Below are 288,358 nucleotides of genomic sequence, written 5' to 3'. Positions count from 1 at the left end.
TCAAAAAGATCATATGTCACGATCAAATTGATTTCATCCCAGGGACGCCAGGATGGTTCAAATATGCAGATCAATAACGAACACAGCGTGTGAGCAGACTCAAAGGTCTAAATCACGTGATCATCTCAAGTGAGGAAGAAGCAGTCTTCGACAAAATTCAGCATCCTTTTGTGATAAAATCTCAGAAGAAACTAGGAATAGAAGGGATGCACCTCACCATAATGAAGAGTATATATGGCAAACATCCATTTCCCTATTAATGGCCTTAAAATGACTTCTGCTTTTACAGTCATAAATAAAATGGCTTTAAGAATCTTCTTTCTTTTCTTTTTCAGTACTAGGGATTGTGCATGCTAGGTGAGACTCAGGGCTTTGTACATGCTGGGCAAGTGCTCCACCACTGAGCTACAGACCAGTCCCAAGAATTTTGGAATTTCATTACACACTTATGAATGTTTTTAAGATCAATTTCTAGAACTGAACTTTGAAGATCAGTGTTTCTACTTTATTTTGGTAAATATACTGTCAGTTTGCCTCAAAAATCCTTCTTTAACCAGACTTAGTAGACCTAAAATTTTGGTAAAATTACCACCTCAAATGTGAAGTCTCATATTGCTACAAAAAATCAAATTTCACAAAGAGTTTTCTGTAAGGACTTATATTTTTCCCCCAAATCAGTTTGGAGTTTCATTATAACTAAATGAAAAGCTGAGAAATGTTAAAACAGGCTACGTGAAACAGGTTCCATCAGTACCTCAATCTGCATAGCAGAAGTGGAAAGCCAGGGCTGGGGGTGCAAATAGTTCTCTAAAGACAGACAAAAACTCTGGAGGTCCACAAATGGGAGCAAGATCAGAAGTGACAGTTCTAGTGGTAGCCACCAGGCAGACAAGGCCAAAGTTTGAACCTGAGCACTCTATCCATAGATGAAAGACCTGGGGGGGAGGGTCAGTAAAAGTTCACACCAGTTTTTATTCTGCCAGCAAATATTAACTAAGCAGTTACTGTGTGCCATACATTACACTGAGCTTGAGAAATGCAAAGCTAAATAAATGTGCTTGCCTGCCGTGAGTCACTAGCAATCTAGTAAGAAACCCTTTGCCTTGTTTTCTGGGACTCCTAGATTCTCCCTGGTTCCAATCTTCTGTTCTCAGCTCCCACTTCGACTCCAGCTTCCTTTCTTCTCTCCACAATACATAGCACCTTATGGTGTGGGTGTGGTGAGACACCAGGATAAGAAGGCCTGGCCAGGATGAGGGGGGTTTTGTGCTGAAATCAAGGTCGTATTTCTGCCCATCCGGGTCTCTACCCAGGGCAGTGGAAAGTCACCCACCTTGCCTCTTGTCCAGTCATGAGTCAGTCTCACTCACCTGCGTATTTGGTTCATTTACCATGTTGAACATCTGAATGTTCCTGCTGCCTAGATTAGATTAGGACAGCTGATCTGGAATTGCCATTTACACTGAAGTTTCCAGAACTGAAGAGAGAGTTCTGTGTTTGTCCCCATGGAGATAACTCTGCAGCTGGAGGGATAGGTTCACCCATTGTGTGTGCAGGTAACCTAAGGCGGTCTCTGAAGCAGACCTCACAAGGTGACACCTCAAGCCTGTCACAACACCTCCCTGCACCATCACAAGGCCAATTAGCAAATGAGGGGGGAATAATATTTTCTTAGCTCATTTCACTGAATTTGCAGAATGACTAATCCATCCATTCAAAGCCATCTTTCCAAGGGCAATCTGAACCCACATTCAAGATCAGAGTTCAGAACAGGAGAGCATCTCAACCAAGAGTTACAGTGCCTGGGCTCCCCTTCCTGAGGTGCTACAGAAAGAAGACAGCGCTAAGAACTAAGAGTCTGGGTTCCTTTCTTTGCTCTGGTACTAGTTATATGGTTTTAGGGACTCTGCATCTAAAATGATAAGACAATCCACACCCTTTTGCGCCTCCTGAGACTAACATAATAACCAAATGGAGTAATCACGAGAAGTGCACGTGAGCACACAGTGCCACAAATGTGAGAGAGAGGACGGCAGTGGTGATACTGCTGCTGATGGAGGAAGACATGGCTCAAGTCCACCAGCTGGATAATGCTGATCAACTAACTATTTGACTTTGTTGATGTTAAAGTTTATTTCATTAACTGTAGCATTAGACACCAAACAGAAGTTGGGTATGGAGGCATACATCTGTAATCCCAGCACTCAGAGGCTGAGACAGAAAGATTGCAAGTTCAAGGCAAGCCTGGGCTACAGAATGAGACTCTATTTCAATAAGAAAAAGAGAGGAAGAGAGGGAGAGAAGGGGAAAGGAGAGAGAGGGGGAGGGGAAAGGGGAGAAAGAGAGAAAGAGACCCAAAGTATACCCCCTTCTTGAGTTTGGAAAGCAGCATTCTGAGGAACTAGCAATCACCCATGAGGTTACAAGGGCAAGAATACATGCCAAATGATATGCAAAAATAGAACTATGAAAGCCTTCAGTGGGAGAATCCCAAGACCACACAGGTTGCCTAATCTTTGTACTAAACAGCTTCAATCCCCCAGGGAGTGGCAAGACAAAAAGCAACTGAGCACTCTTGCCAGGCTGGGTGTTTCAGTTCGTGTGAACACCAGCCTTAGTGGGAAGTGGGATGGTTTGGCTTCACAGGACACTAAAAATAGTGTCCTTCATGGATGTCTCATTATAGACATTCAAGTAAGATTTTTAGAATTGGCTTGCTTTTGCAAAACCCATGTAAGAATAGCAAGGGTATGAGGGAGACCAGATTGCCAGTGGTTGGGACCACAGCTATGGTTCCTTCAAATAAAATTATTACAGTGGGACTTGCAGCCAGACCAGAGATTGATTGAATAAGACATAAAAGAAATGATTCCAAATGAAAGCACTTTATTTGTCAGTCACTAAAATAGTTGTTTAAAAAACACATGCACACACACGCATACTCACACATACACACTGTTCTCTAAAGCGTGGTATTTTCTGCCTGAGCCTTTTCTTCTCACTTGGCAGCCCTGTTGTGTACACGATCTCTACAGGAATGCAGAAAAACCACCTGAGGGAGAAAATTACTAATCACTAAAAATTACTAATCACTCTCTCACACTAAACAAATCCCACCAGGAGGTTTTTAGTTACACGCTAGGATATGGGTTCTTTTTTGTTTTTTTTCCTCTCAGGTTAATGATACAAAGGCATACAAAATAAAAAAGGAAGCCTGTCACATCTTAATATGCATTAGCAGGGATATGTTTACATGATAGCATCTAGGTCTCAGTCCAAAATAAAGGCAACGTAGACTGAAAGTCTCTACTGCCCACCACTGGGTGTCTCAGAAAGAAAAGAGGTGGGGGAGACTCCGACTTCCCATAGCATTGGATCCACAGCCTGTCACCCCGCCAGGGCGCTCCCATCACTTACACCAACATTCAGTGACCTTATTTTCACATGATATTCAATTCACAAAGTTCAGCAAGTACCTGTCATCTATTCTTTCACGAAATAGATTAGTGTGTTATGTATGGCAGGTTCCACCAATTTAAATCCTATCTTCCTACTGTTTATCTCACACTTCTTTATCTTTTACTTTTCCTTTAGTCTGCTGTAAATAGCCTGGGCCAATGTACCTGCTTAGCCCGTCAAAAGTTGATTGTATCCAATTCAGTGGTCATATTACAAATGAGAGAAATTAGTGGAAGCAATAGAATTAAGAGTTTCATTTGAATGCTCCTTGGATTTTTCTCTTCTTTATCATTATTGTTTTCACTGAGTATAAAACATGACCCCATTCACTAGGAAAAACGCTTAAGCAAATCAATAGTGCACCACTGTAAAATGAATGTCCTTCCTCAATAATTCCTGCCTCCAAAAACCAATGTATGCAGATACTTTCTTTATATAGTACAGGTACACATATACTTATGTGTAAGCCTATATCTGCATTATACATACCATATAAGTAGAATAATACTAAACAAAGAGTTCTATAATTTTCTTTTCTCTGAACAATATATTATGTATGGATTTCCACATCAACAAATATAGAACTACATACTCTTCCAAATAGCCACCAAGTATTTATTGCATTTAGAGATATATCGCAAAATAATATATATATCGTTAAATAATTTCCTACTAGTAGACATGTATCTCCATTTTCCACTTATACTAACAAAACCTAGATGAACAGACTTAGATAACTATCTTTGAATATCTTTCCGATTTTCTCCAGAGAATAAATTTCAAGAAAAGGGATCACTTTATCAAAAGATATGAACATATAATGTATTTAAATTTTGAAATGTATTGACCATGTGCCTTGGAAAAAAGTTACTACATGTGATGATATTTTTAATCTTTGACAGTCTAGTAGAAAGTGACTGAAAGTAGTATCATTATTCTCTCCGGTAAAATGGAATTAATATTGGAATGAAATCTAATTTTTGAGGTTAAAATTCTTCATGTTATTTTATTGATTCACTACTCCTTCTTTTAATGAGTTCTCTCCACTTGTCACAATCACAGGTGAAGTAGCTAAATCCAAAAAATGTTAGTTATGGCTAAAAGACAATAATCCTAATGTTTCTTCCTTAAAAAAAAAAAAAAGGAAAGGAACAATGAGTAGAGCATATTCTGTGCTCTAGACAGAAAGAGGAAGGCAGAAATAAACTCACATTTAACCTCATTCTAATCAGATAGAATCTGACTACAATTGTAAAAATAATGTAATTCATACAACAAAAAGAAACTTAAACTAACTGATAAAAATTTGAGTTTGAGTCCCAAAACCCTAAATTTTAGGGCCTTGTTTTGTCTGCTGCAATCACTAAAATGTACATCATAACTAGTCCTAGTTCTCCTCTTCTTTAGGGCATGCACTATAAAAGTTGTGTTATTTAGAAAAAAATTATTTAACCCTAATGAAAAATTAGCCACATCTAGAGGCAATCTAGCTGTGACTCCAAAAGTGCATAGTGTCACCTGAATGGAGTCTTTCAATCTTTAACGTTCTATCACGATGTCGTGAAAGAGGAGCTACCTAGGGAAGAAGGTGGACTGTCGCTGTGGCATTTGGCTTCCTAACTACATTTTGGCATTCAGAGTAATGAAGCAAGTTCTGCTAACAACACCTGTGAAAAATGTCTCCTTCCACCAACCCTGCCCCCCACATCCACTGGCTTTGTTTCTCCCCGCAACCTTTATTTGGTTGGTTAAGAGCCTGTCAAGGCCTCCCAGTCACCCCTGCGTGGCAAAACCAGCCTTCCTCAAGATCAGCTACTCAGCAACCGTGCACAGGCGTGTTCTGGAAAAACCTTGCCATTCTTGTTCTTCACTTATGCAGAAAGAAAACAAAAAGACAGAAGATTAGGTTATACACAGGTACAAACAGAGAGAGAGAGAGAACTCAGGAGAAGCCATGTAAGCCTCAACCATGGATAAGTGCTACAGGAGGTTCATTGGAGTGCAGTTGGGACCAAAATAAACTTAAAAAGAAACAGCTATGCAGACACACAGACCTGACTTTCATGTGACAGCACCAATTAATTTTACCTGTTATGGCAATAAAAGTAGCGTGGTAAATATGATATTATGGGAAGGAACAAAGACCAGAATTCACGTGCATTGTGTTCTCTTCTCATGTGCCATTTAGAATTTATGCTAAGACTCCAGGTGCTTTTCTAGGAAGATTGCATTTGTCTCTAAGACACACAGTGCATGAATCTTCAAAAATAAGCTCTCTGATATCTTTTCTCACCCTCACTAGTTCACTGGCAGTTTCTGATGCCTCAGATTTGCTGTCAATGTAGAAACGTCCCCCCAATCCTGGTCTCTCTCTCTCTCTCTCTCTCTCCTCTCTTTCCTCTCCCTCCCTCCCCCTCCCCCACACACTATGTTATAACAGTTATGAAAATGCTGCCTTCTCAGAAAGGCACTATAAGAACCCAAGGATCACTGTGCCTTGTTGATAGCATGTATAAATTTAAATTCAAGGAATTCAAGGATAATAACTGTAGTACTGTACTATTGTGTTGAATTAAAAATCTTAAAAGAGAAGGGTTTTTTCAGGAGGGGACAAGAAGTCACTTTATCTATCTATCTGTCTATCTATCCATCTATCTATCTATCTATCTCTATCTACCTATTATAGGGAGTCGACTCCCATGTTGCAGTAAGATTTTTCAATCTTGGGCGATTGAAATGCCAGTCCTTAGCTAGAGTATTACTCACTCCGTGGGCTAAGTTTGCTCAGGCATTGGCATGCCAGGACATCTGAGAATCACAGAGAAAAAGCCAGAGCAATTAATTTTTCTTATGTCTACAAGAAAAATTATCTAAAGCAATAAGCTCAGCCAACATAATACTTAATCACAATGTTTCAGAGAAGGATCTCTGTGAAATGAAACTCATGCTTGGTTTGCTTCTGGGTTTTTAATTCTTGAATGTGGAGATGGTGATACCAAAACCAACATAGACCTGTTTCTGGCAGAAATTTGCTCTTGCTGTCTGAATGTTTTCAGGTTGTTCAAACATTCAGAGCTAACAGAGCACAGGGGCCTTACCTCGGGGGTAGAAAGATGAATGTAAACACACAGGTCTCCAGGACGCCGCTGCCACCCTGATGTCGAAAGGCCTGAACATGGTCCTCCCTGGCCTTGGAGCTGCTGCTGCTGAATTGTCAGGTCCTAAACGTGAGCAGAATTAAGGGATATGGGAGTGGCTAGACCAGGCATTCGAACCTGAGTGGGTTCAAATCCCACTCAGTCCAGTTCTTTGGGCAAATGTGTTAGTCAGCTTTTCCTCACCCACCATAACAAAATACTTGAGATAATTGACTTCTGAGAGGAAAGATTTATTTTGACTCATAGATTTAGTCCATGACCACATAGCCCGGTTGCTATGGGCCTGGGTTGTTCAGTACCAGATGGCAAGGGCACATGATAGGGGTCTGTTCATCTCACGCAACAAGCAGTAAAGAGAATGGAGAAGGGGCAGGAGTTCCTGTATCTCCTTCCTCCGTGGCCAAACTTCCTTCCATTAGACTCCACCTCCTATGGGTTCCACCGTTCTCAATAGCACTCCAGGTTAGTGGCCAAACCCTTAGTAGTTGAACCTTTGGGTGAGACTTTCAAACCATAGAGTTTGCAAGTAAGTTATTTAACCTCTCTTCAATGAATTAATATCTCTTCCTCTGAAAACGTGCACAGTAATCGACCTTCACCAGGAGTTGCTGCTGTAATAGAATGAGGCAAGGCCTAGGATGCTCTTAGTTGCAAATGCTCTTAGTGCTTTATAGATGACAAAATTGACATTTCTGTCCAGTGTCAGACTCTTGGAGGGGACATATGACTCACTCAGGGTCACCCAGATAATTAGCCAGGACTCAAGTCAGGCCACTTCCCCCATTGCCATTGGTAGGTGATGCCTCTACTACTTACCGATTCTGCCATCACCAGGACCAACTGAATTAGAGAAACAAGTCTGTTTCCCATACAGCCCAGCTCCACACAATTCTACTCACCCCACTTTATCTCCATCCAGCCCTGCCCTGCCTTGCCCTCCCCAGCTACCCTGGGTATGTCTCAGTAGAAGGTTCAAGACTAGCTTGACATTAGCCAGACTGACTGGACAGTGAGGTCAAGGTCCAAAACCAAAACCTTGACCCACAAACCCAGGTTGAAAACTCTTGCCATTACAAGCTAAAGGCAAGGGCTTCAGATGCCCCACAACTGATAAATGGATTAAGAAAACATGGTATATATACACAATGGAGTATTATCCAACCATAAAGAAGAATGAAATTATGTTCGCAAGTAAATGGATGGAACTGGAAAACATCATGTTAAGTGAGGGCTCAAAAGGTCAAAGGTTGCATATTTCCCCTCATATGTGAAAGCTAGAACTTTAATATAAATGTACACAAAAATACATATATGTTCATATGTACATATATATTCAAAGAGAGAGAAAGGACACAATTGTATTAGTGTGTCAGTTTGAGGACTATAGGTAAGAGAGAGAAAGGTAATGTTAGAGAGTAAAAATATTGAAACATTACATCTGTGTACAAAGAAAATATAACACAATGCACTGTAAGGTGTTGAATAATAGGGGAGTAGGACAATAAACAGTAAGTAATGGGGGAGGAGGTAACCGATTAAAACACCATATATACATGTCTGAAATTCCAAAGCAAAACCCCTTGGGCTATTAACATACACTTTTAAAAAATGAAGATCAGGAAGGTAAAACAGGTCCTTTAGAGGGATGAGGACAAGTAGGAGGGGGGAGGGCAGAAGGAAAGGGTGAATGATGGCAAATATGGCCGATGTATTTTATATCCATGTATGAAAATGGAACAATGAAACCTGTTGAAATAGTTTTAAGAAGTGGGGTAGGGAAAAGGGAGAATGATGGAGGGGGTAAATCTAATTAAGATACATTGCAAGCAAATACAAGCAATATTATGAAAAACAAGTTACTCTAAGGGGAGATCACTAAAGGGCAAGGAGGGTTAAAAGAAGGAAGTTAAGAAGGTGAATACGATTGATATACTTCCTATACAAAATGAATATAAAAATTTTAAACCTGTTGAAATCACAATAAGAAGGGGACTAAGGCAGAAAGGAGAAAAATAGAGGGGATGAAACAATTCAGGTTATAATTTGTATATACATGGAAATGTCATAATGAAACCCCCTATATAACTATTATATGCTAATAATTTTTTTTTTTAAAGACAAGTGCTTCCATACTGGAAGGAAGGAAAACAGAGGCAAAGCAGTAGTGCCTCAAACGGCTTTACAGGCAGCTAAGTGAAAGGAGTGTCAGAGTTCTGACAACAGTAATAATCCAGACAAATGTCCACATGAAGGAGAATGAAGTAAGGAAAAGGCAAAGGGCTTGGGCCACCCGCTCCAGGGCTCCTGAGAAACTGAGGCAGTGGTTAAGAAAGTGAAAAGTGGCACAGGAAAATGGGGGGGAGGGTGAACACCAGTCTGGGCAGGGAAAGGACTTGAGCATGTCACACTTGCACCAACTCTGCCCCATCAGGTCACACAGAGTTCTGTGTTCAAGGCTGGGCACATACAAGAGAAGAAAAAGACAGATGCTGGAAAACAAGCTGGTGTTGTATCTTGATGCCATGGGAGAGGGAGCAGGGAAAAGAGTGCAAGGTGCTTGTCCTGGCAAGGAGAGAGCTCAGTGGGACACAGCAGCTTTCTCTGGGTGGATGAGGTGTTCCTGTGGATCATCTGCCTATATTGCTCCAAAGGCAGAGCTAGGCTTGGCATATGGAACTTCCAGCCAGGCACACCTCAGCACCCAGTCTACTGAACTCCAGCAAGAGGAATGAGCTCTCCCCGCAGGTGTCAAAGGGGTGGTGGAAATACTCCTGGCAGGATTTCTGCATTGGGTGAGGGGGTTGAAAGAGATGACCTCTGGTTTTTGAGTCTAATAACTACATGACAAAATTGGGCAAGTCAGTGAGCACAGCCAGGCCACCTTCCTCCAGAATAAAGTACTAATGTATGTATCTTCCCTCCTCCCAGATCCTCCACTCAGATCTTTCCTAAATAAGCAAATGGGACATAATTGCTCCCTAACCTTCAGATTCAATAACATTTAGAAGCTGGTTATTAACCCTCTGACATGCTGGATTGACTCTCTCTCTCTCGCGCTCTCTGTTTCTCTCTTTCTCTCTAATAAGTTGGAAATAGGACAATAAAAAGCAATAAAAAGGGATGAATTTAATTAAGACATATTGTAAGTACTTTTGTAAGTGTCACAATATACTTCCAGTACAACAACATGATAATAAACTGTTTTAAAAAAAGAAATGATAAAGACATTCATAAATGGTCTAGATTGAAAGATTAAACTACATGCATTTCTAATTTTCTGTATGGTTAAACAAACATAAGACATAAAACTAAAAGGCAAATGCACTGGAAAATAATAATGTTTGAAACTTATGAGAAGAAAGAATAATGTCGTAACATATGAGTAATTCCTATAAATTACTATAAACATAGAGACAATCAGCAATAGAAAAAATGCAAAGAGCATAGATAGAAAGTATTCAAAATGAAATACATATGGAAAAATTGTTTGCAATATCAAAGAAATGCTAGTTTAAATAATAATGTGGTATTGTTTGCAATAATGGTTGAATTTTAAAGCATTAAAATTCTATTTGGTACCCATAAAAAATTATGTGGAAAGTTTCTCTAAGCACTAACTAAAATGGGATCCCTGGATATCATAGAATTTCAATGTGACATGCTTTTCTTATTTCCCATTAGTGAGAAAAAGTCATAGGTAACTGAATGGAAGACTGAGAAGAAAGATTTGTGATGAGGAAAATATGGATAGAAGGGTAGGAAATCTTCCCTGCAGGAAGTCCTAACTGGACTACAGGGACTGAGGGAAGAGGAAGGGGAAGCAATGAGAGAGAGAAAGAGAGGAAGAAAAGGGAGGAGGGAGGGAGGGAAGAAAGGAAGGAAGGAAAGAAAGAAAGAGGGAAGAAGGTGAGGAAGGAAAGAAGGAAGGAAGGAAGGAAAGAAAGAGGGAGGGAGGGAGGGAAGAGAAGCAGAAGTCAGGGACAGGAGAATTAGAAGAAAAAGAAAATTCTGTGCAGCCTAATGTCACAAGCTGGCAACAGGGAGCAAGCAGTCAAAAAGAGAAAAGAGAGAAAAAAAGAAAATTTGTATAATTCAGAAACTGAGTATACTACTTTGAATAAGCAAAGAAAATAAGGTATAAATTATTTTCAGTTAATATAAAAATAGCATCTCACTTACATATATAAAACAAATGTAGGTGGGTAAGCAAACATTATGTTATTCTTCAGGGTAACATTTCCCATTTTAATCATTATTAGAGTCTGTACTGCATCGTAACACCTTTTTCCAAACCATGCTAAGGGCATCTGACGAAGGTCCCCAAGAAATGACATCTAAGCTGAGACTGAGGCATGTGTAGACAGATGGAGCAAGCGGACAAGTGAGTTGGGGCTGTGGAGACAAACAGAGAGCATTCCAAGTAGAACAATGGTGCATTCAAGAACTAAGAAAGCATGGCACTTTCTAGAAAATAAAAGAATTCAGCATGGTGGACGTGGAGTTCCAGGATAGCATTGTATGAGATGAAGCCAGAGATGATGCCAAAAGGGACAGGGTTCTCTGGGCCCCTCACTAGGCCTGGCACCAGCATTTGCTCCAGACAGGAAATACTGGTCCTGATAAAGCCAGTTCTTTGTGAGCCACACCAAATGTCCTCTGTAGGGAAAGGCTTCTCTGGAACCTTCTGCACCGTGGCCCTCTACCATGGAGCTTACCTTTGCCCCATCGTGTGACTTCCTCAAATCTCGGCACAGCTGGTAAAAACCAGTTAGGAAGAACCAGCATGTTTATAGCAATCACTACACTCCAGGTATGGTGCTAAGAGCTGTGCATGAATTGTTCCTCTAATCTTCACCAGAGTCCAGATAGATTCTATTCTTATACCCATTTCACTGACTAGAAAACTGAGACAAAGGGGCTCAGTGATGTGTCAAAAGTCACAAAGATGATGACACACAGAGGCAAACAAGATAGCTGCAGTAGCCTGGCTCTTAAGGGTTACTTCCACACCCTCTTTGAGGGTACTAAGTGCCTGTTGCATGGTCTGCACTTTCATCAGTGTGGAGCAGTCAAACCAGCATGGGGAGTGTGGCCCAGTGACAAGAGGACTCACTGGGTTTGCTCTGACAGGAGACAAATTGCTCTGTAAGTCCTTAGCTAACTATTTCAGTAACTCATCAACAGCTGTGCCTACTTCTGTGGCCACTGACTACCAACACCTCTGTCTAGTACAATGCACTGTCACCAAGTTTTTTCTCATGTTGCCTCATGGTCATGATTGTCACAACAACCCTGTGAAGCCAGAAAGACAAGATGATCCGAGAATTCAACTCCGAGGAGGGAAAGTGACATGAGCATAGAAAGCCAAACTCAAACCTCCAGGTCCTGACTCACAGCCAGGGCTTGAGGGAGGTGCATGACACCTGACCTTGTCTTGGAATCTTGACCAATTAGAGGCTACTTGATTATCATATGACCTCTCTGCCTCAGTTTCCTTACTTCAAGAATTAAGATAATAAGACTACAATGTGCAGTGGACATGAAGATTCTGTAAGGTAACAAGGGCCAAAGGCCACTCCACAAATTCTGCATTTCCTTCCCCCATCAGCTGTGTGGCTCTGCCATAGGGAAGGTGCATGTGGAATTGAATTTGTCACTGAAAGCATGATTTACATGCTGTTCTTTGGAGGATTGACTGTGTTGTGCCTCGTGAATATTCAACATCTCCTCCCTCCTTTCCCTACCACCAAATGCTGCTTTTCTCTGTATAGTTTCTTTTTAAAGCAGGTCACTTACACTGTAGCCCCCAGAAGACATAGGGTGGGAGAGTGTAGGGAACAGATGCTCTGTCTCACTTCTGATGGTGACACAGTGGTTGTGACTGGCTCACATTCAAATTCTTATGGCCAGAAGCAGTGGGAGACAGGAAGGGACTTGCTCCAGGACCCCTTCCTGGAGGTAGGACCAAACTGATCTTCCTGAAACTCAGTCCAGTTGGCTCACGTTCTGCTTTTCCCCAGACTCCAGGGACTCCATTGTCCCCAGAAGCATAAATACTGCACTTTGGGGTAAGATGTTCCACCAGAGCATTTAAACCCCCATGGACAAGCATCACAATCCATTCACCACTAGCCCTCTGGGCTTGGTTCTGGTTGCCACAGGCTTCTGAAAGTGTGTCCTATGTTGCCCTGCAGAAGGAACTAGCAGAAAATACTGTAAATTGAGGAAATTTACTGTCACCTTAAAAACATGTAAGAAAAAAAAAAAGTCATGCTTTTTTATGTGAAATAAATTCAGAAGCTGAAATGTCTGAGGGAGAAAATGAGGCTTTGAATAGAAGCCTGCCACAAGGAGAGAAGGGAGGGAAAAGGCTGAATTTTGAAAATAACTACATGACTTTTCTTTTCTTTAAACACTGCCTGTTCAAGTGAGAATAAGCAGCCTCCCCCAAGAATTCTCCCCTGGGCTCTTCCTAGGGTCTCTAGAACCGAGGAGGAGGAAATGGAGTCATTTGCTTTGCCTCTTTCAGCTGGATTTCTGTGGTATTTGATTGCCCTGGTGGCGTTTACCTCACAAATGCTGCTTCATGCAGGCCAGAAGGGAGGTAAAGCCAATGAAAAGAACTCCGCAGGCTGGAGGTGAGCGGGAGGACCGTGGAACAGCAGATGCCTTTTCAGAAGCATCAGTAAGAAGCAGTAGCAGCTTGGACTGCAGAAGATCCAGAACTGGTTTGGAAGATGGGGAGAGCAGCCACAGAGGAGAGTGAGAGGCAGCCTGCCTTTGGCTCTAGACAAGGACTCCATTATCTTAGAGGGTGGACCCAGGAACATAGGGCTTTCACTTGTCCCTGCCTCAACTGGAGCTTGGTTCACCTGCTTTGAAAGAATAGGAAGAGAATGCCACACACAAAAATGGTCCCCAATGACCTGTTGCACTCCCTCCTCCACTGCTCCACATTCCATGGCCACTGGTGAGCACGGTACCCTCCAGGAAGCCTTTGTGGCCCCCAGGCAGAGGAAGGGACAGTTCCAGATCTCTCATAGCAAGTTCTTTCACTCCTTAAGTAGCACTGTGCTGAATGTTAAACATCTTTTCACTATGTCGCTTGCTTCTCCCTGGCTCTAACTTGCCTAAGAGCTTAAATTAGCTAGTTCTCCATTATATCCTTACATCACCTTATGGGTACTCAATAATTATTGGTTGAAGGTTGAAATTTGAAAACAGAAAGGAAGACAAGGGATACCTATCAACCAAAAAGGTGCCCTTTATGGTTCTTATCCACAACCCAGGCCATTTATTGCTTCCTCTAGAATGCTTCAGTTCATTCACTTGCAAGGAAATTGTTATTACGAGTTTTAATTATGAGCTCTTAAGTAAACAAACATAGGCTTTGGTGTTGAAACATCTCTGATTTCGATTCCTGGTTCCTCTAATGAATAATGCAGACCGTCTATACAACCTTGGACAACTTTTTGTAACTTCTCTTAGCTAACTTTGTCACTTACAAATGACAATAGGAAGACAAAACTCACAGAACTATTAAAAGCAAGTGAAATAATCAAGTGGTAGATGGCAGCTGACAAGTGAAGCATTGTTTCTACATGACCCTAATGGCCTGGTTTCCGCCCCTATACTTCTAGCCAACTCTTTAAAAACCATACCCTAGTTTCTACTACAGCCTCCCACTTCTCATGACCTCTTACAGTGAGAAATGAAATAATTCTTGATTTTTGTTTGTTGTTTCCAAAGATCCAAGAGATCTGAGAAGACTACCAGCTAAGTGGACCCCCCTTTCAGCAGAATATACATTTCTTCTGCCTCTAAGCCCATCAGAAAGCCCCTGATCTCTTGGGCAGTCCCAGTAAGGAGAGTTGGTACCAGAGAGGAAGATGAGAGAACAAGTATAGGTTTGAGGCTCTCAAAACAAAGGACCTGAATCCCACTTGCTCTGCAAGGGTGTGCTTGTTGATGTGTAAGGAGTGTAATGGGAGCATTGCAGAAGGATACAGCTGCATCTGCCCTCGGGATAGCTAATGGTTACTTCTCAGGAGTAATATGGTTACTTCTTAGGAGATGGCCAATGTGGAAAAGCATGTGCCCAGAGACCAGCCAACCAGCTAACTCCCATGGAAGATGGGACAGCATCTTCTCAGATCAGGACAAGAAGGATGTGCCAACCTCTCCTCCAAAGCCACAGAAGCATATTCAGTCTCTGCGGCCTGAGGAATCAACATTAGGAAGAAGGAGAAGAAAAGGGAGAGTCCAGAGTTGTAGGAAATGAGAGATGAAACAAACTAAGGTAACCAATGAAGAGACTGAGTTGACATGGATATAATTAGGCTGCTTTTTACATCAGAAAAAATGGATATTTAAGATAAAACTTAAGTCCGCTTATAGAAAAATTTAAAAAGTTATATTCTTGGGAGTTTGCAGGTCTTAATGCATACAACAAATATAAAACACCTGAAATGGGACCTAGAGAATAACAGGTTCTGAAATACTTGCTACCCTGGGCTCGATTATTTCATATTTTTATCTCTTTAAAGTCTGAGACATGTATAGTTTGGCTCAAGAAAGTAGTTAGGTTAATTTGGAGAGTGCAAACAAATTAATAAATAATCTTTAGCATACAGCAATGGCAGGAAATGATGTTGTAATTAGTGAAAGGACAGAATGTCCGTTGAAGGACTGGAAGTGTAGCTCAAGTGGTAGAGCATCTGCTTTGCAAGCACAAAAGCCCTGAGTTCAAAGCCCAGTCCCACCAACAAAAACAAAAAGGAGATAATGTCTGTCATTGCCATCATGGAAGAGAAGCCAGAAAGGCAATTTGAAACCAGTAAACATCTTTCCTAAGTAGACATAAATTCCAGCCACTTTTCATGTCCACACCTCTCTTCCAAGTTCAAGCCTCCATCTCTCCTTGGATGCTTCTCAGTCTCTGTCCCTTCCCCCAATGACACAGAGTGACTCTTTTAAAGCATAAATACAATTGTGTCACTCCTTTACATAAAACACTCTAAAGAAGCTGTCTTTATACCTGCCTCCCCCTGAGGGTGAACTAGCTTCCAAAGAATACAGTAAAAAAAGAGGAAAAGAGTAACTCTGTGGTGGCAAAAATCTCGCAAACCTACCTTAACCAAATGATGAAATTTAACATCACCAGTCACGTCCTATGGACATCGGGTACCCCTTGATGTGATGAGAAGGGCTCCTCACCTCTGTGGTACTCTTTCCAAAGACTCAAACCCCGAGTCTAATCATGAGAGAAACAAAAGACAAGCCCATGTTGGAAATAATCTGCAGGTTCTCTGACTGATGTTCTTCACAGCAGTCAGATGGTGAAGAACAGGAAAGGCCTTAACAACCCAGCAAAGACCAGGGATACGTGACAAGAAGTCCACTGTGTTCCTATTGATGATGCTGGAATAGAAGGAGGGCACTGATAAAAAAAAAAAAGCTGAAGTTTAGTTAACAGTATTATGGCAATGTCAATTTCCTAGTTTTGACAAATGAGTCATGCTAATATAAGATGTTAACAACAGGGAAAACTGAATAATGTTTTTACAGTAACTTTCCAAAGTGTCATTGTGACTTTTCTGTAAGTCGAAATTGCTCCAAAATAAGAAGTTTATTTTAAAAACTGGTGCAGAAATCTAGTGATGAAACTAAAGTGGTAGCATGCTTGCCTAATAAGTGTGAGGCCCTAAGTTCAATTCCCAGTAACACACACACACACACACTCCTAATATGGAAATGCAATTTTCTTTATATTTCTGTAATCAGCTCGTGTGTTTGAGACCCCATTTCTGTAAATTATGGAAACTTAATTTATCACTTGGAGGTAAAAAAAAATTACAGAATAACATTGAAGTTATTCACTTTGAGCTTGAAAAAAAGACCCTAATAGGCTCCACATTCTTCCCAGGATCTTAAGTCCAAAGTCCTCCCATGCCTAGAGTGCCCTAGGTGAGCTTATGGTCTGACCCCTCTTCCTTCCCCAGCATCTGTGCCGTTTCTTCAATCCTTCCCCAACACTTTGCTACTCTTGGAAAGCTTTGAGCACGTTCTCTGCTCAGGGCCTTTGCATTTGCTATTCCTAGGAACCTACACCATTGCTCAGATCTTTATTCAAATATGCACTTTTCACAGAGGCTTTCTGTCCACACAATAACCTGTGCGTCTTGTATACATTACTCCCTAGTCTTTTTCCTTGCATATATTTTCTTCATGCTTCACATTACCTGACATTATCTTATGGACTCATTTGGGAAGGCTTTTTGGTTGTTGTTTTGGGTTGAGGTTTGGGTTTTTTTCTTTTTGTAACTTCTTTCCACAAGGAGAGACATTTTGTTTTGGTCATTGCTATAACCCCAGGACTCTGCGGCTCCTGACACATAGGAAGAGTTTACTCTGCAGAATGAATGAATGAAAATGAAATCTGTGCTATTCTTGCTTCAGGCCATGTCTCTTCAGGTGGCATTGGTCCTTTACAACAAGGAAACTGAGATTGCCTTCTGGGCTCAAAAGATACCTAATGGTGGATGTGTTTGATGTAAAGGAAACAAAACCTCCTGCCTTGGACTAATTATAAGAAGCTATTTATAATTAGTTCACTGTTAAATTAATCAGGAAGCTTTTTTTTCTTTTTTGCTACCTAATAAGTAAAGTTTAATTCCCCAAGTGATTCTGGCACTACTGATAAACCCGTGGGCAATGGACAATATTTAACTGGCCACTAATGTGAAAGAAAATTACTTGTTTGGTTAAGATGCTGGTAAAATGTGTTAGTGAAATCTATCCTTTTAGTTTATCGGTATGAATAGGCCAGATTTCTGACTAAAATGACTTTTACAGTCAAATATTGGTGATCTACTTCAAGTTACATCCCTTTAACCATGGGAACTTTCTAGAATGATGGACAAGTTCTACATCTTGATTGGGGTGGTAGCTACATTGATAAATATCTTTATTAAACTATATTATACTTAAGACTTACACACTTAACTGTGTGTAAATTTTAACTCAGTTGTTTAAAGTATGGCCCTAAATTGGTAGTAATTTCATTGTATACTCCCCGTATTTAAAAAAATCCATTTTGTAAATGTATAAGTACACAAAATCCATTTTGCAAATGTAGTTGTTTATAGATTACTTTATCAGTTATAAAGTCCCCAGGCATAACTGGGGACTGGTCTTTGAACTATATTTTTTTGTTGGAAGTTTCTAACTAAAAACACTGTACCAATATTTCCTGTTCTTATCATCATTATATTATTATTAATAATCACTTTATTATTAGTTTAAACACAAGTCTTCTTGAAAATATTTGTTTCCCTTATACAGAAAAACAGAAAATAACAGTAGCAAAATATAAATATTATCAACACAATTTCAAATGGAAACAAAGTTTACTTGAGCATTTCCAGTTACAGGGAGAATTTACACAGACAAAACATAAGTATCTAAATTGGAATTAAACCAGGTGAAATGCCTAGTCCTTGGGGGTGGGGGGAGATAAGGACACCTGCAAGTAATTAGCAGAATCATCAGCACAAAAAGGAATACAGATAGTCAGATATGAGTATAAGCATTCGGCTCAAATCTGAGAGCAATACTGTGAATCAAATTCCAACAGTAAATTAGCTTTTAAAATCATTCCAGAACAATGGCTTTATAATATGTATTTCTAAGGAACTGGCATCAGGTTTTCTTAGGAGAAACTGACATCAAACTTTCCCAAGAACTGTGATTACATGAAAGTAGAATAAATATTCACAACACTTCTACCTTCAATTTCCCAAAGGTGAACTAATTTACTACCAATTGCAATATAAAAATTTTTTCCATTACATTTTTATTAAAGAAGTCCTCTTCAGGTGAAGATTGGATGTATGAGGCTGACATCCCTTCTGTCCCTTAAAAATATTTGCTTTGACCATCACCTTTCCTGACATTATTTATGTACTTCACAGCACTTATCACCGTCTATGTTCCTATGTTCCTTCTGTCCCTGGAACAGTGACCAAGCACATAGGAGGCACTAAAGTTCACCCTTTTCAGCCACCATAATGATATGTAGGTGTTCTAGGGGACAGGCAGTGTGGGTAACACTAAAAGAGTACTACCATGGCCCCAAGCAGCTGTGTCTATCACACATGGCAGTGATCATAACCAGAGGAGCAGTGGACCAGAGCAGTCAGTCTAGTGGCAAGAGGGGTAAGGCAAGAGGGGGACAAAGGAAGAATGGGCAGGCCATATGTGGCAAGGAAAGTGCCAATGGAACAGAGTACCTAAGACTGCTAGTTAGTTAGGAATGTGGTGTGTGGAAATTCTGGAGTGGGGGACCTAGGCAAACCATACAGAAACACAGCAGCACAGGGGGGTTATGAAGTAGAGCCCCAAGAAGAGTGGTGACAGTGACACAAGAGGTAGTGGTAGACACAATGGGCTAATTCACTGCCACAGCGAAAGGACATGCAGGTTACACATGGAGAGAAAAGTTGAAAGTGAAAACAATTGGAGAGAAAAAAAAAGAAATTACCTGTAATCCCTCTGTTTTGCACAGTGGTCATTCCTAGGTATTTCCGCCCCCAGACCTTCTTTATAGTCCACGTATTACACAACACTTGACACCTTAGGGAAGCAGCATGGCTACCTCAACTGGGCTCGTTCACCACTCCCACACATCTCCCCAGACAGGCTCTCCAGGTTCCCAGCATGAGTCTGTTCTCACTGCTCCTTCTGTGGGAAATGCTCTTTCCTTTTCCCATCTCCTCCTGGCTACATTCTACCTACTTTGTTAAAGCCAGTTCACATATTATACCATCATAAGTGAAGCTATTTCTTATGTTCTTTTAAGAGATGGGTCTCTTTGAGCTCAGAGATCAGCTGTCTCCTGAGAAAGAGGCAGTGAGGTGTGACAGGGAGCTCTAGGCTTTGGAGTCAAAGACAACAGGGTTCAAATCAGTAAAAACCACACTGCCTATAGCATCTGGGGCACTGTGTAGTTCACTTCCATATGCCCTTAATGCACGGATCAAAGGGCTAATCATATTTGATTGGTAGTAAGTTTAATTTCTTCAAAAGTGAGAGGTGGCTCCTTTGGGTTGCCATCCTCTAACAGACTAGATACAGTTGTGACTCTAGGATAATTGTAAGTTCCACATTTTCTGCACAGTATTCTTCATACCCTGTGCAAGGTTACTGGAACAAATCACCAGTACATCGGTGGAAATCTGGTCTTGCTGGGTCAAGTAGACTCTTCTTAAAAGGAATGAAAGATGGGGACAACTTCTGGTGGCCACAATTTACATGAAACACCTTCAGAATTTGCCTCAAATATCTTGTTGTATCAACACTGGGAGGAGAAGTCAGACTCTTGTTCTTATGAGCAAGAAGTCCCCAGAGCTAGAGGATATGCTTTATGTCTTGGCTTTGCAGGCCATAATTCATCCTGAAGTTCTGTAAAATATACCAGCTACTGGCCAATTGTTAGGGTCTTGGTAACACAAGAATAAAATAGTGGTACCCAGAGGTAACAGAAGTAAATGCCATAATTGCTCCAAATTCATATGATCTGATAGAAATTCATCTCATATTTTGTGAAAATTTCCTTATGTGAGTCCTGTCCCATGACAAAGTAGGTACATATAAATGTATTAAGAGAGGCCCTCTTAGACACTTCCATGACTGTCAGTAAAGATTAGGTAAGACGGACAGATTTTGAGGCTCTGGATAAATTGTGTTGTGTCGCACAATAGGATTCTGCATGATCCATGAAAGCTGTCCTGGTGATGACCTTGAAACAATAGCTAATTATTTTTAGCTTTTCCATGTGCCAAGCCTGTTCTATTCTATGTAGTATCAACTATTATTGTTGCCATTTTACAGATAGAGAAACTGAGGCTCAGAAGTAAAGTGACTTGCATAAGACCACATAATGGGTAAGTGGTGAAAGTGGGACTTGAACCCACACATCTGAATCCAAAATCTGCTCTCTGAACAAGGCTGGTATAGATGGGAGCAGGGCCTGGGCAGTACAAAGTGATGGACACAATTGTGACAGTATCACTCAATATGAAAGAGGCTGGTTGGAGATTAGATTAAGGGACTCATTACAGTCTATCTAAAATCATGCCCTTTAGTCCTTTCCAAAACTGACTTCTAAGGCTTGATCATTCCATTCTGAAACTGCATGGTGAAACTGGCCATTTCCCCACTTCTAGGCAAAGTCATCATAGTATTGAGACGAATCCATGTGAAGCCTAGCCACAAATTTCTGCCCTAATGGTGCTAGAAGATACAGGCAGTCCTCTAAGGGAGGCTTGCCAATTTGAAAGAAAGCGGTTTTTAAATTCTATGCTTCTTTCATCAAATGCAGGGCACACCACATTACCCCTTTAAGAACTGGAGCTCCATATGTCCTGACATCCTTGCACCTGCAGGACAAAGCCCAGCCCCGGCAATGTCTTTGAGTCACAGGTAAATTGTTCCTGGTGCAGCTGCTACAGGATTACAGCAACACGCCTGCAGGACCAGGTGTCCGGGATTATGTGTGGAAAAACATGATCTTCCTCCACTGCAGCATGAAGGCGAAGCCATGTAGCTCAAAGACCTCTTTGGTCTCTGGAGGGTTCTGAGGCCTTGAATTGAAGACACTGGTCTTGTGAACCCAGGCTCTGAAGCCCACATACACCTTCTAAACCACTTCAGAAGGGCTCTATGCTCTGCCCAAATCTGAGTGGATCTGTGGGAGAAGAAGCCTAGAATATTGACTAGAAGGAGCCCCTTAGAAACCCCAGGATCTCTGGGAATACCTTCTGACCTTGCCTCCCTGTGGCTTCAGGGCATTTGGAGTTAGCACCACAAAAAGATGGATCAGGGGGCCAGGCAATTACACAGAGCCAGATCCAAGTAAGAAGGTAGGAAACAGAACAAAATCCACATTGCAAAGTTAATGACAAAGTTTCACAGAAAGTTTCCAAGGTGAACCCAGATGAACCCCCCCAGAATTGATTTGGAGGCTCCAAGTTCTCCGTAGAGTGACTATGGCCTGGTTAAGAGCACTGAGTCTATTCAGACAAGCAACTGTAAACTCCAGGTCGTGTTCACACTATTTCTGATCAAGCTAGCATTGTCTTTCCCCATAAATGGAGATAAAGTGATTTATTTGGGGCTATTCATTAGCAAATTGAATTGAGTTTCCTATTTATTTGGGGGTTATAAATATTTAGGACAATACTTGTATACATACACTACATGTCTTAAGTATATTAGTCAGATAGATATATATATACATACACACACAAAATGTAGGTGATATATTCCTAACAAATATTATAGGTACAAGTATGTAATTTATGAAGATATAAGGAGGAAGGCAAAAACACAGAGAGAGAAAGAGAGAGAGAGAAAATGAGACTGAAAGAAAATGAGAGAGACAGAAATAGAATTCTCTATACAGGAAGAAGTCCTCCCCCTTGAGAGGGGGTGCACTTTGGATTCAGAACACCGTGTCAGGAAAACAACGTCCACATGTCTGGATTATGTTTGGGTTATCTGCACCCTCCGATCTTAGTGCAACAGGATTTGCCAGTGGACCATATCCACTGGAACAAAGACGTAAAAAGGATGCACATTCCTTCACGCACACCATCCACTGTGACCTCCAGGTCTGAGGGCCACTTCTGTCTGTGGCATGTCCATCTCCTGTCATTAAGCCTCTAGGCCTTCAACCATGAAGAGTTTACTAACAGAGAGAAGACTAAGAATCTTGACACCTTTAGCATTTTAGCAAAAGCCACTTTACAGGTATGTTTTCCTTAGCATTGCTGTAGCAATAAAGTGTAGCCTTTATTCCCCAAGGCTACACTTGGCTGCAGGTAAGGTAGGGGCAGCCTTGGTTGTAGTCATTATGCTTCAGGATGTCCTTGTTTGTTGATATGTGTGGAGTACTGGTCACCCTCTTCCTTTGCTAGACACAACGCAAAGGTCCCAACTACAAGCTGATGTCACCACTATCAGAATACTAAGGTATGCATGCTACTCTTTGGTGTGGGGCACTTCACATGATAAATGCTGGAGGATGTTAGATTAGATTTTCCTGAAATCCTGGCTTTCATTTGTGTAAACAAATGTCATCTAATGCTTAGCATCTCTGTTCAACTGAAATGGATAAGAATCTTGTGTCAAATAGAATTGACCAATGGAGAGAACTGTGTCAATGGCTAAGGGTGGCTGGAACTCTTCCATTTTGCTTCTTGTAAGAAATCTTATCAGAAATTTTCTACGTGCTAATGTAAAAGATGATTAGTGGAAACTAACAAGGAAACTGAATTTTCATTTCAATATTTTTAGAGAAATTAAATCATAAGGAAATAAGTTTAAAAGACAATGAGTCAATTTCCACAAGATGACCAAAATCATAACACATTGCTTTATAATTAATAAGGGTACCCAAAAAAAATCTTGTGAGAAGTATTTACCTTTTCTCCCTATACACAGTCCTTTCAGCCTTGATTTCTTGTCCTGTTTATCTTTTCTAGCTCACTACAATATATAATTATTCACACAGAGAAGCCAGTCTGTGACCCTAAAACAGTCTGCTGACAAATTACACAGGAATACATATGTCTTTATTTTTTTAAAGCTGTTTATGTAACACAGACTTAATCTATTCATTCTTTTATTAATTCCCTGACTTCATGAAACTTATAGTCTGATAGGAAAAAAGACACAAATCACCAAAAAAAAAAAAAAAAAAAACTAGAAAATCAGATTTTTAAATGTTTCACCACAAGGAAACAATAAGTTTTTGAAATAATGGATATACTAATTACCCTGATTTGGTCATTGCACAACATATGCATGTGTGGAAAGATTATGTTGCACCATAAATTTCTACATCTCATGTCAAGTAAAAGTAAAAATAAAGTAACTCTACACTGGTAAGTGCCATGAATTAGAATTAGATGGTGCTATGAGACGTCACAGGAATTTGACCTAGGGACAGCAAACTACATCCTGAAGGAATAGACAACTATAAACTGTATAAAGAGAGCAGAAGGAAGAATCAAATTACCGGCAAAGGGATTGGGTAAAGAGGAACTACCCAGAGAGAGACTGTGGTAAGAGGAAGATGCATTTCAGAAATTAAAAGTAAGCCAGGAACTGCTTCAGTTGCCAGAAAAATATAAAGCAGTTCAACAATGATACCAGTTGATAACTATTAATATGCCTATAATCGAAAGGCAGACGATAACAACTACTGGCAAAAATGTAGAGAAATCAGAGTCCTTATACCTTGTAGGTAAAAATGTAAACTTGTACAGCTGTTTTAGAAAACAGTTTGGCAGATCCTCAAAGAGTTAAATGTAGAACTACAATGTGATAAGCAATTCTATCCCCAGGTATATGACCAAGAGGATATGTTCACACAAAAACTTGTACATGGATGTTCATATCCCCATTATCCATCATGGCCAAAGGGTGGCTACCAAGCAATGAGTGGATAAATGAGACGTGGTAAATATATCCACAACAGAATTTTATTTAGCAACAAAAGGGAATGACGTGTGGATACATACAACAAAAAAAATGTCAAGTAAAAGAAACCAGACACATAGTCTATGATTCTACTCATATGAAATACTGAGAATAAGCAAATTCATAGAGACAGAAAGTAGACTAACCATTGCCAAGGGTTGCAGAAGAGGAGAATGGAGAACCACTGCTAAGGTTTCTTTGGGGAGTGATCAAAATGTAGAATTGGATGGTGGTGATGCTTGTACAACCTTTAAAAACATACTAAAAACAACTGAACTATAAACTTCAAAAGGATAAATTTTGTGCATGATATGTGAGTGATAGGCTGATTTAAAAAAAATAAGTCAGAATTAGAGTAGCAAAGTGGGTTATGGATAATACAATACAAAAGGAGGCTGAAACAAGAGATAGGAACTGGATCACACAGGGCCTTTTTTAGTTAAGGAGTTGGTCTTTCTTCTAAGAGTAATGGAGTCTTTTAAGACAAAGACAGATATAATCAGATTTGCTATAAGACCTATTACTTGGTCTATATTATGGGTCATGGATTAGAGAGGTCAAGAGAGCATATTAAAAAGCCAGATAAGTCTGGGTAAGTGCCCAGATATGAAAAGTTGCCAGATTGAACAGAGTAAGGGAAGTAGGGTAGAGAGAAGAAAATGGATATGAAATTGTTAGGAACTAAAACTCTGTATACTGAATGAGTGTGGTGGAAAGTAGTGTCAAGGACGACGCACAGGTTTCTACAGCATGAAGCGCAGGGTCATTTGCTGAGAAAAGAAACACTGCAAACAGACCCAGCAAAGGCAGCAAAACCATGACCTTGATTTGACATTGAGTTGGAAGTGACCTTAAGATATTCAAGTAGAATGTCTTGGAAACCATTAGATATAGATGGCTGACACTCAGAGAAGAGGTCTTAACTAGAGCTGACATCTGAGACATCCACTCAAGGTGGTCCTAGGAGCCCAAGGCATATGAAGGAACTGGAGAACAGGAATGAAAAGAGGAACAGACCTAGGGCCAAGTCTTGAGAGAATCTAACATCCAATGACAGAGCAGAAGGCAATGAACCAGCAAAGGAGGCACAAGTACAGTGGAGGCAGGAGGCAATGCCTCCCCAGGAAAGTAAGAGGGAAACAGGAGTACGACATCATAGAAGTTGAGGAAGAAATTGTTTCAAAAAAGAAGATGGGGTGTTCTCCATATGTCAATCTTCTTTCATGAAAAAACAAGAGAAGGGAAGTCTGTGGTCAAATCTATTGGGAAACATTTTAAAACAGATTAAATCAGATTTTTAGCCTGTATATTGTGATTCCGCTTTGGCATATAACTACTACCCCAAACTCATTTAGCTATAGAACCCTTTCTTGGGGTGTAACACTTACTTATATGGTTTGAACACACTGGTCAAACACTGAAGGAGGCAATATGTAGATGAAGCTCATTTGTCACCCCACCTTCCATAATCCTCTGTAACTAATAGATTTGGGGGAGAAAAAAGTCATGTGACCGTTATCATCATCTTTCTTTGTGCTCCATGACACCAGTGCACAAGTCTGTTCTGATACATTAGACTTGAACGAATGGCTGAGGTGATTAGAAATAATAAAACGGCACTGTTGGAGAAACTGGATATCCATGTGCAGAGTGAAATTAGACCCCTATCTCACACCATAATAAAAGTCAACTGAATATGGATTAAATTTAAATGTAAGACCTAAAACTGCAAAAGTCCTAGATGAAAATATAATGGGAAAGGACCCATGACATTGATCTGAGAAGTGGATTTTTGGAATGATCCCAAAGGCACAGGAAAAAAAAAAGCAAAAAAAAGAAAAATTTGACTATATCAAGCCAAAAAGCTTCTGCACAGCAAAGCAAATAATCAAAGACAACCTAAAGAATGGGGGGGAAAAAAAAGAATGGGAGAAAATATTTGCAAACTATGTATCTGATAAGGCATTAATATTAGATATGTAAAGAGCTCATACAACCTAATAGCAAGAAATCAAATAACCCAGTTTTTTAAATACACAAAGAACTTGAAAAGACATTTCTCAACAGAAGACATACAGATGGCCAAAAGGTATATGAAGAAATATTCAATATCACTAATCACCAGGGAAAGGCAATTCAAAACCACTCCCAATTGGATGGCTACAATCAAAAAAATTAAATTAAAAAAAGAAATAATAAAACATATGGAGGATATTGTGGACAAAGGGCATATTGATGGACATAAAATTATTTGTGACTTTTTTTCATGTCCGAGGGTAGAGGGGCTGGGGATATTGCTCAATGCTTAGCATGTGCAAGGTCCTGAGTCCGATCCTGAGCACTGCAAAAAAAAAAAAAGAATATAGCATTGTCTCGCTTCATTGGACTGGTATAACAAAATGTCTTTCAGTGAGAAATTTATAAATAACAAATTTATTGCTCATTGTTTTGGAGGCTAGAAAGTCCAAGCTCAAGGCTCCAGAAGATTCAGTGCCTGCTAAGGACTTCTCTCTTCCTCATGGAAGACACATTGTTGTCCTCAAGTGGTGTAAAGGATAGAAAGGGGAAACAAGCCTCTTTTATATTAATGCCCTAGTGACCTAGTCATTCCCTAAAGGCCTCATCTCTTAATACCATCAAAATGGGGCTTAGGTTTCAACATGAATTTTGGAGAGATATAAACAATCAGTCAACATCCGAGAAGGTACTTCACAGTAGGAGGAGGGTCCTCATGGTCACATGCATCCTATCCCTAACCTTGTTCCTCCACACTTACAACCACACCTCTCCAGTGGAGCATCTCTGCTCCTCCCACCCTCAGTAATCTTACCTCCACCTTCTAAACAGGATCTCAAGTATCTTCTCTCTTCCCCTAGTAACAGCTTCCCCTAAGCCTAAGGTATTCGTCTAGAGAAGAACATCCCCAGGGCATTCCTGAAACAAACTGGGTAGCATTTATACATCCAACTGGAGATTTGGAGTTAGGTGGAACAGAAGGTGGAGGTACAGATGATACCTGCAAGACTGCAAGACCACAAAGCAATCTAGAGTTAGCCTAAGAATTCCAAGTGGGTCTCACACATCCACACACAATCTGTTCAGCAGATAGCTGTTGGAACATACACACTTCCCAAGGACCAGTATTAATTCTCAGAGATAGTGTAACTAATAAGGAGGAAATGTATTTTCCTAGCCTCCTGCACACCTTGCAAAATCAAACCATCTTACAATGGAACTGATACTTCTCACTTTCATAAAGATCACTCCTTTTTAACTAGTTTCTTTTGCTCTTTGAACCCCAGCCTGTTTTAAATTATTCCCTTTCACATCCACCAAGAATAAGAAATAGTCCCATTGTTGAAACAAACATCTTTTGATAATTACCAAGAAGTTCAGCTTACAAGATGCCCCATTGAATTCTTCTTAAGGCAGAAGAGAGTTTGTTTGATTCTGCTAGGTAAATACATCTTGATTCTTCCTATTTTTAGAAAGACTTTTGAGACAAGGAATTGCAATAGAAGTTTCTTCAACCCTTTGCTGTATCAAACACAGTTAAATCCACACATATAATTTTATGCATTATTGAGTTTCCTCATAAGAGATCCCTGAAACTCTGAGAGGTGTAGCCAGGAGAATCATGAGTTTGGCTACCATAAAGGAGTCTATGGTGCCTACAGAAGTGTTTTTGGTTTGGGTGGGAATTATAGCAATTATATCTAGGTACACTTTCATCACAATGACTGACTAGTAGATATGTTTGCTATTTAAAAGGTTAAAACTCTGATTAATGAATACAATTTGATGGGAAAAAACCTTCAAAATATGCAGGTCATGAAGCAAGTGGACTTCTGGACTTTTGGTAGTAACAATGTTGGGAACCACTACCTCCATGACTCCTGAAACAATGCATTAAATAAAGAAGCTACTTTCTGGCTTAGTAGTCATATAAGTGGGCAGAGTTATTCTGACAAATTTCTGTTGTGTTTTCTGTATTTGTGTTTACAGTTGAAAACATTTCTTCCTTTGTATCTACAAGGTTATAATTATTAGGTGTTCCAATGAAAGTCATGTAAAAAGACTCATCCATTGTTACAGGGTTTTGAAAACACAGTATCTTTTTTGATGACTATGATATTATTAATCAGCTAATTATCATCATTGGAAAATATATATCCATGTAGTTTTAAAAGCACCTTCTCAAAATAAAGTGATTTAAACTCTTAAAACGTGTATGTTATTTGCAGATAAGAAGCATTTCTGCACGTAATTGCAAACCTCGAAGCAATAACAAAAGTAGTATAGGACCCCACAGGAACTGTGTCACCTGGTTGACTTGTGATGTTTTTGTGACATTCCCTCCAAGCTCAGCACAAGATATTTGTCTGTCAGCAGTGGTCAGCTAAGTGATTAGCTGACACAGCTCTTCACTCTGGGTCACCGGCAGAACAGACAGGTTCAAATGTACAAGATATTGTCTCTAACTCTTCCTGGATGCCTTTCCAACTTCATTAAGCTTTAAGCATAGATGTTTGCATAGGAAAATAGCACACAGTGGCACTCAAAAATATAAACCCATTGCTTCAATGCAATCTATCAATCTATGTAGGAAGAAGCTAGCAGAATAGTTAGAGTCAAAGTTTGTTTTGTTTTTTTTTTATGAGCCTAAGATGAGAAAAGATTTAACCATGTTTTATTTTGGAGGTTTATCCATATTGTCATATAACAACACAGCAGTAAGACTCAGACATAGTCATTACTATTCTTCCTGCCTAAATCACACTCATGAATTCAGAAGATATCAATCATAATTTGTCAAAACAAGCATGAACCAATAAAATGTTTGCATTTCCTCAATGCATCTTAGAAGTCACGTGTTTGACTTAGTGCCATGGCATTGCATGTCTTTGGGAATGGTTGAGAAAAACCACAAGTGGAAAAAGAAACACAACTTAGAATACGATGGGGACAATCCAAATGCTAATATTAAACTAAAATCCTCCCTAAATGTAATTGTTGCTCTTCTTTCTACAAAGAGGTATGTGATTATTACCCCCATTCTTGGATCCTCAAGGCCTCATCTCCCTGGTTCATCTCTTCATCCCGAAAGCATGGTTGCTAGTAGATGCTTATAAATATTTGTAGATGAATGAGTGGAGTTTGAAAGGACTTTAGAAAACTTATCAATAGAACATTTCATTTGAGAGAGGAAAGTTGAAGACTGAAGTTGACACTGGTGCTTCCAGAACAGCCTGCCAGCATTTCTTGGAAGAGAACTTGATCCTCCACCTTCAGAGGACAGAATGTGTTCTTTTATTCCAGGATCTTATTTCCTATGGAAATAACAGAGTTAAAAGTGGACACCTCTAATCTGAGATGTATTTTAATGGTATTCCACATCCCTAAGGCACCAGAATAGTTCTCAGAGAGACTCCTTTGTACTCAGATTGCCCTAACTTTACTTCTCTTGAAGTCATAATTGTTGCTGATGAAAGTCAAGGGCTGCGCTCAAGGTGACCCTGAGAGACCCAAATAAAGGGGAACATTGTGGAGATGAAGGAATTTTAAATCATGAAATAGAAAGTATAATTGAAAGCTAAGGATATATTTACACAGGAAAGCTACTATCCCAGTGTCTAGTTTCCATGATGTTGAAATGTAAGCTGAAATTCTTATTACAGAAAAGGAGACATTTCCTTTCTCATTTTGAATATGCTGGAGGTATAATGTCATTAGGAGATTTTTGTCATTGGACAAGATGGAAGAATATTACTCTTTACATGGTTTTGTGGTGGAAAGCTATTATTCTACAAACCCAAAATTGGATGGTAAAGACATAAATCAATATATAAATTCTATAGAATTATGTGAAAACTGAAATGTGTATGTCCACAAATCTAAAAGGATGGACCTCAGGCTTTTGGTCAGCTCAGTTCCCAAAAGTGGAATTTTTGTCCTGCAATCATCAGGAAGCTCCCAGCTAAGCAGGGTCTAGATGGGCATTATTCAGACAATGAAGATCATCCATCGGTCCTGAACTCCAGGCCCTTATGATCAAAGACAACTTTGACACATCTACAGCACATGGCTCAGGAACAATTTGCCACACATAAACCAAGAAAATGAATACACAAATCCCCTCTAATTCCAATCATACACACAGCATAAGTCTGTTTCACAAGGTAGTGGGGGAAAGAAGGAGAAAAGTCAAGGGGTTTATTTCTGCAGACAACTTTGAGCCTGAATGAATTTGTGACCTGTTGCAAGTATATGCAGCCTGATATCATGACAGTGTTGGCCATACCAAAGGACCCTGACTTCAGGGAGATTTGATGACTGAGGGAGGCAGAGGAATTGTAAACAGGAAGCAGCCAGGAGAATGCTCTGGGGTGAGACTGAGGTGATTTGACAGCTTACTGGATAGATTTGCTCGAGAGACCTGAGAGCCTGGGGCTATAGGGAAGCAGTAGCAGATGGGCGAGGACAGGGCAAGCCAGACATGGACATGACTACAGCTTCCAGTGGAAAGAGATGGGTCCCAACCTTCAAAGAACATCTCCTGAACTCCTACTTTACCTACATAAGAACTTGAGAATTCGAGTATTTCTCACTTTGATACTTTTGGTTTATAAGTACTTCATAGATAAGAATAATAATTTCCTGGTTTGATTGCATTTATACATATGGAAGAAAAAAGGAAAACAGAGCACTCAGACACATGGCCAGATCTTCTGGGATCCTAGGAAAACCAGACTGCCAAGTTCAGAAAGCTATACTAAGTCTGAAGTAGGACACTCCAGATCTAAGGAAGCCCCAGGGGTGAGGTTATTTGTCATCCATAAAAGTCCCTGGTCCTTAATCAGGAGTTTAGTTATACCATTGCAATCAAAAATATCTCTGATGTTTGCTTTTCCTAACAAAGTTACAAAACACCCTGTACGCAATACTTACCATAGCAGAAGTGGCCAAGGTGCTTGTTAACGTGACTCTGTAACTGCTCTATTCAGAGGGCATTGTGACCTCCCGTCCCATGTGTGCTCTGCTGTGCTGTTGCAGCTGCCCACCCCCGACCTTGTACCACTCCATGTCTCTAGGTCCCATGCACACGGCCAGCAAACTCAATGGCCCTCTAAGGCTTATGGCTTTAAATACATCATCTATTTTTCCCTAAGTGTGGAAATATGCTGTTGTATATGAAACTAGATTTTGATTTAAAAACATCAGTGACCGAAATATCTTCCTCCTCCTCAGTGTGCCACTAGTGAATTTCCATGAAAAGCTGTCTAGCTCGCTGAAGGCTCTTCTACTTTAAGCAAAAGAAAATAAGTTCAGGATGAAGCGAACAATAAAAGGGATTTTTTTTAATCAGTTCAGAACAAAAGCAAGTAGTTATTTTTTCCAGCCCCAAATTTATTTTTTCTAGAAAGAGGACCAAATTTTACAAAAAGAAGATTTTGCTGTACATCTTCACTTCCTTGGAGCCTAGTTATGTCATAGCTCTGGGAGTTCTGCTGTATGTGTAGCACATGCCTGGTGAGCGGAACTGAAGGACAACCAACAGACGTTTGTTACTCCTGTTTTGAAAATTGTGGTCAGTAGAGAGAAACAAAAGGATTTTACTTCTTATTACATTTTAGAACACCAGGATAATTGTTCCTATGCAGTTATATGTGAATAATTTGAAACACATCCACTTGCCACTTAGGCGGTTTACTTACAATTCTTGCTTTGACCGTCCACTTAGCTTAAAACATAAGCTAACTTTCAATTTCAAGAAGAGCAGACTAACATGAAGATTAGCCTGAATACTAGGGCAATGTTCCAAGCAAATTAAAAAGGCAATCTATAAATACACTACAGTAGTCTCCCTCTCATCTGTGGTTTCACTGTCCCCAGTTTCAGTTACCATGGTCAACCTTGGTCCAAAAATATTAAACAGAAAATTCCAAAAAGATGCAATAAGTTTTATATTGTACACTCTTTTGAGTGGCATGATAAAAAAAAACCTTCTCCATCCTGCCACATACCACCTGAGACATGAATCATCCCTTTGTCTAGCTATCCACACTGTACGTACTACTCGCCCACTATTCTGGTAACCATCTTGGTTCTAAGACCTACTGTCCTGTTATCAGAGTGCTGGTGTTCAAGTAACTCTTATTTTACTTACTTATGTCCCCAGACTACAAGAGTAAAATGTGGACATTTCGGATATGTCAAAGGGAAGCCATAAAGTGCTTTGTTCAAGTATAAAGGTGAACATTTACTATAGGTATATAAGGAAAAATATAGTATAATAAGGTTTAGTACTCTCCATGGTTTCAGGTATCCATTGGAGGATCTTGAAACATATTCCCCACTATCGAACTACACACTAAATACTTCTTTCCCCCTTTTGAGATTTGATTACACTACTCTTAACTTTATTATTAATTAGCCAGTCATCAAAGAGAATGTTCCTTTGCTAATGAACATTAAAAACCTCTGAGAGCAGTGCCTCTCAAACTTGACTACGCATCAGAATCACTTGGAAAATTTGTTAAAACACAGATCACTGAGCCCAGTCCCACCCCTCCAAACTTCTGATTTAGTAAGTTCTAGGAAAGACCCAAGAATTTACATTTCTGACAAGTTCTTGTCTGATGCTTATGCTAATGGTACAGGGATAACACTTTGAGTACTTCCAGACTAAAGAACATTCTTGTTGACTATTAGCTTTAGCAGATACAAGAAATCCCATCTCTAAGATTACTAAGATCTATGTTTTTCCAATGTTCTTATTGGCATCTTTAGCAATAGATTGGTGGACCTGAACTAAGCAAACAGTAACCTGCCAGAAGGTTAGGGGGTGTTCCAGTGAAGTGAAGAAAAAAAACCAGAGAAACTAACAAGGTCCTCCCAAAACTGTGACATAGATCTTCTGTATCTCCCATATGTAGAGAGATGGATGAGAGAGAGAGAGAGAGAGAGAGAGAGAGAGAGATGTATATGCGTGGGGCTGGGGTTCAAGCTCAGAATTTCATGCTTGCAAAGCAGGCTGTCTACCACTTGAGCCACACCTCCAGTCCATTTTGCTCTGGTTATTTTGGAGATGGGGTCTTGCCAACTATTTGCTGGGGCTGGCCTCAAAATGCAATCCCTCTTGATCTCAGCCTCCCAAGTACCTAGGAGTGAGCCACTACCACCTGGCTCTTCCTTATAGTTTTGGTTAGTGTTCAAATGTCAATAATGGAAATAAAATCTATTAACTACATGAATTTTACTTTTGAAAATAAATTCTATCCTCAGTTTTACTTTGATTTATATATGTTTATCTTTTCAGTTTATGTTCAAAACTGAACTTAGCAACCTTCTTCCAAAACTAGAATTAATTTGGAATCTCTATGTTGTGGTCCAGTCTTCAAGTTTAGAAACACACGGATAATTTTCTCTCTCTCTCTCTCTCTCTCTCTCTCTCTCTCTCTCTCTCTCTCTCTCTCTGTCTCTGTGTGTGTGTGTGTGTGTGTGTGTGTGTGTGTGTGTGTGTGTGATGAATCCTGTTACTGATCTATTGGAAATGTGTCTTTTTTTAAAAAATTATTTCTTTCTTTTAGAGAGGGTTTCACTATGTAGCCCAGGCTGGCTTCTAACACACAATTTTCCTGCCTCATCCCCACCTACCCAAGTGCCTGTGATCCTTCTGCATCAGCCCCCCACACCAACTGCTGGGCTTACAGGCATGTGCCACTATGCCTGGCTGAAAATGTTTCTGAGATGTAAAATCTATCTATAACACTTGCTCAGTGATTCCCTCCTGAAGGAAAGGAAAATAAAGAAAAAAAGGAAGGACTTTACTTTGTGCAAATATTTAACGTATGAGAATACTTATAAGATATATCAATATATTGAAAAAACAGAAAGGGACATATAACAAGATGTTAACCTTTTACATTTCTATATTTACTAATTTTCTACAATGATGTTTATTTTTTAATAAAGGGGAAAGGAACATTATTAAGAAAGAAGGAAAAGAGAAAGAGGAAGAGGGAAAGAGGAAGGGTGGAAAGGAGAGAGAAATTCTTAGATGTGGTCCTTCTTCTCTCTTCATCCTGGGACTACTGAAGACACCCTGCTCATGGCACCCATACATCACTGTTTGGCTCCAGCATCTCTTCCTCTCATCACTCCACTTGCTGCTGCCAGACTGCGTTTCCTGTGATCAACAACTTCACTGAGTCTAATTTCTCTGCCAAGAGTGGATTTCAATGCATGCTCTCATTTCTGCTAGTGGAAATATAAATTAGCACATTTTAGTAAAGTAATTTAGCAGAATATATCAATGACCTTAAAAATATTCATGTATTTTGGACCAAGCTGTCATTCTAGTAATTCCTCCTGTGGAGAAAAAAATCCAATTATTTAAAAATTATTCTCATGGGGGCAGTACTGGGGGCTTTGCACTTGCCGGGCAGGTGCTCTGGTACTTGAGCTATACCCCCAGTATTATTCTCATAGTAGTATTACATGCCAGAGAAGAAGAAAGAGAGAAGTCTAAAGATCTTTGTTTATAGCAAAGTCCAAAATGTGATACTATGGCCATCACAAATCATGTTTCCAAAGAATACATAGTGGCTTGCAAAAATGCACTATAATACTAAATAGTATTACTCCAAATTTTGTGTTCATTATAAAAGTAAATATTTGCTTAGGAACAAAACAACCAAAGTTATCATAAGCAGTTATTTCTGGGTGGTAGAATCATGGGAGGTATATGTACCTGGTCAGTTGGGTCTTTTGTGACCCACACTTTCAGTGAGATGGTCCCTTCACTGTCTCTTCAAAGCATGCTCTTGCCCATCCTACACATTTGCTTGTGCTGGCCTCCTACCTGGAATTCTCATCTCTTTCTCCAAGAGCAAGTGTCATCTCTCCATCTCTATGAAGGCTTTAGATTCCTGGCTGTGTAGATCTTCAGGCATGGCTTCTTTTCTGAACCTTTGTTGCTCCTGGTTAGTGGCATTGTGTACCATTTATTAAGAGCATGAGTTATCTCATCTAATCCTCAAACCTCCCCGGGAGACCTACACTATTATATCCATTTCATTGGGGAGGATACTGTGATTAAATAACTTGCACAAGAGAACTGCTTCATTATTCTTTAATGATTTCATGTTTTTACATGCTTTGTCTCTCCACTAAGATTATATGCACTTTGTTTTCAAGGATCTTATTTATGCAATACTATTTTACTTATCTGGTATCCAAGAATTTTTTTTGCCATAATTATATTTCCCAAGCAATCATTTGCTTTAATTGTCAAATTGTATTTTATTTAACCCCTTTTAATCATCTTAACAACTCTCTGCCTTCTCAAACTGAGTGTTGTGAGCCTTATACTTATGATCGATATGAATATCACTTATGATACCAGACTGTAACAGTGATGCTATCAGAGAATCTCGGGGAAAATGGTAATTTGCCCATATATCGAATGTCAGCCACAAGTTCCTGGTGTGTCATGCATACGTACTACCAGTCAGATTCCAGGGTCTAACTCCTTTCCTCTCCTATCACATAGTAAAATGGACAAATGAGCTCATTTTAACAAGTCTATGCATTTCCAGCTGCATCTGTCTGCTGGTAAAATGAACTTAGTGTTGAAATGCAACTGGGATAACTATAGTAGAAATTATAATGAGAAAAGAGCAACTTCAAGAATGGATGAGATAACTATCGCTTCTATTTCAAGAATTCTTCTCAGGATTTATATTGTAATTTTCCTATGAAACACTTTAGATAAATATGAGAGAGAGAGAGAGAGAGAGAGAGAGAGAGAGAGAGAGAGAGAGACTAGATACATAGATACATAGGTAGACTATCACATACACTTGGACATATAAACACACTACAATTATTGCTACTGAAAGTCCATTCAGATTAATTTGTTACAAGGTTAGGCTCAAAGAGTTTTCCAAACTTTCCTTATGATAGAAAAAACTCCTCTGATAGGAATGGGGGAAGAGAAAGAAAGATTAGTAGAGGGGGTAAATCTGACTAAAATAAAATATACTCAAGTATGAAATACCATGGGGAAAACTCTTTGAATAACGAATATACACAAAAAAGGACAGAAATGTACAACAGGTCCTGCTTGGGGGAGCACACTAGTAGGAGGGTGTGGTGGATGGAGAGGGTGAAGGAAGATGAATATGGTCCATGTACTTTATATACTTGTATGAATATAGAATGATGAAACCTGTCAGAAATTATTTTAAGGAGGAGGGAGGGGAAAGTGGCAGAATGAAGGAGGGGGAGAATCTAACCAAGGTACATTGTGGGCATGTGAGGAAAAGTCACCATGAACCCCCTACTCTGTACAACTAAGATATGCTAATAAAAAAGAAGAAAGGAAAGAGACCTTTGTAAATACTCCATTTATTAATTCTACACTCCAGTCCAGTAGTCCAGATTTCAGAACTTTCCCCTGGAAATTCTGATTCCACTGCTATGGGTTGGGGTCTAAGAATCTCTGTCTCTTTTTTTTTTTTTTTGCTTGTGATACTGGGATTTGAACTCAGGACTTCACACTTGCTAGGCAGTTGCTCTACCCCATGAGCCACTCTACCAGCCAATTTTATTTTAAACAAGCGTTCTAGGTGATTCCAAGGTCTTAAGAATGTAACTAATCAATTCAATTTTGTGGCTGCACAGAAAGATCCATGATAAGCTCAGATTTTCAAGGAACATGTTCAAGAGAGGAAGAGCCACATAACAAAGCACAAAAAACTAAAGAGCAGCAATTATCTGCCAGCTCATTCTAGCTACCATTCTGACAGAAGTCTGTTGGAATAGTAGCCAGAAAAAAAAAAAAAAAAAAAAGAATGAAACTTATCCATGTTGGGTGGAGGCAGGGAGTCTACACTCTGAATCTCTGCATAGCAACATGTGTTTTCCTTTCCCTTCACAACGGGAGGGGTCTTGGCTGGGGACAGGACCCTTTCCCTTCTTTTGACAAGCAGCAAACACTTTCTAGGTGGTAAAAGTGAACAAACATCCTCTAAGCTGCAACGTGCATATTCTAACTAGAGAAAAGGTAGGAAAACCAAGTACACAGGGCTGGGTATAGCTCAGTGATGGAGTGCTTGCTTAGCATGCTTGAGGCCCTAAGGCCCATCCCCAGCATCACAAAATCAGAAAAATAAAATAAGTGCACAGGAAAGCAGATAATGGAAGTGTTATGCATGAAATAAAGCAGAGTGAGGAAAATAAGAGAATGGCTAGGGAAGGAATTGCTATTTTACTAAAATATAGGTTGCTAGAGAAGGCCTCTTTGATAAGATGATAACTGAACAAAGTCCTAAAGCAGGTGGAGGGCGCACATAGCCTGGTGAAGTTCATTCTAGGCTGAAGGCAAGGCGGCCATTGTGCTGATGACTGTGAGCACAGGGAGAAGGTCAGAGCGGGGAGATGGGCACAGAGGGGTTTTGAGCACAGAAGTGATGCGATCTGACCGTTGTTCTCCAAAGGCTCACGCTGCAGCTGTGTGGAGAATAGGCTCCAGTGAGGAGGCGACTCCAGTCACCCAGGTGAGCCATCACGGTCACTTACATCGGTTGTTTAGGGCAAAGGAACACAGGCTTGTTGCTTTTTTTTATGAATCAGATTATAATAATTCTACCTCAGTCTTCTGTAGATGCTATACGCCATTGTCTTCTGCCTTTGATATTTCAAAATAAAAGAACAAGACCACTCTAACTCTTTCTACTTCTTTATGTAACTTGTCCTTTCTATTTGGAAACTTGAAGGACTTTCCTGTTTATCCTTGAACTAAGGTTTCCAATGAAGTAGACAAAGGCAGTATTAAGTCGGGTTATAGAGAACAGAGTTGAGTTATCAAATCTAGGTCAGAAAAACACAAAATTGGGGACAAGAAATCTATTGAGAGCCCTGGGGCTGAGCACAGAGTCCAAAATGGATGGAGGGCAAAAAGTCAGCTTTCAAAGAAAGTTCCTGGGGCCTTCTTTAATGGGCTGCAGAGCAACCATCCTTCACCCATCAGCCTCAGCTCAGACCAGCCAACCTTAGATCCCAGCCTCCAAACTGTACTGCCAACAACCTATGCTTTTACTACCATTCTCCTTTGCAAAACAAGAAAAAAAACAGAGTTCTACTTGGGGATAATTTCATTGGTCACATATGTTGACAGCATTTAAATTCTATATATCTACTTTCATCTCTATTCATAATCATCTGTTCTAGCTACTTACTTAAGACTTATATAGATCTAAGTATCTATTCACACATCGCTGTGGCCCTGAAAGAACTTGGATATATTTATTCAAATGTATAAGTAGAAATTCTGCTTAATTTAGATGCATTTCTTGATTTTTTTATTTCATATTTGGCTAAACGCTGAGTTCATTTGTATCTATAAAAAGTTGGTCTCATTTGGAATGTAGGCAGGGAAGAGCCTTGTACAAAATATTTATGCCTTGTGCAGTTTGGTGAGGGGGGAGGAGGAGGGGTACACAGGAATGCCTGGCTGAATAAAGGGTAGGTCTGACAAATGAAACAATGCTCCTGCATCTCTATGCAGGGTAAACTACAAAACAGACTTAAGAGCAGTGTCAAGAAACAAGGAAGAGCCAGGAGCAGGTGACTCACAACCTGTAATCCTTGGGAGCTGCTTGGGAGGCTGAGATCTGGAGGATCATGCTTTAAGGCCAGCCAGGCAAATAGTTCATGAGACCCCCATCTCCAAACTAACCAGAGCAAAATGGATTGGAGACATGGCTCAAGTGGTAGAGTGCCTGTTTGCAAGTGTGAAGCCTTGAGCTCAATGAATTCAAACCCCAGTCCCACCAAAAAAAGAAGAGAAGAAAAAGGAAATAAGGAGACAGCCAGTGGAAGATCACTGTAGAAAAACAAATGACTGCAATATTTGATAATGATCCAAGGACAGATAAAAGTACGATATGGACAAATCTCCTGTTTTGTCTGTCCTTTCCTTGTCTCTCTCTCTCTCTCTCTCTCTCTCTCTCTCCTTCCTTGGCTGTTAGGATTTACCTTTCTCGCACTTCCTCCCCATTGTCCACATAGCTGCCCTTTCCTTCTTGTCTGCTCGGTGAACATCTTCATCTGCTATTTCTGTGTTTTCACATGAAGAAGCACGTCAGCCTCAAAGATGCAGATGCAATTGTGGATGAAGCCAACTGACCAAGGGACACCAGGAGGAACGTGAGGACCTAGAGGACCTAGTGGGCAAGATGCCCAGGTAGCGAACAGAAGACAGAGATGAACAAAATCCAAAGAGCCACCTGGAGAACAGATGGGGACCGGAGACCAGACTGCTTTTCCCAAAGCAAATGGAAAGCAGGAAGGCTGTCCAAAGATTTGGGGAGTCTAGGAGAATGAGCAATGCATAAGGAATTGTGACCAACAAGCTTGTTTCCTAGAGACTGTATCTAAAGTGGGCTCAGGCAGAGTGGAGGATGAGGAAGGAGGATTCCTTTTAAATGTTTATAATGTGCCCAAAAGTTCTACAGGGAAATTTCCAAGGAGGCCGCCATACTTGTCCTTTAAAATGTCCCCTTCTTCAAAGACTGCATTTGTTTTTAAAAACACAAGAACCAGAAAACATCCCTTGTGGAAAGTTTTTGGTGGTAAAAAGTTATCCCAAGGGATGTCTTCTGGTGTTGTATTGTCACTTCATTCTTCATTAGGTTGGTCTTGGGATAAAAGAGCAGAATGGGTCACAAGGTCCCATTCCAAGTAATTAGAGAGTTTTTTTTCTTTATCTAAATGTACCTTGTTAAAGTATATCAGTGTCAGCCAGGTTAATTGGAACTTTAATACATAATTGATGTTAATTTATGGCCCTTTTTGTTCCGGGATGCTACTGCCGACCTTAAACTCAGGATACAGTTTTCTTGCTATTAATTATATACAGAAAGCCAATATCCCCTTTGAGAAGAAACCCCTGTCATCTGTAGCTTCTTAGTGATCCAGTGTGTCAGCCATAGGTCATGTTTACTAAGTCCTCCCTAAACTCCATAACAACATAGCATACTCACCACAGGAAGTGAAAATATTCACGCTGCATGTTAAAATGCTTAACATACAATGTTTAAAATGGATTATATTTCTTTAGACTCACTGTACTCCACCAGGCCAGAAAACCTAGTAATGTTTTGGATTTTTGTATGCCATCTTGAAACCAAATTAATTTCTACAAATGTAAAGGTAATAATGGTCCCATAACTGAGCTGTCGTGAATACAGAATGCCAAATGAAGTCTATAAAACCTGGGTTTTCCTGCAGAGTTGCTCTTGCAATTCTAACATTCTCTCTCTCCTCATCCCTTTTCACTATGGTTATTTTCGAGATAGGACCTCGAGTTTATGCCCCAACAGACATGGATCCCGATCCTTCCTATTTACTCTCTCCGCTTAGCTGGAGTAACAGGCACGTGCCATCACATCCAGCTTTTTGTTGGTTGAGATGGGGTCTCACAAACTTTTGCTCCAACTGGCTTTGAACCAGAATCCTCCCAATCTTTACTCTCTGCCTACAGAGTAGCTGGGATTATAGGTGTGAGCCACAGCACCCAGCTGCAGTTTTAATTCTTATTAGTTACTCTTTTAGAGATAGCAAGAGGAAAATGGAGTGTCCCAAATCCAGTTAAAGTTTCAGTGTTCTCATTTTCTTCCATTGTGGGAACTAATGCTGACTTAAGAACTCAGTAAAAAAGTAAAGGAGCATACAAGACTTGTAAACCACATAATCTACATGCTGGCCAGAGCAGCTTAACCCAAACCTCAAATCAGAAACTGAAGGAGGGGCTAAGTCCAGTAGTATGAACTTGCTTCATGAATGGCAGTCCTAGATTTGCTGATGGCTGAAACATGCTAAATGGGCCAGCTTTGCCTACTGACTACTTGGAGTAAAAAAAAATGGACGACCCCATATTAATCTAAATGCTGGCTTCTTTTCTACCATGTCACGTGCTTCATTCAGCTTCTCGTTAGCACAATGCGATCAGTTATAATACAACGTGATAAACAGCAGGGGTGTCTCACGGTGGAACATGACACAACACGATGTGTCAAGTTTCTTCTGAACCTTTCTTGGGATCCAATATCAGCCAAAAGAAGGTCATTTTAATCATCAGATGATTAATTAATTAGATAGTGGATTGTCAAAGGTAGATGAACCCAAAGACAATGAGGCTGTACACAGAGGAAGACGTGACTTTTTTAAATGTCCCTGATAAATGAAAAGAAACTAAAATTTAAGGACTTCAATATCTTTTATTCAAATTACATTCATAAACAGCCACTGCTTATTATGCCAGATGTTATATGAAACATCCCAGAAATAGAGACTCTTTCCTGTCCTCAAAGGGCTGTTACTCAAGCTGAAAACACAAAGCCTTCCTCAAGACAGTCTGAACATTTAGCGAGTGGGTCTGGGGTTTGAACTCAGGGCCTTGTGCTTGTTCTACAGCTTGACTCATGCCCCCAAGACTTTTTTTTGCTTTTGGTATTTTTCAAGGGGGAGAGGAGGAAGGTGTTAAGAAGAACTTATCTCAACAAATAAGCAAGTGTGCTGTGCATGCCTTTAATTCCACCTATATTGGAGGCATAGATAGGAGGCTGGCTCTAAGAAAAAATGCAAACTCTATCTGAAAAATAAAACAAAAAAGGATTGGCAGCATGACTCAAGTGGTAGATCAAGTACAGGGCCCTGAGTTCAAACCCTAGTTCTGTGGGGAGGAGTGGGGGGAGAAAAACTACAGTAAACTTTAGTTGCTTGAGCCAAAATAGTAAAAGCTTCCAGGCCTTCATCTCAATGTCGCCAAAGTAATTGCAACAGACAGGTCACAAGTTCCTTTATATGTATTTACAAGCTGCTTCTTCAGGATGCTTTTAAAACAGTTATTCTTGATCCCTCCCCCTCTCCCACTGCCAATCATCTGCAAGCTCTGCTGCCCTCGCTCCCAAGCAGGCCTGGGGTCAGCATTCACCTCCCGGTCCGGGTCCTCAGCATCTTCCCCCAGCACCACTTCAAGTCCGAGTCCCTCTCTCTGCTAGTCCCCCATTGCCACAAGAGGGATATGCTTTCCATTCACCTCAGTGGGTCCCCACAAGTCCCTCATTCTTAATTGATAATCTTTCCTTTTCTTATTTCACTGAGAAACTAGAAGTGAATTAAAGAGAACTTCCTCAAAGTTCTGCCACGCACCCAGCTGCATCCTATGTCCATTCTGCCTTCCTTCTGGGACTCTGGGTGGATTGCCTGCACTCCATCTAAACGGAACCCTTGTGTCCAGGATCCCATCCCTTCCTGCCTCCCAGGTGGTGGGCCCCATGGCCGCTTCCTCAGCATCACCATGTTTTTCTGCTCCACTGGGTCATTCCCATCAGCAAACAGCCTAGAATCTACCACACTGTGACAAAGCAATCTCTCTAAGCCTCACCCCACACTGAACCTCTTCCCTCAACTTGGCTTCGTGTATTCAACAATTGTGCAACTCCTCTCCAACAATGTCTAAAAGGTAGCACATCCACACTGAACTCCCCATCTTCCCCAAACCAGTTCTTCATGCTGTCTTCCTTCCTTCCGTGCATGGTAAATTTGTCCCTCCAAAATGCTCAGCGTGACTCCTCTCTTTTTCTCTCCAGAAAATCCTGGTATTTCCCTACACCTGCTTTAGGACCACATGCCATAACTGTGCAGTTACCACCCAGGTCTGAACCACCATTCCCCATCTTCTAAATTACATTATGTGCTGAACCACAATGTTTCAGTCAGTGACAGGCCACATCTACAACGGTGGTCCCCTAAGATTAAGTCGCCTATTGAGACTGTAGTTGACTTAGTTTGTATAAGAACACTCTGTGATGTTCGCTCAACATCAAAATCACCTAACAACAAGTCTCAACATTTCCCGTCTTTAAGTGCCACATGAGTGTGCTGGGAAAGACTCTAGCCAGCCTGTCTGCTACTTCCACCCTTGTCTGCATCTATCTATCCTCAAAACAGCAGCCAGGGTACTACTTTTACCCGTAACTGAGATGGTGCCTCTCCTCTGCTCTCAGCCCTCCCATGACTCCTCATCTCAAGCAGGGTGAAAGTCCAAATCCTTACAGAAGTAAAATCCCCCACATGGCCTGAGTCCGAGGCCATGACCTTCTCACCTCTGTCCACCTTATGCAGCTCACTCCAGTTGTCCTGGTCTTGCTGGATGTCCGTGCACCGTGCCAGAAATACTTCTGCTTTGGGATATTTCAAGGGCTCTCCCCTCTGCCTGGAAAGTTCACCCCTTAGAGTTCGCCAAGGCCTGCTTTGTACCTCCCTCTCTAGGCTTTGCACAAATTCACCTCTTCAGTAAGGCCTTCCCTGATGCTCTATGAGAAACTACACTCTCCCCACGACCCCACAAACCAGACACTGTCTTTTTTTTCCTGCTTTATTTTCCTTCATAGCAACTATGTCATCTAACATCTCTTTATTAGCTTCAGGAAGCAAGGAGATTCCTGCCTAAAATTTTGTTCAGAACTATCCTCATGCTTAGGACAGTGCCTGGTCTACAGGAGGCACTTGTATTAGTCAGCTTCCTGTGACTACAACAAAATGACTGATATAATTAACTTGTAAAGGGAAAAGGTTTACTTTGACTCACAGTTCTGGAGGTGTCATCCAAGATGGGGTGGAGGGAGTAGAGCTTTGTGCCCCTGCTGAGGTGACATATCATGGCAGAAGCTTGTTTTGGAGCAAAGCACTCACTTTGTGAGCCAAGAAGCAAAGATTGAGACAGGAAGGGACTGGAGTCCCCACTCCTCTTTGAGGGCACACCCCCAATGACCTAATGACTTCCCCTTTGCCCCCACCTCCTGCAGGTCCTCTTACTAGTAGCACCCTGAGGACCAAGGCTTTGACACATAGGCTTTGAGGGGACAGTCAACATTCAAATCACGGTGGCACTCACGAAGCCTCAGGTGGATGAATGAAAATTTGTCTCTAAAGCTAATGCTGGGTTTGGCAAGGTGCAGGGCAATAGGTATTTCTCACGTGCTGCTGAGCAAAGTGTAAATTTGAACCTTTCTGGTGGCTAGTTGGACAGTAAGGATCCAAAACTCCAAACACAGAGACGATATTCAACCCAGCAGCTTCAATTCTATAATTGAGTCTAAGGAAATTATCATGGATAATGTGTGTAAGTTTGTAGCATGATGTTTATTGCAGCACTCTCTGCAATAATAAAAAACTGGAAACAATCCCAAACGTCAAACAGAAGGAAATTGGCAGGATAAACTACAGTACGGCACATCTGAATAGAGAATTCTATTCAGCTAGCTGAGGTGGTTTAAAGAAGATTATATAAAGACATACAATGTTAATAATAATAGATACTACATTATAAAATCAAATTTCATGAGCTAATGTATGCAGAGCTTTTTGGCAGTAGATTATCTCTGTTTATCTCTGGATGGTGGGATTACAGATAATTTTATTTCCTTGTTCTTATCTGCATCAAAAGAAATAAAATTATTAAAATGAAAGGTATCACACTATAATAAGAAAATACCACTAATACCATTAATAGTTAATGTTTACTGAGTATTCAAAATATACCACATCCACTGGGCATGGTGGCTCATACCTGCAAACCCAGCTACTCGGGAGAGGCAGATTGGGAGGATGGAGTCAAAATTGAGGCCAGCCAGGCAAGTTATCAAGACTTGTCTCAACAACAACAAAAAAAAGTCATGTGTGGTGGTACACAGCTACAGCCCACCTATGAGGAAGGCATAGGTAGGAGAATTGTGGTCCAAGGCTGGCCTGAGCAAAAAGCATAAGACCTTACCTGAAAAAAAAAAACTAAAGCAAAAAGAGCTGGAGGCATGGCTCAAGTGGTAGAGCGATACCTACAAATACAAGGCCCTGAGTTCAAACCTCAGTACCACAAAAAAAAAAAAAAAGAAACCAAATTAATTCTCACAGGTACTGTGAGGAATGTGCTATGATTATCCTCATATTGCAGCTTTGGAAATTGAGGCTTTGAGCTGAATAATTTGTCAAGGTCACACAATGAAGAGCAAAGTCTGCGTTCTTATCCACATCGGGGCAGGATGAATAGGGAAGAAAGGCTGTCTTCTATTATGTTCCAAAGAAGACACAGCTCAAAGATCCTCAGGGAAAGGACCATCGATTCTTTACTCTGAATTTCCATACAACAGCTCCACTTCAACTCTCTTAGCAGCTACCATGAGCCCCTAGCCTCCCCCGACTCCCCTTCTCAAGCATTGCCTTTGCCCCCACCCCCCCACCCCCCACCCCAGCCTTCACCACAATAAGCTGGAACAGAGAATCCTGGGGATTATTGCAAACATCTCAGGACCTACTCAAGTATCCATTAGTTAGGGTTAATGAAGTAGGGGACTCCAGAATTACAACAATATAACTAAAATATACAAAAATTAAAGATATTTATAGTGTGTCAACTGAAGACAGACTATTTTCTTTATTGAGATCTCTGACATCACCAAATAGGAACTTAGCAAAAAAAAAAAGATAATTGGTCAGAGGTCAGGGGTTAGTCATTCCTACAGAAGAAAAAAAGAAAATTCACAAGATGAAGTGACTAATCTGTTTCCACATAACTACAAAGAGCTCCAACCTTTCAATTACTATATTAAATATGCAACAATGACTAGTTTTAAGAAGGGGAAAATATTCATTGTAGTGAATGCATGTGAAGGAAACACCACCTCTTCATTATACAGTTATCTTTTTCCAAGGAGCTAGAATCATGAAAGGGATTTGATCCCACACATTCAAAACAAATGGCAATGCTGAGCGTTGGTGGCTCACACCTGTGATCCTAGCTGCTCAGAAGGTGCCATAGACCAGGAGGATTGCAATTCAAAGCCAGTCCAGGCAAATAGTTCAAGAGACCCTATCTTGAAAAAAACCCAACACAAAAAATAACTGGTGGAGTGGCTCAAGATTTAGGCTCTGAGATCAAACTGCAGTACCTCCAAAAACAAAAGCAAAAGGCAATTCTCCAGGCCAATTTTGCACCAAAAAAATTATGGTGGTAATTTGCAAAGTGCCTTCCAAGTCAATGCAAGTTTTGACTGAGGCCGTTATGTTGCTATCGCTGTCCAAGTCTCTAGGAGTGATTTTAAAAAGGAGGTAGAAGAGGAAGAGGAGGAGCAAGGAGGAAACAACCTGTGAGGCCTGTGACTCACCACAGAGGGACCCCTAGATCATTTGTTTGATTCGTTTGTAACTGATCAGATGTTGGCCCCTCTGCTTCTACTCCTCTCACCCTCTGTCCATTCTGCAAGCAGAAATCTGAGCAATCATTTAAAAATACAAACCAGAGTTTGTCATGTGTCACCATGGAATTTTAAATCTCCTTGTGGCTTCCACTTATGGGGAGAAATGCCCTTCTCACCAAAGCACTCCAAAGGTTACATACACTTGCTGGGCCCTACCAACTTCTACCATACATATCTACCACCAGGGTCCACACACTCTGGCCTTCCTTTTATTCCTCCACCTGCCTTGGGGCCTCTGGCTTTGTCAGCCACTCTCCTGAGTCAGGGGTTGTTTGTCATCAGAAAGATCCCAGCTCCAGTGTCTCCCACTGAGACAGCCTTCCCTTACCAGAGAGAGTCAACCAGCTCCTTATCCCAGCCTGACCCTCTCTACCATCTCATTCACATTTCATTTTCTTCACAGCAATTTTCATCATCTAAGCTCCTTTTCTATTGCTGGACTGAAAACCTAAGGAAAAGCACTCTACTGCAAAATCTTGTCCACTGTTGTGATTTATTTTATTTTACCTTTTTAATTTTTTTAAATGTATACACATATAAATTTATGTAAATTATACAAATATATGTGTATGCTACTGAGTTATATCTCCAGCCCACTTTTGTAATTTAAATGCTGTGGCCTCGCCCAGGTTGTTTTTTGGCTTTTGTACCATGCGTTTATTTCTGGTAATATTTATACAAAGAAAGGTAAGGCTTAGTCTCTCCCTCCACAAGAAATCTGTTGTAGGGTGAATTGTGTTCCTCCAAAATTTCTATGTTGCGGTCCTAACTTCAGCACATTCACATGTCTCTGTATTTAGAGGTAAGGTCCTTAAAGAGCTCATTAAGTTAAAATGAACTCTTGCTGGGCATGGCAGCGCACGCCTATACTCCCAGCACTCTGGTGGTTAAGGGAGGGGGATGGTAGGTTTGAGGCTAACCTGCTACGTAACAAGACCCAGTCTCAAAAGCAAACAAATAAAAAAATTTTTTAAAGAGATGTCTTTAGAGTATATCCTCTTCCAATCTGACTTGTGTCCTTACAGAAAGAAGAAATTTAGGCACAAATATGTGCATGAGCGAGGAAAGACCATCTGAGGACACAGAGAGAAGGCCGTTTGCAAGCCAAAGAGGGAGGACTCGGAAAAAGCCAAACCTGCTGACACTTTGACCTAGAACGTCCAGCACCCAGCACTGTGAGAAAACAAATTCTATTACCCAATCTGTGGTATTTCGTTATTGCAGCCCTGGAAAACTAGTACAATAATCTATACTCATGAAATTTTAATAATTACTGTAGCAAATAGTGATGATCCCTGACTTAGATTTGATTTTGTGCTCATGGAAAAGTGTACGCATGCAACCATTCTGTTTTTCACTTTCAGTTCTGTAGTTAATAAATTATGTGAAATAGCACTTTATTATAAAATAGTTTTGCCCAACTGTAGGCTGATGTAATTTTTCTGAGCACATTTATGATCGGTGAACTTGGTGTTTGTTCAGTAGGTAAGGTGTATTCAATGATTCACGATATTTTCAACTTACAATGACTGTATGATGATGTAACCCCATAGTAAGTCAAGGGACATCTAAAAATGTATCCCATTTCCATCTCAGAGTCCCAAATACTGGGTAATTTCAACCACACTAGGAGGAATCCCAAAAAAGTTATACATTCATTTGGAATGAGATATGTGCAGAAAACCTCTTAAAAAGCAATGATCCAACTGGGTACAGAGGCTCACACCTAATTCTAGCACTTGAGAGGCAGAGCTTGGAAGGATAATGGTTCAAGGCAGCCTTGGGGTTGAAAGTTTGAAAGACCCCCATCTCGACCACTAGCTGGGTGCAGTGGCATGCACCTGTCATCCTGGCTACTCAGGAAGCATAACTAGGATTCCAGTCCAGGCCAATGGACACATAAACATAAGCAAAAGCAAAAAGGCTGGGGGTGTGGCTCTGCCTAGCAAGCACAGGCCCTAAGTTCAAACCCCAGTATAGCCAAAAAACAGAAACAAAGATCCTTTTTCTGTGCATATATTTAGTAATAATGAACAAGAGAAAAAGGCAAGTGGATAGTTATTTGGGGAAGTCAGGAGTTGATAGATGTTTCCCTAGTATGACACCAGGCCCCTCAGCCAATGTTCGTTGGTCTCAGATTGAGATAGCTTTTTACTTTATGCTTTACATCCTGAAAAGAGTTCCAAGCCCAAGGAAAAACCTGGTAAGTAGAGGTAGGAAAACGTTCCATCCAAAATATATAAAATGCCTCTACTCTTACACCGTACGGTTTTAGAAATAGTAAATTAATTGATATGTGTGATTGTCATACAAATATAACCTTATGAAAAACAGTTTTACCTTGTAGAAATCAGAAAGTACCTAAACACACACACCTCTACACACACACTCTGGAGAGGGGAGGGAATTTGCTACATATGTAACAACCAAAAGTTTAGATTCTGATTATGTAAAAACGCTTTATAAATGCATATGAGACAACTGTCAGGATAATAAATGAATGAATAATTTGAAAAAGCAATCCACAGAACAAAAATTCAAATTTCTTGCTTCTTTAATTCATTTGATCAAACACTTACTGGGATCTTATTTGTGCTCATAGTTATGCACAACACCAGGTACACAGTAGTGAAGAAAAATGGCTCTGCTCTGAAAGAGTTTTTGGTATAATATAACCCAACTTATAATCAAAGAAATTCACATTGCGATGGTGTGAGGGACTAATCCCAGAATTTGAACAGATTTGTGTGCAAGGAGGCTAATTGTGCTGTTTATAAAAGTGGAAGCTAGAGACCACCTTAGTGGTCAACAGTTGGTTAAACAAATCAATTTTTTTCTAAAAATATTTATTGTCATTGAAAAATTCCCAAAACAAAATATGACTGAAAAAAGCACAAAAATAAACATAGCAATTGTATGGTATAGATGTGTATGTAAATTCTGCATTTTATAGAGTAAAAGTATTACTCTGGTAACTAAAATAACATGTTGCTATTGATTACAATGTTACCTTATAAATTAATTGTTAAATAACCATCTTTCATTGTATTTTTTTTTAAACTAACAAAAATTGTGTGTGTGTGTGTAGAACATTGTTTCAGAGTTGTGTTCGTTTCTTGGCAGTACTGGGATTTAAACTCAAGGTGTTGCACTTGGTAGGCAGGCATAGTACCACTTAAGCCATGCCCCAAGCCCCACCCTCCCTTTTTTTCTTTAGTTTTTTTTAGGTAGGGTCTCAAATTTTTGCTTGGGGCTGGCCTCAGACAGAAATCTTCCTACCAATGGCCTCCTCATAGCTGAGGTCACTGGCAAGCACCACCACGCCCAGCTTATTGATTGAGATGGGATCTCACTAACTTTTTGCCCAAGTTGGCCTCAAACTCCTGTCCTCCAAATCTCTGCCTCCCAAATAGCGGAGATTATAGGCATGAAGCACAGCACCCTTCCAACATTGTTTCTTGAAGTTGTATAAATGTAGTCTATACCATGCTTGGGCATGGTAGCCTGTAATCCCAGCACTCCAAAGGCTAACACAGGAAGATCACAAGTTGGAGGCCTACCTGAACTACTTAACAAGACCCTGTCTCTAAATTAATAAATAAGTTCTTTTGAATGCTCACATTAGGTTACACTTGGCATACCTTAGTGCACCTAAGAAATCCTCCTACTGTAGGAAGCCATAAATCAGTCCTCCTGTGATTGCGACAGGGAGTTTTGATTGGCGTTCTCAGTTCTTGTGTTCCCAGGAAAAGAGATTTTTAGCAATACATAAATGTAATAAAAGCAATAGCAAAGTTTGTTAAGAATAGTAAATTTTTTAAGAGAGGGAAGTATCTCCTATCTGTCTCAGAGAGATGGATGCTGTACATTCTGGTGCTGATGGAAGGGAGGGAGTACATGTGGCATGTACTTCTTTATCTCCCTTTGTCTTGGTAAACTGCTGTTTGGGCTTTAGAGCTTTTCATAAATTTATCATGACTTCACTGGGTTTCCTGTCAATTATATGTCCTCAATCCTTACCACAGTCCTTCTGCAGCATGCTTTTCCCTCCTGCTTTAGTCCTTAAGTACAATCTTTTATTTTACCAGATGAAAACCTTTCTTGTCCAGAAAGTGTCCTCTTCCTTACAACTTTTTTTACATCTTTATGTCCTACCTATATTTCATTCATTAAATCTCAACATAAACCCTAACACTATCCTTCTGTGATATGCTTTTAGCTTTCTGGTTTTGCTCTTATCTACCTATTTCCATTTTGGAACAATTCTTTGCTTTTAGGACAAAACCTTATTTATATACAAAATCCTTTATTATCTGAAAATATTCTCCTTTTTTATATATCTCTATTTCCTACTTACTCATTCCTTTTTGCCTTGTTTTGTAACCCAAATTATCCACGACAGTGAAACAAGTGACGATCACTTATATACACATGGTCACAAATATGCAAACTTAGCAGCCATTTAGATTTTTAAAAGGGTAGCCTTACATTTTTATTTCCCTTTGGTCTTACATGACTCTAAAAGTTACAGAATGTTACATTCCAGCTAAGGCCAGCTAAGTAACAAAACTTCCAAATGAACAAAACTTTCAACTATCTTAATGTAAGCAAAAGAAGGAAGAAGAGAGAGAAGATACAGAAAGAGCCCAAAATCTTTATAATCTCAACCCTGTGGTTGCAGTTTAAGAAACAATTATTTGTTCTTCCCAGATACAGAAGAGAGGAGTTACTATAAGACAAAACTTTATTTTACCACATGAAACTTTGCAAGATAGTAGTAAAACCAAAGAGGTGGTCCCCCACATCAATAAAGAATCAGGTAGGCTTACCAAAATCAGAGGAGAATAAAGTCACCTGTTCCTGAGTGGGGGTCTCCTCAAGTCTCTTGGCTTGACTCCCCAAAGTATATCACTGGACTCAGATCACTGGATCCAAGACCAGAAGGTTCTGGTCTCATCAGAGAGAGAATTTAAGGACAGACACAGAGGAGACGTAAGCAGGAGCAGGTTTATTAATGCAAAGCAAAGCAAGAACAAAAGTGCACTCTCAGGCTCAAGAAGGAGCACTGGGCTGGGGGTCCCAATACCTCAAGGTGTTTTGGGGGTGGCCAAACCCAGAAAACTGGGTTATGTGTCATTAACTCTCAGACACTGGGCTATGTGTCATCAACTCCCCACATGTCGGTCCTGGGAGAATTTTTGGCCTTAGATGGTCAGATCAAGGCTGTTATTTTCCACCAGTTCCAGGAGCAGTGGGCCAGCACAACCCTGCTGAACGTCACAAGCCTTTAATGCCGGCACTCCAGGATGTGACTCCTTCTCAACATCTAAGTTTGCAGCCACCATGTTTCTTTCCTATATCTCTGCCTAGCCTCTGTATCACTCTTAATGAGCAATGAAATGCCACTGTATTGTCTCAATTAGTTTTAAGAGAAGCTTCAAGGCTTAGAAGTTGAGAGTCACCTCTGCCTTTATGAGATCAATATAGTCTGTAAAATAATGTAAAACCCTGGAAAGGGCTGGGGGTGTAGGTCAGTATTGAACTCCAAGACCCGGGGTTCAATCCCCAGCACCAAAGCTTAAAAAAAAAAAATCAAAACCAAGGCAAAACACAAACAAAACCAAAAAGCAGAGAGCTGAGTTTCACTGGCCTTATATTCTCTCTCTTTGCCCTGACTTGCCGAGGTCCCCAGCTGCCGGGTGACTGCAGATGGCAGTCTGGGCTTGAAGCCCCACAACGCCACTTCTCGCCTGGGGGAGGCACTTGGGGCCCCCGCGCTGCGATTTGAGAAACTTGTTGGCGCCATTCCTTGGTGGCTGAACGTTCTTATTTAGTAAATATTTATTGCAGTCTCTAAGCACTCAGAAGTAATCACTGCCACTTCTCTTTAATAATAAATGGCGAACTTCAAATGCGCCAGCCCTGAACCCACTAATCAGCGCTCGCCGGGCGGTGCGAAATTGTCTGAAACGCACCGGAGGACATGAAAGACGGGACATTTCCCGTTGCAGCCCTCGGTGGCCCAGAATAAACTTGAAGCCACTGGGAAGCGGTGCATGTGGCCGCCCCCCGCGGGCGGGCTGCGGGAGCCCGGGATCCATCTGCCCGCGCGCGGCCGGCGCCCCGTGCCTTCCCCTGTCGCCCCGGGGACGCTCGCAGCTCGGCCGCCGCTGCACAATCTGGCTGCTGCTCCCTAGGGCTTTCAGGCTTCCTTTTAAACCCCGGGTTCCGCTGCAAACCAATTAGGCCTTGGCGTTGCGGGGCGAGCGGTGGAGGGCGGCGGGCCCGTGCGCCCAAGTGCGGGCTCCGGACGGTGGCCCCTGTGGCCAGAGTGAGATCGCCAGCAGTGTTGACCCCGGAGTCCCAGCCCTGGGGTCTTCAAAGGCTCTTTGTAGGGAATGGGAAAAGTAAGGGTCGCTCCTGGGACGATTGCACTATAAAATGTAAAAAAAAAAATTTAAGGACGACCTCATACACTTGGACTGTGACCACACCAGCGGCGCTGTCCTAACTTCCCCATCACTGACTTGGAAATACAATAGGGCCTTTGGATGCTTTGAATGATTTGCATCCCAGACACAGGGATAGAGATCCTGAAAATGTACAGAGACATATCTACCTAAAATTCTGTCCTTTTGAATTCTACATTGTCCACTGAGATGAAGTCATGAGCATTTGGGGTGTGCTGACTGTAATTTTCCCATAAGCCATGTTTTTGCTGAAGATGAGAATTATATTGTCTCCGAATTATCTATTTATTTATTTGTTTATTTATTTATTTTGGCATAAATGGAAATACAAACAGATCCCAGGTGGAATTTGTTTTCAAAGTTACATATTTTTGTCACATCTTAAACGGGAAGTAATTTGGAAGAGGTTGCTCACTATCAATCTCCATAGAGATTGATCTTGAAACGGCTTTGCTTCGTTCACATCCCGTCCTGCAAATATATTTTTAATTCTTCCCACTTCAAAATCCCTTCTAGGAATGGAGAAAAGATCAGAAGCTCTTGTTCTAACCGGTCGTTAAAAACAAGCGAGCGGACGTTTCAGTGCTGAGCTTGGAGTGCCCCTCTGTGGACGAAGCTGGGCACTGCAATTTTTCTTTCTAAAAGGTAACTTGGTTAAGGCTTGTATCTTAGGAACCTTGTGGCTCTTTACCTCTGTACACCATAAGGTCAGGTGTTATTCTTCTGTTAACACCTGTGAGTTGCAACTCACTCCTTTTATTCCGTGAAAACATTTGTTGAAAACAATAAATGAATGAATCCTTTTTGTCTTCCTCTCCTCCCCAAATTTTCCAGCTGATGATAAAAAATGAGAAAGTTTTCTTGTAAAACCCATAGCTTGGTTCCCACTGTGAAATTTTGGACAGGCAGAATGAAGTGGCAAGGAGCACAGTAGGTATTATCTCATGTGGTGGTCTTCAAAAACTGACAGCTGCTGCGGCCAAGGCTACTGAGACTGAGTTTGGGCTCAATAGGAAAAGAGGGATGCAACGCGGAGAGTGAGGACCACAAAGTGAGTTGATCACTGCGCTTCTAAGGATCTACGATGGCACTGGCCTTGTTGGTTTACTGTCAGTGAGTTTAATTTACTTCAGTCTTTGTTTTAATCTCAAAAGTCAAGAATAGGGCTGGCAGAGTGGCTCAAGTGGTAGAGTGCCTGCCTAGCAAAAGTGAGACCCTAAGTTCAAATTACAATGCCAGCCAAAAAAAAAAAAAAGTCAAGCATAGTCACCATATCCCCCATATCCCTTTAACATTGTCAAACAGTTAAGTTCCATTTTTATTTATGTGATACATGGTATCAAAAATCCCTATATAATTACTGCTATAACCTTAGTCCTGGTTTTCCAGATGCTAGTCCAGTCCACCCTTCATCTACTGTTCTGTTTCTCAGATTTGGTGTGGTCTGTATGCCTCTGTGTGCAGGTGGTACTCCTCAACGATGCAGTGTAGAAGCAGGACCTGGTAGAGGGTGTTGTTAATAATTACAACAGTATGGACTGCAACTGTCCTGGGAAAACAGATATATAGTGACCATACTTATAAACCCTCAATTTCAAGGGAAAGGGTCGCTATGCCCTCCTAACGCACAATGAACAACAGGGTGGCCATGCAGGTTACAGCTTCTATATACTCACTCCTGTAAATGTTAAGAGACAGCGCCTGTGCTGCCTGGGCATGCGGTCATGTTTGTGTGACAGCGCGCATGTCCAGGCATGTCTAACTACCAATCCCGGCTCTTTGCAAGCTTTAAACTACTCCTGGAAGAACCTTAAGTATCTGCACAAAGGTTGCCTACTAGCAGACCCTCAGAAGTTGAGTACAGAAGTTATATTAAGGACCCCAGATGTTCAGAACAGGTGTGCTGCTCCGACTTCTCACAACTAATACACACCTCTGGAAAGGTCTACATCAGGTGAATCACATTTTTAATTTACTGGGAAAATTGGCTAAATAATGAAACCATGTATAAAAACTCCCATGAAGAATTTTTTTTGGCAGTCCTGGTGTTTGAACTTTACTAGGCAGGTGCTCTACTGCTTGAACCACGCCTCCTGCCCTTTTTGCTCTGGTCACTTTGGAGACAGGGTATCGCTTTTTGGCCAGACTTGCCTGGACCTCGTTCCTCCTATTTTACACTTCTGGCCTTCACTAGAACGACAGGTGCACACCACCATGCCCAGCTGTTTTCTGTTGAGATAGGGTCTCACAAACTTTTTTGTCCAGGTTGAACTGGAACAATGATCTTCCCAATCTCTACCTCCCTCTTAGCATGGGATAACAGGTGCATACAATCATGCCCAGCTATTGGTTAAAATGGGGATCTTGCTAACCCTTTGCCTAGATTTGTCCTTGATCTACCAATTTCAATCTTCCAAGTAGTCAGGATTACAAGCATGAGCCATGGGCTCCCAGCTAAGAAATTTTCAATTCCTTTAAAATGCAAACAACTTACCATTTTATAAATTGACTTTTGCAGACTTGGTTATCTTAAGGCAGAGAAAGTATGGCCTAGAACTTTGATTTCTAACAGAGGCAATAAAGTTATACTTAAACAGGAGATATTTGCATATGGCTTTTAACCACAAGTGGCCAAACTCTAAATCTGTCTTATAGAATGAAAGCAACACATTGGCCAATATAACTGAAAATGCAGTTCAAGTTCAAGCAAAAGTTGATCCAAAGTCCTCAATGGTGTCTTTCCATTTTTCTGCTTTATCTTCCCAGGTATTCACTTCATCCTACAGGCAGATTAATTGAGTCATCAACTCATCATGGCTACCTGAAGGAAGTACCTCAGTGTTCTCCAAGAAGAAACAGGTGAGTCATTTGAAATGAATTTTTTCCAAAAAAGAAAATAACCTATAGATTAAACTGCATTTAAGAAGCAGAAGTTTGTTTTGAACCCATTTAGGTTCATAGTGGAGAACTGTGTCTTCCTTTCTTCTTCAAAATAAATGTTTAGTGTGCTAGTCAAGAGAGCTGGGATGACAATCACATACCCCAAGTTTCATGTATCACACCAAACTCTTAGTGTTTGGACAAACTTAGGCAACACATTGCTTTGTCTCTTCAATGTCTAGGGAAGTAACTGAAACCCAGAGAGGTGAACATAAACTTCATTTTATGAGAACTGAAGAGATGCTTAAATGTGAGCAGGGATCAAGGCTCAGCACATCCAAGCTGTGTATTTGTCAAGAAACAGCAAGCAACTGCAAATCAGAGTCCTACCCAGAATTTCCACCACTCCAGACCAACCTGGTCCCCAGCAAAGCTCAATCCTGCATGTAGTTTCAGAGGGCGGGCCAGTTTTGTTCTGATGCCCACAGTTTCTACTGGGCTCTCCCTATGGTACCTTCGAAATTGAAAGATACTTAGGGCAATACTTATGTATTGTGGAAAGTATGACTGGTATAGTAAGCTCAGGATTTCACCAAGATTTATTTTAGGATGAGTCTATAGTGTAGGTATTAGTGATATTCTACCTTGGACAATCTTTTTAACATTAAGCATAGGATTCAGAAATACCCATGAACCTTCCACAGAATCAACCTGGCACATTGGAAGCAAATTTTGTATGCTGCTGTATTCATGGAAAAGGTTTGTATGCTCTGGGTATTTGAAGATTTAAGGGAAATTTTTACAAAGCTTTAAAGATTGTCAATCTCATTAATGTCAAGTCATTGATATCTATGCTTTTCTTTTTAACTTTTGAAAAAGATGGATCTCATTGGCTTTCACTCAGCAATGTTCCCACTCCTTTATTTGTTTTGCAAGGAACTTCAAGTCTCTTCTGTATGTAATCTTCAATCTACCAAATTGTATGCATGACTTGTGTTGGTGTTAAGAGATAATTGCTCATTTGAACATTCTAAATCTAGCCTTCCATGGCAAGTTTACATTCCTCACACAAGATAAAGTGAAGGGGGAGATCATAAAAGCTGCTTCATCATGGTAAGATCCATTTTATTGTCCGAATTACATTGCTTAAACTCATCCAAAGAACTAGTTGCAAATATTTTAAACCCTATTTTAAAAAACACACTTATAAGAAAGGCCTCAGATTTCTACTGCTGGGCAGTAAGAAAAACTAACTATTCTGAAAGCTCCCATCTCCCCCCACAAAAAAGTAAATTCTGGATAAACTATATTTTATTGCATTTCTAAATTTGAAGGATGGTGAGCAATAATAGAAAAGAGAAAGTGTACTGACCTGCAGATAAAAGCCTACACCAGAACTGAATAGCTGAACTCATCCTTGGACTAGAAGTAAGTACATGAGCTGCTTCTACGTTGAGCTGAGATTCTCAAAGAACACTAAAGTATTCTGAGGCAGTACATCCCCTGTTTCCTAGTAAATGCAAAAATAAGTGTTTTATGAAGAACACCATCTCCAGTGTTTTCCCACAGGAATCCCATAGAGAAAAAGCAAACAAATATGAGCTCAAGACCAAAATCAGTCAATACACATGGAAAGAAGGCATTGCTATTGCAAGCCATCACTAACTACAAATAGCATCAAGTCTGGGCTGGAGGCGTGTCTCAAGTGGTAGAGCACTTGCTTAGCTAAGCAGGAAGCCTGGAGTTCTGTCAAAAAATTAGAGTCAAGCCCCAAAGAATTTATATTTGGAATTTTTGGACACAGGATATAAAATCGCTGTCTATAAACTGTTTAAATAACTAAAGATGCAATTTCCAAATCCTAAAGATTGTTAAATAATTTAAAATGATTAATTGTTAGGAAACTGTCAAAAAATATCCTGCATATGTGAATAATAAAAACAAAAATAACTTTTGGGAATAAAAAATATAGTCATTGAAAAGAAAACTTAGCAGATGGCTTAAATTATAGATTATATGTAGATAAAAAAGAGAATTAATGAACTGGAAGATATAGCTGAAAGAAACATCAAGATTCAGTATAGAAAATAAAGGAGGTAGAAATTAAGAGAGATTAAAAGGTGGAAAGGATGGGATAGAAGTTTTAATATACATCCAGTCAGAGTCCTAGAGAAGAGAATAGAAATATTTGAGGAGAAAAATGGCAAAGAATTTTTCAGAATTGATGATAAGCATAAGTTCACAAGAAGTCAATATGTAACAAGGATGATAAATGAAAAGAAATCCACAGTTAAAAAATATAGTGATATTGCAGATCACAAAAGAGAGAATCAAGATATTAAAGTTAGCTTGAAAGAAAAAGAAATGATGATTAGCTTACCAACAGAAAATAACAATAGGAGGAAAAAAGAGGGATAATATTCCAAAGTACTGAGAAAAATTAACTATCAATTTATATCTTTTCAGAAATGAAAACTGTGTCTTTAAGACATTATCAATTGAGCCTGATGCTGGTGGCTCACACCTGTAATCCTAGCTACTTAGGAGGCTGAGATTGTGGTTCGAGGCCAGCTGGGCAAATAGTTTGAGCAATCCTCGTCTCCAAAATAATCAGAGCAAAATGGACTGGAGGTGTGGCTCAAGGGGTACAGTGTCTGCTTTGCAAGTGTGAAGTCCTGAGTTCAAACCCCAGTCCCACCCCCCCTCAAAAAAAAAAGACATTATCAGTTGAATAAAACCCTGGAGGGTTTGCCACCAACAAATCTTTTCCACAGGAACTTCTAAGAAGGGCACTTTCATAAGAAAAAAATTTGTTGCAAAAGGAAAGTCTGAAATGAAGGAAGAATAAAGTGGTAAAGATGTGGCTAATTCTAAGACAGCCTCACATGTATTAAAAAAAAAAGAGAGAAGAACACGGAAGGAAAAGGAAAAGAAAAATACATGGGGGAAGGAAAAGAAGGAAATCTAACTTAGCAAGCTTAAACAAGAAAGTATAGAACTAAAGGTCAAGTCTCAGCAGCATCTCAATCAGAAGTGAGAAGCTAATCAGGACAAGCTCCAGGACCCTACAGTACGTCATCTATTGACTTATTTTAAACCTAAATTTAATATGAGTGATAAATTTCCAATCTTAATCTAAAAAAGTGTAGTATTTTAACCAACATATGTGGCAATAAAAAAAACGGCCAAAAAAAACTGAATGAATTTTTCAAAGTCAAGGGTGGTTCAAGTGATAGAGTGCCTGCCTAGCAAGCAAGAGCGCCTGAGTTCAAACCCCAGTGCCACCAAAAGAAGAAAAAAGAGAGAGGGGGGGAGGGAGGGAGGGAAAAAGGAAGAAAGCAGAGAAAGAAAAAGAAAGGAAGGGAGAGAGAAAGGAAGGAAGAAAAGAAGGAAGGAAGGAGAACAAATTAAGTCCAAAGTAAGCAGAATAGGGGGTGGGGAGGCAAAAATAAAGATCAGAACAGAAATCAGCAAAATAGGAAACAGGAAAACATTAGAGAAAAACCAATGAAATCAAAAGTTGGTTATTTGAAGAAATCCATACTGTTGACAAACTTCTAGTCAAAGTGCTGAAAAAGAAAGAGAGAAGACGCCAATGGTCAATGTTAGGTATGAAGAAGGGGACAGTCCTACTTACAGACATTAAAAGGCTAATAAATGAGTATCACATACAACTTTAAGCACAAAAATTTGGAAACTGGTGAAGTAGACAAATTCCTTAAGGAACAAAAATTCAAAGCTCATGAAAGAAGAAACATATAACTCATAGTCCTATATATATATATACATAAAATTTTTGTCTATTCTGTGTCACTTTATTAAGGTATGTTTTACAAAGAATTTGTTCATGATTTTCAAATTATCAAATTTATTGGTTAAGTTATTTATTGTATCTTTTAAATGAACATTTTTAGTGTTGTTAGTGTCTATAGTGATAGCTCCTCTCATTCTTGAGTATTTGTAATTTATGTTTTATCTCTTCCATATTGCATGTCTGTTTTCTGTTACGTTGTTTTTATGTTTATTATTTCCTTCTTTTAAACTTCCTCCCTCTCTCCCTCTGTCCCCCCTCCCTCTCTCCTCCCTCCCTCCTCCTTTTCTCCCTCTCTCCCTCCTCCTGCCCTCCTCCCTCCCCCCTCCTTTCCTCCTTTTCTGAGACAGGGTCTTGCTGTGTAAGCCAGGCTGCCTTGAACTTGTTATGTGTCCCAGGCTGTCCCTTCCTACCTCTCCTCCCCCAGCACTGGAATTATAGGCATGTGCCACTGTGTCCAACCCTTCTTTCAATTTTCTTTGAGACATTTTGCCATTTTTTACCTAGTACCTTGAGAATTAATGCTTAGAGAATTGATTTTCAATCTTTTTTCCTAATATCAGTATTTAAAAAAATAAATTTCCCTTATAAGCCTGGTTTCAAAACCTACATGTTTTGAAATGTTATGCTTTATTTGTTGTGAGTTGAAAATATTTTCTAATTTTCATTGTAATTTTTTCTTTGACTTTGGTTAACTTAGAACTATGGTGCTTAATTTCTGAGCATAGACAGTTTCTACTAATAATTTTTGTATTTTCTTTCTAGTTTTATCCCTCTGTAGTCAGAGAACAAATTCTGATTTCATATTTAAATTTGTTAATGCTTGCTTTATGGTGGAATAGGCAATGTATTTTTTGTAGCATTCTGTGTAAGATTTGTATTGTGCCTTTGTGGGACACTTTTCTATCTCTATTTACTAAGCTCAGTTTGTTAATTATGTACCTAAGATACTTTCTGTCCTTATTGATTTTTTTTTGTCTGTGTGTTATATCAATACCAGCAGGTATTAAAAAAAGAAAAAGAAAAACCTCTCACTTATTTCAGGTTTAATTCTCTGCTTAATGCTGTCAATTTTTACTTTAAAAATATTCAGTTTCTATTATTAGGCAATAGCAGATTCTAACTGATTGGCTTTCCTGGTGATTGATCTTTTCCTTGCCATGAAATGTTCCTTTAATCTTTATAATGTTTCTTGTTTTAAACTGAGCTTTATCTGATATAATACATCCCAAATGCATCAGTCTTACATGGAAAGACAGAATGAATCAAAGTAAAAGGACAGGAAAGAAACACTAGCATTCTTTTAGTTAGTATTTACACATCTTTTCCAATTTTTTAATTTTTAATCTTTTAGTGTATTTTATTAATGTCTTTTATAAATGATACAATTGTTTTTGGAAATTCAATCTAATACTTTGTTTTTAACCAGAAGTATGTAATCTCTTCACATTTAATCCAATTATTGACATAATTGGATTTATGTCTACCATCTTACTATGTGGCTTTCCATGTTTCTCATCTTTTCAAAGCCATTTTATGCTATCTTTCCTTTAAAAAATAGATTTTATTTTCAGAACAGTTTTAGATTTCCAGAAAAACTGAGCAGATCGCAGAGTTCCTATATACCTGCACTCCTCTCCCAGTTTCCTCTATTGTAGACATTTTATATTAATTATTATAATTGTAGTAATTACTATCGTATTGATTCACTATTACTAAAATCTGTGTTTGTTCAGATATACTTAGTTTTTGCCTAATGTCATTTTCTGTTTCAGGATCCCATCTAAGATACCACATTACATTTAGTTTTAGTTTTCATGTCTCCTTATTCCTTTTGATTTTTCTTATTAATGACCTCAACAATTATAGGGCAAATTGGTTCCGTATATTATGGGATGTTCCTCCTTTACTATTCGTTGGATGTTTTCCTCATGACAAGACTGGTTTTGTGGCTTTTGGGGAAGATGTTCATAGAAGAGAGGTGCCATTGCCCTCATGTAATATCAAGGCCAAGTACTATTGACAAGATGTATCACTGTTGACCTTAACCTTGGTCACCTGGTTAAGGTAGTATTTGTCAAGTTTCTCCATCATAAAAATACTTTTCTCTCATCTCTTCTCCCTTTCCACAGTGTTCTCTGGAAGAAAGTTTCATATGCATAGCCCTTGGCAGTGAGGAGTAATGTTCCTCTTCCTTTAGGATGCAGTACCTACATAATTTATTTGGAATTCTTCTATAGTAGATGTTTATTTCTTTATTTACATATATTAATTTATTCATTAATTTACTCATTCAGTATGGGCTCATAGATATTTATGCTTTGGGCTATAATTTAATACTACTTAAGTTGTTCTAGCTTTGGTCATTGGGAGCTCTTTCAGTAGGCTCCTATGCCTCTTTGAGATACAGCACCTGTGTGTGTGTGTGTGTGTGTGTGTGTGTGTGTTTGTGTGTATACACATGTGGGTTTCTGTTTCACCAGGTCTGAGAATTTGCATTTCCAACAATTTCTTAAGTGATATTGATGATGTTGACCTGGGCATTACACTTTGAGAACAACTTGTTCTCAATATGGAAACTTCAGAACACTTTGACTCTACTTATTTTTCTCTCTCTCACTGTTTTTGGTGATACTAAGGTTTGAACTCAGGGCCTCACATTTGTTAGGCAAATACTCTATCACTTGAGCCACCCCTCAGTCATTTTTGCTTTGGTTAGTTTTTGGAAAGGGTCTTACTTTTTTTCTCTTGATTTCTGTTCTTTCTCTCTCTCTCTCTCTCTCTCTCTCTCTCTCTCTCTCTGATTTCCCTATAAGACAATCATATTGCTCTGTATAGGAAGTATTCATTTATAGTTGCCCACATATTATTCTTTATATTGTTATTCATTTATTTTTCTTTTTGTAATACTGGAGTTTGAACTCAGGGCCTCACAGTTGCCAGGCAGGCACTTAAGTAACAATCCCCGCCCTTTTTGCTTTAGTTATTTTTTGGATAGGTCTTGCATTTTTGCCTGGGACCAGCCTCAAATGTGATCCTCATATCTACAGCCTCCTGAATAGCTGGGATCACAGGCATGAGCCACCATGGCCCCTTATTTGTTGAGATGGAGGTCTCGTTAGTGTTTTGCTCAGTATGTGAATTTACCATATAATCTTTTGTCTAGAAAATAATAGCAAAAGTGTGTATTTTTTTCACTTGCAGGCAATAGGATAGTATATTCTTTCCCATATTTTCACAGCAACTTGTGTCACAAACATCTGTTTCTCTTATGTTTTGTGAAGATTTGTGCTATTTTGAGCTCAAAAAGGAAGATATGTAGAGCGTGTATGAACCAAAGCCTTATAATATGAATAGAAAGATCTCATTTTTGGCTAAAGATGTAGCTCGGTGGTAGAGCGCCTGCCTAGCATGCACAAGGTCATGAGTTCAATCCCCAGAACTACAAAAAGGAAAAAAACATTATTTTTAAAGTACTTATGTATGTTGCAGCCCCATAAGTATTTGCTCTAGTTTTGGCCCTGCCTATTTCTGTGGATGTGTCCATGAAACAATATGCCTCTTCACCCCTCACATTCTGCTACCACTTGCTTGATTCCATCATCTACCTACATTCTGCCTGTGGCCAGTCTCAGAACCTCCTAAAAATTTAGGGTGGATCACTGCTGCGCCAATTTGATTAGCTCGTTTTGCAAGTTTCTGGGTCGGTACAGAGGATCACAAAGCCCGCTTGGTCAAGGGATGGAAATCAATAAGGAGTCGACTGCAAGAGCGACAGGGGTCGGGTTCAGAAACCTCACCACACAGTGCGCTGGCTTTGTTGAGCTTTGTGGCACAGGCCCATGTTCTGTAAACTTTTCATCTGCACACAAATTACATTTCACAGCAATACTAAAGGGCGGGTTACTTACGCTGCACGTGGGAGGTATGTGCACAAATCCTGTTATCAGATAATGGGATTACCATGCATGCCTCCTGAGCAAGCTTTGAAAGTTCACTCCTAGATCTACATATACAGCTACAGGCCAGTCATTTGATGGCACAACAAATAAAATTGCTGCCAAACCATTTTTAAAGCCATTATTATTATCCTCACCGCTGTCATCACTTCTGGGTTAAACTGCAGCAACAGCCATACCCAGGTGACTCCTGTTTTCTTCTCTCCCATATGCACAGGGTCACACCCCTCCCTACTTCAAGTAACGCCAGACTGCTTCTTAGTGTTTGTTCTGAAGTCATAGAGAATTATAGGCCTCAAGAAAATTAAGGAGAAAAATCAATTGGAATAAAAGAAAAGGCCGGATATTTTACCCTCACTGATGAAATGCCTTTTACAAAACTTGTAACCCAAAAGCTATTTAAAATGGTTGTTTACGCCTATGCTGTCATTAGGTTTGGTGTGATCCATCCACGTAGTTTTAGGTTATGAACAGTACAAGCGCAGTTTAAAGCCCATGTTATCTCTATGCCGTCTGCCCTCTGGTGGCTAGGAAGACCTTTCACTGTGCCTTCACCACGTCCCATGATCCTCAGGGCTGGATAACTGCTGATGAGAGTTTCTGAACCAGCAATCAGAATGTCCTGATCTGACAAATGTCTTTCCCTCAAATGTGAATGTATTTATTTGGAATTATTCAGGGGATTCAAGTCAATCCTTTTATAGAAGCATTTAATGAATCATTTTTGCTACAAACTGTATGAAGAGAGACACAAAACTTATAAATACACAATTCAGTGAGTGATGTATCTGTCCAAGTAAAATGTAAACCTTTGGAAACAAAGGTATCCTAAACTACCTAGGCTGAACAATTACCTCCTGTGCACAAGGAGTCCAAGAAGAAATGCATAAACTTTTATTTGATACTGACATCATAATTCTCTATTTTATATCAGATGTAATCCATTGACTGGACAGAGCCTCTTCTTTAGCTGCCCTGTGCAGTCCTAAGGGAGATCCCGTATTCAACAGATCTTTTCCCCTCATCCTTCTTTTCTTACCTGTTCTTCAAGGTTTTATTTTATGCCTGTGTTAGAAAGAAGAATGTTCCATCCTGTACCCCTGGAGGTACCCCACTGTTTTAATCATCAGTGTAGGTATGGATTGGAGTAAGTTTGCAGCTCACCACCTTCTTGACCCTTGGTAAATCCTAAGGATGTCCTGACTCAGTCACTCACTCCTTAACCCAACAACCCTCCTAATTTCATAGTGTAGTAAATGCCCTCGCCCCACATTATACAAGGTTTGGCTCTCCTTCATCTCAGTTACCTGCAGTCAACTGTGCTCTGAAATATGAAGTAGAAAATTCCAAAAATAATTCACAAGTTTTAAACTGTGCATTCTTATGAGTAGCATCATGAAATCTCACACTGCCCCACCAGAGATGTAAGAGGTCCCTCAGTCCAGCACATCCAGCCTGTAATCACTGGCTACCCATTAGTCACTTAGTAGCCTGCTCGACTACCAGATTGATTGTTATGATATCACAGTGCTTGTATTCAAGAAAACCTTCCACCATAGCCTAATTGCTGCACCACAATGTCTACTTCCTTCATCTCATGTTTACCTCAGCTCTGCTCATCACATGAGCATGGTATCACTTCACATCATCACAAGAAGGGTGAGGAGAGTACTATAAGATATTTTAAGAAAGACCACATTCGTGTTACGTTTTATTATAGTATACTGCTGTAATTGCTTTATTATTTGTTATTGCTGTTAATCTCTTACTATGCCTAATTTATAGATCAAACTTCATCATAGGTACATATGTAGATAAAAACACATAGCACACGTAGGATTCAATACTACCCTAGTTTCAGGCATCCAGTGGGGGTCTTGAGGCATACCCCCCAAGAGTAAAGGATGAATACTGTAATCACTTCCCTGCTTTACTTTGTAGTTTTACTACCCAAGTATGAATCCCAACCTATATAATTAGTTTTCATGATATTTGAGCCTATTTAAATGGAATATTTCTAATCATGTGGGGTTGGCTTCTAGCTTCTTTCACTCAAAATTATGTTCATAAAATTCATTCACGTGCTTGATTGTGATGGCTGTTCCTTCACTTTTTAAACTATATAGTATTTCATTTTATGAATGTACCACAAGCTACTTATCCCTTCTATTTTTAATGGGCAGCTACGTTGTTTCCAGTGGGAGCTATTGAAATGAATACTGTTGCAAACATTCTTGTACATGCTTTCCTGGTGAACATAAGCACACATTTCTGTAGGATGTATTATTAGGAGATGATTTCTGAATCATAGGATAGGCAAATCTACTTTACTGGATAATGCCAGTTTTCTGAAATGGTTGAGTCAGTTGACCACCTCCCATTCTATGAGTAGCATATGGAAGGTCCTATTTCCACACCTTGGATAACACTTCTTATGGTTAGAATTTGAATTTTACCCAATCTGATTGCTGTGTAGCTGCACCTCACTGCGGTTCTAATTTGCAGGATCTTAATTACTGATGACAAGATATACTTGCATGTATTCACTAGCCATTTGGATAGTCTCTCCTGTGCATTGTCAGTTCAGGTCTTCTCTGTTTCTCTATTAGGCTGTATCTTCTTTTGCCTTATTGAATTGCAGAAGTTCTTTAATATTTGGGGTGTGAGCCCTTTGCCTCTTAGATGTTTTGCGAGTATGTTCTTCCTCTCCGTGATTTTCTTTTTCCTAGTCTTATTGTGACTTAATGTGTCTTTTGACACATTTAGTCAAGTTTAAAATTTTTCCTTTTTTCCTGTGCCTTATTTAAAAATGTATTTCACTAGCTTATGGGCCTAAAGATATTCTCCTAAATTATCTGCAAAAAGCCTTATTGTTTTGCATCTGACATTGCAATCTACTTTCCACCTTAATTGACTTTTGTCATGGTTACAGATCCAGTTTCCTTCTTTTCTTTCTCTCCTCCTCCCTGTCTCCTTCTTTCATTTATGGCTCGTCTGTCTTTGTCTCTTATAGCAAAAAGAGAGTAGGCCCAGCAAGCTACTTACGAGGCAGAAGTATGAGGATCTCAATTCAAGGCCAGTCTGGGCAAAAAAGTTAGTGGGAGCTTATCTCACAGAACAAATAGAGTGGGAGAACACAGTAGCACACACCTCTAATTCCAGCTATGGGGAGGGAGGAGTGTAGGTAGAAGAATCATAGTCTGAGCCCGGCCCAGGTAAGAAGTGTGGCCCTAGCTGAAAAACAACTAAAAGCAAAAAGAGCTTGAGGGGTGGCGCAAGTGGTTTAAGTGCTTGCTTAACAAACACAAAGCCCTAAGTTCAAACCTCAGCACAGCAAAAAGGAAATAAAGTATTTTTCCTTTTGTTCTTCATTGCCTCTATCAATGGAACCAATCCATAAGCATATGTATGGGTCTTTTCTTTTAATTTTTATTGTTTTATTATTCATATGTGCATACAATGCTTGGGTCATTTCTCCCCCCTGCCCCCACCCCCTCCCTCTTCCCCCCACCCCCTCAATACCCAACAGAAACTATTTTGCCCTTATCTCTAATTTTGTTGTAGAGAGAGTATAAGCAATAATAGGAAGGAACAAGGGTTTTTGCTGGTTGAGATAAGGATAGCTATACAGGGAGTTGACTCACATTGATTTCCTGTGCGTGGGTGTTACCTTCTAGGTTAATTCTTTTTGATCTGACCTTTTCTCTAGTTCCTGGTCCCGTTTTCCTATTGGCCTCAGTTGCTTTTAAGGTATCTGCTTTAGTTTCTCTGCGTTAAGGGCAACAAATGCTAACTAATATTTTAGGTGTCTTACCTATCCTCACCCCTCCCTTGTGTGCTCTTGCTTTTATCATGTGCTCAAAGTCCAATCCAATTGTTGTGTTTGCCCTTGATCTAATGTCCACATATGAGGGAGAACATATGATTTTTGGTCTTTTGGGCCAGGCTAACCTCACTCAGAATGATGTTCTCCAATTCCATCCATTTACCAGTGAATGATAACATTTTGTTCTTCTTCATGGCTGCCTAAAATCCCATTGTGTATAGATACCACATTTTCTTAATCCATTCGTCAGTGCTAGGGCATCTTGGCTGTTTCCATAACTTGGCTATTGTGAATAGTGCCACAATAAACATGGGTGTGCAGGTGCCTCTGGAGTAACCTCTGTCACAGTCTTTTGGGTATATCCCCAAGAGTGGTATTGCTGGATCAAATGGTAGATCAATGTCTAGCTTTTTAAGTAGCCTCCAAATTTTTTTCCAGAGTGGTTGTACTAGTTTACATTCCCACCAACAGTGTAAGAGGGTTCCTTTTTCCCCTCATCCTCGCCAACACCTGTTGGTGGTGGTGTTGCTGATGATGGCTATTCTAACAGGGGTGAGGTGGAATCTTAGTGTGGTTTTAATTGGCATTTCCTTTATTGCTAGAAATGGTGAGCATTTTTTCATGTGTTTTTTGGCCATTTGAATTTCTTCTTTTGAGAAAGTTGTTTAGTTCACTTGCCCATTTCTTTATTGGTTCATTAGTTTTGGGAGAATTTAGTTTTTTAAGTTCCCTATATATTCTGGTTATCAGTCCTTTGTCTGATGTGTAGCTGGCAAATATTTTCTCCCACTCTGTGGGTGTTCTCTTCAGTTTAGAGACCATTTCTTTTGATGAACAGAAGCTTTTTAGTTTTATGAGGTCCCATTTATCTATGCTATCTCTTAGTTGCTGTGCTGCTGGGGTTTCGTTGAGAAAGTTCTTACCTATACCTACTAATTCCAAAGTATTTCCTACTCTTTCCTGTATGAACTTTAGAGTTTGTGGTCTGATATTAAGATCCTTGATCCATTTTGAGTTAATCTTGGTATAGGGTGATATACATGGATCTAGTTTCAGTTTTTTGCAGACTGCTAACCAGTTTTCCCAGCAGTTTTTGTTGAAGAGGCTGCTATTTCTCCATCGTATATTTTTAGCTCCTTTGTCAAAGACAAGTTGGTTATAGTTGTGTGGCTTCTTATCTGGGTCCTCTATTCTGTTCCACTGGTCTTCATGTCTGTTTTTATGCCAGTACCGTGCTGTTTTTATTGCTACTGCTTTGTAATATAGTTTGAAGTCAGGTATTGTGATACCTCCTGCATTGTTCTTTTGACTGAGTATTGCCTTGGCTATTGGTGGCTTCCTGTGTTTCCATATAAATTTAACGGTAGATTTTTCAATCTCTTTAATGAATGTCATTGGAATTTTGATGGGAATTGCATTAAACGTGTAGATTACTTTTGGGAGTATAGACATTTTTACTATGTTGATTCTACCAATCCACGAGCATGGGAGACCTCTCCACTTTCTATAGTCTTCCTCAATCTCTTTCTTCAGAAGTGTATAGTTTTCCTTGTAGAAGTCTTTCACATCTTTTGTTAGGTTTACACCTAGGTATTTGATTTTTTTTTGAGGCTACTGTAAATGGAACTGTTTTCATATATTCTTTTTCAGTTTGTTCATTATTAGTATGTAGAAATGGTAATGATTTTTCTATGTTGATTTTATATCCTGCTACCTTACTGTAGATATTGATGATGTCTAGAAGCTTCTGAGTAGAGTTTTTGGGTCTTTAAGGTATAAGATCATGTTGTCTGCAAATAGGGATATTTTGACAGTTTCTTTACCTATTTGTACTCCTTTTATTCCTTCTTCTTGCCTAATTGCTCTGGCTAAGAATTCTAATACTATGTTGAATAGGAGTGGAGATAGTGGGCATCCTTGTCTGGTTCCTGATTTTAGAGGGAATGCTTTCAGTTTTTCTCCATTAAGTATAATGCTGGCTGTAGTTTTGTCATATATAGCTTTTATAATGTTGAGGCACTTTCTTTCTATTCCTGGTTTTCTTAGAGCTTTTATCATGAAATGATGTTGGATCTTATCAAAGGCTTTTTCTGCATCTATTGAGATAATCAAGTGGTTTTTTTCTTTGCTTCTGTTAATGTGGTTTATTATGTTTATTGATTTTCATATATTGAACCACTCCTGCATTCCTGGGATGAAGCCTACTTGGTTGTGGTGAATAATCTTTTTGATGTGTTGTTGAATTCGGTTTGCCATTATTTTGTTGAGGACTTTTGCATCAATGTTCATTAAGGAGATTGGCCTATATTTCTCCTTTTTGGAGGTGTCTTTGCCTGGTTTTGGGATAAGTGTAATACTGGCTTCATAAAATGTGTTAGGCACTTTTCCTTCCATTTCTAGTTCTTGGAACAGTTTAAGGAGGGTTGGTATCAGTTCTTCTTTAAAGGTCTGATAGAATTCAGCAGAGAATCCATCAGGTCCTGGACTTTTCTTTTTGGGGAGACTCTTGATTGCTGCTTCAATTTCATTTTGTGTTATGGATCTATTCAGGTGATTAATTTCCTCTTGGTTCACTTTTGGGTGATCATATATATCTAGAAATCTGTCCATTTTTTTAAGATTTTCAAATTTATTTGAATATAGGTTCTCAAAGTAGTCTCTGATGATTTCCTGGACTTCCATGGTGTTTGTTGTTATTGCCCCTTTTGCATTCCTGATTCTACTAATTTGGGTTTTTTCTCTCCTCATTTTAGTCAGATTTGCCAGGGGTCTATTGATCTTGTTTATTTTTTTCAAAGAAACAACTTTTTGTTTCATTAATTCTTTGTGTGGTTTTTTTGATTTCTATTTCATTGATTTCAGCTCTTATTTTTATTATTTCTCTCCTATTTGTTTTGGGATTTGCTTGTTCTTGTTTTTCTAGGCGTTTGAGATGTATCATTAGGTCATTGATTTTGGATCTTTCAGTCTTTTTAATATATGCACTCATGGCTATAAACTTTCCTCTCAGGACTGCCTTTGCTGTGTCCCATAGGTTCCGGTAGGTTGTGTTTTCATTTTCATTGACTTCCAGGAACTTTTTTATTTCCTCTTTTATTTCATCAATGACCCATTGTTCATTAAGTAATGGGTTATTTAGTTTCTAGCTGTTTGCATGTTTTTTGTCTTTACTTTTGTTGTTGAGTTCTAGTTTTACTGCATTGTGATCAGATAGTATGCACAGTATAATTTCTGTTTTCTTATATTTGCTGAGGCTTGCTTTGTGCCCTAGGATATGATCTATTTTGGAGAAGGTTCCATGGGCTGCTGAGAAGAATGTATATTGTGTAGAATTTGGATGAAATGTTCTATAGACATCAAGTAGGTCCATTTGATGTATTGTATATTTTAGATCTTGGATTTCTTTATAGATTTTTTGTTTGGATGACCTATCTATTAATGATAATGGGGTGTTAAAGTCTCCCACAACCACTGTGTTGGAGTTAATATATGCTTTTAGGTCTTTCAGGGTATGTTTGATGAAATTGGGTGCATTGACATTGGGTGCATATAGGTTGATAATTATTATTTCCTTTTGATCTATTTCCCCTTTTATTAGTATGGAATGTCCTTCTTTATCTCATTTGATCAATGTAGGTTTGAAGTCCACTTTGTCAGAGATAAGTATTGCTACTCCTGCCTATTTTGGGGGGCAATTGGCTTGGTAAATCTTCTTCCAGCCTTTCATCCTAAGCATATGCTTATTTCTGTCGGTGACATGGGTCTCCTGTAAGCAACAAATTGTTGGATCTTCCTTTTTCATACATTTCGTCAAGCAGTGCCTTTTGATGGGTGAATTAAGTCCGTTAACATTAAGCGTTAGTACTGATAGGTATGTGGTGATTTCTGTCATTTAGTTGTCTTAGTTGTTTGAAGGTTTGATTGTGTGTACCTAAGTTGAGGTTACTCTCTACTTTCTTGCTTTTTCTTTTCCTGTAGTTTGGTGCTGCCTGCCCTTTCAAGGTTATGTTGGGTTTCACTTTCTGTTTGCAGAATCCCTTGAAGAATCTATTGTAGTCGTGGCTTTGTGGTCACGTATTGTTTTAGTTTCTGCTTATCATGGAAGACTTTTATTGCTCCATCTATTTTGAATGTTAGTTTTGCTGGGTAGAGTATCCTGGGGTTGAAGTTATTTTCATTCAGTGCCGGGAAGATCTCACCCCACACTCTTCTTGCTTTTAATGTTTCTGTTGAGAAGTCTGCTGTGATTTTGATGGGTTTACCTTTGTATGTTATTTGTTTTTTCTCTCTTACAGCCTTCATTATTCTTTCCCTAGTTTCTGAACTTGTTGTTTTAATGATGATATGTCATGGGGTAGTTCTATTTTGATCTGCTCTGTTTGGTGTCCTGGAGGCCTCTTGCATCTGTATAGGAATATCTTTCTCTAGATTTGGGAAATTTTCTGTTATTATTTTGTTGACTATATTACACATTCCCTTCACTTGTACCTCTTCTCCTTCATCGATGCCCTTGATTCTCAAGTTTGGTCTTTTGATGGAGTCGGTGAGTTCTCGCATTTTCTTTTCACGGGTCTTGAGTTGTTTAATTAATAGTTCTTTGGTTTTTCCTTTAATTACCATTTCATCTTCGAGTTCTGAGATTCTGTCTTCTGTTTGTTCTATTCTGCTGGATTGGCCTTCTGTTTTGTTTTTCAGTTCTGTTTCGTTCTTTTTTCTGAGGTTTTCCATATCCTGGGTTGTTTTCTCTTTAATGTTGTCTATTTTTGCCCTGAGTTCATTTATCTCTTTATTAACCATGTTCTCTGTTTCACTTTGGTGTTTATACAGTGCTTCTATGGTTTCCTTTATTTCTTCTTTTGCTTTTTCAAATTCTCTATTTTTGTTGTCTTGGAATTTCTTGAGTGTCTCCTGTACATTTTGGTTGACCATATCCAGTATCATCTCTATAAAATTCTCATTGAGTACTTGTAGTATGTCTTCTTTTAAATTATTCTTGTGGGCTTCATTGGGTTCTTTGGCATAGCTTATCTTCATTTTGTTGGAGTCTGGATCTGAGTATCTGTTTTCTTCATTTCCATCTGGTTCCTGTACTAATTTTTTGCTGTGGGAAACTGGTTTCCCTGTTTTTTCTGTCTTCCTGTCATTGCCCTTGGTGTTGTTATTGTCCCTGTACTGTGTGCAATTAAGTGTTTTCTGGCTTGTAATAATAGCACTAGTGATATTTAGAATGGAAGGATGAGAGGGGATGGAAAGCAAAGAAGTTAAAGGAAAAGGGACAAACAAATAATCAAGTAGAAAAAAAACAAAACAAACAAACAAAAAAATTTTCAAACATATAAACAGGAAGGGACAGTGTACTAATCAACCTTAAGCTGAAAAGTCATTAGAGAGACAGAGAGAGGATTGAAAATTAAAAATAAAAAGAATGAAGATAAGAATAAAAATAAAAAATAAGTAAATGAAAGAAAAAATATATATATATATAAAATAAAAAATAAAAAACCTCCTAGTTCAAATACAATGAAGTTTCAGTCTTAATAATTTTAGTGTTTGTCCCTCAGCCTCCAATCCTGGAGATGGTGCCTCAAATGTTGTTCTGTAGTTGTCTTATCAAAGGGGAAACATAAAGTGGAACAAAAGTGCACAAAAAAAAAAACCCACAAAGTGTCCCAAGTTCAAATGCAATACAGTTTCAATAAGTTTTTCAGCATGCAGGTGTAGTTCGGTTGTTTTCTCATCAAAGGTAGGGAGAGAGAAAAAAAAGAGTCTGGAGACAGGTCTGTGAATGGCTATCTGTGGCTGTGGCTTGCCTGCCTGCTGCTGCCAGCCTGCTGTTGCTGGATGCGTTATTTATGCAGATCTCTGGGGTGAGCTTAGCACTCACCTGGCCCTGCAGGCTTTGTTTATTCAGAGTTCTCCTGTGCGTGAGCCTCTGCTACAAGCATATGTATGGGTCTTAAACTCTTTTTTTATATTCATTTTTCTGTCTGTCCATCTTTGAGCTAAATGATGCTTGAAAATTATTAATGCTTTTAAGTCTTCATATCAACTACAGCAAGTTTTCCCACCATGATCTTCCTGACTAAGTGTATGTTAGCAATTCCTGACACTAATTCCATATAAACTCTCAAGTTTATAAACTCTCAAGTTGTACAAGCTCACACAGAAAAACAGTGTTGCCTTTTTTGACTGGGATTACAGTGAATCTTTACAGTAATTTGGAGAGCCTTGACATTTTTAAAACATAAGATCATCAAATTCATAGGCTTGGTACATTTATTTAAGTTGCTTCTATTTTCTTTTCAAGTTTTATTTTCTTTCTAGTTTTATAGTTTTCCTCACTAAGGTCTTCAGCACTTTCTTGAGGTTTATACCTTAGTACATGAGTTATGCTATTTTGAATAGTTTCTTTTGTATATACTTCTGTATATACTTTTGTATATACTTCTGAATTTAGTTATAAATTATAGTAATGCATTCATAGGCTCTTTTGAATTTTCTGTCATAATCATATTTTAAGAAATGATGGTGAGGGGCATGGCTCAGTAACACAGTGCTTGACTAGCATGTGCCATGCCCTGGATTCGATCTGCCACAGAACCACAAAAAAAAACACTTGCCTAATAGTAAGCAAAAGGCCCCAAATTCAATCTCTAGTACTGCAAAAAAAAAAAAAAAGTTTATAGATATATATGCACATACACATATCAGAAAAAAACTAGTAATTCTTTTTTTGGTGGGACTGGGGTTTGAACTCAGAGCTTTGCATTTGCAAAACAGATGCTCTACCACCTGAGCCACACCTCCAGTCCATTTTGCTCTGGTTAATGCACTCAAATTCCATCTTCCTGTTCTCCGCTCTCAAGTAGCTAGGATTACAGGCATGTGCCACCAGCACCTGGTGCAGTAATTTAAAATAAAACATAAATGTTTAAAAATATGGGGGGGAACTCATCTACACTGAACATGTAGTCGCATCTTTTTCCTTAAAAATACAGTATAAGAACGATTTACATAGCATTTATATTATATAAATATAAGTAATCTAGAAATAACTTAAAATACTAGGAGGAAAAAAAGTTTAAGTACTCAGGAGGAAGTGTGCAAGCTAGTTTTATGCAAATACTGTTTATTCAAGTACTATTTATGCAAATACATATTGCATGTCAGACTTAGGCACTTGTGGATTTGGTACCTGCAGGGCATTCTGGAACTAATTCCCCCTGGGTGCCAATAGTATATTAAACACCTAATTTCTTTTTCTTATCTTTCTCCTCTGACTGGGACTCACATAGAATGGAAATGTAATAGTGAGCATCCTTGCATTTTTCATAATTGTTTCATTCATATGCATTGGATTTTAATTTATGGAGTAATAAGAGAGATGAAAGAAGAATGTCATTTCCCAAGAGAAGGGGACTACCATGCTGCACGGGACCACCTAGGGAGCACCAGGTTTGACCAGGAGACAGAAACAGGAGCAGAAAAAAGGCCAGGTAGGCCAGAGCCATTATTAGGGTCTTTTCACGGAAGGCAAGGTAGGGCAGAGGCTCTGTTTAGGACTGGCTACACTGGAGGAATAACTTGTGGTAGAGCACAAGCTTAGCATGCATGAGGCTCTTGGTTCAAACCCCAGTGCCAAACAAAGCAAAGAATGGCTATTTTGAATAGTAAATGCCAGGCTTTGGGCTGAGGGGGCTCTCTAGTTGCCTGGTACGTGGCCCAATAATATCAAGAGCAGAAGAATAGGCTTGGTATGTTAGAGTTAGATAAGTGGTGTACTATCATTTGGATCTTGAATGTCCCCAAACGCCCATGTGTTGAAGGCTTGGTTTTGGTTCCCCACTTGTAGCATTTCTGGGAGGTGGTGGAACCTTTGAAGAAAGTTAGGTCATTGGGAATATGACTTCAAAGAGAACATTAGATCTCTCTCTCTCTCTCTTTCTCACTCTCTCTCTCTCTCTCCCCCTTCCTTCCTCCTTCCCTCCCTCCCTGCATCTCCCCTGCCCCATTCTTTCTCTTTCTTTCCCTCACACTCCCACTGCCATGATATTCTGCCTTGCCTCCAGCCAAAGCAATGGAGTCAGTGGACAGTGGGCTGAAACCTCTGAAACCAAGAGCCAAAATAGATCTTTCTCCTCCTTTAGTTTGTTTCTTCAGGTATTTTGTCACAGTCACAGAAAGATGACTAACACCAAAAATTAGTACTGAGAAGTGGGGTCATTGTTGTGACTGACCTGATTGTGTGGTTCAGAAGCCTTTAGAACTGTTTTGTGGGAAGAATTTGGAAAAGTTTGGAGAAATGAGCTAGAGAAAATCTTTAATGGTGTAAGTAGAGCTTAGTGTGCAATTCTGGTAGGAGCTCAGAAGACCAGTTCTCACAGGAATGCAGACAGGAAAGACTATGCCAATGAGGTTTCAGATGGAAATGTGGTGTCTGTTGGGAATTGGACTAGAGATCATTTGTGTTACAATCTGGAAAAGAACTTGTCTACATTTCACTCATGCCCTGAGACTTTTTGGGAGGCTGATATAAGGGTGATTGACAGGCAGAGGAAATGTCAAGGCAGCACAGAATTCAGGCTATGGCATGGGCATTGCTGGTTACATTTAGCCAGGTTGACAATGAGAATTGGGAGCAAAAAGTGAGCAGAGTTTAAAAGCTAGCAGTGTGGCCAGAAAAGGAGTCTGTTAAAAGTTCTGGACAAGAGGATATGGTTGTTAAAGAAATTAAGACCATTAAGAAGAAATCAAGTAGGCTGATGAGGCAGGTTAGCAGGCAGGGAAAATAACTTACTAGAGGCTTCCTTAAGCAAACGAAGCTAACAGGCACCCAGCATGACCCTGAACCACCCCTAGAACTATGAACCCCTCTAAATTGTAAATACCCTGGTGGTCCTAAATATCACGCAACATAGCACCAGAAGAGGCGCTTCTGATCTTACATGTTTAAAAAAAAAAAAAAGGCCTGCCCCCAATTTAACCTCCTGGGCCAAGTCCTACTTAGGACCTCATGAATATTGGTCACATCTCATACATACAATTAAAATCCTAAAAATTAGCATAAGCACATGCACAGAATACCCCTTGTTATGTGACAAGGCAGTGTTAAGTAAACCTGCCAGATACCCTAGCCCCTTCCTAAGGACTGCCCAGATTTTTCTCCCCTTACAACTTAGAAATTGGCCTTAAACAAAGAAATCAATGCTAATGTGCCACCTGGCAAGGGCCCATTGCTTCCCTTGAGGTGCTTTTCTCTTTTCTTTTCTTTTCTTCTCTTCCCTTCTCTTCTCTTTTCAAAAAAGTTTTTTTAATCAGTGCCTCATTGCCATCGAGTAGAGGTCCACTGCTTTTCTGGCAGTGCTTTTCTTTTCTTTTTCCTTACTTTTTTCTTTCAATAAAGTTTTGCATCTTTCCCCCCACACACCTGCGCTGGGTGGGGGTCTTCCACGCAGGGAGTGGGGTTGGGAGCGAGACAGGGGAGCTGGACCACTTGGGGTCTGGCGATCCACCGGGAGGCCTCCGGCCTATAAAACCTCCTGGGAAATGGGCGATGAAGTAGATTTGCTTTTATGGATGGCCAGGGAGCCTTAAATACCAGCAGAGATGTTTGTCCTGTGAGCAGGACAGGCCCTAGTGTCACCACCTCTGCGTCCACCCCACCCCAGTGTGAAGCAGAAGCCAAGGGCCGTTTGAGACCCGCGCCATTGCATCTGTTTCCAGGTGCAGGACTTACAGGAACTTAATGCGCATCTCCAGCCTTTTAGGTAAACGTTCATGGTTTGTGCGTGATGCCGTGGTTTAAGGAATTATAACCAGCTGTTTGAAACACAAATCTGATTTTGATTCCTACGAGGAAGTCAAGAGCTGGGTTAGCTCCCTTTCAACAATTACACTCAGCCTTTTGCCGTGGATAGACCAGAGCGGTTTTTATGCAGCCTTTGTGTTGCCTGTTCTCTTTTGGAAACTAGTTAGTGAATGTGGCATCAAAAAAAAGCATAAATAAATGCTTTACACTCTTTTCCTACCACTACATTTGGTGTCTTTGGTGTAGGTCCTGCATAAGCAACAGTTCATGAAAAAAAAATAATAAAATTTTGCAGTTTGTGTCTCTATTCAGGTGACACAAGGACTGAGTCTTCTGGACTAGTGTCTTCTTAGATTACTCAGCCCCGTAACACTGAGATCGAGAGGATCATGGTTCAAGGCCAGCCCAAGCAAATAGTTGAAGAGCGCCCCCCTCCCCCAATCTCCAAAATAACCAGAGCAAAATGGATTGGAGGTGTGGCTCAAGTAGAGCTTTGCAGGCTGGAAACCCTGAGTTCAACCCCAGTCCCACAAAAGGAGGAGGAGAAGGAAGAAGAACAGGAGAAGTAGGAGGAGGGGGAAATCAAGTACTTTGGACCAGAAAAATAGGAAAGATGTCTTGAGGGCATCTCAGGAATTAGTCAGTCTGAAGGGTGTAAAGGTATAAACTCCTTTGAAAGAAGAGAGCCCAGTGCACCCTGCTCACACAGGGCCACCTAGGGAGATGCTTCCCTATGTTTGGCCATCCAAGCAATCAGATGGCTGTAGCCCAAGGAGGCCTGGCTACTGCTCCTGCTGGCTGCAGACTTTGGCATCATCCATATGGGGCTGGTTTAACAGGCATGCAGAATGCAAGTTACAGGATCACGGAGGCTTCCGTTGAGATTTCAAAGGAAGGACAGAAGCCAGACAGTGTATGGCAGAGTCAGAGTCCCTCAGACAGCCCCTAATGGGGTGGTGTGTGAAGCTATGAGTGAAGCAAAAGCTGCAGTGGAGACCTCAGAAAGTTACATATGCCAGGAAAGCTACAGGCAGAAAGGAGAGCTAGCCCAAGAGAGAGGCCACATGAGCTAAAGCCACCCAAGCCCTCTGGAGCTCACATCACGCAAGTGCGTGCCCTGGATGCAGGACATGGAGCTACAGGAGAAATGTTTGCCGTGTGTATTACCTTTGTCAAATCTTTCCTTGGTATTCTCCTACTTTCTAACTTCCTGAGATCAACACATGACTAAATAATTTTCAACTTTTTTTTGCTTTCTTAATGTGTACATTTAAGACAATAAAGCTTCTGCTAAATATTGATCTTACCTAATCTTATGAAATTTAATTTGTAGCATTTTCATGATTTTTCAGATAAAAATATTTTCTAATATACCTTGTAATTTCTTTTAGACCTATAAGTTACATAGATGCACGCTGATTAAAGTCCAAACAGATGATGGTTTTCTAAATTTATCTTTTATTGACTTATAGCATAAATTATTGTACTAGAGAACATTTTATATATGACTTCTGCTCTGTTCAATTTGTTACAACCTTCTTTATGACTTCAGTGAGCTGTTGATTTTTTTTTATTTTTTTGGCAGTACTAAAGGTTGAACTTGTGCTTGCTCGACAGGAACTCTACCTCCAACCCTTTTTGCATTAGTTGTTTTCTGGATAGGGTCTCACTTCATATCCAGGCTAGCCTAGACTGCAGTCCTCCTATGTGTGCTTTCCTATATGCCTGGGATTACAAGTGTGCACCACTGCACCCAAACATTGGTTGAGATGGGGGTCTTGGGAACTTTTTGCCTAGGCTGGCCTCAAGCCATGATCCTTTTGATCTCTTTCCCAAGTAGGAATCCCACTAAGTAGATGGGATTCTATACCTGAATCACTGTACCCATCTTTGTTGTCAGTTTCCATAGTGTATTCTCCATGACTGTAGAAACATTGCAGAATATTCAGTAGTCAATGATATACTCTGTTTGGCCAAATGTGTCAATCATTGCTCAAACCATTTGCACACTTCTTATTGCCATCCAGATTTATCAATGAGTGAAAAAGATGCATTGAAATCTCTGCTATGATGGTGAATTTCTCTTTATAACTCTTAGTTTTGCTTTATACATATTGATGTTATCATACTAAGAGCATGAAACTATAGAACTTTTTATCATTATGAAGTAAAACCCTTTAACCCTACCAATGCTTTTGGACTTCATTGTGACATTTGTAAACATGCATGTATCATGCATTGATCATGTCCATCCTTCCTTCTGCCTTCTCTCTCCTGTTCTCGTTCTCCCTCCTCTCTCCCCATCTCCCATTCTAGTCCCAGATAGTTCCTCTTCTACTTTCAGGTCTTTGGGTTGGGATTTTTTTCCTTTAGTTTCCACAAATGAGTGAAAACATGTGATACTTGTCTTACTGTATCTGACTTATTTCATTCAACTTGATGTCCTCCACTTACAACTATTTCCCAGAAAATGACAGGATTCATCTTCTTTATGACTAAATAGTATTCCATTGTTTTATGCATCATGTTTTCTTTATCCATTTGTCTGTTTACAGGCACCTGAGCTGATTTCATGTCTTGGCTATTGTGAATAGTGCCACAATAAAGATGGGTATGCAGGTATCTCTTGGTGTGCTGATTTCATTATCTTCAGCTATGTACCCAGGTGTGATATAGCTGAGTCATATGAAAGTCCTATTTTTAGTTTTTCAAGGAACCTGCATGCTGTTCTCAATAGTGGGTGTACTATGTTCCATTCTCACCAACAGTATACAGGATTCCATTTTTCCACATCCTCATCATCATTTTTTTGCCGTTTCTTTTTTTTTTTAATAATAAGCCATTCTGATTAGGGTGAGATGGAATCTTAATATAGCTTCGATTTGCATTTCCCTGAGAGCTAAAAATACTGAGTATTTTTCTTATATTTATTGACCATTTGTATTTCTTCTCTTGAGAAATACCTATTCAGGTTAATTGTTCATTTTATTTAATTAATTAGATTTTTGGTTTGCTCTATATTCTTGATGTCAGTCTTCTCTCATGTGAATACCTGGTAAAGATTTTCTCCCATTCTGTAGGTTGATTATTTCCTTAGCTGTGCAGAAGCTTTTTAATTTAACTCAATCCCATTTGTCAATTCTTGTTTTTATTTCCTGAGCTACTGGAGTCCTACCCAGAAAATCGGTATCTGTGCCAATATTTTGAAGTGTTTCCCCTATGTTTTCTTCTAGTAGTTTCAATGTTTCAGATCTTACAATAAGATGTTTGGTCTCTTTTGAGTTGGTTTTTTTACAGGGTGAGAGATAGGGGTCTATTTCCAGTCTTCTACATGTGGACATCCAGTTTTCACAGTGTCATTTATTAAAGAGGCTGTCCTTTCACCAGTGAATATTTTTGACACCTCTGTCAAGGATCAGTTGGCTACAGGTACATGGGTTATTTCTGGGTCTTCCGTTCTGTTGATCTACACATCTGTCTTTAAGCCAATACCATGCTATTTCTGTTACTATGGCTCTGTAGTATATTTTGAAATAAGACATTATAATACCTCTAGAATTGCTCTTTTTTCTCAAAGTTGCTTTGGCTCCCTGTGTGTGTGTGCGTGCACACGCGTGCATGCATGTTTCCATATGAATTTTAGGGGTTCTTTTCTAGTTCTGTAAAGAATGTCATTGGTATTTTGTGCAAGATTGCACTGAATCTTTGACCATCTTAATAATATTAATTCTCCCAATCCATCAACATGGGAGGTCTTTCTATCTTTTACTGCCTCCTTCAACCTAAATTCTATTTGATCAGATACTAATATAAGTGGTTCAATTTTTAGAAAAAACAACTAGGGAGAAGGAGGGATTAAAATTTACTTTCTACTTTCTGTATCCTATCATCTTTATCCTTCAGGTATGTTGCTTGAAGAAAAAAAATATATACAATCATACATAAAATTTTTAATTGGAGCATTTGGTTCATTTACACTTAATGTAACTACTGTTGTCTTTCTATTTATCTGCTGGCTCTACATTCCTTTTTCTTATTCTCCTCTCTTGTCTACTTGTATACAGCTATTACTGGGTTTTGTTTTGTCTATTTTTCTGCTATTTTTCCTATTTATTTGAAAGATATACACTACTTCAAAATATTTTTATTAGTGATTATCCTAGAACTTACAGAATGGATCTTTAACTTATAAAATCTAATGTGAAACAAAAAGTTATTGGTAGGACTAATTTAAGGGCAATGGTAGCATTATAATCTTTCAAGTGTTATTTTTGCTTGCATACCTGGAGACACTAGTGGTCAGAGTACCACCTAGCCTTGGAATTTTCCAGGCTGCCCAAATAGGATCAGAAAGATGTAGACCATTCAAGAACTGGCTTACTTTCAGCTCATTTTTATGCTGTTACTAGTTCAAGGAGGAACAGGATGTTATTTATCAGGACATCCATTTCATGCCCTGGCTTCAAATTTGACACTTCTAGTTCAGCCTCATAGCTGTCTCTTCTATGTCAACAGTCAAAGAAATCAAGAAGTCTATGCAAATCTTGCATAGTAATTGTTCACTCTGTTGTTTGTTCTTTGTTGCTTTTTAGGAAAAATTAAGTTTGACATATTTCATTCTGCTGTTCAGGTGCAATGCCATAGAGACAGTTCTGCAACTGAAGTTCCTGGAACTACCTATAACCCATAACCTACTTGCTCACTTAGCTAGAGTTAACTAGAAGGCAGCAATAAAGTCATCAGGCAGCTGGCATTCTACTTGAAGAAGAGATGATAAACAGGTAAGTGGATCTGCACAGATTTAAAGAGGTGAACTACACAAAATCCTGCCAGAGTGCTTCTTAGGCAAGTGAGAGTTCAAAGGCCTTGAGGCAAGAGAGGCAAGCAGTGCTCAGAACCACAGCAGAGAGGCTGGGTGCTTGGAACAGACTGAGTGAGAAGTGGGTAGCAGAGACACCAGGTAAGGGGGCAAGGCCAGAAAGCACAGGGCCTGTTGGGGTTTTGTTCAAGTGTGATGAAAAGTTCTTAGTGTGGAAAGACTTGAAATGACTTGTATTATATTATATTGCTCTGGATGCTTTGTATAAAATAGCTTGTAGGTCTTTTCTCTGATTATCACTTAACACACTCTAATAAATTCTTTTTCCCTCCTAAGTTAGTTATAGTTATATAACTTCCCTTAAGAAAAAGCTGAACTAACATATCTAGAGAGGAGACTGCAGAGAAATGCGAGGTATTTCCATTAAGCTTAGTGAAAGACCATGAGGACCCCTACTCATATTCCAGGCTAGGAGACCAGTGCCCTGGGTATATAGACCCAAGCCCTGCTCTCCCAGTCTGGCTTCCCAAAGGATCTGGCTTCTTATTTGTCACAGCCAGTCCTCTAGCAAGAGTCCTGAGTGAAGAGCTGCCCGATCCTCCTCTCCTCTCACCCCCAGCCCTAGGCTGTTCTAGGAAGCACCACTGCCCCAAATAATCAAAGTCCTGTTTCTAACCTAGATCAGCAATCCTGATCTCTGCCTCCATCCCCAGTGGGACTGTGGTGTCCTCTGCCACTCAGTGCTTTAGTTGCAGTCACTACATCTCACCTGAGATGCTCTTGGAATAGAAAGAGATCAGGCCATGGCACCAGAGATAAAAGTTACAAATGGTACAAAACAGGTAACCACTCGTAGTTGGGCACATGGTTATCAGTCTTACCACAAAAGGGACAGAAGCCATTAGTCAACTAGCACAAGACTTCCGAGAGCAGTTTTTGAGCACTCTTGAAAAATGAGATGGCAGAAAAGCAATTATGGTATAAATAGAAAGGCAAGTGCTTACATTAACAACTCTAAAGAAAATGGTTTTCCAAATTCCTAGATGAAATGTGTGAACAGATATTAAGAATTACATATACCAAGATGGTCCATGAAGTCCAAATAGCCATTTTATTCCCATATATGATAACATTTCATCTCTTCAGAACCCTGCTGTCCAGCTATTTCATCTATCCAGAATGCAGATGAGAAATGTAGTATACAAAAAAGTATCCAAAATTTTAAATAGATTGAATAGCAGTTGTTCACTAGGACTCCTATCTTTAACTCATAGGAAAGACCCTTGAACCTTCTTTGAAAGAGTCTCTTGTCTCTTGGTCATTCCCATTTCTCAGTTCTCTTTTTATCTCAGTTCTTTTTCTCATAGTCATACACAACATATTGATGTTAGAGGTGAAATATGGGTTACCAGTGGAAATACATCAAAGGCAATCAGAAATAACAATCTGACATCTGGAGGGCAGAGTGAAAATACAGATATAAGGTATCAAAAAAGTATGGCAGTTTGGGTCCATTTTGTCAATGGGCAAATGGCCCTACAATTTTCAGGTAGAGCAATATACTAGTATATAATGGCCGAACTCCATAATGGTTTTCTCCAAGGATCAAGAAGAAATTCAATTTTTTTTAAAAAGGCAAGACATAGGTATGCATTGTAGAAAGAGTCCCACTAAGATTCATTTTGAAAAACAAGGGCATGTGGAGTGCAGCTCACCTGCTCTGCCCAGTTTTACAATACAGACAGAACATCTCCACTTCAAAAAATATGAACTCCAACATGCTTCAACACCCAAAATTTTCTGAGTGCTGACATGATGCTACAACTAGAAAAATCCTCATCTGATCTCATGAAACAGGTGGCTGTCAAAATGTTGTCCCATTAAAACATATTGTATAAAATTACCTTCAGTCTGTATGTATAAGGTATATATGAAACATAAATAAATTTCTTATTTAGATTTGGGTCCCATCTCCAAGATATCTCATTATGTATATGCAAATATTTCAAAATCCAAAAGAAATATGAAATCTGAAACACATCTAGTCCCACATATTAGATAAGAGAATTTTTATTGTCTTTTTTTCCTTTATTATTGTGCTAGATGGAGGTACATTGTGGCATTTTTCAAAGGTTCTTACAATGTATCAAATATAACATACTTGGATTCACTACCTCCACCTCTCTTTTTTTCTTTTTATCACATGGTAATTAGGTAATGCTTGGAAAGTCCACATGATTGTGGAGTTAAGAATTGGAGATCTTGCTGGGCATGGTGCTACATGCTTATAATTTGAGCACTTGAGAGGCTGAGGAAGGAGGATCATGACTTTCAGGACAACTGGGCTACATAGAAAGTTTGAGGCCAGCCTAAACTACATAACAAAGCTCTGTATCAAAAGAAAGAAAGAGAGAGACAGAAAGGGATAAAGAGAGAGACAAAAATAGAGAAAGAGAGAGGGAGAAGGAAGGAAGGAAGGAAGGAAAGAAGATCAGTGGTAGGGTGCTTGCCTAGCATGCACAAGCCCTGGGTTTGATCCAAAGCACACAAGAAAAGAAAAGGAAGGGAGGGAGGGAGAGCTAGGGCTCTGGAATCAGACAAATCTACATTCACATATTAACAGTTCTGTGATCTTGGACAAGTTACCTAACCTCCTTAAGACTAGGCTCCTAATTTTAAAATAAGATAATCAATACCACCCTCATAAACTTGTTTTGAGGATTAAGTAAGATGAGGCACTTACCACACACCGTAATTGCTCAATAAATAAGAACTAGTTACTTCTGCTTTCTTACAGCTAAAGGCAGTAGCACCTAATGACTATGCTTTGTGTCTAAAATGCATAGGTTCAAAATTCAAATCTTGACTTGGCTACTTGACTGTGTAACTTTAAACAAGTTGCTAAATCTCTCTGTGCCTCCATTTCCTGGTCTTCAAAATGAAGATAGTGATTGTAGTCACCTCATATTGCTATGGGAGGATTCAGTAACTACTGCATAGAAAGTACCAAGCTCCGGGCCTGGTGCTTAGTAAGTACTTGTATGTGTTGGCTGTCATTGCTACTAGTGATCAACCATGATGGTTTTTTTCCTCCTTCAATTTGGTCGTTACTTCCTGGTTCTGTCTACCCCTGTCAACCATGTCAGATACAAAAGTGCTTTTATGTGCATCATCCCAAACTAGCTTTAGGAAATCCTATGACATAAACAGAAAGAGAATCTGACACAAATGTATGTAAGTTTCACACAAATATTTGTACAAGCAAGTATTTGAAAGAATCATGAATCCTAGTATCAACAATAAAATCACCACTTCACATTATAATGAATGTGAAGGCAGAAGGAAAATTAGTGGTGTATAGTACAAAAAATAGTTTCTCTATGTCATTAAATCATGGAGAGAATAGCGAAGTCTAGTAACAAAAGCAGTTTAAATAGGTGCAGTTCCTCAAATTCAACATAAGGTGGCAGTAAAGGATGTCTTAATCTGCGGTTCTATGCATTGGACAAGATGTGCTAGCCAGGAAGTCTAAAAATACTAGGAAGGCCTAGGTTAATGGGATGACCACAAGTTACCTCAGCTGTCAGAAGCTTCCCTGACCCTCTGTGTCTAAACATCTAAAAGTGTATCATCTTTGGTAAGATCAGGAAAGTTCCCTTACCAAACATCTGTGGAAGTAACTGACGTGACCACAATAGCATAAAGTCATAACAGTATTTGACTCCTGTCAAGAAGCTATTCTACATTTCTGTGAAACTAAAAAAAAAAAAAAAAAACAAACTACCCGATCAAAAAATATTTTAAAAGAAAAAAACAAAAGAGAGATTCTCCAGAGATGAAAATATTTATTTGGGCATACCTTTGCAGAGCATTGCAATGGAAACACACATGCTATAGTAAACTATGGGCATATTCCAAGAGATTAGGGCAAGGGGATGTTTTTAAGAAGAAAAAGAGCAGGAACACATCAGATATTTTGAAGCCATTTTCCTTTGCTACAATGATTAATAACAAGAGTGGCATCAAGTCTGAGGTTAAACAGACAGCTGCTGGACAGATGACCTTTTTAGATATACTTTTTGTACAAGGTTGCAGTACATTCTCTCTAAGCTTGTGGTTCTTGAAGTCTTTTGTGATTGTAAATATCAGGCAGTCATGTGTAAGAACCTTTCCTTCACAACCTGCTGGCTTTAATTACTTTTTTGTTGGTGTTAGAGTTGACTCCATTTTGATTCTGACAAATCACATTTTCACATTTCTATTTATTTCATTACTGGCAAATAAAAGCAATACATATACAATACAAGAAAGCCATCAAATTTAACATAGTAACAAAAAGTAATTATGCATAATGCTACAACCCATTAACTCCATTAAATGTTCCCCAAAATTTCAGCCTCCCAAATTCCCTGTATCTAGCTTCCTGAATTTCCTACTTCCAAATTAATTCCCTACTGATATTTTCTAGTTAGCTAAATTCACAACATTTGAGGTATTTTATTCTTCCCTAACAAAACAATAATACCTAGAACTGTATTGTTTCAAAATTGTTTGATTGTTAAAGTTCTGTGGCACAGTAGTGTGAATACACTTAACATTACTAATCTAATGATTTAAAGATGATTAATTTGGTAAATTTTATGTCACGTGTAATTTTTTAAAGTTTTTACCTCTTTAAAAAAAAAAGCCAACCAAAAAAGTACTTAACCACTAATATTTTGAAACATTCAGTTCAAGTTCATTTCAGCAGTCCTGCCCATGGTACAGAGAAGCAGAGGGAAATGGGCCAATTAACAAGTTCATGCTAAGAAAATAAATAAAATAACCTTAGGACTTTGGACTCACTGGGCATGTGTTCAAGCCTAGCAGCGTGGTAACAAGAGGGCAAGATAAATGTGAAGGTTAAGAGTAGACCTTCAATTACTTCAGCTGCAACCTCTCCAATGACTCGGTCACAAGATTCACAGGTCCCCAAGTACTTTGAAGGCCAAAACTGAAAACCACAAGAATTATTGGGTGTCTAGGATGTGAGGAAGGAATGAGAGAAAAAGGGAGTTAGTTGCAGTGGGTCTGGGATCCCATCCAGATTCTAAGGTAGGGTGCAAATAAGGGACTTTGTCTGAGGAGCTTTAAGCAAAGTGAGATTACAAACTTTGCAAAGCTCCAGAGGCAGACTGCTTGAGTGCAGACCCCAGCATGGCTACTCACAAGCTGTGCAGCCAGCCTTGCAAGTCACTTCACCTTCTTGTGAAGTGGAGCGATAAGGTAATAGCAGTACTTATCTCACAAGTCTGGTAAATAAATAAAAAGAATTAAAAAAAAAGTATAGGCTTGATGCACAGAAAGCATACAACAAGTATTAAATATGAGTAGCAATTTTAGCCTTGAAAATCAGTCTGAAAAGTTTGGGTGGTAAACAACAGCAGACACACTGGGGAAGGTGGGGTGAAGACAAAAAGCCCAGTGAAAGATCAGTGTGTTGACATTGAAGAGCGAGGGAGGAAGGGAGAAATGGAGACTCTCAGGAAATGAGGCCAGCGGCTTCAAGGAATCGGCCTGAGATGGTGGCACAGGGAGCAATCAGTTGATTATTTTGTTAGTTACTTTTCTGTCTCTGTGACCAAATACCTGACATAACAACTTAGAGGGAGTGGTTGTCTGCCAATTATGTCCAGCTCCACTGTTTCTGAGGCAGAGCATCATGGGAAAAGCTACTCATCTCATAATGGACAGGAAGCACAGAAAGAGAATATACCAAGGTGCCAAGGCAAGTAAGCACCTAAAGACACACCTCAAGTGATCTATTCCTCCAGGTAGGCCCAACCTATACCTTCCACCACTTTCCTATAACGCCATCATACTTTGGCTCCATCAAGGGATTAATCCACTGATTAGGTTAGAGCCTTCAGGATCCAGTCACTTCCCAATATCCCATCAGGTGTCAACCACACCCTCAGTACATGAGCTTGGGGGATACATTTCATATTCAAACCATGACAGCTATGGTGCAGAACAAAGGGCAGAAGCCATTCAGAAGTGGAAAGCACACCCTGCTAGGAGCTGGGAAGCATGAAATGCCTCACAGGTGATTCTGCCAACTGGAAAATATCAATGAAAGTTTTCAACAAAGTAGGGAATTGGGGAGGCTAAAATTTCAGAAAGGGGTTAAAGATAATTAAATCAAATTTGGAGCGATGGGATAGAAATATTTAGAAGATTAAAGCTGAAGAACAGGGTTTAAAGCCAGGCACCTATGATCTTAGTTACTTGGGAGGCTGAGATCAGGATTATAGTTTGAAGCCAGCCTGGGAAAATAGCTCATGAGACACTATTTCAACCAATATCTGGGTATGGTGGTGTGTGCTTTCATCCCACCTACATGCAAGGCTGAGATCGGGAAGATCCCAGTTCCAGGCCAGCTCAGGCAAATAAATAAATAAATAAAATACTCCTTCACAAGACCCCATCTCAACAGAAAAAAAGCTGGGCATGGTACACCTCTGTCATTCCAACTACAGCAGAAAGCATTAAAACAGGGAGATTGCCATCTAGGCCAGCCTGGGCAAAAAGCAAGACCCTATCTCCAAAATAACAAGGACAAAAAGGACTGGAGGACTACTGATGAATGGATCAAGAAAACGTGGTATCTATACACAATGGAATTTTATGCAGCCATGAAGAACGAAGTGTTATCATTTGCTGGTAAATGGATGGAATTGGAGAACATCATTCTGAGTGAGGTTAGCCTGGCCCAAAAGACCAAAAATCGTATGTTCTCCCTCATATGCGGACATTAGATCAAGGGCAAACACAACAAGGGGATTGGACTTTGAGCACAAGATAAAAGCGAGAGCACAGAGGGAGGTATGAGGATAGGTAAGACACCTAAAAAATTAGTTAGCATTTGTTGCCCTCAACATAGAATAACTAAAGCAGATACCTTAAAAGCAACTGAGGCCAGTAGGGGAAGGGGACCAGGAACTAGAGAAAAGGTGAGATCAAAAAGAATTAACCTAGAAGGTAACACACACGCACAGGAAATTAATGTGAGTCAACTCCCTGTATAGCTATCTTTATCTCAACTAGCAAAAACCCTTGTTCCTTCCTATTTTTGCTTATACTCTCTCTTCAACAAAATTAGAGATAAAGGCAAAATAGTTTCTGCCGGGTATCGAGGGGGTGGGGGGGAAAAGGAGGGGGCGGAGTGGGTGGTAAGGGAGGGAGGGAGTGAGGGGGAGGGGGAAGAAATGACCCAAGCATTGTATTCACATATGAATAATAAAATAAATAAATAAAAGCGGACTGGAGGCATGACTCAAGCCATCGAACACCTGCCCTAGCAAGTCGGAAACCATGGTTCAAACCCCAGTCCCACCAAAAAAAACCAAAAAACAAAACCCAAACAAACAAAAAACTGGATTTAAAACAGTGGCAGTCATCTACACTGATACTAACTGAGCACTGTAAACTGTGCTATGGAAATGGCTTAAGCAGAAAGACTCATAAGGAACAGTATGAAGAGGTGAAAACTGCACAAACAGACAAGAAAAACTAAACTTCTCTTTTGAAATTAAAAGAATTGGAGAAGGTCAAGATGGCAGAAGAGGTTCCCCCCAAATGTGCCACTTTGGTATAAAAATTGTTTTCAGCTGAAAGCATTAAAAAGTGGCAATGCAAGAAAGGCATTGTACCACCCCCTCCTCTTCCTGACCACAGGAGACTAAAGATGCCTTCCTTGACCAGGAGAGATGAGTGTTCTTCAGTGGGGAGGCATAGTCAAGAGTTTTGTACAAACCAAATCTGTTGAAATAATTCCTATTTTCCTTTAACTTCCCATATAATTTAATTAGTGTTCTATAATTGCCTTTCTTTGTGCAATCTAATATTGAAGCATTTGGATGTTGCTACTTCCTTGGGTCTTCATTTCCTAATGAGGGCTCCTGAGTCACGTAAAGCTTATATTAAATGTGTGCTCTTCTCCTGTTAATTTATCTCATGTCAATTTAATTCTTAAGCCCAGGGGAGACCATAAGAGGGTAGTGGTAAAGTTTTGCCTTCCCTACAAAAGAACTTTTTAAACTTCCATTATTGTTGCCTGAAGAGATATAATTATACACAAATTGAACCTCAAAAGTAAAGGCTGATTTCTTATTAAATAAACGGATTAATCATGTGCGTTTATTTCTCTCTTACATTTCCTAAAATGGCACTGAGTCTATAAGAGAATAACAGAAGAGATATCACAGATGTGACAAATTTTTGCAAGACAAAGGCAGATTATCTTGGCAAAGGAAAAAGAACTACTGCAACTTTTGAAGGGGATCCAAGGAAAAGCAGACCAATTTGATTTGCTAAACTGGTTGAAAATCCATACATGAAGCATTGGACCCCTGTGCCAATATGGCTGTGCCTGAGCCAGAAGCCTCTGTAATCCAGAGCTGTGCTTCCAGATTGCTCATTAAAAACCCTGGGTTCCATCTCCAGCACAGAACAAAGCAAAACAGAACCTCAGAGGGTCCTGTGCATTGAGGGATGGACTCAATATTGATTCTCAACACATCAACCATGCCTTCCCAAAGGGAGATGAGAAGGACAAGCTCCCTCTCTAAAGCTGTGTCTTGTTGGGGAGGGAGATTTGCACTAGAATAATGAATGATCTGCATTAGTTTTTTGCAGCTGCTTTGCTGCTGAAACAACATTTGTTCCCTTCATAGTTGTGAAGCCAGAGTCAGTCCAGAGTCAGTGTCTCTGGGTCAGCAGAGTGGGATAGACCCTGCAAGTCTAGCAGAGAATCTATCTTGCTTTTTCTAGCCTCCAGGGCAGCATTCCTGCATTCCTTCTTAACTGGTCACTTACTCTGTCTGCAAAGCCAGCAGTATAGCATGTGGCTTCAAATGCTGCACGTCTGTATCACATCTCCCTCTGTCTCTCTTAAAAGAACTCTTGTGATTGCAGAGAGCTTACCCAGATAGCTCAGAATAACCCTTCCATCTCCAAGGTTTTAACTTGGTCATATCTATAGAACTCTTTTTTTTGTCGAATAAGATAACATTCCCAGGTTCCAGATATCAGGAGCTGGGTGCCTCTGGGGCCATTGTACAACCTATTACCGATTTTATCTACAAATGATATTTTGGGAGAGAAGGGGATAATCCAGTGAACTTTCTTAAAACTCATCAAGTATATTGGACATGAATTTCCTGTGCCACCTGGTCTTTCCTGTATCTGACTTCACCCTGGCTTATTACCAACTGACTGGGAAAATAATCCCCATGCCAGCTGCACAAGCCAAAAAGGAAGTTTCTGAAGTCATCTAGTCATAGCAGTGGTCTTTACCAAGCCTGGGAAAGAGGCCAAGGCTGGCTCAGCAGAGTCCTCTTCCTGGGTACTCTGTCACCTACTTCCTGCCTGCCCAGTGTGACTGCTGTCAAATGCCAGAATGTGCAATCAAGTAGAAGAACTCCAACAGAGGGAGACACTGGAAGGTTCTTTCCTTTAGGGATACCCATCTGGAGGCCAGCACCAAAATTTGGGATGACACATCTTCCTTTCTTTGGGTGTGTGTGATAGAGAATCAAGCCCTCTGTATATTTCAAGAGTTCCTTTTTAGACAGTATCATCCAGCATGGTTCCCTTGCATCATAATTTCCCTGGTTTGGTTTTTGTTTTTGATTTGGCAAGATTTATGCCATGTAGTATTTCTCTTGGCTATTTCTTACAGGCTCAGGGTGCTCAGTAGATGCAGAGAGGTCTACAAAAGAGAGATCAGGGAAGCAAGGCAAACCTAATATGTTGAATGCCCACTGTGCCCCAGGCACTACAGTGGGTGCTTTGTGTTATTTCATTTCATTCTCATGCAAATGAGGAAATAGAGACTCCGATGGGTTAAAATTATTTTCTCAAACCATAAAGCTAACAAGAGGCTTGTTTGGAAGTGTGTCTGACTCTAATGTGTCCCACCAACCCCTCCACCTGGGTGGCAGGGGAACCGAAAAGCAGCTGACCAGGGCCACAGTGAGGTGGTTTGCTTTGGAACTTCTTAATTGCCAGCAGCAGAGTATTCCTTTGTTACAGTCTCACTCTCCTAGTCCCCAAAACAATAGGTGCATGACAAGTAACTAGCACACAATTGAGAAATTGCTCAGCAAACTACCATCTCCTTTACTCTGCTTTGTATGCCCAACTGCCTTATGGGTCAGTGATTTCTGATTTTTTTATCGCATCGAGTCAATAAAAAATTATTGAGCACAAGCCATCAATAAACATTTTTGCGTTCATTTATTTTATTTTTCTTGGTACGGAGCATTGAACCCAGTAAACTTTGGAGGGGATTAAGGGACAGAGACTGTGACCTTGGATTTTTAACAAGCCCCATAAGGGATCCTGATGCAGGTGTTCCATGGACCACATTTTTTTAAAGCACTGAAATAAGTTATAGAGGGGCTCAGGTTATTCCATTGGAAAAGAATTTCTCTGGGGTTCAAATTGTGCATAAATGATTTAGACTATCGTATGGTTAATGTATACTATGTATTTTTCCCACTGAAAAAGATATCTAAAAATCATGCCATGCCAAATTAAGTACTACTGATAAAAAGTCCATCACCAGGAAGCAGTGAGTTCAGTGAATGCCAGACAATAGCAATTACAATACCCTCCTAATGGCGGGGTGTGGAAACCTAAAACATCCCTAAGGAATTATCTTAGAACAAGTGTACTTGTTCATCGGGGCAGAGTTTATATTAGCCCTGTAGTAATTTTTATTTCACTTTATAATGTGGAGCTGGTTCGTTTTGCTTTTCTAGCATAATTCATGGTTCAAAAGCAAAACAGGGAATGGGAATATAGTTTTATGGTAAAGCACTTGCCTAACATGAGTACCACCCTGGGTTTGATCCTCAGTACCCCAAAAGAAATTTTAAAAAGACAGTACATGGACATGGTGGTATGTGCCACACACATACTAAGCAGTTTACACTGAGGTAAACTCCTAGCCCCTGTAACTCAGTTTTTGGTACTTGCATTTAATTTGCCTTTATATTACCACATGTGTGATGGAAGACTTAATTTACCAGTCAATTTATGATGTTTTATTTCTCTTCTGGGAACCAGTGTTCAAAGATAACTAATTTTTTTTCTTTAGAGCTATGTATTTTATATTTTTTCAAGGTTAGTTAAATACTATTATACTTAGTATACTGTATTATATGAACAAAACTATGTCTTTCCCCCAAAAGCCACTTTAAAGTCACTTTTAATACACAGGTCTATATTGTTTCCCATACTGCAGATAATTTTACATGGTTTATTTTATTTAATCTTTTTGATAATCCTAAGAGATACGTACTATTACCGTCCCTATTTTATATATGGGGGGACTGAGACTCAGGGAGAGGAAGTGATTGACCCAAATCTCACAGCTTGTAAGTGGGCTTTAGGGAAGTCACCAGGACCACACAGGCCCTGTCCCTGTCCCTGCCCCTGCCTGTGCAATCCTACCTGCCCCAAGAGGACTCTCTGGCTGCTATTGTGTAAAACAGCCAAGAAAAGAATCAGGAAGGAATTGGATATTTTCATGCCTTGTGAAGTCAACAGTGACTAGAAAAAGCCACAAATTGGGGTGTTATGATTCGGATTTTAAATGTTCCCCAAAGCCATGTACTGAATGCTTGGTCACCAGTCTATGACACTACTAGGAGGTGGTGGAACTTTTAAGAAGTGGGGCCTAGTGGAAGGAAGTCAAGTCATTAGGGGCCTATCTCAAAAGGGATATTAGAACCCTAACCTCCTTTCTTCTTTCTCCCATGTCCCCAGACGCCAGGAGATGGGCAGCTTTGCTGCACCACACATCCACTGCCATGATGTTCTGCCTCACCACAGGCCCAAAGAGATGGGCCAAGAGACTATGGGCTGATACCTCTGAAACTGAGCTAAAAATAAATTTTTGCAGTTTTTTGGTAGCACTTAGAGCCTCATGCTTGCTACACAGGTGCTCTACCACTTGAATCATGTCCCCAGACCTTTTTCCTTTAGTTATTTTTTAAAATATGGTCTTTTGTTTTTGCCTGGGTTGGCCCTAGACTGTGATCCTCCTACTTTTGCTTCCCATATAGCTGGAATGACAGGCACACCAACATACCCAGCTTATTGGTTGGGATGGAGTCTCACACACTTTTTGCTGAGGCTGGCCTCAAACTGCTATCCAACCATGGAAAGCTAACACAAGGAGTCACACAATTTCTGTTCCATTTCTGTTTACAGTTCCTCCACCAACAGCCAAGGGAACTCAGATAAGTCACCACCTTCTCTGGTCTTGAATCTCCTCAAAGTATAAAATAAATAGCTTAGCCAGATTATCATGAGGGCTGGTTGGTTCTAAATGCTAGGAATTAAGTTCCCTTCCATAACTGTAGGTGAAAGAAAACAGTGTTGGAAAGCTAAATTTCTTTCCTAGACCCGCCCGGTTCCATCTCATGACATTCTGACACCACACTCTTATTTCAGCACTAATGCTAAGCCAGTCATTAGATACAGTCTCTCACTTAATTTCCCAAAGAACTTTAAAGGGTTGGTAGTGTTACTTCCATTTTAGAAGAAAGGAGATTGAATCTCAGGAAAAAAATCATTAATTTGTCTAAAGACACACAAAGTAAGTCACAGAATTAGGAGTGGATTTCAGGTTTGTTTCCCTCCACACACTCTATAAACCACCATCCAATCCTGATTGCCTCCCCTGTGCTATGCATGGATTCAGTGGAGTGATGGGAAAGATCAAACATGGTTGCAGGGAACCCTCCCTTATTTGTCCATGGCTACAATTTTTGTGAATGTGAATAGGTATATAGTGTTGACTTTCAGCCTTCTCCTTAGGTGTTCTATTTCCTCCTTCTTCCATTCTCTAAAATGGCTAAGATTAACTGCTAATGCATTATTGGACAAAAAAAATGTTCTATAGGGGACTTAGAAGACCTAGGTTCTGCCACTTACGTGACTTTGGCAAGCTCAGAGTGTCTGAAATACATCCAAAGGTATATTTTATGTACCTTTAGAAAAGATTGACGGTACTTTCTCTGCTTATCTCACAGGGCTGTTAAGGAAAAAAACAATTTTGTTCATTCATGTATTCATCTGTTGAAAAATATTTGTTGGATGCCTATTATGTGAAAGGCACAGTTCTGGATGCTAGTGATAAAATGGTGAACCAAATAGACAAGACCCTGCCCTAGTGGAGTTTAGATTCTGTCAGGGGAAAACAAACATCAAAAATGTGAACAAATAAACAGGATAATTTCAGAGTAAGTATTGAAACTCACTAAATAGGGCACTTAGGAGAAGGGAGGCTGTTTTTTATGAGAATGGTGTTGGGGGGAGTGCGGTATCCAGAAAGAAACATAGAAAGGATGACGTTGGAACAGAGACCTAACACATGAGTACCAGCCAACCACTAAAGAGAATTCCAGGCAGAGGGAGGGGCTGAGTATGTTCCAGAAAGAAAAGGAAGGACAATGTGGCTGGAGCACAGTGGATGAGGGAAGGAGGAGGTAGAAACGAGGAAGGAGAGATGCATGTGAGGAGGTTGTTTATATTTGAAGTGCAAAGGAGGGTATTGAAGGTTTGAAGCTGAGGGGTGACATGACCTGAATAATTATCAAGGGAGATTTTTTATGGCTGGTGTATGAAGAATGGATTGGGGGTAGAGGGAAGGGGCAGAGGGGACAAGTGGGGACTATGTTGAAGGCTATTGCTAAAGGCCAGAGGAGAAACAATGATAGGTAGATGTGAAAATGGAGAAATGTGGAGATAAACCAACAGGTCTTGTTGGTGGATTGCAGAGGGGAATGGTGCATAAGGGACAGAGAAGAACCAAGTATGGCAAATGAGACAATGTAAGTGCAAAGGACTGCTAATCTGTGAGGCACTGTGATAAACTAAGGAGTATTTATTAGACTGTGGTTTCTGAGAGGGTGGCAGAAAGATTCCTGCTGGGAAAGAGGTCAAGGTGCAAAAAGATTGACTTTCAGGGACTCTAAATACAAACTCTTCTTGTTTGTCCACATCTGATTACCATATGCAAATTATATTTCAAAAGTTTGAAATCAGGATCCCAATCAATTACCAGGGCATTTGTGTGCTATTTTAAAGGATGATCAAACAATTTTATTCAGTCTCCACCAACTCAGAGTCCATTCCTTAGCACTTAAATTTTCTTTCATATTTGAAAATGGCACTGAAATTAATCAGTCTAAAATATCTAACTTAATTGGACTGTATTTTCAAATAATTTGACTCTTCATGAAATCTAATGTTGTGAGGGAGAATTCTCCAGGACTGGCTCTATGTTGCAGTGTTTTCAACAAGTGACGTTAGCACCTTCAGTGGGCTCCCTCTTCCTTGTGCTGCCTTATCTGTGCCCTCAGGTGGAAATTTTATCACCTCTGCTAAATCACCCCTTCTAAATGCCAGAAGCTCCCCAATGATTACAGCAATCAAGAACACCCCTGAAATTTCCAAATACACTTTGTGACATATTGATCCATCCCAGCCAAGAGCCACAAGTTGTGCATTTTTTTAGGACCCCTTGATTCTGAGTAGTTTCATGTATCTATGCTCTAATTCATATGTCATTACTAGTTCACGATATTTGAGATAGCTTCAGCAATTTTATTTTGCAAGAAAGAATTATGTTTTCCCATACTCATTTGCCCTTACAAGCATCAGCTTGGACTTTTTGAAGTTCCCTTGGACTCACACTTCTTTGAAGTAAGTGATTTTAAGTAAGAAGGTCTTAATAAGGGAGCCCTGCCCTGCTTCTCTAACAACCTGCCCAAATGCTACCTCTTTCTGTTTCCTTCTATAAATCCAAAGAGGAGTGTCCAATAGCCAAAGTGTGCCAGGAAGGATTAGAAGGTTTGCAAGACAAATGACTGGATTGAAAAGAAAGGACCTGGATGGAGGCTAGTCCTACCACCACATCATGCCTTTCCAGGGCAAAGATCATTGCCTTGAAGGATAATTTGACACAGAGACAGGGGAGAGAGAGAGAGAGAGAGAGAGAGAAGGAGGAGGAGGAGGAGGAGGAGATTGAATTGAAGGCAACAAACTTTATCAGACAAAGCTGGATGACTTGTTCTTTCCCAGCAGGTTTCACCAGTTCTTCTGCCTCTGAGTAAAAGACTGATTCATAACAAATCTTCCTTCTTGCTGGTATGAATTTATTACTCACAAAAGTAAACCACAGCCACTAAACTTGATAATTGGCTTCTCTGGGATCCTCCCAGAGAAAGGAGTATATATTTCACAGCACACATTATGAAATTTATGTCACCTTTCATTAAGTCTATGCTTTTACTCTAGGTAAGTGGTGACAAATTATACTGCATGTGTTAGGTCATGATGGGATTACATTATCTTCTTGCCATAACAACAAAAACAAGTGCCCACATTTTCACTGAAAGTTACACGGCTAAAGTGTGCAGCTGACTATGTTCTTTTATTTTTTTCTGTTCTAGCTCAGACATCAGTTTACAGTAACATAATCTTCTGTGAGGCCTCACAGGAAGACAAGCAATTTGGACTTCCCCACTGTTACCCAGCATCAATTGAGTATAGCAGACACCTTGTGTCACTGTCTTACCTGAGCTAAAAACACATTAGAGAAGCCTCAGCTCCTCTCCATTCTTTACTTCCCTTTCTTTCTTGTGCTCTATGACTCTCACACATAGGACATACTCTACCTTTGTCACCTGCTGTTCTGTCCACCAATGTGGGTCTTGCCTCCTTCTAGATTTCCACTAAACTCTCTCTGTCTCTCTCTGTCTCTCTCTCTCTCTCTGTCTCTCTCTCTCTCTGTCTCTCTCTCTCTCTCTCCCCCCTCCCCTTCCCTCTCCCATCTTCACTCTCTTCTGATTTACTGGCCCTTTTCTTCTATCTAACCCCTGAAACAAGCTTCTTCTGCTCCACCCCCTCCAAAAAACATCCAAAAACCAAGGCTAAGTTGCTCCATTGGTGCACTACCTTGCTCCTCTCATCTCTTTCTTTGCCAACATTGTTGTCTACCACCCACTGTTTCCACTTTTCTATCACCTTTTCACTCTCACTGAATTTCTCCAGTTCCAGTGGATCTACATTCTCCAGTGATGTTCACCTGGTCTCTTTGTCCCCCTCTGTACTTGGCCATCCTCTATTTGAAAGGTTCTCTGTCTTTGAATTCTGAGGGAGTTTTCTAATCAAGCCTCCCATCTCTGTTTTCTTTGCTTCTCACTTCTTTCTTCTCCACACCCACCACCTCAGAAATCTCACTCACACTTGGGTCTTCCAGCTGCTGGATTTGCCTGTCCCAATCTGGCAGACTTTGTTCCCTGAACTGCTGCAGGTGGAGCCTAGGTGTCTGCCAGGGAACAAGGGCCTGCTTTATTTCTAGTCCTGTTCCTCTTGACAGTCCTGTCCATCAGCCCATTGCTCACTCTACTGCCACAGACTGACCTCTCCCTCACATTATCATACTGATTCATCTCGGCAGCACATTTACTTATTGTATCTGGGATCCTGAGTTTCTTTCTAGGGTTTAACTCTACATTTTAATGGACTCCTAAATATTTCCATTTGATTTTCCCATTATCACCTCAAACTCAGTCTAAAAATGAATGTATTTATCCTGGGGAAAGTGGAGGAACATGGTGCCCTTTTTAACTCACAAATTTTTATCAGGGGTGCTATCATTCACCTAGTGAGTCAGTCTCAAAATTCTAATCTTTTTTTTTCTTCCTCTTCCTGTTCCAGTTACTAAGCCCTCTTTCTGAGGCAGAGTTTCTCTATGTGCCCAGGATGACCGCTAACTCCTGAATTCAGGGAACCCTCCTTTATCAAGTACATGGGACCACACAGCCACCACTACTGAGCTTTCTGCATTCTTCCTGAACACTTTTCTTTTCTTTCCTTCCTATTTCCACTGCCATCACCTTCCTTTCTATGTACCATTTGTCACTAGGTCAATCTTCATAAAACCCTGCTCACAAACACTGATTATCTATATTGATCAGAAGTTTTCAGCTACAAATAAAAAAATTCAAACTAAAAAAAATTGAAAGATAATGTATTGGTACACACTTAAATGAAAAAGCCAGGATAACTACCTTCAAACATGGGTGGATTTAGCTCCTCAAGCAATATCATTAGGAATCTCGCTCCACACCTTGACTAGGATGTAGCTTCATTCTCAGGCACATTCTTCCTAAGCCACCTCCTGAAGACTTACTCCATAGAAGTGCAGCATCATTAACAAAAGGAGAATGTGCTTTCTCAATTGTACAGCAGAATTCCTAAGACGAACTCTTATTTGCAAGACCTGATTCATGGGCTCAAACCTGGAGTCAGAAGGGTGACGTCACCCTTCCCAAACTACACAGATTAAGAGTGGAAGGAACATTACTCCCATGGAACATAAGGGTACTCTTTCCAGAGGAGAGCATTTGTTCTGGGTGAGCAAAAGCAATATATGTCCAATATACTCTCTGGTAACTATGATATAATGAAGTTGAATTTCCTGAGTTTGACACTCAAGATCCTTCCACCTTAATTCAGCTTAACACTTTCCTTTCATTCTCACCCCTACTCAGCACAAACCTTTCACTTTAATAAACCCTTCACTCAACTATTTGTTATCCTCTGATCTCTCCATGGTCTTTCCAATCTCTGCAGCTTTGGCCTTGCAACTGCCTCTCTTAATTCTACCCATGCTCCAAGCCCAAGATTATTAATCCACCCTCTTTTTGTCCAGCCAATCATCCTAGATGGTAAGGCTTTATGCTTTTATTCACTCAAGCAACATTTACTGACTATAAGCCAGGTCATAGAGAAGTAGAAAATAAGGTCTGCTGTCAAACTGTGAACAATTAACTGAGGTTTGGAAAGTTAGTATTAACATGAATACTTATTTAGAATGAGAAAATAAATAAAAAGTAATCATAAATTTTGAACAGTTGAGATGAGTCACAAAAATCATAAGATCCAAAAAGCTAATAATTCATAATTAACTGCCTGGCACCCATCTATAATACAGTACTTGTCTGCTACATTTTTGTCTGCATATTTTTAAAACAGTTCTTCATTTGAAGGCTACTTTGTAATATTTTTTGTAAAGAAAATGGAAAAATAATCCAGTTCTCTGCAACACACTCCCACTGGTACTAGCTACTGTGGAACACACACACATATAAGAATTCTGACCCTGTTCTTTTTTTGTGTGAAGAACAACATGTGAATCAGCACAGAGGTTGGAAGAAGTACTCTCAGAAGCCATTCCATTCCCTGAAGTATAATGGCCAGCAACCACTTTACCCGAGGGAGTGACAGTGAACACATAAATGCGTCTAACAAATCGTCACCGAAGACATTTCCAGCTTGATTGTCTCTCCGCCACTCCAAGGCCATGAGGGGAAGTGTTTTAAACAGGAAGTTAGAAAGGAAAATTATAACAAAATAAGTCATTTGTGGATAAAATATTTGACTATTCAAAATTTACAAAAATGTATGAACATATTGTTAAGAAAAAGTTCAAACGAATTTGAAATGGACGAAAAGACAAAGACAAAAACGAAAACCACATAAAGGTCACTGAGTGTCTGTCTGCCTTATCTAGCACATCCTAGATTCTATAGAGGTGCCATTCATTGTCTTTGATTTATTTTACAATTCTATGAATTAAAGAAAACTTACAGCAATGTAGATGATTGCTCTCCATAGAAATGCATATACACATTAGCTTATAGAACAGAATTGATCATTGATCTGTGGAGTACTTAATACTTTGTGTTTTGTTTTGTTTTGTTTTGTTTGCAGTACTGGGGCAATTTAGGGTCTCACACTTGCTAGACAAGCACGTTACTACATGAGCTATGCCCTCAGCCCTTGACTACTTTGGAGTCTGTAGATAAAGGTACCTCAGCAATCCCTATTGTGTGTGTGTGTGTGTGTGTGTGTTTGCATTCTTCTTGGAACAACTCACAATCTCTTCTTTGTTCCTGCATTAATTGGTGAGTTAAATAAAATGTTCGACACCTGTTTATTTTGTTTATATGAAAGTCATGATTTTACCCCTGAAAAATGTATTCTGGGCAGGGGGTATGGCTTAAGTGCTACAGCACAATCATATTCAGAGCAAAGAAAAAGCTATCAGCACCACTTCAGACTGAATGTAGCACCCAGGAATGAAGTCTCACATCTCTTTCTAGTAGGCTTCTTTCCATCTTTCCTAAATCTGACTGGGAATTCTTCATTCCAGAGATCCTCCCTTCCTGAAGGTGAACATCCAAGATCAGCAACCACAGATCAGATGCCTGGCTGCTGAGGTCTACCTAACCACCTTGACCAGTTCTATGAGTATTTCCCAGTCCAAAGAAATGTGAGCTCAAGGAAATTGGCCCCAAAGCCCAAGCTCATGCTCCTAGGGGCAAAAGGATAATGCTGAGTTATAATGCAGTATCCAAAATGGCCAAATAAAATTCAAATGATGTTCCCTAAACAATAAATGCTTTCATTACCAGTTCACAGGCTGGAGGGGCAGTTGCCCCCAGCAGCCCCATACCTGATCAACCAAGGGTATTGGCTCTTTCTCCTTTCCTTTAACTGAAATGCAGTGTTCTCAAGGCAGATTTTGAAACATGAAACTCAAAATACAGCTATGTTTTTCATGATCTTCCATTAAAGCTGAAACTCAACTTTCAGGTATAGTCTTCTTCCATGGAAGAAATAGGCCTAAAAGAAATGTGCAAAGAAGGCCCACCCCAGAATAACCTGAAGCTTTTGAAAAATGCCCTTGAGCATTTTTTTGAATGGCTTTAAGGACTGTTGAGGGGACCACTCCGAGGGTTCTTGTCTTTGCTGGGCTTAGGAAGAAGCTCACGAGACACAAAGAGTGCACACACAGGAAGATTTATTAGCAATAGAAAAGGCTGCAGCTAAAGTAGCACAGCGGAGCCCAGAAACCAGTAGCTCCCCACTGCAGTGGGAGTTGAGGCTTTTTATGGATGCTTTAATTCTGGATTAGGGCAAGGGTTAGGTGGGATCTTTCCATTGGTTGTGGATTCACACACACGGGCTCTCATAATAACCCCTGAAGAACTGGTCTGTTCACCCCTTATCGGAGCAAAACAATCTTAGGAGCATCCTGTTTATCAACCCTGTGGCAGATTTGCAAGACAGTATGTCTCATTCTCAAGATGTAGGGCTCACAGTGCTCCCTTGGGGATGGGGGCACTGACTTGCCAGACCCAACAAGTTCCCCCTCTGAGATAAGCACCCGACTGCCATTGGGGAGAGGGGCAATGACTTGTCTAGCTACTTCCTGTTGACAGTGGGTGAAGGAGGAGGAAGGGTAGGTGCAGGACACTCATCTCAGAGGTTGACCTGTGTAGTCTCCAGAGGCCCTTGATAGGACTGGATGGAGGGCTCATGCGTACGCAGAGGTGAGTATTCTTTGACTAAGAGCTGGAGTCTGACCCGTTGGACCTGTTGAGATATGAACCTGGAGAGAGCATTTATTATACAAGGCCTGAATAGGAGTGCCAGAAGAGTCATAAAGAGGGGGCCAGCCAGAGGTAGTGCTCAAGGAGTCCAGCTCCATATGTTGTTGCAGAAGGACCAGGAATTGGCTAATTCCCTTCTCCTTTTTGTAATGCATTTTCTTAGCTGTCGGGCCATGTCTCTGACCACTCCAGATTTGTTATTATAAAAGCAACACTCTTCGTCTAGGAAAAGGCATGTTGCACCCTTTTCAGCAGTTGATAGGTCAAGTGTGCGTCTCTTTTGAAGCACGACTGACATGAGTGACTCTACCTGGTCTTGTAAAGCCTATAAGAACTATGTGACTTGCTCTATGTCATCAAAAAATTCTTCTGATAATTTTTGATAAGTATGGATTGACAAGGAGATGCCCCCGTTGCCAGCACCTATTCCAGCTGTGATCCCCATGGCTATTAACAGGGGAATGATCTGAATGGCTCTCTTTGATCAAATGTAGGCTACCAGAGGAATAGGAAGAGACTGGTTACCAGGGATGACAACAATTCATGGGGTTGGAAGAGCCTTGGTACAGATTCCTTTCCAACCAGGAGGTAGGCAAGCATAGGTGGCAGCTCCACAAACAAAATAAGTTCCAGGAGAGGACAGGCATTAAGTGTTATTTGTTGACTGTGTGATATTGACACAGAGGCTCTTAGAAATTTCCCCTAGTGGAATTGACCCCTGTAAGCTTTGGAGGCATTGGGGAGCAGGATGGGTTAGTTTTACATTGGTAATATTGGGTCTTGCCAGGGTAAGGTCTAATTTATTACCTGACAAGGTCTCAAATAAGTCCATGGGGATAGCCAATACCTGTGGGAGGCTTGGAGAGAGACAAAGCCAGCAATCCTAAGCTAAAGTGGTGTTTTAGAGTTTAAAAGGTAACGGATGGAATTGAGTAGCCTGTACAGCCAGGGATCTAGACTCCCGAGTGGCCAAGGCCATGGGAGTCTTTTTCTTTTTCTGGGAGGGAGAGTGAGAGGTAGAAGTCTTTGATGTACATAGTTTATATGTTCCTCATGTGGCTTGTCAACTAGTGTCTGGACTTTTGTCATTATACTCTCTTTTGTCTTTATAAATCCTTCCCCGTCCCATCTTGTGGTCAACAAATCCATTGGCCTACTCTCCCAGGGCATTGGGAGAGGGCACACATGCCAATGAAGCCTGTACCTAGGGCCTTCCTGTATAGTTGACTGCTTCTTAAACATCAGGAGTTTCTGATGGAACAACCAGAGGTAGCGTTGGTGTAACTGCAATCATGGAGGTAGGGAGGAGGATCCACAGCCAAGGCACAGGCTATAAAACTGAGGAGAGCACAAGAAGCAGGATGAAATACCCACCACTTAAGGCTACTCACTGGAGCCATGCCTACTCAGGGGGAGAGGTCGCCCAGAAACCAAAACTCAAGATAAAAGGGACAAGAATATAAACAGCCCACAAAAAGGGAGAAAGAGAGGACATAAGTTACACGTCCCATGTGGTCCTTTTGAAAAGATATTTGAGGTCTTCCACTGGCTCACAGGAGTAGGCTGGTGGAGCTGGATGTGGTTTTGGGGTGGGATCGCCAGGCTCTGGTGTCCAGTGTTTGGCTTAGGAGCTGTGAATTCAGGAATCCCGTCCAGCAACCTTAATTCCTGTGGGGGTAGGTAACAATACCAGGTATGCCCCTTCCTGAGGGGTTTCAGAGAGACCCCAAGGATCATGGGGAAGCTTGATGAGGACTAAATCTCCAGAACAGAAGGCAACCAGGGAGAGACCCTGGGGCTCCTCCCTCCTTACTTCAGTGAGCACCTGCTGGAACTAGGCTAGTTGAGTGATATGAGAGACCAGGTTTGCTACTTCAGGGTCCAAGATTAGATCTTTTTGGAGGAAGGGTCTCCCATACAAGGCTTCAAAGAGGGTAAGGCCCATTTTATTTGGGGTATTTCTAAATCAGATTAAGGCTAGAGGTAGTAATTTTTGCCAGATGAGGCAAGATTTTTGAGTAGTCCCTTGGCCCTCTCAACCTTACCTGAGGGTTGGGGTCTCCAGGCACAGTGGAGATGGTATTTGATTCCCAAAGCCTTAGAGACTCCCTGAGTGACTTTGGCTCAGAAGTCCAGCCCATTGTCACTTTGGAGAGTCTGGGGAAGTCCAAATCTAGGGATACTCTCATTAATTAGAACTTTCAGAGAAGCAGGGGAATGCTTCAACCCATCCAGTTAAGGTTATCTACCAGAACAAGAAGCACTCTAGAGGTTGGGCCTCCTGGCAGGTGGGTGAAGTCAAGCTGCCAGTTCTTCTTTGGATATGTGTCTCACCTCTGTGTTCCAGGGACAGGCAGGGCAGTGTTGCTGGGGTTGTTGTGCTGGCAGACCTCACATCCTCTAATAATATCCTGGAGGGTATCTCTGAGCTTTATCCTCTCACATAATTGGCCTGCCAAGGAGAGTGTCTTATGGACTCCTAGGTAATACGTTTGAGGTAGGGTTTTTAGAACTTTCCATTGGCTACTTTGTGGAAGAAATAATTTGTCCTCAGGAGTTATCCTCCATCCTCTCTGAGCTAAGCAATATCCTTGTTCTGAAGCCTATAAATGCTAGGTAGGAGAGTACTGGGGGCATTCAGAGGAAGGAGGGATTGTTCCCACAAAAGGGGAGCTTGGACATAAGGTCTCTGGGTGGCCTCCTTTGCTGCCATGTCAACCCTCTGGTTACCCTTATCGTTCTGATCCTCCAACTGCTGATAACTGGGACAGTGGATCACAGCTACTTGCTTTGGAAGTAAAGCTGCCTCTAAAAGGTTTAAGATCTCCCAAGTGTGTTTAATAGGGGACCCTTCAGTAGTTAACAATCCTCATTCCTTCCAGAGAGCTGCATGAACATGTAAGATCAAGAAAGCATACTTAGAGTCTCTGTAGATGTTGACAACTTTCCTCCAAGATAGTTGCAATGCTTTGGTGAGAGCTATCAGCTCAGCCAATTGGGCACTAGTGGAAGGAGGCAGTGGCTCAGCCTGTAGGGCCTCAGTGAGAGAAACCACAGCCACCCCTGCTCACCTATTCCCTACCAGATGAATGAACTTCTGTCCATGAGAAGAGTGAGGTCTGGGTCCAGGAGCAGCTGGTCAAGGAGGTCGGGCCTAGCCAGATAACATTTGACTAGTACCTCTATAGCAGGGAGGAGGATCAGAAGAAAACAAACTAGGCCTGAGTTCTGATAAAGTAGCAGGGAGATAGAGATGGCATTGCAGAGAGAGAAAACCTGAGGAATCTGAACATGGAGAGGGTCATGTAGCACTGGGAGGGGAAAAGTCATGTAACACTAGGGTAAAGAAGCCAATAAAATTGTATATAACCATATATGGATTAGACCTTGCTTTTTGCTTCTGTAACCTACTTGCAAGTATATATAAGGTGAGACCCCTTTGTTCTCGGGGCTCAGCCTTTGGACACAAGTCTGCTGGGTCTGTGCTGGCACAATAAAACATTGCTTTCTGGTAAACAACCTCAGTGTCCCATAACTCAGCTTGAGATTCCTGCAACATTTCTTGGGGGCTCATTAGTGGGATTTCAGTGATGTGATTTATCACCTCCCTTATCACTGGGGTGCATCCCCTGAACCACCGGGAGAAGATCCCACCAGGCACCAATGGACAGCTTGATCCAGAGGAGGGATTCATCCTCCCGATGAGTTGGAATGAGGCCTCGGATGCACAATGGAACCCGATGAGATGCGGGAACCAGCAAGGGGAGGGGTGCACCGCTTGTCAGACTGGTAAGAACCTGGGTTCAAATTCAGGCCTACCTCAGGAGGCAGAAGGGGAGACTGATCACCTCCCAGAGACCCCCTAATAACCCTATTTGGCATGAAACCAAGTCTCTTAGGTTAAGGGAGTAGGGCAAAAGTGTGTAAGACACCTCTTAAGGGGGGGCTGAGCTTTTCCCAGGAAGTAGCACAACTGAGGTTAAGAGATGGATAACAAAAAATTCAGTTCCAAAGAGGGAGACTCACAAGAGAACAGATGCATCATCCACCATTCCACTGGATAGCCCTCTGGGTATGATCTAAAAGGTTTTCTTGTTTTGAGAGTGCACTCTAATTTTGTGTGTGTGTGTTTGTCAATTTGTTTAAAGACTGGGCAAAATTTAATTTGCTCCTGGAATTCCACCTCATCTTATGTGTGCTTAAAGTTGCTTTTGTGTGTGTGTGTGTGTGTGTGTGTGTGTGTGTGTGTGTGTGTGTGTGTGTATGTGGCAGCATCTTCAAAATGGTTCTTTAACTGCTGTTACAAGGTTAATGTGATACTCAAGGTAACAAAAAACCAGGGTATTTGTTTTAAAGATCTCTGTTATAAACTGCTTAGGCTTTTTACACATAAATATGTAAATATCTTGAGAACAGTTCTTATTATAGAGTCAGTGTAAAAAATTATTACTCTGTTCTACTGCTACTTTTAAGAAAACAGGTTTTCAAACTTATTTCAATCAGGTCTCACTAGGATGCAGACATTCAGGGGTTAACACTCTGGCTCAGACTAGAAGAGAAAAAAAAAAAAAGAAAGAAAAAAAGGGGGGCCATAACTTGCAGCAGGAATCTTAAAATTTGGGTTGTTAAAAATGACCTTAGCCTGTTTCATTCTGTTGTAAATAAAATCTGAGATTTAATTCTCTCTTATGGTACATGGGTCTATTAACAAATGGGCTTTCTATAAATTCTTTTTATATAAAAAATAATTTCAAGGTTGCTTTCTTTCTGTTTTTTTCATACAAATATAAAGTTCTAAGTTAAAAGAGTTTATGAGTTATTTTCAACAAGTAACAAATATATATTTATGTTTTTCAAGTATATTAAGCCTTCTAAAATACAAAATTTAGATAAACATGGTAACAAAAAGTTAATGGTACTGGTATACTGTTCCATTAGTTGCTAAATTGTCCATCAGAATTTTAACCATGACTCTTAAGTTTTTGTCAGTACAGTTCTGATCCTTCTGGGGCATTTACAATCAAGTCCATAAAAAATTACTCTAATAACTACTTATATGTCAACCAGGTTAGCTTTTTAGACATCTGCTTTTGTTAGATTTTTGAGTTGTCCTTGTCTAGAAGCCCACTGCCTAAAAGCCACTCCTTCTAAGCCCTTTGTTGCTTAAATTTGGCCTAAAGGGTCTAGTTGACACTGACTCCCACCTGATCTGCTTGTTACTCCCCCCTGCCGTGGGGGACCAAAACAAAACAAACAAAATCCAGGAAAGAGCAAATCCTCATGATATGATGAGGAAAAAAATGACCAATCAAGAAAGATCTTTAGTCACCCTGAATGCGCCCAATCTTTAGTTTAAGGCCATATCACCCTGAATGCACCCAATCTCATCTGGTCTCAGAAGCTAAGCAGAGTTGGGCCTGGTTAGTACTTGGATGGGAGACAGATCTTTAGACGAAACTGCTCAGAGACAAGCAGTTTGGAGACAAGGAGGGAATGGCATCAAAATTCAAATGGAGTCACTGGTTCCAGACCTCTCAAAAATAACCAAGGCTGAGAGGATTAAAGAAATGGTTCTTATGCATGTGTGGCTATCTGACATTAAAGCCCTTCCAGACACAAACTCATATTTTTAGACAGGTTCTTCTACTTAAATAGAGACAAAATAGCTATTTTTACTGGCTCTAAACATGTCCTTTCATACTTGAAGATGGTGATTTTAACTTTTTTTTTATTGTTTTATTATTCATATGTGCATACAAGACTTAGGTCATTTCTCCCCCATGCCCCCACCCCCTCCCTTACCACCCACTCCACCCCCTCCCTCTCCCACCCACCCCCTCAACACCCAGCAGAAACTATTTTGCCCTTATCTCTAATTTTGTTGAAGAGAGAGTATAAGCAATAATAGGAAGGAACAAGTGTTCTTGCTGGTTGAGATAAGGATAGCCAAACAGGGATTTGACTCACATTAATTTCCTGTGCGTGTGTGTTACCTTGATCTAACCTTTTCTCTAGTTCCTGGTCCCCTTTTCCTATTGGCCTCAGTTGCTTTTAAGGTATCTGCTTTAGTTTCTCTGTGACCTACTTATGCATATTACTTGGGCAGGAAATTTTGTCACTAGGACTTTGCTTTTCCCTACTCACTATTCCTGTGCAGGCTCTGTCATTGGGTCATGCAGTCAAAATCACACCACCTATCTAATGTGCTCCCATGGTAATAAGCGTATCTGCTTCAACCCCATTTACCGCCTTTGGGAGCAATGGTTAGCGATCAAGAGCATCCGCCACCCTGGGTCCCTCATCAGCTGCACCCAGGTGTTTAGCCCTGATAAACCAGTGTCTATGTTCTTTGATGCATGTGCAGCCATAGACCAAGGTGTGTGTGGTGGTATAGGCTGTGGCTGTGGGGGGTCTAGCTTGGGAAAGAGCCTATATGTCAAATGATAAGTATATGTGCCAGGGAGACAACTCTTGGCCATGTGCTGATGTGAGTTTTTATTATTGTCCTTATTGGAGTTGTGTTTTATGGGCCACATGGCAAAGGGCAAAACACACAGCCCTCCTTCACAAGGGGATAACTTCTCCTAACTGCACCCCTGGCACTTGTAACCGTATAAATGTCATGGTATTTAAGCCATCTGATTGGACACAGGGACATGTAATTGGCATAAGGATAGATGAAAAGGGCCTGGACCCTGGACTCTGATGCACCTCAGATTAGTAACTGATACCCATGAGAGTTCCTCATACCAAGTTTTTCACTCCTTTTATGAGAGACAAAGAGTGAATTGTCTATCTCTACCAAGGCCAAAAACTTGTCCCTCTCACAAGCTGAGTCTATAGCCCAGACACTAAATGTCACTTTGTGCTGTGTTTGTGGAGGGACCAACATGGGAGACCATTGGCCTTGGGAAGCAAGGGAGTTGGACCCACAGGAGCCTTTTAATGAGACTGCTTTCCCCAAATACCGGAAAGGTGTCTGGCTCCTAAAGACTTCCATCATTAGGAATTACACTGCCCAAGAGACCCAATGATGTGGTGCTCCTAACCATACAGAGCCCCAGCCCCACCCACTGGCCAGCTTCTCTAATTTCAAGAAAGCTTGAGACAATCTTACCACAAACATAGATTGGCAGGCACTCAGAGGGCTCTATTGGATCTGTGGGAAACAAGCTTAATCAGTGCTAACTAGCAAGTGGTAGCATACTAGGCTCAATCACACCATCATTTTTCTTCCTTCCCCTCAGACAAGGTAAAAAACTGGGAGTCCCCATATTAAAAAAAAAAAGATTAAATAGACAAAATGGGGTGCCTTACAAATTGGCAATTAAAAAGATGATAAATGGCCTCCAGAGCAAATCATCCAGTACTATGGTCCTGTCACTTGGGCAAAAGACAGGTCTTTGGGCTATCACACCCCTATTTATACTCTCAGCCACATTATAAGGCACAGGCTGTTGTTGAAATTATAACTAATGAAATGGCCAGAGCTCTCAATTTGCTGGCAAAACAAAGTGCTGAAATGCACAATGCCTATCAAAACTGTTTGGCTTTAGACTATTTGCTTGCTTCTGAGGGAGGAGTTTGTGCAAAATTTAACCTGAACAACTGCTTACAGATTAATGATAATAAAAAAGGTTATTAAAAAAATCACAGACAAAATGAAAAAGCTTGCCCATGTCCCCATCCAGACTTAAAGAGGCTGGTTCTCTGCCACAGGAGGATTTAAAACCCTGATAGAGGCAATGGGCCTAATCCTGGGCTTAATACTGCCCTGCCTGGTTCCCCCAGTATTGCAATCTACCAGGACTATTATAGGAGCCATTATAAAAAAAAAATGACCACACATGTAATAATGCTATGAAAATACAAAACCCTAGATCAAGATGATGCTCTTTGACCCTCGGTGGGTCCAAGCATCAAAGGGGGAATAATTTAGCAGGAAGGAGGACCAGAAGAAAACAGACTAGGCCTGAGTTCTGATAAAGTAGCAGGGAGATAGAGATGGCATTGCAGAGAGAGAAAACCTGAGGAATCTGAACATGGAGAGGGTCATGTAGCACTGGGAGGGGAAAAGTCATGTAACACTAGGGTAAAGAAGCCAATAAAATTAAATATAACCATATATGGATTAGACCTTGCTTTTTGCTTCTGTAACCTACTTGCAAGTATATATAAGGTGAGACCCCTTTGTTCTCGGGGCTCAGCCTTTGGACACAAGTCTGCTGGGTCTGTGCTGGCACAATAAAACATTGCTTTCTGGTAAACAACCTCAGTGTCCCATAACTCAGCTTGAGATTCCTGCAACACCTCCTCAAAGGAATGCGTGAGTGGGTCTCCCTCAGTGGGGAGGAGTGATGCTGGATTTAGGGCAGAGCATACTTGGAGGCTCAAATCTGGGCATTCTAATAATTGGGCCTGATATTTAAGAAGTCTGATATCTGACAACCATATTCCTCTTTTGGCTGTTAGGAACCCTCCTAGATCATGAGAAGTATATATGGTGAAAGGCCATCCAAAAACAAAATTTTGGGCCTCTGAAATCAAAAGACAGACTGCTGCTGCTAAGGCCCTTAGGCATCCAGGCCATCCTTTAGCTACATTGTCCATCTCTTTGCTCAGGTATCCCACTGGTTGGGGAGTAGGCCCTTGGAGCTGGGTTAGTACTCCAAGGGCCACACCCCCCTTTCCATAGACATAGAACTGGAGACAGTTTTAGGTGGGCAGGCTCAATGCCCGGGCCATTTGAGTGACCCTTTGAAGGTTTGGAAGGCCTTTACACTCTTGGGGACCCATTCAAGGAGGGATTAGGAGTCCTGCTGGGCATCCTTGAGGAGCCAATATAAGGGTCTGTCAAGGGCTGCATACCCAAGAATCCAGATTCTGCAAAATCCTGTAACTCCCAAAAAGGCTCAAAGTTGCCTCATTGTCTGGGGCAATGGGTAATGGAGGATCGGGTGATTCATTCAGGACTCAGGGCGAGTTTGTCCCTTTAAGACCATGCCCAGATAGGTGACCTGGGGAAGGCATAACTGGGCCTTTTCCTTGGAAACTTTGTATCCCCAGGAGGCCAGAAAGTTTAAAAGGGACTCAGTCACTCTGGAGATGAGGGGCTCTGTGTCTCTGCACAAAAGTAGGAATTCAACATATTGAAGAAGGGTGACCTTCAAGTGGTACCAATCTAATAAGTCTCTAGTTAGGGCCTGTCCAAAAAGATGAGGGCTGTATCTAAACCCATGTAGCAGAACTGTCCAGGTCAGTTGTTGTGAGGGGTTAGTAGGGTCTTCAAAGGCAAACAGAGGCTGGCTATCAGGATGTAGGGGAATGCAGAAGAAAGCATTCTTTAGGTCTAGTACTGAGTGATATTGAGCTTTTGAGGGTATTTGAGCCTAAAATAGAGTATAGGGATTGGGAACAACAGGGTGGAGAGGAATGCCTGCTTCGTTAATGAGCTGGAGATCTTAAACAAGTCTCCATTAATCTGGTCCTTTTTGGACAGCAAGAATAAGAGTATTGTAGGGGCTGGAGCAACTGATTAGTAATCCTTGTTTTTTTAGGGAACTAAGAATGGGTAAGAGGCCTTGTCCTCCTTTGGGCTTTAGGAGATACTGTTTTTTGATGTGGAAACTGTGAGGGGTCTCTAAGTCTTGTTTGAACCGGAATGGTCATTTTTGCTCACCCTACAGTCACTCCATCCATACTGTAGGACCTATTTGTTCCTGAAGGAGGGGGCAACAGAGGTAGTCTCCCTGGGCTAACAAAATTTGAGCCTTTAGTTGGGTTAGTAAATCCTTCCCCAGCAAGGGCACTGGAATCTCAGGGACTATGAGAAAAGAGTGACAAAAGTGGAAGTCTCCCCAAGAGCAGGCCAGAGGACAGGTGAAATAGTGCTCTAAGGCTGGCCAGATATGCCCTGAACAATAACCTTGTCATTGGACCAGGGATCAGGAGAGAATGGTAAGACAGAGAAATGGGCTCCACTGTCTAGGAGGAAGATGACCTTTTGCTTCTCTACTATTATGGTTATTACCAGAGGCTCCTCAACATTGATGTCAAGAAGTAGAGCCTGGACAGGAGGCCCCAGCACCCATCAATCCATAGGAGGTGACTCCCTGTCCTCCACCTGGGGACAGGAGCACTTAATCCTCCAGTGGTTACCCTTGCAGACAGTGAGGGCCAGGGCTGTCTCCTGGGCTGTCCTCTTTTTGGCCATTCCCTGCAGAAGTGCCCCTCATGTCCACAATGGTAGCAAACACAGGATGTAAGGCCCCGGGGTTGGGGGGTGCTCCTTGAGAGCTGCAATTAGGTCACGATGTGTTTTATCCTTTTCTCTCTTTTTAGTGAGGTCCCAATTACAGTATACAGATGTGGTTAGTTGCATTAGTTGGTCCAATGAGTTTTCCCCTCCAGCCACAGACTTTTGGAGTTTTCTATAGATAGCTCCTTAAGGAGAACCTCTCCCACTTGTGACTCTGGGTCCACTGAGGTGTGTTTCAGGACAGTGTCCTTAAGACACTGTAGAAAGGTAAGGGGATTTTCACCAGGGCCTTGTTGTACTGCAGTTACCTGGGAATAATTTACAGGCTTAACCTTGGCCCTTTTTAGTCCTTCCACTATCAGATGGATAAAGTGGCATCTCATTCATTCATGTCTTCCATCATTTAGATCCCAGTGGGCATCTACCAAAGGGACTACTTGTGCCCTGTGGGCATGAGAATTTCTATCCCTTCATTCCATGGTGCCTTGGGTATTGGGGCACATTGTAGGTGGAAATCATCTCCCACCTTGCTGGCCTGTATCAGGGCCCATTGTTTTTCTAAGGAGGAAAGGGTCTGGTCTAGTAAGAGCATGATATCCTCTCATGCCAATTCAAAGGCTTGGATCACAGTAAGAAAGGCCTGGATACATTGGTCAGGATTGTCTGCATAACTGCCTAAATCCTTTTGCTCTCCTTTAGATCTGATAACTGGGAGGGGACACTCGCCCCCTTTTGCTACTGCCTGTTGGAAGGGGAAACGTCCATGAAGGGGTCCTGAATATTGGGGTGGCTCGGAGGGCTAGACAGAGGGTTTGGTGGGTAGGTTTGCCCTGGTTTCCTCAGAAGGTTGACATTGAACTGCTAATTGCCGGTCTCCCCCCTTGTTGTTTTGGGGATTACAGAGCATGGCCAAATTTCAGATGTCTAGTTGGCAGTCATGGAACCATTCTGGGTGATCCCGGAGATAAAAGAAAAGGTGTACATAAGGAATCTCAGTCCACTTTTCCTCCCACTTAGAGAAAAGATCTAGTTGGAGTATGGTATTATAATTTAAGGAGCCCTCTGAAGGCTACTTCTCCTGGTCACCCAAGGGATATTGGGGCCAGGCCTCAGTACTAAGAAAGATCTGATCAGTACTAAGATCAGATTATCAGGGTCAAATTTTTCCAATGTTTCAGTAGACAGACCAGTGGAGAATGCTTGGGTACTGAGGCCAAAAGACTGGAAGTCCCAAGTCCCATGTAGAAGAACAACAGAAAAACTTGTCAGACTCCCCTTTTGTTGGTGTCCCAACTGGGGGCTGACCCAGCAAGAATAGGCATCCTTGTCCCACAATTTCCCTCTGCTATCAGTGGCCAGGACCAAAGGAAACGGAGTAACTGGTTGGACTTTGACCACCACTCTACTGATGCAGTATGAACATTTAGGATCCTGCCTGCTAGCCTTATATACTACTTATTTAAGGTGTCTCCACCAGAAACAGGCAGCCAAATGGAAGACTACCTCTTTAATAAAGGGGTGTAATACTTGGAGAAATGCCTGTAACGTTAGAGAAGGGTGCTCAGAGGGAGTCCCAGGGCAAACATAGTTCCACAAAGGGATGACCAGTGCCAACATTTGAAGGAAACTTTATCCTGAGACCAAAAGTGTAAGAAGTTCCAAATAAGAAGTCTGGAGACCATGGCAATGCCCATTTCTTTCAGTTGTTCCCAGAAGATGACATTAGTGCTTTCTGGGGACCAAGCAGCATGACAAACAAGGTGTGGGAGTAAATCAAGGAAGTCATAAGAAACTAGGGGATGAGATCCCCAAGGGAAGCTGGGGTTGCAATAAACACAAGGAGAGGAAGGCAGACAAAGACACAGAACAAGGCAGTGGGACCGGAGAGGAATTATGTGGGTCCATATGTCCTACAGAATCTCACAGAAGTACAAAATAATAAGTTTATTGACTTTTACTATGTATCAATCATTATATAAGTCCTTATTTGTGCTGATAATATCCTAGACGAGGTAATTGTGAAGGATGCATAAGTATCAACCATCATTAAATTACCTGACAGTGTTGTGAGGATTAGAAATGAAATACACATAGAGCTTAGCCCATAGTGGCACTCAAAAAATGTTAGTGCTATTTTAAACAATGTTTGGGGTAGGAGTCTATCTCAGGGGTAGAGCACTTGCCTAGCATCGTGTGCAGCCCTGGGTCTGATCTCCAGCACCTCAAAAAAAAAAAAGCTTGAAGGAGCCTATAACCTCTAATACAGAGTGATTTAAAAAAAATCTTAGAGAGATGGTATAGATACAGATAATAATAGTTGTCTCCAGAAAGTTGCAGGAGACAATGCACTTCTCTTGTATGGCCCTGAAGGAGGAATAAAAACAATAAGGAATAAAACATATTAAGGAGCTGATTAAAAAGAAAGGAAGGAATAGGAAAGAAGGAAAGGGAGAAAGATAACACCAGGAGGAAGTTAGAGGCTGCCTCAAAAAGTGGAGCTGTCCTAGAAGACATGGGACAGGCCTTTGGCAAGGTCAAGGATGATTTGATTCAGCATCAAATAAGCTTGCAAATAGGGGAAGATCTTACCACTACCTTAATTCCAAGTTCATCTCAAATTTACCCAGATGGCTTGAGGTGTGACAGTGAACAACATGGAATCTTTTCATGGGACTCCAGCTTGACAGGACACACAGTTGTCCACTAAATGGAGTTCTAATCAATAAAGCAAATCATAAGAGTGCTTCCTGTATAAAATAATAGGTAATTTCCACACCAACAATTTTTTAAGGTTCCTTGGAATTAAGAGAGTAAACTTTCCATATCGACCAAATACTCCTGCATTTCAACTTCATAGAATTAACTAGTAACTCAGAGACATTTTTTTCTCTCCATGTTGCCAGAGGACAATGGATAATATTTACAAAGTTTTAGGGAGCCCATTGATTAAATGAATGTGATAATGAAAATCTTGGAAAATGTTGGATCTTTTTTACAAAGTGAAGAAATGTCATTCCCTGTAATAGGAAATTCAACACTTACAAATATTTTAAAAGCAAAACATGATACCTTTATTCCTTTCACAGTCTCATTCAACATAGTCCTTTACAAAGTAAGCATCATTAGAGAATCTGTTTTTTTTTTCCCCTTTACTGTTGCTATGGGTGAGGCTATATTGCAGCATTTACACAGGTAGAACCTGTTTTTTAAAACACCTTAGAACTTAGAAAACAAAATCTATGCTAACTGGATAAGATACATTTCTACATAAAATAGTTCACAAAAATGTTATGAGTGCATTGATATATAGTCACATTTCTGATTTCATTTGATTTGAACTCAACCCCAGGGCAAATGCAAACCCCAGTGAGGCTCTTTATTGGGCTTTTACATGTAACACACTAACAGAGATCTTAGTGCATGGTATGGTATTGTGGTAAAGCAAGTTAGCGCTCAGGCTGGTGCTACAGCTAGACTGTGGCTCAAATCTTGGCTCCACCACTCACGAGCTATTCACTGGCATCTTCCAACCTCACAGGATGCTACAAGTTAGGAAAAGCACAGGTGTAAAGTACATGGCCAACAAATGTAGGTTCCATTATTAATAAGATTAATATTAAAGAAGAAAATACATCACAAATGACCAATGGTAAAATTCTAATGCCTGTGTTCTCCAAATAAAACTACCTGTGTAGCTGGGCATTGGTAACTCACGCCTGTAATCCTAGTTACGTGGAAGGCAGAGATCAGGAGGATCGCACTTCGAACCCAGCCCAGGCAAATAGTTCAAGACACCTGATCTTGAACATACCCAACACAAAACAGGCTGGTGGAGTGACTCAAGTGGAAGAGTGCCTGCCTAGTAAATGCTGAGACCCTGAGTTCAAACCCCAGTACTGTACCACCAAAAAACAGAAAATACCTATGTTGTCATGAAAAGTTAAATGATATTTTAGAGGCATTTTTATTTGTTCTTTATCATGTAAGCATTGAGGCGTGTAATACTTTTGCTATGCATGTATGAATGTGTGGGCATTGTTTTGTGGGAGGGTGGGTGTGTTGGGTGTGTGTCTCAAGGGAGTGTCCACATAATTCTATGATAAGATTTTTCCATTCTGATGATTTAGATCATACTCAATAGTTCTTGAAGACAATCATGTTTGATAAAACATGGTGAATTTTCTGAAGCTTCACTGTTTCAGACCCAACAAGTCATATATCTTGTACAATAATTTTCAATGAGTGAACAATTATTTATAAATAATTGGTAGGATGGATTAAATATTATGATTATTTCCACCAGTATCTCATTTTATAGAAAAGTGTTAATATTAGCTAGCATTTACTGAATACTAAATATGTCAGGCATAGTTCCTACTTCTTTACATGTATTTTCTCACTCTATCCCTGTAACAATCCTGTGAAGTTTATATTACATTTTATTTATGTAATAAATACATAATTACATACATATTTAGATATATAATATATACATAATAAATACATATTTATGTAATAAATAATTACAAAAATATTACATATTGTCTTCATTTTGTAGAGGTTTCAAGAGATTACATAGCTTGTTCAACATCACACATAGTCTCAGTTTTTTACTTATTTATTTATTTTGGTAATACCGGGGTTTGAACTCAGGGTCTTGCACTTGCTAGGCAGGTACTCTACCACTTAAGCAATGCCCCAGTCATTTTTTGCTGTAGTTGGTTTATAGATAGGGTCTTGCACTTTTGCCCAGGTCTTCAGGATACTTTGGACCTCAGGTGCATGCCACCACTCCCAGCTTCACGCAGTAGTTGTGAAGACAGGATTCAAAACCATGCAGTCTGATTTGTGATGGTTGTTAGCCATTGCATCACACTGGAAAGTTATAAATTTCCAGGCAAACTCTTCACTTTCCAAAGAATTTAGTAAACATCTTATCAGCATATCCTAATACTTCTAAAACATGACATAATTTATAAAACCCTTTGGCTCAGTGGTAGAATACTTGCCTAGCATGTTGGGGGCCCTGATTAGGCCTCCACCACCAAAAACAACAACAAAAAACACCAGCGATAAAAGTCCCAGGGTCTTATTTCATAAACTAGACTTATGACAAATAATTGATTTAAAACATTTAAATTATTGGGTGAGGGTGTAGCTCTGTGGTTGAGCACTTGCCTAGCATGTGTCAGGCCCTGGGTCTTAGCCCCAACACCACTGAGTAAATAAATAAATATGAAAAAGTAAAAAGAATTTAAATCAGCAAAAGGAAGACACATAGATGTTTTCTTTTTGAAACATATAATTACAGGCAAATAACATATTGATACAGAACATATAATGGAATTACATATTTTGTAAAGGAAGGAAAGAATTTCTTGTGAGTGCAACTGTCATCTTTACCATAGAAAGGATGATGCATCACAGTGTCCCTAGGATATAACAGAGAGTGGAATGTTGCTGATTTACAAAGAAAATGTTTAAGAATCTGGTTTCTCAAAAAGTTGGTTCTTTGAAAAAATAAACAAGATCGACAGACCCCTGGCAAACTTGACTAAAATGAAGAGAGAAAAAACCCAAATTAGTAGAATCAGGAATGCAAAAGGGAGATAACAACAAACACCATGGAAGTCCAGGAAATCATCAGAGACTACTTCGAGAACCTATATTCAAATAAATTTGAAAATCTTAAAGAAATGGACAGATTTCTAGATATATATGATCACCCAAAAGTGAACCAAGAGGAAATTAATCACCTGAATAGATCTATAACACAGAATGAAGAGTCTCCCCAAAAAGAAAAATCCAGGACCTGATGGATTCTCTGCTGAATTCTATCAGACCTTTAAAGAAGAACTGATACCAACCCCCCTTAAACTGTTCCATGAAATAGAAAGGGAAGGAAAACTGCCAAACACCTTTTATGAAGCCAGTATTACACTTATCCCAAAACCAGGCAAAGACACCTCCAAAAAGGAGAACTATAGGCCAATCTCCTTAATGAACATTGATGCAAAAATCCTCAACAAAATAATGGCAAACCGAATTCAACAACACATCAAAAAGATTATTCACCACAACCAAGTAGGCTTCATCCCAGGAATGCAGGGGTGGTTCAACATATGAAAATCAATAAACGTAATAAACCACATTAACAGAAGCAAAGACAAAAACCACTTGATCATCTCAATAGATGCAGAAAAAGCCTTTGATAAGATCCAACACCATTTCATGATAAAAGCTCTAAGAAAACTAGGAATAGAAGGAAAGTACCTCAACATTATAAAAGCTATATATGACAAACCTACAGCCAGCATTATACTTAACAGAGAAAAACTGAAACCATTCCCTCTAAAATCAGGAACCAGACAAGGATGCCCACTATCTCCACTCCTATTCAACACAGTACTGGAATTCCTAGCCAGAGCAATTAGGCAAGAAGAAGGAATAAAAGGAATACAAATAGGTAAAGAAACTGTCAAAATATCCCTATTTGCAGACGACATGATCCTATACCTTAAAGACCCAAAAAACTCTACTCAGAAGCTTCTAGACATCATCAATATCTACAGCAAGGTAGCAAGATATAAAATCAACATAGAAAAATCATTAGCATTTCTATACACTAACAATGAGCAAACTGAAAAAGAAGGTATGAAAATAATTCCATTTACAATAGCCTCAAAAAAAATCAAATACCTAGGTGTAAACCTAACAAAAGATGGGAATGACCTCTAAAAGGAAAACTATAAACTTCTGAAGAAAGAGATTGAGGAAGACTATAGAAAGTGGAGAGATCTCCCATGCTCATGGATTGGTAGAATCAACATAATAAAAATGTCGATACTCCCAAAAGTAATCTACATGTTTAATGCAATTCCCATCAAAATCCAATGACATTCATTAAAGAGATTGAAAAATCTACCGTGAAATTTATATGGAAACATAAGAGGCCACGAATAGCCAAGGCAATACTCAGTCAAAAGAACAATGCAGGAGGTATCACGATACCTGACTTCAAACTATATTACAAAGCAATAACAATAAAAACAGCATGGTACTGGCACAAAAACAGACATGAAGACCAGTGGAACAGAATAGAGGACCCAGATATGAAGCCACACAACTATAACCAACTTGTCTTTGACAAAGGCGCTTAAAATATATGATGGAGAAATAGCAGCCTCTTCAACAAAAACTGCTGGGAAAACTGGTTAGCAGCCTGCAAAAAACTGAAACTAGATCCATATATATCACCCTATACCAAGATTAACTCAAAATGGATCAAGGATCTTAATATCAGACCACAAACTCTAAAGTTCATACAGGAAAGAGTAGGAAATACTCTGGAAACACAACAAGGGGATTGGACTTTGAGCACATGATAATAGCGAGAGCACACAAGGGAGGGGTGAGGATAGGTAAGACAACTAAAAAATTAGTTAGCATTTGTTGCCCTTAACACAGAGAAATTAAAGCAGATACCTTAAAAGCAACTGAGGCCAATAGGAAAAGGGGACCAGGAACTAGAGAAAAGGTGAGATCAAAAAGAATTAACCTAGAAGGTAACACACATGCACAGGAAATTAATGTGAGTCAACTCCCTGTATAGCTATCCTTATCTCAACCAGCAAAGACCCTTGTTCCTTCCTATTATGCTTATACTCTCTCTTCAAGAAAATAAGAGATAAGGGCAAAATAGTTTCTGCCAGGTATCGAGGGGGTCAGGGGGAGAGGGAGGGGGTGGAGTGGGTTGTAAGGGAGGGGGTGGGAGCAGGGGGGAGAAATGACCCAAGCCTTGTATGCACATATGAATAATAAAACAAAACAAAACAAAACAAAAGAATCTGGTTTCCCCTCAGACACCAAGTAAAACATGTTTCTACCTAATCCAAGAAGTTTAAAATACCCCCTATTAGGGCAAGCAGAGTGGCTCAACTGGTAGAGTGCCTGCCTGGCAAGAGCAAGGCCCTGAGTTTAAATTCCTGCACCATAAAAAAAAAGAAAGAAAGAAAATGCCTTCATGAGGTGCCATAAAAGAGGAAATGCACAAAGAAAACAAGGAACAATGAGTATCCAGATAAAAGCCAGAGGGAGGTCTGCACATCAGTGAGACCCCTGGAGTCTTTATCCTATTGGATGGACCAACCCATCTTCACTAAAGCAGGATGAAGTCTCTGCACAAAACTTAAAGAAAACTTTGAAAGCAAACATTAGCAAAGGCTCAGAAGCTAGTGTAAATGGGCCATGTTGTAACAAACTGATGTCCTAGCATGAGGCAAGGTCAGTGTGGACTGCACATGGAAAAGGATCGGCAGATCCTGGGGAAAAGGAAAACAGATGGGACCTAAACATGGGCTGCCCATTCTTCCCAGCTGTGGGAGGCACTGGACATTATATCAGAATTGCAAGGGGGTGAGGGGAAGAGGGAAGGAGTGGGGGTAAGGGGGAGAAATGGCCCAAACAGTGTATGCACATATGAATAAACAAATAATAAAAAAAAATCACATCTTTATCTTTAACATAGTTTATTGCAAAGTACATAGAGATTTCATCAAGAGTGAATTTAATCAATGCTAAATGGTTTTATTGCTCTTCAATAAAAAGCTCTTTAAGGAACTGGTATGAACTTACATCAGGATAACTGTTTAATTTCTACTTTACTCAGTTCCCCAATTTTTCTCTTCCTCTGGTCTCAAGCAAAAAGGAACGTCCTTTGTAATTCTTGCCTCAGGAATTTCCAGAGCTGAAAATGTTACCAGACTGGGTTGTCAATCCAGAAGATCCCAAGTTTTTGTGTCACCTGAACAGAGAACTGGACAGAGACACAAGGTACACAACAGTAGGAAAATTTTATTGCTGCTTGAGCCCCTCCACCAGCCCAAGTGACAAAACCTCTTTGTGTTTTGTTTTGTTTTGGTGGGACTAGGGTTTGAAATCAAGGCTTCACACTTGCAAAGCAGGCACTCTATTGCCTCCAGTCCATTTTACTGCGGGGTTTTGGGGGGTTTTTTGGTGGTACTGGGGTTTGAACTCAGGTGTTCAGGCTTGCTAGGCAGGCACTCTTACTGCTTGAGCCACTCCACCAGCCCTGCAAAACTTTATTGAAAGGAAAGAAAAGAAAGTAAAAAGAAAACACCACAAGAGAAGCAGTAGGCTCTTGCCAGGTAGAACAGAACCACTGATCTCTTTGTTTAAAGACGAATTTATAAGTTGTAAAGTGGGAAAACTCTAGGCAGTCTTTAGGGAGGGGCTAGAGTGGGTGGCAGGTTTAATTAACACAGCCTTTTCACCTAGCAAAGGGTATTCTGCATGTATACTTACTCTAATTTTAGGCCTTTAGTTATTTGCATGAGATGCAACCAACCTAAGTCCATAGAAAACATTGCGTTGGGTGTGTTGGGGCAGAACAAGAGAGAGAAAAGCATTTTTAAAGGAGAAAAGAGAGAGCAAACATTCTGGGAGATTGGTCAGTGTTCTGAAGCCATTGGGTTCTGAGGAATACCAGGGACCTGAGCATAACTTGGTAGCAGTGTTCAGAGGAGGCAAGGCCTTTGAGGGGTGACCTGCCTTGCTCCTAGGATGACAGGTTGTCCCAGGCACAGGGTCTCCTTGGCTCTCCCATGATTCTCCTACTGAGTGCAGAAGCAGCCAAGCATTTAGACTGTGCAGATAAGGTCCAATATGTCAGCAGAGCCAGTATGGGCCATTTTCACCAACTAGAATGGTCAGTGTTTCTCTAGAGTCTTAGCCTAGTCCTGTGCAAGAGTCAATCACAACGATGATTCAGGATGGGGGCTCGGAGTCGGATTTCAGTTGCTGCCCTGCTGAGTCTGTGAGGTGAAATCCATTCCGGCAGCAGATAGCCATCTGGAGTGGATAGACAACCCCTGACGTTCACAGTTGTGGTTTCCAGAGGGGATAAATTAGATAATTGACCTCTCTTCCAGAATGATGTCTTAACAAGCTTCAGTAAATAAGGAGACAGGCTAAAAAAAGAATTACTCATTCCATTCAATAATTAGTTATCACATCATTTCTGACTAGTTAGAAATTAACTTAAGGATGAAGCTTAAAAATATGGAAAAGTTAGTACATTAGTCCAGTTAATAACTCTAATAATTCAAATATGAGTCTGTATTTATAAGACATATCATGGGCACTTCAAGAGATTTAGGAGTGTGAGGTACATTTTACATAAGTCAATTACCAGATTTTGTTTATTCTGATCTATGTAGGCTCACTGTGCAATTGTTAAAATTCACACTGGGATCAAATCTTTCAGCTAATTTTTATTCACATTTGTTTATTTACTTACTTATTGGCGGTGGCACACATTCTCCCAGCCCATCAGTTAATTTTTAAAGACTCCCTCAACTATTTTCAATTCATTATTTTACTAATGGGTTTCCAAACCTGTTTTCTTAGCTTTCTGATTTAAAAAGTCATAGTTAGAGAGCTTATTCTTGATATAAGAAACGAATTTAAAACACTGAACTTAGTACAAAATCAAAAATTGAAGCTAGGCAAAGTGGCTCATGTCTATAATCCCAAGTATTCAGAGACATGAACAAGGAAGATCACAGTTCAAGTTCAGCCCAGACAAAACAATGAGACCCATCTCAACCAATAAATTGGGTATGGTGGTACATGTCTGTCATCCTAGCCACATGGAAAGCATAAGTAGGAGGACTGAGCTCCTCTGCAGCTGGGCATAAATGTGAGACCCTATTCAAAAAACAACTAAAGCCAAAAGGGTTGGGGGCATGGCTCAAGTGGTAGAGCGCCTGCTTAGCAAGCATGCAACCCTGAGTTCAAACCCCAGTACTATCAAAAAAAAAAAGGAAGAAAAAAATTGAGAACTGTCTCTTGGTCTAATAAATGGTGCTAGGATAAGCAGATGTCCACAGGTAAAAAATGAAATGGATCCCTCTCTCTCTTCATACAAAAATCAACTCAAGCCAGCTGTGGTGGTATATGTCTATAATTCAGTGTAAAAAAGGACAAAGTTCCATCATTTGTGACAAAATGGATAGAGATGGAGCTCATAAGGTTGGGTGAAATAAGTCAAGCACAGAAACCAAGAAATAGCACATAAATCCACTCATCTGTGGAATCTAAAATATCGGATCTCATTGAGCTAGAGAAGAGGGCCAGTGGTTAAGGGTAAGAAGAGGAGGAGGGAAGGGAGAGACTGCAGTGTCACAGCCAGCTAGGAAGAGTACATGGTGGTCTACTATGCAGACAGAGATTGCAGTTGACAACATGGTATAATTAAAATAGTTAGAAAGGTGCATTTTTAAATTTCTCATCACAAACAATAAATTGTTAAGATGATGGGTAATGTAAGCATCCTGAGTTTATCAATGCACAGTGTGTAAATGGAGAAAAACATCACACTGTAACTCATAACAATGTACAATTAAAAATTGTACATTTAAATTTACAAATGTATAATGAATTGGTCAGTAAAAATTCTCAAGCATTTCCATTTCATTAACTTTTGCTCTTTATTTTCTTTCCTTCCTTGATCTTAATTTGGTATTAATTTGCTTTTTATTGGGTGTTTTTTTAACCTAAGATAGGAACTTAATCAATGATCATAAATTTTTCCTCTTACTTGATGTAAGTTTTGACCTAGGAGTTTTTATCTAAGTACTGCCTTAGCTGCATCCCATAAACTTGGCAAGTTTTATTTTAGTTTCATTCTATTAAGTTTTTTAGATAATTAATATGTTTTCTTTAAGCCATGGATTGTTAAGAAATGTGTTCTTCAATCTCTAAATATTTATAGATTTTCATGATATTGCATTGTTATTGGTTAGTAATTTAATTCCTTTTCATTAGAGAATACACACAGTACTATTGCAACCTTTTGAAATATACTGAGAAATTTTATAGCTCAATATATACAATTTATTTTGATGCATGTTCCAGGTGCACTTGAAAAGAATGTGTATTCTGAAGTTTTTAGGTGTGTAAATGCCATTTAGGTCGAGGTGGCTGATATTGTTATTTAGATCTTTTACATTGTTACTAGCTTTCTCAATAGTTTCTCTGACAATAATTATGACAGGGATGCTAATATCTCCCACTGGTCAGTTTTTGCTTCATGTATTTTGAATGCCTGTTAATTAGGTGCATACACATATATGGCTGCTATGTTTTCTTGATGAATTGACTATTTCTAGCAGCAATCTTTAAAAACTTTAAAGGTAATTTTGTCTGATAGTAATTTAGCCCCAGGTTTCTTTCTTGTTTGGCAATGTTGAGGTTTGAATTCAGGGCTTTGTGCTTGCTAGGCAGGAGTTTCACCACTTGAACCTCATCTCTAGACTTTTTTGCTCTGGTTATTTTGGAGATAGTTTCTTTTTCTTTTTCTTTTTCTTTTTTTTTAGCCTGGCCGGCCTGGACCACAATCCTCCTATTTTAGGCTTCCTGGTGTAACTGGGATGACAGGTACATGACACCACACTCAGTTTCTTTCTTTGATATAATATCTGGAGACCTTTTTGCTTGAACTTGCCTTGAACAACTATTCTCCCAATCTCAGCTTCCCAAGTAGCTTGGATTATAGGTGTGAGCCACTAGTACCCTGTACCATACCAGCTTTCTGATGCTTACTGTTCATGTCTCTGTGTGTGTATGTGTGTGTGTGTACATGTGTGTACCCACACATATACTTGTCTTTCACTTTTAATTATCTATACCTTTAATTTTGAGGGGCATTAGATATAAGCAGCATATAATTGGGTCTTGCTTTTTTAATATCATCTGATAATCTCTGCATTTCAGTTATACATTTAGCTCATTTATATTTAATATAATTGCTGATATGGTTATATTTTTGGCTACCATTTTGTGCCTGCTTTCTGTTCAACTCACGTTTTCATTTTCTTTTCTTGTTCTCAATTATATTACTTCTGTATATGGAATAAACCCCACAAAAGCATTATCATTTTTTACTTTAAACAGATACTAAAGAAACTAAGTGGAGCCTCTTTGCTCCCACCTCCTGCATGTCAGGCAGGAGGTGCTACTCATTCCTTTTCTAGTTTTCCCTACTTTGTCCTACTTTGCTAAATAAATCTTTGTAGACCTTCAAAAAGAAAGTAAGAAAGGAAAACAAATATAAACTCTTACCTTGATCATTTATGGTATCCTATATTCCTTCCTATAAATCCGTTTTTACCATTGGTAAAATTTTCCTTCAGTTTGAAGAATTTTCTTTAATATTTCTCTCAGTGAAGGTCACTGGCAACAAATTTTTCCACTTTCTATTTACTTGAAAATGTTTTAAAGTCATGTTCGTATTTAATGGATAATTTTGAGTTGAAAAATTTTAGTTTTCTTTGATCACTTTAGCAGTGTTATTCTGGTTAACCATTTTTGCATCTCCCAAAACTTAGTGTTTTTAAACAACCAATTTATTATATGCAATGATTTTGTTTTCTGTAAGTTTGAGCAGAGCTGGGCTGAGTGATTCCTCTGCTCCATGTGGCATTGATTGTGTTGCTTTGTTCCATTCATTTGTGTTGGGATGACAGAAAATGCTTTTATTCAAATCCCTGAGGGATTAGCTGCACATTTCTCCTTTTCCTGTAGTCTCACAGCTTCACCATGTGATCTCATCAGAAGAGTAATTGGACTTTCACCTGACATGTCAGGACTTGAAAAACGAGTGTTTCAAGAGACAAGAAGGTACTGCCACTCTCTTAAAGCTGGGTCATACATGGACAAGTGCCACTTACAGTCCATTCAGATTGAACTGAAGGGCATATCTCAGAGGGAGAAATAGCAAGGAAATTTTGCTATTTTTACCTTCCATATCCTCCATGATTTTCTCCTGGTCACCATAGTTTATGATGAGAAATCAGTCATCATTATTGTCATTGTTTCTATTATGCAAGATGCTGTTCTCTTCTGTTTCCAAGACTGTTTTTTTATTCTTCAGTTTTCAGCTGTATGACTTTGATTTATCGAATTGTATTCTTTGCATTTATCTTGTTTGAGTTTCATTAAACTTTTTGGATCTGTAAGTTTATGTTGTTCATTAAATGTGGGGAAGTTTTGGTGATATTTTCTTTTTCCTTTTCCCCTCCCCCATTCTCTCTAACCATACCACAGGTCACTGAAGGGTTGCACCCCTTTTACAATCAACTTTCTCTTTTCTAGTTAAATAACTTGATTTCTCTTAAATTTTTAGACAATAACTTCTGTATTCAATAATTTGCCTCATGAGTTTAATTTTAATGAATTATGAATTAGTGAAATAATTATGAATTAATTAATGGGAAATTTATAATTTTCTGTTTGGAAATGGGATTACAGGTATGCAACACCATGCCCCAAAATTTCTTTCTGAGGTGGAAGAATGGTTGAAGCAGTAAGAGCACCTGCCTAGCAAGCAGTGCCATCAAAAAAATAAATACATAGATAAATTAGTAAATATTGTCATTCTGATAATAGCCATTCTAAGAGTAGTAAGGTGATATCTCATTTTAGTTTTTAAAAAATATTTATTAATTTATTTTTGGTGGTACTGGAGTTTGAACTCATGGCCTTGTCCAAGCTAGGTAGGTGCTCCACCACTTGAGCCAGTCCCTCATTGTTTTAATTTGCATTTCTCTGAAGTAGAGACCGGATAAAGACTGTGGGGTAGGAGATTAGATTAATTCAAACATCTTATGGCATGGGGAAACTGCTGCACTAAGTAATCTTCTAACCTCCAGGTTCCACTGATTTGGAAAATCAAGTAGCAAACCTTCATCCTTTCCCTACATCGCTGGGCTCAAAGAAGACTTTCTGTATTTGATTTGTCTTTGAGTATTTGGCAAAAAATATTTCTATGTTGCTGAGTCCCAGAGTGGGTAAGGATCAAGTGGCTGTGAAACACCATCTATTAATTGAAGACAAGGTGGAAAATTAACATTTATTGAATAATGAAAAAAATGAGTAATTGGAAGAAAGTGTTATATCAATTTTGGCATGGTTCTATTCCAACATTTCAGGAAGATCCTCAAAGTCAACTCCCTTCTGATGTTAGACAGTATTATTATTATTATTATTATTATTATTGAATTAGGACAAAAGCACAAAGTCAGAGCAGATAGGTTGGATATGTTGGCAAATGAGATGCTGTGAATTGTGTCACACAATTAGCATGGGGGGGCTCTTTAGCTGGCCTCTAACACTCCCTGCGTGCAGCAGAGCCTGGGCTGGGGACCTCCTCATTTGTTGAAACATATGCGCTATTGTTACTCTCACCACACAGCTGTGGGGGAAACGGTTGCTCACCCTAGGGTTACAACACCCCCTTCTCTAAATTACTGTTTACTGATGTGGGAGAAAGGGACTCCTGGCATAGCCCAGTGATTACTCTTGGCACAGCTCAATAATTAATGGAGTGTTAGAGACTCCACGAAAGTTTGTGCATCTGCTATGGAGGATGCGAATGTACAAGAAACTTGCCTGTGTCACCAAGTCAAAAATACACATGGCCTTCCCTGTCCTCCCAGGAGAGGACCCAGTGGGGGAGGGAAAGAGTGAATGAGTTAGTAGAGAAGAGAAAGGGGACTCAGACTGCCATGCTGTTTCCAAGTTTCTGAGAAGAAAGAGCCCAAGGTAGTAGAGTTATAATTTTTCAGTCTTTTCTCCCCTTTGATCTATAGGTGGGTCCTTTAATTTGTGAAAAGAAATTTGTATGCAGAAACAACTGCTCTTCTGTCTCCGTTAGTTATAATACAGTACTTGTTAAATCAGCAGTTTAAAATAATTTGATGATGATAATGCAAGGACAAATATTTACTGCCATTATTGGGGTATTTGTCTTTGGAAGTTTTATGAAGGCATTTTGCCTGGTGAAGAAGATATCAAGAGTGCTTTTGTAGATACAAAATTAACAAAGAAACGAATAAATATTTTTTTTTCTCTTCAAAGGACCCATTTTGGATGAAGCCCAAGGATTAACTCTTTGTGCCTCTGTCTGATTTTAAGTGTGTCACCTCTCACACTTGTCCTCATCAATCACTGACAGGGGACCAGGCCTCAGACAGGCCTGGGGGCTTTCCCAGGAATCCCTGCTGCTTGGCTAGAAAGTTGGGTCCTGGCCAAGGGTTTCTGAAAGCACAGAGTCAGCTTCAGGCCAATTTCTCCAGTGGGAAGTCTTTGCTCACATGTAGAACAGAAAAGAATGTGGGGGGTGGGTTGGTGTCAGTCCCCTTCCCCACTTCCTCTGCCTTTCCCACTCCCAGTTATTTAAGCTCCAATTCAAAGTCAAAGGAAGATGCTGGATTGTTTTATGAATTCTACTCTGGGTGGTTGGTGGTAAGTGAAATACTGTTTCTTGTTTTCCTCCAGGGTTGTGCATATAAATTTCTCAATGGTCACAGTTTCTCTGTTGGTCACAGTTTCTCTGTTGGCCACATGGGAACTTTTATCCTTGTTTAATAAAGGTACAAGTTCCTTATAAGGGAAGAGCTATGGTTATGAAATAATGAGTGAGAACTATATTAGTTTCAGGAGCACAGAATTTCATTTACAGCTCAAGCCAAGTTTGTCATTCTGTAATTGATAATTCTGACAGGAAAAGGACAGGAAAGTCCTTTTCTAGGATTTTATGCCCGGTACCCCAATGGCATTGTTGCTGCTGATGGATGAACCAGAAAAGGAGGAGGAGAATCTCCACACTACCCAGCATCCTGAAATTCCAAACCTCACTCAGGAATCTCCCAAGAACTGAGACCTACCCTATGGCACCAGGCCAGGTGCAGTGGGGAGCAGGGTTGGAACTGAACAGGTGTTGTTGTGTGCTACTTTCCTCACAAATTTGTCTGGGGAAACACTGAAGCTGGTCAGGAAACAAGCACCTTTTCACATCAGCCATCTTCTGTTGAGGAAAAACCCCAAATATAGAATAGTAGTGTTCAATAGTAGTGTGTATTTAAAAATTTGGAAGAAATCTCACTTGTCTAGAATTCCAGTGTTTTAAACTTCTTTTTCATCTGCTATTTTACTGAAAACTCATAACTTTGTGGAGTGAGACAGAACTGGGCTTTGTCAAATTGGGAAACTGAGGTTCAGAGAAGTGAATTTAGTCAAACAAAGTTTGCAAAATTATTTGTCATTGAAAGTTATTCTCTAGATTCCAGTAGTTAATACCTCCTTGTAACTAATGTAAACACAGATGGTCAACAATTCATGATCAAATTCACCAGTAATCTGTATGCATAAATTAACACATTAAGATTTTCATTATTACCTTCATTAAAATTGGAAAATTAATAATAATTGCTGTTGGTAAATATGTAGAGCTGTTCATATAAACAAATGAGGATAAACTTCTTCACTCTTCACACTCCTTAACATATCAACTCCATTGCCAGTAATCTATCCTACAGAAAATCATTTGTACGTAAGGATGCATACACAATGCTATTCATTGTTTAAAATAAAAAACTGAAAACAATTTTGAAACATATGTATCTTTTAAAGCTCCTATCATATATCTATAGCCATATATATAAATAAGTGAAATGAGATTTTTTAAAATAAATTAAAATTTATTTCATAAACCATAAAATTACATTCACATTTGTAAGTATAGTAAATACATTTCTTGGTGTAAAGACAGCCTTGGAGTGAAAAACATTCCTATTGTAAGATTACATATATAAACTTCCTATTATTGTTTATGTAATAATGTACTAGATAATCAAAATGAAATAGATATGCTACCTACTATAATATAAAATGGAAATAAAACATACTAAATAAAATAAGATTCATATGTAAATCATCTATTTAGATAAGGCTATCCTGAGAATTATAATCTCATAAGGAAAAGTATAATTACTTAAGTAGCTACAGTTATTTAAACTGAAAATGAGAGTTGAGTCAAAATGGATGTTTTTGTGAAGTTCAAATGTCAACTCTGTCTCAATGAATTTTTTGATATTGTAGGCATTTAGTTTCCTACAATTTTGAGGTTTATGTCAGCAGTCTGAGCTGCCAGCCAGTCACATGTCCTCATTTTCTCAGGGGAAGTGATCTTCCTCTGTAACAATGAGTTTCTGCAATTGTTGTCTAGCTCTCTAGATCTTGTACTTTGAGAAGAGGTTTCAGAGTGAGGTTTCCTAGTGGACTTCGGGAGGTCCAGCAGCAGGCTCATTTGGAGGTGGAACTTCTTTGAGGACGGGGAGGAGGAGGTAAGGATCCACTCTTGGGGCCCCTAAACAAAGAAAAACACCGCTTGGTGAAAGCAGGCTTCTCCCTGGGAATGGAGGGCCTGGTGTGCCAGGGAAGTCTCTTGATAGAAAATAATCGTGAGAGGCTCCATGCGTGTCTTCTGGAAGAGGTGGATGGAGCTTGGCCCAGTGGTGAGAGAAGACGTGGGAAATCCTCCCCGCCATGTGCGGTGTGTGGAACTTCAGGGGCACGATCATGTTTGTTGAAAAGTTCAATTAACTGACGCTTCTTTTGCTTGTTTTTCTCCAGCAGATTTTCGATGCGTCTTTCACAAGACTCAGCAAAAATGGAAAACTGCTGCTTGTTTCTGTCGTACTCCTTCATCTGCTGTTAATGTTGAAGGCTGGCAGCCTCCAGTTGTTTCTCCAGATGTCTGAGCTGCTTTTTGCATGTCTTCAGCTCTTCATCTGCGTGGCTGATCTTGCCCAGCGTTTGGCCAAGTTCCTTCTCTTTGTCGAGCCGCTGCCTTTCTTCTAGGGTTATTTGCCAGATTAGCTTTCTTCTATTCTGCAGATGGACTTCCTTCATCACGTCAGCCTTCTGCTGAAGCTTCTCCTTGACACTTTGAAAATGCCTCTTTTCCAAATCCATAGCGGCTCGCTCAGCCTCGAGAGTTCGAATCCGCTCCCTGAGGTCGTCCGTGATTTTATCCTCCTCGAGCAACCGAGTGCGGATCTGGCTTCTCTCTTCTTCTAAGGACTGCAAGCGAGCTCTGAGCCTCGCAGCTGTCGCCAGTGTCGCCAGAGGTCCCGCTGGCTGACGCTCCCCGGGAGCCGCGCTCTCTGTCGCCTGCAGTCCTAACTCCAAGTCATCCTCCACCACCAGGTCTTCTCCCAGCACAGCCGCCCAGTCTGTCATCTTCACCAAGCGTGAGGTCAGGGTCCACATGTGACCTTCTTTGTCATACAGCTCCTCATTTGCACGTGCTAGCTGGTGCTGAAGAGTGACTTTCTGTTTTCGAAGTTCACGTACTTGTTTCTTCTGGGCTCTGGCTTCTTGCAGAAGTTGTTTCTGGCTTTTCTGCAGTTGGGAGTTCTCCTTCAGAGTCTCTGCGATGCAGTCCTGCAGCTCTGCTGTCCTGCTTTGCAGGGTCAGGTGGCTTTCTTTGGCTTCAGCCAGTTGCGAGGTGAGGGAATCGAGTCCCTCCTGCAGAGACTGCTCCGTTTTTGACAGTTCGGCCCTCAGTTGGTGTTATTGAGAACATTGGGCTTTCTGCTCTTGCAGTTCCTTTTCTAGAAGGAGGATTTCATCTGTGAGTTGAGATTTGGATCTCTCCAGCTCTCCGCAGGTTGCCTTCAAGCTCTCTACTTGGGCTAAGAGCGGCTCACAGTTGGCCTCCTTCAGATACGACTGTAAGCCTTTAAGCTCCTTCTGAGCGAGGCTCACCTTTTCTAGTAGCTGACATTTTTCTTCCAGCAGTTCACAAAGCATTGTAGCACATATTTTTTCTCTTATGGCACGAAGCCACAAGAAGAAGGGAAGAGCCAAAAGCCCAAGCACAGCTGCACATATCACCAGCACCCATGGAAACGCGTAGGGATCTGGGTCTGCTCTCGGCTCTTTGGGGTCTACTGCCACCAGCCTGTAGAACTGGCTCAGGTTCAGCACCCAGTACCACAGAGTGGCAGCCTTGGCTCCCTCCATGGCGCCAAGATAACTGTGGCTGTTGCCACCACTAGGCAGCGCTGTAAAAGGCAATAGAGAACTCTAGAACCTGAGCACGCACCTGGCAACAGGGGCAGACCACCGGGGGTGGGGGAGGGGGAACCAGGCCACAGCCGTCAGGGGCAGGGCCTGGGCCTCCTTCTTACCTCACATCTTGGACAGTGCATGTCAGAGCCCTCTCCATGCTTGTGATGCTCCCTCTTCATGTCACACACCCCTCTGTTAGATTTCAGCCAGACCTGGGTGGGGAGAGGCCCCAATATCTTACCTAAAACTGCAAAGATTTCTCAGAGTTCCTAAAGCTTACCCAGGCACCATCATAGGTAGAGCCCAAACTAAGACTCTTTCACCAAGAAGGTACAAAACACCTTAAGGAACTCATATTCAGGTAAACATTGAAACTGGGTTCAGCAGCTCACTCTACCAGTGTAGTTGATTCATAGAATTGCAAAAAGAAGAGAAAGAAACCTGTGCTTTCATAGCATCTGGAATGGTCAATATTCCTCACAGTTTGGACTTGTATTAGTTAATCTTTCTTTAAGGGACTCACATTCAGATAAACATTCAAACTAGGTTCAGCAGCTCACTCTAGGAGTACAGTATGCAAAAATGGAAAGAAACCCTTGCTTTGTAGCATCTGTATTAGTTAATATTCCTCACAATTCAAACTTGTATCAATTTTTAAATTATTCTAGTAATCAGTTTATATAAAGCTTTGGATAATGAAGTTAAGAGAAATAAAGTTAAGAAAAGTTAGTTATTATCTAATATCCCCGTCTCAGCAATCCTTCTGAGTTCAGTTAACTCAAATAACATTTATTTTGTACTTCCTTTATGTGAAGTATGTTGTACATAGGGGAAACAAAAAGTTAAACCAAGAATTTGGGCCTATCATTAAATACATAAAAATAATATATTATTCATGAAACAACACTGGGTTCAACCACAGAGCCAAAACTAAGGATGGTGTTTGCCAGGAAGAAGCCTATCAAGTGAGAAAGCCCATTTGTAGCCTGTGAGAGTATGGTGAAGTTATGAACTGTTTTCTTTTAATATACTGCCCAAAAATAACATCATTAACAGTCTTCATAAACATTTTAGATGTCATTTTTATGTTGTTTTCAAGACCCTGATTGTCATTTCATTTAACCCTTTTGTTTCCATGCTTAATGCTCAAACTTACGTCTACAAAAGAGGTTTAGCTACATTTACTTGAATTTAAAGAGGAATAGAGGGTACAGAACAGTACCCAGCTGAGGCCTGTTTGGAACTTCCGTTCCATCATTGAGGCCTATGCCAGTGGCCACTTCTGTGAACCCTTCAACAGGATTGAGCCTCTCCTCCAACACCTCCAGCATCTGCTCAGTGTTGTAGTAACTGTATTAGTTAGTTTACATTACTCTAGCATGCTATGTAAGGCAGGATAACTTCCTAAAGAAGTGAGGATTATTTTGGTTTATGGTTCTGGAGGCTCCTAGTCCAAGATCAGAGCCCCACTGGCTTGGCTCGGGTAAGATCCTTTCCTTGGCAGAGTCCTGAGGTGGTCCAGAGCATCACATGACAGGAGGCAGATGATGTGCATGGCTCTGTGTATCTCTATCCTTGTGTGGTTTCTCTCCCTTTCCTTTAAGGCCACTAAGATTCAGTCATGGGGCACTACCCCAAGGACCTAATGTACTCACTTCCCAAAGGCACAACCTCTAAACACAGTAGTTGGATGAAATCGTCACTATCTTCATACCTTTAACTTATGTCTTTGGGGTTCAAAGTCCTGCATGTGTTCATGGAGACAAATCATATTTCATAACATTAACCCACTGTATTATAATGATTAACAGTCCTTGAGATCGTTAATGAATTCATACCCCTCTCATCCAAAACAGTTCATTGCATGTGACTGGTGACCACTGAATGAATGAATTGCTGCCACAGTCTCACAGTGATAGTCTCAAAACCTCTGAATCTTCAACACTTTATTTTGAATTTTGTGAGTTTTGATTCTTGTGTTGCCCTTTTCTCTGCTACTCTTGGGTTCCTTTAGTTTTTAAAGGGGTGAAATTGAATCTGCAACTTCACTGCAGTCAGAAAGTCTTTTGATTACAAAGCAGATGCACTGGTTAGAGGTGAGTAGTGATGGTGACTCCATTTGAAGGCTATTGGAAAACAGAAACTTGCAGGGCTCTGTGGAATCATCTTGATCCCTCTACTTCTCTTTGACTGATGGTACTTGTCCCATTTGCTAAGATTTCTGTGGATGGAATTTTGCCTGGCCTCAGGTAGAAACCTTTATACTGGCAGAGGGGGTGAAGCCTGTGAAAACAGTAGAGACATCAAGATGCCCTGCACCAAGCACAGCTTTTCCAAGGTTTTTGATTAATAGGTCCAGCCACACGGAGATGGAATCCCAGTGTGAACTCAACTGGTTCCACTCGTGTGTCCTGGTCCCACTACCCTGTCCTCTCAAATTATGAAAATCAAGCACAGTGAGATTCTTTCAGAAAGAATAGGGCAAATATATATGCACCAATACAGAAAATTTTCCAGATGTGTTAATCAGTAAAAAGAAGCAAACTGCACAGCAGTGTTTCTGGTTTCATTTGTACATTTTAAAAAAAGATTTGTAGACATATACATATGTACAAAATACAAAACACATATGAAAAGGTCCTAAGAGCAAAGACCAGGTGGTGAGAAGAGTGGTGTGAGTAGCCAATAAAGTGGAAATTTAATACTCTATGTTTTCTATATTATTTGACTCTTTTACAATAATTTATGCATTATTATAAAAATTAAAAATGATCCAAAAAGCTAAGTTAATTTTCCTAGGAGTTTTAGTCTCAGAGCTCCACCTCCCCTGTATTGTCTGTTTGGAGAACCACCACGTGCCTAGAAGTGCAGATCAGGAAGTTGCCTCTGCCTGTGTGCAATGTCTTCCCCAGCCAGAAAGCCCTCACTCTCAGGTCTCAGGTTTATCTGGATTTTCTGTCATTGCACTACAGCAGATATTTGACCATCCAGATACATAATGCCACACTGAATTTTTATTGTTTTTTAGTTCCTCAGGTTGGCGCTGAGGATAGGTGGGGACTTCCTCTGAAACTTTCCCCTCTGAACTCCAAACACCTGCTACCAAACACTCCTGGATCTTCACGGAGCAGTTTTAAAACCACTGATACCAAGTCACTGTAAAAAGAAAAAGGACAACAGAGAAGTGAAGATCACGCAAACACTAAGTGTAGAGACAACCTTTCAATCTGAGCCCACTTCTCTTGGCCTTCCCAAATGGGGGTTCTTCTTTTATGCATCTCTAATCAGCTTAGATTTTCCAGATGTTTTTCTAAAACAGAAAGAACAAATAGCATCATTTGTATCATTATCCTCTTTGCTTCCTCCTAATATCATATGTCATCTAAGATTTTTTTTCCTTATCTTTTTCTTCTTATTCTGATTTTACATAGTTCCTTGAAGAGATAATGAGCCAGGAGTATGACAAAAGTCTCTCACCATGCTAAGTGGGCAAGGGTTGCAGTTTTTAAGAGTTCTTGTTAGTTTTGAGCTAGTGAACCACGCCAGTTTAGTTGACATTTTGCTCGGAATCTGTTCATTAATAGCAGCAACACACACACACACACACACACACACACACACACACACACACACACACACAGAGACACATACACACCACCACCACCACCACCACCACCACCATCCACTGCCAGCATTAATGACTCTGTTTCTATCAGGACTTAACCTTCAGGCCAAAGAAATCATAAATGCATGTTCTAGTATTCATAATTTGTAATAAATGTTATAAATATTAGAATAAGGTTTCTTTCCTGCACATCCCTTAGACACCTTGTAGGACCTTGTAGGATTAACTTCTAATTACTTTATCTCAAAGATCACTGAGTAAAGACTCCAAAGCAAAGTTTAGTGTCTTTGTACTGTTTACTTGGGGGTGATAAGAGGGTGAAACTCATGATCGCTGTAATGAGTGTCACTTTATAATACCATTCACATTGAGCCTCAGGAGCCTGGGTTGATAACTGAGAGCTGTGGCATGGGATACCTGTCAGTCAGTGGACCTCCTCAGTGTCCTTAGCTTCGGTGAGTGGCACCAACAAGTCTTTACCTAGATTAACTGGTTATGCCATTTTTACCAGGGCGTCTAGTTTTCACCCACATTAGAGTTATAGATGATTCATGGGCTTATATTGATGGTTTCAACTTATTTCCTAGTTGGTAAACAAAATTATTTAGCAACTGTTATGATTTGAATATGAAATGTTCTCCACAGCTCATGTGTTAAAGGTTTGGCCCCCACCTCATGGTGCAATTTTGGGAGTTTCTGGAAACTTTAGGAGGTAGACCTAGCTGGATGAAGTAGGTCACTGTAGGTCACTGGAGGCAGGTCCTTGGAAGTATCTTCTTTCTGGCCTCTTTCCCCACCCCCATTTCCTGTCCATCATGATATCACACCCTCCCCTCCATGATGGGACTGAACTCTCTGAATCCCTGAGCCAAATAAATCATTCATCCTTTAAGTTGTTCCCTCAGGTGTTTTTGTCATAGCTATGCAAAAGTTACTAATATGGCAAATCACCCTTCAATTTCATAGACATCAATTTAGAATAATAAAATTTCTCAGGACAAGATTTGGTCTATATCAGGTACAGTAAATACTCCATTAATTTTGACTGGCATGGCTAAAATGAGTTAATCCCTTTAAAATGAGAATGTGGAATACATTAGCTCTATTCTATGCATTTTCCTATTACCATTATCAGAGCCATCATTATGATGTATTAAGGGACTTTCACTTATCTCTGCTTATCTCTGGGAGTGAAGGACGAGACCAAAAACATCACTTGCTGTCATGAAAAATAAAGGACAGTGGCTCCTTCAAGCCCCAAGCCTCTCCTTCCTGGGACTCAGTTTTCTAATGTCTGAAACAAAGGGGTTTGGCTAGACCACTTTTCACTTATTTTAGCAGTACTGTGGTTTGAACTCAGAACCTCACACTTGCTAAGAGACACACCCCGAGCCTTTGCCACTTTTAGTTATTTTTCAAATAGGGTCTAGCATTTTTGCCCAAGGCTGACCTCAGACCACCATCCTCCTACCTATGCCTCCCAGTACCTGGGATTACAAACATGAACCACCATGTGTGGTTTATTTGTTGAGATTGGGTCTCACTAACTTTTTGCACCATCCAACCTTTAATAGCAACCCTCATAATCTCGGTCTCTTAAGTAGTTGAGATTATGGACATGAGCCACTGTACCTGGCCTAGATCAATTTTATCTAATCTGTATTATCTGGACATTTATGGGTTCATAAATTAAACAAGGACAAAGTGGAGAACATTTTCAGTTTTTCAAAAGGTCTAAAGGAAATGATAGGTTCATATTAGATGAAGCCCTACAAGTAGATTAGTGTATCAGACCTCTAATTAAGTATATAACGTATACTATATAAGTATATTATTTTTAAATATTGCTGATTAACCAGAGATCTTTATCATATCATATATCATTTTTATATTAACATAATTAAAAAATAACTCATTGCTTAGTAAATATGTCCACCAGGGAGAAAAATCCAAACCACAAAATAAATAGGAAATTTAAGTGTTTCTTGGTGGTGAAAACTTGAGTCCTCCAGGTTGGAGGACCCTTAGGAGTTTGTACAGTTGGCATCTTTAAGAAGGCCTCAGTGACCCCTGACTTCTGGTATTCATGCCTCACATATCTCTTCCCTTGAGAGTGGCCTAGGTTTATTGGCTTCCTCAGAGTAAAAAGAATGCAAAAGCAATGGGGCTGCCACTTCTGAAAATAGGTCACTTCTGAAATTGGCTTCCATCTTGGAGGCTCTCCTTTGCATCTTTTGCTTTGGGAGAATCCTGATGACCTATTATGAGATGACTCTGTGTAGGAGCCCACAGGAATGATCCAGGAAGCAAGTCCTCCTAGTTGAATCCCAGCATGACAGCCTCTTGATAGCAGATTTGTGACACACCTGGAGCACCAGGACTCCCCAACTAAGCCTTTCTGGATTCCTGACTGAGCTAATAAACATTCATTGTTTTCCAACTTAAATTGGGTATATTCTATATAACAGTAACTAATATGATCCCTTTAAAACCTTTTAACAATTTAATTTCTAGGCATATTTTAAAAACCTTTAATTCTGATAAAGGAGACAATTAATTCAATGAGAGATAGTGACTACTAAAAGTGGAGAAAATAAAAGAAAGCAAGGAAGAACAGAAGAGGTGATATTTGCTCTTGTGTACTATAGAACACTCTCTCTTTACTTTTGATGCTTAAAATATGAGACCTATCATTATCTTTTGTGAAGGTGGTTTGGTCAGAGAATGGTGGTAGTCATAGGGAGTCAGAACTTTTGCCCAAAAATTCCAGGTTAAATTTTCTTTCAAAAATCATAAAACATCATAATCTTAATTTATATGAAAAGTATACTTTGTATTAAATATTACAAATGTTCTCTGTATTATTAATATGAGTGTTATAAAAGATGGCAAAGGTTAGAAGAAATAGGACAAACATGTGACTTAAATACAAAATATTGATTTCTTTAACTTTTCAATTATGTTTATCATGTATTTAGCCTTTTTAAAGAAAATTCATGAAAATCTAGCAAAAGGAGAAGGAAATAATAAGTGAATGACCAATAAGGATATGAAAGACATCCAACGTCATTGGTCATTAGAAAAATGCAAATTCATACCACAATGCACTATCAAATATACCTATTAGAATGACTAAAACTAAAAGGCTGACAATAAAACATTGGAATAAATGTGGAACTTGAATTCTCCAATATTGCTGGCAAGTAATTTATCCAATAAAAAGTGGAGAGACAAAGAGATTTAAAAAAAAAATGAAGGATTAGAATGAGGGCGAGAGGACAGAATAAAGGAAAGGAAAGATAGACGCACAGAGGAAAGATTAAAATGTTTCAACATATGTACAGTAAGAGCCCCAGAAGAAGAGAATGGTAGGACTAACATGAGATTATACCAAAATCAAATAAGTATATGAATCTTTAGATTAAAACTCCCCTCTGGGTATCAAGAAATATAATTAATGTGAATCTACACCTGGACAAATCATAAAAAACCTTCAAACTATGGAGAATTAAAGAGAAATACCTTAAACACTATCAGAAAGACAGGTCATCTACAAATGGTCAGCCACTATAAACTAATAGCAGACTTCTCCTGAGAAGTAATTTATGATAAAACAATGAAATAACATTTTTAAATTTGCAAAAAAAAACTGTCAAATTATAATTTTATTTCCAGTTAAAATTTAGTAGTGAAAAATTTCAATAATGGAGCAAAATGAAGACATTTTCACATGTAGAAAGTTTAATAGAATTCACTATCCATATATCCTTACTGAAAAATTTCCTAAAACATATGCTTCCATAAAAAAGAAATGGGAATTCAGAGAGAAGGCTTGGAACACAAGAGAGAAAAGTATACATAGATATTAATTAAAACATGTTTGTAAATTTCACATCTATAGTGAATAAAAACAGGACAAAGCAAACATAAACAACACAAATGTATAATACTAAAACACTAGAGAACATATAAGTGGTGTTTTATAGTAAACACACTAAAGAACAGTGTTTGGGAAAAGTGAAAACATGTTGAATACATTTAATAATTGTTAGAAAATTTTATAGTTAAATGTACCTGTTAAAAGATTAAGGGTAAACATTAAATTAATAGAAATATCATGCTTACTTTTTAAATCAGCAGGAGAAAAAAAAGGAATATCAGTTTAACAGGGACAGGGTAAAAAAAGGAAGCAAAAGAATGATAAATAGAAAACACAAAATGGTAGGGGAAGACCAAATATGTAATCATAATAATTATAGTAAAAGTAATGGATTAAACCCACATATTAAAAGAAAGGATTATTAGGGTAGATTTTAAAATTCAGCTACATATTCCTTAAGGGATAAAACTAAGCCAAAGTCTCACAAATATGTTGGAAGTAAAACAATATAACTTATGAAAACTAACTAAAAGAAAGTTAGTGTATTGATAACAGAAAACTTCAGACTATGAAAAAAGAATGAATTGGAAATATCTGAAGAAAAAACTCAAGGCAAAGGCATTAATTGAAACAAAGAGGGACATTACAAATGATAGATAGAACAATCCAATAAAAAATACTTTAGCCATGAACTTGTAAGTACTAAATTTAAAAAGGAATTTCATTCAGAGTAAGGGATTATCAAATCTTTATCAGAAACCAATAAATTGGGGAGAGACCAAGATGATGGATAGCCAATAAACCTGGCAACTCTGAGTTCTCATGAGTCTGAAAGAAAATCTTTTGCTTTCCTCTTTTTTCCTCTCTCCAAAGAGCAAAAACTCAATGCAGAGAATTACAGAATGACTTCTGAAAGCAACTGGGTTGTCTTGAACCCACCAAAATTTGTAAATGTGGAACCTCTGACTGCTGCCTACCTGTAACCTGAGCTACCAACTCCCTGACACCTCCAAGAGAAACTACAGTCCTTCCAGGTGAGCATGCTAACCATCTGCTCTGGAGGAAACACATAGTCCAGCACGGTATGCAGGGAGATTGCACCCCTCCTGGACAAAACTGTTGGCCTAATAAACAGAGGGAAAATTCTTAGCTCCATCTGGTGGGGGTGGGATGGCCTACCCATGACTTTTGTCTACACAGTGTTGAGCTAATTCAGCCTGTGTTGGGGAGGGGTGATCCAGCTGCAGCCTGGGGAAAATAACAACACATTGAGGGGGAAATGCCAAGAGCACTTATTGAACTCAGGAAACCCACTCCTCAGAAATTTGGAAAATAAATATACATTTTTTAAAATTTTTAATTTTTAAATTTTTTCCATTTTCTTTTTTTGTTGTTTTTTAATCTATCTCCTTTTTCCATTCTGTTAAAATTTTAATTTGCCTAGCCTTCTCTTGTTCTTTTCTTTTCTCTTCCCTGATGTTTTTTTCTTCTTTCCCTCTCCTTATCTTCTTCTCCTCCCCCTCTTTTCCACCCCACTGTCCCTATCTCCTCCACACTAACAACTCACCAAGTAGTCTATTACACCAACTTTACACATTACTCCCATCTTTCCTATCCCTCTGCATTCACTGACAATAGCACCCTGCTCCACAATGACTAAACTACACCTTTGTACACATTAGGGCCTTATTACCCCATACCTGCCACACCTCATACCTCTTCTCCCCTAGCCCCTTCCTCCATATCTCCTCTTCTATCATCATCATTTTAATTATCTAAGAATCAAACTCTATACAAACAGTTGTTATCACCCCAATACCCACTGTTTAAAGAAAATATTGCTAAGGATTTTATGTATTATCTAAATAATTGGTTTGGCATTGAATCCATGAAATTGTTATTGCTAAGTTATACATCCAGGTCAGTGAAATGTTACAAACTAGCTAACAACTAAGCTAGTCAGAGCATAGAAATTAAGTCAAGGGAAAGATAATAGGTGATTAAAACCCTCAACTAACTAATCAACAACACATTAGCAAATCTCAAGATAGAAACATGGGGAATAAAAGAAGACGGGAATATGGACTCCTCAAAAGGTTAACAATCAGCCAATAAGAGGATTTGGTGGACAATGAAGGAGATTAATCTTCAGTTGCTGAGGTCAGAAGAATGATGATAAGAATGTTTAATGAGCTTAAAGAGGACATACAAAAACAATTTAATGAATCCCAAGAGAACATGGATAAAAAAAAAACTCAAGAAGACATAGAAACAACTAAATGAAATCAAAGAGGATTTCAACAAACTTTGAAATGAAACCAAGGAAATTATATATATATATAAAGAGATAAATGAAATAAAGGTAGTATAAGATGTGAAAGAGGAGCTTAACAAAGATATGCAATGTCTCGAAAAAAGAATTAAACAGAAACTCTGGAAATTAAGATTTCCTTAAGTCAAATAAAGAATATAGTGGAAAGCCACTCCAGCAGACTGGAACAAGTGAAAGACAGAATTTCAGGGCTCAAAGACAAAATAGGTATTAAAGAAAAAAACAGAAGAATACTTAGAGAAAAAACTGAAAAGCTGTGAAAGAAATATGCAAGAATTCTGTGACTCCATCAAAAAATCAAACCTGAGAATCATAGGCATCAATAATGAGAAGAAGTACAAGCAAAGACATAGAAAATATATTCAACAAAATAATAGCAGAAAAATTCCCAAACCTCAAGACAGATGCCCATCCAGGAAGCCTCTAGGACACCAAATAGAGATAACCAAAATAGAACCTCTCCACAGCATATTATAGTTAAAACAATTAGCACAGACAACAAAAACAAATATTGAAGGTCATAAGAGAGAAAAATGAAATAACATAAAGGCAAACCTATCAAACTCAGTGGACTTCTCAACTTTAAAAAAAAGAAGGGTATGGAGTGAGTTATTTTGAGCACTGAAGAAAACAATTTTAATCCTAGGATATCCTACCCATTAAAGCTATAATTCAAAACTGAAGGAGGGATAAAAACCTTCCATGATTAAAAGAAACTAAAACAATTCATGACCACAAAACCAGCACTCCAGAAGATTCTCAAAGCAATCCTACACACAAAAGATGAAAAATAAACATAGCCATGAAAAGATGGGAATTATTTAATCTCAACAGAACAGCAGACAAATAATTAGAGAGTAGCATAGAATTAACTGCACACAAACAAAATTTTATACAACATAAATAACTGAATGACAGGAATCACCACATAACTCTCAATATTAATACTGAATGTTAATAGCCTCAAAAAACCCACCAAAAGAAAATTGATTGGCAAACTGGATTAAAAAGAAAGATACAATGGTTTGTTGTTTGTAGGAAGTCTACTATAGAAAGAAATATTGGCTTACAGTAAAAGGGTAGAAAAAGATTTACCAAGTTAATGGCCCCAAAAGGGAAGGAGTAGCTATACTTACATCATATAAAGTAGAATTCAAACATAAATTAGTCAAAAGAGTCAAAGAAGATCACTTCATACTAATAAAAGGAGCAATACATCAAGAGGAAATAATTATTGATAACTTAATATGTGCTCAATGTTGATACACCTATCTTCATTTAATAAATACTACTGGACTTAAAAACACAGATAAACCTCAACACAGTGATAGTGGGAGACTTCAATACTCCTCTATCACCAACAGGTAGGTCATCCAGACAAAAATATCAACAAAGAATTGAATGACACCATAGACCAAATGGAACTGACAGACATCTGCAAAGTATTCCACCCTGCAACAGCACAATGTATATTCTTCTCATCAGCCCATGGAACTTTCTCCAAAATAGATCATATTTTAGTTCACAAAGAAAATCTTAACAAATATAAGAAAACTGAAATAACCCCATGCATACTGTCTGACCACAATGAACTAAAACTAGAACTCAACAGCAAAATAAACAACAGAAAATACTCAAACACTTTGAGACTGAACAACATATTGTTCCATGATCAGTGTGTCATCTAAGAAATAAGGGAAGAAATCAAAAAGTTCCTGGAATTTAATGAAAATGAAACCACAATCTACCAGAACATATGGAAACACAGAAAAGGCAGTGCTAAAGGGAAAGTTTATAACCATGAATGCATATATTAAAAATACAGAAAGATCTCAAATAAATTACCTAATGCTGCATCACAAACAAGAACAAAATAAACCCAAAACTAGCAGAAAGAGAGAAATAATAAAAATAAGGGCCAGAATCAATGAACTAGAGACCAAAAAAACCATACAAAGAATCAACAAAACAAAAAACTGTTTCTTTGGAAAGATAAATAAGATAGATAATTTTGTAGAAAATCTGACTAAAATGAGGAGGGGGAAGGCCCAAATTAATAAAATTAGAAATGAAAAAGGGGAGATCACAACAAACACCAAGAAAATCCAGGGAATCATGAGGGATTATTTTGAAAACCTATATCCAAATAAATTGGAAAATCTTGAAGAAATGTCTAGACACAGATGACCAACCAAAGTTGAATTAAAAGGATATGAATCACATAAATAGATCTATAACAAACAATGAAATTGAAGCAGCAATTTCCAAAAAAAGTCCAGAAACAGATGGATTCATTGCTGAATTCTACCAGACCTTTAAAGAAGAATACCAACACTCCTCAAACTTTTCCATGGAATAAAAAGGGAAGAAACACTGCTAAAATCATTCTGTGAAGCCAGAATTACACTCTTCTCAAAACCAGACAAGGACACAACAACAACAACAACAACAAAAGAATTATGGGCCAGTATCTTTAATGAATTTACATGCAAAAATTCTCAATAAAATATTGGCAAACCAAATTCAACAATATATCAGAAAATTCATGCACCATGATCAAGTTGGTTTCATCCCAGGGATGGTTCAACATACACAAATCACTAAACATAATACAGCATATTAACAGAAGCAAAGACAAAAACCACATGATCATCTCAAAAGATGCAGAAAAAAAATCTTTGACAAAATTCAATGTCCTTTCATGATAAAAGCACTGACGAAGCCAGGAATACAAGGGAACATAATAAAGGCTACATATGACAAGCCTATAGCCAACATCATACTAAACTGGGAAAAAGGAAACAGTTTCCTTTAAAGTCAGTAATGAAACAAGGATTTCTACTCTCTCCACTCTTACTCAACATAGTCCTGGAATTCTAGCCAGATCAATAAGACAGAAAAAAGAAATAAGTGGAATTCAAATAGAAAAGGAAGAAGGTAAATTATCCCTATTTGCCAATGATATAATCTTATACCCAAAAGACCCAGGAAACTTCACCAAAAAACTCCTAGACATCATAAACACCTTCAGCAAAGTAGCAGAATACAAAATCAATGTATAAAAATCAGTAGCCTTTTTACATACCAACAATGAACAGACTGAGAAAGAATATAGGAAAACAATTCCATTTATAATAACCTCAAAAAATATCTAGGAATAAACTTAACAAAGGAAGTGAAAGACCTCCACAATGAAAACTATAAACCTTTGAGAAAAGAAATTGAAGACGACTTCAGAAGTTGGAATGATCTCCTGTGCTCAAAAATTGGCAGAATCAATATTGTGAAAATGGTTATACTACCAAAAGCAATCTACATGTTCAATGCAACCCCCATCAAAATTCCAATGACATTCATCACAGAGATTGAAAAGTCAACCCTAAAGTTCATTTGGGAGCACAAAAGACCACAAATAGCCAAGGACACACTGAGAAAAAAAAAAAAAAAGCAACACTGGAGTTATCACAATACCTGACTTCAAACTATTCCATAAAGATGTGGCAATAAAAATAGCATGATACTGGCACAAAAATAGACATGAAGACCAACTGAACAGAATAGAAGACCCAGATATGAATCCATACAGCTATGCCCACTTGATTTTTTACAAAGGTGCCAAAAACATATGATGAAGGGAAGACAACCCCTTCAACAAATGTTGCTGGGAAAACTGGATATCTGAATGTGGAAAACTGAAATTAGATCCATGTCTTTCACATGGATTAGATCCATGTCTTGTACAGTTGATACTGTACAAGTATCAACTCAAAGTGGATTAAGGACTTAATTTAACCTGAAACTTTGATGCTAGTGCAGAAAAAGAGGAGGGAATACACTAGAACTTATAGGCATAGGCAATAACTTCCGAAGTAGAACTCAAATGGCTCAGCAACTAAGAGAAAGAATTGACAAACGGGACTACATGAAACTAAAAAGTTTCTGCACAACAAAAGAAATGGTCACCAGATTTATGAGGCAGCCCACAGAATGGGAGAAAATCTTTGTTAGCTATACATTTGACAAGGTATTAATAATCAGAATATGCAGGGACCTCATAAAACTAAACTCCCAAAATATCAATGACCCAATGAAGAAATGGGCAAATGAACTGAACAGAGCTTTTTAAAATGAAGAAGTCCAAATGGCCCCAAAACACATGAAGAAATGCTCAACATCCCTGCCATAAAGTAAATGCAATTCAAATCCAGGTTAGGATTTCTGCTTTATTCCTGTTAGTATGGCTACCATCAAGAACACAAACAACAACATATGTTAGCGAGGATGTGGGGAAATGGCACCTTCATATAACTGTTGGTGGGAATGTAAATTAGTACAACCAGTATGGAAAACAGTATGATGGAGGCTCCTCAAAAACTAAAAATAGAAACTGCCGTATGATCCAGCAATACCATTCATGAAGACACCTGTACACCCTTGTTTATTGAAGCATTATTCACAATAGTTAAGCTATGGAAACAGCCAATATGCCCCAAAACTAATGAATGGATTAAGAAAATGTGGTATTTATATACAGTAGAATTTTATTCAGCCATAAAGAAGAATGAAATTTTGTCATTTGCAGGTAAGTAGATGGAACTGGAGAATATCATCTTAAGTGAAGTTAGCCTGGATCAGAAAGCCAAGGGCCGAATGTTTTCTCTCATATGTGGAATAAAGGCCCAATACAAATATAAGCAATATTATGAAAAATAGGTCATACTAAGGGGAGGTTACTAACAGGAGATGGAGGGTAAAAGAATGAAGTTAAGAAGGTAAATATGGTTGATGTACTTTTTATGTAAGAATAAGTATAGAATTTTAAAACCTGTTGAAATTACATAAGAAGAGGACTAAGGTAGAAAAAAGAAAAATAAACGGGATGAATTAATTTGGGTTACAGTACATACATACATAGAAATGTCACAATGAAACTCCCTGTATAGCTATCTTAAACAAACAAAAATGTCTTTTTTTCAAAATGGAGAACAGGAAGGTAAGACAGGTCCTATGGGGAGGGGTAGTACCAGAAGGAGGGGGGAGGATATAAGGAAAGGATGTAGGAGGGTGAATATGGTGGAAATTTTATATACTCATGTATGCAAATATGGAGAGGGGAGATAAAGGAGAATGATGGAGAGGTTGAGTTCAACTATGATATGTTATAAGAACTTTTATAAATATCACAATGTACAACAGAATGATAATATAAATAAATAAAAAATAAAATACTTCAATCAGCTCGTACAGTGAACAGGTTGAAAATTAAACAAACACTGTGTGTATGTGGAATATTTTATTATTTATTAGGTGTCAAATGTATGTAAATATCAAATAAAGTGCAAGGAACCTTGATAACAATTGAGGAGAGCTGGAATTAGCCATGAACAATGTGGTTGTCTATTGATTTCACTGTAGCCCAAGGTTATCAGTAATGTTTACAAGTCTCCATCTTTTGGGAGCGGTTTGAATTTAATATGCCTTGTTTTTCTCTCCACTTCTGTCTTCTCCAGCAATAAAAGCCAGAAGGTCCAGGTGGTTTTGGAGTAGCATTTTAGCCTCACCCATACCATTCCTATCAATTTTAGGATAATGAGTTAACTTGCCTTTGTCCCCATTTTCTTTCTTGGTTAAGGGGAAATAACAGTTCCAAAGTCACAGAACAGGAAGAAGGAAATGCAGTTAGGAAACTAGTGCCTGGCACTGTAGCAGGGAGGAGGGCCAGAAAAGAAGCAACCAAGTCTGTGTTCTGATAACTGTAGCAGCGGGGAGGGGATGGCATAGCAGGTAGACAAAACTTAAAGAATCTAAAGGTAAGAAAGGTCACATAGCACTGGGTGGAGGGGGGGGTGTGGAATGAAGTAGCCAATAGAGTTGCATGCAACCATATATGGGTTAAACCTTGCTTCTTGGTTCTGTAACCTGCTTGCCAGGGTATATAAGGTGAGACCCCTTTGTTCTGGGGGCTCAGTCTTTGGACCCAAGTCCTCTGAGTCTGTGCCAGCACAATAAAACGTTGCTTTGTGCTGATCTGCCTCAGTGACCTGTGTCTCTGTTCAAGATTCCCACAACAGCACCTTGGCAGCCATTACCCTTGACCCCTGTAGAAGGGATGTGAGAATGAGGAAGTCTTTGTTCCAGGGAAGAGCTCCTCAAGCTTTAACATGGATATAAATCATCTGGGTTGTTGTTAAAAGCAGGTCTGAAACTTGGAGAGGGGGGAGTGGGCAAGGGGGGAAGTGGGGAGTGGTTTATGGACCGGATTCATGGAAGACCACGGTGTAAAGGGTTGAACCTTAAAGAGCAAGGAGGCTCACTACCCCATGCAATCTCTCTGCACTTCCAAATCCTCTAAGCCCCTTTACTTTTCCCTCTTTGGGTCTAACTTTACCTTTTCAAGGTGTTTCTATGGTTACAAGAAAAGAAAGAAAATGCAAAGAGAGGTCAAAAGGATGTCAAACACTGCCATTCTAAAGGGACTTTTCAACCATTGAGTTTAGGAATGAGTACATATCTAATCTAAGTTTAAGAGCACTGGCACACAAGGGCTGGAACCAAAGATATGAGTGCCTTATTATAATGAGATCTAACATGTAACAGTCACCTGAACAGAGAAAAATGCAGCCAGAAATGTCTTACTGTAAGGTAGCAAGCATTGTAGTGGTTAGGCTTTATACTTTGAGAACTGCATTTTGAGCAACTGCACAGAAAAACAAACTCTTTTTCATAAAGTATGGCTTTGATTTTTGTTTTCTCCATGACATACTAAACTGGTTTAGGGTACCTGTAGGCAAATATAGGCCCCAAAGTGACCACGCAGAGAGGACTGATCTGGCCAAGAGATTCTTTATTGCCGGGTGGGAGAGGGAGAGAGCCAAGAGAGACAGAGAGAGAGGGGCAGGGGCTTAAATATCCCTCAGTGAGACTCAGCATGATCTGATTGGTTAGGATCTTATGGTTCATGCTGACTGGAGGTTGGGGCAGAAGGAGAATTCAAGCTAGACTTGAGGCAGGACCGTGACCCTGGGAAACAGAAGCTTAAGGGTGCAGTAAGAACTGAAACCTATCGGCGCCATTATTACCAACAGTACCATTCGGGACTATGTCAATTTGGACCTAAATTAATAAATTGCCTCAAAAGTTCCTATGAAACCTGCAATTGTTAAATGCCAAGAATTCATATAATGTTATTTATACTGCCCACTCCTTCCTTGTGGATGTAGTAGGACCTGAGATGAATTGAATGGGTCTCCCTTCTTGACTGCATGGGTAAGATCTGGCTAGGATGATTCCCCAAGGTAATCATGATCAAGGAATCAAAATAACATCAGAAAAATGACAAATGAAAATGGTGAAGAAAACAGCAGAACCAACTTTATACAGAGGAAAACAGCATGCATTTAGTATGACCTACATATGTTCATTTACTTAATTTTCACAAACCCGTAGGCTAGGTAGTGATATGCCCCTTTTACTGCTGCCAGGACTGAGGTTCAGATAAATTAACTAACTTGCTCCTGAACATACTACTGGAAACTGATAGGATTTTTTAAGGCAATTCTCTAACAGGGCATAGAGGGATTGTGGTAGAAAGTGCTAATTGTCTCCCTGTATTAATTCTCCTTTCTTAACAGAGCCTCAATTTTTATCTGGGCAAACTGTCACTTGGTATAAAAGCCTTTCTTGCAGCTGGTTGTAGCCATGTACATAAATTATGGACAATGAGATATCAGTAGAAATGGTACACAAGACTTTGGAAAGTATAATATCTTCTCTCTTACACGTGGTCAGCTTGCATCTCGGGTCTCCCTTCTAGGTCCCTGGTTCTTAGTTCTCAGGCCACTCCCAACTAGGTCTGGACTCCATTTGTGAACTCCGTGACAGTCGGCTAGAACCTTTACCAGTCCTGCCCAAACTTAATTCCTGCCAGCTTCTCCTCTGTGCACAATGCTTGTCTGCTCACCTAAGCACCTCATGATCAAAAAAGGAAGCCCCATATGCCCATGGACACACCAAGGAGCAATTATCTCTATCTAGCATCCCTGGAACCATTAGGGTCAGAGCTGGCCCTTAGAATTTGGTCACATCTTCTTCCTCAGTCTCTGTAAACATAGCTCTGAACCTTAGCAAGTTGGCTGGAGTCTTCACTCTCTCCTGACTATTGCTGGCCTCATTTCCAGGGCTTAACTATGTATATCTCACCTCTTCAAATCAGATCCTCTTTGTCCACTGTCTCCTGCATGAAAAATAAACTCAACTTTGTTGCATGACACCATCTCCAATCTCAGTAAGATATCATTAAGCTATTATGCCTTTCTAATAGCAAGAACCTGCAGGTATACTGTCCTCAGTAAGGACAAATCTGTCACAAATCTGTCATGGCTCAAGATCTCTCCTCTTTTTCTCATGCTGTCATCCAGAAAGCCATTCTGTGAAAAAAGAAGAGAGAGCAAAGGACAGAAAGACTTTTATGATAATGAAATTCACCTAACCTAAATCTCTTAAACTAAACTATACATATGTTACACACACGCATACACATATTTAGGTCAGTTTTAAATCATAGATCTATGCCTAAAATATAACCATGATTTTCTACTCGCTGGTCAATAGATGCAAAGATAAAGTCTAATGTAAAGATTCTAATGAGATCAATAAAGTTGCTAGGAGACACAAGTTGGAATGGAGTCCAATTGGGAGCATTGTCAAGGTTCTTGCATGCATTGAAGTGATAAAACTTGCTTTTGATTGAGAAAATAGGCATAAAGGGACTGCTTTATGTCAACTAATCTCATTAATGTCAATGATGATCAAGCTCTTAAGTATGACTTCCCAGGGATGGCTCACAAGAAAAATTAATCCGCACAAGGGGGAAAAGTAGGAGAGTTTGCTACTTTAAACAATTTCAAACTCCCTAATTGCATTTCGGTGTGGAAAACCAATGGAAAAATGAATCCTCCATTCTCTGTAGGTCTGTTACTGGAGTCAGAGGCTGGCATTCATGATCTGGAGTTTACAAGAGGTAATGCGACTGCATTTTCATCATGTATAATTTCCTTCAGTAAAATGCTGCTCTGAGACCCACCTTTCCAGGTTTCCAAAGAACAGAAAGAGAAAAAATGAAACTGCCAAAGAAATCGTAAGTTCCTCATGAGTCTTAGGTAGAATACTTGTTAACTCTGGAACTAAGTAGAGAAAGCCAAGCAAGGGGAAAAAAAAGGATAAGGATTCCTTTAGGGCTGGTCCAATGTGGAACCTACCTTAGCTGAAGGAAAATCATCCCATGAGAACTACTCAAATTCACTTACTATTAAAACTATTATTTCTGGGCTGTCTTCCTGACTCATTGGTGTTTGAGACACCATTTCATTGTACCCACTACACTTGGAACATGCATCCAATACAACAGGTGTCGTATTATATTGTAATGTTTTTTACTTGTCCCAATAAGCTACTTGGGGCGGGGGACTAGTTGCTGTTGGCATGAGACCTGCCAATACGGACTGAGTTAATAAATAATTTCATTTTGTAATGGAATAGTACAAGACCAATAAAAGATCCCAAGTTCTACCAATGGAGTGACATGGAAAAAAGTTGACAAAACTAAAGCATGTTTCTTTCTTTTAATCTTTAAGACAAAATCAAATATAGCAGGTAGGATCATCTGTTCATAATTTTTAGAAGCACATTATTTTAGGAATATGATTCATGGGAAGAAAAGACCACTTTCACATAAATTTTCTGTGCCAGTGTTGCAAAACTGGGTGTTAATTTAAACACTGCTTCTTTCATTTATGTTTCTTAAAATACATTTGTATTAGTCAGAGTTCTCCAGAGAAAGAGAACCAATAGAATGCATCTATCAGTAATTGATCTAGCTATCCATAGGAATTATTTTAAGGATTGGCTTATTTGACTATAGAGACTGGGAAGTCCAAATCTGCAATGTGAGCTACCAGGCAGGAAGCTGATTGTATAAGTACAAAGACAGTCTACTGGAAAATTCCCCCTTCCTTGGGGGATGGTGAGTCTTTCTGTTGTACTATGGCCCTCAACTAATTAGACATTATAGTGTGCAAACTGCCTTATTCTACCAGATAAAATATTGCTTCCAAAACACCCTTGAAGAAACACCAGAATAATGCTTGACCAGTCGACAGAAAATTAATCATCACAATATCCATGTGGCAATGTCTGTATAGATTCTGTTTATTGCATATGGCTTTGTGCAATGAAGGTTTGGAAGAAATCGTGATTAAATAGAATACTGTCAGTTTTGTGTAATTGTGCTTCACATGAACTTTCAATTCAGAAAGACCTGGGTTCCAAGCTCCACTATGTCAACCTAGCATCTATGTGACATTGAGCAGTTATCTAAAGTTTGCTCATGTCAGCTTCCTCTTTGTATTTTAGGAGTAATAACAGTGGTATGTATTCATGGAGAACTGAGGGTTAAATTCACATAAAGTACTTAGCTCAGTACTGAGCACACAATCAAAAGTCAATAAATGTTAACTGCTGCTATCGCTGTCTCCATGTGATTTTGTCCCGATTAGACAGTCAATTCCCTAAGACAGAGAAGTTTTTTTAACCTCTTATAGTCACATTTTTTGCTTAATCCAGCATCTACATTTGATAAGGATGTATGGATTTAATTGGCCTCAAATCTTAGAACTTTTCCTTTCTTCTTAAAAATAAGAGTGCCAGGGACAGGAGATACACTTTAAAAGCAGAATGTGTGTGTGTGTTTTATCTTTTAAAGAAACAAATGTGAGAAATAGTTCACATACTATTGAAGTGCTGGTAGAAGCCTGACAAAAATCCATGAAGCAGAAAATAGGGTCTGGTGAAGAGAGATAAGGAGTTTCTTTAAAGGGATAAAAAAAAAAAATTCCCAAATATGAAGGTCTGGAGCACATGAGCAACAGTCTACAGGCTTCAGTCACAAAACAAAACTAATGAGAATTCCTCTTTTCACGTGCTGGGGATCAAATGCAAGGCCTTGTGCATGCTAGACAAGCACTCTACCACTGAGCAGCACCTTCCAGTCCTGAAGTGAATCTTATTTGAAGAATCTCTGGATTGTTTTGAAGCTAATCTAAGATATATCATTTCTTCCATATATATTTCAATATTCATCTTTTTAAAAAGGACTTTTGAAATAACCATAATACCATCACTTCCCCAAATCAAGAAAATTATTTAATAACATCAAATATCCAATACTCATATTCTCCTTGATAAAACTATAAAATAATTTTTATTGTTTATTCATTTATTCATATGTGCACACATTGTTTGGGCCATCTCTCCTCCTTGCCCCCAGCTATAAGACAATTTTAAATAGCTTATTCAAGTGTAGATACAAAACAGATCTGTACATTTTTTATGCATCTTGAAGTTTGAGTTTTGTTTTTTAATCTATAACTCCCTCCAGATTTTTTCTTGCAATTTTACTACTGCAATTTTACTTTTATTGAATAAAAGGTGTGAAGGCCTTGTAGAAGTCCCCTTTATTAATGAATGCATACAGAATAATATTCTAATTCTATTATTCCCTCTCCATTTGTCAAATGTAATATATTAAAAGAGCAACTTTCCCTCATTAAATATTAGGTTACCCTAATCAGGTCATATTAGAATCAATGTTTATTGACAATAAGCTTTTATTAAAGTTTTAGCAAAAAGTTTTATAAATGTGACATTATTTTACAGAATCAATCATTACTCATCACTGTCAGCTGCAGGATTGTGTCTATAGTCTCTATACTATATATTTGTATTATGAAAGAGACATAGAATTAAAGTTAATGAAGAAGTTTGGTATATAATTTCCAAAGACAGTTAAGCAAAAATTTAGTCTATCGCCCAATATTATTTAGTTTATACCAATGTGTTATTATAATGTATGAAAAGGTAATGGATGTATTCATGTATTTATCTTTTTACTTCTTTTGAACTATTTTCATGGGAGAAATTCCGCAAATTAGAATTAATTAAATAAAAGTTTTGACTATATTTATGACTGTTGTTTCTTATTGCCATATTCCTTTTTGGACAGATCATATTAATCTACAACACCGACAAGATGGAGCTCATACAGCCACTACAGAAGACAGTACAGGCGCTCCTCAAAAACTAAAATGCTATCCCAATACTAGATTTATATCCACAAGACATGAAATTGGGACATCACAGATACCTGCATTTATTGTAGCACTCTTCACAATAGTAAAGATATGGAATCAACCAAAGTGTTTACTGATGGATGAATCAATAAATAAAATGTGGGATATAGACACAATGGAATATTATTCAGCCATAAAAAATATATAAAGTTCTATCATCTTTGATAGAATGTGGATGGAACTGGAGGCTATTGTTAGATGAAATAAGCCAGGCACAGAAAGACACATTCTCCATGCTCTCACTCATACATGGAAAATAAAAGGTTGAGTCCATAGAAGTAGAGAACAAAATAGGAGTTAGCAGAGGCTAAGGATGGCAGGGGAGAAGGAGAAACAAGAGGCTGGTTATTGGGTACTAAATAGATACGAGGTCTGGTATTCTATAGTAAGATATTATAGTTAAAAGTAGTTTATTGTGCAACTCAAAGTAGCCTGAAGAAGGATTTTGAGTGTTCCCAACACAAAAAAATGATGACTATTTGAGGTAATAGACAAGCTAATGATTTGATCATTACATACCGCATCCATGTATCAAAACGTCACATTGTACCCCACGAATATGTACAAGCATTGTGTCACTTTAAAAAGAGCTCATAATTTCACTTCCACATTGACAAAAAGACTTTTTGTTAGCTCTTTTTTGCTCTTTTAGTAGATATAAAATACTATTTTTAAGTTCCTTTCACATGCATTCCTTTAATTATTATTAAGAATGAACATTTTTTCTGTATTTATTTGCTAACAATATTCTTTCTTAGGTAAAAGAGCCATTTTTCTTTAGCTATTAAAGGGTATGTCTGCACAAGATAACTATGTCCTTAACATGAACCAGGAACTTCAACACCTGACAAATTCTCATTTCTCGTGAATTGGCTTACTTGGACTGAGCATAAATATTTCTGGTTTTGAAAATGGAGTTTTAGGCCCCAAGCACAAACTCTTGGACTGGGCTTCAACATGTCATGTCCAGCCACTGGTTTCTATACACCAAATAAAAAGACCTGGCAAAGGGCAGAGAAAGATTTTGCTGCCTGGCACACACTGTGGGAAGAGGCAAAGTAAGCACTTCAGCCCATCTTCTGGGTACAGACATGAGATTTAGGGTTAAATAGACAAAGAACTGGGGCAGGAGGAAAGAGGTATGCAGTCTTAGTCATTATCTTAGTCCTTGTTTTGGGAGGGATTCACGAGACATTACTTTTGGAGTCATTGATGCCTGCAGGTGGTCTATATAAACAACTGTATAAATAACAGAATTTATCTCTTACAGTTTTAGAGGCTGTGAAGTCCAAGATCAAAGTGCCAGATTTGGTGTCTAGTGAGGGTTCACTTCATTCTTCATAAGTGGTGCCTTCTCTCTGCACCTTTATGTGGTAGAAGGGGCATACAAGCCCCCTTCTGGCTCTTTTACAGGGGCACTAGCCTAATTTATGAAGGCTCTGATCTCATGACTCCCTAAAGGCCCCACCTCAAGATACTATCACCTTGGGTGTTGGGTTTCAACATATGAATTTGGGAGACACAAGCTTTCATATCACAGCACTTGGGAGTGGGAATTTACTCCAGATAAGGAAATTGTAAGACTGTACACATTCCTATTTAGGGGGGGAAAATGGAGTATGAAGATTTAAAAATTCAAAAACCAGTTCTTCTGACAAGTCAATTTGTTTATCAAATATTAGCTCACTGGATTTCTTACAGATGGGAACGGGATAATGGATAATGTGTGGGGAAGAAGCTTCCTGGGGTTGAAGTGTATGATGACATTCTCTCCCATTTTGTTTTGCCACTAGAAAACTCAAGTGGTTTTAATAACCCTCTGGTCATACAGATACCAGTCAATAGGCTGCCTGCTCCCCTGGGAAGATGACTTTCCAAGCCTAACTAGGGCCCTTTCAGAATCCAAAGCAGCAAATAAGAGGAGGAAGAGGCTCAATAGAAAACATTCACAGGACCCAACTTTAGTCTAGATCTTGTGTACTCAGGAGTCTCATTGGCAAGCAACCAAACTGACAGCTGATTTAAAGCTGCAGGTATTCTTCCTCATCCAGTTTGGACAATTTTCTGGCTTTAGAAAGTTCTTGACTGACAAAGAGACAAAATCACAGGTACTGAACACTTTTTTAAGATCCCATGGATTTTACTTCCAGGAAAATTTAATCATTTGTTTTTCCTAGAATATAATAGACTTTTATTCTTTTAATTGGCACCTTAGTGCCCAATTAAATAATAGGTATGCTAATTAAAACAGCAATAATAGCATAGAATTAACTTTTGAAAACTAGTGAATTTTTCAAAGGGTTGAGCATTAGGAAACCCTTGTTTTAAACCTAACCTATTATTGATACACTATTTCCATACTCTTTATTTCTTCCATTCTTGAAACAAATGTATAATTAGAAATGATAGCAAAATAATTAGTAGCTAAAGATCAGTGACCCCTCTTACAAATAGTATATGGGGGAAATAGTACATGTGATAAAGAGATACTCTCGGAGAATGGGAAATAAGATTACTTCTGGGTATTAAGTCAAAAATTAACAGAGATGTGCAGCCACCTTAAAGAAACAAAATGCCTGCTATCTAATTGACATATTAAAAGTACAATTGGTAAAGAGATCTGGTCAGCCACGGAAATATAGGAAAAGGGGATTCTAAGCTTGGTTACTTTACATTTTGCAGAAAATAAACCTAGACCAAGTATCTGGTCTGCTCAGCAGGTATATCTCTGCTGGGCAGATGCACCTTATCTGTTCAAAATTATCCTATTATTGTTGTACTGGGGGTACACTGAGACAGTTACAAAAGTTCTAACAATATATCATAGTTGAATTCACTCCCTCCCTCATTCCCCTTTATCCTTCTTTCTAGGTATATCTTTAGAGCAGAAACATTTGTGTTTGGCTCTCTTAACATAGTGGTATTAAATACAAGACACTTATAAATACCTCTTCTAGCCCAATGCTCCTCAATGTATCTTCTGAAAGTTTGGCTTCTCTTGGAGTTCTTGTTCAGTGAGAATGAGAGCAAGGGATTTAACATTTAACAATGGAGTCCCAGCTCCTGTGTTTTCCTTCTCATTGTAAATGAACAATATATTTTCATATGTCAGTTTGTTGCTAAATGGAACATCTCAAGTCTGATCACTTCAAAATATTGATGAGACAGGTTTCCCAATCCTGTGTCTGGACCTAAATCTATGAAACAGTTATTTCTCCCAGTCCTGCCCCGGTAATCCCCTCTGTGTTGATGGATGTCAAGCATAGTTTTTCCATTCTAAAATGTGCACACCCTTACTAGTAAACAGGATGTGCTCCAGGTTCTGCTTCAGTTGATGAACGTCAACATAGTTGTGGCTGCTCAGGGATGATATTCAGGAGCCGTCTCCTCCAGGCTGTATACTCCCTTGCCTTCCTTATACCTATGTCATAGCAAGTGCAGCTCCTAGCACATAGTAGGGGCTCAGTCAGTATGTTGAAATGATGGCTGTATTTATACAAATATGATGGCCTCCCATTATAAAGAAAGAAACTGCTTGCCATTCTGACAGTATCTCCCTGACTATTAAGAAATGACCAACCCATTTAGTCTCGGAGTATGGCCCTAATTTGGGTGTCTTTTTTTTTTTTTAAGACACTTCCCAGGTTTCCAGGGGGAAAAACAATACAAGGAAATAAGAATAACATAATCCTCCCTGGCTCAGGCCTCTCCAGGGTACTTGGGAGAGATTCAGCCCTTCCCCTTCAGGTCCCTCCTGTCTTCCATCAAGGCCTCTGAGGACTTCCACTGCTAGCACCAGTCTTCAGCAAACACAGATGCTCCTGCTCTCCACCACTTCTGATCCCTGTGTAGAGTGATGAGGAAAAAGGTCCAGCTTAAGTTTTGTTCCTACAACTCTTATCACACCCTTCCTTTAGCCACCTTGAACCTGGGAACAGGCTGCATCCCTTTCTAAATGCTACTGAAAGTCCCAGGATTAAACATCACCAGTGAGCTGTGTGGTCTCAACCTCTGGGCCTCAGGTGTTGCTGGGGCCCAGGAGAGATGGCAGGTATTTCATACATGTCGCTTCTTTGGGGTCAGGTTGCTTGGTGCTGCTATAGGCTGACTCCTCTGCTGGTTCCAGAAGCCTCGGACACCACAAATTTGAATGAGCCAGCAAGTGTAACGACATAGGGGGAAAAAAAACCAACCAAACTTTGTTTCCCCTACTGTGTTCTCCCAACACAGAACACTTCTGTGGTATGTGTGGGTCCCTGCCCCATAACAAGCATGTCTGCAGTGTATACTCTCCAGCAGACAATACTTGTATGTCCTCTAATTCAAATGAGTTTTGATAGCATCTACCCTGAGACAGCATCAGACACCACAGGTTGAAGGCTCAGTCCCTCAAATCTGCCCACCACCTCAAATTCCAACTGCAAGCCAGGTTGTGGCCTGTACTTCTCATGACAGGCTATAAATCAGGGTTCCCCAGTACTCTGTGGGCTCAGTTTGCTAGAGTGGCTCACAGAACTGGTTTTTTCTAAAGGACATTTAAAAGGATACAGACAAACAGCCACGGGAAAGAAATGCACAGGGTGAAATATAGAGAAGGGTGCACGGCATCCATGCCCTCTCTAGGGATGTCATCTTCCAGGAATCTTCTTGTCCTCAAAACTCAGCCATTTTGGGTTTTTTCTTTTTTTTTTTTTGTACTGGGGCTTGAACTCAGGGCCTTCACCTTGAGCCACTCCACCAGCCCTATTAAAGGGTTTTTCAAGATAGGGTCTTACAAACTATTTGCCCAGGCTGGCTTCGAACGCAATCCTCCTGATCTCTGCCTCCTGAGTAGTTAGGATTACAGGCATGAGCCACTGGGCCCAGCTCATTTGGGACTTTTATGAAAGTCTCATTAAGTAGGCATGACTAATTAAATCACTAGCTATTCGTTTATCGACTCAACTGCCCCACTCCACTCCCCTGGGCCAGGGATGGCACTGTAAATTCTAATCCTATAATCACATGGTTGATTATCCTGGCAAACAGCCACCATGTCATGATTATCTTGGAGATCTGTCACCAGCCATGTGGAGTTTTAACTTGCAAAAACCACTCTTACCACTCTGGAGATTCTAAGAATTTCTGGAGCTATGTGTCAGGAAATGGGGGACCTCTCTCTCTCTCTGTCTCTGTCTGTCTCTCTCTCTCTCTCTCTATACATATATATATATATATATATATATATATATATATATACATTCACAAAATCACAGCAAGAGATAGGCATATGCTGTCCCAGAGAAAAAGCCACGCTACTTCTTAGTGGTAATGCCAGACCTCCATTAAGAAACGTTGGCTCTGTCCACTGATATCAGATAGATAAATCTGGGAGAGGTCTTTTTGTCCTGTCTCTCCAAACACCACCTATGGATAAAATGTGCCGTTTCTGTCACCATGTCAGAATATTTATTTCTTTGGCACATGGACATGGCATATCCAATTCTGGTGGCCTTGTTGCATTTTGTTAAATAAAAATGTGCTTTATAGTTGGCATTTATTGATTCATGTGTCAGTCTAAGTAATTGTCTTGACAGGATACACAGTATGAGATATTAGAATTAGAATTGCCTCCACTAAGGATGAAGTTATATAAGTGACTTGCGTATCATGAATATATTGGAGGCTAGCTTTTTAACAGGAATGAAGAGAAAGACATGTTAAATGAGACAGAAGTAGAAAAGTAAAATATAATGTCAAGGTTTTCAGCCATTGATGCTTGGATTTTAGACATGAAAACTACATAAAAGTAAATATAACTTAAAAGTATATTTTAAAAGTTACTTTTATAGCATTCTTGTTGTGTTTAATGGTTAGGCTGAACATCAAGATTACTGATTAGAGGCACCATCACCAAATGAATAAGGAAGGTAATTTCTACCCTAAGCAGAGATTATTACAAAATACAACATAGGATAAATTAGTTACTACTGGCTATTGGTAGAATAATGCAAAGTAATACCTATTATCAACATAGTTCTCAATGTTCATTATTATTTCTTGGAACTGGTAAGAACAATATTTTTACAGCTTTAAGATGAGTATTACAAACATCATGAAAATTTAAAATCACTGTACAAGTAGACACAAAGTTCCAAAACTATTCACATTGAGCCTGGGAAGTCAGCATCAATGACTAGACTAGCTTTCTCAATTCTTTAGTACACAGTACTATTTAAAAGCAAGGATTTTAACTTAAGAGAGAAGTAGGTTTGAATCCTGGCTCTCATACTTTCGAGGTGGGTGATCTTTGGACAACCTGCTTAACTTTTGTGTACTTATGTGCGCTTCCCCACTAGCCAAATAGGAGTGGTAACACCTACTTCCCTACTAATAGCCAAGATACTTAACAACTGGTACAGCTTGGAAACCAAACAATCAGAATGGTTTCTGCCCATTAAGCATGGGTCCTAGAGGACCCTAGCTGTGCCCAGTGCCAACCTCTTAGTTTCTGAATTTGAGGAGGACAAGGTTGACAGTCCCCAAGAGAAGAGCTAGGCAGTTGGAGAAACAGGGTGTAGAGCACACTTGGAGAACTCAGAGTAGCAGTTCTTCATTGATCACTATCGAAGGACTTCAGTATCTTAACAATTACTTGGGACATAGGATTGACAAAAACACACCCAAAATTTAGAGTTTTTGTGAGGATGAAATCATATATGCAAAGTACTCAGCTCATACTAAACTCAAAAAATGGTAGTTATAATAATAATAACATCATGACAGAAATTAAGATCCCATCCTCAAAATTACAGAAAGGATTAAGTAAGACAGTGTGTTGTGTATGTAGTTCAGGGCTTAGCTCCTACTAAGCTCCTACAATAAATAGTAGGTATTATTATTAATTCTATTGTGGCTGCTGTTACTTAACATCTCATATGTGAGATTTAAAGGCTGCAGTGAACTAAAAGACCAATAATGGCTAAGAAAATACTTGCATAGTCAAGCTTTTCTAGCTACTAAGTGATTTCTATAGTCATGTTGTGAGGTTAAAGAGATCATAGGAAATAGTATGGAAAGCTAGCAAATAACGTTAAGAGAAACAAAGAGTAACTCCTACGAGTTATCCTATAACCTGGGAATACACTAAGAAAAGAAAATTAAATTCATAAGCATAATTGCATCTGAAAAATTGGCATAAACCCAGAGAAGGCACAATATGAAGGAATTTGACAAAATGATAAGATCAATTTTTGCATCTTTGAAGCAACATGAATCTTAATTGTCACTGATAATTTAAAATTTAGTGGTACATTTTTACATTTATGGGAGTATACATAGAGATAAATATCTCCAACTAAATTAGCAAGCAGATAATGGCTTTTCCTTCAGAAATACATCATCTCAGACTCTGAGACTCTTCTAAAAACTTCCTAATGCTACCCAATTTAATCATTCCTCACACTGTCAGTATATAACCCAAACTGAAATGGCTACTTTTAAATTATCTGCTCATTTTTAAGTACCCATTCAAAAGAGGATTTTTTTTTTTTTTTTGGCAGCACTGGGGCTTGAATTCAGGGCCTCACACTTGCAAGGCAGGTGCTCTATCACTAGAGCCACTCTGCCAGCTTTCAAAAGAGGATAACTTAATGGATTTGGGTTTGTGGGTTTTGAGCCTCAATCATTTCTTGGCACTCAATATTAAGTCAGTTAATTACCAAATTGTTATGTCATTTTACCATGATTTGCAAGTCTCCAGTGAACATTTTGTGGTATAGTGGTTTGGAAAATGTGATTTGAGACGAAGTAAAACTCTATTGAATTTACTGACAACTAAAATTAAGAGTATTCTCTTCTCAGGGGCTCTATTTCAGATATGATAGCAAAGGTCAACATATTTGTTTCCTATTCCATAGTGTAGCAATATACACTATTGTTATGAGGGAGATGTGACTGAAGGTATCAACCACCTAAGGAAGCACATTGCCAAAACTGAGGCTCTTACTTTCTGATTCAAATATGCTTTCCAGATTTTGATGGTAAGCTCAAAGCTAATTTGCATTAATGATTAATCAATGTTACACCACAAGTTCTGTTACAGCCTCAAAGGGATTTTTTCCACTCAAGTAAGCCTGAGAACAGAGGTTGTTATTCACATAAACTGTTTGAACAGAATTTTTTTAAAAATTGTACTTACAGTGAACAGACTGCACACTGTTGTTAAACATACAGTGTGCATATATAATTTTCTAGCTTCTGTTGATTCATCAGCTTTCAAAAGGCTCAATCTCTCTGGATGATGAAATAAAGACAACTGCTTGCAGGAGAGGAAGGTTGAAACCAACTGGGGACACAGATAGGAAAGACAGAGAAGGGCAAGATATTGAAGATCAGCTCTCATCCACAAGAGGATACTTTGTGAAGAGAGAAATGTAAAGAAGTAACGCAGGCTTCAAGATTGCACACTGTATAGTCGCAAGAGATGTCTTTTATTCCACAATTATTCTCTTAGGTCTCCCCACTTATTAGTAACTAAATTTGTTATAAATAAAACTTCTGTATTAGTTATGAGAATATATAGTATTTAATAATGTGAACATTGCATCCAAGATTAGCTGCAGCATTTTCTAGAAGTAGGTTAATGTAATTCAGCATATTTTAATTCTCAGTCTAACATTTAATCAACAGATATTTGAGCCAGATGAGGAAAGAGGAGTTAAAGAGCAGGCTGTATTATATTTTCTCACCTTGTTATAGAGGATATTGTCAGTAACTAATTAATGATAATATTAAATAAAATGCTGCATCAAAGTTATGTTAAAATAGGTGCTTGATAGCAGCAAATGCTCCACTTTGAAGAATCCAAGTACTCTGTATCACTTTCCCAGTTAGGATTCAGTGGTGCATCAACCTGGGCTCTGACCCAAGAGGGTGGAGAAGTTAGGAATTCAGTATCCTGGAAAGAGCAGGAAAAAAAATCCAGCAAGAAGAAACTTCCTGATTTCAACTGAAGACAAACTCCATCTGTATGTCATAGAAGAGTTCCATTGAGAACTGACAAGATTCAGGTGTTGCAATGAACTGGCCTTAAAATGAGAAGATTGTTTCTGGAACTAGCACACCACACCCAATGGGAGGTTGGGAGCATGGGGCATGGGAGTTAGTAATTCATTTTAGGGGAACTGGAAGGGACATTATTGAAGTTACAAAGTAAGTGCTGTGTCAGCATTTAAACACCAACTTAAAAAACACATAGATGGAACTAAAAATAAAAATGATGAAGGCAACCTAAAAGAACTTGTATCTTTCCAATATACTACTTAATTAACATAGAAAAAAAGTTGAATTTTCTTGTCTGACTTACCAAAACAACTCAGTGAAGTAAAAACAAAATGTCATTTGGAATTCTAATGCAACCTTACACTCAATGAACTTGTAATTACTCAGTAGAACTAAGTCTACTAATTAGCATTCATGCCTATTATTGCATTATTCAAGGACAAGTGATATTTACCTCTTTCTATACAGGTATAAAGACAAAAATATATAAAATAAAACAGGAAAACATGTACATAAGTGTGTAAGTTTGAAAAGTTGTTTCATTTCTATTATGGTTGAAGGTTTTTCCTTCTTTTTCCAGTGAAAGTCACAGTAGACAGTCACAGCGATGTGTCTACCAGCAATCTCCTCTCCTTTACTTACAAGGGTATACTTACCCATCATTACATGCCTAAGCTGGCTTTCTGGTCACGCTAGTGATTCCACTGGGTTACCTGCTATCTCTTATTGCATTTCAGAGCTGGGAGTGCAATCTGTGGTCATGGACAGAGATTTTCCTCTGTGTAAAACTAACAATCACCTCTGAGGATTGAGTCTACAATTTTACTTCTATTTATAACTGAAGAAAAATAAAGTGAGCTAAGTAGTAAAACATGTACACATCACTTCCCCATATCTTCTCCTCTTGGTAAAAGCATACACTTATACCTAAAGATGTGCACACAATGTACACATATACATACTGAAAACATCACTCCTGCTTTGTATATACAAGGTGCAATCTCCTTTTCTGCAGACAGGATGTTTCTTCAAGCAATGTCATTGGGTGTGTGTGTGCATGCTGATTACCAAGAAGCATTGCCTCACCCAAAAAGTTACCACAGTTCAGTTAAATAATTGAGGACCCAGTCTGTGAACAAGTAGATCTTAAATTGGAGGTGACAGAATTTCTAAACTTTATCTTCTTATAGACCTTTACTCTATGAACTGTAATTCCTACACAGGTGGGAATGCTTTCTGAATACTTCCATCTGTAAATTTTTTTTACTTTATTTAGGGTTGTAGACATAAAATTATATTGCTGTTAATTTAATTCTGAGTCAGTACCTTAGATCTTGAACTATAAACACTTTAAATTGATTCTTAACTGATAAATTTAAAACAAAAAATATACATACATTGGGGTTCCATGTAATGTTTCGATGTATGTACATGCTGAGTTAAGCATATCTATCTCCTCAAACTTGAAAAACCTTTTTAGCTTTTTCAAATGGACAGTACAGTATTGTCTCTATTCTTATTCTGGCATGCCTCTCATATCACAAGTTCTTGCGCCTATCTAATTGTAACTTTTAGCGCCTACTGATATTGAACTATAACCTTTTCTTTTTGGTGGTACTGGGTTTTAAGTTTGGTACCTAGGCAGGCACGCTAATACTAGAGCCATACCCCCAGCCTCTCTCCCCCTTTTTTTTAACTTTGATTATTTTTCAGATAGGGTCTCACATGTTTGTCCAAGGCCTGGCCTCAGACTATGATCTTCCTTTCTAGGCCTTCTGCATATGTAGCTGGTACTGTGAGTGTGCATTACTATGCCCAGCTTATTTGTTGAGATGGGGTCTTGACAACTTTTTGCTGGGGATGGCCTTGAATTCATCTTGCTGAGTTCCACCTCCAGAGTAGCTGGGATTACAGGTGTGAGCCAAGGCACCTGGCCTTGAAGTAGAAATTTTTGAGATGCTTTCAGAATAGCCTATGGGACTGTTCACTTGGGTACCAAGCACAATGAGTAGCATTTGCTAAATTTACTCCGCAATTATTTGTTGAATAATTAAATGGTGATAGAAGAGGTGATGGTGGGTAGAGAGAGAGGGCCAGAGTCTAATATTCTGAACACCAGAAAAGGAAAGTGCTTACTGTGATTTTATGAATGGATCTTATAAAACCATTAATTATAGACTGATTATGATGATAGATTTATGTTGTATGTTACTAGGAATTTGTAGAGTAAACCAATTCACCTCACCATAAATGCAACATTAAGCAGTTTGTGAAGCCTTTGATTAAATACTGTGCCAGAAAATACCTCTTATTTCATTTGGTCTTCTCTCCTACTAAGCCATCTTCTTTTGTCCCCTTTATATTCATAAAAATGCAGCTTACCACTCTAGAAGATTTCTTGTTTTCTCCACCAATCACTAAAATCTGCTTACTTTTTATAGAGTAGCTAGTTGAGCAAGTGTCTGAGGTCACAGTGAACTTCGCACTCTGAGGCCAGCCCTTTAGAAGAGTCTCATGGGAAAGACTGACATTAGAGAGATGACAACAAACAATTACATGATTATCAGTGTGCAGAGGACTTGGCAAGGTACAGGACACTGTGGGTATGCTAAAGGGAAATGAGAATGACCTGGCTGGCAGACTTAGCACTTGCCTGGGCACCAGCACAGAAAGGCTCAGAAAAGACAAAGAAAGAGTCCAAGACAGCACACAGGAGAGAGACAAAGGGAGAGTTATTCAGAGTATGTGCATATTTTATTGTATATTGTTTCAAAAAATAAAGACATTTGTTTCACACTGTCATTTATTTTTCTTTTTTTCCACACTTTTATTTATTATTTAGGTTGGGTGTGGGGCAGCTATCACAATCTTTTAAGCAGTTAGGGTTTATGAATGTCATAATAATGCACTGTGAGGAATCCTGATCTTCTCTGATGGGGTACCTGAAAGCTAAGCTTGGATGATGAAGAATTTGCTGGCTGAGAAGGTAGAGCACAGCTGAAGAGATTTCCAGCGTCAGGGTGCCCGAAAAATGACCCAAAGGTAGCTGAGACCACAGTGGTGCCCACGGCCCTCTTTCTTCTCTGCAGGGACTCATTTCCAAAGGCAGACTCCAGCTCAAGGAAAAGCTGTCTGTGAGAGCCATAGCGCAAGCAGGCAGTCACGACAGAAAAAATATACAGTTCAGTTTGGTCCAAACAAAGAGGCTTTTTTGTTTGTTTCTTTTTGACTTTTTGAGACCGATCTCACTATGTAGCCCAGGCTGACCTCAAACTCAGATCACCCTGCCTCAGTTTCTTGAGTGCTGGGATTACAGGCACGTACCAATATGCCAGTTAGAAACCAAGCTTTGAACAAATACTACATGCCCTCAGTTAAGTGCTGGGCATACCCAAGGGTTTCTCCTGCTCTGGGTCCTCAGGCCCATTGCCAGATCTCAGCTCTCACCTGTCCTGATCTTTCTCTTTCCTGACTCCTTGAGAAGAGTGGTTTCTCTTCCTGGTTGCATTCTCCTTCTGCCCCAGCATCCCATCACCCCTAATCCCAAACTCCCAGCCCACTGTCCTCCATCCATCTCAAATCCCTTGCTCTCAGTCTCTGGGTGCACCAATGAAGCAGCATGATTTCTGCTTCTCATCCAGGAACACCCAAGCCTCTGCCCCATGACACCTTCCCCTACAAGAATGTGTACATGCTGCTCCCAACCCCTTAGCTTAGAGCTAAACTATTACCACTACCAAAACCAGATATTCTGCCTAATCCCTTAAATAAGTTTCTCTGAACTAGTTATTTCTCAATTCCCAACTTCCAACCTAGTCTTCTTCTTGCAACTTTATTTTGCTTTGACTCACCATGTTTGCTTCTTCCTCAGTTTTCCTTTTTTTCACATCCTGCCTTACCTGGCTGCAGCTTTTGTTCATTGCTTTGGTTTCTTCTAGTCAATCTCCAACTCATACAAATTAATGGCTACAGTCATTGTAGTAAAGATTTATAGGTAATTGTAGTATAAGTAAAGGAAATCACATAATCTCCTTCACATTGGATTAGCTGGGGCTCTTTCTTACCTAATCTCAAAACTAATCTTGATGCTTTGTAATCATAAATTATGTCTTATATTTTCCTTTATTTCTTCTATTCAGAAAGATTGTTTACATATAAAACATATACTGTATAATAAGGTATAAAGAAGAGCGTAACCAGCCAAAGAGAAAACAAGCTTAGACAAAATAATACATTGGGATAAAAGTAATTCACAAAATGTATCCCATAGAGTCTAAGCATTTGCTATAAGTAAGAGTCTGAAGTTTTAAACAGCCACAGGGCATGACAGGAAGCACATTCAGTTACCTAATTCAAAGCACCCACAAGATTATAAAATAAACTGGTTGCTCAAGAGAAGTAGTTATTTGTGGAACTGCTGAATTTCTTCAGGTTCTCAGCGCTAGAATACACCGTGTGTATTCAGTGTTCTCAGCCATTAAAAAAAAATTATATGGTCTCTCAGTAAAAATGGTCATGGAGTCCCAAAGCTGTTTCTCCCACAGTCTCCAGTCTTAGGCTGTACATGATCCTGCACTGCAGTTCAGTAACTGTAATAAAAGGAGGAGCTAAAAGAAGACTAGCCAAAGACAGCATTCTGATAATTGTTCTCCAATCTGAAGATAACGTTTTGACCACATGCAGGAAATCCTCCATAAACATTCTTTCCTGTAACTGAGCATTTCTGGTATCTGCAAAGCAGAAAGTTGTGGTATGGCCAGGTTTAGTAGTCATCAGAACTAGGGACAAGGCTAATCATGTTTTATAAATGTTGAGGACACAGAAAATATTTGTGGGTTAAGCCAAGGTTTTCCTCGGAAAACAATTTTACATCCATTCTAATACAGGCAAAAGAGCAATGTGACCTCAAAAAAGTTTTGCCATGCAACACAACGCTGAATGTTTTAGCGTGCAAAATTTATGAATCAACTATTAGCAAACACCTATCACAATGCAGTTTTTTTAGTTATAAAAAACAAACAAACAAACAAAAACCTCAAAACTTTTAACCTCACAATGAAAATGCCTCACGACAGCTCTAAGATAAAGTATTACAAAATTAATGCCTCTAAGATGGGTAAATAATCTGCTCTGTTGTGTAGCACAAGTAACCAAAAGTTAGTTAAATGTTGGAGACTGCCTTGAAAATAAAGATTTTAACAATTTTAGTTTGATTGCAGCTGATTTGAGGCCACCACTGCTCCGTTAGTAATTCAGCCACAGGTCATTTTGTGTATTTAGGCTCTTCTCCATAGGTCAGAAACATATACAACTAAATTCATTCATTTTTATTTTTCATTTTGTTTGTTTTACAACAGAGGTCACAGAATAGCTTATCTAGTTCATATAAAGGTAATATTAAAGTTATTAAAGGGCAACAAAATATCAGGAAGAAGAGAGGTACGAACCTATTTATGTTTTTCATAACTTTCTTGCCTTTCAAGAAAGATCTTATGTGTTTGAATTCCCACAATGATTTTGAGTTTCAGTTCTGGGTAGGTATAAATAACCAAAAAAAAAGAAACTGAGTTCATATAACTTAGCCACAGCTGATATCTGTTAAAGGGATTTCCAGTTGTGGTATGGCTCAAGTGGTAGAGCATTTATCTAGTAAGCATGAGGCCCTGTGTTCAAACTCCAATACCACCAAAAGGGGGAAGAAAAGGAATTCCCAAGGAAAGACGCAAATATGTACTATGACGCTATCCTAATGAAATTCTTCACAGGGAGATAAAATATATAATTCTGTTCAGCTCTAGAAAAGCTTGCCTAAATTTGGTCTGAAAATCCTGTAATGAAAACTGCTTTTTAAGTTAAATAGTTTGCAATGTACTAGATTTATGATTTTTAGAAAGTGAAAAGTTGCCCTTTTTTTCATTTTTATTAGCATATGGTCATTGTACAGTGGAGATTCATTGTGCCAATTCCCAATAGCCTCACATTGTACATTGGTTAAATGGCCTCTACCATCTCCCTTCTCCAACCCCCTTCCAGCCCCACTTAAAGCAATTGCAGGAGGTTTCATCATTCTGTTTCATATATGTATATGCAGCCCATTGACATATTCCCTCACGTTTATCTCCTCCATTCCCCCTCCCCCTCCCACAAGTACCCCACGAACACTGTACTTCTTTGACAGTCCTGTCTTTCATTTTTAATTCCAAAGTCAATGTTCAAAGGGGTTTCTCAGTGTATCCCAGCTGTGAATGTACTTTACTTTAGTCAGTTCAACTACCTCTATTACTCTCCTTTATCTCTTCTCTCCCACCCCACATTATTCAACAGCTTTCAGTACATATCCTTATGTCCTTCACCTTCACAGATGTAATACATTTCAATATTGTTTACTCTCTATCATTTTTTTCCTTTCCCTCCTTCCCTGAGTGCCATAGAGTAGTTCCACAATGACAAGTATGTTCTACATATAATGTGTATATGCTCATGTTTGTTGAAACTTGCCTTTTTAAAAAACAAGATAAAGCAGATTAGGGGGTCCCATCTCATAGCTCCATGGCTATAAACCAATTAAGACAACAGATTGACACAATTCAGTTTTCTCCATGTCCATTGCCCCTTGAAGAATTTGGGAGGCATATGGTAGAGAATGCCCTTGACCTAAAAGATGGAGACCATTTTTGGGATCTACTATAATTATTCAGTATGTTTTATTCTGTATCACTTTGATATTCTGGACATAGATTTTTTTCCCCTAACTACTCAGTCATTGGCCTTTTAAATTCATCTATTTGTAAAATGGTTATTTATTGAGTAGTCTTTAGATACTATGAGCTGGGAGAGTGGCTCAAGTGGTAGAGCTCTTGCCTAGCAAGCATGAAGCCTGAGTTCTAACTTCAGACCTACCAAAAAACCAACGAAACAAACAAACAAAGAAGGACATAGACTCTATGAGTACCAAAATGAATGAGTCATCAGCCTAGACCTTAACAAGCTCACAATCTGTGCTTTCCATTCATAGTCCAAGACATTCTGGTCAAGAAAAATGTCTTTGTTTTGTGTTATACTTGAGAATGGTCTATTATACTAAACTAAGAGATTTACTTTTTCCCTGAGAATGAACACATCTTGTAAGTATAAATAGTAAAGAATCATATTAACAAGTTTATTCTACAAAAAGGACCATATTTACCACTAACCCAGTGACTGTTATGTGATACTGGTAAACTTACTCTTGGAGTGTCTGTCTCCTCTCATGGATGGCTTATGTTTCAGGTTCTGTGACACTATGGCACAACTTCCTGTAACATGCTTTACTTTTTGACCCTTTGCCAGTCCAGTACTTTTCAACTCAATGCTTCACACATAGATTCCTATCTGGCCTTCCTTTTCTCTCTGACCTATCACATACAGTGTCTGTGGACAAACACTGATGAAAATCCTACTGTTTCCTTATTTAGAAAATTTCGGGAATCCCCTATTTCCTATAAACTCTCATGATAGTATGTCTCCTCTCATTTATCCAGCCCCACCTTTTATTACTCCAAATTAGTTACCCTACCCCAAACAACTGGAGTTTACATAACTCAGGCATTTGCTCCTGCAGTTATTTTGGTCAGAAAGCCTATCCTTCCAGTTCAAGTTCAGTTAAAATTCAACTTTGGGGCTGGAGATGTGGTAAACCGAGAGGCACTGGGTTCCATCTCCACACTACAAAAATAAATAAGTAACAGGTTTAGTTTCTTACTTCTGAAACCTTTCTCAATTGCTATGGCCACATCAACTTTGAGAAATTAGGGAATACTGTCAGTATAATTCTTTAGGATTTATATCCCACACTGTTTTGCATTGTTGCTTAACTGATTCCCCTCTGCAACTTCTCTTTCCACCTAGAGAATGAACTCCACTCAGAGAAAAGAGGCTCACTTTGAAGAAGCATTTGTGTCCCCTCCTTGTTTTAGGCAGTTGTTATACATGCATTTGATGCTTGAAACATTCAAGGAAATAGTTGTGGAATAAGTAAGCTACTCCCTGACTCCAAATATCTTTTTTCTTTCTTTTACAATGAGTGCCTGGTTTCTGAAGAAATATCCAGAATGAAATATTGCTCGGACTGCTCATTCTGTTCTTAACAGTCTGGATTTCAATCATGATCGTTACACAGATATCTTGATCATGTCCTAGCATATTCCATCACAGCACTTAGAATCAACTGCTCCCTGCACCCCCCACCTTTCAAAATTTGGGACACAGTTAAATATAAACAAAAATTTTCTAGGCCTACTTTGTAACCAACCATTTGCACAAAAACATAGGTATGATTATATGCATGTTTCTTTTTTCTTTTTTTTTTTTTTGTGGTACCAGAGTGTCACTTAGGGCCTAGCCCTTGCTAGGCAGGTGCCCCACCACTTGAGCCATGCCTCTAGCCTTTTTTTGCTTTAGATATTTTTCAGGTAGGGTCTTTCATTTTTGCCAGTGGGCCTCAGACCCCAATCCTCCTATTATGGCCTCCCACATAGCTGGGACCACAAATGCTCACCACCACATCAAGTTTATTGATTGAGATTGTGTCTCAACCAAGTTTTTGCCCAGGCTAAGCCTCGAACTGCAATCCTCCCAATCCCTGCCTCCCCAGTACCTGGGATTACAGACATATATCTGTGTTTCCTGACATAGCTTAAAAACATTTGTTCTGTTGCCTGACTATCCAGAATATGAATCTCAGCTTTGTGAAGTTATTTAACGTGAGTGTATTTCTGCAGCCACACAATTGGAATAACACCTACTTCAAAAGATTGATTAGATCAGGCAAGTAGAGTTTGCCACAGGTTCTGAACACAGGGCTCCTTCCATGGCAGTACTATTTTATCAACACAACAAGTAAACATATCTGCAACTTCATTTGGGGGTCAGAAAGTAAGGTTCATTCATAAGAATAAAAGTATGATTTTTTTTCTTTCAATATCTAGTTACATTTTGAAGTTGGATGACTTATAAAATTCTACTAGTTGTATAAATCATAAATATCCTGAAAGATTCTACTTGTGATGCTAGCCAATCATATAATAAGACATTCCTAATGAAACTAAAAGATTGGCCTAGTCATTCTAATTTAGATTTGTTTTTCCTTAATGAAATTTTTCTTAATTTCAAACCAGAAACGCCTTGTCAGTGAAGCCTGCTGTAATTCAGCAAAAATAAAGCACCCAATACAAGTAAGACATACATGGGACTGCTTCTGAGTAAATTCAGACCTTCAAAACCAAATCCTTGGCCAGTTCTTACCCCGTCATCCACACAGTTGTGTTACCTAGGTCAAGGTTTTTCTGAGGTGGTTTTGCATGCAGGAGTTTGGAAGTTAACAGCAAACCACCACTTTTCCATGGAAAGTATGAACCTGTCCAATTTAGCACGGCAAGGCAAACTATCTTGCCTATTCTTCCCAAAACAGGGATGTAGGCTCAGGCACAGAAGAGTCACAACCCTTTCCAGATTACTAGCCCAATCCCATCATTTGCTGAGCTATGGGTTTAGACAAAGTCTGACAATTTCAGAACAGGGACCACTGGGGATAACCTTCAGCCACATAACATTCGTTTGTGCCTGTGCGTGTTGGGGACTCAACTCAAGGACTGAAGAAGGCACAGAACCAGACAGACCTGCACCAAGAGATGGAAACAGACGAGTCGCCTCCACGGCCGCCAGACGCGACGTGACCCTATTCCGCCCGAAAGGCCAGATGGCGCCCAGACAGGCACCGCCCCCTCGCGTGACCCCGCCCACAACCGACCCCCAAGTCCGCGCCGCAGAGGGCGGGGCGCGCCCCGTTTCGTCATATCCGGGGGCTGGCCCGGGGGCTGGCCCGGGGGCGCCGGGGGCGGGGCCGAGGCGCCGGAGGCGGGCCCGGGTGGGGTCGGGGGCAAGGGGTGGGGTTGCGGGGCTGCCTGGGTGACAACGGTCAGTGATGAAGGTGGCTGCGGCGCGGGGGTAGGCTCAGCTGCGCCGGGCGGGGGCGGCGCCCGGGCCGCGCCTGTAGGACCTCGGGGCCGGCGCGGCGGCATGGGGACCAGGTGTAGGGAGTGAGGTGGCGGCGACGGCGGCGAGCGGAACTTCGGCCCGAGGGGCTCGCCTGCTCCCCCTCTGCGGCTGGTCGGCCTCCACCTGCAGCCCCTCGGCCCCGGCGCCCCGCGGGACGGCGACCGCGACGGCGGGGGCATGTGGCGCTGGATCCGGCAGCAGCTGGTAAGCGCGGGAGTCGCTCGGCTCCCGAGTGGCCAGGAAGGCCAGGGCTCGAGGCGGGCTAGGCCGCGGCGGGCGCCGGGCCTGGAGCCGCCGAAGCCCCGCGCGGTCCCGGCGCCGTGTCGCCACCAGCCCGGGCCACCGAGGCCGGCGGAGTGCGGCGGGAGGCTGCCGCTTCCTGCCGCGTTGCTCCGCGACTTCCTCCTCCAGAAGCGGGGTCCGGAGCAGGGAGAGGGGCCGAATGACAGTCCGTCTTACCCGTGGCGATTGGGACAGGTCTGAGAGAGGGCGCGAGGCGCGCTTGTCCCGGCCCGGGTCGCTGACTTCACCTGGACGGCCCGATTAGTGCGGTGTGGTGAACAAGGACCAGGTGCCGGTCAGGTCTCAGCCTCTGGGGGAAAGTTTCCACCCAGGGCCTGGATGAGGGGGACAGCACCCCAACTCCCCGTCTAGTGCCGGGGAGGACAGGCACAGCAGAGTCCGCACCAACTTTTCAGTGAACGTGGACACCCCCTCCACCCCTGCTTTCCCCCGGTTCTGCTCAAGGCACTTGGAACCCGACAGGTGCGAAAGCAGTGGTTAACTTTTCAGTATCACGGGAAGCTCTGAAGCGGCGGCGGGGGGCGGGGGGACTCTTAGGAAGGCATGATTTAAGGCGTCTAAGAAGCGCCACCTTTCTCAGAATTAATTCAGAGAGAAAAATCCTGCTTTCTGGCAACTTCAGCCCAGAAAACACAGCAGTAAGGCAGTGGTGACAATGAGGACAGAAATGATTCCTGGCTGAAGAATCCTAGCCTTATCTGTAGGATGGAGTCTGACACTGTTTGATTTCTAAGTCGCGTTAATGATATGCTCCTGAAATTCAGTGTTTTTGTATGCTAGTACTAAAGGCACTGGTAAGTCTTACTGAGGCAGAAACTATTCTTGTGGTACTAACACATCAGTACCTCTTTCCCCTACTATAGAACAACAGCGTTTTCATGTTAAGCCTAAGAAGGATGGTGTTTCAGGCAACATTCTGTTACTTCATTTTGCAGTGAGCATCATTCTCAAAAAAAAAAAATCTTCTAAATAAAACTAGAACGGCCTGCTACTCCGTCATACAAATGTTGACTCTTTATTTTTGCTGGCTGTAAATTTAGATATTCCAGATAATATGCTCTATTAGGAAACTAAGCTAATGATGTCATTATAATATCACATTGTCTATGTAATGCTTTGTTGCAGTAAGCTATGGCACAGTAATTTGACTCTAAAAGTTAATTATGACAGATCTGATCTGCTTTTGATTTCCTAGTCCTCATATATGGAAGGCTTGATTTAATGATGTTTTGGATGGCAGGAAGATGATTCTAAAGTGGTTCTCCTAAAGCTTTTCAAGACACTGTTCTTCAGCTTTGTATTTTTTTGTTAGCCAGAATAAACTCTCAGTGTATAACCAGAAAATCTGGTAATGTTGGGGAAAATGGCTTGAAATGAACACAACTGAAAGGAAGAACCGGAAGTTGTGTGGTTAATTCATAAAGCAGGTGTCTTACAGGAAATGGTTAACAGGTCGAACAAGTTGCTGTGCATATAAAATGCTCTCTGACATTTAGTTGCTCACCTCACTGGTTTTACTTTTAAGTTATCAGATCTTCTAAGTATGTAATCAGACCTGTGCCATTTTAGGACTCTGAATCTCTGATTAAGTTTTGTGTAGTCACTTAAATTATACATTAAGGACAGTGGATATACCAAGTAATGAAAGTCTATTTTATATCTCAGTTATAATCAGCTATTCTGGATCCTACACCAGGAATTAGGCAGTTCAGAGTCTAGGTTATGCTTCCATTTGCTCAATAGCTTGAGTCACCATGCTTTTTAGCATTAGGTTTACTTTAAAATTCAGATAAATGGGACAGATTTGGGGAAACCAATAAGTGGCAAGGGCAGGATTTTTGGAGTTACAAGCACACTTTATTCATGATAGGAGCCCTTGTTTTCAACTAAGTTTTTTATCTTATCTCTACCAAGTATTCGTAGTGTTTAATATAATGGGAAAAATGAGGTTGACAGAAGGTTGATGTTTTCCCTTGGGAAAGTAGAGTGAAAAAGAAAAGACTTGAATAACCTCTCCTTCTTTTTCTTTTTTCTTTATCTTTTTCTTTTTTTGGCTCACAATGTTCAAGTTATTTTATGCTAAATATTCTCTTGTAGTCTTTCTGGTATAGTTTGTATTCATACTATACTCATTTTCAGCTGTGTATTATAGATACTAATTTATTAAACACGGCAACACCTTGATCATAATAGTTGCACACTAGCTTCTTGCTGTATTCTAATATTTAAACCTGTATGATAGCTGTTAGCCATGTGTGGCCATTAAAATTAAAATTTAACCTCATGCGGCTATTGGCTACCATTTTGGACAGTTCAGAGCAGAATATTTCCATTATCTGAAAATTCTTTTGGACAGCACTCATTTAGACTTTTAAATGAAGGTCTTTGTCAACATATATTTTAGATGACATGGACTATTTTATGTAGGGCAATGTAATGCTATGTTTTCATAGTACTTACAACTGCAAAATTCTTTTCAGTTTTCTGAAAAAAAAAATTATATCCTGCATAACTGTGCCATGCAATATATTTGAAATATGGCTATTTCAAGTTGGCATATTCTTAACTGTAAAACACAGAATGAATTTGAAAAGTAGTATATAAAATATCTCATTCTAACTGCAGCTCAGATAAATGAATGATTATCAGATTTAATTCAGCATCAGTTTGGAATTACCTGTTCTTTGTCACTCGGAAAATGACTGAAGGAATATGAAAAGGAAGCACTGGCCTGTAGTGATAATATTTTTGTATGGCTAAGTGAGTTTTACCTCAAGAATGAATTTTTAAGAATCTAGATATTTGAATATGTGCTTTTATATTTCTATATTCAGGCTTGTTTTCTTTTTTGCTACATAGCCCAGGCTGGCCTCAAACTCCTGAGTCTCCTGTCTTCACCTCCTAAATGTTGGGATTCCAAGTGTCAGCTGTCATGCCTGGCTCAGACTTATATTCGTAAATACCCAGTTTTTCATTTGGTTAGAGGGTAAAGCATCAGAGGAATCCCAGGTATTCCTAGTGACACTGAAGTGGGGACTGTTTTCCAGATCCTCCACAACCTTGATCACCACTATTATCATTAAATATTTTCTAGTCCTGTGCTGTCCAATATGATATCCACATGTGACTGTTAAAAGACTTGAAATGTGTCTACTCTGAATTTGAGGTGTGTTGGAAAGATTGAGTACACACTAGATTTTGAAGACCTAGTTTTTTGGGGAAAAAGGAACCATGAAATTTTTTTTCACTGATTACATGTTGAAATTATATTGGATTATATAAGTATGCAAGTACATTGGGTTACATAAAATGTATTATTGAATTAATATTACTTGTTTACTTTGTATCAGTTTTTAAAAATGTGAAAACTAAGGAAATTACATACTTACACATCACTGTTTTAGATTGTGGTGATTATATATAATGTCTGGCATAGGCAAATTCAATAAAGATTTAAATTGTAAGGACTTTTTGATTTTATCCATGCTTTTTTTTTGCTGTAAGTTGTCTTCAGAGTGCTGGTTTGATTATACCCAAGGGACCATCAGGCTGCCTGATATATTAACCATTTAGTGCATGTAGAGGATCTAGGCTTTTGGGAGGAGTTCCTCAACACTTAGCTATTGTGGGGTTCTAGATAGCATCTAGTCAGGCTTTGGTTCTTTAGTTCTTTCCAAAGTTATCTGAGTGCTGGACGTGCTAAGTAAAATAATATTCCTTATTTAGATTAGTTTTTTTTAAACCAGAGATGCATATTTCCTTTGAAGTTCTAAAACAAACCTGTGCTAATATTTGAGTTCATGAACATAGTAGATTTCATTCTCAATGATTATTTTGCTTTTCTCTTGGAATTTCTTTGAAAGTTCAGTGTAAGAAATAGGTAATCTTGATAAGGTATTTATATGGGAAATATTGAGACTTATTTTATGCCAGTATCTCCATTAGAAATATATATTTGCAAATAACTCTTCTGTATATGTGGTTGTAATAGATTGAGTGAGCTTTCCCCAGTGTTGTGAATGAGGCAGCACTAAAATTCTGTTGCTTCTTGGCACCTGGATATAACTGTGAGGGAACTGTCTGAATCTTAAGAGACAGCGAGAATGCTGAATTTTTATGCTGACTAGCTTTCTTAAAATGATGTCTGTAGTTTAATTTTTTTTAATTTTCTTTCCTTATCCCGTACATGATAGTCATCCCTTGATATCCATGGAGACTTGGTTCCTGAACACTACCCCCCTCCATACCAAAATCTGTGGATTTTCATTTTCTCAGTATGTAGTAGCATAGTATTTGCATATCATGTATGCATCTCTAGATTACTTTGTAAATGTTGTGTGAATAGTTGTTACATTTGTATCCTATAGGGATTAAAGACAAGAAAAAAGTCTGAGACTACCTCAGGAGGCTGAAGCAGAAGAATTGATCCTAAATTTAGGCAAGCCTGTGCTACATAGGGAAACCCTGTCACAAACAAACAAGAAAATATTTAAAAGGAAAGGGAAAAAATCTGTCTCTGTTCAGCACAGATACAGTTTATTTTTTCAAATATTTGCAGTTGATTGAATCCAGTAGATGGGCCAACCGAATTGCCAAATTCTTTCCAAATTTGTAACATGAGTTTGTTGCAGTTAATATTAGAGTTAGCTTATGTAGCAAACCATATTAAGACCCATTTATCTCCACATTTTAACTGAAATGGAGTACCACCAGGAAAGAAGGAAAAGAAAGACAATGTGCAGTCATTCCCCTATACTTTGCAAAAGTTAGGAGCAAAACCAGATGTGAATATACAGCTATTTCTATGTAAAGTCAATATACTGGTACAGATTATTTTTATTCTTTCTTTAAGCCTTGTATTATGGAAATTTTCAAGCATATGCCAAAGTATAGAAAATTGTATAAGGAGCCCCATTTATCCTTCCTCAACTTTAGTAATTGTCAGCAATGGCCAATCTTGTTTCATCTAGTCACTCACCTACTATCCTTACCCTCTCAATGATTTTAAAGAAATTCCAGATGTTATGTCATTTCATCCATAAATACTTCTCTGTCTCCAAAAAATAAGAAACCCTTTTAAGTGCATAACTGTAACTCTAGGTACAGCTCATGCATTCACTTTCTCTTTACCTTCTTCCTACTCTCAAATTCTAAGCAGTAAAATTCTCTTAACAGTCTACTGTTTCTTTCTTATGGTTACATCTGTGGAGAGAAATCAGAGACAGCAGGGGAATCCAAAAAACATTTTGCCTCAGAATATCATGTTATGCATCATAAATATATACCATTTTTATTTGTCAAAAAATAAAATTCCTTGCTTATAACAAAAGAATGAAAGAATGGGGGCAGTTTTGTTAGGGGAAGCAAATGATGTCTCCCTCTTTGTTGCTAAAAATGACATCGAGAACCCTTCCTCACCCATTCCTCTACCACCACCCTAGGCTAAACCACTCTCATCTCTTACCTAGATTACTGCAAAGCCTCCTAGTTTGTCTCATTGTTTCTCCCACTCTGTCCCTGCAGTCTGTTTTTAAGTTAGCAGCCAGAAAGATCTTGTGAAACACATTAGATCATATAAATCCTCTGCTTAAAACCTTCCAGAGGCTTGCCTTGCCTGGCCTTCTTGCTGAGACTGAAAGCCAAAGTCTTTCATCTATATTCTACTTCCTTCCCCAGACCGCCTCTTATCCCCCGCATCCCCGCTCCCAATACTTTTCACTCTGCTTCATCCACACTGATCTTGCAATTCACATTTCCCAAGTACACTTCAATCTCAGTATCTTTTTCCTCACTCCTACTTTTACCTGAAGTGATCTTCTCCCAGATAATCTGTTGGCTCCTTCATTCCCTTCAGGTCTTGTTAGTTAAAATTAGAATCCCTCCACCCCTGTGCATCCCTGTCCCCCTTTCCTGCTTTCTCAGCATTTATCACTATTTAATGTACTCCTTAATTTACTTACTTGCCTCTTCTCCATCCCCTTTTAGGTAACACTGTTTTTCTCATTAGTTTATTATTTCACTCCAACATTTTCTGAACATCCACTCTGTGATAGCATGTTGCTAGGATTTGGAACTACCAAAATGAAATAATCCCTACCTCAGCCAGTTTTCTAGGAGGTTTTTTCCCTAATGGATATTTGAATTGCTACTTGTTTTTTTTTTTTTCCCCTAATACAAAAAAAAATTTATTTATTTATTTTGAAATGAAATATATAGAAATGGAATGAATTGGTTAGTTCAATGGTGTATGCTCATTGTGTCTGTTACTAGATGTTACCAAATTATTTTTCGAAGCATGAGAGTTCCCTTTTCCCTACATCTTGCTCAATACTCTATACTGTCAAACTTGAAAAAATGTACTAGCCTGATGAGTATGAAACAGTAAGTCATTCTGTTCTACTTTGCATTTTTTTTTATTGCATTGAGCTTCAGCTAACTGGGCTTTTTCTTATTTTTTCTGTATTACGGATGCTATTTCTTTGTTGAGTGTGTTATAAATATCTTCTAGTCTGTCCCTTATATTTAATTTTGTTCTTACTATTTTTCATATAAAAATTTTAAGTTTATTTGTTGGGAAATTTATTAGACAAATGATTTCTGCCTTTCATTAATTCTTTAAGAATTCCTTTCCTCTACAGACCAGAAAGCCGCTTTTCTAATGTTTCCTTTGATATGTTTTAAAATTAATTTTCAGCATTTAGGTCTTTATATAACTGGAATTGATTTTTGTATATAGAATAGGATAGGGAATTTGTTTTCTCCCTTATGGGAAGTTATTTGCCTCAACAACTTTATTGAATGAGCCATCTTTGCCCCACTAATCTGTTATTTGCATTCTCTGTCATGAGTGATATTTTTATCACATACCAGCATTCTCTTTTATATATCTTGATCTCTTCCTAGGTTTTCTCTCTCTGTCTCTCTCTCTCTCTCCCCCTCCCTCCCTCCCTCTCTTTTCTGTTTTATTTATCTCGGATGTACCAATAATGCACTGTCTCAACTGTTCATAGTTTTATACTTAGTTTTGATATCTGGCAGGGCAGAAAGCCCATTTTTCTTTTTTTTCAGAGTTGCATTGGACCTTTATTCTTCCAGATAATCAGTTTATCTAATTCTAAGGAAAACCTCTCTAGGATTTTGATTGACTTTGCTTTAAAGTTTCTTATATTCATATTTTTTCCTTTAAAGATTAAAAGCTATGGATTATACTTTTTTCTAGTTATGCCTATAGTTTTGAGGATCTTTATACACCAGATAACAGAGGGATTAGAGATTAGGCATGATGCATGTTTCTACTTAGGTATATACCTAAAATGTAGAATTTCTAGATCAAATGATAACTATATCTTTAACATTGTGAGACATGGCCAATCTGTTTTCCAAGCAACCTGAACCATTTTATATTCCCACCAGCAAAATACAAGGAAGTGTCTTCATATCTTCACCATTTGTTTTTCTTTTTCTTTTTCTTTTTTTTTTTTTTTTTTGCAATACTGGGGCTTGAACTTAGGCCCACACCTTGAACCACTCCACGAGTCCTTTTTTTTATTTTTTGTGATGAATATTTTCAAGGTAGGGTGTTTTGAGCTATTTGCCCAGGCTGGCTTTCAACTGCATTCCTCCTGATCTCTGCCTCCTGAATAGCTATGGATTACAGGTATGATCCACCAGCGCCTGGCTTGCTTTTCTTTTTAATTATAGTTATCCCAGTGGGTGAGAATGGTATCTTTATGTGATTTTGATTTGCATTTCCCTAATGATGTCAAAATCATTTTATGTGCCATTGCTTGTTTGCAACTCTACCTTTAATTTTAATTGCTTCTCTACCTTTAATTTTCTTTAATTTCTTCTTGAGAAATACATATTCAGATATTTTCCCCATTTTGTGTGTGTGTGTGTGTGTGTGTGTGTGTGTGTGTGTGTGTGTGTGTGTATATATATATATATAATTTGTTTATTTTGGTGAAGGACAGTAAGAGATTTATTAAACAGCACAGGCACACCATGAGAAAAGGCACTTAAGCCCATCTCCAGGGTACAGACTTAAGCTTAAGGTTTAAATCAAGAAAGATCATGAGAAGGGGATTAGTAACCAGTGTAAAGATCAGTTAGAGTTGAATCAACATGGGTTGTAACACATGTGTACATGAAATCAATGCTAGGAAGCTCGCTGTATAGCTATCCTTAACTCAACTAGAAAAAACGCTTTGTCTTCCTTATTATGCTTATGTCTTCTCTTCAACAAAATTAGTTATAAGAGCAGAATAGGACCTGCCTAGAACTGGGGGGAGGGGAGGTGGGGGGGAGAGGGGGAGGGGAGGAGGGTGGAGAAATGACCCAAAAATTGTATGCACAGGTGAATAAATGAATAAAAAATAAAGAATTTGGGGAAGGAGGTGAAAGGTGTGCATAATTATTAAACAGACCTGGTCAAATGATGAGCTGATCATTATCTCAATGCTGGCTTTGAGAGGATTTCAGAGAAGCTGTTATTATCGCTGTGATCACTTGAGGGGAGCATCTGGTATGGATAAGCAATTGTTGCCTAGGGAGTTGGGTTGTTGTCCTGAGGAGGCTCTGCTACTCCTTTTTCTCCTCCCTCCTTGTAAAAATGTTACTGATTGGTCCTGTCCTTCCTGGATTCCAAAGTGGCTGCAAGGAGAATGGCTTAGAGCAAAGACAGATAAAAAAATGGAGACAAAGATGCCAGCCTTTTCTCCTACTTTTAGTTAACTATGGGTTTTGCCCATTTTAATTGGCTTATTTGTTTATTTTAGTATTGAGCCATAAGAATATTTTTATATATTATGGGTACAAGACCCTTATTAGATATATGATTTGCAAATACGTTCTCACATAATATGGGGTTATAATTCTACCATTTTTTAAATCAAAAAGTTTTCTAGTTTTTTGCTTGTTTGTTTGTTTTGGGTGGCTTTTTATAGTTTCTCATTTTGCTTTATGAGAGGATTTAGTGATTTGGGGAGAGAGTGTTGGGGAATGAATCCAGTATCTTGCCTGCTTAAGCACATGTTCCACCACTAAGTACAACTCCAGCCCTAGTGATTTTTTTTTTAATGCACCATTGTTTCTTGCAAACCACTTCTCTCTGGATTTACCTGTATTCTTGTTGAAATACATTCTTTTGTTGTTTTTAAGCAAGTATTCATGAATAGTAAACTCTTGTTTTTATGCCTTAAAATTATTTTATAATTAGCCCTTGCATACTAATTTAGTTAGATACAAAATTCTAGATTAATAGTTACTTTAGATCAATATATTTAAAATACAACTTATGCATTGCTTTCATACATTTATTATTGCTGGCATAAAATCTTCTTTACTTTGTTGGTATTCCCTATCACAGTATTTTTAATATTGTCCTTGACATTTTGTATTTTTACTATGGTGTACCCATCATATTTTTATATTATTTATTTTTTCTACTCTGTACTTGTGTGTACTTTCTTTCAGAGTACTCTTATTTCTACAGTTCAGAAGAGATTTCAGACACTTTAAATATTGCTTCTTTACCTTTAATTTTCTCAATCTAGAACTCTTGCTTGCATGTGTTGAAGCCTCTTAATTTATCCTCTGTGAGTCTTAGTGTCTTTTGCATATTTTCATCTGTATCGTTTTCAGTGGGAACTCCATAGTTCTAGCTTCCACTTCACTAATTCTCTCACCAGCTCCACATTAGAATTTATCCTGTCTTATGAATCAATTAAAATGATTATTTGTCATTCTTAGAATTTATTACTGGATCTTTTCCATGTCAGTCTGTTCTTTATGTGTATCTGCCTGATTGGTTCCATAATTATTTTGTACCTTTTTAAAAGAGGTATTACTTCATTATCTCTTTGGAGATTTGAAACACACTTTTTAAAAAGTCACACAGCATTTTCCAGCTGCCTTTCAAAGGTAGGAACAAACCTGGATCCACCATAGCAGTACTCGCTGAACCTGACCTAGCGCCCTGGCACAGAGGGAGTGCTGTTGATCCTAATCCTGCCTTTGGAGTTGACTTCAGGTTGTCTTCTTGCAGCCTCCAGCCTAGTCACTGTCTTTTTAAATCGTTGATTACTTCCCCTACTTTCATTTGTCTTAGTATTCTTGCTTGGAAAAATAAAATGTTGGCAACCTTAGTCAGTTTTAGTTCATTGTACTATCAAATGAAAAACTCTTGTATCAATGCCTTTCATTATCAGAAGTCAGTGTGATTACTATTAACAATGAAGAAGTCTCAATTTCAGAATGCTGTCTTATTTATATATATATGTATATTTGCGTATATATATTTTTTTCAATAAAAAAGAGAATGTGAATTTTACTCATTTATTTATTAGTGAACTGGGGCTGGAAACCCCAGTCCCATGTGCTCTACCACCTAGCTACACCCTTAGCCTAAGAATGTGAGCTTTAGAGCTAATTAGGAGAGATTGATAATATGATTTTTGATAGCTGTTTGAGATAATAGTATACACAGAAAAACATAGGAAATTAGGAAGTTATAATCACACATTGAATAACTAGGTACATATTGTATTAACTTGTCACAAAGATATTGCTTAGATTTATTGCCAGAATAGAAAATAGATGCTCTCAGCTTTCTTCATTTTTGCCTTTTCGGTTCAAAAATTTCTCTTTTTCAGACAAGGAAAAGTCCTATCCATTTCCAAAGTTAATGCTTTATACTTTGGTTCTTGATTCTTTTTTTTTTTGTCCTTGATCCTTTAATAATGTTTTCTTTTTTATCCCTCACTATCAGATCTTTGATTCAAACCTAAAAATACACTTTTTGATTAGCTTGAACTAAAACTCCAGTACTTCATCCAACTTTTCAGTAGTTTTTGCTGTCTCCACTTCTCACAGTCCTCATCACTTCCATTCACCCCTACTGTTGTCTGACTTTAGCCCCTTTAACTTTTACTCACACTGTGCTAGCAAAAGCCACCAGTGATTTCCTAATTATTTAACTCAGTGTGTGTGTGTGTGTGTGTGTGTATATATATAAGTATACATATATATTTATATATGTATGTATATATACATGCATATGTATGCACATTGAGTTAAGAGTATGTATTTTGCAGCATATGAAACAATTCCTTTTCTTCCTAGGTTCCTGCCACATTGCTGTTTTTATTCTTCTACTCTGATGATTTTTCTCCTTTGCTTATTTCTTTTCTCCCTATGCAACTTAAATGGTGGCCCTAAGAATTCTGTCTCTTACCCTTATTCACATCTTGCTCCATACTCTTATTAGGCATCCTCATACAAGTCCTTGGCTTTAACCATCACCCTATGCTTGTCAAATGCCAGTCTTTCCTACACTTTGCATTACCAGTTGCTGCCTAGGTTATTAAATATCAATGCTGGTTGTCCCACATTCAGACCAGAAAATAATTCTGGTTTGATCTTACATACATCAAAGGAAATAGGAAATTAGATGATATCTAGGGTAAATATGACCCAAACCAATCAACTCAAACTGGGCAGGGTCTAAGTCTTATATTTCTTTAATCATCAGGGTTTCAAATTTCAGACTTCTCTTTGGAGTATTGTAGTTTTTAAATAATACAAGTTTATATGGCTTCACCGCCTATACCCTTTACTTTTTAGCGAGCATTAACATGAAATCCCAGTGGCTGCAATGATATTGATCTATCTCAGTTTGTTTTCCCAGGGTAAGATAAAAATCAGAGGAGAAAGAAGCTGGCAAGCATTAAAGGGTGAGGGTGTGAAAGAGTAGTCTAGAATGACATCAGAAAATGTATTATGTGTCAAAGGTTTCTGAACCCTGGCATGGAGCCTTGTCCTGGTGATTAGGATGTTTAGATTGTATTTCTTCTTCAGTACCATAGAATTGCTGATAATATATGCTAGAAATACTGTGAAACTATACTTGAACCTTATACTAACAGTATATATAATTAATTTTGACAATAGGTGTTTGTTTTGACTCCTGTTAAGAAAGGTAGAAGTGTAACTGAAATATAAAGATTCTCCCTTGGCAGTTTTAATGTAGAATAGGCAGAAGGAGAACTGATTATAAAGCAAGATTTTAGGTTAAGTGGTTTTTAAGCTTTATGTCCTGAAAATCTTATGAAACCTATGCACATTTCTAAGAAAAATGTGCACATGTGCAGATTTGCATATAATTTTAGGAATTCACAGAACTGAATACCATTTATAGATCCTGCTGTAAGTCAATTTCTTTTATTTTTGGGAAATTTTGTTCTTTTTTTATTACTTACTTTATGGGTAGGTTTTGTTTTTGTTTTGTTTTTTTTTTAAATGGTACTGGAGTTCAGACTTAGGGCTGTACCATTGCCACATCTCCAGCCCATTTTGTTTTAGTTATTTTCAGATAGGGTCTCACATTCTTGTCTGGATGGCCTTAGACAGTGATCCTCTTTCCTGTGCTACTGGGATTACAGATGCACACCACCATCACCCTATTTTGCCTAGGCTAGCCTCAAATTTCAGTCCTCTTAATCACTGTCTCCCAAGTAGCTGGGATTATAGGTGTGAACCACAACACCTGGCTAGTTTTATTTTTTTACTTGTTTTTGTTTCTCTTTCTTTGTGTGGCTGGTTTTCATTTGTTGCAGAGAAGATGCTAATGAACTGGACTTACAGGTTTAGGTTTTTTTACATTTCCACTGTAACTAACTCTTGTTAATTTCTTTCTTTAGGTGTATATAATAAACTCCAACCTGGGTGGGTATATAGCAAAAAAAAATTGTCTATCAGTAGATCTCAGGCTCACTTATCTTGACATCTTGAAGATTTATATATTCTTTCAGATCCCCAAATTTATTTTTTTGGAGGTTATGGGGTTTTGAACTCAGGGCTTTGCACTTGCTAGGCAGATGCTTTACTACTTAAGCCATGCTCCCAGCTCTTTTTGCTTTAGTTAATTTTTTTGAGTGGGGTCCTGCATTTATGCCCCAGCTCTCCTGGACCTCAATCCTCCTGTTAAGCTTCCTGAATAGCTGGGATGACAGGTGCCACCATACCCAGCTTCTTATTGGTTGAGATAGGGTCTTGCCAACTTTTTGCCCAGGCCAGCCTTGAACCATGATCCTTCTGATCTCTGCCTCCTGAGTAGCTAGGATTAAAGGCTGTTTCTAAGATCATGAAATAAAAATTTAAAACCAAGAATAATAGCAGTTAAACACTGTACATAACACTTAATACACTGATGTATTAAACCAAATATCCTTCTAAGTGATATGGGAATTCCTACATCTGTGTATGTCTGTGCTTAGTGGAAATGTTAGAGGGATGCTAGGCATTAAATAACAGCCAGGTTACTTCCTTAGTGGATTACTGGAGTCTTTAGTAGTATGCATCATTGTAACTTATGAATACCAGGTTTAATTAACTTTTAATAACTTACTACTCATAAATACTTGACCATCATAAAATGAGAAGTCAAATTTCAAATTATTTCCCTGATAGAACCAAAGAAAGTCTCATATTTGGAGAGTGCTTTTAGCCTGTTAGGGTGTTCCCAAGATCTGAGAGGAGTGTTAAAGATTCATTTACAATCCTGGAAAGCATCAGTAGTCTTATTACCAGTGAAAACTTCTCCAGTAGAGATTATAACCACGGTACCTTGATAGATGGTCTTCTGAATGAGATGGGAGTATATATTCCTCAAGGAAAATTTTAACTGGTACAAAAAAAAGATTGTGTAGCATGAATCTAGGCAAGACTGTCTAATGCATTGTAAGTCCTCTGGGAGCAAGAAACCAAGTTTATCTGAGTACGAGAGGTAAAGATAAACATAAACCTTTGCCATCAAACATGGTAATTGCTTACTAGCTACACAGACTTCCATATCACCCACTAGGAATCCGTCCTAAGAGAAGGGAAGGAAGCCACTGGAGTGAAAAGGAAGAAGGAGTGCAGTAGAAAAAGAAGCTTTGTTTCCAATGCTAATATAGGTCTCCTACGTGATTTTTTTTGTTGTAGCCTGCCTGACAATATGAACTGTTTTTTGTTACTGAAGAGATTATCTTGTTCATTTATATCTAAAGCTAATGATGTACCTGTTTACCCATGAAAGAAATCAATTTTTTAACTCTTCTAATAAATAGATTGAGTCTATCTGCAGTTTAAGACAAGTAATAATATATGCAGTCTGAGCAGTTAATACAGTAAAGTATCATAACAATTAACCTTGTGACCAATATTTTTCTCATTTGGTCTTAGGGTTTTGACCCACCACATCAAAGTGACACAAGAACTATTTACATAGCCAACAGGTTTCCTCAGAATGGCCTTTATACACCTCAGAAATTTATAGATAACCGGATTATTTCATCTAAGGTAAGGATTAATAATTTTAGTAATAAAGCTGAAGATATGTACCTTTTTTTTTTCTGAAAGAGTGATTTATTGTGTTTGAGTCTATACTTACATCCTTACAAAGTAGTAATTTTTCTTTACCAAATGATGAGATGTGAAATAAAAGGAGTTACCAGGTGGTGTTACCAGGGAGCAGTTATGACAAAAAATTATCTTTATTTGCAGCTAAACTAAGAAAGTAGTATTTGTACTATGTGTTAGGTGCTATTTAGTATATCATTTAATCCATACCACAACCCTATGAGATATTATTAAATCTGTTGTACATAGTATTGTTATATTATGACAGTTGCTTCAATTTTGTGCTAGGAAATTGAATAATTTTCCTAAGATTACACAGAAGTCAGTGGCTAGATTAGAGTTTGCACTCAGTTCTATGTGACTTTAAAGTCTGCTTGCTCTGTATTTATCATTTTTCTGTAACATTTTATGATACCAAAGGGCCGCTTCATTCTTATTGATTCTTGTTTGTTTCCATGACTTTTTTTTTTTTTTTTTTTTTTGCTCGTACTGTGATTTGAGCTCAGGGCCTTGCACTTTTGAAGCAGGTGCTCTACCACTTGAGCCATATCCCCAAGCCCTTTTTGCTTTTTGTTATTTTCCTAATAGGATTTTGTGTTTGTGCCTGAACTGGCCTGGACCTCAGTCTTCCTAATTATGCTTCCTAAGTAGCTGGGACAACAGGCAAGTGCCACCCATTGGTTGACATGGGGTCTTGTGCACTTTTTGCCCCAGCTGACCTGGAACCTCTTGTCTTCCCAATCTCCATTATAGGCATGACCCATTGCACCCACCTTCTATGACATTTTTAAGATGTCTTAGTTTATTTTAAAGCTGGAGATTATGAAGTAATATAGTCTAATAGGCTTTTCTGTCATGATGACAGAGTTTTTCACAAATGCTTCCTGAAATGCTCTCCTTTATTTGCTTCTTCCATATTGTTCAGTATGATAGCCATTAGCTACATAGGGCTGATGAGGCCTTGAAATGTGATTAGTGTACCTGAAGGACTGAATTTTTTATTTATTTTCATTTAAATATCGAGAGCCTTGTGTGGCTCATGGCTCCCTTATTGGATATGACTCAAAGAGACTGTGGGAAAAGTTCTTTGATCATAACTATTGCTTAATAGTACATTTTAAGAAGCATCTTTGTGTTGCTCCCTTCTAGAGACACTAACATTTTTTTCTCTAATCCAGATTTCATCTTTCCGAAGGATATTGCCTTAGTTCAGCCTCCCCAGCTATTTTTTTTTCTGCCATCACTTTATTTACACATATAACATGCCCGATAATGAAATGTTATTTTGGACCATCTAGCCATCGTGATTCTTATCTGCTGGTAGTTCACAAGACCACTTAACTCTTCTGCCAATATTGGAAGCTGAATTTACTTCTGGCCAACTCTAGGGATTAAATAAATATCTTTATATGGCTATTTGCATTTGTACCAGTATTGGGGTTAATGTTTTTGACCAGTCTCAAAAATGTAGATGCATAAATGAACATTGCCTCTTTAAAATTGTTAGCATAAATAAGAACTATCTCTCTCATTATTCCTTCTCACTTTTTCATTATGCCACTGTTGCTTTTTTTTAACCTCCTTCCTAACTAAACTATTTGGTATTTGGAAGCTCATGTTGAACTTCCTTACTATTGTGTCTTTGCTAAATTTCATTTTGTTAACCATGCAGTTTTTAAAATGTAAAATTTTGTGGAGATTGTAGATTTGTTTTTGTAAAAATGTAGAGTTCATCTTTTTTAATATAATCTTAAGAATGTAGGTTTTTGTATAGATACTGTTACTTTTTTCCTGAGAATAAATGAAGCCAGCCTCCCATTCTTCTCTTTTGCTATTTTTTTTATCTCCCATGTTAGTTACTCCCTTAAACTCTTTCCAGACTGCATTATCTTTTATCCCACAAAGCCACAATGAATTTACTCATACTTTCCTGCGTTCCTGAAATGCTCTCCTTTATCTGCCTGTGATTTTTAGCTTGTTGAATGTTCCTCTAAATCTTAGAGCCCATGTTAAGTATGACTTCTACATTAAATTTTTCTTTCCTCACTTGCTACTTTTCCTTTGAATTATTTTGCATGTTCATATATGTACTTTATCTTTGAATACAATTATTGTTATTTTGTTCTTCATCTCTATTTAATAGTAAGCTTCTTTGTTTTCCTTATCATGTGTCTTACACTTTGTAGATGCATCATGATATGCCTTTGTTTAATTTCATTGACCATAGTAAATATCTTATTAAATTTAAACTTCCTTGAAACATATTTAATTTCATAGCCATGTCTTAGTTTTCCTACCAATGTTAGACTGTAGGAAAAAAGGTCAATTATAAAATCATATATGACCATAGGGAACTTATACTAACTCATTTATCTTAACCATTGTTACATTAACAATTAAGTAAAGCTTAGTAAATTATCTTTCTTAAAAGTATTTTCATATTGTTTAATATTATACTACTGGAATCCCTTCTCTCTCTATAGTAGGACAAGTGCAGAATTTATACTCATTCAATATGTTTGTAATTCAGAAAACATGGAAATAACAGTTCCTGCCATTTTTAAGCTATTTTGCTTATGGAATTTTTATTTGTTCTAAGTTTTTTTTGTATTCCTGAGCTAGCCAAAGAAAATACCCGAAACCAATAACCTATCATACTTCCAGTTTAAATAATTGCTCCCCTAAGATTGTAAAAGACAAAATATAATGTCACTGTTATGATTTACCTAGGTTGGTGTAAACTTAAGACTTGCCAACTTAATTCTTACAAAATTTTGTACACTTGTTTCAGTGACTGAGGAAGTTACATGGAGATATGCCGACCCTTGTAGGAACAACTGCCTTTTTACTCCAATGAAGATGAGCTGAAAAAACTTGACCTAGAGTTACCATCTCATGTACACATTAAGATTTCTGTTGGTTCCAGAAAGCATCTCCCCTTCATTTCTCCTGAGCCTTGAACATAATTACCATTTCCACTACCACTACCAAGGGAGAATAGATGTTCCATGTACCTAGATTAGAACTGGAAATACAATTTCACTAAGAAAGAAAGGTTGCTAAGTATACGCTTCATAAACCCCTGGGTATAGGTTTTAGTGGCTCTTCCAGGAACCTAACTGTTTATAAAATTGTTTTGTGGGAAAGGATGTTTTAGGTCTCAAACAACTTAAAAGTAAACTTTTGACATACAAAAATTCAGAAATTAAAACCATCTTACATTGCACCAGAGAAAATTAGGTAATCACTTTTTTAAACATCTTAAATTGATTAGTAACCATAAAAGCTTCATTGCCTGATTTCAGGATATTTATCTGAGGGAAAAAAAAAACCCACTTCAGTCATTTTTATTTATTCATCCATTGGTTCTACAAAATTTTTGACCTCCAACTGTGCCAAGTAGTAGCATAAGTACTGGAGGTAGATCAATAAATAAAATGATGTCCCTAGCCTCAGGGATTTTACATTGTACTAGGAGAATATAGATAGGGTAAAGTAAAAGTTCTATAGATGTTCTCTGTTTCGTATATAAAGTTATGTTGTGAATGATCATCTAAATAAATGTATAGTATATACTGTTCCTCTAAAATGTATAATATATATATATGTATATACATATGCTTATGAGCTGATTAATAACAAATTGCTTTTATAGCAGTTAGTAAAAGCCAGGCTCTATCATAAAGTTGTTTTATAAACATATTAGGTCACTTAATCTTTTTAAGAACCCCATTAGGTATACTTATTCTTATCCTCATTTTATAGAGGAGCAAAGTAGGACACAGAGAGGTTGAAGTCCAAGGTTATTTAATGAGTGCTGTAGCTAAGATTCAGGCCCCCACACACACATCTGTGCTCTTCACCATATACTCTTCCATCTGACCTTTTAAAAATTGGCATTGTGACACACTCATGTCCTTTGTGAAATTTATTGTAGTTATCCCAGTGATCACTTATCTAGAACAGTTTTATTTCTTCAGTGTTCTAGGGTTTTTTTCTATATTCTATACTAAAAAAAGAATAATTGGACTATTTCCTCTGTTTCTGACAACTAAGTAAAATATAAATTTTGTCTAGTGTGAGCTTGTGTATGAACTCTTCTTTGTCTTCATTTTAGGTGTAGTTTTATATAACCAAGTTCAAAATAAATTAAAATGTTATTCTAGATTTGCCCTCTCTAACTTCTAAAAAAAAATCAACAATTTAATAACAAAAGTGATAGGTGCCAATTTACCTCATTTTTTAAAAAAGTATTCTAAAATTGCCAATAAATAGTAAAAGAAGGGAAAAGGAATGTAGAATTCAAGTCTTAAATCCTAAAGTAGTTTCTTCAGCATCAAGAAGTACATGAATTTGTCCAGGGGCTTAGTAAATCTGGTTTTACTTTACTGTTGAATCTATCTAGTGTGTGTTGTTTTAAAATGTTAATTTATTTATTTCTTCTTTTTCTTTTTTTAGTATACTGTGTGGAATTTTGTTCCAAAAAATTTATTTGAACAATTCAGAAGAGTGGCAAACTTTTATTTTCTTATTATATTTTTGGTTCAGGTAAGCTTTATCACAATGGATGGTTTTTATAAACATGATTTCTAAAAATATATTTTAGAATAAGGAAAATTTACCTCATTTGAACATGGGATTTTTTTTTTTTTTTTTGGAGAGCTTCTCCATTGTAATCAGTGAATAAATAATCTAACTCACATCTAAGATTTCTAAAAAACATAGCATATGAATTTTAAAATCAGTTATATTTTGTTTCATTACTAATATTTTATGGTGCTGATAACGATAATCCAAGCCAAGAATATAATCATCTTTTAGATGCCTCCTCAGAGCAAAAATATTTTGGCTGTTAATATGTGGTATATGTTTTTGGCACATGTCTGTGTATGCAATTATTTTGGTGCAAAGTTAATTTCTTTTGGCGGCATTTATTTATTTTTTTAGGTATTGGGGTTTGAACTCAGGGCCTCACACTTGCTAAGCAGGTGCTCTACCATTTGAGCCACTTTTCCAGCCTGTTTTGTGTTGGTTTTTTTCAAGATAGGGTCTCTCAAACTATTTGCCTGGGCTGGCTTCGAACTGCATTCACCCTTATCTCTGCCTCCTGAGTAGCTAGAGAAAAACCTAACCAGGCACTAGAGGCTTACACCTGAGTACAGTACAGGTGTAAGCTTCTAGTGCCTGGTTAGGTTTTTAATTTTTTCAATTTAAATTTAAGTCAAATTTAAATTTAATTTTAGTCAGGTGTGATGGCATGTGCCTGTAGTTCCAGCTACTAAGGAGGCTGAAGCAGTAGGATTATTTGAGTCCAAGAGTGTGAGGCCAGCCTGGGCAACATAGCAAGACCCCATTCAAACAAATAAATTTCATTTCAATTTAGAAAGTTTTAAAGAATTCTCATTTTATTGTTTGTTTGTTTTGGTTGCTTATTTGTTTTGGTTCAGGCTTGCCTTGAACTCATGATCCTCCTGACTGCCTCCCAAGTGCTGGGATTATAGCTGTTTGCCACCATGCTCAGCCAATAATTTTAATAAACCATCCCTGTGAGTATAGATTCTTCCAAAAGGCCTTTTTCTTAGCTTACCATAGTTTGCACCACAGCTTTTTTTTTTTTTTTTTTTGAAGTACTGTATAGGAACCCAGAACCTTGCTTATGTGAGGCAAGAGCACTGCCACTTGAGCTATGCTTCCAGCTCTTGTTTTCAAGATACTACATTTGCCTGAACTGGCCTTGCACTCACAATCCTCCAGCTCCTGCTAGCTGTGATTACAGGCATGTACCACCGTACGTGGCTTTTCAACATCTTAACATTGTTCTTTGTTTAGGAATCAAAATATCAAGAGAAAAAAACCATGAAACTTGAGTATAAGTTAGGATTTAAATATAGTGATTTATCATTTTTCTTTAAGGAGGTTATTTTCTGATAAAACTTTAGGAGTTTCTTGCAGTATGGCATAGAATTAACTCTGAAATTTTCTGTCAGTAGAACCTAGGATTTCAAAAGAAAAATTCTTCAAGTAATCATTTTAAAGCTTTAGGAAACTTTACTTTTTAAAAAAAATTGCTTTCCTTCATGAACAGAGAAGGAACTGCTAATTTTATATCAATAGAGCATCTGCTTGGAAAAGTGAGATGCTCTAAACATACTAACCATATCCACATAGCATACATGCATTTGTGAAATTACTCACTAAGATCAGGAATTCAGCATGTCTGTGGAATAGAACAAATTTAATTGCTTATCCAGAGTAAAAGAACATTAATAAGTCATAAGATCTGTGTTCTAGTTAACCATATGTAATTGCTGCAAGTACTTCTCCAGCAATTTATTGAAACTTCAGTTACATGATTTACATCATAACTGCAGCATCATTTTCCTAACTGTCCTCTGGTTCTGCTGGGTGTAACAAAATTACTTGTAGGAAAAAACCTTTTCCATATTCCCATTCCTAGTTCTCTTTCCCCAGTATTGAGGTTATTCTGAATCCTATGGTAAAAATTGCTGACAGACTTTCAGCATTTTTCAAGATGTGCAAAGAAATGAGAAATGAGATTTGAACAGCTGTAGCTCCACTTCTAGGCAGTATTAAGGAAGAACTTAAGTACTTTGTGTGTTAAGAAAGCACAGGGGGAGGCTGGTGGAGTGGTTCAAGTGGTAGAGCACCTGCATAGCAAGCAGGAAGCCCTGATTTCAGACCCTAGTACCACCAAAAAAAGAAAAGAAAAGAAAGCACAGTGGCCAGACATGTTGGTGCATGCCTGTAATCCCAGACTGGGGAGGCAGAGGCAGGAGGATCAAACATTCATTCAGGGCCAGCCTGTATATCTAGCAAGACCCTGTCTTAAAAAAAAAAAACAAAAAAGAAGTCTTGAGTCCACTCTAGGAATATATATGGGTATTGAATACATTTAAATATTCTATCAATCTGATTTAGTTGCCAACAGTGAAGTTATGAGATTATGAACTAAACTGTATGTGCTGTGTAATATTATGAGGTTTTAGATATTGGGAGTATGATGTATACAGTGTAAAAATGTAATGCTCTGCATTCTTTTTAAATCTAGCTTATGATTGATACACCTACCAGTCCAATTACCAGTGGGCTTCCATTATTCTTTGTGATAACAGTAACTGCCATAAAGCAGGTATGAAACACTTCCTGTTATTGTTTTATCCCGCAAACTGACTCAGAAGTTGCTAAATAGTTCCACTTCAAATTAACATTTATTATTGTGAAAATAATTTCCATAAGAAAGCAGCAGATTTGTTTGATACCTGATAAAAATTAAACTGAATTAGTCACTCTATTATATTTCAGGTATCTGTGACTCATGAATGATTACCACTGTTAAAAGATAGTGGTCCCTTGAGACAGATGGGAAACTCTAAAAACAAGTACTATACTATTATACTTTATAAATGAAACATTGTTCATTATGATCATCTTTGTAAAGTTTGGTTATGTTTAAAAGAAGTGCTACATACAAAAGGAGTAGAGAATTTACTTCTGGCATGAATTTGCCCAAGCAAATATTGTAAAGTGCTTTTCTACTTGGTACAACTTTCCTTGGTGAAGTTGGTTTTTATGTGAAGTATACCCTAAAGAAAATAGTTTCAATCAAATTATTAATTGACATTAACATATAGGTATAGAAAAGCAAGATTATTGGATAAATACAATAATTAAGAAATAATTCTTAGAAACATCATGTCAGTACAGCTACCACTTCTCAAAAAATCTTGACAGTGTCTCAGTTATAGAGCCAAATCTTTCAACTTGAGAGAGTTCATTACATTTTCTTACTCACATGTAGTACGTTTCCAGTTTATAAGACGTAGGGTAAGGTGTTGATTGATGTGGAAATAAAATTGACAAACATCATAAAATTCTAGGATGCAGTATATTACTTTGTCATCTTTATTTTATTAAGCCTATAGATCTACAGTTACATTATGCATCTAGTGTGTCAGAAATGCTTTCACTAAGCTTGATTTTCCTGTCTTCACTGTTTACTCTTCTATTGGAGACTAGAATTTGTGTGTATGATTGAGAAGGCATCCAAATCACTCCATATAGTTAAATATTTTCTTGGTTTTAGAAATGTCATTTATCTCATCAACGTGACATGTATGTCCCTTGACCTTGTCTCTGTATAAACTTTCCTCTTAAGTGATTTCATCTAGTCCAGTGGTTTAAAGTATTCTCTATATGTTGATTGTTCTCAGATTTATATCTGTCCTGAAGCTGTTCTTTGAACAGCATGCTCCTCTCACTGTTCCCCAGTATATTAATAGCAGTCCCCATCTTCCCACCACAAACATTACCATCTTCATTCTCTGACTGTTTTTATCCCCATCTTCAAGATCTACCACAGTAGCCTAGCTTTCCATTATCATGTCTTGGGACAGTTGCATTATTCTTTTAATACTCTTTCACTTGTACTCTTGCCCTCCTGTTCTATACAGCAGCCAGACTGGTCTCTAAGCTCAGATCATGCTCCCCTCCCACTGAAAGCTGCTCAGTGGTTTTTTTAACACACTGACCAAAATTAAGCCTATTAAGTGATCTACAGACATACACAGTTCCCTGTCTTCAATTCCTAGTGTTTTTTTCTTTTACGCACTATCCTCTAGCAATACTCCTGTCCTTATCATCAAGCACAGTAGGCATGCTGCTGTCTCAAAGCTTTATGACTTTATGTACTGCCTTCCGGCAGTGTTCTTCCACCAGATAAATGCATGGTTCTAGCCTTCATTTTACTCACATACTTAAACTTTGGCTTTTCCTGGCCACTGTGCCATTCTTACATTTCCTTCTGTAGTCTTCTATCTTCATATCACTTGTCCTGACCTGATATTCTATTGAATAAGTGTTTATGAGTTTATCTGTCATTTTCATTCAAATGTTTAGCTCTACAAGGCAGTTATTTTCATTGATCAGAACAAAGCCATATGCATATGTAGGAGCTTCAATGAAAATTTGCTGAATAATTGAATGATTGAACCTATTGAGTATTTTTAAAATAACATAAAATATTGCAATACTTCTTGCCCTTTTTGTCCAGTACATATTTGGCCAAATGTAGTCTGTATGTGATGTCATTTAACTGAGTTGGAAAAATTTATGCAAAATAAGAGTTTAATATAATTATAATTCACAACTTATATCCTTCCAAAATGGGTTACAAATGTATAAAACTCTAATGATAGAAAGTCAGAAGATTACACCTCAAACCTATGTTAGTGTGGCTACGGTAGTTGAGTGCTAAAAGTTAGATGAGAGCTTCTTGACAGCAAAGGCAAAGGGGAAATATAAATGGTCAAGTTTGATCTGTAAGTATTTTCTCTCTTTCTCGAAACAAAATATTAGGAATCAGAGTTTTTTCTTTGCAACAACTGTTCCTAAGTTTTACTCATTTAATAAACACACAAGTACTTCTGTGTTTATATCACTGTATCTATCACTGTAGATCAATAGAACAAATTTTGAAGAAATTATAAAAGTGAACGCTACTATGTTCCAACTTTCTCTTCTTCTCTCCTTTTAGTCTGCCTTTGTTCTTTTCACTTTCTTCACAGTAGGAAAAGGCTGTATTATCAGTTGTTCGTTTTACACTTTCCCCAACCTTATATATCGTGTCTTCAGTCTTGTAATGCAATATACAGAGTTCTAATAAATAAGATGATCAGGGAGGGTTTCATGGGGGAAATATTAAGAGGAGTCTTAGAATATGAGTAAAATGACAATAGATGAAAAGAATAAAATAGAAACAATTTGGACAAAGGCCCAAATGCAAGGACAGGCAAGACCTGTTTTGGAGAATTAGAAGGCTGACTAATGTTTGAGCCTGTCTGGAAAAATGCTGAGAGAATACTAGAAATGTAAGTTGATACTAAATTAAGGAAGCTGGAGGCATTTTTGCTCTAAGTATTGAGTCCTTGAAGGGATTTTGAACAGCATACTGAGTTAAAATACTGTTTTGGGGAGATTAATCTGGCAATGATATGTGAAATAAATTAGTATTTATGAATTTATACTTTAAAAGATAACACTATGTTATCTGACTATAAAAGAAAGTGTACTTTTTAATAGTTTCAGAAAAGATTTTTTGATTCTAAATTAAATTTTTCTAAAATTGACCTATTGCCTAAATGGGATTAATACAACTTAGATATTTTCAGAGTATTTTCTAAAAAGATTTTCCTCTGAAAAAAAAACACCTTCAAAAATGATCTTTAGCCAGGAATGGTGCTGCACACCTGTAATCCCAGTACTCAAGAGATGGACACATGATAATAGTGAAGCCTGGGCTACATTGTGGGACCCTGTCTCAAGAAACCCTATGTGAATAAATAAATAAAACAATCTTTGGTATTTTGTCTTATATTTTAAAGTAGCTTAATATGTTAAAGTAATAAACTTTAAAAAAGGAAACAATACAAAATAGCATACAGTAAAATTCTGTCTTGGGCTCTTAACCCCGAGTCTGCCAATTTTCCTCCTCTGAGAGAGTAATAATTTATAAATTAGCCCAAATATCTATCTAAAGTGTTCACATAAGCAAGTATGTTTTTTTAATAAATGGTAGTATAGAACACAATCTGCAGTTTTCTGTACCTTAGGTTTCATCACTTAGTATTAGCTTATATATTCGATTATTTGTACTTATGCTATACCTTTGGGTCCTTAAAAGTCTTAAAAAATTTTGTTACTCCTTAACATCAAAGGATTCTTTGTGAAATATTTACATTTCAGTGATGACCCAGGATGAGTATCCTTTATCCAAAATTCTGGGGACCAAAAGGGTTTTGGATTTCAGATTTCTTTCAGATTGTAGAATATTTGCATGTACATAATATATACCTTGGGGATGGGGCCCAGGTCTAAATTCAAAAAATTATTTTTTGTGTTATCTATACTTTATCCATTTAACCTGAAAATAATTTTATGCAATATTTTAATAATTTTGTACATAAAATAGTGTTTCATGTGTGATGTAAGTTTTAGATTTTGAAACATTTTAGATTTTCAGAAATAATGCTGTATTACTAAAATATCATTTGTACTTAGAAGTGATAGAATTTAGTGATTGAATAGTATTAGGAAAAGGCAGAGTCAAGAATGACTCCTCAGATTTTTGTCATGGTTTAGTGGGTAGATGTGATGACATTTGTTAAGATGGGAGACATGGGGAATGCAACTGATGTTGGGAATTAGCGTCCTAAACTTAGTTTTGAATATGTTCAGGATATTTATGAGACATTCAGATGGACATACTAATAATGCAGTTAGATACTTAAATTCGGAATCCTAAAGAGGGGTATAAACTGTAAATAGGAATTTCAAAACTACCAATATATTTTATACCGTTTGAATACAGGAATAGAAGAAATTTCCCAGTAAGAGTGAAGTGTGAGAAAAAGATCTTACAAAGGTGATATAGATGCACCTCCAATAAGGAAATAGAGAAGAGGTAACTAGAGAGGTCCTGTGAAAACCAGAAACGTGTGCAATGAAAACCAAGAACATAGTGTTTCTAGTAGGAATAAATGACAAATAGTGTAGGCATCAGAACAGTCTAACATAATTCTGGTGAGTGAAAGGTTTAGGGGAAGTTTTTATGGGTTTTTTTTTTCTCATTTGATAAAAGTATCTTATACTTACACTAGAATGGTATTTTTTTCTTTTTGAATATTGACAGGGATATGAAGACTGGTTGCGGCATAACTCAGATAATGAAGTAAATGGAGCTCCTGTTTATGTTGTTCGAAGTGGTGGCCTTGTAAAAACTAGATCAAAAAACATTCGGGTATGCATGTGGTAAACAATAGAAAACTATTTTTGTATCACTGTACATAATTCTGCCTTCATTATATTTTAGTTAAAAGCCTTTAAATACATGAGGGGGTATAACTCAGTGGTAGAGCACTTCCTAGCATGCTCAAGGTATCCTGGGTTTATCCCCAAACTGCAAAATACATACATACATACATACATACATACTTTGATAGGCTATTTATGTAGAACCCAATAAAAAAAATGTCCTTGCCTTTTAAAAATCTGTATGTTTATTTTTCCACAAATTCTTCATAGGTGGGTGATATTGTCCGCATAGCCAAAGACGAAATTTTCCCAGCAGATTTGGTGCTTCTGTCCTCAGATCGACTTGATGGCTCATGTCATGTTACAACTGCTAGTTTGGATGGAGAAACTAACCTGAAGGTGTGTTCTTATATATATAATTGAGTGTTAATCTTGTGAACAAAGTAGCTCTGCATTATAATGACATTTTCCTTTTGTTTAATTACTGGAGCTTTAAAAATTTACAAAGTTTTTAAAAAGAATAAGTGTTTTTGGATATTAATTTTAAGGTTAGCTTCACATGGTTATTCAATTCAAGTTGAAAATGGAAAGTGTTCTTAAGGAAAATATAGTCTAGTATTTTTGATGTTTTTTTTTTAGTTGAGATAACAAGTTTAAATTTTCTGTTTTCAGAGTGAGATCACAGGTAAAAATTCACATTTTTTCCCTTTCAAATTGCTTATAATAAAATCTCAGTAATAGTGATTATGTATAGACTTAATTTCCTTACATGCAAATGGCCTTTGTAGGCAAGAAATCACAGCCTTCCTTTTGCTTCTTATTTTATTTTACATTTTTTTCTTCTTTGTTTTGTTGTCTGTTTAAGTGATCTCAAGTACTATATACCAGGATTTCATCTGTAGAAGACAGTTGTAGTAGTTGATATCTAAGGTCACATTTGGAGACAAGTTAATCTTTTTATTTTCTTCCAGACACATGTCGCAGTTCCAGAAACAGCAATATTACAAACTGTTGCCAATTTGGATAGTCTGATAGCAGTGATAGAATGCCAGCAACCAGAAGCAGACTTGTACAGGTATGGTGTTATGTTTTTTATTCATTTTAAATTAACAGACCTTGTTTTGTAACCATAAATATAAAATGATATCTTTATCCAATTGGAGATACTATTTGGGGGGAAGGTTGAGGAAAGGAGTACAATTAAAAGAGGAAATAAAAAACAGCAGAACTTTGCAGAATTCTAAGCAAAAGTTATTTTTCAAAAAAGGCTTTTTATTTACAGGTTCCTTCCCTTACCTTCTACATTGCTGTGAACTAGCATGTTCAGTTTATAGCTTTAATAGTATTTATAGTAGAGAAGAGACTATTTCCTTAGGAGAAAATAATTGCAATATTTTCTTATAAGCTTCACAAAGTCAGGGGTTGAGTCTTTTTATTCACTATACATCATACACTATATATTTCACTGTATATCATACAAGGGATACTACTTTTAAATTAGAACCTTATGATTTAAGTAGTTCCTAATATTTCACATACGTACATGTGTAATAAAGTGAAAAAATTTAATTTTATATAAATATTATCTTTAATTCCTGTGAGTTTCTTGAGGACAGAAACTATTTTTTGTCATATTTATCACTTAACACAATAAACACAAAATTAAAAATACCTGTTTTTAGTTTGTTAGATTTTTAAAAGATCTTGTTTTGGAAAGGAGTATAAAAACTCCCTTTGTCATTATAGCTTACTCAATACAATATGAGTCATCTTTCAATGAGTCTGCCACTTAGAGTGGGCTATGCAATGGAAACAACTTTTGATTAAAGACAGTTGAGAAACTAAGCTCATCTTTACTCAACTGATAGCGGAGTGTAAATTGCAGGCACATTGCCAAAACCACCCTCAGCTGCTTATTGTAGTATATAGCCTCCCTTAAAATGTTTAAATTTTTATCTTTAATTATTGACTTTTTCAAATTTCTTACACAGGTTTGTTTTCAGTTCATATCTTTATAATGGAGATTTTCTCTATATAATGTTATAAAAATTGTACATTTTCATTAAAGTCAAATGCAGTGTAGAATTTTTCAGTTAACCAAAAAATTTGTAATTATATGCTTGAAGAGCATTTAAACTATCAGATACATTTACCAGTGCAGAGTTAAATCTTTTAAGATTTCTATATTGTTGTAATGTGCTGATCTCAGTCTATGGTGAATTATTAAAAAAAAACCCAAGAACTAGAAAATGAGGTAGAATTAAGCAAGCATAAGGTTAATATGAGATCTAATATGACAAAAGTTTTGTTTGGGGCTGTGGTTTTTAAATTATCTTAGAAAGTAAGGAGAAAGTAAACAAGATTTTAAAACAGAAAACAATTCCTCTTCCTTGCTGAAAGTATACATTTTGTTTTAAATATAAATGTAACAATTACAGCAGTCTTTAATTATAGAAAGGTAATTCATAACTAATTATTCTACTAGTATTATGTTGTTGTGCTGGTGGCACCTGCTTGTTAGGCAAGCACTTGACCACTGAGCCATATCCCCTGATCCAAATTTTTTATTACTATTTTTATTAATTCATTTAAGAAATTATTGTTGAGCATCTGTATGTTCATTGTGAAAGGTGATAGTAAGAAGTGTGTTTCCTGAAGAAATTTATAGGAATTAAAAATAATGTTTATATAAAATTATATTTTTTCACTTACTACATAAAATTCTACAAGTAAAGAGAATAAAAACAGTACTTCTGGTATAAGGAGCTGAAAGAAGTAGAAGTAAGAGATTAGAAAGAAACGTTGAAGACAGTGTCTTCAATGGATAAAGAATCTGTGACCTGGAAAAGCAGATAATGGGACATTTGAAAGGGAATGCTTTATATTTCTTTGTGTAAAGATTAGCATGAACCTCTGTCCTCAATTTTCTTTAACTCAGAATTTGCTTCTCACTATAGTAGAAAGTAATTGTGTGCTTGAATTCACTCTATGCCATGGACCTGTTTTGGTAGTAGGAGTTAGAATAAAAGACCACAAACTATAAAAATCCGTTAGAATAACAGGTCACTCACCCTGGAGTTTAGACAAGAGGTTTAAATATGACTGTAATATTAAAAATGCTCAGACGTTTATTTACAGGTTTTTACTTACTATTCTGATCCTGTCACTTAACTTATCCACTGTTGCTCGGTGAATATCTGTTGAATAAATGAACAAGTAAATGTGCAGTCTGCTTCCAGTAATCTACATGTCATAGGAGACTTTGTTATGTGAACATTTATTGTCCGCTACATAATGTATGCATTTTATGTAGCAGTATAAAATACCTGATGACCAAATTGATAATAATAGTAGTGACATAACGTTACATTGTCATTTTCAAAACGATTTATTCATTACCCCGTTTATAACTAGAATAGAGATGGCAAGAATATTAAATGTTTAAAGCTTAAGCATCAAAAAGGAGTAAATATTTTTGTAATTTCTAACATGAATACTGGACCATTCGTACATATAAGAGGTTGATCTTATTTCAGGTGTGTGACTAGTGCTAAAGCTCTTAACATGTTTTATCCATTGATTTCATAAGTAATAAAACATTTTCGTAATGTGAATCTTTTACAGATTCATGGGACGAATGATAATAAGTCAACAAATGGAAGAAATTGTAAGGTAAGAATAAATTCATGTTATCCTGATAGTAAGTGAGAACTAATTAGAAGAGGAACTAAAAGGTAAAGAGAGTAAGTGAATAAGTAATTTATAAAGGGAAAGGATTAAAAGCATTTAGCAATATAAGCAATATTGTGGAAAACAGGCACACTAAGGGGAGGTTACCTATGAGAGAGGGATGGCAAAAGAAGGAAGTTAAGGTGAATATGGTTGATGTACTTCCTATACAAGAATGAATTTAGAATCTTTAAACCTGTTCAAATCACCAAAAGGAGACTAAGGTAGAAAAGAGAAAAATAGAGGGGATGAACCTATTCAGGTTATAATACATGTATACATGGAAATTTCAAGGAAACTCCCTGTGTAGCTAACTTGAACAAACAAAAATGTCATTTTGTTTTTTACAAAAATGGAGAATAAGAGGGCAGAACAGGTCCTTTCTTGGAGGTAGGTACCAGAGAGAGGGGAGGATGTGGGGATAATGGTATAGGAGGATGAATATGGTGCCAATATTGTGTACACATACATTAAATGAAAAATGAGACCTGTTGAAACTATTCCAGGAATAGCGGGGAGGAAAGATAAATAAGAATGATGGAAGGGGTAAATTCAACTATGATATAAGAACTTTTGTAAATGTTACAATGTACCACCTGCACAACAATAAAAAAACTTTTTGAAGCATTTTAGCACTTCATCTGCTAGTAATCTGTAGCATCAACAAGTGAGGGTAAAGCATCCCATAAAATGATATAAAAATAATTTAGTAAGACTTGTATTTCTTTTTCTAATAATATTTCAGGTAGTAACTTTAAAAGGAAACATAGGTACTTTTATTGAGATCCTTACACATTTAAAGCTACACACTTTAAAGTCATTGTGAAGGCTTGGTGGTATATAGTTCAGTGGTAGAGGACATACCTAGCATTCATGAGGCCTTGGGTTCAACCGCAACACCACCCCCCCCCCAAAAAAAAGGAAAGAAAATAGAAAGAATATGGGAAATGCTTTGCATAGTGTTTCACAAGCAAAATGCTGTGGTCTTCTTTACTTCAGAATTATTCAGTGCAAGCACATGTGCTTAGTCCAGAGCCATTTACTCACTCTTCTGATTGGTTTGTTGCTTGGTTGGTTGTTTTGGCTTGTTTTCCCTCAATATTCTGGTTAACTTTTGGCATTTAAATGAAAGGCTTTGGTCAGTTCAAAGATTTGCTAATAGAATGAGATTATACTGTTCCTTATGATGTTAGGGCTTAATACAGAATCAATCTTGGAATCAACCTTTGGATTTCTAATCAAACTTGATATGCCACCTCTTTCTGGAGACATGTTCAGTTTATACTGACTGCATTAAATAAGTCACTAAAAGAAAGTTGAGGGTTTTTTGTTTGCTTGGTTTTTTTGTTGTTTTTGCGGTACTGGGGCATGAACTCAGGGCCTTGTACTTTCTAGGCAGGAGCTCTACTATCTGAGCCATGTGCTTAACACTTTTTGCTTTAGGTATTTTTCTTATAGGGTATTACACCCTTTACCTAGACTGGCCTGTACTGTGCTCCTCCTATTTATGCTTCCTGAGTAGCTGGGGTAGCAGGCGTGTGCCATCTCACCCAGTGTTTATTGATTGAGATGGGGTTTCATGGACTGTTTGTACAGAGTGTCCTTGAACCATGGTCTTCTTGATCTTGGCCTCCCAAGTAGCTAGGATTATAGGTTTAAGCCACTGAGCCCAGTAAGTTAGGCATTTTTAAATGAAATCATCAAGATAAGCCACCAAAATATTATGTATCAGCGTTGATTCACATTTTCAATAAACAACATAGGTTCATACTCAATAAATGCTATAACAAGATCTTTATATGGGTAAGATCCTTGCTGAATAACTGTAACTGGGTTTGATTTTATTTCTGTGGTGAAATAGTGAAAAATGTGTGGATATGTCATCTGAATTACATTAAGATACTGTGACTGGTAAAGGAAAGTAGCAATTCTGTTACTTCATCTCCTAGAGTGGCTAAAAATTGAACCATGTTCTTTGCTGAAACAACTGGAGTGAGCTGATAAATTGCCTTTTAATCTGAAGCTGTCATTATGTCTCAATTTTGTATGCCAGTATGAGCACAAAGCATTTCTGTTCATTGTTAGAACCAATACCAAGTGAAAAAGAGCTAATTTGTAGCTCCACTTTGATTTTGGAATATCTGGAGTGCACTCCAAATATGACTGTGTAATGAAATCATGCTTGTTAACCATGCCCTAAACTTTTGGCCCACCTTGGTTCCTGGCATTTTTTTTTTTTTTTTTTTACAGTTTTTGAGTTTGCAGGTATTTTTATAAATGGTTCAGACTGTTTGATTTGGATAAATGTATGTATGTTTTGGACAAGCAGAAGGAATATCCACAAAATAAAGGCTTTTAAACATATCCATAACAGACTCAGTCATTTTGCTATCACTAAGAAAATACAATTTCCTTTCTAGTTATTCCTTGTCGTTTTATATCTCCTTTGTGGAGAGAAATTCAAACAGCAAGAAGACCTGTGCTGCAAGAAGTGTGCAATGCAAGTAGCCAAGTTGTACTGTGCGATCTTGCCTACAAAGACACTAACATACTTTCTGTGTTACATTTTATTATCAGCATAATTTTAATTGTGCAGAACTCATTTAGATACAGATCATACTGTAATTTATGTTCTGTAATATGTAATTGCATCTTCTAAACTTTCTTCAATTCTTAATCTTTGGTTTTATAGTAACTGGGATTTTGGTTTTATATGAAAGCAGTGTTGTAGCTGTAGCTTAAGTACATCCTACTGAAGATGCCCGTTAATTGAATTGAAGTTTTAATATATTCAGTGCTTTTGGTTTTCTATTTTTCCTTAGGCCTCTAGGACCAGAGAGTCTCTTGCTTCGTGGAGCCAGATTAAAAAACACAAAAGAAATTTTTGGTTAGTACTTGCTTTAAAATTTTTAATTATTCTTTCATATTGGTGCTTTATGTGAAATTTCTGTTGTATTCATTTGTTGTGTGTATTTTGTTGTATTTGTTTGCTTTTGTGATGATGAAAACACATTAGCTCGTGCTAATGCAAGCACTCTACCATTGAGCAACATCCCCAGCCTATATAAAGTATTTATTAAAGCACAAGCACAGTATTTGTAGCCTTTTGGTTTGAATGAATCAAGTTAATTAAATGTTATATGTGATAATTTTCTAACAATGAATGTATTAATGTTGTTTTTTGTTGTTGTTAATTCCTGTTTGAGTAGTACAATAGAGCCTTGCTCTTATTTTGTGTTTGTGAATATTTGTAAAACTGAGTGCTAAGAAAATAATTCTGGTACTGCTAGTAACATGAATAAGAACCATTGTAATCTAGCATCATGTTGAAGGGCCACTTCTGTAATTCCATTATGATTATTTCTAGATTGTATTCTACAACAGATTCTTACTAACTTCTGACTATATACCTGGTACTATTGGAACATGTACTTACAGTATTGAAAAGATGTATAAATAGTGCTCTGGCCTTAGAGCCCTAAATTAATTTAGTACACACTAAGTCCATTCTTGGCAAATTGTGAAATTGATGATAACCTTTAGCTGTCAACTGACTCCTCTCATTTCAGAAAAAGCCCTAGTATCCTGGCCCACTATTATTACCCACAACTTTTGATGTCTTCTTCCTCATTCTTTTTTCCTAATATCCGTATTACATCTTATTTCTCAGTGTTAGCTTCCCTTGATACAGAAATCCATAGTTTAAAGCCAGGTCTGGTGGTACAAGCTTATAATCTTGGCTACACAAGAAGTATAGGTAGAAGGATCCTGATTTGAGTAAAAATGCAAGAGTCTATCCAAAAAAAAAAACTAAAACAAAAAAGATCAGGATGTCTGAGTGCCTGCCTAGCACATGCAAGACCCTAAGTTTAAGTCCCAGTACTGAAAAAAAAATCCATATTTTAAAAAAACAAGGAAAATAGCAAACATTTGTAAAGCTGTGGACAAATTGGTACTATTGTATGTTGCTTATGGTACATGCAGTCTCTGTGAAAGACAGTTTGGCTGTTCTTCAATAAGCTAAACATTGTATTACTATCGAGTCAGCAGTCTTACCTGGATAGATACCCAAAAGAACTGAAAAATGGAGTTTTCAAACAAAACTTGTGCAGAAATATTCACAACTGCCACTGAGTAGAAACAGTACAGATGTTTATCAGCTAATGAATGTATAAACAAAATGTGGAATATATGTAGAATGCAATACTATTCAGCCATAAAAAGGAATGTAGTACCACCGTATGCTACAACAAGGATGGACCTTGAAAATATTATGTTAAGTGAAAGAATCCAGACATAAGAGACCACACATTGTATGGTTCCAAGAATGAGCAAATCCATAGAGGCAGACCAAATAAGTTATTCCCAGGAGCTAGGGATGATAATTTAATGGGTATAGGATTTTCGTTGAGGGTGATCAAAGTATTCTCTAGTTAGATAATAAAGATGTTTCCACAAAATCATGAATATAGTAAGTGCCACTGAATTGTACACTTTAAAAATGGCTAAATGGTAAATTGTATATTATGTATATTTTCCACAATTAAAAAAAAATTCCTAATAATGTTCTAGTGACAGAAGCCAGAGTAAACCTCCAGGGCGTTTAGACTTTCTCATACAACACAGTATTTTAACAGTGTCACACTTTCATTCTTGTTTACCTTAAAATTTGGGCCCAAATTGTGCTCAGTCTTATAAGAAAATTTATATCCAAATGCCTTTAGATGGATCTGTCTTCTGTTGTGTGCCTCAGCACCATCTTTCCTATTGTTTCGTTCAGATTTCTATAGTTTCAGTGCCCTTTCTCATTTATGACCCCTGCCTTTAAGGAATAACAATAATAATAAAAATTCCAAGACAAATCTTTAAGAAAAGATTATTGGTCCTCCATTGCTTCTTAAATCTTACTATTTAGTCACAAGAGTGAAGATTTCTTAATCATCTATTGAGTGTTAGGAATTATGCTAATTTTTCATACAAACCTCACAAATCTATAAGGTATTTTTTGGGGCTGATGGAATGGCTCAGAAGTAAGAGTACCTGCATATAAGGTATTTTTTTAATGTTCTAATTAGTATAATAGTTGTACCAGGGAGGTTGGTTGTTACATTTCTATATGCGTACTGTATACCCTGGTCTGGTTCATCTACCATTGTTCTCCTCTTCCTCCTACCTCTTAAAATGATTTATTTCAACAGGGTTCAGAATTCCATATTCATATGGAAATAGAAAATACATCAACCATTTTCACCATCTTTTACCCTTTTCATTTACTCTTCCCCTCCCATGAGGATTCTGCCCTTTATCATGACCTGTTTTACATTCCTGTCCTTCATTTTTTAAGTGTCTGTTCATTGCTCAGTGGGGTTTTTGCCTTGATATTTCACCTGTAAATATGTTATATTTTAATCAGTCTAACCCTGTCTGTTACCCCGTATTGTTGAACAGTTTTCAGTGCATTTTGTTAGGTCTTGTTCCTAACAGCTGCGATGTATTTCAATATTATTCATTCTTTTCTTTTTCCCCATTTAAAAATGGGGAAACTTGCTAGGCACCGATAGCTCACACCTATAATCCTCGCTACTTGGGGGGCCAAGATCAGGATTGTGGTTTGAAGCCAGTATAAGCAGATAGTACTGGAGACCCCATTTCAAAAGAACCAGAACAAAATGGACTGGAAATGTGGCTCAGGTGGTAGAGCACCTTTGCAAGCACAAGGCCCTGAGTTCAAATCCCAGTCCCACCAAAATTTAATTAATTAACTAAAATGGGGAAATTGAGTCTCAGATTACTTAACCAAAGATGTAAAAGTAATAAGAGGCAAAGCTAGTATTCAAACCATAGTCTATATAGGGTTTTTTTGTTTGTTTTTTTTTTAAATAAGGCAGATCTTGCCTAATTTATTCTGTCCCTGATTTTAGTACCATTATTATTGTTATTCTCGCTTACCTCAGAGTCTTTCACATAGACATACATTTTTTAACACAGCATTTTCTTTGTGTTTACTTAATTTACTCTGACAGATGTCCATGTTCTTTCTCCAGTGCTTATAGAATGATGTCTAGACTCCAGATTCTGGCACTCAGGGACTTTCACACTCTGATCCCAATCCATTGTTCATACTTAACAGAAAATGCTTTTCCATTTCTACCTTTAGTTTCATCTATAATGATCATCTGTCTTTTCCATCCTTTTCCTCTGTCAATTGCAACTCAAATAATACCTCTTTCATTCCAATATCTATTATAAGTCAGAAACAGGACTCCTGTGGCATCCTCATCCCTCAGGTAGAGTGACTGAGGTTCCCAAAAGTAGACTTGGAAATTTTTTAAAAACTGTGGCTGAGCATGGAATGTGCCCTCTAATCCTAGCTCTGGGGAGGTTGAAGCAGGAGGACCATGAGTTCAAGGCCAACCTGGGCTACTTAGTGAGTTCAAGCCTGGACTACAAAGCAAGACTGTTAAAAAACAAAACAAATTGAAACTGTGAAAAGACTTAAAGAAGAGCAAAAATTTTAAGAACTGTCACATAATACTTTTTTCTTAGAAACTTTCATGCTGGTGAGTACATTTATTTCCTATGAAACATGCTGGAGGATTAGTTTAAAAGACTATTTTATTTGTAGGTGTTGCTATATACACTGGAATGGAAACTAAGATGGCATTAAATTACAAGAGCAAGTCACAGAAACGATCTGCTGTAGAAAAGTAAGAAAACTATTTTCATTTATGTACACATAATTATAACTGTATATATTTATTCACATATGTATAATATTATATTATAAAAATACATGTCAAATCAACTAAACAAAATGACGTCCTGAGGGACGGGATAGTGTCTTATATTTTGTGTATACAAGTTGCAGTTACATGGTGTTTGACATATAGTAAATGCTAAAGTATGACTTCAAAAATAGACACCATCGATAGCAATTTAAAAAGGAAAAAAAATATATTTTTAAAAAAATACCTATTGAAAAGCACTGGAGAGTGACTCAGAACAGTAGAGATTGACAAGAAGTCTAATCCTGAAAGAGGGCCGCATTGAGTGACAGATTTGAGTGCATTTTTTTTGTCAGAAGATACTCTAATTTCTGTGCTGGATGGGGCATCAAAAGTCCAAGTTCCAGCTCAGGATGTAGCTCAGTGCAGAGTGCCTGCCTGGCATGCACAAAGTCCTGATTTGATCCCCAGTATCCCAAAGAAAAAAGAAAAGTCTAAGGCTTACTGGATTGCATTATCAGAGGACAAGGTTCAAAGTTGGAAGAGTAGCTAGAAGTTAGGCAAAAATATGTAAGGGAGAAAGCTACAGAAGGGAATGGACTCGAATACTGCACACAAATTCTGCCCAAATCCTTGGCTGACTGCTGGATCGATGTGTGGGCAAAGGAGATCCCAGTGGGCTTGGCCAAAAAAAAAAAGCTGCAGGAAGCTGAAAGAAGAAATTTGGTGCTACCTATTGTAGTGGAATTAGGTTCTTGAGCCCAACCAAGTTAACTGCCTGCTAGAATTCAAATCAGCACTCTTCTGAGGAAGATGAAAGACTGTGTAATGTCCAGTATTCAGTAAAAAAATAAGCAGACACAGAGCAGTTGTTGGGCATGCATGAGGCCCTGGATTTTATCCCCAGCATCCAAAAAAAAAAAAATTTGAGTAAATGTAAAACAGAGCATTGAAATTTTTAGAAGAAAACAGAACACCTTCAGGTTCTAGAGTTAGGCAAAGTTACTAGATAATCAAAAGCATAATCCCTAAAATTAATAATAAATTACACCTCATCAAAATTAAAAACTTTTAAAAGGATGGAAACAGACTAGGGGAAAATACTTGCAAATCACAGCTAGGGCATGAGGAAAGTGGTAGAGTACTTGCTTAACATTAATGAGTCCCTGGGTTCAAACCGTAGGACAAAAAAAACCCCAAAAACTAAATATTTGCAAACCACAAACTTTCAAACCAAGTCTGTAACACAAAGATTCAGTTAGAAAAGAGCGAAATTTGTGAATATATATTCACCAAATTAGAATCACAGTGAGGTATCACCACATCTGTTTTAACCACTAAAATAAAAAGCAAGTGATAATACCAAGTGCTGGCTAGAAGGTAGAGAAAATGGATCTCTCCTACATTGTTGATGGGAATGAAAAGTGGTATACCTGCTCAGAAAGATAGTTTGACAGTTTCTTACAAAACTAAATGTGCATTTACCATATCACCTGACAATTGCACTTTTGGGCATTTATCCCAGAGAAGTGAATGTTATGCTTATACAAAATCTCTTAAAAAAATATTCCTAACAGCTTTATTTGTAACAGCAAAAAAGTAGAAATAGCCTAGTGTCCTTCCATAGGTCAATAGCTAAACAGAAAATCTGGCACATCTATACAATGCCACTACTCAGTAAGATAAAGGAATGAATTATTCATATACGCAACAGCCTCAGTGGACCTCGGACATTATACTTGAAAAAAAGTCAAGCTCAAAAGATTATATACTGTATGATTCCGGTTGTATAACATTTTCAAAATTACAAAGCTATAGAGTTGTGAAACAGATAATTATTACAGGGGACAGGGACATAGAAGGGGATCCATACAAATACAGAGTTAATATTAGCACACCAGTTATGTTGTGATGATGGAACAGTTCGGTACCTTAGTAGTGGTAATTAATCTATATGCAGAATTTAATTGCATAGAATATTACATAAAACATACAAGTGAGTACAAGTTTTATAAATGGTGAAAAAAATCCATAGTTTAATTCACTGTGATGTACCAATGTCACTTTCCTGATATTGTACAACAGCTGTATAAGATGTCACCATTGGGCTGGGATGTAGCACAGTGGTAGAGTGCCTGCCTTGCATAACAAGGCCCTGGGTTCAGTACCCACCACTGAAAAAAAAATCACCACTGGGAAAAATCTCAACTAAGACTAAATGGTACTCTTGTACTGTTTTTGTAGCTTCCTGTGAACCCATAATTATGTCGAAACAAAAAGATTTTTTAAGAGCAGTTAATGAAATGACAAAAGGCACAAAAAAGGATTAAAGGGAAATTGAATGGAGGAAAGTATAGATGAAATGGGAATGATAAAATGTTGACAGTGGTTTAAGTTGGGTTGGGCCCTTGGAGATACATTATGATGCTCTGTTTGTATTTTTGAATTTTTCATGATTAAAAAGTTTCTTCATACAAAAATTTGTTTTTAAATTGAAAATTAAGTTATGTGTTTGCTTCAACAGCATATGCACTGATATTATAATGGTTGAGAAGGAAAACATGGCCCATCCACAAGACTGACAATAAATTCATGAACGGTTCCATGTCTTCAGATATACCATGAAAAATAAAATAAAATCGAAAACTTGTAATATTAAGTAGATATTGGGGAAGGAGCATCAGTGAGAGTTAATACATTTATAAACATGGAAAATTTGCTATAATATTATTATATTCAAGAATTATAATAGACTTTGAAACTATTGACTGAATTCTGCTTGAGAAAACTCAAACATATTTACTGTGCTTTTTTGTGGATATTTAACAGTGCTAAGTTGTTGAGAGACAATTCTGTCTCTTTAGAGTTTGTCTCCGATCAAGTTAAAACGGATACACAGTTAAAAATTAGATAACAGTTACAGGCTACCACGCTAGTTTTATTGTTTATTTTTTATTCATTTACTTGCTTGCTTACTTACTTACTTACTGAGTACTGGGGCTTGAGCCATGCCTCCAGCCCTGGTTTATTTTTGAGGCAGGGTATTGCTTTCTGCCTGGACTGGCCTAAACCAAAATCCTCCAATTTTTGACTTCCCATCATAACTGGAATGACAGACACATGCCACCATACCAGCTTTTTCTATTGAGATGGGCTCTTGTTAACTTTTTTCTCAGGTTGGCCTCAAACTACCATCTTCTCCATCTCAGACTTCCAAGTCACTAGAATTATAGGCATGGGTCACCATGCCCAGCTACTAGTTTTAATTTTAAATAAGAAGTTGAATATAAACTAAAGCAATTGAAATAGACCTTGGGAAGGAGATGGCTTTTGAATTAAACATTTTAAAATAGGTTTAAAATATAGGCAAGAAAGAGAGTGTCTGATTAGGGGAGCATGAGCAAATATAGAAGGTAGAGATAAACCAGGTAGTTTTAGAGAATAAGAAGGAGACATGACTAGGTTAGTGAAAAGAGGTCAGAATTTAAGACTCAGACAGGTTTTATCTTCAGATCCCTTGCTTGTTAGCTATGTGGCCTTGGACCAGTTGTTTCATTCCCTTGAACTAAATGTTTTCCTCTTTAAAAATATGAGAAATATTATGGGTGCAGTACCAAATGCTATATAACACATAATAATCAAACAAAAAAAGTTTCTAGTTGATGTGGCTGTGTACACCTGTAATCCCAGCTACCCAGGAGCTAGAGGCAGGAGGATTTGTAAGTTGGAGACCAGCTGGGCAAAGTTAGTAAGATCCTATCTCAAAAAATAAGAACAAAAGGACAGGGGAGACACTCAAGTGTCAGAGCACTTGTCTAGTAAGCAGGATGCCCTGGGTTCAATCCTGAGTACCATGAAAAAAGGTTTCCTTCTTGTGCCTTTACTCCCACTTACTTTCATTTTAGTATAGAGTTTATTTGTAAGGTAGTAGAATATTAAACACTTGCACAGTTAAGATAAGGCTAAATTATGGAAGGCCTAGGGGGGGAATCAAAAATACATGCATTTTCTGTCTTTAAGAGTTTTTCCAAAGCCTGTGGCCTGCATTTTCCCTCCACATGTGCTAGATGCATAGAGGTTCGTTATGCAGTTCTTTTTACTTTGTAAATACTTTGAACCATTTCTTTAATTGTATCAAAAATCTGTGTTTTGAAATTTAAAATCAGACATGCCATATGAAGCTTGCCTGATGAAGAGAAGAGGTATTCTGAATTCCTGACTAGTGATTTGGAAAAATAATAGGATTATTTTTGGATTTTTGTCTTTATCACTAAGAAAAGACTAACAGTCTCTTCACAGGTTTTTTTATTTTATAAAGATTAGTTAAGATAGTTTTATTAAGATTAGTTAAGATAAGTTAATGCCATACAAATGTTCATTTCATTTGCTACATTTGTAATTAAATGAGTTCTGAGAATTTAAAAAGTCTTGGAATAATTACTTATAGTAAAAATAAGTGGCCAAAACCATTACCCACTTTAACATCTGAATATATTTGTTCTTTTATTGCTGGTAAGGAGAATCTATTGAATGGTCATTTCTTGAAAGTAAAGATTGTGTCCTTTAAAATAGCTACAATAAGAGCTGGCAGAGTGGCTGAAGTGGTAAGAGCAGTTACCCAACAAGCTTGAAGCCCTGAGTTCAAACCTCAGTGCCACCAAAAAAGAAAAATAAAATAGCTATAATACCTCAGATATCTTAATATCTTCTTCATACAAGTATTAATTTCTAAGCAAATCAATATAATATATTGATGTTTTATATTTTCTTTTTCTTACTTTAGATCAATGAATACATTTTTAATAATTTATCTAATAATCCTTATTTCTGAAGCCATCATCAGTACTATCTTGAAGTATACATGGCAGGCTGAAGAAAAATGGGATGAACCTTGGTATAACCAAAAAACAGAACATCAAAGAAATAGTAGTAAGGTATCTTTCAGTACTCATAACTTTGCTATAAATGAAACAGGTTTCTAACACAGTTAATTTTTGGTAGGAAGGACCACTGTGATCTCATAAAACCACTGGTTCTGACAAAATGACACTGCAAATGAAAAGCAATCAGTGTGTTTATATTGGTATGTTTTTCAGGGGTAAGCAATTGTATTCTCTACATGTGACATGAATAGTCAAGAAGAGTTCAAAGAGACCACAAAAATGTATATCCAACTATATTTGCATTCCACTGCAATTGTACAAATTCAGTTTTCTATTCCATTTACTAAATCTTATAAATGAATTAAAGAATAATTTATCTTCAATTTTTACTTAATAATTGAAGAGGTCTTCATTGCCACTCTTGATAGTATGAAGTAATTCACAAATTATGTCACATAAAGTTTTAAACTGATTAAATGTGGACTACTAATAGAATTAACCTAAAGTTTTGGTAAATAATGTTCTCCAAATTCTAATTTAGATTAAAATATACATATTGGAAGATATATTTGGATCTCAAGAGCCCACCAAGCAGATAAATTCAGAGTCCTGTTTTCAATGTCATAGGTACTTTATCTCTCGCAATGTATATTACTGTACTATTGAGGGAAGCTATTCCTAAAGAATCTGTACTTCAGGGTTTCAATTTCTAACAATTCTACCCTAGCAGTTATGCTAGACTGTTTTTAAGTTACACTTAATGTTTAGTTATCCGTGGTTTTAAAAAGTAGTAACACAATGGTTACATGTACTCCAGAGGGTGTAATTATAATTTTGCCTAAGGTGGTTTTAGTCAATACAGGGTGACTTTAGCTTCTGAAGAGTAATAAATTAAATTATTTGAATTTAACCTTTTCTTCCTTTACTTTGCTCAAGATTCTAAATAAACAGGAAACATGTTAAAAAAGAATTCAATAAAGAATTCAATTGATAATAGTCTTATCTCAGAATATAGCTAAGGATCTGTTTAGATGTAAAACTTTCTGATAGTTTTCTTCAGTAATATTGAAGAAATTCTCATGAATTTTCTCTTAACAAATATTCATTTCTTTTTTTCTAGATTCTGAGATTTATTTCTGATTTCCTTGCTTTTTTGGTACTCTACAATTTTATCATTCCAATTTCATTATATGTGACAGTTGAAATGCAGAAATTTCTTGGATCATTTTTTATTGGCTGGGATCTTGATCTCTATCATGAAGAATCAGGTCAAAAAGCTCAAGTCAATACTTCTGATCTGAATGAAGAGCTTGGACAGGTGAAAATCATCCTAATATTTTCTTTTTCTAATTTTTTTTAATCATTATATGTGCAGAGGCTAACAAAATATTACAAAGCTTATACCAAGAGCAGCTACCCTACTTGGCTCTACTCCTAATTTGTATTCTCATTTTTAAATCTTAAGCTCTTTCTTCCACTATTTATCAATATATTTCTACATGGTATTCTTTCTCAATTTAAAAATTTTAGACATTCTCTACTATGAAATATAGAGGCATAACTGAACACTACTCCTCCCACATACATACCTATGTTGTCTCTCTGAAACCCTTAGAATTTTTATATCACAATTTGGCATTTAATAAATACTTATTTACATTATGAATTTCAATACTGTCAAATACTCCCAATTCTTTATGTGTTCCTTGTAATATTATTATATTTCCTTTTTAAGTATCTTGTTTTCCCTAGAGTTAATTGCTCTGTTTTCTCATTTGCTCGATTTCTATAGCCCACAATCAAGGCTTCAGCAAATAATGCAGCAGCATCTCTGTATGTATTCAGTCATACCAGTTAATTCAGGATTTTCTTTCTGTTTTTCTCTCTCTCTCCTGCTCTCTGCTTTAATTTTTTTTTTCTGATTGGTTTTGTTTATGGTTTGTTTTGTTTTTTTTGAGATGGCCTTTGCTTTGCTGTCCAATCTAGAACTCCTGGAATCAAATGATCCTTCTTCCTCATCTTCCCAGTAGCCGTGACCATAGGCACATGCCACTGGCTCCAGCTGTATTATTATTTCTATGTCGCACGTGTTAAATTTACTATTCCCAACAATACAGACTTTAAAGTACATTTCTCACTGTTGAAATTTTTGTTTTCTTAATAAAATAAAAGTATTTAATTAATATGGTAGATTTCAGGGTTTTTTTTAAATGTTGAATCAATCTTGCATTCCTGAGATAAATCCCATATACTCGTGGTATAAAATCTTATTTCATAGTTTCTGGATATGAGATATATATATAAATGAATGATATTGGTCTGGTTTGTTGTTGTTTTTCCAGTGGTGGCTCCCTCCCATTTTAATGACTTCAGTCACCACTGTATTGATCAAATCATCTTCATAATCCTGGTTCTATCAAGACTTCACTATTATATCTTTCTCTATATGGACCTACTTTGTTTTAGGGTTAATTTTCTGGAATTTGTCTCCAAGAGTAATAAAATAACTAGTTTTACCTGCCTTTTAAAATAACTTCTTTTCTTTTAAATAATTATTTTTCACGATATTTGTTTCCTGCCTCAAGTTTCAATCCCCTTTGTCTATTGTGGACAACTCTCGCCTGTAACTTCTTGTGTTGCTCTCATTTTGTGTTTGTATTCCCTGCTCTGTACTATTTCTCCCGGCCCAGATACGCTTTCATTTTCTAGGTTATTAAGCATCCCTTCCTCCTCTGCTTTCATGATAATTCTTGAATCCTACTATTTAAAAAAACAAACAAAAAGCTTAATCAAGAGATAGAAATGAAGTTCTTTCACTACAGTCTCAGTCACCTGTACAAATGAAAATGTATCTAAAGATGCTATAAACTTCAAAGTGTACGTAGATTTAAAATGTTTTATGTTACCTTGCTTTGTTTCCTTGGTATCTATATTATTTTTGGATTATAAGAATCTCAGTGTTGGTATCTTAATATTATTAGGTCAACTAGACTTCAAGAGGAGAGAACTAGGTTTTGTTGTTCAACATAAGACCATAACACAAAAGATTTGTTTTCTTTCTCTCTAGGTGGAATATGTGTTTACAGATAAAACTGGAACACTTACAGAAAATGAGATGCAGTTTCGGGAATGTTCAATTAATGGCATGAAATACCAAGAAATCAATGGTAGGCTCGTGCCTGAAGGACCAACACCAGACTCCTCAGAAGGAAATTTAACTTACCTTAGTAGTTCATCCCATCTTAACAACTTATCCCATCTAACAACCAGTTCCTCTTTTAGAACCAGTCCTGAAAATGAAACTGAACTAGTAAGCAATTTTTTAATTAATAAATAATTTTGTGTTAATTCTCTTCGATGCTGGAAGGGTTATAGGGGAAATGTTCTGTCAGTGGAGCCAGGAATATGTATTTGAAATACATATCTTTGAATCAGCACCACAAAGTATCATCCTAAGAATTTGTAGTTACAACCCAATTTAACCTGTTACTTACTATGTGTCTGTTTTAGCTCTTCAGGCACTTAAATGCAACTGAGCTAAGAAAAGCTATTACAAGTTAGGTGTAGTGGTGCATGCCTGTAATTCTAGCACTTGGGATGCTGAGGCACAGGGATTGTGAGTTCTAAGCCAGTCTGGGCTACATAGCAAAACCTGTCTCAGAAAAAAGAAAAGCTATTACTGCCTTGAAGTAAAAGAAAAAAACTTCAGTGAGAAATAGAGCTTGAAGTTATGACTAATTGAGACCTCACTTTCTTCAGAAAAACTTTTTTACCTGCAGTTTGAAAATTTGAAAAATTTTCTACCTACTTTCTAAAAAGATACAGATACATTCAAGGTGTGTGACACCCACTTTCTGAAGTGAGAAGCGGCCAGCTACTATTCATGCAGTCTGGGATGCAGCACGCTTAGAATTCTTTGTCTGGTTTCCTAAAAGGTACTTAGGAATGGTGCTATTACCATGAGTATTGTCTCCACAGATTGAAGAGCATGACCTCTTCTTTAAAGCAGTCAGTCTCTGCCACACTGTTCAAATCAGCAATGTTCAACCTGATGGCATTGGCGATGGTCCATGGCAGTCCAACCTGGCACCCTCCCAGTTGGAGTATTATGCATCTTCGCCAGATGAAAAGGCTCTAGTGGAAGCTGCTGCAAGGTAACTTGGTCTGATTTCCTAATACTCAGAAAACGCCCTTTAAGTAAATGTTAGAATATTAGAGAACCATCATTTAAATTTTATAAATTCATCATTTTTAAGTTTTTCATGATCTCTAAAAATCTGGGTAGCATAAAACGTGTAATAAAAGTTGTGAAAAATAATTGCATTTGTATTGGACCTAATCTGACTCTTAAAGTTCTTGAAAGTAAGAATATATTATTCAAAACCCAGGTATGGTAGCATATACCTCTAATCCCAGCTACCTGGGAGGTATAAGTGAGAGAATCTCAGTCCAAGACTGGCCCAGGCAAAAGTATAAGACTCTGTCAAAAACAGACTAAAATAAAAAGGGCTGGAGGGTATGGGGCATGGCTTAAGTTGTAGAGCACTTGCCTAATAAGTGTGAGGCCCTGAGCTCAAACCCCAGTACCACCAAAGATAATAATAATATATTACTCAAATGAAATATTTTTAAAACATAAATGTTTTCAGTCAAGCTGTTATAATTGGCATATTGTGAAATGCAAATACCATCCCTTAAACCTCGTATTTCTTTGTTGTTTTATTCTGTAGAATTGGCATTGTGTTTATTGGCAATTCTGAAGAAACTATGGAAGTTAAAATACTTGGAAAACTGGAACGGTAATTTTTTTATATATATTATGATATTCTCTATATTAAGTATATAGTGTAGAACAGGGATCAGTAAACTATGGCCCACAACCAAAGAGACTTCTGTCTCTTTATTACAGCCAGTAAACTGTGTTACATTTTTAAGGATTGCTTTAAAAAAAAAAAGAAAGAAAGAAAGAAGATAGAGCAGATAAGATGGCATATAAAGCCTAAGATACTATATTGCTTTTTACAGAAAACATTTTCAGACCTCTGCTATAGAATGATATCAGTATTAGCCAGGCATGGTAGCGCATGCCTATAATCCCAGCTATGAGAGAGGTGGGGGTAAGAGACTGGTACACACAAAAGCAAAAGACCCTATAAGAAATGAGTTGAAACCGAAAGAGCTGGGGATGTGGCTCAAGTGGTAGAGCACGTCCCTAGCAAGTGTGAGGCCCTAAGTTCAATACCCAGAACTGGGGGTGGAATGGGAGGGAGTCAATATTACATTGTCTCTCATCACAGTTATAACAGTATTCTGCTCAGAATTCCTCATCTGTATTTTAGTTAACTGATTCCTGAATTTATTTATGTGTTTACTTTTAAACAGTCTTGAGGTTGGGATTTTTAGATTATTAACTCACCAAATAAAGAAAAAGTTTTCTTTATTTTGTTTTGCTCATTTGATTTGGTTTGGTTTTTGCAGCAAACTGGGGAGCAAACCCAAGACCGCATGCATTCTAGGCAAAGGCTTTACCACTAAGCTGTACCCCAACCCAACTTTCCTTATATTTTCTGTGATTGTGTATTTGAACATTAACAGCAGTCTCTTTCCAGTATTTCCACTGTGATAAATTAGTTCAGACCTATTACACTTAACTATACTTTTTATAGTCTTATCAGGTAAGACTATGTCTCTCCATACTTTTTCACACTAAATAGGGTCTGTTCTTTACTTTCATATGGGAGCCTGTCTTGCTCATTTCATCAGATTACAAACTATCATTCAACTGAGTGTTTTTCTTTTGAGGTCTGAAAAGTACGCCATATTTACATCATTGTTTAAGATTCTTATGGAAGATATTTTAAGACACACCTCACCTCTCTGCACAAATGTTTTTCAGCTCCCAAGAGAGGCATTTGTGGTTTACATACATGCAGGTTCAGAATCCCTGTTGCGATGAGCCTCTAATACTACTGTGCATGTGTTGTATTTGTCAAATGTGTCAGAAGAGCGAAAAGGGTTAGAATTGGTTGTCTTTCTTAATGAGGAAAACATGGAGCTGGGCAGACCTGAGCTGCAGTCCTTGTTCTGTGCTTACAAGCTTATTTGACTTGAGGCAAGTCACTTAAACTTTCTAATAGTCCTCATCTGTACAAATGAGACAAGAGCCACTTTCTTGGCTTCTCATTGGAATTAAATTGACAAAAGGTATCTAAAGCACATTGATTTGGTAAGGATTCAAAGGCATTTCCTTCTATTTCAGTATTATTAATGACTCATAACACATCCTCACGAAAATGTAGTTGATTAGTTTCATATTTTAATAGTCACATATTGTTACTTTATGAAGTAAGGTTTTTGTCTTTCTTATATTCTTTAGGTACAAATTGCTCCATATTCTGGAATTTGATTCAGATCGTAGGAGAATGAGTGTAATTGTTCAAGCACCTTCAGGTAACCAATCTAAATTTTGATGAGTTGTTATTTACCTAGCATTAACAGCTTAGTAATTGATGTTGTCCTTTTAGGTGAGATGCTTTTATTTGCTAAAGGAGCTGAATCATCAATCCTCCCTAACTGTATAGGTGGGGAAATAGAAAAAACCAGAATTCATGTAGATGAATTTGCTTTGGTAAGTACAAACCTCTGATTTAAAAACCTGAAAGTTACATTTATGAAGGATTTGGGAGCTCCATTTTTTAAATAATTTATCCAAAATGTGAGGATTCTATAGTTCTGTTGCACTGTGTTGACTCAACATTCTTTATCTAAAAACTAATTTTTAGTGTGCTAAAAGGTAAATCTTCAAACCTATTACAGCTTCTTGCCTGCAAGTACCACTCAAACTATGCTATTTCAAAAAGAGGGTTGAGGGCTGGAGATATAACTCAGCAGTACAGCATTTGCCTTGCATGGACATGGCTTTGGATTCTATCAATAAACAACACACACACACACAAACACACACACACACACACACACAGTTTTTCCAGGTAAAATGGTGTATGCTTGTAGCTGCAGCTACTGCAGAAACTAAGGCAAGAGGATGGCTTGAGCTTAGAAGTTCAAGAACAGCCAGAACAACGTATACTTTGACTCAAGGCAAAAAACAAAATGCCAAAAAAGTTGGATCGGGGTGTGTGGCTCAGTGGTAAAGAACACATTGAGCATGCGCAATGCCCTGGGTTCACTCTACAGAAGAGGAACTTGCTAAAAGAATATAAGGGGGCTAGAGGTGTGGCTAAAGCCTGCTTTGCAAGCATGAAGCCCTGAGTTCAAACCCCAGTTCTACCAAAAAACATACATTTTGGTTTTATATATTTTTTCATGTATCTGTATGGAAATTTCAAGAATGTAAAGAAATTAGATTCCTCGTACATTGCTGGTAGAATTACAAGTGGTATAACCACTTTGGAAAAGCAGTTTGGCAATTCTTTAAAAGATAAACAAGCCAGGAGGCAGTGACTCATGCCTGTAGTCCTAGGAGGAGCTGGTGACTCATGCTAAGTCCTACTTAGGAGGCAACTATCAGGAGGATCATGGTTCAAAGCCAGCCCGGGCAAATAGTTCATGAGACCCTATCTCAAAACTAACCATTACACAAAGGGCTGGCTGAGTGGTCAAGGTGAAGGCCCTGAGTTCAAGCCCCAGTACCACAAAAAAAAAGATAAAGTTTTTATATGACTCAGCAGTTCCACTGCTGGGTATAAGAGAATTGAAAGCATATGTCCACACAAAATCTTATGTGTGATTGTTCATAAACAGCATTATTCCTGAGCTGGGCACTGGTAGCTTACACCTGTAATTCTAGCTACTTGCAAGGCTAAGATTGGGAGGATTATGGTTCGAGGCCAGCCTGGGCAAATAGTTCTCAAGACCTTATCTCCAAAATAACCAAAGCAAAATGGACTGGAAATGGCTCAAGCGATAGAGCACATGCTTTGCAGGCATGAAGCCCTGAGTTCAAACTCCAGTCCCACAGGGAAAAAAAAAAAAAGAGTGATATATTCACAAAATATTAGCCATTAAAAGGAATAAAGTACTGGTACATACCACAACATGGACCTTAAAAAGATTGCTGAGTGGAAGAAGCCATTCACAAAAGGCCATGTATTACATTTATCTGAATGCCCAGAATAGGCAGATTTGTAGAAGAAGGAGGCAGATTAGTGGGTTGCCAGGGGCTAGAGGAAAGAGAGAGCAATGGGTATGGGATTCCCTTAGAGGGTGATGAAATATTCTGGAATTAGACAGCAGTGATGATTGCACAACTTTGTGAATATACTAAAAACCACTGATTTGTACTCATTTTTAATATGAGGGTGAATTCTATGTAATGTGATCTATATTTCTTACTACAAAGAAAAGAAAATAGAGGAATTTTATGAAAACAAAAAGCCATAATTCACGATCTGTCATTTTTGGTATTTTTGTAAATATATGCTCTGTATTCATCTCAGCTTACCTGTCTCTTTCACTGGTTTATGATTTCTTTTCCTCCACTATTTGTCCTGATTGCTTATGATCCTCTACTCCCCATAATACCTGTAAAAGCAAAGATATTGTTACTCCATGCCACTGTTTTAATATCCAGAATAGCACTGGACATAGTTGTGCTCAACAAGTATTTGTTGTGAAATAAATTAATTAGATCATATATTAATAACTGATGGCCACTTATTTATGAGAAAGTGTTATTTGTAGGTGTCAGTCATATATAAATCAGAAAATGCCAATATTTTTAAATCTGCTAATTATCTTTTTTTTTTTTTTTTTCAAAATCTACCCTTTCCAAGTTCTATTGTTAGAACATTTAATAGGGGTTTTTCTGAGGAAACTATACAGCAGAAAAGGAAGTTGATGAGCCTGTAGATTTGGATACCAACTTTCAAAGATTTTAAAATATTGAGCCTAATACAATCACATAATTAAATATAAATTCCTAAGTTTTAGTAATTCCAATTCACTGATGATATTATTCAAAATCATTTACTTTTATAGAGCCAAAAAATAGTTTATTTGAATTGCAAATTTTGTCATACATTGAACCCTCAGGAGATTGTTCTCGCCTTTGCTTATAAAAATAAATCTTATAAAATTGGTAAAAGTGGATTTATAAGTTAAAAGAGGTAAGTAGAAGTTGGTGCTGGCTCTCTCTTGACAACCTTAAAGATTGTACTTTCTGGCATTCAGTGTAATTGTTTTAAAACCACAAATAAGATAACTCGAATCATTAGAGTTTCGGAACATTTCACTTGTTTCCTGTCACTAAATGATAGTGCTTTTTCTAACATTTGTAATTAATTTTTTGGTAACGAGGCCTGTAGGGTTTATTTTGGTTTGTTCTGTTGTTATTGTTCTTGCACTGCTAAGGGCTGAACCCAGAGTCCTCAGTTCATTTCAGTAGTTTTTTTCATTAGTTGTTTGTGTTCGGTTTTTGTCTTTAATTTTTTGTTTGTTTCAGAAAGGACTACGAACTCTGTGTATGGCCTACAGACAATTTACACCTAAAGAGTATGAAGAAATAGATAAACGCCTATTTGAAGCTAGGACTGCCTTGCAGCAACGGGAAGAGAAATTGGCTAACGTTTTCCATTTCATAGAGAAAGACCTGATATTACTTGGAGCTACAGCAGTAGAAGATAGGTAAGAATCAAAGTTATCAATATCATTTTTCTCTCATAAGAATATTTTTAGTTAACTGTCTGTAATATGTGAAATAAGTTTTATTTATTAGCATCCTAAAATATATTTAAACTTAAAATGAGAACTAAAGCCTTAATTTTTTTCCCAGTTGGCATCTACTGTTTTGTTCTAGTTAGATATTTAAAGTAGATGAAAGAAATCAATTATGTGAAGATTCTCCCAAGAGCCTTAAATTTTTAGACTATGCCTTAGTTAGTGTGCCATACAAAGACATTGAACATCTGCTAAATTCTCCAGCCTCTCCTCCCACCACTGTCCACTTCTACTTTATTTTTCAGTGAGACCACATTAACTGTAGTTCTCCTCACACACCAGCTAAAGTTAAAACTATTTTGTTTTCTGCTTTTGTTTCTTGGCAAGGCTGTGACTTCTACATGATTCTTTCCTTCCCTATCAATAGATCTGTGAATACCTATTCATAAAATATAACTCAGATATTAATCCCACTCAAGGAAAACCTTTCCTGATAAGTAACAGATATGAAGACTCTGTGTTTTATAGATAGTTGTATTGTTGTTCTTGAGGTACTAAATTATAATTATTTAATGATTTTCTCTTCCGTCCTATGAGTTATTTCTTCTAGTACATTTATTGTCTTTGTTCCCCAGCATTTATTTCAATCTTGAATTAAATTGAGTGCTGTGAGTTAAATTGCTTTCTACAAATTAAGCCTGTTGTTTTCTTGTATCCCTTAGATCTAAGGGCGTTAGCATATTTTTTATTCTAGGTTTTGTTTTTTTTTTTTCACTTGTCCTCATGACAAGAGGTTTCTTAGACTCACCTGAAATTATGTAGTCTGTTTTCCACAGTCTCATTTTTTAATTATAAGAGTGATTTGATAGATTTTTCTTTTCTTACAGAGAGAAAGAGAAAGAAATCTCCTTTGATTTGAAATTTAAGACTTCCAAGGTACTAGGGATTACAGCTCAGTGGCATAGCTAATGTGTATGAGGCCCTGGATCTAATCAAATAGTTGATGAAGACCACCAAGGTCTAATAAAAAACAAATCACTTTTGAAGATAAGCTCTTAAAACGAGAAGTTGTGTATTTAAATTGATTAGTTTTGCGTAAACATGTCATCAGTTTATTATTATTTATTCCCTAAAGGGAGAAAATTTCAGTTACATTGATATACTTTAACATTCCTAGGTCAAGTCCAGACTTTACATAACTATAGTTTTTATGTAACATACAATCAGAAAAGTATTTTCTTCAGCCATTTTTATTTCTTTTATTTTCAGACTACAAGACAAAGTTCGAGAAACTATTGAAGCATTGAGAATGGCTGGTATCAAAGTGTGGGTACTTACTGGAGATAAACATGAAACAGCTGTTAGTGTGAGTTTGTCATGTGGACATTTTCATAGAACCATGAATATCCTTGAACTTATAAACCAGAAATCAGACAACGAATGTGCTGAACAATTGACGCAGCTTGCCAGAAGGTAAGATAATAGGTATCTGGATTGTGCAGTTCCAAGGTCAACAAACTTTAGCCCAAGAGTCAGAAACAACCCACTGTCGCAGCCTATCTTTTATAGCCCCTGAGCTAAAAGCCATTTTTACATTTTTTGATAGGTGAAAAATAATCTAAAGAAGAATGCTAAATGGTGTGGAAATTACATAAGAGTGAGATTTCAGTGCCAATAAGTTTGATTAGAACTCAAACACATAAATTTGTCTTACCTGTTACCAGTGATTGCTTCACCACTCCAGTGTCTGAGTTGAGTATTTGCAGTAGAGACCATATGAAGTCCTCTCATCACTTCACACTCTGTTTGGCATGGCACAGATCACAGTGACACAGTCACAATCTAATTATGTTTTGAGTGCCATTCATACCACCATGCTTTGTCATGACAAAACAAGAAAAGAAAAAATGGACTTTAATATCACAATTTTAAGGCATAGTTGAGTGGCATGACTTTATTATTGAACTGCATGGCAAAGCATATTTATTATGTGTTGATATTTTACCTGTGCCACCTGTTTGAAAAGTCACTATCAAAGTTGAATTCTAAAATCTTAACAGTAGAGTTCTATTGTATTGAAATATAAAAACAAAAAAATGTTCATTCTTATTGTTAGTGGACCACTATAATAAATTTTTAATGTACTCTATTATTACTATATGTTTAGTTTAGTCAATGGAAATTTTGTTAAAATTTATTTTCTCTCTCACTATATAAGTACCTGTGTAACATCTTCAGTTTTGTCTTTTGGCTCACAGCCCAAAACTAAAATAATTGGTACCTGGCCATATACCGAAAACATTTGCTAACCCTTAATGTAGATCACATGGCCACACTGGAAAATTAGTCTGCATTTTAGTTTTCAAAAATTATTTCATAAGAATTTATACTCGGAATTCTGTCTTTTTTTTTTTGTAAATCTATAAGCAAGTGAGATTCATTTGTGTGCCCCCATTTAACACAGTCTCATTTTTCATAATGAATTAAGGAGTGCTTTAGTGTGACCATCAGGGCTGGTTCTATATAGGTGTGTGAGGTTTCCTATAGGAACCTTGTGATGCTAACCTAGAAATAAAAGTCCAAAAAGACAAAGCCATAATTGTTAGCGTATTCAGTGCTTTATTTATGCTTGATATATAAGCATTGCTATGGTGCTAAAGTCTAGAGCTCATCGAAGACAATCTTTTTAAAGATAGTGTATTCTTAAAACAGTATAATTGCAAAAAGGATCTTTGCTTGAGTATAAAACGCAGTTGATCTAGGTAATTATGTTTTGGGAGCAGTGTCAACACCATTGTGGCTACTTAACATTTAAATACTACAGTGTCAAGAACAAAATAATTATGTAAGCCTTCTAAAATATTTTTCTTGATTATAAAAGTAATAAACGGCTACTTGAAAAGTACTGGAAATTATATTACAGTGGTTAATGGCATAATACAATCGTGTAAAGATTATTATTTGTATCTTAGCATATTTTCTTTAAAGTCTTCTATATATGTGCTCTTAATAAATGTGTTATAGTTATTAGTAGTGTTCATTTCTCTTTTCGTTATATTGTAAAGTAGAAAAAAATACCCTTAAAGTGAATTTTAGGTTTTCTGTCTTTGTATGTACTGCTATAACAAAATACCTGAGACTGGGTAGTTTGTAAAGAACAGAAGTTAATATCTTAAGTTCTAGAAGCTGGGAAGTCCAAGATCAAGGTGCCAGCAGATTGCACAGTGAGGACTGCTCCTTGCTTCCAAGATGGTGCCTTATTGGGGTGAATGCTGTTGGACAAAGAACAAAAGAGGCAAACTTTATGTGAAGCCTCTTTCATCAGGGCAGCAACCCATAGGGCATAGCTCTTATGACTTAATCAGTAAAGGCCTCTCAGTACCACCAGAATGAGATTAAGTTTCGATGTGAATTTTGGAGGTGACAAACCATAGCACTTGATATGTGAAATTTATTTTAGAGAAATTACATGTTTTTAGAGGAATACATTTTCTGAGACAGCTACACAAGTCAATAGGATTTGGATTTATAGGCACTGAAGAAGTATGTGTTCTACAAATCTTAATTTGAGTGGAAGCTTTAGTTTACATATCCATTCCTTAATAAGCATACATTGTCTCCTATGTAGGTGTTTGGAACACAGTCATTTAAAGTGTGGTGCTTCCTCTCAAATACTGCATATAGGGAAGACAGGTAAATACTTGGTCATAGACCTATCACAATGAATGGTAACAGACCAAGAACAAGCTGGGGAGGACAGAAGAGAGAAGCTTAGCCTAGGCCAGGGGCATCAGGGAGAGTTCTAGAAGAACTGATAATCACAGGGTCATCAAGGAGGAAAGGGCAGTGGTTGCAAAGTCCCAGTTAAGGAGTTGATAGGAAAATATGGACAGCGAATGTGTAATAAGTGGGAGAGTAAATGGGAGCAGTGAGATACAGAGCCAATGCTGCTGTGCTGCTGCTGTGCTAGAACTCTTAATTTATTTATTTATTTATTGGTGATACTGAGTTTTGAACTCTGGGCTTTGTGCTTGCCAAGCATGCACACTGCCACTTGAGCCATGCCTTTAGGCTTTTGGCTATTTTTTTAGACAGGGTCTCAGTTTTTGCCCAGAATGTGACCCTCCCACATATGCCTCCCAAGTAGCTGGGATTTAAGATGTTAACCCCACACCCAGTTCGTTTGTTTAGATGGGGTTTTGCTAACTTTTTTGCCTGGGTGAGCCTTAAACTACCATCTTCCCAATCTCTACTTTTGAGTAACTGGGACTAAAGACAGGAGTCACCATACCTGGCCTCCATGTTTCTTAAATATCCCATAGATTGTGCTCATATGATGATTTATGAAGCATGTGCAGCGCAAAACCAAATTTATTTTCCACTTTAGGCTGATCATATCTCTGAGGCATGTCGCTCTGTGAGTGTTCAGGATGGGCTGAGGACACTGACAACAGTACAAGTTTTCTAAATGGGGAAGAAAACCTGTCAGTGTAGGTGATTTCACTTACTGGAGATGCAGATAAAGAAGAAAAACACATTTTAAAATTTTTCAAGCTAGAAAGTGAATTGCTTACTACTTACTAGCAAGAGTGTAACACAATAGTGATCAGGCATGCCATGACATTTTTTTTCTACTATAAAACTAAAGTCTGTCAATGTATGTTTAGCTTTCATAGTTTATTGCTCATTTATAGCTGCCTCACTTACCATTTTAAAATGGAGGGCTGTTTCTCAGTAGCAGCCTGTGAATTTGCAATAATTCCTTTATGGCATAGACAATACTGGACTACCTTAAATGCTGACTTTCAACAACATAAAAGGAGCTTGCACCAGAAGAGATCTTTGTACCACTTCCTCCATCCAGAAGGCCTTATTATCAAAGAGACACTGGGGGAAAATGGTTGAACCAAATAGCATGCTTAGTGATGTGCTGATTCACATACAGGGGTAAGCTCTTTGTCACTTCCTGGCAACAGTTTATCCAGCTGCCAGTAAGCAGACCATACTTTTAGTAGCACTTATTTCATATATACCCATAAATGGGATATAATTCAATTTCTACTATAGCAATTTATCTGAGGTTACAATCTAATAAAGGGCTTAATATCAAGAGACTATACCAGTTCTTTCATTCCTATTCTTCCTACATATGTAATCTAGCTCATAAGTGTTCCTGAACATTCTTGATTTCATATGATTTTTTTAAGGTTAGGATTTACTAAATGGATAAATAATAATGTTTCTATTTTTGTAAGAATATTTATTTTCATGGTTAATCTCTCAAATATGTGTTACCATTCACACTTTAGAAAATAAAGTTATTATATCTGTATATCACTTCATTGTAAAATCAGGTATCATCTCTTACACCCGTCATATCAGTGACTCCCAGTTCTGCTTTTATGAACTTTCAGGTAACACAACTGAATTTATTCCCTAACATATCAGTCTTATAAAGTCTGTGGTTGGAAGTATCCACCTTTCAGTGAAACTCTTATTCTATGAGTGTGAACTATATGGCTTCAAAGTGTCTTACAAGCCAGGTGTGGTGGTACACACCTGTTATAGTCCCAGCTACTCTTGAGGCAGAGCAGGGGGATCACAAGTTTGAGGGTAGCCCAGGAAAAGTTAAAGAGACCCTATCTCAAAAACAAAATACAATACAAAAGAATTGAGGATATATGGCTCAGGTGGTAAAGTGCTTGCCTAGCATATCCTGTGTTCAATTCCCCAGTACTGTGCAAAAAAAAAAAAAAAAAGTATTTTTAAGAGGATGTAATTATTTTTCTCTTTTAGAATTACAGAAGATCATGTGATTCAGCATGGGTTGGTAGTGGATGGAACCAGCCTATCTCTTGCACTCAGGGAGCATGAAAAACTGTTTATGGAAGTTTGCAGAAATTGTTCAGCTGTATTATGCTGTCGTATGGCACCACTGCAGAAAGCAAAAGTATGTATATATTATAAAGATATTTAAATCTAAAATTATTCTTTAAGGTTAAATGCCTTACCTAGTTGCATTTGGTGGTATGCAGTATATGAATTTTACTAGGAATCAGTCACTTCCCCATATAGTGAATTGTAACCATGTACATTAGAATTTTGGGATTCTCAGAGTATTGATACTGACCTAGAAAAACTGTCTTGGATAGCAGTTTGTGCTCTTGCTGAAACACAAATTTGTGCTGTGATAGTTGACATAACCCAAATTAGTTACTTAGCTAGTTTAGAAAAGCAACCTAGGAAACTTGAATTCATCCACACCGTCAGGTGGTTGAACTCTGCGTATTCTTACATTCTTGTGAAGTGATCATTCTTTGTTATGAGTGGCTATCCAGGGCTAAATAGAACTTTAGTAAAAAAGTTGAAAAGCCAATTAATTGTAATGTATAGCTATATACAGGAAATACTTAAATTTTAGCCATCTGAAATTTTAGCTAACTTAATGGAAACATTTTTTGTAGTTCCACACTTGGAATTTGAGGTCTTAGATTGTATCCTTCACAAGTATTCTGATATTTTTCACATATAAATCTAATAAGTTAGGCGTCGAACTTTTTATCTTCATAGAATTTTGTTACATGCCTATATTTTAATTCATGTCCTCCAGTCTATAGAGATAAAAACTGGAGACCAAACAGAATTAATGCCTATGTTCTTTATAAAATTACATTCAAGAATTCCAAAGAAACCTGTTCTAATTTCACTGAATTTATATTGATTACCCTTTTTAGAACTTTAGATTTTGTTAGCTATAAGATAGGTGTCTTTCCTTTGTCTCAAAAACAATGATTTCTTGAGAAAGAAAATATTTTGTCTGACAGTTCAAAGTGCAGTTCTTTTATCTTAATCTCTTTTTCTTAGTCCTTTACAGTTTTAATATGTATTTTTAAAACTCTTCTCTTATAAAATTCAAACATAATACTCTATTTTGTTATGGCATTTCTGTAACACTTTCCTAAAATCTTAATGGAGATACTGCTCTAAGAAATAAGCCCTAATGCAGCTTGTTGTCTAATATAAAATTAAATCTTTTTTCCATTAATGTTCTTACTACAGTCATTTCAGATAGATGACGTTACACAAATATAAGAAAATAAAATTTTATCATGAAGAACTAATTTATTGTATGTCTTTCAGGTAATAAGACTGATAAAAATCTCACCTGAGAAGCCAATAACCTTGGCTGTGGGTGATGGCGCTAATGACGTAAGCATGATACAGGAAGCACATGTTGGCATAGGTGATTGATTTCTTTTTCTCCCTTGTTTTAAAGTTGGTGTAATTATTTGGTAGCTTTGAATTCTCCTTTTGTAGATTAAAATACAATATCAAATATGTGAATGAAAACTAAATGCAGTATGGAAATGTATCACAATGTACACCATAAAACACATATTATTCTTGAGCCCACTATAGGATATTTTAGTCAAAATTTTAAAAGGAAATGAATGCTACAATGGTAAATTTTATCTTTGCCCATTTTCCTTCATGATAAGAATACCTTTCTTATAACATTTTGTACCTTGTGAACTTTTTATACATTATTTTATCCCTTTTAAACTCTAAATTTATGATTTACATAGTTGCTGTATTTTAAATTCTTGTTATGGAATTACTATTATTTTGTTTGTAAAGGTAAAGATTCTGCAGTACATTTTGAAGACAAGTATAGAGATAAGAAATTATATCTAAGAGTAATAAAAACATAAACTCTCAAATAATTTTCTTAAATTATTTTCTACTTTTGCCTAAAATATTTATTGGATTCAGAACACTAATATTGTATTACTAATGATTAATTTAGTAATCATTTCCTATTTTAACATATTCTGACCTATCCCCCACTATTATTTTATTTTCAAATACAGAGCAAAAGGGAAAAGCATGGGTATGGGTTTTTTTTATTGCAAGATAAAATCTAAGAGTTAGAAGAGAGAATATCCCCTATTCAGGAATAGTCTTTATAATACCCTGTGTTGAGTAGTTATCAGGTCTGATATTTCCAATTTATCTCTCAAGTCAACTCCTTTTTCTTTGGGATAATTAGCTATTAATTTTGAAATTTTAATTTTCTAGTTCATATACTATTATTTTCCATAAATCTCCATAACAGTTTGATAACTTCCTATACCATGCATTAAGCATAGAAAACTTTATTTAGTGGCTCTCACCTGCAATCCCAACTACTCAGGAGGTACAGATTGGGAAGATCACTGTTGAACACCAGCCTGGGCAAAAAATTAGCAATACCTCATCTCAGTTGATAAGGTGGACATGATGTTGTATACCTGTCATCCCAGCCATGAGGGAGGTGTAAATAGAAGGATGATCGTAGTCTAGGCCAGCCCTGCCAAAAATGCAAGACCCTATTCAAAAAACAGCTGTAAGCAAAAAGGCCTGAGGGATACGGGTCAAGTGGTAGAGCTTGCCTCATAAGTGCAGGGCTCTGAGTTCAATCCCCAGCACTGCCAAAAAAAACTACAAAAAAAAAAAAACTTTATTTAATAGTATATAACAAAGGAAATATTTCTAATAGATAAGGAAAAACATTGTTCAATAAGCAATTTTTATAAAACTAATTATTTTTAAAAATTGGATCACTTTCCAATACTTACAATAAAACAAATTCCAGATGGATTAAGGATTTAAATAATTTTTAAAGACCCTGAGAGGTAACTGAAGAAAATTTCATGAATAATCCTGCTATTTGAGTTGTGGAAAGATCTTTTGAGTATAACACCAAACCAAGGAACCATAGTTAACTATAGGAAAAAGATTAGTATGTGTGGCAGAGTTACAGACTCCCCAAAGGCAAATTTTAAAGACACATTAGTAAAGAGTACCTTCAAAATATATGATAAAATTTTAATATTCCTAATATATGAAGTCTTAATAACTTAATAAAAATAAGAAAAACACTACAGTAGAAATATGCAGAAGGATACACACTATCAGTTGTCACAAAATGAGAAATCTAAGTATGAAGTAAGTGTTCATTCTCTCTTAACAATCAAAACATGTAAGTGAAAATTGTCTATGAGATTGGCAACAACTATAAGGACTGATAAACATAGATTTGGCAAAGATAAATTAACAGATGATCTTATACAATGTTAGGAGGTAAATTGGTGCATCTTTCATTATTACGCATAATAAAAATGTAACTGAGTGCCTACTGACCCTCCACTTATGCACCCAGGAATTTCTTCAGAAAATAATTGAATTTGCTGATAAAGATCCATGTTATAGCCAGGCATGGTGTAGAATCTCGAGTTCAGGCCAGCATGAACTGCATAACAAGAGCCATTCTCTAAAAAGTTAAAAACAAAAAAGATATGCATTATAAACAATGGCCATATCTATTAAATGCAGGTTACAAAAAAAAATCTTCTTTTCAAATGCAGTTTTTCAAATTAAATATACACAGACCATGTAGAAAGAAATTCTAGGAGGATATAGATTTAAAACAGCAGTTTTTTTCTACGTGTTAGGAATGTAGATGATTTTCTCTGCCTTTATGAATATTTTGATCCTTTTCTGGCAAAAAAGATTTAATTTTGAAAATAATTTTTAAAAGAGTCTTTCAGAATGACAAAAACAGACTTGGCAATAATTCTTACTCTTAAAACTTAAAGGAGTTTTGTAACCTAAAAAATTGTAACCTAAAAAATAGTACTTACGTTTTCCAGATAAAATAATATTGATTTCAGATTGTATGCTTTTCTTTTTTTTCCAATTTATATATTTCAAACATATTTTTTCATTTATTTTTTGTGGTATTGGGGTTTGAACTCAGGGCCTGTGATTGATAGACTGGTGCTTTACCACTTGAGCCACTCTCCCAGCCCTTACATTTTTTCATTTAAAAAGCATAGTTTGACTTATCCTTGATCTGACAGTTTTTAAAAAATTGAATATACTTTATTTTTGCTAGGTTTATTCAGTTTGAATATTTTTATACTTACTGGAACTAGTGAATTTAAAGCTGACTTATTGCATCTGTCCCTCAGAAGTTTATTAACTGATGCAATAATTAATACCTCTGATAGATCCTGAACTTTTATTTTTATATCTATGTTATTTTCTAAATCCTTAAAAATTAGTGCTACATGTCTGGTATATATTATAACTTTACATTAAACACTTAAGTAGAACAGTCTTTTAGACAGTTGCTTACTGCTCTATGTTGGGATTTAGTCTAAGTCAGTCCAGTTACTGTAAACAGTTCAGATATTGACAGCTATATCATGAAAATTACATTTAAGAGTTATCATCAGTGAACATATGTTTTTATTTTCTTTGTTATAGGAATTATGGGTAAAGAAGGAAGACAAGCTGCAAGAAACAGTGACTATGCAATAGCTAGATTTAAATTCCTCTCCAAATTACTTTTTGTTCATGGTCATTTTTATTATATTAGAATAGCTACCCTTGTACAGTATTTTTTTTATAAGGTGAGTTTCTCAGGGATTTTTAGAATCTATTACTGATATAGTAACTTAAATTTTAAATTTAAGGAATGTTATAGCCATATAAATTATTCGTAAAAATAACCATGCTTTTGTAATAAATCTAATATATACTGACAATGCAAATTGCCTTGTCAGTTGCCTGGTGGGGTCACAGGTGGTAGAATTGACTGGAAAGGGATACAGAACTTTTGGGGAAAGTTCTCTAATTTTATGGTGATGTATAATTTGTCAAACACATCAAAATTTACACTTAAAATTGATGTTTTATTCTGTGCAAATTAGGCTACAATAAATTTTATTTTCTTAACTTGTTTTGTCTTGAGCCAGTAATATGTTTTAATGGAACTCCAACATGATTGTTTGAAGCAGAGTTCCTTAATATTTTTTTCCCATGGATGGCCCTCCAGTAGACTAGTGAAATGTATGAACCTGTCAATATAGGGTTTTGATATGCGTAAAATAAAATAATGATTTTGAAATACTGTTCTATTTCTGGACCCTTTGGGAGAATGTGGGAATCTGTAAAACCCATGTTAAGAGTCCCTCCTGGGACTGGCAGAGTGGCTCAAGTAGTAGAGCACCTGCCTAGCAAACATGAGACCCTGAGTTCAAATTTCAGTTCCACCAAAACAAAATAACAACAAAAAAGGAGTCTCTGCTATTAAGACATTTAATTATGGCAGAGTATTCTACATAGCATATGTTTCTGTAGTTAATAGTTACAAGCCAGTGAAAGAACACAAGTTACTTATTACTATAAGATGATGTGAAATTTTCTTCTAACTATCATAGCCCTAAAATTTAAGTGAATCTTACTTATGCTATATGTGAAAAGTATTGAATAAGAGTTCAAAGCTTGTAAAATTAAAATTATGTTATTCCTTGGCAGTGATGGGAGCTAAGAGTATTTTCATTGTGATACCTGGTCAGCTCCTAGGATGGTTCTAGACATTTTTTTTAAATAAAATGAGAATTCTACTTTCCCATTTTTATATGGACAAGTCCTAATGGAAAAATCACCTCCTTATTATAGCAACAGATTTCTGGACACTTTTTAAGAAAATTTTTCTGTTTAGATATAAGTATTTTAATTATATCCCATTTAATCTTGTTTTTCAGAATGTGTGCTTTATCACACCTCAATTTTTATATCAGTTCTACTGTTTGTTTTCTCAACAAGTAAGTAAATTAGAAACTTGTGTTTTGTCCTTTTAAAATAAGGTAATATGTTCTAATCTTGGATGATACTTAGAGATACTTTTCATTTTTCTGTGTCCTATGAGTAACAAGACAAAACTTCTGTGAGTAGTATACCCAATCAGCATAACATAATATTTATCCTTATATTCAGTTTGAGATTAGTCTTGATATCAAATATATTTTAATTCTGGATTTAAAAAAAATATCAGTACTAAGTCTTAATAGCTTATGAGAGAATCTTGGTAACTTTCTTTCACCTTACTTGTGGTATTTCTATAGAATCCATATCAAGCAAGACCAAATCACTATTAGAGGTTCACGTCATTATTTTTGAGTCCAAATTTTTAAAAATTCATTAGTAACCTTAGTGGTTACACCTGGTTAGTCCAGGTGTAAGCATCACCTCAAAAGCTAACTTTAAGTAATTGAGAGGAGCAGGTAGTGTGGTATACTGATAAGATTTCTGAAGCATTTAGGTTCAGGGAGAAATGCACTGGGCACAGGGTGGGTCTTTGGTTGCACACATGTCACATATTTGCCATTCCTGGCCTACAGTTTTATTTTATAGAAAAGGGAAGTAAAACCCACAGAGATTAAGCAGCTTGCATAAGATCACATGGCTAAGTCAGTGACCTACTGCTTCTCGCTAGTTGAGGACCCCTTTCCACATAGTTGACAACTATCTCAAGTTGATAAAGACATTCATTCTCACTTATTGAAAAAACATAAGCTTAATTATCTCAGGCTTTTTATGAGTTGTTCTTACCTGTAATTGCTGTTTTCTTCTGTTTATACTTCTCTAAATTTCAAATACCTGCTTAGAATAGGCACTGATAGCTCATAACAATTTACCTAAATGAAATAAAGAATACTGTATGACAAGGGGATCTACCTGGCTAGCTTGATTATGTTTTCAGGGAGACAGTATTAATAACAATAAAAACAATATGTGAAGCATAGGCACATTAGTACCACCTGGTACCTATGACTCTTTAGAGGAGTTTAGTGTTATCAACGTCTTGGACCACTGTGGAAAAGTTTCATGAAAAAAGAGTTTAGTTCAGTGTAGATATAGAGAGTATAGGATATAGATGGGAGACCAAGCCAGGAAAGGAAAACTGTATGTGTAGCGATTAGAAGAATAATAAGAAGCCTAGGATGCATAGAGAAGGATTGTGTAAAACTATGTCACAGCAACCAATTTGTGGAGATGCAATTATAGAAAACTGTAGATCCAATTCACTGTATTTCTGAAAACAATTAGTAGCAGCAAAATATTCCAACTTCTACCGTGAATATAAATCTAACAACATTGTATGTTTATGACTATATAAAAATGTAATTATTAAAATGGATTTTGGTGTAAATTGAAAAAACTCATTATATGCTTGTTTTTATATGCTTCTTTGTGATTATATGCCTAAATACAATAGAAATATGTAATTTAGAGTCTCTTAAGTGCTTACTGATTTCTCTTTCTAGACACTGTATGACAGCGTGTACCTGACTTTATATAATATTTGTTTTACTTCCCTACCTATTCTGATGTATAGTCTTTTGGAACAGCATATAGACCCTCATGTATTACAGAATAAGCCCACTCTGTATCGGTAAGTGCTTTCCAGTATTACATGTCCATACGTTTCTGATCACAAGTGGTATGTTCAGTGGTTATCAATTATAACAAGTACCTTAAAAATAAGCAAATTTATAACGTCTTGGTGTTAATAATTTCCTAAGGAACGTATGGTTGGCATATGGTTTAAAGTTGTTGAATATCAAATAGAAAAACTGAATAATTTTTCCAATAGTCTTTGGGGGATTTTTTTGTTTCTTTGGGTGGTACTGGAGTTTGAACTCAGGGCTTCATGTTTGCAAGTGAGCCATGCCTATTTGGGAAGTAGGCTCTTGGTTTTAGCCCAAGCCAACCTGGACCACAGTCCTCCTATTTTATACTTTGTGCTGAAACTGGGATGATAGGTACACACCACCATGCCCAGCTTTTTTCTGTTGAGGTAGTGCCTCATGATCTATTTTGCCTTGACTAGCCTCAAACCATAATCCTCCTGATCTCACCATCCAAAGTAGCTAGGATTACAGGCGTGAGCCACCTGTGCCTGGCTCCAGTGTTTTTAAGAATGAACACTCATCCTAGGAATGCATTGAACAATTGTGCAATTTATAGTTAGCTATTACAAACAAATAATATTCAATTTCATTCACACAAAAGAAATTATACAGTAATAGGTAGTCTCTAGAGTGCCTAAAAAAATCAGATCATGTTCTCCTGTTGTCAAATTTATGAGTAATAATCACTGCAAAATTCAAGTCAGCTACATTAATCCCAGATCCCTTGTTTTTCTAGAATGTGGAACCTGTCAGGACCTATGGTTCTCATCATAAATTCTTGTAGGGAGACTATTGAGGTTTGACTTACAGAGGTGTCCAGTTATCCAGCTATGGAGTAGTGTACTTTGATTTCCAGAGTATCTAATTCAGGGCTTGATCCAAAATTGGCACAGATTATCCTTCCAATAATAGCTCTTTTTGAAAATGAAGTGAATTAGTAGCCTCAATGGTAAACCCAACTCATAAAACCTTACTGAAAAGAGACTATCATGACAGAGTGGCTGAATGTTAACAGAATATAATACAGATAAATCAGTTTTCACAAATAAACTGAAGTGTTATACCTGAATTAAATTTATCAAAATTTATTATGTGAACTCTAAGCTGTTACATAGATGCATACTGTTATTAGAAGTGGTGGTTTGTAAATTGTGGTTTACTATCTTAAAACCCTATCGTATTTTAATTATCAAATTGTAATTATTTAGTAGGTTAAAAGAAAATGAATCCTAATGTGTGTGTGTCTTTCTCTCTCTCTCTCTCTCTCTCTCTCTCGGTTTAATTTACAGGGACATAAGTAAAAACCGTCTCTTAAGCATTAAAACATTTCTTTATTGGACCATCTTAGGTTTCAGTCATGCTTTTATTTTCTTCTTTGGATCCTATTTTCTAATCGGGAAAGACATATCTCTGCTTGCAAATGGCCAGGTAAAATCTATAGTGTTTTAAAGAATGCTTGTCAATATTTTGACAATGTTGAGCTCAACTCACTTCTTAATCAGTCCCAAAATGTACTCTGCAACTCCATCACCACAGCTCAAGGGGATGTCAGAATAGAGTCATCTTATCTCATTGATTACAGTTGAAATACATTACTTTTTCTAAGAGCCACATCAGTGTGCTTGTTCTGGGGCCTTAAATGGGGCTGATGCAAGAGAATCCTTAATTTCTGTCCTAAGGAAGGTACTACTTAACAGATGCCTTAAAAAGTCAGATACTGAAGAGAAGATGGGTAGTTATTACCATTTCCAGGCCAAGATCTAGTGGTTGCAACAAAAAAATCTGTCCTCGTATCCCTAAAAGAGGAGACTGCCATTCCTCTGAGAGTTATGTTGAAACTCACTGATTTTCAGTATTTTGGGGTCATTATTCTAGAAATTTATAAGTAGGGAAGTAAGCATGGGTTCACTGTGACTTTTCCATTGTGTGCTTCTTCATAGATTCCCAAAGTACCCTCAAATGAAAGATTGTTACCACGTTTCCTTGTTAATAATAACTGTTCAGTGTTTGCTTATCATGTACCAGATACTCTGTCCTTCTTGTGTACCCTGTTTTTTATGAAAACCTGTGAGATTTGCTTGTTTTATAAATGATGTGAGTCAGAGAAGTTGTCATACAAATGCTAATTTTTAGAAATCTATAATTTTTAAGAATAGCAGACTTCTAAATAAAATTTAAATCAATGTTAAGATTATGACTGCTTTGTTAATTAAGCTAACATAAATTTTTGGTTGTGTTTTTATGTGTGGAAATAAAATCCTGATATTCTTTTGAGATTCTGCATATGTGATGAACCTCAGTAAGTTCTGGCTATAAAGCCCAGATTGGCATTAAACTGCATTTTTATAAGGAGTACTTTGAGGAGTAATTCCACAGGCCATTATCTTTTCTTTCAGATGCTGGTTTTAACTTTAAATTTCCTTTTTCCTGCTTACTTAAGTTGTGTCAAGAAATACTATGGAGCCAGTCACTGGTGACTCATGCCTATAATCCTACCTACTCAGGAGGCAGAGATCAGGAGGATCGTGGTTCAAAGCCAGCCCAGACAAATAGTTCCCGAGACCCTGTCTCGAAAAAGCCCATCACAAAAAAAGGGCTGGTGGAGTGGCTTAAGGTGTAGGCCCTGAGTTTAAGCACTGGTACCACAAAAAGGAAAAGAAAAAAAATAAATACTGTGGCAAGGAATCTGCTGTGACTTCTAGAAATTTTAGAAAGTTTTCAGAAAATAATTGTGGTTGAACAGGGTTTTGTTACCATTTTTAGAGTGTGATGGGAGTAATACAGTAATGGCTAGATTATTGTAACTAAAAATAGTCTGTGCCACATAATTCTAAACCCACCACTGAGTTTTGTATGATGTTGTTATCCAACATTAAAATGCTTTATATGTTTCTTCTCATGCTCAATTTTATTAGTGTAATTACAGAGTCCACAGATTTAATTGGCTTAAATAATTCAAATGATTTTTAGTAAAGAATGAAATGCATTGGATTTAACATCATGTTAACATAATAGTTTATTCTTCTTGTTTAGATGTTTGGAAACTGGACTTTTGGAACTTTGGTCTTCACAGTCATGGTTATTACAGTCACAGTAAAGGTATGGTACTAAAATTAGAAACATGCATTTTGTGTCTGTATAGTTAGCAGTTAATATTCTGCATTTCTTTAACTGTAGATAAATATTTTCCCATTTCAGTGAATAACTTCATTAATTGCTATTTTAGTACTTCAATTAAATTTTTGTCAAAAAATCTCTTTTAAGTTCATTATTTTGGAAAACTTAACTGACTTGGGTCAAATAAAAATCACTGAAATTTTGCTTCCATATATAGTGTATATAGTGCAAAACAACACAATTTGTTTTAGGCCATGGAGTTGAGTAAAGTCATCACACGAAATTTCAGTGCTCCTTTCTCACAGAATAAATATGTAGACATGAAACTATGCCAGTGTGGCTTGTAGGCATATAATTAATGTGCTTAATTCTTGAGTTTTATCTAAGAGGTTAAAGAAAACTTTATTGTGTTATATTTCTAAAATGTTTTTTAAAATTTTTAGATGGCTTTGGAAACTCATTTTTGGACTTGGATCAGCCATCTTGTTACCTGGGGATCTATTATATTTTATTTTATATTTTCCTTGTTTTATGGTGGAATCCTCTGGTAAGTAACTATATTGTGTTCAAATTATGTTTAACTATAATAAACACTTACTGTGATTGGGTATATCGTGAGCAAATTCTATTCAGAATAGTTTTGAGACAGTGTCCTGATAAGTTCACTTCTTTGAGTTGAACTTACTGATGTGGAGAAAAAAACATCACAATTCTTGAATTGCCTACTACATTGTAGACATTTTATATAAGATAAACCATTGATTCATCACCATAATCTTACTGGCCGTATTTTTCCTATGTGGAAAATACGTCTGTCTTCACAGTTAAAATTCTTTACACTAACCATATTATCTCCAAAGTATTTATTCATATATGTAATAAGTCCCATTAAACCACTAAATTTTGATTATTGAATTAACTTCGTTCTCAAAGGTTAATATTATACTTCATCTTCATTAATAGGATCAGTTACTCAGCAAGCTATTCTGATAGATTAAAAATTCGTGCTTTTCCTATTTTTTTAACCTTTTTAGTTAATAATAGTTGTGCAGGGTGTTTCCTTGTGACATTTCCAGTTTTTTACTAAGTGATGGGCAACTAATGTCTTTTGGAGAATTTATATTACATTTGCCTGCTGTACCTTTGTTTCATTTATCAGGCAAAAAACTCCTAAAGGTAAGCAAAAAAAAAAAACCCTTTGGATTGGCTAATCATTGACTCCCAGTTAGGATCTTAAAAGGGTACTCTTAGGAATATTATTTGTCTACAGTCCTCTTTCTCCTTTTGCCCCTTTTTTCTACATTCCCTCCTCCTGTCCTCCTCCCCCCTCCCCCAGAATCTTTTGAAATAATATATACAAAACCCGAAAAGAAACAAAAAACCTCAAGAATACCTTTGTAATATCTGTTACTTTATAGAACCTAGTATATCTGAGTGCACTTATTTTAAAATTTGTTTTTAAAGCAAATTTTTTTGACTGAAAAATCTTTCAGTCAAAGATTTAGGTAATTAGTCTTTCAGATAATCAGTAGAAAATATTTTCTTCCTTTTCTTGGTGTCCTAGATTTTTATTCTTCATTCTACATTATTCTTTTGATACCCTACCACTTAGATAGGGTTATCTCACCTATCAATAAAAAGTATTATTATTACTACAAAAACTTCAATTGGGTTTATTTTTTTAACTAAAGTCTATTTTATTCTAACTATTCAATTGATTAAATTTTATTACTTTCAGTTTAGAACATTTTCCTGTAGTGCTCTTAAAATTGTTACTTGAAACACAGTATTTCTAGAATGTGTCAATTTAAGTCTTTTAATTTCCACTTTGTATGTTTATTTGTTTGTTTTAGAGACAGGGTCTAACTCTAGCCCAGGTTGGCCTCAACACCATGCCTGGCTAGCTTTCACTTATTAAGCCCACTGTCTTTCTTTACAGGCCATTTTTGGGCTCCCAGAATATGTACTTTGTATTTATTCAACTCCTATCAAGTGGGTCTGCTTGGTTTGCCATAATCCTTATGGTTGTTACTTGTCTATTTCTTGATGTTGTGAAGAAGGTATTTGATCGACAACTCCATCCTACAAGTACTGAAAAGGCACAAGTAAGCACTTTTCATATTCAGTATCTTTTTAGTTAGGCGTTTTAGTGACAAATAACTATGATTATAATTTGCTTATGTCAGAAAATAAGAAATTATTACTATATCAACTATTTTGCTATAATACAAACATTGTTAAATTTAATGTTTTTAAAGTTTCTTACTTCTATTAATCTTAAGACTGCTGATAAGTTATAATTGTTTTAATTACATTATATTGTTAATAAAGCTCTAGGTTTTTAAATACCAAATTATCAGGATAGTTCAGATAATAATGGTATAACTATAGTAGATAACATTTTAAAATATGACAATATTACATCAGATTGATAACAACTACAATATATAGTCATGTCTTTAGAAACATTAGATTCTGAGTAATAATTTGCAAAATGGATTTTTATAAAATATATTCTGTCTAAACATTTATTAATAAATATTAAATTATAGCAAATATTAGCAGTATGTTACATAGTGCTTAAGAATGTAAAGTTTAGAGCCAGGTGCAGTGGCTCACACCTGTAACTCCAGATACTTGGGAAGTGGAGATCAGGAGACCCAGCTCAGGCAAAAATTTAGCAAGACCACCCTCACCCCCAATCTTCACAAAATAGCTGGTGCATATCAACATTTCTGTAGTATTTTCTTGCTTTTGTAATGTAATCCTTGCCAATATACATTTTGATACCATTGAAGTAGAATAGGCCTGTGAAGCCTGACAAACTTGAACTCAAATACTGTTTCAAACATTTATAAGATGTGTGTCCTTGATCAAGTCACTTTGCTAGGCCTCTGTTTCATCCTCTGTAAAATTGTTGTATTTATTACCTTACATAATTGTAAGAAATATGAGATAATGAGCTTGAAGCACCTAACACTCTGCCAGTTACATGGTAGTTTAAAACTGTTGCAGGGCACCAGGGGCTCACGCCTATAATCCTAACTGCTCAGGAGGCAGACGTCAGGAGGATTGCAGTTTGAAGCCAGCCCAGGCAAATAGTTTGTGAGATCCTCTCTCAAAAAAAACCATCATAAAAAAGGGGTGGTAGAGTGGTTCAAGGTATAGGCCCTGAGTTCAAGCCCCCAGTACCACAAAAAAAAAAAAAAAATTATTATATATATGATGAGGGTATTGCTTTGTGACACTGATTTCCAAATAGGGCTGAAAAATACATAATCTGATCACTCTGTCCACCTATGCACCTGTGCATATCAGAATGGACAGACTATTCCACTGTGCGATGTGTGACTTGAATCTGTATCAAAGAGGTTTGCATATCTCATTTCTAATCTTCAGAGAGAAACAATTATACTAAAAGTAGCATTTTTAATACATTGTCTATTATCTAGAACTTTATGAAGGACAATTTTTCTCCTTTTCTTGGCCCACCTAAAGTAGTATTTCTCAAGAATATATGAATGATATTACTTTTAAAAAGTAATTCTTTATAAAAATAAGTCAGATTTTTTACATTTATCCTAGGAAATTCTATGGCAGATTTAGTGTTTGCAAATTTTCATAGAGATTTCTTACTGATAAGTGACAGTGTTATTATTACTTTTTCTATAGCCTCTTGTTAAAGAATCACAGAGCAAATACTTGATACTTTAAACAAGAAAAATGTTAAAAGTACTTGTATATATCTTGGTTCTTTTAACATAATGTTAAAGTTGGTTAAAAATGGAATGTACACTGAATCAATTAATTTCTAAATTATTAACCAGATATTTTAGGTGGTCTTATTTAGGAAGGAAATCTCTTATTTTCTCTCAGGGATCTTAGAGCCTGCTGGGTGTTTTTCCTTCTCTTTTTTTTTTTTTTTTTTTTTTTATTGAAACAGTCTGTAACACTCACATTCCATATGTGGCATTGTTCCTTTGCTACAGGAAGTAATTATTATTATTTAAGCCTCTACCAACACTTCTGATTTCAAATGATGGACAAATTGCTAGAAAGTTACCAACTACTTCATTATTTACAAAAACTAGCAAGAAAAATTCTATCAAAAGAAGATTTGTCAGCATTTATTCTGAGCTTTGTTTTTCTCCAGTTGAGTAAAGAATAAATGACAAAGCCAGCATCTTACAAAAGTCAGTCATGTATGTGTACCATGCATATTTCCTACTGTGGTGGGAACAGATGTTCAGTATTTACAAAGCTTGTCCTGTGTCTGTCTCCTAGGTGATGAATACAGCTCACTGACTTGTTGTGTGTCCATCCCTTTTCTGTCTACTTATAGATGTACTCCAACACTGTCGCTTTAAGTGATGAGTTCATCGCACTGCAGCCTTTGTCGAGGGCAAGGAATCAGCTGAGCAGACTTAGGTAGAGTAGGAGGGGCAGTACCTCATTAACTCTTCTGCATGCTAAAGGTCAATTAAACAATATCCAAAAGATGGGCAGAGGCATGAATGAAGAGTGGGGCATTTTTGTTAGCACAGCTCTGTCTCTGACTAATTTGACCTTTATAAACACATATGTTTAAACCTAAAAAACATATTTCTTCTTTGAGAAGAAAATTCAGATGAAAATTCAACATAATAAGAAGACAGAGATCTGTACTTTGTTATATATTTTTACACCTTAACTATCTTTTCTAGCACAATTCTAATGCTTCTGCTTGTCATATTCATATTTAAGAATGCTTCTGCATGTTGAGTAACTAAAGCTACAGAAATTCATTATAAAATTTAAGACTTTAAGTTGTAGTTACTAGTGAGAGTTGCCCATTTTTTTTATCTTGCCTAAGTCTGTGTTGTAAATACATGTGTATTGTGTTTTTACACTATAATGGCTGCATAAGCATTTCATATCCTTGCTATTTAGTGCATTAATAAATTGAACAATATATTTTGTATATCTCTAATTTACCTTTATCTCCACAAATACCAGTTCTGTCAGTACATAGCTAGTAGGTTTGGAGATATCTTTTGATAGAAGGAAATGAAAGCTGAAATCCTAGAACTTTTATTAATAACATACCAAAATGATGTATTAAGTTTAGCTCCATTTAATTTTTAAAGAGAAAAGACAATATAACCAAAATATTTTTTTTAGTTTTGACACTTTTCAGTATTTAGATTTCTAATGATATATACCTTTTAAATTCTTTTTTATTTTCAAAGCTTCTAATATGTCTATTTTCAACTTGATCAGATGAATAACTTTGACAAAACACCACTTGACCTTTTATGTAATAGTATGAGTTTATAATTTTTAAGATTTTACCAAACCTTTTGAGGATTTTATTATTAGCTTCAAGATATTTAAAAATATTGTACTTTGAATTGCAATAGTATAATAATTTATGAATTACAAAGTAATATACAAATGGGTGTTTAAACTAAATTTCATGTTTAAAACAAGAACTAAAATCAAGACAAATGTGAAGATAAGCTTTCGCTTTTGGTTGAGCCAAGTATGCATATCATGATTTTATCAGTAGATGATTCCCTGAAGACGGAGACTATTACATTTTTTGAACATCCAATTATTTAACTCTAAAGCAATAGGAGAGCTCATTATTTAAAAGAACACTTTGGCCAATTCTTCTGTCAAGTGAAGATCACTTTTATATTATGATTAATCATATTGTTAGGAAATCATATTTTCACCATATTGGCTTAAATCAACCTTTTGAACAATATTAAACCTAAAAAGAATGAGGAAAAAAGATCATCAAACAAAGAGATCCCGAGTGGTATAATATTGTAATAAATTGGTCAGCTTAACATCCATCTATGAAAGATCACAGTGAGAACAGAATAAATTGGTCAGGTAGCCTTCCTGCACCCACTCCCCACCCAGGTGGTCTCACAAAGGGAAGAGGGTGCTGTTCTACCAGCGGCCAACCTCAGTGCTAGTGCCACACTTGCTGATACTCCCAAAAAGTCCTAGCCAAACACACTCCCATCACGTTCTCCTTTCTAGGCCTCCAGGTTCTTCACCTATCCTTTCACATACTGAGGTCTGTTAAGCTACTTATCGTCATCAGCAAAGAAAAGCAAAAAAGAAAAGACACTGCTAAACAAAAACTCAGGCAGAAATAAGTTATTCACATAAGCAATGAGTTGCCAGTAGGTGGGTATTTGTTCATAGCTGCATGGAGAACAAATGACTACATCTCTGCTGATGCATCCTGTGAACTTTATACATCTTATTCTTAAACTGCTGAGAGATATTCCACTGGTGTGGTAGCTTAACTGTTTACTTTTGTGACAAAGGAATATTATATAGATATCAGATATCTTTAACAGCTTTCAAATCTTGAATTAGGTCAGTGTTTCTTAAGAATCTTTAGCATGAACTATTGACAATTTGAGTATTTCCCCCTCCCTTGTATTATAGTTTCTTCATAGAAACTTCCTGTACTCTTGAAACCGAGGAATTGTTTTATTTTTTAAAAGTATGTAAAATTGGTAGGAGGCCAGCCCCAGGCAAAAGACCTGATCCTGTCAGAAAAATAGCTAAAGCAAAAAAGGCCTGGAAATGTGCTTAAAGTGCTATAGCACCTGCCTAGAAAATGTAAGGCCTTGAGTTCAAACCCTAGTACCACTACTCCCACTGACATTTAAATTTATGTAAGAAATACACCATAGTACTTTTTATAGAAATAGTTATTCAAAGACTAGGAAAACACATAGCGATAAGGCAGTTTTATAAAAAGAACTGAAATTCATATAAATTAGTTTATCCTCACTAAAAATATACTTCAACTTAAAGATAAAATTAATTTTGTTGAGTAAGTCAAGTCAAGCCCCTTGTTCATATGTCTGATACTTGTAGGGCCATGTGACCTTCTGGTCTGCTGACATCCAGTTAGAGTAGCAAAGTCTCCTTAGATGGAAACATGAGTGGTGAGAAATTGGACATACCTTTGCAATAAAAACCCTCAATCTTGATGGCAATTCATTTATAGAAAAAATTGAATTTTATGAAAGGAAATTTGGTTTTTAACTAGGCTGAATGTTTAGTAAGAGCTTCGTGCACTGGGAAATCGTGGCTTTGTGTGCTTTGTCGTGTTCCTATTAAGAAGCCCTGTTTTGTGACAGTAAATGTGCTGTAGTATGAACATTCATTTGTGCCTCTCAGATTGTAGACCCAACTTATTGCTTTGATTCTAAACCTATATACTGTGAGATTATCATTCTGTAATATGAGACTTGTTGCTTTTCTGTCCTTCTAGATGGAAGAAGATAAGGGTTCAGTCAGCTCAGCATATGAATTTGCTGAAAGCCAGCACAGAGGGGAGGACAGTAGGCTCCTGCTAGCTGAGGCTTGCAGCCAGCAGGACAGTTGTTGCGTGCACTAGGTAGTACTGCACTGGGTCTTCTGGGGACTCGTCCGTTATGTTCTCGTGCATGGGGCATGCCATGGGAGAGCTGACCTGACATTTCCATTTTTACTGTTCTAATTCCTCACCCTTTGTCATTTTTGTTTTGATTTTGTTCTTTTCCCTTTTTTGTGTTCTTTATATATTTTTATATGTCTACGCCTGAATATTTTATTAATCTTTCTTTGGCGTTACAGTGATAAATCATACTTCACCTCAGATTATAGCCTAGTATAGAGGTTTTCTCACAACCTATTGTCTTACAGTCAAGAAATTGCTCCTCACTTCTCCATTTGAAAATGTCATGCTATATCTATTATTTCTAAAGTCATTTCCCCCTTTGCAGTTGTGTATCATTTTAGACATTTTAGTGTAGACTCTAAGTTGCTTATCTAAGTCTTCCTCTTGAACTAAATAATCAAATGAGATTTAATGAGTAATTTTCTACTGGATGGCATTTAACAAATTCTTTTTTAAAAAATTGTCTTAGTATCTTTGTAGAAAATTAAGCAGCTTCCCATTACTATCATTATTAATTGGAAAGAATTCTGAATTTTAGCTGGGTGCTGGTGTCTTATACTTGCAATCCTAGTTACTTGGGAGGCTGAGACCAGGAGGATCAAGGTTCCAGGCCATCCCAGCTAAAAAAGTTTGCAAGACTCCATTTCAGTGGGAAAAAGCTGGATGTGGTGGTTTATGCCTGTCATCCCAACAATGGCAAGAAGCATAAAATTGGAGAACCACGAAACCCTAGCTCTAAAATAACCAGAGCAAAAAGAAGGGTGGAAGAGTGACTCAAGTGATAGAGTACTTGTCTAGCAAGCACAAAGCCCTGAGCTCAAACCCCAGTACCACTAAAGAAAAAAAAAGAATTCTGAATTTTTATTTTGTGTTTAGTATGTTTCTATATGATTATAGTTACAATATAGTTATCTTTTATTGTGCTTTGATATAGAAAGATTTTTAGCTTGTTAAATATGCCTTGATTGGGTTGCAGGAACAGCTTGCTGGGGAAAGAGTGGGAGCTAGCAAGGATTTGTTATGCCCCAGGTACTCTACGTGATTGCTAGGACTGGGAGATTATGTGTTCTGTGAAAGACGCTCCCTTAAGACTTGAGTTCAAGCCAATACTTCAGAAGACATGAGTCTGGTGCCCGTGTGCTTTAAGATGTTCATTCTGTTGAGAATCAGGTTCTTGGAATGCTCCTCTTAAGTGACAGGAGCCTCACTATGGTTACTTTTGCATAAGAATAAGTGGGTTTTCTCCCTTCTACCTCTAGCAACTTATCTTCTTCATTAAATTGGGGGAGCTTAATTTTTCATACATACTAATGTTCTTCCTTACGTAAACTATAAATTCCTGGTGATACACTGTTATATAACCAATTGAATAAGCACATCATTTAAATAAAGGGGTTTTGGTCCCCTTTACAATTTGCAGATGTTTTCTCTGAATTTATAACTTACCTTTCAAAGTGCCATCATTCTAAAGTTATTTGTTTTACTTAGGGGAAAGAGTAGAAAAAGGGGGCACTAGAGGACTGATGTGACCCCAAAGCATGTTCTAGAGAAAGAGGCTTCAAGTAAGATGTGCCAGCCATCCAGGTGCCATAGCTAACCTCTGGCTCCATCCCTGTTGATGAGGTGAAATGCTGACTTGTTTTAGAGATTTTATGATTCTAAACCAAATTTGCAAGTTAGCAATATTTGGTGACTGACTTTTTTTTTTTTTAACATAAGAGACACAAGTTACTTTCACCATTTTATTTTTGTATACATATTTGCTTAAAGTCAATGAATTTCTAGGCCAGGTTCAGGTAACTGAAGGGCCTTTATAAGTAGCTTATATTGCCTGGATCCAAGGTATGCTGCAAACATGGTCTGAAGTAAAATGGGAAATAACATCCTTCTAAAGACAGGCTTAGAAATTTTAATCCATAAATTAAGATGTTTCCTTTCTCTGGTAGCAGGGCTGATTGATATCTGTAAGAAAACACTGGCTGCTAGGCCACCATTCAGAGGCATAGCCAAAAGAACAGGGTACAGACCACCAAAAACAAAACCAACCAGTCCACTCCGTATCACAGTACAAGTTTCACAATTCAGATCACCTGTACTCAAAGGTGAACTTATAAAACCTTTGTAAGACACATTCACTGTCAAATATGGGATCACTGCCATTGGTAAACCAGAAGCTATACGAGCCTTTGTCACGTGCAAGACACGCTGAAAAAGACTGTTAGCTATTAGGCACAGAAAGCAGCATTAAGTCCAACATATGTTGATCCATATTCAAGTAGATTCCTTTCTGCCTCTGGAAGTTGGTTAATTTTTCTGGTTATGATATGAAAAATTAAGTTTTCCTTGATAGTATCATCTGGTTTATGATTTTCCATCTTGAGCATTAAAAAACCATGAAAACAACAATCTCAGGCTGCCCTTTTGGCAGCCGGCGCCTCCCCGGTTCTTGCTGTACAGCGCGGGGACGCACTACCACCCCGGCTCCGCTCGCCCGGCCACCGCCATCTTGGCGGACACCTGACCCACTCGCCGGTGACTGACTTGTAAAAGAAAAACATTTCTGTAAAAACAAACCTTTTTTTTTTTTCCTTTTTTCTCGTAATTACAGTCTAAGACTTTTTTTCCAAATAATTTCTTTAAGGCTAGACACGGTACTTATATGGATGATCCAGTAAATAAAACAATTTTAAGGACAAAAGCCCTACTACAATTAATAGCTTGATAATTCTTATCTAAACTTTAAAAAAATTTTTTGTAAGATGCCCTTGGAGTTACAAAAAATTTTAAAATGTAAGACAGTTTTCTAACATTTATAAGATTTTTTTTTTTTTTCCTATGTCTCCCCATTCACAATACAGACCAGGCACAGGGCCTGGGCTGAGGTGTATATGGGATAGGTTTACTTTGCCTCCTCTTTCTATACAGTCAGTGTAAGAACACAGACTGTGGTAAGCACCAGGAGGCCCATTTATAAGATTTAAGAAAGATACTTGTTAAGCAACAAAAGAAACTTTTCATTATTTGTCGTTGTTGGTATGAAAACAATGAAAGTAAGAACCATGAGCCAGAAGTGATTTCAGAAGGCAAGTTCTGGAACGAAGAACATTTTCATTAGCCATAGTTTTGTTGGATCTCTAAGTCTGTTCTGCCTAGCAGCCCTTCTCGCTCTAAATTTCATGTGGTTGTTCCTGGGAATAAAGGGTAGTGGTGAGTGAGGCTTACTAATAAATCAAAATGTCTGGTAAGTTCATAGCTGTTTCTTGTTGCCACCAGGTAGGATCTCACTCCATTGTTTTTTTTTTCTTTTCGATGTTTATAAGTAGTCCTCTCCCAAAATGCAAGGTTTCCTCTTTCCCTACTTTGAATGAAATACAACTAAATGCTCCATTCCATTCCTACCCTCCATTTATACTGATGGCTATGGCTTCAAATTCTATGGCTGAGCTCCTGTTTCCTGAGTACTGAGATCAAAGATAGGAATATTGGAAAATAGTAGCACTTGGAAGTTTGCTGGAGAACAGTATAGCAATTTCTGAAGATAACTTAATGGCATTCAGCATTTTCTGAACAGCTGGATTGTTTTGTTTTGTCTTTTCAGGGAAAAAAAGGGGAGCATAGTTTGTATCATTCAGAAGGTGATCTGAGAGGTCATTTCTTTACATTTTTTGTATTTCAACATGCTACTCTCCTTGCTTGGTTGTTCATATTTTAATATCTACCATTAAGTTTTACAGTGAAAAGTGATGAACACCAAGCAAGATAACTGCCTAAGATAGAGTCCAAACCTAGCAGCATTGTGCACATATATGGACAGTCAGGTGCTGGTGACATTGAGGATGTCATTTTCATGAATCCCTGTTGGTTGAATACCAGCTATGAGCAAAGCACGTATCATTAAGCTAAGAAGTTCCAAACAAGACCCTTTTCTCTAGTTTCTGGTCTAGTTCAGCACTACCCAAATAAATGTGCTAAAGGACTAGTTCGTTGTTTTCTTGTTTTTAATTTCCTGTCTCTCATGCAGTATAATACTTTTATGAATATAATAAAAAATGAATTATTGAGAAAATAAACTTTTTAAATAACTATAAAATAATCCCCCATTTTATTAGGTTAATTTTAAATTGAAATTGCTGTAAAACTTTCTAAACTTTTACTTTCACAGACCAGAAACATTTCATGGTCAGCAATACTACTGATAGATTAGCATTGAGCCAGAGATCATACTTTGAGTAACACTGGTCTTTTTGCAAGGGGGTAGAAGTAACAACTACTCCATACTCCTAGCCTAAGCTTGTTCTGAATACACCCCACACTTCTGCCCCCATACAGTTACTCATTCTTGTCCATCAGCCTGGAATATCCTTTCTCTTGTATCTCCAGTTATTGAAACCCACCCCCCTATCCTTCAAGGTATATTTCCAGTGCCATTTTTTTAAGTTAGATCCTTCATGCCCTTTGGGTGAAAGATCAATAGCTGGCTGGATGTGAGCTTTCCCTCTTTTCTGAGTAGTCTGTCGTATACTACAGTTTTTAAAAGGCAGGACAGTAAGTTTGAAGCTCTGGAACAGAAGAAGCCAAAATTCAAGGCCCATCTTGAATGAATGACTGAACAAATTCTTTTTTTTTTTTAAGTCACATTGCACAAATTCTTGACTTCTTTTTCCTCACTCTTCAAAATGGGCCTATTCCAAGACATAATTCATGAGAAACCTCTTTCTTAGTCTCTAGCATATACATAAGCACCTCATCAATTTAACTGCTATTTATGTGCTCTTGACTAGTCTTCTCTTCCTGTTTCTTTACCCTTTCCTCTGTACATTGAGGGCAGCACTGACTTCCCCTGTGAGCACTAGCCCAGTACTATGCTCACACACAATTGACTTTTAAGTGCTCATTCCATTTAAATGATGCTAACAAACTGTGGAATAGGACCTAGAGAAAGAGATTTCTCAGGGTTGGAGAGGTGTGGGGAGTTTCCTAGAGAGGATGAAATTTAAAGTGAATCTTGTTGTAGGGTTAGTATTCTGACCCTCTGGTTACAACCCTGACATATGCCCAGTTGGCTAATGTAAAGACTGCATGGGAAGAAGAGTAGGAAAGACAGCCTGCAGCCAAGTGTCAAGCTTTACCCTTTGAGCATGTGGGAGTGCTAGAATACTGGCTCCTACAGAGGGTGAATTTGAGATTGAGGGAAACCATAGACCAGGGACCCAAAGATGAAACTGGAAAACTGATGAAATTCTGTTACCTAAAAACCAGCACTTCCCTTGGGAAGTTTGGTTCCTTCCTCTGAAAATTAATGTTCTTTCTAGTGTTAGTTAATGCTTCCTGATGCATGGGGATTGGGTAGGCAATTACTAAAAAAAACAAGTTGAAGAATTAGGATATCTCAAGCTTCCCCATGGACAAAGACTGCATCCTGACTCATGATAGTCTTTTACTTTCAAAGACTGTTAGAACTTGGTTAGTTTTCCCAAACTTCATTGGCCATAGAACCCTTATTTTTTAATGAAATGTCTATAAACATCTCACAAAACACAGTTTAGAAAACAAGGATAGTTTAATAGAAGAACAAATAAGGTCTGGCTCTTTCTTAGTACTTAGCAGATCCTAGAACATTGGTTCAACCAGACAGTTGCTAAACAGGAGCCATGAGCTGCCTCTCGCTGCTTGGTATTGAGTAGGAACACTGCAAGCATGGGTCTTAGGACCTTGCCAGTACTTGCGTTCAAAATGCAAGGTTGTTTACATTCTGCCACATCTGTCTCTTCTGTCTGTTGTGTCTCCACAAATGTCATCTGTTGCCATGCCTCCACGCAATACATAGTGATTTCCAACCTTTGTGAAAGTGAACCTTCTACTGAATTTACTTTTGTTGTTCTCCTTCCTCTGTATTTTTGAAAGGTTTTTTTATGTGGGGTGTTTTATGTTTATTTATATTAATATATATAATATATATAAGTGAATTCAAAGAAATTTAGGAGCACTATTTACTACCAAAACCAGGGTTGGGATTCATTCAGCTATGTGGTCAGATCATTTTTTTCCCTTCATTTAAATAGTTTAAATTGTTAGTAGTGTGGAATTAAGTTATCTTGCCAGGATACTTACACCTGAGTCAATATAAATCTTACATATTTGAGAAATTAATTAAACTCTAAATCTTAACAGTACTACTTATTAACTTGTTTAATAAATTTTAATCCATGTGCCACCAGCTCACTGTTAAACTGATTATGGGCATGGGTGGCACTTCACAGGTGTTTAGCAATTCATGGCAAATGATACATTTTCCAAAGATGATTATGGAGTAGATACTTGCAGAGTGCTTAGAAGTGGCACACAATAAATACTACATGAGGTGTTTGTTACTGTTGTTATTCTTAGTCCTATTGAAGACTAAGTGTAGGTCCTTTGTGGTCAGGTGTTTCCCAGTCTTCAAAGATAGTTTTTACTCAACTCCTCTCAATTGCTAGCCTTTTATTATCATTATTATTATTATTATTATCATTATTATTATTATTATTATTATCATTATTATTGCAGGAGCATTACACCTAAGCAAAAGCTCCAAGAAGAATCAGAATTCACTAAGTTTCTGAATGGTCAATTCAAACCAGTTTGACCATAATAAATTATTAAAATATTAAGATCCTAAATCTTGTGGATTCAAATGTCTTGCTACTTATTTTTTGTATACATTACTTTTGGTTTCAAAATGCTTATTTTAAAAATTTTTTTAGTGCTTTTTAGAAATAGAAATCTATAAATGAATAATTCTTTTTCTCCAACTCCTCCAGCTTACTGAAGCAAATTCAAGTATCAAGTGCTTGGACTCCATGTGCTGTTTCCCAGAAGGAGAAACAGCATGCATGTCTGTTGGAAGAATGCTGGAACGAGTTATAGGAAGATGTAGTCCCACCCACATCAGCAGGTGTGACGTTTCTCTAAGTAGCCTTTGCTGCAGATGGGTATCCTGTAAACTGCAATAAATCAGCAGCTGGTTTTACCAATGGAACAGGAAGTCTACTATTTATTAGCACTCTTTGATGGTAGATTTCACTTGTGGCTTTGGGGTGGGGTTCTTCCACTTATACAGGAAGACAAAGCATCTTTGAAGAGACTTCATACAATGAACAAAATACTGTTTTTTAGTCTTTCTAAAGTGTGGTGAATAGCACTGTGTATATGGTACTATCTCAGTTTGTATAACTTTCTTTTTTAAATTATATCTATGCTACTGTTTTATTTCCTACTGTTTTTTTCTGCTTTTTGTCTTTACAAAATAATTTTCACATGCAGTGAAGTCAAAAGTCTTTGCTTTTCTTATTCTTGCATATTTTCTAGTTATAGTCATTGAAAGTTAAACACAAAAGGCTATATTTCTGTTCCCTACCCCATCTTAAAGATGTCTGTAATGAAGTTTTGAAATGACTTGTAATTTTTTTTAAGTTTCTTTTACTTGGTACTTATCATTTGATGAAAAGTTTATAAGTTAGAACAGGATCTAACCTATTAACTGTAAATTATGGATCAGAAAAATCTTAGCATTTTTGTCCCCTCCCAAATCTGTTTCTTGATTGCATTTATCACATCTTGTTTTTGTGGATCAAAAAAAAATACCACTTTTTTGGTAAATGCCATTTAAAATTAACTTAAAAAATGAAATGGATTCATTTCTTCATACATGCACATCATTATTTGGGGGAATAGAAATAGTTTTTTCTACACTTGGTGTTCTTCGGACAAATGATATCATATTCCCAAAATCAGAGCAGCAGTGCACCAGGTGTACATGAAGATTACACTGGGCACAGGAAGATATTGACTTCCATTGTCCCCAGTGTGCCACATGAATATTGTCACTTTCTGCAAGTGCCATGTTTTGGAAAACCTTGGGAAGTACCCAGGAGCAAGGGTGGGAGAGGCACTATTCTTACCTACTGATAAAAGAAATTTTAACATTTAATTAGCTTTGTGTTTTGAAAAATTGTGAGTATGATTATCATTTGCATATTGGAAAATTCAGATAGCTTTCACTGGTGAACCTGTTCATTCTCAACTCACTTTATCTTTCGCTATACCATGTCTTTGTGGTAAAGTTGAATTGGTATGTAGCATTTCTGTTAATATAATGCTGAAGGTTTCAGTCCCCATTTATTCTGACTCGATTATAATGTGATCCAAAATATTTCCATAATGCTATAATGCCATTTTACAGTAATTCCATCCTATATAAAAGGATTATTATGAGTAGTTCAATTTATTGTGACTATGTTTTATCTTACAAATCTGTCATATACCTAGGCTAATGAATTTCACAAAAGATGTTCCAGAAATATCTAATTTATACTGTTATTTTACCTAATAACATGGCTTTACTGCACAGAACCAAGATTAGAGTTAGACCAAGATACTACAATAGAACTTCTGCATAATTTTAAATTTTCTATTTCAGCAGAAATTCCTCTTTGGCAATCTGCATCTTTGCTGTTGATTTTTTTTTAAATCCTAGAATTTTAAATGAGCCAAAAAAAATTCTGCTTTCTCCATAAATCCATTTCCTTGATAACAATTGTGTGGGTACTATGCCCCCTTTATTCTTTGCACAGCCATTTTCTCCTTCGTTGCCCCTTCTAAACTTGCCCCAGGGGTTATTGGATTTATTTTGACATGTTCTTCTAAAGGTGGCTGTTACCACCTGTACTTCTATTCACTCAGATTTCTAAGGTTTTTTCTAATAAAATATTTAACTTAGTAGAAATTAATACCATATTTGATGGACTATAAATACCTTTCCATTGTTCCAACATCTCAGATCATATTATTAGTTACTATGGTCATTTTCTCCTTTTTCCTCAGCTGATTTTTTTCCTAGGGGATAAAATCACATAATACCCAGAAGTGCTTGGTGCTTTTCAAAGGGCTTTATGAAAATTGCCATAGGTCCATCAACATTGTATTTAAATTTTAATAGCCATTTTGATATGTAGTCTTTTTCTCTACATATAATTATATTTGTGAAATATACTTGGCATTTCCATTTTGATTTTGGAACAGCCTTTATTCTACGTTTCACATCTAATTTAAAGAATAGGGCAAAGTTAAGAGACCTCCACTACAAGGTCTAGAAGCCTGTCCTACTTACTCCATTGACATATTAAACATAATAGTAATGGTGGTCACTTGAGAAACACAGCAGTGCTTACATATGACAAGATTTCTCTGCTGATTAAATTCTTACCATCCAGGCACAAACATTTTATTTACATTGTATTAACTGATATTGTCAAAGAAGTATGCCATATTGTAATCTGAGTTTCCAAGGGAGCATCATGGTACTGTATAAAGGATATGCCATGTTGTACCCTAAGAGATATATTTCAGCAGTGAACACTTCGCTATATATATTTTACTAGTAGTTACTTTATCCTAATCAAAATGACCTTTTAAATAGAAAGGAGCTGGGCTTGGGATGTGGTACTACCTGCCTAATAAGTGTGAGGCCCTGAGTTCAAACTCCTAATACAGAAAGGAGTTAAGCTGGGCACAGGCCTGTAATCCCAGCCCTGGAATTTTGAGACAGAAGGATAACAAGTTCGATACCAGTCTGGGCTACTTAGTCGAGACCCTGTCTCAAAATAAAAAGGGCTTGGGAGTGCAGCTAATAGAGCCTTTGCTTAGCTAACATGTGTGAAGCCATAGAAAAGAAGGGAAGGAGGAGTAGCTAACACATACTTCAAGTGTTTAATATTCTGTCAAAGGTGATATTTAAGGTTGATTTTTTTTAAATAAAGGAAACCTTACCTGGTAAGATTTCTTCTATGTAAGCAGTGGTTGGAAAGATGAAAAATATAATATATTGGCACTTTGGAATTGGACATTGACTCCCAGATCATGTTCTTATTTTCATTCATTTTTTCTGCAAATGCCAGCACCTAATATGTGATAGACACAGATGTAAGTGCTAGAGAGAGTGGTGAATGAGCTCTTCCTTACACTAAGGTGGATGCTGCTCAGTACTTTTCTGTAAACCCGTGAAATTGGAAAATGGATGCAATTGCTGTTTGTTTTCTGTTCACTGAAATTCATAAAATTTTGAGATTCCAACCATCTTAGAACTGTGCTCATTTAATTGATTCAAGCTTGAGCTGCATATAGACTCTAGGACACAAGATATTTGATGAAGGTAAATTGGAACCATTTTCAATACTAATTTCTTCCTCTTACATCCCTGTTTAGAGAAAGTAGGAACCCTGGCAAAAGTTATATAAAGTAGATTGATTGTTAAGTGCTTTTAGTTTCATGAGAACGCCATCCTTTACTTGGTAACTCTAATACTGTGTTTAAGCTAGGATAATCTGTTTTAAGCAGAGCAGGCTGCTTTTGGTCTTAAATTATTTTAACTTAAATTAACTCAAGCTAATTTAAGTTTTCAGCTACAAGTAAATATTATGTGTTGAAATGCTTACAGACCTTATCACTCAGATAGTAGTAACTTTTCCAGACCAGAAAAGAATCATTTTTTCTTTATTAAGTGAAAATGCAAGTGTCTTGCAAGTGTCTGACCCCTTTGAAGTAAATCATTTACAACATTCATCCTAGTTAGACTGAAATCTTTAGAGTAGAATGAATACCTGAAAAGTGTTCATTTGTTCCAAGGCTTTTGGTAAGTAGGAATTTTGTTTTTGTTTTTTTTGTGATGTCAGAATACTGCCTACTTGTTTTTCAGTTAAACAATGTGCATAATTCTTAATAACTTAAATGCCTGTTGAATTATTAAGATTTTAAAAGCATCTCACCTTGACTACCTATAAAAGGTATTTTAATGCTAATGAATATCTAAATTTTGGCTTGTATCTTTATATGACTTGAGCATTTTCCCCAAGTTTTTGTATAATATAAATAGTTTGGACATTCAGTGGTAGTTCAAAAAATTCTTTAGTATTTAAAAATGAATCAATCAGTGATTATTTTAAAACAAATTGCATTTTGGTCCTAAGTTTTAGAGTCAGTTTTTTTTCTCAGTTAAAACACAGGCCTTGGTGAGCCAAACTTTTCTCTTATTGTTGCTTTAGATCATGGAGTGCATCGGATCCTTTCTATACCAACGACAGGAGCATCTTGACCCTCTCCACAATGGACTCATCTGCTTGTTAAAGGGGCTGTAGTACTTTGTGGGAGTGATTTCACCTCCTTTCCTCAGATTTGGGGTGGTCATCCTGTAACTGGCCACTCTAGCTCTGAAATTACTTCTGGCATCTCTAACTTATTTCATGCCCACTCAGAGTTACAGTGGCAGACAAACAGAAACATTAACATGAACTCCTTCTTTCCCCTTAATTTGAATCTGAACTTGTTAAAATTTGTGAATAAAGAGATATTTTTAATCTGTCTGGGTTGTCCCTTTTGCTAATGGGACTCCTAATGGCATTTCAGCCTGTTGCTGAGGCCACTATATTTTAATATTAAGGTAGAAAAAGAGATAACTCTTAGTTATGTGTATTTTTTAGGATTAGCTGGGTTATGCAATCCTCTGTTTAAACCTGCATCTGTAAATTATGCTGAAGGTTTGCCTTGAAAACTTTATTTTTTTATTAGAATTATATTTGAAGCTTTTCCTTGGAAAAGTTAATGTGAATATTAAGGAATTTTGGTCCCTCGGTGACCTGAGTTGTTAATTCGTTAGTGCTTTTTAAGTTCACAGAGCAAATTAGGAGAATGCATTTCCAACCATTATTTACTGCATAGTAGGTAGTAAATTTATACTGATGCCAAATTTCTCTAAATATACTGTAACACAACCAGTGAAGTTAACCATATAAATGCAAAGGGAATAGCATATCTTATATTCAAATCAGAAATCAGGTCCATTCACCAATTTGCAAATTAATGAGTTTACTAATATTTTTGTGACCAAATATGGAGAACCCATAGTGAATAAATTAGATAGCATTATCATAATTTAATGTCTGTTACCATTGGATCTTTTGCATGCTTTAACCTGGATAATTAAATTTCCTTTTTTTCTCTCCTTATCCAAAGGCTCTGTTTATAGTTATTTTGTGATGATGTTGTAAAGTTCAACTATATCAATAAAAAACCAAGTTTGGACAGTATTTAAATATTGCAAATACTTTTAATTATACAAATCAATGTATGACTAATTCAGTGAAAACAGGAATGCCTCTTTCTATGGCCAATTGAGAATTGTTCTTGCCTTTCTATAAGCTGAACTTTAGAATAAAAGATTTTTCTTAAGAATCTTGCTGTTTCTAGTTTAATACATGTTACCTAAGTTACAGCAGACCACCATAGTAAAGTGAATTCTGCCAGTGGCCCCCTTGTAAGGTATGTTGTCATGTGTGGCTATGGAAAGAAAATGAAACAAATTATAAGATGCAAAAGGTTTATTGGCAAAAAGAATTTTAGCAGCAGTAAATTAGAATACTAAGAATGATTAATCAAACTCATTGCACTCAAAACATCTCCAACCCAAATTTACCATATAGATTCAGCATCGTTTTAAGATTTGTAAGTAATTATTAGTTTAAAAACTTACCTAGCTGTAAGCATGTAATACATATGCATATAAAATGATAAGAAAATGGTTAAATGAGGTTTTGCCAGATGTTCCCTTGAGAATAGTAATTCCTTCACAATTAATTGTTAAACTGTCCATTCTTTTCCCATTTCATGAATAGAAGATGTCTGGGCTTGGACTGGTATGGAAAGAGTGGCAGAAGAGAATTAAGACTTTACCCTTGTTTGCTAGTAAATACTTGCTTGTCTCTTTCAATAATGCAAGGCTGGTAGGTTACCCATCTCATAAATAGTCCTTCAACTTTGATACTCCAAAGTTAGGTTTAGGAAGCTCTGTTATTTTGGAAATACATTATACAATGTGTAATAAATACACTCACCTATTCATGTTCCAGAGATGAAATATTCAGTAGAATAGTTTAGTGGAGTATATAAAATTTTTTTCCTTCTTAAAAGTCAAGTTAACAAACATGCATATTAACAAAATGATATTCAGTAGGCCTACAAGACATCTACCTTACAGTGTTATGTGTACCATCAAATAAACTGACTACTGACAAAGGACTGCAAAAGCATTAAGTAGTCCCTGATCCATTGTAGCAAAACAGGAAGTCAGCCAGCCTAGGTGGGCCTATAACGTGACTTACTATAATTTTCTGCATTCATCATTTGCAGTTAAAGAGTTTTTTATTTTGTTTTGGTGGTGCAAAAGATCAAACTCAGGGCTTCATGTAAGCAGATATTCTATCACTGAGCTACATCTCCAGCACTTCATTTTTTTTACAAAAAAAAAAAGTTTTTGAATAAGTAGGGCCAGTGAGTAGCTAAGTGTAGAACACTTACCTAGCATGGATGAGGCCCTAGGTTCCATCCTCACACCTCAAAAAATAAGCAACATCTATTGAGTTGCTCACCCTGCTTTGCTGTTTAAAACACACTCCATTTTTTGAGGAATACTGTCTTGTAATTTTAAGAAAAGGGTTTCCTTATATTTATTTAAGAAAGTAATAATGCAGTCAACAGTTTTCTAGTTCTGATATTCATATTGTAAACCTTTACTACATAAACACTAATTACAGAAAAGTTTCCCATTGGCCTATTTCTTTCAAATTCTTCAGAAACTCCGATATTGGTAATGAACTTACTGTAATCTGCAGAACCAGAGTAAAATGCTAAATGTGTTACTGCTTAGTTAACTAATGGTCTCAAATCTCTTCGCCCCACTTGCTTGCCTTTGCGTCAGCTAAAGAGTTGTAGGCCTGAGATAATGACAAGCAGCAAGTTAGTTTCCACAGTTGCCGGTCAGCAGCTTCAGGTGCCTCAGCAGGCTGCCAGACAGAGTAGAGTGTGGGCCAGCGAGAACAACAGCTACCAGGCTTGCTCTGAGCCTGAGGAGAGAGGGCAGAGCTAGTGGTCTCCTTTGCTCCAACTCCTCCTTCGGTCCAAAGCTTCGGGGTGTATAAAGGCCTTCCGAACTGACCCGCAGCCTGGCACTGGCCTGAGAAGGAGATTAAACAGGGAAGTCACCCTCTTGGAAACACCTGCATTCAGCCCTCTTTCTAGGACCGAGACTGAGGCTTCTCTGCTGCACAAGATTGTGGAACTGAACTTGTCTGAGAAGTTTAAGACTCCTGGTAGGAGTCAAGAGCACCAAAAAATTTACAGTTAAGAGCAGAAAGTGTTCAAAATGTGCTACTCTGAAGACCTCATGGAGGCTGGAAGGCAAGGAGGATCTTCCACGCTGTTTTCCCTATAAAAATCAACTTGTAGTTTGATATAAGCAGGTTTTAATAAAACTAACAAGCCAAACAGTTTTGTGTAAGACATACATGTTTTATTAATTTTTGTCCTTTGTAGACATTTTTATTTCTATCTTAAAATGAGTCACCTATTTTCATAAAAATACAATATTAAATGTTTAGTGTGAAATAATTTTAATGATTTTTCCAACAAAAAAATCATAATGATGTTTATAATAATGGTGATTGTTAGATTTTTATGAGGAGTGAGTACCTGGAAATTCTGTATCAATATTTAGTTTAAAATTTTGGAGCTCAGACACTGTGGCTATCTATAATGTAATCCTTTAAAATCTATGTTGTCCATAATTAGAGCATCTTTAGTATCCTCATTGTATAGCTCTCGGTAATTTTATAAAGTTTATCAAATTATATTTATCAAATAAAAATTTTCCTATTTAATTGAAAGTGTTTCTCATTATTTTAGCATTTTAAGTTCCTTTCTGCCCATCATTACCAGCAAAATAAACTTGTCTTCAGTTAGACTTTACTATACTCATCCCCCATGATAGTGCAGAAATATCCTTTAAAGCTTTCACTAGCTGTATTTTTTTAATATACAAGCTTTTTGAATTCCCAAGCCTTATTAAGTCATCAGTACAGCTCCTAAAAAAAGGTCTGAGCAATGCACCAACTATAAAGAGAAACACACTCCAGCTAGAAATGGCACCATTCATGAAAGCAGCCAGGACCACATGTGAGTTGGGAAATGCCCTGTGAACAGCACATGTGCTTTTAAAGAAATGAACCCTCCTAGTTAAAGTGTTCCATTTCCTAGAGCACACATAATTTTTGGTTTGGTTTGGTTTTTGGTGGGATGGGACTTGAACTCAGGGCTTCACACTTGCAAAGCAGGCCGCTTGAGCCACACTCCAACCCATTTTGCTCTGGTTATATTGGAAATGGGGTCTCGATAACTATTCACCCAGGCTGCCCTGGAACCCCCATCCTCCTGTCTTAGCTTCACAAATAGGTAAGATTATAGGTGTGAACCACTGGTGCATGTATTTTTAATAGTTAAGATAGTATCTCTGCCCCCTTGTTAGTATTTGCAAAAGATGAAATGCACGAGTTATGTAAATATAATACAGTTCTGGACAAATAATTTTATCTAGACATCTGTTTTTGCCATTGCTTTTCATACAAGGTCTTGCTGTTGCCCAGTCTGACCTCATATTCTTAATCCCCTTGCCTCAGCCTCCCAAATGCTGGGATTACAGATGAGGCCACCAGACCTTGTTGGGCAACTACTTTTTATATTTAAAAGGAATTGAGCTCCAAATGGTGGTGCACACCTTTAATCCCAGCACTCAGAAGGCTGGGGGAAGAGAATCATCAGATTGAGGCCAGCCTGGGCTACTTATCAGGACCCTGCCAAAAAATTAAAAAATAAAGTTGAGTATTTGGACTATCATTAGGGTGATTTCTGGGTGACTTTTTAAACAAATAGACTATGACAAATCTTGCTCATACTGAAGAAGAAATTAAGGATGAAAAAGTTATTTGTGAGGATCATTGAACAGCTGACTCAAAGGCCAAGACTGGTGTAAATGGAGACAAACTACCACACCTGTGTGAGCAGCTTTTTGTAAGTGGCAGAGAGCCTAAGTCAGATTTTTGAATACTAGTATTTTAAGGTAAAATAGTTTGTATTCAGAATGATTTGTGCTCAGTAAAGTGTATAGTTTTAGGATTGCAGTTTATGGGCTGGTGGTGTGGCTCAGGTGGTAGAGCACCTGCCTAGCAAGTGTGAGACCCTGAGTTCAAACCCTGGTACTGTCTAAAAATAAAAAGAAACATTACAGTTCAGTTTCTTTATTGTTAGTTTTTTAAGGCAGGGTCTTGCTTTGTAGTCCAGGCTGGCCTTAAATTTGAAATCCTCCTGCCTTAGCCTTCCCCTGTTCTGGGATTATAGGTATGCAACACCATGACCAGCCTGCAATTCACCTCTGACAAAATTATGTGCCTCTGTAAGCCCTTACCCTGATCCAGAAAAAACCCTTCCAACATCTCAGGTTTTCTAGTGCCTCTTTCCAGTTAATCCATTTTTCTGATTTCTACTGTCCAAGATTAATTTTGCCTGTTCTTGAATTTTGAATAAGTGAAATGTAGTTGCATGGTCTACACTTTTTTTTTTTTTTGACAGTATGGGAATTTGGACTCGGGCCTTGTGCTTGCCAGACAGGTGCTGTACCACTTGAGCCCCACCCTGAGCCCAGTGTTCACTTCTGTGTCTGCTTTGTGCTAACATGTCAGATTTATCCTTGCTGTTGTGTGCATGCAGTTAGTTTTTGCTCTGCAGGAGGGTTTCCTTGCATGAAGGCACCACAACTTCTTCACCCTTTCTCTGCTTCATAGGCCTGTGGGCTATTTAGAGTGTGGCTATTGTAAATAAAAGTTTGGACATGCTTTGAAGCCACATTGATTAATAACTAGGAGTAGAATTGCTGTATCGTGGGGTAGATTTTTATAAGAAAGTAGTTGTGTGTGCCGCTATACATATCCTCCAGCAGTGCACATCTGTAATTCCAGCTGCATGAGAGGCAGAGGTAGGACATCATGATCTGAGACCAGCCTGGGCAAAATGCAAGACCCTATCTAAAAACAAACTAATCTTCAAAGGGCTGGAGGCATGGCTCAAGTGGTAGGGTGCCCACCTAAAAAGCACAAAGCCTGAGTTCAAAACCAGTACTTCCCCTCCCCGCCCAAAAAAAGTTCACTAGATATGTTTATTGATAGCATTTTTCCCCAATTTGGACGTGTCTTTTTATTTTCTTAATGATCACTTTCACTTAATGGTCACTTCAGTGAAGTCTAGTTCTGGCTTTGGTTTTGGTTTTCCTTTTAGTGTTTTTCCTGACTTCTAAAAAATTCCTTGTCACTCCCAAGGTCATGAAATATTTTCTTATGTTTTCTTCTGAGAGCAGTGTAATCTTAACCTTCACATGTAGGTCTATGATCATCTCAGATTGATTTATGTGGACGGTGTGAGGCGAGGATTACGGATTTTCCTCAACCCCTCACAAGGTCATGCATTTGGTTTAGCTCCATTTGTTGAAAATACTCTGTTGAATTGGTTTGGTGCTTCTTTTTAAATTAGATGATATATAAATGGGGGTCTCTTTTGGACTCTCTCCTGTTCATTTATCTACACGAGTAGCACACTACCTTGCTTGCTATAGCATTATAGTTTGAAGTCAGGTAGTGTTGTTCCTCCTACTTTGTCATCAAGATTCTTTTACCTGTTCTAAGTCCTTTGAATTTCTTTATAAATTTTGGAATCAACTAATTTTTTTGGCTAATCAGTTTTAAAAGTACTGATGTGGTTTTGATTTGCATTTCTCTGAATCTAGAGATCATTTTGGAAAAAAAATCACATCATCTTTAAAATATCCAGTCTTCCCAATCCGTGAGTATAGTGTCTTTCTCCATTTATTTAGGTCTTTAATTTCAGCAGTTTTACAATTTTTAGTATAAATATGGCAAGTCCTTTGTTAAATTCCTAAGTTTTTCATTATGGTTTTTGATGCTATATTAAGTGGATTTTTAAACTCATTTTCTAATTATTCTTTACTGGAACACAAAAAACATGCATTTTTATATTTCTGACTTTGTATTCTACAACCTTGCTAAATTCACTCATTTTTCCTGGGTGGCTTCTTTCCTTTTGTATGTAGTCTTTTGGATTTTCACTTGCACATGTGAAAATAAAAAGGTTTAATTTTTTCCTTTCCAAGCCTGGGCGAAGCCTTATGCATGACTAGGCAAGGGAGCGCTTGCACTGAGCTACGCCCCCAACTTGCTTCTGTTCCTTATCACCCTGTCACACTGGGCCAGAGCTTCTGGCACAGTGGTAAACAGGCATGCTGACAAGTCAAACTTCACTAGTTTTGAAGGAGACATTCAACCGCAGCGTTTGTTAAAATAGTAGACCCTTGGTAGGGGAGGATCTGTGGTTCCAAGGAGCCCGCCATTGAAGAAACCAGAAATGAGAGGCTGCAGTTACAGTGCTGTACTGCGCATGCTTGATTCAGTTTTTCCCTGTCGTCCACCTTCAGCTAAAGACATAATTCCTTTCAACAAATCTCAAATTTGCACTTTTACCACTTCAAGGAAGCACACGTGTGCACTTTCTGACTTGGAAGGATTACCATACTTTTCCCTTGCTGTTTAGAAGGTACAGTTTTACAAAATTAAGGTTAGGGAAACACTCAGCAGGTCACGCAGCAATTTAAACACAACTGAGGACAACGCGGGACTCACCAAGAGCTTCTTCCCATCAGCTGAGCTGCGGAAATGCACGCGCGGGAAGTGAAATTTTTTTTGAAGTTTCTTTTGATTTTTTTAATAAATTTTTATTAGAATATGTTCATTATGGGGGGGTGTTTTTTTAATTTTTGACAACATCAAAACCACATGAAATAAATCTGTAAATAAGACTGTATTGGTTCCCTTCTCCCGTATTTTTTTGGAAGATTTTATAGTAAGGATGGTATTTTAATATTTTGAAGAATTCTCCACTGAAGTCCTCGGGGCCTAGAGTTTGTGGGGAAGTCATATTACAAATTCAATTTCTTTTTTTTCCAGTACTGGGGATCAAACCCAGGGCCTCATTCATGTCAGGCAAACACTTCAACCACTGAGTTACATCCCCAGCCCAAAATTCAATTTCTGAAGTAGATAACGAGCTATTCAAATTTTCTATTTCTTATGTCAAATTTGTTATGTTGTACGCCATTCTGCCCCCCCCCCCCACACACACACACACATAAACCCTTCACTGGGATTGAACCAAAGGCTTTGTACGTACCAGACAAGTGCTCTACCATTGAGCTACTTCTGCGGACATTATTTAAATTATTTTATTTTGAGATAGGGTTTTTACTAAGTTGTCTGGGCTGGCCTGGAACTTAGTCTTCCTGCCTTAACCTCTCAAATAGCTGGGATTACAGTCAGTGCATCACCAAGCCTCGAGCAAGTTGTATCTTTTAATAGAGTTTGTCCACTTCAGGCAATTGTACTCTTGACATAAACTCAAAGTATTCTGATGGTTCTTATGATGACACATCTGTACTAATGTTTCTGCTTTTTTGACATCAGTAGTTTTGCTTTCCTTTTTCCCTGACCAATCTGCTAGGGTCTTTGTTTTCTATTTTTTTTTTAGGATATATTTATTGTGTTTGTTACTGAAACAGGGTCTGGCTATGTTAGCCCAGGCTAACTCATGATCCTCCTGCCTCAGCCTCCTGAGTGCTAGGATCACAGGTATGCCCCATCACACCTGGCTTGATCATTTTAATTTTTAAAAATCAACTTTTGGCTGTTAGTTTTATTACTTTCTATTCTTATTGCCTACTCTTTATTATTCCACTTGGCATCTATTTGCCCTTTATTACTTTTTTGAAGCTTAAATGATTTTGAGCCTTGTTAATAAAAGCATTTAAAGTATACCGTTCCTCTATGATGTAGCCAACAAATTTTGATGTGTATTTTTCTAGTGGTATTGGGATTTGAACTCGGGGCTTTGTGCTTGCTAGGCAGGCACTCTACCGTACCTCCAGCCCTTTTTTATTCTAGTTATTTTTGAGATAAGTCCTCATTCTATGCCCAGGTCAGCCTGGACTATGATCCTCCAGTTCAGGCTTCCATCCATAGCAGGCATGGCAGGCATGCCACTACACTCAGTTGAGATGGGGCTTGCAAACTTTTTGCCCAGGCTGGCCTCGAACTGCAGTCCTCCCAAACTCAGCCTCCCAAGTAGCTAAGATACATGCTTAAATCACCACGCCCTGCTTGATGTATGTTTTCATATTTCCTTTGTGGTTTCCTCTATGACACTTGAATAATTTAGAGTTGTTTTCTAAATATCTGGGGGGAGGGGAATAGACCCTTTTGATTTCTGTTAGCGAACATACATTGTATGATTTCAGTCCTTGACTATTTTGAATGTGCTAGATGCACTGTGCAGGTGATGACTGATAGTATTAGTTTGGTTTTGGTCAGTTCTGTCAAATACTGAATGATAATTGGTAAAGTCTCCAACTGTAATTGTGCATTTGCCTATTTCTCTGTCAATTTTGGCTTCATAACATTTTAAAGGTGATAATGGGTGCGTATACATTTAGCATTATTGTATTTTGGTGAGTTAACCATTTTATAAATATGAAATGTCCCCCTTTTTATCTGATGTTAATATAGCCACTGTAATTTTCTCATGTTTATTGTTTGTAAAGTATATCTTTTTCTGTCCTTTTATATTCTGTCTTTACATTTAAAATATAACTCTGTAAACAGCATCTGGCTTGGTCTTGCCTTTACCTTGGCTTTCATTGGTGTGCTCAGCCCATCGGCTATTGATGTGTGTGAATTTAAACTTAGAATCTTGCCCTTTTTACCTAATTTTTCCAGTTTTTTCATTTCTTTTTCTGACATTTGGTTTTTTTTTTCTTTTTGGCAGTACAGGCATTTGAACTTAGGGCCTCATGCTAATGAGGCAGGCACTTTACCACTTAAGCCACTCCGCCAGCCCCATTTTATTTTTTTAAATGGTATCCCCTTTGGCTTTTTAGCTATACTTCTGTTTTCAGTGATTGCTCCTAGGATTTATGTCCTCCTTACTTTGAACCAATCTTATTTTTTTAACTTGTGTTTATGCCACTTCATCTATGTTGAGAATCAAACAGCAGTTAATCTTGCTTATCCCTCTTCCAGTTCTTTGTACTTTTGTCATATAGTTTACATATAATAAAACCCCTATATTTTTATTTAAATAGCCAGTTATTTTAAAGAAAGTAATATTTTAAGTGTTCTGTTTACCTCTATTTACCATTTCCAACAGGCTTCATTCTTTCAAGATTTGTACGTTCTTTAAAGACTAACAAATCGCATGAGATTGGGATTTTCACTTTAAGTTTCTTGCTAACAGTGACAGTTGTGGACTCACAGTGGGAGTGGGAGAGGGATAATTTAAGGAGGAGAGCAGCAGAATGAACTAACTGTGAAAGTGCCTGCACAGGATGCAAATTTTTTGAGAACTTTTATTAGTTATAAAAATGTTTAGTGGAATTTATAAACTGGTTGTACTTTTAGTGTACATTGTTAAGAAAACACACACATGATACAAATACTCTCTGCACCAACAAAGTAAAACTACCCTGCCAAGCCATCTAAAAATATGTGTGCATTTGAGGCTGCCACACTGGGAGACAAGAATCTACTAGGCCCAATACATAAGTATCCTGCCAAAACATTCAGAGCACCTGGATGAAAAATGTTAGAAGAAATGGGCTATACGTCAGAGCAGTACCTATTTTGGCTTTTGTGTGTCGCATGTCTAACCTTCACAGAATTCTCGAGTTCCCTCTCAAACCTGTTTCTAACCCGTCTGTCCTCCATCATAGTGCATGACACCATCATTCACACAGCCCCTAATCTTCAATGTCTCCTCATTGTCATGTCATGTCAAACCAGCTTCCCTTTTAGCCTAGACAGCAACCTCTAACTGCCAGGGAACCTATCTCCACATGATCTTTTTAAAGAAAACTCAAGTTTACTTCCCTGCTTTAAAAATCTCTAAAGGAGATTGCCTAGCACACCCTGGTTTCAGAATCCTTATCACCACAAAAATAAATATATAAACTTTTGTGCTACAAAAGACACTACCAAGAAAGTGAAGAGAGAACTCAAAGAAGAGAAAACATACTATCCAGAATACAAAAAGACAGCCCATTAAAAAATGGACACATGCAACCTACCAGACTAAATCAGGAATAGAAAATTTGAAATAACCCAGTAAAACAGATTACCTCGATCTCTCTATGAAGATATTGAATCAGTAAACAAAAACTTTCCCTCAGAGAAAAGGCCAGAACTAGAAGGCTTTACTGGAGAGATCTACCAAACACTTAAATAATACCATGCATCTTCAAAATCTCTCAAACTCACTCTATGAAGCCAGCTTTACCCTGATACCAAAGCCAAACAATTTATACACACACACACACACACACACACACACACACACACACAACCAATATCCCTGACTAATATTGGCAAACAATTCAGTAGCACATTAAAAGGATTATACACAACGAAGTGGAAATCATTCTTGGAATGAGAGGATGATTCAAAATACAGAAGTCAATCATAAAATACCACATTAGCAGAATGAAGGACAAAAACCCACATGACCACTCAATTGATGGAAAAACATCTGCCAGCACCTGCCAAGATTCATGATAAAAACACTCAATAGGTGAAAAACGGGGGAAATTCCTCAATATAATAAAGACTATGTGTGGAACGTCCAGGGCTGACATGCTGAATAATGAAAGGCAAAGCTTTTCTTCTAACATCAGGAGCAAGACAGGAAGGGAACTTACTTTCACCCCTTCAATGAAATGTACTACCGAGATCCACACCAGTGCGATTAGGCAAGAAGAGAAAAAAAAGGCATCCAAATTCGAAAGGAAGATTATCTCTGTTCTCAGATGACATATGTAGAAAACCCTAAATATTTCACACACACACACATAAAAGCTATTAATTTGGCAAAATTGCAAGATACAAAATCAACATACAAAAATTGGTGGCTAGGGCTAGCGGAGTGGCTCAAGTGATAGAGCACTGCCTAGTAAGCAGTGATCCTGGGTTCAAACCCCAGTACCACCAAAAAACAAAAAAATAAAATATAGCGTTTTTTAAAAAATTGGTGGCATTTCTATACACTAACAATAAACAAAATGAAAATTAAAAGCCAGATATGCTGGTGCATGGCCTGTAATCTCAGCACTCAGGAGGCTGAGGTAAGGAGGTCATGAATTTAAGGCCAGCCTGGGCTACATAAACTGCTAGATCCTGCCCCCCAAAAAAACAAATTGAAGAAAATACCATTTACAGTAGCATCAAAAAGAATAAAATACCTACAGTGATAAACCTATGTAAGGAGAAATTGCTAAAAGAATTTAAAGAAGACAAAAAGGGAGAGACATCCTGTGTGCATGGGTTGGAGGACTTACTATTGTCACTATTTCCCAAAGTAACCCATACAGTCAGTGCAATCCTGTGAGAATGCCAGTGGCATTTTTTGCAGGAAGAGGAAGATCCATCCTGAAGGTCATATGAAATCTCAGGACACTCCGAATAATCCAACCAATTTATTTTTGCAGATGAAGGCTTGCTTAGTTCAACAATTGACCTGTGTGATCCCCAAGGCGGCCCTGTACACATGGAGAGGGGGGAGCTTTATTTCCTGGCGACTTCCTCTTTGGACAGTCTTAATGGGCTCCTTCTCCTCGAGCTGAAGCCCCTGTGTGCTTCCTTGGTCTCAGGCCTGAGCCTGGACAGCCAGGAGCTTCTCAGGGACCTCGTGTGCCCCCCGCGGGTGGACGTGCTCCAGTGAGAATCGGCCTGCTTTTGAACACACTCCCCTTCACCTTCATGTGAGTGAAGTCACCTGTGAGTCACCTGTGCAGAACCCGCATTCCTGTCCAGGTTACCTTCTCAGGCATTTGCGCATTCACCATGCCAGGTGGATGAACCCTGACCTTCCCGAGGGGCCAAGGAGTTTCGGGAAATGCTGAGTCATAGGCTTGCAGATGGCCAGCTTCCGGACCTGCTGGTGGGGTTGACTCTGGTGACTTCATTGGTCTCACTGAGGTCCCACCAGACCATCTTTTGAGCGCAGGACACTGGAGGAACCATCTTTTGAAGCCTAAGCAGATCTGAAGCTGCAGCCACAGTGGGGAAAGGGAAGAACTTACTCTCCCAAACACTTAAAAAAGCTGGAGGACTGGGATTCCTGCTTTCAAAACATATTACAAAGCCAAGCAATGAGCACGGTGTGACACCGAGAACACAAATACACAGAAAAAGCCCACTAACAAACCCTTCTGTATGTGGGAAGACGGGCTTCACACAGGGCACCAACACCACTCAGTTTTTCAACAGGCAGTACTGGAAGAACTGGATGTCCATCCACATGCAAAAGAGCGAAGTTAAATGCCTATTTCATACCATATACAAAAATTAACTCAAAACTATCAAAGACTTAAACATAAAACCTCAAAATTATAAAATTCCCAGAAGAAAATGTAGGTAAAAATCATGATACTGCATTTGGCGATGATTTCTGGACATGACATCAACAGCACAGACTACAAAAGCAAAAATAGACAAATTATAAAAACTCCTGTGTCTCAGTGGACACAACAAACAGTGAAAAGGCAACATTCAGAATGGAAAAACATTGTAAATAATATCTAGACCACAAAATCAATCTGATTTAAATGGGCGGAGGACTTAAGACATTTCTCCAAAGATGTGCAACGGCCAACTGACTTGAAAAAATGCTCAGTGTCACTAGTCATCAAAGAAATGCAACTCACCCATGAGGGGTGTGGGTGTGTGGGTGTGTGGGTGTGTGTGAAGAGGATAGTGTTTAAAGAACATGGAAATTGAAATCCTCGTGTACAGTTAGGATTATAAAATGGTAAAGCCATTATGGAAAACAGTATAGATCTGCAAAATACTAAAAATAGAACTACACATGACCCAGCAATTCCACTTCTGGATATATATTCCAAAAAAAAGCAGTCTCAAAGAGATGCTTCACACCAGATTCACAGAAGCATTATTTGCATAGCCAAGTGGTGGAAGTAACCCAAATGTCCGTCAACACATAGATAAGCAAGATGTACATACAATGGAGTATTATTCAGCCTTAAACAAGAAGAAAATCCTGTCACATGCTTCAACACAAATGAACTTTGAGGGCACTACGCTGAGTGGAATAAGCTAACCACAAAAAGACAAACACTGTATGAATCAACTTAGCTCTCTAAAGTAGTAAATTCAAGGAAAATGACTGGTGGTGACCAGGGTTTGGAAAGAGGGAGAAGTGAGGACAGTTTTGCAGGATGGAAAAGTTCCCAGAGTTCTATTGAACAATGTGACTAACTTAATACTGCTGAGCAGCACAGTTATAAAAATGGCTAAAATGGTGAATTTTGTTTTGCTTTTACCACAATAAAAAAAATTTAATGGACAAAGATGTGAGTAGACATTCCTCCAAAAAAGATACAAGTGGCCTCACAAAAAGATGATGGGCATCGTTAGTCATCAGGGAAACACAAATCAGAACCACAACACACACTTGGGAGGCTGAGGCAGGAAGATCATACGTTTGAGGCCAGCATGGGCCACACAGCACGAACCTGTCTCAAAACACAGTGTTGGGGGCATGGTTTAAGCAGCAGAGTACCTGCCCAGTACTAAGTTCAAACCCCAGTACCGCCAAAAACAAAGGAAGAAAAACCACAAGGAGATGCCACCTCACACCACGACTGTGAGAATCAGAAAAAGACAATGCAGTGTTGCTGAGGATGTGGAAAACCAGAGCCCTCCTGCGTTACTGGTAGAAGTGTGAGCTGGCTTGGCTGTTCTTCATTTTCAAATTGAACGTAGAATTACCAAATGACTCGGCAGTTCTAATCCTAAGAAAATGTATCTGAGAGACATATATGCAGGTGCTGGATACTTATCCATCAATGTGTATGGCAACATCATTTAATCTAACAGTCAAAAAATGGAAACCCACATGTCAATCAACTGACAAATATATAAGCAAAATGTATATCCAAACAATGGCATATTATTCAGCCATAAAAAGGAACAGAGTACTGGTATATACCACAACATCAATAAACCTTGGAATAATCACGCACAAGACGCCACATACGTGGTCCCATTGCATGAAGTGTCCATGGCAGGCAGATGTACAGAGATAGAAATGCAGTGGTGACTGTTAGGGGCTGAGAGAAGGGAGTGAGGAATGACAGCTTCTGGGGTGATAGAAATGTACAATTAGGTAGTGATCACTTTCCAACCTCATGAAACATTAAAAGTCACTAAATTATACAGTTTAAGATGGTGACTTTTACCTTGTAAATGAATTATATCATAAAAAATTAGCAAACCAAACATTCTTTTTATATATGGTTGGTCATAACGTCGTGACATTTATTTGCCCTAGGAAATGCAGAATTTTTAGCATACAAAAATCAACCACTGTGATTGTGTGAAAAAAAAACAAAACCATGTGACTATCCCAATGGACACAGGAAAAGCATGAGATAAAAATCCAACACTCTATCAAAAACATTATTCACCACAACCAAGTAGGCTTCATCCCAGGGATGCAGGGATGGTTCAATATACAAAAATCAATAAATGTAATAAACCACATTAACAGAAGCAAAGACAAAAACCACTTGATCATCTCAATAGATGCAGAAAAAGCTTTGATAAGATCCAACACCATTTCGTGATAAAATCTCAGAAACCCAGGAATAGAAGGAAAGTACCTCAACATTATAAAAGCTATATATGACAAACCTACAGCCAGCATTATACTTAACAGAGAAAAACTGAAACCATTCCCTCTAAAATCAGGAACAGACAAGGATGCCCACTATCTCCACTCCTATTCAACATAGTACTGGAATTCCTAGCCAGAGCAATTAGGCAAGAAGAAGGAATAAAAGGAATATAAATAGGTAAAGAAACTGTCAAAATATCCCCATTTGCAGACAACATGATCCTATACCTTAAAGACCCAAAAAACTCTACTCAGAAGCTTCTAGACATCATCAATAGCTATAGCAAGGTAGCAGGATATAAAATCAACATAGAAAAATCATTAGCATTTCTATACACTAACAATGAGCAAACGGAAAAAGAATGCATGAAAATAATTCCATTTACAATAGCCTCCAAAAAAATCAAATACCTAGGTGTAAACCTAACAAAAGATGTGAAAGACCTCTACAAGGAAAACTATACACTTCTGAAGAAAGAGATTGAGGAAGACTATAGAAAGTGGAGAGATCTCCCATGCTCATGGATTGGTAGAATCAACATAGTAAAAATGTCGATGCTGCCAAAAGTAATCTACATGTTTAATGCAATTCCCATCAAAATTCCAATGACATTCATTAAAGAGATCGAAAAATCTACTGTGAAATTTATATGGAAACACAGGAAGCCACGAATAGCCAAGGCACTGCTCAGTCAAAAGAACAATGCAGGAGGTATCACAATACCTGACTTCAAACTATATTACAAAGCAATAATAATAAAAACAGCATGGTACTGGCACAAAAACAGACATGAAGACCAGTGGAACAGAACAGAGCACCCAGATATGAAGCCACAAAACTATAACCAACTTGTCTTTGACAAAGGAGCTAAAAATATACAATGGAGAAATAAAAGCCTCTTCAACAAAAACTGCTGGGAAAACTGGTTAGCAGTCTGCAAAAAACTGAAACTAGATCCATGTATATCACCCTATACCAATATTAACTCAAAATGGATCAAGGATCTTAATATCAGACCACAAACTCTAAAGTTGATACAGGAAAGAGTAGGAAATACTCTGGAGTTAGTAGGTATAGGTAAGAACTTTCTCAACGAAACCCCAGCAGCACAGCAACTAAGAGATAGCATAGATAAATGGGACCTCATAAAACTAAAAAGCTTCTGTTCATCAAAAGAAATGGTCTCTAAACTGAAGAGAACACCCACAGAGTGGGAGAAAATATTTGCCAGCTACACATCAGATAAAGGACTAATAACCAGAATATATAGGGAACTTAAAAAACTAAATTCTCCCAAAACTAATGAACCAATAAAGAAATGGGCAAGTGAACTAAACAGAACTTTCTCAAAAGAAGAAATTCAAATGGCCAAAAAACACATGAAAAAATGCTCACCATCTCTAGCAATAAAGGAAATGCAAATTAAAACCACACTAAGATTCCACCTCACCCCTGTTAGAATAGCCATCATCAGCAACACCACCACCAACAGGTGTTGGCAAGGATGTGGGGAAAAAGGAACCCTCTTACACTGTTGGTGGGAATGTAAACTAATACAACCACTCTGGAAAAAAATTTGGAGGCTACTTAAAATGCTAGACATTGATCTACCATTTGATCCAGCAATACCACTCTTGGGGATATACCCAAAAGACTGTGACACAGGTTACTCCAGAGGCACCTGCACACCCATGTTTATTGCGGCACTATTCACAATAGCCAAGTTATGGAAACAGCCAAGATGCCCCACCACTGACGAATGGATTAAGAAAATGTGGTATCTATACACAATGGAATTTTATGCAGCCATGAATAAGAACGAAATGTTATCATTCGCTGGTAAATGGATGGAATTGGAGAACATCATTCTGAGTGAGGTTAGCCTGGCCCAAAAGACCAAAAATCGTATGTTCTCCCTCATATGTGGACATTAGATCAAGGGCAAACACAACAAGGGGATTGGACTATGAGCACATGATAAAAGCGAGAGCACACAAGGGAGGGGTGAGGATAGGTAAGACACCTAAAAAACTAGCTAGCATTTGTTGCCCTTAACGCAGAGAAACTAAAGCAGATACCTTAAAAGCAACTGAGGCCAATAGGAGAAGGGGACCAGGAACTAGAGAAAAGGTGAGATCAAAAAGAATTAACCTAGAAGGTAACACCCACGCACAGGAAATCAATGTGAGTCAATGCCCTGTATAGCTATCCTTATCTCAACCAGCAAAAACTCTTGTTCCTTTCTATTATTGCTTATACTCTCTCTACAACAAAATTAGAAATAAGGGCAAAATAGTTTCTGCTGGGTATTGAGGGGGTGGGGGGGGAGAGGGAGGGGGCGGAGTGGGTGGTAAGGGAGGGGGTGGGGGCAGGGGGGAGAAATGACCCAAGCCTTGTATGCACATATGAATAATAAAATTAAAAAACAAAAATCCAACACTCTGACACCCCCATCCCCGACAAACTAGCAATAAAGGGGGATGTCAAACTGCGTAGAGCAAAGTGAAACGTTTTCCACCAAAGTTGGGTAAGAGGCAGAGAGGACGCTTTCACTACTTTCTTCTCAACACTGCTGTAGCCAGTGAAATAAGACAATAAAAATAATCAAAGGCATATGAGTTAAAAAGGAATACTTAAGCTGTCTTTATTCATGAACGATATAATCCTGCATGGAGCAAACAACTATCAGAATAAGGTTGTTTAGCAAAGTACAGGATCCAAGATCAATGTACAAAAACCTGTTTTAGTTCTATGTTAGCAACAAAATATCATGTCTGAAATTAGAACAAGTTCACAACAGCAGTAAAAATAAGGAATGACAAACAAAAGTGCAATACCTGTAAAAAGTAAGTCATAAAACCTGCAAAAGGAAATTAAAGAAGATCTAAATAAATGATGTATGCTGTGTTTCTGGGTTAGAGAACTCAACATTCTTAAAATGACAATTCATTTCCCAATTAATGTGTGTTTGAAGCAAGGTTTCTGAAGCTTTTGATCTTGGCATCGCTGACGTCAAGCCCCACTAGGTGCTGGAAGTCCTTCCTAAAAAACGTCTAAAGACACTGCTACAAATGTCCCCAGGAGGCAAATTTTCTCAGCTGATTTGCTACAGCCCCCATCAAAATTCCAGGAGGAGTTTTAGGAAAGGCATTTTTTAAGGGAAAGCTGATGTGAAAAATTCCCATGTAGAAGCCACATTTCATAGAAATTTTCTATGAAAGCACAAAGTTGGAGAGCTGCAGTAGCCAGTGCAGTGATACAGAATGACATAGAAATAATGAAATGTCAAAGTTGTCAGAATCAAAACAGAGGTGACTGTGTCAACCCGAACAATGACGATTAAGAGGCTGGAGGTTAGAAAGGGGCCTTACAATGATTACCTGATAGTGACTACCACAAGACTGCCAGAGCCACAAGCTTGCAGAGGCCACCACAACCTAGCATGAAGACATCCAGCAGCTGTCTGTCCAGCCGCAAAGTGGTACCACTGTATTAATCATTGTGGCCACAGATTATTGTTTCAAAATGTCTGCTGTAATCCTGCTCATTTTTGTCTTTAAAGAATTCTCCTTGTGAGGGTGTGGAGAAGTGGCACAGCGGTAGAATACTGCCTAACATGCAAGAGGCCTCAGTTCTACCTAAAAGAAAATCAACAAAAACAGAAGTGGACTTGAGGTAGTGCTCAAGCAGTAGAGCTCCTGCTTTGCAAGTGTGAAGCCCTGAGTTCAAACCCCAGTCCCATCAAAAAGAAAAAAAAAAAGGAGGTAAACCACTCCTCGTTTTCGTTTACAACTAAATCATCCGTTTGCATCAATCTTGGGCTATGCCATACTTGGGTATGTCATAGTAGTCCCACTGCAACAATCTGCTGTTCCCATGGCAATGGCACTCCCAAACAAATGGTATTATTCCTCAAGAGAATCTCTGTATTTTATTTAACTTGATAAAATCATGGAACATAAGACTCCAGAAATAAACCCACATCTCTGGGCTATTGATTTTTGACAAATGTACCAAGAGAATTGAGGGAAAGAGCAGTCTTCTGGTTTTATTTTTGGTGGGCTGGGGTTTGTACTCAGGGCTTCATGCTTGCAAAGTAAGTGCTCTACCGCTTGAGCCATGCCTCCAGTCCTTTTTGCTCTGGTTTCTTTGGAAATGGGGTCACTCACTATTTATCCAAGATGGCCTCAAATCGTGATCCTCCCAATCTCAGCCTCCCAAATAGCTAAGATTACAGGCATGAGTCGCCAGTGCCTGGCAAGGACAGTCTTCTGAACGAATGGGGCAAATAAAAAAAATGGACATTCTTTAAAATAATGATAATCTAGACTCTTACCTCATACATGTACACACATTAACGAACTGAATCATAAACTAAGCTGACGTAAACCTATAAAATGTACAGAAAAAATAGAAAATCTTAGTGACCCTGGATTTAGCAAAGGTTTCTTAGAAATAACTAAAAGCATTATCTGTAGAAGCACAAATCTGACCCACTGAACTTCATTCAAATCAAATTTCTTTGCTCCTCAAAAAACCCTATTAAAAAAATGAAGATACCCTTGTACTGCAAAAAAAAAAAAAAAAAGGTAAGTCAATGAGAAAGTAGACATAAAGTAGTTACATGATAAAGGACTTGATCTAGAATCTGTTTTGAAAGTCTCCTAAAACCCATTAATAACAAAGCAAACTATTCTAAGACATCTCTGAGGTAACGTCTCCAAGGATCTCTAAACAGAGATGAGTGTTTTCAACAAACAGAACTGAGAAGAACAGATAGGGTTGTCTTGTCTGCTGTCTCAGAATACTTCTAATAAAGTTATCTGGAGCTGGTGCGGTGGTGCACACCTGGAATCTCAGCACTTGGGAGACTGAGATAGGAAGGTCCAGAGTTCCACGCCAGCCTGGGCTACAGAGCAAGACCTATCTCAAAAAACAAAAACAAACAATTATGTCCTAGTCAGGAGTCAGGACAATGCTGGTATAAAAGATACGATTTTGCTAAGCACCTGTAGGAGACAGAGAGCCAACCTGTTTAGTCACAGGATGACATTTTCAAAAGGGACTCATCCTTTGGCCATCTGCCATTTTATGAATGACTTCTTCAAAGTGAGCAAAATGCCCATCCAAATGGAGATCCCATGCTAAACCAATTGGAAGTTAAATATGCCCTTGACGATGGGGAAATGGTGGGCTGTGATCTCTGAAGTAGTAAGACTCCACACAAAGGATAAACACAGTCCTCAGAGAAGAGCTGCGGTCAAGTCCTGAGTAGTTCAATTGATGACTGGGGTCTAGACCTTGTCTCCCCCTACCCCCACACACACCAGCGTGGCTTGGGAAGCTGAGCTCCACGTCTTCACCTCCTCAGCCTGGTCAAAATAGGTTTTCCAAAGCAGTTAAGTCAGACAAACCTACAAACAGGTTCTCTGAAAGGATGTCATAATGCATAAATTAACTTTAGAAAACCTTTTAAAGGAACCTAGAACACATTTTGAAGAAACCACTTCCTCAATCCCTCTTCCTCTATAGGGAAATATAAAATCTCTAGTACAAATGTAAGTTACCGTTCCCATGTAGAATGTAACACGCCTCAAATTCTGTCACATAAAATCTAGAAGGGCCAGTGATTTGACTGAGCATGTTCACTAGGTCCCAACAGACCAACCAAACTGGAGTCAGGCCTGCTAAAATCTAGCTCACTAAACCAAACCTAAGTTGTTTATCTGAGCTTCTGGGCAGTCAGCAAAGACAAAAGCCAAATCCCCACCAAGTCAGTATCAGCTGCTATTGGGATACGTCAGTCACCTCTGCCATCACCCTACCTCACCAGGAAGGTGACCTGAAACACCCGACATTAACCAGTCTGCTCTTGGTACGTGCCATTTCTTTGCTCCTGTCAGCTCAAATATCCTTATAAAAACCAACTCTTCTGCCAGGCCCAGTGTAGCTCCTATTTTTAGATGGGATGGTACCAGATTCATGCCATCACAAATAAAAGCCAATTAGGTCATTTAACTGATTTGTTAAAATTTTGTCTGACAATTTTATCATGAAACCAGAGCTGCACCACCACCTCAAATGAGTTGACAAGAAATAGGTTAGAGATGGGAAATAAATCTACCCACCCAGACCTTGGGGACAAGGGAGTTATACAGACTTATCCTCGCTCTAATAGGGTTGACCTATAAAGGTCATCCTCCCTTGCATAAAGTCAGAGTACTTTTAAGAGAAAGGATTTGCAGTGAAAAATTGGAGAAAACGTTAAGACCTCCCAAATTCTTTGGATAACTCCGTAGGGTGTTAATATTTCACGCCATTATTTTTCCCCCGTAAGAGTAGTAGATTAGTACAGAGCTGGGCACCAGTGGCTTACACCTGTAATCCTTACTACATGGGAAGCTGAAATCAGGAGGATCAAACTTTGAGGCCAGCCCAGAGCAAAAGTTCATGAAGTCCCATCTCAGTCACTAGCTGGTGTTATGTGCCTGTCATCCCAAGCAACATGGGAAGCTGAGACTGGGAGGACCATTGTTCAGGCTAGTCCCAGAAAAAAAGTTCATGAGACTCCAACTCAATGGAAAAAAGCTGGGTGTGGTGGCATGTGCCTGTCATTCAGCTACAGTGGGAAGCTTAAAAGGGGATTCTGACCACAGGGCAGCGTGGGCAAAAACAAGAGCCCCATATCTCAAGAATAACCAAAGTTGGTAGGCAGAGTGGATCAAGTGGTACAGTGCTTGCCTAGCTAGCCTGAGGCCATGAGTTCAAACCCCAGTACCAGCAAGAAAAAAAAAAAAAAAAACCCAGAAGAATAACCAAAGCAAGAAGGGCTGGAAGAGGCGTGGCTCAAGAGGTAGAAGCCCTAAGTTCAAACTTAGTACTGAAAAAAAAAAAAAAAGCACACAGAAACTATCAACCACCTTTCCCTTGCTACTTAAAGGCACAATGCTGAGACCCCAGGACTACCTGTGTCCAGCTGAACGTGAGCTGAGCTCACACACAGGCTCTGCAGCACAGCCCTCTGCAGCCCTGCCAATGAGAAATCAGCACTGAAAACACATCCCACCCCTCAGCGTACTTTCACTCCGACTCCGTCCGCTGGATTCCGTTTCATCATCAAAGGTGATGAAGGTGCAGTCCTGTTTTAAAAGGAACATTTTGAAAAGGGAAAATTTGAGCCGCATGTTCATGCAAGTCAAGTGCAACAATCCTAGAGACCATTAGCAATCGTTTCTCTCCAAAACCAGGCAGAATTAGCAAATACGTATTTTTTCAAAGAATGTCAGTATTACAAAGTTCCATTGCACTGTTTTACATACAAATGCCTATTTTTAAAACCACTATGGACATATAGTAGTTTGTGTGCTGTAAGGTTGTTGAAAAACGTAAGATTCAGTTTCTAGTACATTCACTAAGTTGTGGGACTATGATCTAATTTCACAGTATTTTCATCATCTCCAAGAAACTTGTGTCCATATTAATAGTACACCCCTTCTCCACGGCCCACCCAGCCACCAATCCTCCCCTTCAGATGTGCCTGTTCCTAACAGGTCACGCAATGCAGTCAGTCATACAGTGTGTGCCCTTGTGACTGGCTCTTTTCACTCAGCATGCTTCCAGGGATCATCCGCGGTGTATCATCCCATCCATACTTCGTCCTTCGCATTGCCAAGTGACATTCTGTTATATTCAGGACATACAATGTACACAGGGTACATATCCTGCTTGTCATCATAAACTTGGTTTTTTAGTTATGTAGAATGCTATTAATAGTTACATGTTTTTGTATGAACATGTTTTCAATTCTCTTGAGTACACACAGGAGTAAAATTGCTGGGTCAAACAGCCAAATTGTTTCAAAGTGGTGGTACAAGTTTATAATCCCAGCAACAATATATAATGGTTCCAATTTTACCACATCCTCAACAAATGATTAGGTTTGTTTGAGGTGCTGGGGTCGGGACCCAGGCATGGCATGTGAGGCAAACGCTGTGCCTTGATGGAAGCAGCTGAGGCAGGTGTCAGCTGTGTCACACCATGGCTGACTGGCTCTGCCCTGGTCACTAATGTCATACAGCTCATTCATGTGTTTTTTGGCCATTTATATATTTTCTTTAGAGAAACATCTATTTGATTCCTTTGTTTGTAAATTAAGCTCAGTTCTTTATACAAGTTACATTGTATTTTAAAAGTCAATTGACATAATCATACTAGCTTCTCACACCATACTTTTATTAGCTTTCAAAATATTTTTAACTTAGGATACTTTTTTTTACTAAGTATATAAAAGTTTCACCTTAAATTTGAAATTGTATATAAAAATTTTAAGGTAGTCATTATCTTCAAATTAATTAATTCCAAAAAGTGTAGGGACCCATAGGTTTAGCCTTGAGAAAGCATATGTAATTAAATGGATTTTTTGAATTCTCACTTGAACCTGGTTGGGGGGAGGGGTCGGGATTTGAATGCTGACATTAAGAAATTACTAAAGGTTACATGGAAAAATAGAATTGTGGTTATATTTAAAAGTCCTTATAGGACAGTATTTACAAATTAAATGACCTGCTCTCTGGGACTTGCTTCAAAATAAATCAAGGTTCAAAAGATGGGTGGCACATAGTAAGTCACAACTGGCCACGAGTCAATCCTGTTTTCTTTTTTATGTATCTGAAAATTTCTATCAAAAATAAAAAAGCAGCTGGGCAGTGACACAGGCCTATCGTTCTAGCTACTCAGTAGACAGAGATGAGGAGAATCATGGTCGGAGGCCAACACAGGCAATTAAGCTGGCTATGGGGGGCACATGCTGTCATCCCAGCTATGTGGGGAGCCTAAATACGAGAATCCCAGCTCAGGCTGACCCCAGGCAGAGTGCCTGCCTAGCAACAGCAAAGCCCTGGGCTCAAATTCCAGAACCACCAAAAATTAAAAGTAAAAAAGCACTCCAACCACACGTAGCTTGTAAATTATGTATCGATTGTTAAACTGTAACTTGGGGTTGCTTGTGAACCATAGGAGACACTGTGTACATGAGCATGGGTAGCTACAACTGAATGCTCTCAGTTTTTTATAAATTTAAGAAATCACTTACTCCCAAAGTTATCTCAAAAGTAAAAGATCAGGGAAACTTAGTAAGATGCTGATTACCTGCAACTTAATTACCCCACCAGTCATGGACTAACTGGATAACTAACTACCTCAACCACTGAACACACAATAGCCAGAGCACCACGCTTCAACTAGCTCCATCTCCTCCAAAAAGACTACTGCGGGCACTGTGTAGTAACTACAGAAAATACTGTCTCCAAGGAAGTACATGTTCATATAATTTTACTTCCTTTACTAGGTTTTTATCAATCCATCAGGCCATATGAAACTCACCCAAACTGTACATCCCACAGACATATGAGTTAAGACAACTCGGCATCACCTGTATACTTAAAATATACAGCCACCAGAATGGCTAAAAAAAAAAGTACAGGTAACAATGTGGAGAAACAGCAACCCTCGTGTGTTGTAAGAAAACTCCTAAACGGTACAGCCACTTTGGAAAAGCTTGAGAGTTTTCTAAATGTTACATATAAATTTAACAGCCAGTCTAACAATTCTACCGCTAGGAATTTGCCCAGAAGAGATGGAAGTATTTCCAGAGACAGCTGTGTGAATGTTCCCAGCGTCATTACATATATGGTACATACAATGTTTTGGCTTTGGGTCTGAGAACTGAAACCAGGACCTTGTTTAAGCTAGGCACACACTTTACCACTGAGCCACACCCCCAGCTTTTTAAAAGTACTATTAAAACAAAGTCTAAGAACAGCTATTTTAAAGCTCTGGGTAACAAACAGTTCACTCATCTCATGTCATCTCTATACAGTGAATTCCAACACACTCAGGATTCATATTGCGAGCATTTGCTTAAAAGTTAACTAAAGCCTCTAAAGGACTCTGGTAAACCCACCTCCACGCCTTACTCAACTGCCGCTTTTGAACCAGGCAGTCCTGACAAAATGCTTTCTGCATACAGTAGCATGGCCTCCCAGCCATCTTATTAATTTGTTTACCTAAACCTTATGCCCTACTCATTTATGCAAACCTATTACTGCCTGGCAGTGCCCAAGTTTCCCATTACATGTTTTCTCAAAATAGTTCATAACCTGAAACAAAATTTTAATATCTGTAGTTGACAGGAATTTAAATACATACATACTTTCTAAACACTAGATTATTTCCCTATCTTTTTCTTCTTCATTTGCTCATATGCTGCCCCTGATAAGGTTCAAACATTTTATGCTTCAAATCAAGACTTTCACCATTTTGGTTCTAAAGTCTTCTTTGCTTTGAATTTGATAATTTTGTTGTTTGTTTTACATTTTTTTTTTTTTTTTTTGGTAATACTGGGGCTTGAACTCATAGCCTACACCTTGAGCCACCCCACCAGCCCTTTTCTGTGAAAGGCTTTTTCAAGATAGGGTCTCACAAACTATTTGCCCAACCGTTATCCTCTGACCTCTGCCTCTTGAGTAGCTAGGATTACAGGCGTGAGCCACAGGCACCCAACCCAGCTCAGTGCTGACTTCTGTAGGCAGCATATTTTCTCCAAGACTCCATTTCTTTCCATTCCACTGACAGATTTGCCAGAGGTAATGTTCCCTCTCAGCCAGCCATCAAAAACCAACCCAAGCTGGGTACAGCATATATATCTCTAATCCAGTACTAGAAGGCTGAGGCAGGAGGATCACGACTTCCAGAACGGCCCGGGATACCTAACGAGACCATGTCTCAAAAAAAAAAAAAAAAAAAAAAATCTAATTTCATATGAAACACTAGTAACCTACAACTGACAAAAACATAAGAGTAAGTGAGCCAGTAGGAAATATCACTTTCCCAACAAGTAGTAAAGAAAATAAGAGTACTGATAAAACCATTTATATAATGATAAACTTTAAAAAAAAAACTATCAGGTATAAATAAAGCAAATATGCAACCAAAATGGCAATTAGTAGTAAGGAAGAGGGGATTAATATTAGGAATTTTCAAATTTAAATACAGAATATAAAAATCCCTTCCCTTCAGAAATCAAAGGTAAAGGTGTCATAACAAATAACTCCACATTTCTATAAAATAAAAATTACTGCTATGATTGTAAAAATGGAAGCAATAGAGTTCAGAAATATACTCAAGTTTATAATCAGTTAAATGATGAGCCATAATCTGTACCCTACTTATCACATCAAACAAAAATCACAACTCAGGATTCGTGTCCTCCATCAATAAGGTGTGTTAAACAGCTCGCATTTAAAAACATTACTGTTACATTAGCAAATCTGATAAAATCTTATCAAAACATCTAGTATTCAATATAAATCATATGATTAAAAGTATAAGGTTAACATTTAATGAAAACTGCTCAGGTGCCAGGTAAGTATTTCCTGTGAAATATCAATTTAACATTTAGAATTTAGAACATGAATTGTTAAAAGCCGATTCAGTTTTACAAACGCATACTTAGTGAACCATAATAAATTCCCCAGCACCCACTTCCTTTTTTATTCCAAAATTCTTTCACTAGATCTACCTCTTTTCTGTCATTCATATGTAAAAATTACAGGTTTACAATCAAGTCCTAATAGAAACATGTTAAAAATCTAAGCAAAGTGCACATTACACTAGCTATAACTACTCAAATGTCTTGATTATCATCAAATAAAAAATAAATAATGCTTCACTTAAATCTTTCTGAGGAAAAAAATAACATACCTTGCATAAATAAGAATTCTCCAACAAGAACATTATGTAAAAGATTTCCAGTTTTTGTTGAGTAAATCTTTGTCTCATTAAAACTTTTCCAAAGTCTAATGAAGGACACACACTTACAATGCCATATTACACAATTATAGCAGTGCTGATCAGATAAAGCAGCCCAGTATAGTTGTAAACATTTTAAATGTAGTAAACAAAACTTGCCATATGTTTTCTCCCCCAAAACTTGCCACTACTAAGCTCTTTCCATGAGTAGTTATTTCCCTCCTGGGAAAGTTTACAGGTATATTTTAGGCTCTTTAAAAACTAATACACTGAAATAATATGTAAAAAGATTTAGTCATGGCAATTTCACTGAAGCTTTTATTGCCTCTGTTGGTAATATGACAGGGATTGTAAGAAACACACAGTTGAACTTACAGAGATATGCAGATGATATTCTAAAAATAACCTTAATCTCAAGTATTTTTTTATATGTGGGTACTTTCTAATTTTCTACATTTTACTACTGAAAAAGCATTACATTTTAAAATGTGTACCTGTTCTGACATTTGGCAAAAAGGAAACTATACCTGTCCT

At 37.9% G+C, this 288,358-nt stretch overlaps 2 protein-coding genes, 1 long non-coding RNA gene, 2 other non-coding genes and 1 pseudogene across 14 annotated transcripts; 2 read left to right on the top strand and 4 right to left on the bottom strand.

Moving 5' to 3' along the window:
- Positions 1 to 77,368: 77,368 nt before the first annotated feature.
- Positions 77,369 to 77,506, top strand: LOC141423713 (small nucleolar RNA SNORA13). Its single transcript, XR_012448534.1, has one exon. It is a non-coding gene; the product is annotated as a small nucleolar RNA SNORA13 (small nucleolar RNA).
- Positions 77,507 to 130,435: 52,929 nt separating this feature from the next.
- On the bottom strand, positions 130,436 to 173,601 carry LOC141423283 (cTAGE family member 2-like). Of its 4 annotated transcripts, none has more exons than XM_074073680.1 (4): positions 173,498 to 173,601; positions 134,492 to 136,087; positions 132,897 to 132,989; positions 130,436 to 132,770 (listed from the first exon to the last, which is right to left on the bottom strand). In XM_074073680.1, the coding sequence occupies exon 4, from the start codon at positions 131,971 to 131,973 to the stop codon at positions 131,416 to 131,418; it is 558 nt and encodes a 185-aa protein (XP_073929781.1). In that variant the 5' UTR covers positions 131,974 to 132,770; positions 132,897 to 132,989; positions 134,492 to 136,087; positions 173,498 to 173,601; the 3' UTR covers positions 130,436 to 131,415. The 4 variants fall into 4 exon arrangements, with proteins under 4 accessions (XP_073929781.1, XP_073929782.1, XP_073929783.1 ...); XM_074073681.1 differs by having other exon boundaries at positions 132,897 to 135,060; positions 135,997 to 136,087; XM_074073682.1 differs by having other exon boundaries at positions 135,997 to 136,087.
- A 198-nt stretch (positions 173,602 to 173,799) lies between these two features.
- On the top strand, positions 173,800 to 263,893 carry Atp11b (ATPase phospholipid transporting 11B (putative)). Of its 7 annotated transcripts, none has more exons than XM_074073675.1 (31): positions 173,800 to 174,080; positions 188,403 to 188,519; positions 193,038 to 193,127; positions 195,649 to 195,729; positions 200,287 to 200,394; positions 200,679 to 200,807; positions 201,380 to 201,483; positions 204,033 to 204,080; positions 206,960 to 207,024; positions 210,763 to 210,844; positions 215,646 to 215,796; positions 216,866 to 217,063; positions 218,813 to 219,055; positions 219,724 to 219,899; positions 220,476 to 220,544; positions 222,122 to 222,195; positions 222,270 to 222,373; positions 225,206 to 225,387; positions 226,690 to 226,893; positions 231,217 to 231,370; positions 232,561 to 232,663; positions 235,732 to 235,877; positions 237,015 to 237,074; positions 238,578 to 238,705; positions 240,014 to 240,152; positions 241,758 to 241,823; positions 242,285 to 242,388; positions 243,781 to 243,946; positions 246,184 to 246,269; positions 256,098 to 256,231; positions 260,376 to 263,893. In XM_074073675.1, exons 1-30 carry the CDS (start codon positions 174,054 to 174,056, stop codon positions 256,201 to 256,203), a joined length of 3,510 nt encoding a protein of 1,169 aa, XP_073929776.1. In that variant the 5' UTR covers positions 173,800 to 174,053; the 3' UTR covers positions 256,204 to 256,231; positions 260,376 to 263,893. The 7 variants fall into 7 exon arrangements, 5 of the variants coding, with proteins under 5 accessions (XP_073929776.1, XP_073929777.1, XP_073929778.1 ...); XM_074073676.1 differs by lacking the exon at positions 260,376 to 263,893 and adding an exon at positions 249,130 to 249,255; XM_074073677.1 differs by lacking the exons at positions 246,184 to 246,269; positions 260,376 to 263,893 and adding an exon at positions 249,130 to 249,255.
- Positions 219,820 to 227,241, bottom strand: LOC141423282 (uncharacterized). The gene is made up of 3 exons (XR_012448014.1): positions 227,135 to 227,241; positions 224,207 to 224,286; positions 219,820 to 219,936 (listed from the first exon to the last, which is right to left on the bottom strand). It is a non-coding gene; the product is annotated as an uncharacterized lncRNA (long non-coding RNA).
- On the bottom strand, positions 251,026 to 251,782 carry LOC109690060 (transmembrane protein 126A pseudogene; annotated as a pseudogene).
- Positions 252,131 to 252,262, bottom strand: LOC141423727 (small nucleolar RNA SNORA51). Its single transcript, XR_012448546.1, has one exon. It is a non-coding gene; the product is annotated as a small nucleolar RNA SNORA51 (small nucleolar RNA).
- Positions 263,894 to 288,358: the final 24,465 nt, after the last annotated feature.

Source organism: Castor canadensis, chromosome 5 (assembly GCF_047511655.1).
Source record: "Castor canadensis chromosome 5, mCasCan1.hap1v2, whole genome shotgun sequence".
NCBI lineage: Eukaryota > Metazoa > Chordata > Mammalia > Rodentia > Castoridae > Castor > Castor canadensis.
Note: the sequence above shows the minus strand (reverse complement) of the source record. Positions and strands in the feature narration are given on the sequence as shown.

What these genes read in the sequence shown, in the direction of transcription:
- Atp11b (XM_074073674.1), top strand. Translation starts at nt 174,054, where the DNA reads ATGTGGCGCTGGATCCGGCAGCAGCTG. An exon ending in ACTGTTTGTTTTCTCAACAA is followed by an intron (nt 237,075 to 238,577) that starts GTAAGTAAATTA and finishes TTCTCTTTCTAG; the next exon opens with ACACTGTATGACAGCGTGTA. An exon ending in TTATTACAGTCACAGTAAAG is followed by an intron (nt 241,824 to 242,284) that starts GTATGGTACTAA and finishes TAAAATTTTTAG; the next exon opens with ATGGCTTTGGAAACTCATTT.
- LOC141423283 (XM_074073679.1), bottom strand. Translation starts at nt 131,973, where the DNA reads ATGTGGACCCTGACCTCACGCTTGGTGAAGATGACAGACTGGGCGGCT.